The 225,399-nt window shown below is 41.0% G+C and overlaps 4 protein-coding genes across 11 annotated transcripts in view; 2 read left to right on the top strand and 2 right to left on the bottom strand.

Moving 5' to 3' along the window:
• Nucleotides 1–2,028: 2,028 nt before the first annotated feature.
• On the bottom strand, nucleotides 2,029–17,384 carry pdhb (pyruvate dehydrogenase E1 subunit beta). The gene is made up of 10 exons (XM_028825060.2): nucleotides 17,239–17,384; nucleotides 17,092–17,151; nucleotides 13,382–13,489; nucleotides 12,992–13,054; nucleotides 11,739–11,774; nucleotides 9,183–9,468; nucleotides 4,275–4,385; nucleotides 3,540–3,631; nucleotides 2,582–2,723; nucleotides 2,029–2,431 (listed from the first exon to the last, which is right to left on the bottom strand). The coding sequence occupies exons 1-10, from the start codon at nucleotides 17,272–17,274 to the stop codon at nucleotides 2,286–2,288; spliced, it is 1,080 nt and encodes a 359-aa protein (XP_028680893.1). The 5' UTR covers nucleotides 17,275–17,384; the 3' UTR covers nucleotides 2,029–2,285.
• A 26-nt stretch (nucleotides 17,385–17,410) lies between these two features.
• On the top strand, nucleotides 17,411–33,493 carry LOC114668993 (BTB/POZ domain-containing protein KCTD6). Of its 2 annotated transcripts, none has more exons than XM_028825061.2 (4): nucleotides 17,411–17,503; nucleotides 26,636–26,973; nucleotides 31,326–31,431; nucleotides 32,393–33,493. In XM_028825061.2, the coding sequence occupies exons 3-4, from the start codon at nucleotides 31,405–31,407 to the stop codon at nucleotides 33,077–33,079; spliced, it is 714 nt and encodes a 237-aa protein (XP_028680894.1). In that variant the 5' UTR covers nucleotides 17,411–17,503; nucleotides 26,636–26,973; nucleotides 31,326–31,404; the 3' UTR covers nucleotides 33,080–33,493. The 2 variants fall into 2 exon arrangements, with proteins under 2 accessions (XP_028680894.1, XP_051776991.1); XM_051921031.1 differs by lacking the exon at nucleotides 17,411–17,503 and adding an exon at nucleotides 18,152–18,345.
• A 9,599-nt stretch (nucleotides 33,494–43,092) lies between these two features.
• LOC114668990 (FERM domain-containing protein 4B-like) lies at nucleotides 43,093–197,866 on the bottom strand. 5 transcript variants are annotated; one of them, XM_028825056.2, is made up of 25 exons: nucleotides 197,710–197,866; nucleotides 162,045–162,176; nucleotides 147,321–147,427; nucleotides 131,516–131,581; nucleotides 131,115–131,209; nucleotides 120,717–120,809; nucleotides 117,655–117,739; nucleotides 115,368–115,424; nucleotides 112,262–112,284; nucleotides 95,068–95,151; nucleotides 88,839–88,904; nucleotides 87,169–87,226; nucleotides 84,481–84,567; nucleotides 74,673–74,749; nucleotides 74,001–74,139; nucleotides 68,902–69,043; nucleotides 68,497–68,627; nucleotides 68,081–68,194; nucleotides 67,694–67,922; nucleotides 66,561–66,617; nucleotides 64,178–64,283; nucleotides 56,859–57,008; nucleotides 55,319–56,052; nucleotides 53,948–54,080; nucleotides 43,093–46,383 (listed from the first exon to the last, which is right to left on the bottom strand). In XM_028825056.2, the coding sequence occupies exons 4-25, from the start codon at nucleotides 131,579–131,581 to the stop codon at nucleotides 46,266–46,268; spliced, it is 2,844 nt and encodes a 947-aa protein (XP_028680889.1). In that variant the 5' UTR covers nucleotides 147,321–147,427; nucleotides 162,045–162,176; nucleotides 197,710–197,866; the 3' UTR covers nucleotides 43,093–46,265. The 5 variants fall into 5 exon arrangements, with proteins under 5 accessions (XP_028680889.1, XP_028680888.1, XP_028680887.1 ...); XM_028825055.2 differs by lacking the exons at nucleotides 147,321–147,427; nucleotides 162,045–162,176; nucleotides 197,710–197,866 and adding exons at nucleotides 51,654–51,768; nucleotides 135,417–135,621; XM_028825054.2 differs by lacking the exons at nucleotides 147,321–147,427; nucleotides 162,045–162,176; nucleotides 197,710–197,866 and adding an exon at nucleotides 135,417–135,620.
• A 22,053-nt stretch (nucleotides 197,867–219,919) lies between these two features.
• Nucleotides 219,920–225,399, top strand: part of mitfb (melanocyte inducing transcription factor b) — a 205,511-nt gene continuing 200,031 nt past the window's right edge. For 2 of the 3 annotated variants that reach the window (XM_028825306.2, XM_028825305.2), the window contains exon 1: nucleotides 219,921–220,483. In XM_028825306.2, the coding sequence (XP_028681139.1) occupies nucleotides 220,377–220,483 (107 nt within the window). In that variant the 5' untranslated portion in view covers nucleotides 219,921–220,376. Of the gene's footprint in view, nucleotides 220,484–225,399 lie in introns of all 3 variants that reach the window. The other variant, XM_051921022.1, reaches the window with a different exon arrangement.

Genomic DNA, 225,399 nt, shown 5'->3' with positions numbered 1-225,399 from the left:
TAGTTTTTTCTGAATCCTCATTCCAATTCTTTGGGGGGCATCCAGAAAAAAAGATTGCCCAGAGAAGGTGAGCAGTGCTACCATCAGTACTGTGTCAGGCCAACAGTAAAGGATCCTGAGACCATTCATGTCACATGGGGTTGCTTCTCAGCTAAGGCAGTGGGCTCACTCAAAATTTGGCCCAAGAACACAGCCATGAAGAAAGAATTTGACCAAAACATCCTCTGAGAGCAACTTCTCCCTACCATCCAAGAACAGTTTGGTGACCAACAATGCCTTGTCCAGCATGATGGAGCACCGGGTCATAAGGCAAAAGTAAGAACTAAGTGGTTCAGGGAACAAAACATCAAAATTTTGGGTCCATGACCAGAAAACTCCCCAGAACTTAATCCCATTGAGAACGTGTGGTAAACAAAAAGAATGGGCTGCCATCAGTCAGGATTTGGCCCACAAGCTGATTGACAGCCTGCCAGGGCAAATTGCAGAGGCCTTGAAAAAAAATGAAAGGGCCAACATTGCAAATATGGACTCTGCATAAATTTAATGGAATTGTCAATAAAAGCCTTTGAAACTTCTGAAATGCTTGTAATTCTACTTCAGTATACCAGAGAAACATCTGACAAAAAGATCTAAAAACACTGAAGCAGCAAACTTTGTGAAAACTAACACTTGGGTCATTCTCAACACTTTTGGCCACAACTGTAGATTTACATGATGATTCTGGGGGCAACAAAAAAAAAACCCCCACACTCACTTATCTCCTTAGGTGCTTTAACATTACTGATATACAGAGCTGTTCACTTAGAAAGACCAGATCTGTAACCGGGAAATGTTACAGCAGTTTTGTGATTAGTAAGAACACTGTGGAACAGTCGACAAGGGTGGAGAAGGTTAAGGTAGAAGTGGTATAAAAATCTGATATTAGGGCGGACCTTTCCAGTTCACCTTTTTAACATGTAAAGGATGGTCATGACTGTACCAAGTAATAACAACAACAACAATAATTCTTTGCATTTATATAGCGCTCAGCAATTGCAGGTTAAGGGCCTTGCTCAAGGGCCCCACAGCGCAGAGTCTCTTTTTGGTATTTACGGGATTCGAACTGGCAACCTTCCGATTGCCAATGCAGATCCCTAGCCTCAGAGCCACCACTCTGCTGAACTTCACATCCAGACGGAGCAATGTAGTTTTCTCCCTCAAGTAAACCTTTGATTGCCCGAATGTTTCAGAGGTTATGACAGCCCTGTTAAATCTAGTTGCACATCCAAGATTATGCGACTTCAGGGCCTGCGCGACATTCAGGACCCACACTCCAACAGTGAGCAGTTTTGGCATACCATACGTTTCAGTGATGTCCTCTAACAACATGATGCAAAGTTCAAAATTATTAGTACAGTGGATCTTAGCTGTTACTTTAAAACAATCTCTTCAACAAGAACACACTAACTTAAGGGCAAATTTCACACAAGCATTAGTTTTTTTTTTTTTTTAAAGAACTATGGCTACATGCAATAAGGTACCAAGTAGTGTGGTAGAAAGGACTTTTGGTGAAATTATGTGGACAGGAGCGGTGAGATTTGTTAAGGCTGAACAACATCATTTTGCAAACTGTTCTAAACAAGTAATGATTTTCTTTCATTTTTACATCCCTCCCTTCTGAATCTGAAAAATAAAAATGCATGAAGGTATATACACCTTTTTACTATGAGCAAGCAATAGAAACTAAGCAGCAGTAACTGTTAAATACAGCTTCAGTTAACAATACAATTTCCACAGCAAATGGAATATATTGCACGTTTGTGAAAAACCTTTTGACTATATATATATATATATATATATATATATATATATATATATATATATATATATATATATATATATATATATATATATATATATATATATATATATATATATATATATATAAAAAATGACCCCCAACTTATCCTGAATCCCAACTACAAAAGGCCTATCAACAGTCATGAACTTTGTAAAAGCAGAAGAGAAAGCCATGCAGTGCTGCATCAGTACAACACAGTTTAACAGTTTATTTGTTTTCATGCAGCATCAGAGACCATAAATAACAAGGGTTTAAGGAGATAAAACCGATCTGGTACAAATTGTGCGCGCTGTATTTTGAAAGTGCTTAGCACCAGCTAAAATTGTCCCAGAAAAACACCATAATGGAAGTAAGTTTCCTAGAATTTGAATGAGTCCAAGGGCATGAGATATGTATCAGTAATCTAAGAGAAAACAAACAGGCTGCACGTCAGTTAATACTGGACTTAGATGTTCAATGTCTTTTTCACAGAAAATATGATATCTTTAATCTGGGGTATACTGTTGTCCTCCAGAATCTTGGCATAAGGCATTGGAATATCAGCTCCTGTGACTCGAACCACTGGAGCATCCAAAAAGTTAAATGCTGGACCTAAAATAAATAAAAATTTGGATTTGCATTAAAATGTGGAGAGCATTTGGGGATGGTAGTGTTTAAACTACCCAGAATAACAGTCATGTATCAACTACAAATTTAAAAATACTGTTTTATGAACTTGATCCGATCTTACTAAACACATACCTTCCATGATTCTGGCACAAATCTCAGCTCCAACACCAAACTGAGGCCATCCACCCTCTACGGTCACCAGGTGGCTGGTCTTCATTACACTCTTCTCAATCGTTTCAATATCCATTGGCCGAACAGTTCGCAAGTTGATTACCTAAAGAAAAGAAGAAGTCAAGCATGTGCACCGATAAGCCCCTTGTAAACACATAGCTTGCTCTGCATCATTGACTGTACAAGTTATTCTTGTAACAGTAGTTTTTTTGTTTTTTTTAAACCGTGTATTTACCCAATATCCACAAAATAAAATGGCACTGTAACTGTGATCATGCCAACATGAAAAATAAATATTTCACAGACACTATATACAAATTATTTTGAAATAAATACAAAGACTTCCACAGCAGTAAGTGGAAAATATCTGAAGATTCTGAACTAAGGTGGCAGTGGCAGCACTGCCTCGTAACAAGGAGACCAGAATTCCTATCACATGTACTCCTCCTGCATGGGTTTCCTTCAGGTGATGGAGTTTTCCTCCTACAGTCCAAAGACAGGCAGGTTAGGTGTACTGGCATTGATAAATTGGCTCTAGTGTCTGCATTGGACTGGCACTCTTGCCCATGGATTGTTCCTGCCTTGCACCTGAAGTTTCCTAGGATGAGCTCCAGTTTCACCACAATCCTGCTCAGGATAAGCAGGTTTAACAAGGAATGGATGGATTTTGATAATATTTTTAACTTAGAATTACTTTAAGTAAACATTAACTTCATGGGAAAACAACAAGCTAATAGGTAATAAAGTAGAAGGAGTTAACACCGTTATTATGGTCTCCTTGTTCACTGCAAAAATTTTAGGATCATAAAAAATGAAATTTTGTAGATGATGTAATTTATGTTTTATGGTCTTGAAAAACTTAAATGATTTTGCATATTGGATACATCTGTTTCTCCTGTGAATATGGCATGTGACCTACCTCACACTCAATGCCTTCTTTTGCTAAAACACCAGCCGCTTCAACGCAGTGTCCTACAAACCTTGAATGGGAAACCAGGGTAATGTGACTTCCTATGTAAAAAGGAAAAGGGTGACAGTGGTTTTCTTTGTAAATTATACCATGACATCTTCATTAAGTACAAAATAAAATAATTTAAGTTAAAACTACAGTTAATGTGCTAATAAGGAAGATTAATCACTACTGGTCAAATATTTAAGGAAACAATACTTTTCTAGGGCATGTAACAGCAGCAGCTTGGTTTCTATTTTGGAGCAACATTTAATATAGGCTGAGTATCCAAAAATCCTGGGACCAAAAATATTTAAGATAATTTTTGGATTTTGGAATATTTGCATAATATTATAAATATATTATATAATATATCCTGGAGATACTGTTGAACAAATGGAGCAATGCAGCCAAACCAGCTAAATCATGACTCGCATGTATAATTCATATCGCTTAGCCTTTATTATAATGTGCATTGACATGACAAACGTATTAAACCTCAAAAGTGCTAGCAGATTCTATTTTGGTTTCCTTGTAAGGGAGCCAATGCTGCGTATTTGCACTGAAGAACCAAAATGCATGTAAGCAACTTTCAATGGAACTTTCAGCTTGATAAACCTGACCCTGGGTGTGGAACTTCCCACTTGTATTTTTTTTATTTTTTTAACATACCTTTCAATGCCAAAGAAGAACATCCTCACTAACCTTGTCGTTCTATTTTTGCTTTTCCAATAGGAATAGTGAAATCTTTTGATTGAGCTTCTTCTGATAATTCAAAGGGAACACCATACATCAACTCGTTTTCAAGAAACACAACTGAGGATGAAGAGAAAGGAAAAAAAAAAAAAACACAAAACAAGTTAAATACATGCTTGCCGTCACCACTTTATATACTATTCACTGAACCAAGGAATAGAATAGGCTTACTTAGCATGAAAACCATCATGATATGAGTCACAATCAAAAATATCATTTCAAAATGGACAGTCAAGAGGACAATGAGATGAATGCATTTACAAAAAAAAAAAAAAATATTACATTGAAACTTTGACTACAGTTAGAAGCAATTTAAATAAACTCTACATAGTGAAGCAGACATCACACTTGCGGAACAAATAAAAAGCACGAAGTTCCTCTTAGTTTGCCTCTTTAGATGCCGCTATGGAGGAGATGTTTTAAACAACTTCAGCTTTTTCAATCTTCCAGAGGTTACTCACAGCCTCCGAGGTATGAACAACATACAGGTGATGAATGTACGTAAGCAAAGAACACAATGTAGCACAAACTGAGGTAAAAGTTTTTTGTTTTTTTTTTAAATAAAGTTTACAACAAATAAGGCAAATCTAGTCAGAAGTGATTTGCTCTGAAGATCTCAAATATCACTTGATCGTTAAAACAGCTGTTCCCACGTTACTGCATGACATGTGCAAGAAGAATGCTGACCTAATGTGGTGACTTAACTGGTCTTTTTTTTGACTGGATCCTGACACTCACTATTAGGCAGCCCAGACATAAAATTTTGTTCCCCGAACATACTTTATATTGATTGACCATCTTAACCTGAAGTACAGATAATCCTCACTTTTACAACATATGACATTTAGGATGTTTTTAGGGGTTGTGAACAAACAAAGCTCTTTAAATCCTGCAGAAAAACCATTAAAGTTAATGGCAGGTCAACACTGACCCAAAGGACATGGCAGTTTTCAAAATGTCCAGCAGCTGTACAAAAATGTGACATTTGAAAACTTTTGTACTTTTTTGTAAAGTTAGGGCACCTTGCAAAAAGAATTTGCATTTCAGAGCTGATAAGATGACATTTAGGATGTTTTATGGGTGCTGAACCAAAGAAATTGATTTTGTACTGTATTTAAAAGGATTAAACCAACTGTACGTCAAAACTTACCCAAAAGATATGGCAAGGTAAATATGTTTTAAAAGATGCACAAATTATAGGATTTTTAATTTTTGTTACTTTTCATTAACATGAGGAAATGCAGGAAAAAAAAAAAAAAGTCAAAGCTTTCACCCTGGACAGATGATTAGGATGCTTTCACTGATGTCAAACACAAAAAATAGATACAAAGATAGTGTTAAAGTTAAAATCTATTTTCTTATCTTTCATACCAAACATTATTTGTGTGTATATATTACTGTACAGCAGTCTGTGGCAATTCTATGCTGAACTAGAAAGCATGGTTTAAATGCACAGTGGATATAAAAATTCACACCCCCCCCCCCGTTCAAATGATATGTTTTGTAAAGTAAATAAAATTACACCAAGATAATCCATGTCAGAACATTTTCCACCTTTATTTTTAAATTGCAACTTATACAAAGAAGATGAAAACAATTCAGAAAGCATTTAGTGAAAAAAATAAAACAAACCTACAAAAACCTGGTTGCATAAGTGTGCCTATTATATTTAAAGTCATGGCTATGTTCATAATTAACCAACCACATCCAATCTCATGTTAAATAGTTAATAAGTATACACCTGCAATTAATTAAATGCAACTTTGATTGAGCTCAGATAAAGTTTGGCTGTTCCTGTGCGATTATCCTGACATCTTTTTGGCTCCATCATACTGTAAAAGCCATGGTATACAAAGAGCTTTCAAAACATGAACATAGTTGAAAGGTATCGATCAGGGGAGGAGTTCAAAAAAATATCCAAGGCACTAAATATATGACAGAGCACAGCAAGGACAATCCTTAACAAGAGCAGAAAACAGGGCACAACATCCACAGATTTCACCATTGTTCACTACATACTTTTCAACAACTTGTTCCCAGAAATGTATTCTCACTTGGTCTAATGAGAAGAAGGATGAACTTTTTGTCCTTAACTCCAAAAAGGTATGTTTGGCACAAAAACAACACTGTACATCACCAATAGCACAACATACTCATGGCGAAACATGGTGGTGGCAACATCATGCTTTGGGGCTGCATTTGTTCAGCCAGAACTGGGTCTTTAGTCAAAGTAGAGGAAAACACAAGTACTCCAAATACCAATCAATTTTGGCACAAAACCTTCAGGTGTCTTCTAGAAAGAAGACGACGAAGAGGAATTTTACCTTTCAGCATGAAAATGATCCAAAGCATACATCCAAATAAACAAAAAGAATGCCTTCACCAAAAAAATTAACATTGTGAAATGGCTTATCCAGAGCCCAGACCTGACTTGAAATGAAAATCTATGGGGGTGATCTGAAGAGGGCTGCACACAGAAGATGCCCAAGCAGCTTAATTGATCTAGAACAATTCTGCAAAGAAGATTGGAGAAATATTGCCAAGTGAAGATGGGCCAAGCAGACTGAAAATTACCCAGCAAAGTAGTAGTTTAGGGGGGTGCACACATTTGCAACCAGACTTAAGTTAATGATTTTTTTCTCCCATAAATGGTTTCGGATTTATTCTCACCATCTTTATATGGGTTTAAATTTCACAATAGAGGTGGAAAAAGTTTTGACATGATTTAGTTTTATTTTTTTTACTTCACAAAAACCTGCCATTTTAACAGGGGCATGTACACTCTTATCTACTGTAAGACCAAAAACTGACCCGATCTCTAAAGGGTTTAGAAAGCCAGAGACAAGCAGAGACTTCAAAAATTAATTGAGCAACACTTTAAGTTTATGATTAAGAAATAACCGTCATACATTTGTGAGCAATTCCCTTACACTCTTTCCATTTAACTCTAATTGCTTCTTTCAAGCCATGCCAGCACAGTGTTAAATGTGAGCATGCACAGGCTCATGGAAAGGACAATAAAAGTGTGACCTTTGAAACAGGGAATCAAAAAATCCAGCATTTTTCATTCAATAATTTAGTGAAGGGGTTAATGGAACATTTTCAACCTCGATTAAAGCTTTCTTCAGTGTCCACAACAGAGGTCACCTATAAATGGGATTCAGCAACCCACCTGAAGTCACATTAGCATTTTACTGCATTGTTTATAAATGCATTTATGAGATACGCACTGTACACAAGTATTGGAGATTTGGCCTAAGGCATCATAGTTTTAAGTTCCTTGTAAGCAGCAATTGAACAATTTAAAATCTCCTTAGCGTTAGACCCAAGCGTCACTCAGGCTTGTAAAAACAGTGCTAAAAAGGTGTTAGTCCTGAGTGTCACTTAGGCAACAGTACAGACACATCTCACATATGACCCAAGTTTTCCTCGGACTGTAGAAGTGCCAACACAGCATTAGTGCCAAGGGTTATTCGGGCAACAGAACTGTAGGTGACACTCACAAATGTGCAGTTCATTTATTATTATTTGTATCATTATTAAACTTTTTACAGTTATGACTTTGTACTTTAAGTGTTTTGCACATTTTACAGCAGAAAGATGAGAATTAATAAAAATGTTATTTTTCAGGCTAAAAAAATTGCAACACTTTTTACGTTTTTTTTTTTGAGAAAAAAATGTAACATTAAGGAGGTTACTGTAAACAGAGTTTCCTACGCAAAATATCCATTGCCTTCCACTGGAGAAATGTTCAAGAAAGGAGTTTACTTGTTGCCCAGTATACACTTACGTATCTGTTCAAAACAACTCTTCAGGTTGCAATTTATTGTGGCACAGAAATGAACGAACAACTAAAGTAATGATATGAAAATGAAGTGTAGACTTAACTACACAACACATGCACGGCAGTAAACAGAGCAGAATATTTAAGTTTAAAAAGTTGTTTTATCATGTTAGGGTCCTAGGGGGACCATATTCTCCCTTTTAGACTATTATGTAGGCCTGAACGGAATGACCCAAATCCTAATTATAGTCCTCATATATGTTTCCACTCCCTTTTATATCTACAACCACAGGCAAAAATATAAATTATGAAATCAGGCAGGTGAAAAGGTTTACACTTTTCTTTATGAATAGATTAAGTTAAGGTTTCTAACTGTGCCCAAAATATAGGCAGAGTAAAATGAGTTTGACAGACTAAAAATACCACTACATACTAGATAATAAGCAGTTCATCTTGCAAAAAGTCTTAAACATTTAATATGCTTACACTACCAGGTATGTTGTTTGGTCTCTGGTCCAGCACAGTCTATTCTCAAGTACGACCTCTGTATGGACTGAATTTTAAACATTCATTCATTCTTTCATTTTTTAAAATAGCTTATACATAGCAAGCTCATTGGGAAGCCAGAACCTATCCCAGCAAGCAGCATGCACTCAGCAGGAACAATCCCTGGACATAACGTAAGCCCATCATAGTTACAACACAAACATCAGGTGCTAATTTAGCTTTGCCAATTCACCTAATCTGCAAGTCTTTGGACTGTAGAAGTAAAACAAAGCACCTGGAGGAAAGCTACAGGGACACTGGAAGAGCATGCAAACTTCACACAAGGAGCACCCAGGACCTGAAACTTGGTTGTGAGGCTGCAGCACTACCACTGTACCACCATGCCACCTAAAATGTTAAACATGATTTGTAAAATTCTTAAATAATGCTGATCAACCTGTGTACCAGATTTTTCTTATCTGCTTCTCCCTCTGACATCATCTACTAGTACAGTGTATACTATAATTAGTTTCCATCTAACAATTAAGTTATGTTCACTCACAAGCAGAACACAAATGAAGTCTTACCTGGATTGTCATCCCGAATGGCAGATTTTAATAACCCTTTAGCATCTTCTGAGCTCCATGGACTAACCACCTTCAGGCCTGGACAGTGGCTATACCAGGCTGCAAAACACTGTGAATGCTGTGCTGCTACCCCAGCAGAAGCACCATTTGGCCCTCTAAACACAATAGGAACAGACTGTAGACCTGCAGACATGTAGTAAGTCTTAGCAGCTGAATTAATAACCTGGTCGATTGCTTGCATGGAGAAATTGAAGGTCATGAATTCACAAATCGGCCTCAAACCAGCCTGACAAAAACAATAAGTTAAAGAAACATGAATATACATCACACACAATAGTTTACTTTATAAAGCACACTTAAAACAACCAACACTGTCCAAAATGCTGTGTATTAAAATGCATAAGGTAGAAAGACCTACTTCCTAAGTCAGGATAAAGTTAAAGAAAGGACATAACACAGTAAACATAAGCATAATAAAAAAATTAATTAAAAAAAAAAAATCAACAATCTACCATAGATAGATGTCTTTAACACACAAGCAGAAAATACACAATACTAAGCATAATCTGCAGTAAAACCAGAAGATCCTTCTGTTTAAAATTCTTCTCATTCTTCTTTGAAGGCTTTTGGCTCCTATAAACATATGTGTGATTAATTTAGTTAAACTGCGCCCTGTGTTGGCTGGGATTGGCTCCAGCAGACCCCCCGTGACCTGTAGTTAGGATACAGTGGGTTGGATAATGGATGGATGGCTAGATCCAATCAATAAATAAGTATTAAAAATCCACACAGAATGAAAAAAAAAAGTTGTGACATTTGCAAAGTATTTTAGTACTATCTAAAATTATGTGCTCAGAATTTTATAGAAACAGTTTTCACTACTAAACCAGTGTGATCAAAAACAATTATTAAGGAAACCAAACTGCAGGCAGACACTATTGAAATGTTTTAGTTTTTGCAGATATCCAGCAGTAACAACAGACACTACTTTTCCATTAAGAACCAAGGCCTGCATGACTGGTTCACTGTGCTGGTGCTCACTGCGACTGTCCTATACTGTTTTTTAAATTTCATTTTCTCCTTCATTATATAACAACTGTCTTACAATCAAACAGGAAATGAAATACAGCTTACCCCATAAAACCCTAAGTAACAGAGAAGGTGATACACAAAATACCAGTTTTTCACAGGGTTATGATTTGCAATAAAGGGGACTGCAGGCAACCAATGAATTAGACAGTTCTGGTTAAGGCAGCATCATTGGTTTAGTTTCTTGTCAATCAAACAAAGCAACAGTTAAGAAATGCAAAATCTTAACATAAAAGAATATTCTATAAATCATCAAATTTTTGCCTGATCCAAAACACAGAACATTAAGAGATCTTCTACAAAGAAGCAGCATACTCTTCTTAGAGCTGTAGCAGATGTATTCAAACTGCTTTATAATAACTATAGAAATTAAGTGGACTTTATTATTTTGACGTACCCATTTTCATCAAAATGGTAATGGTGCTATTATTCCTACAGAACATCTTAAGTGAATGCTTCTCAACAAAACATCAGATCTATGTATTCTACCAGATTTTCCAACTTCATTGCAGAGTAGAAAGCCCAGAAAGGTCCTGGGTGATCGGTTATATCTAAGAACAGATGTATTTTGTCTTTCCTCTCAGGGGGAAAAAATGACCAGGAGCTGGCGGATTTTGCCAGATGATTCTGGCCTATGTACAACAATAACAACCAAGTCAGTACTGAAGGACTGCAGAATAACATTGTTAGATGTTTGTGTTACTGTGACATGGATATGTACAAGCTGTTACTCTGTGTGTAGGTTTGTTTTGCTGAGGGCAAGCATAAGTAACATTTTTATTGTTACTATGACATACGGTAAAGCAACTAAGCTACATTTGGTCTATAAATGTCATTTGCCTTGCTAAGTTGTTCTCAAGCTACTGTAACTTCTAATAAAAATTATTCAGCTAAGCCATTAATTCCAAAAGTTATCTGCACCAAAATGAAAGCTTGTAGATGACTGTCCACAATATGAACAAAGAACATGATTCAAGTACAGTAAAGAATGAAACAGAGAAAATGCTATTACGTTAGTCTTGTCTGGATTAAACCTGTAGCTCAAAAGACCATTTAATTCAGCAGCAGAGCATTTAAATCCACACTAAAATTTGAAAAAATACTAGCAGAGCATTTTTCTGCCTCATGCCTAAAATATTAGGTGTTTCAATACACTTGTGATGCCATGAATTTGTACATTTTTGGTTTTGGGTTTTTTTTTTTTACCTTTTCATTACTAATAGCGTAATGTCAAATACTAAATCAGGTCAAACACTTACTAAATAATTTAATCTGTTCTACAAACCAAAAGCTTTGAACATAAGCTTTCCTATAGTGAGGGTTACCATTTCTTTTACACTGTTGCCAAGGGCTTCGGGGGGCTTGAGCTGTTCATCATTGTGACCCTCACCACTAAAAAAAGATGAAGTGCAGGAGTTCCTTTAATTGAGGCTTATGGGAGTTTATTAGGTAGAGAGGGACACTTACCATAGCAGCACCAACTGCAATTCCAGCAAAGCCCATCTTAAGAAGAAAGAAAAACAAACATTTTAAGAAAGCTGCGTATTTAATTTAAAACTAACTTGCATAAGAAAACAGGTTTGGGATTAGAGGAATGTAGCAGTTGCCCACTCTTCTTGAATCAGAATCATACTTAATCTTTTAGTACATTGTAGCTCATAACATCTTTACTAAATTTCCATTTGAATTCCTAAAATCAGCTTGCACTTTACAGGGGGCAATACTAATTTTCTTCAACAGAGTGCCACAAATATCAACATAATTTAGACAATTGTCACCAATTTGGTAAGTAAGCTATCTGAATGAAAAAAATTGTTTATTGACATTTCAAAATAAATCAGAAAGTACCTGAGTGACCTTTAAAGCAAGAGCACAATTAGTTGTTGTATATCCTCACACACAATTCAATGTCAAAAGCAACAGTACTCACTAAAAGTGGCTTTTAAATCTTCTTATGATTAAGGTAAATTTGCAGTCAAGGCTGTAGCAAAGACAAATCACTAGGAAAGGCATAATATTCAGACACCAACTGATAGTGAGTAGAAAGCTGCTAAGCAGTTACTTTAATGAGGCAAAACAAAGCAAATGTATCCAGATCGACATTCTGAAGAGCCCAAACGTTTCACTTAATGTTGTTATTTTCAACAGTTACAAACCCATGTGAACAAGATTTTCAGCATAACTAAAACTTTATGGGGTATTGTGCAAGATAAAAACTCCTCATGATTTAATTCATGTCTAGAACATACACCAAGGGACAATTCCAAATTATATATTTTAAAGAGCCCGAAAAATATGGTTAAAATTTGAAAAATAGAAAGATTGGAATGTAAATTATTTTTAAAATGGTATGTCTTCAAAATAGACACGTCACGCTTTAACATTCGTTCACCCATCCATTTTCTTGCCATTCTATCTAGTTTAGGGTCACGGGAGAGCCTGTGGTGATCCCAAATGCACTGGACAGGAGATGGTAACTAACTCTAAATGAGGTATCAAGTCTATCACAAGACAAACTGTCACACACAGACTTTCACACTTTATATAAGGAGATTTTTTCCCTCAATGTCGCAAAGATGTAATGTATGATGAGGACATCTGTGCATAAGTCTTAACTACACATTTAAACATAAAGCTTTAGTCTAACAATTGTATCAAGAAATAAAAAGTGACTATGATGAGTAAATGAGAAATTCTACCTTAATAATAAATGTCCTTACCTCTGTAATGGGAGTGTCAATAATTCTTTTGTCACCATATTTTTTCCAAAGTCCTCGACTGACCTGGCAAAATTAGATAACCTTTAGAATTATAAAGGAAAGGTAATAAGTGCTAACAACATAAGATACCCGCAACAAGAACACTAGAACACAGCTGAACACTTGTTTATAGGGCAGATTTTGCACAGATGTTAGAAAATTATTCTTCACACAAAGAACCAAAGACCAAGTAGTGTAGTGGCGATTAGGACTTTAGGGACCTCAAATCGTGACTTCATTTTATTTTAGACAATTTCAGGGAATAAGACAGACAAGCTTGCTGGGATGAATGGTCTGTTCTTGTTAGTTTTTCCAATGGTCTAATTAAAGTTCACATAAACATTGCATTACCTTATAGGCACCATCATACTGTGCAACCTCTTCACCAAGTAAAAACACCCGTTCATCTCTCTCCAGTTCCTCATCCATTGCTTGATTCAAAGCATCTCGAACTGTAACCTTTAAACAGGGCACCACAGTGCAAGAAAACAAATTAAAAACAAAAATTAGAAGTGGAGACATAATTTTAAGAATAATTCAGTATATATTTACAGTATGAGACTGAATAAATAAAGCTTAAACAGCATTATAAAAGTCAATTTGCAAAAATTAAGACATTAACAAAAATCTAAGTGCCCGGCACGCTGCTCTTTTATGAGTGATGACTATGATAAACATGTGTTCAGATAGTTGGATGATAGTGTAAAAGTGTTAAACGTGAAATGTGACATCATGACCAAACGGTACATAAGAACTGATTTTTCTTCTTCACTGAAGGATTCCTTTAACCAAGCAGGCAAACCCCTTAACCACACTCTTATTCTTACAGTATGAAAGATACTTTAGGATATACTTATCTGTATAAGTATATGCTAAAGTATCTTTCATACTGTAAGAATAACTTCTAAATCTTTTCATATTGAATTTCTAGAAAATAGTTAAGTGTTATACAAATGTGAATAGATTGTCATTCAACCATTTTGCTATAGCTGGGAGAATAAGCACTTTCAAAATTAAAGTACTCCTAAAGCTTTTACATCTTTTTCACAGCATCACTATAGAACAGCCAAGGGTTGACTCAATTGTAACTTAATTTATATATAAAATTCAAAATGGCCATGTACTGCACTTCCTAACTTTGATTTTTACTGACTGCAATTATATACAAATGCCCTGTAACATCACCTGCTCCAAACTCTTCCAACTCTATTAGCCACACAAGATTCACTCCAGAATCCTGAACCAAACAGGAATGCTATAAGAACATACATGAATTTTCTCATATATTTATTAACTTTTACTGTGAAGCTTAACAAGCAACAGCCACTGTGTGCTAACTGCAGTGAAGTATTAGCAAATGGAAGTATGAAGCCTTCCAAACTGTCAAGCCATCTGGAAACAAAGCATGCTACTCACAGAAGTAAATAGTTCAGCTTTTTAAATAAAACAATGAAAGTTATGAGGCTTCAGAAATACCATTCTAGAGTATTTGTACAGCAGGCACTTTGGGCATCATCTTCTTGCATACTGAACTGTCAGACAAAGCGCACGCAACTATAGAACTGCTTGTCTTCCCTTGTGCAACAGAGGTGTGCACTGAAATTCTAGATAAGTCAGCCGCCTGTAAACTGAAACATATTCCTCTTTGCACTTGATTTTGTCAAACTTATAAAAACTAAACAAGCCCATGTTACCCATTTAAAAAAAACAAATGGACATTAAATTTGATTCAATATTAACCTCTTTAGCATTAACAACGAGCGTGACTCCGGCTCCGAATTTTATTTATTTACAGTTAAACCCAAGTCAGACTCATGGTGACATTCAATAATAAGCTTTTACAGTGTTATGCCTGAAAAACTCTTGGGACAGTATTCTGCTGCCATCAAGTTGATAAAATACCATCATGCCACAAAAAAAATTAAAAATATTTCTATGTGTTTAAGGTAACTCATGGGCAGTACCTTCAACTAAAAATACAATGTTAAACAAACACAAAGCTGTAATGCCAGTTTTAGAACAACCTGAACCTATACTATTTGAAACTGAGAAACTGAGAATCTGATCCCCCCCCTCCACTTAGTAGATCTGTTCAAAACGTTTTTAAAACCTGGCAGGATCTTATCAATAGCAGTTTAGAATAAGCTTTTATACTGGGGAATAGGATTCTCCTCCCTCTTTTCTACTCTTAAAAGATTAACTCTGGCTGTTGGCCTTCCTCTACTTTTCTTGGGTGGGAGTTGAAGTGAATTTGGTTTTGTTAAGTTTGTATGGAATGTTACTTTTAATCATTTTTTTAAAAAATTTTATTGACTTTATTGTCATCATTCCGTACAAATAGATCAATTTTTATAAAAAATAGGACTGAAAACAAATCTACCCCCACCCCTGAGAAAGAGAGCAAGGCCAATGGAGTAAAACTTAAAGCTAGTAAAAATAAATAAATTGACGACTTTAATAGGTGGATAAAGATAAATGGAGAAGAAAAAGAAATGGGAAGTGCTTTAAGAGCTTATTCTAAAATATTATTGATTAGATCCTGCCAGGTTTTGAAAAAGTTCTGCACAGATCCTCAAAATGAGAATTTCATTTTTCCCCCCAATTTCAAATAGTATATTATAATTGTGTACAATTTGCTTTTAATAAATTTTATAAAAATTATAATAATAATAAAAAAACAACCTGAACCACTGAGCCAAGCAATAATGAAGACAAGGTGAATTGGTCATAGACATTGACACTGATAGTGAAAATAATGCATATGGCACTGTACAACCAAACTGCTGTGATATGCCTAGTGACGTGGACTGCCTGAAGGTTTACCATGCTGCAACTGGATATGTGGCAAAAAAAGCAAAAGGACCATGTGAAGCAGAAGGACAAGAAAGGCATTAGCCCCCCTAAGCACTGTTCACAATACAGTAACTGCCAATGTTCATGCCAAGGGAAATGTGGAAGTCACTAAGCCCCATGTTGTGGCAGCCAATAACACAAAGTATATTGATGATGTTCGTCAAGCACTGACATTTTATCCTCTCAAGTGTAAGCAACAGAAAAAATAAGAAAAGTGCGCAAAAAAAAAAAAAAGGCACATTTCCACTGTCCCGAGTGCAGCGTTGGGCTGTGTGTTGCTGACGGGGTTTTAAAAGATATCACACAAAGGATATGAACTAAACGTGCACCAGTACAGCAGTGGCCACTAGACATACGTTCCCTACAGTATTTAGGATGACGGTTTAATATTTACGTTTTTGTTGCACGTGATAACATTCATAAGTTTTTGACTTGTTTTTCCAGTAATAAACAGAACTCTAAAGGAGGCTTCATAATAGTGAGACAATTTATTTTTGGAGGAGTACTGTGCAAATGTAATCCATTACATACACTATATTTAAATCGTGAATATGCATTTAATGTTATTTGTTAAAGTGTGCCATTCTGGGAAACTGACGAGTAATTTACATTACAATTACCACTAATAAAAGGTCATCACACAATAAAAAGAGACATGAACAGGTCCCATGGCGAAAAATGTTGAGAACCACTGGCATAGAGGAAAACGTAATGCACTATTATTTTTTTAACATTGTAGATTATTTCTCTCTCGTTTGTTTGAGAGGTTTAACATTCACACAAACGTATGACCTGTAAACTAAAATCTATTTTCACTGTTTTAAGTACGTGCCGGTCGGAAGGTTTGCGATGACCCGTACCAAGGTGCCCGGGGGCAGCCGTTAAAGGGCTAAGGAAGCCGTACTGTTTTCTAAGCTGTGTCGTCGTGCGCGGCCTGTACACCATCACAAATTCAACGTCAGGAGGACAGCCTAGGCACTGCCCACTACCAGAGAGCCATTCATAAAAGAACAAATTGTAAGGAATTTCAGCACAGTCAGCCATTCCACAGTATCCCATTAACAATAAAATTCAATGCACAAACGTCACACACGCATATTTGATGATGCCAGTATAAAACGTCCAGCGTGCACCGACTGTCAGCACCACACACCGCACAAACCCGAGAACAACCTTCACTCTGGCAACTCTCACTTCAAGACGCTTACCTGCAAACAGGCCGGGGGCGTTCTGTGAAACTCTCTCCTAAGAAGCGCTGCACCTTTACCCTGCCAAAGAAGAAACCAAAAACATAAATATCGCATAAGATTCATAGTAGCTCCTGTTCACGTTCTCATTTAAAACACCCTCAATACCTTCCAAGCGCTCAAGAAGTTTCTCATTGCCGCCATGTTTACGCTGTCCTCTGCAAAAGCGGCAGCACCGCCCCTGTGACCCGGAAGCAGAAGACACGGGCGAGGCCAGGAGGACTGGGCGGGACTTGAGGTTGTCAACTTGCGATTGCATCGCGCCAGATTTCGACAGCAAGGAAAGACGCAACCCTGAATAATGGACGCGTTGGTCTTCATTTATATATACATCAGGGGTCTCCAACTCCAGTCCTGGAGAGCTACTGTGGCTGTAAGTTTTCATTCTAACTCTTTTCTTACTTAGTGACCAGTTTGTGCTGCTAATGAACTATTCCCATTTATTTTAATTGACATTTCTTGAGACTCTGACCGCCAAATTGATTTTTTTCCTTAAACGGCACCTAAACATAAATTTGATGTGAAGTGAGCCAACAGACGAGCAACTAACTTGGGGCCTCATACCTCATCCAACTTCAATTCATTAATTTTCTTAATTTGAAGCCAATTCTCGTTGCTAATTAAACCCGTTATTTAATTCCAAGGGTCTCGTTCTGCCATGGCAGACATTTCCAAAACGGTTGAATTTCTTTTTCAAGAGTGCTGTCAAAATATTTTGTGGACCTGAGCAGATCGACATTACTGAAGTCTTCACCTTTCTTTATTTTCAGTTATTGTGTGATGGACGCTATGTGTCGGTACGTTTTGTGTCTTAATATTGTTTGGTTGCTAATTAAGGAAAAAAGAAAATTAAGGGGCCTGAGTCTTAAGTTGTATATCCATTAAAATTAAGGCAAACAGTTAATTACCAACAAAATCTGGTCATTAATTAAGAAAAGGGTGAAAACCTGCAGCCACAGTAGGTCTCCAGGACTGAAGTTGCAGACCCCTGGTATAGTGTACATAAAGTGCGTAGCCTTACATCCAGGACGGGATGGTACTCGCGTTTGCACAGCAGCACTTCATATTGTGCTGCCACATTTTAAATTCGCTGGCTGCCATTTTCCGGAGTGTGACCATTGAAACCTGACCTCAGTTATCAAAGCATCGTCTCGCTAATCGTGAATGAAAAATTAGATGAGCGATTGAATATAAACAACAAAAGCTGCATAATAGGTACACGTTGTCAGATGAGCACAAAGATTGTGTGTATAAAGCGTTTCTAACAACACCGACGTGGTTTCACTTTGGCGCTGCCTTTATTTGCTGCTGATATAAAAGGACGCAAACTGTACAGATCGCAACGGCAGCTTGAACTTTCCGAAATGTCACCAGCAGCCACTGCCGATCTCCAGGACAATAAATGAGGTCATCTGCCGTATAGGCTAAACACTATTCCATTGTTTTACCTGCTTTTTATTTAAAGATAAAGAAATTTGATCTAAGCAATGCTATGTACATCCTTATAAAAATTATAAAATGTGATTTTCTTTCTGTGGATTTCCATTTATTAATATGAAATGTTCTTAAAAGAAAAATTAAATTTACAAGGAGAAAGGCATTCTCATTGCTGTTTCAATGCTCATAGCATCCAAAATATTTCTAAAGGAAAGAGAAAAACCCAAGTAATACATTAACATCAATGAAGTTTTTGAGTGTAACTGCAGGTCCAAAATAAATGAAGAATATTTTCTGGGGGAAGTTTATAAAATGAATATTTTATATCAATGTCACACTTATATTTTTGCAACATGTTTCTAAAAGGGTCAAATTTATGGTTTATCTTTAAAGATGTTTCTTTTACCCTATTACTTAAAAAAAAAAAAAAAACTGTGGTATTTCCCAAACTGTCAGCAGCAGTTAAGAGTACAGAGTGTAGTGTAATGTTAAGCACGCAACAGTGACACATGCTTACGTGACAGTGGCACTTCTCACAGACCAATGGCTTGCTTTGTACAGGTTTACATGTCACACACTCCATAGCACTGGCTGAGGCAGAGTATGGGCTTCCTAATGGCATACGATGTTCATTACAATATCCAGGGTTCATTTATAATGCAAGTGCCAGTGTCGTTCTTACACTGCTTCTTCTTTCGGCTGCTCCCATTAGGGGTTTCTGCATCCTGCTCTGTTACACCCATCATCTGCATGTCTTCTCTCACCACATCCATAAACCTTCTCGTTGGCCTTCCTCTTACCTGGCAATTCTATCCTTAACATCCTTCTCCCAATATACTCGGAATTTTTCCTCTGCACGTTTCCAAACCAACACAATCTCACCTCTCTGACTTTGTCTCCCAACCACCAACCTGAGGTTACCCTCTAATGTACTCATTCTTAATCCTATCCATCCTCATCACACCCAATGCAAATCTTAACATCTTAAACTCTGCCACCTCCAGCTCTGTTTCCTACTTTATGGTCAGTGCCACCGTCTCCAACCCATATAACAAAGCTGGTCTCACTATCATCCTGTAGACCTTCCCTTTCACTCTTGCTGATACCCATCTGTCACAAATCACTCCTAACACTCTCCTTCACCCCTTCCACCCTGCCTGCACTCTCTTTTTCACTTCTCTTCCACAATCCCTGTTACTCTGTACTGTTGATCCCAAGTATTTAAACTCATCCACCTTCGCCAGCTCTACTCCCCTCATCCTCACCATTCCACTGACCTCCCTCTCATTCACACACATGTATTCTGTCTTGTTCCTACTGACCTTCATTCTTCTCTCTACAGCATATCTCCACCTCTCCAGGGTCAACCTGCTCCCTACTCTCCCTACAGATCACAATGTCATCAGCAAACATCATAGTCCATGGAGACTCCTGTCTAATCTCGTCTGTCAACCTGTCCCTCACCATTGCAAATAAGAAAGGGCTCAGAGCTGATCCCTGATGTAAATCCTACTGTTAATCATGACATTGTCTTAGAATCCTTTGATCTAGTCTCACTTTCACAGCTAAAAAGAACTATTGACACCCTTGAACCAGCCCTTAGTCCTCTGGATATTGTACCACCACGTCTCTTAGTGGAAGCCTTTGATGTGTTGGGCCCACCCTTACTAGCCATCATCAATGATTCTATTATTTCGGGGGTTGTGCCCTCATTTTTTAAACATGCTGCAGTCCGTCCCCGTGTAAAAAAGGCAGAATTAGATCCTGGAGTTTTAGCCAATTTTCGTCCAATTTCCCAACTGCCATTTCTGGCTAAAATTCTAGAAAGAATTATTTATAATCAATTGGTTCATCACCTTAACTCCAATAATTTATTTGAGATCTACCAATCTGGCTTTAGGTGTTATCATAGTGTTGAAACGGCACTCCTGAAAGTGTTCAGCGACATCTCTCTTATTACTGACTCAGGTGATGCGGCAGTCCTTGTCCTCCTTGAACTGTCCGCTGCCTTTGACACCATTGACCATGAGATATTGCTGTTGCGGCTTGAACATCTTGTTGGGCTTAAAGGGGCTGCTCTTAACTGGTTCAGGTCATATTTAACTGGTAGACACTTTTCAGTGACTTTTAATTCCTCTTCTTCATCTACTGCACCTCTTAAATATGGTGTTCCTCAGGGATCCATTTTGGGTCCTATTTTATTCTCCATATACCTTCACCCTATTGGAGCAATTTTTAGGAAATTTAACATTTCTTTTCACTGCTATGCTGATGATACTCAGGTTTATATTCCTGTCTGCAACTCTACAACAAATCAACTGCACAACTGTCTTTCTGAACTAAGATCCTGAATGGCTAATAATTTTCTTGATCTAAATCAAAATAAAATGGAGGTACTTATAGTGGGTCCATCAGCTAAAGCCCAAATTGGTCTTGGACTTCTCGGCTCTTTCTCTGTCTTTTCCAAACCTCAAGTCCGCAATCTTGGTGTTACCTTTGATAGTAACCTCTCTTTTGAGAAACAAGTAAATTCTGTAGTCAAGAGTTGCTTTTTCCAACTTCGTCTATAAGATAAAGCCTTTTTTATCTTCTAGGGATCTTGAGATAGCTACTCATGCGTTTATTTTTTCTCGCCTCAATTACTGCAACTTGCTGTATTCTGGGATTAACAAATCCCTGATACACAGGTTACAGTTGGTCCAAAATGCTGCCGCTCGCTTTCTGGTTGGGGCAAGAAAGTATGACTCTGTTTCTCCTATTTTAGCTTCTTTACACTGGCTGCCTGTCAGTTTTCAAATTGATTTTAAAATCTTACTGCTAGTTTTTAAATCTTTACATGGGCTTGCTCCTTCCTATTTATCTGAACTGTGTGTTTTACATCAGCCATCCAGAGTGCTTAGATCTTCTGGTCAGCTGTCTCTGGTTGTCCCTCGTACCAAGTGTAAAACTAAGGGGGACAGACAGGGCTTTTGTAGCTGCTGCACCTCGCCTGTGGAACTCTTTACCTCCTCATTTAAAGGTGTCGTCTACAGTTGAACTGTTCAAAACAAGATTAAAAACTCATTTCTATTCACTTGCATTCAGTGACCTTCAGTAATACTGATGGTTTCCTCTTTGTGATTATATAACATTACTTCTGTTTTTTATGTATATAACATTACTTCTATTTATTATGTATTTTATTTTACATTCATACAGTGAGGAACATAAGTATTTGAACACCCTGCAATTTTGCAAGTTCTCCCACTTAGAAATCATGGAGGGGTCTGAAATTCCCATTGTAGGTGCATTCCCACTGTGAGAGACAGAATGTAAAAAAAAAAATTCAGGAAATCCCATTGTATGATTTGTTCAGAATTTATTTGTATTGCACTGCTGCACATAAGTATTTGAACACCTGAGAAAATCAGTGTTAATATTTGGTGCAGAAGCCTTTGTTTGCAATTACAGAGGTCAAACGTTTCCCATAGTTCTTGACCAGGTTTGCACACACTGCAACAGGGATTTTGGCCCACTCCTCCACACAGATCTCCTCTAGATCTGGGGCTGGCGCTGAGCAACACAGAGTTTCAGCTCCCTCCAAAGATTTTCGATTGGATTTAGGTCTGGAGACTGGCTAGGCCACTCCATAACCTTGATATGCTTCTTACGGATCCACTCCTTGGTTATCCTGGCTGTGTGCTTCGGGTCATTGTCATATTGGAAGACCCAGCCACGACCCATCTTCAGTGCTCTGACTGAGGGAAGGAGGTTGTTGCTCAAAATCTCACAATACATGGCCCCATTCATCCTCTCCTTAATACAGTGCAGTCGTCCTGTCCCCTTCGCAGAAAAGCACCCCCAAAGCATGATGTTTCCACCCCCATGCTTCACAGTAGGGATGGTGTTCTTGGGATGCAACTCCTCCTTCTTTTTCCTCCAAACACGGCAAGTGAAGTTTAGACCAAAAAGTTCTATTTTGGTGTCATCTGACCACATGACTTTCTCCCATGCCTCCTCTGGATCATCCAGATGGTCATTGGCAAAGTTCAGACAGGCCTGGACATGTGATGACTTGAGCAGGGGAACCTTCCGTGCAATGCGTGATTTGAAACCATGACGGCATAGTGTTCTACCGACAGTGACCTTTAAAACCGTGGTCCCAGCTCTCTTCATGTCATTGACCAGCTCCTCCCGTGTAGTTCTGGGCTGATTCCTCACCTTTCTTATCATCTGTGATACCCCACAAGGTGAGATCTTGCATGGAGCCCCAGTCCGAGGGAGACTGACAGTCGTCTTTAGCATCTTCCATTTTCTGACAATTGCTCCAACAGTTGATCTATTTTCACCAAGCTGCTTGGCAATTGCCCCGTAGCCCTTTCCAGCCTTGTGGAGGTCCACAATTTTGTCTCTGGTGTCTTGCCCATGGTAGTAGGTGGAGTCTGACTGACTGTGGGCTGGACAGGTGTCTTTAAAGAGCTCAGACAGGTGCTACTAATTAAGATTACTAAGTGGAGTAGAGGTGGACTTCTTAAAGGCAGAGTAACAGGTCTTTGAGAGCCAGAATTCTTGCTGATTGCCAGGTGTTCAAATACTTATGTGCAGCAGTGCAATACAAATAAATTCTGTACAAATCATACAATGGGATTTCCTGAATTTTTTTTTACATTCTGGCTCTCACAGTGGGAATGCACCTACAATGTGAATTTCAGACCCCTCTATGATTTCTAAGTGGGAGAACTTGCAAAATCGCAGGGTGTTCAAATACTTATGTTCCTCACTGTATATTTTATTTCTATTTATGTTTTATGTTAATTGTTTTGTTTTTCTTTTATTCTATTATTGTAAAGCACTTTGGCCACAGCATTACTATGTTGTTTTAAATGTGCTATATAAATAAATTGACATTGTCATTAATCCCACCTCTGTCACTCCTACTGCAGATCTCACCACTGTCACACTTATCCTTTGGGTTGAACCGCCACACTTGAAATTTCTGTGTATATAGCAACTGTCCAATCTTGTTGAATACAGGTCACCTGATCTTCTTTCAGTACATTTTGTGTATTATATTTTTGTCTCTGTTGTTTCACTTGACCTTTGTCTGGTTTCCTGATATGTCTGAACAGGGTCCTGACATGTATTAAACCTTAATGCTATTTCTTTAAGATGTTTATGTTACCCTAAAATTATTCTTCCACACCTTGCTGAGAAAACACGCTCTCCTACATTTCGCCAATAATAAATCTCCATCTTTCCAAGCACCAAGACACTGAAAGACAAAGGAAAAATGGATGGGATTAGGCAAGCTTAGTCCAGAAGAAAGAAAGACCTGGAACAATTGGAAACTTCCAAGGAAACTTCTAGAAGTCAAACAACAAGTAACATGTATTCAAGAAATATTCTAAAGCCAATCCAAAACCATTTGGACAATGGCTAATAATGGGAAAGCACTGGCCAACAGATGAACTGGCCTGGCATGGGAAATGACACCCAACATCCTGGACACTAACAAACACTGGTTTCTATCCAGCATCCTTTAAGATGCTAGCCAGACCCTCAGTGGATTGTAGTCCTGTTTATAAATTTTTCCAAATAGTAATTTTTTCAGGTCATTTTTTTTCAGGAAATGTTTGGGTGGCCCAAGCTAGGAACGTCATTTTTCTGATACAAACACCCTTCATGCTAACCCCCAATCCACCCTCACCCCACCCCACGACACAAGGGATTTCAAATTGTGTACCTATGTGCCATTTGAAGACATCATGCTCTAATTACCTCTCCTTCTTTTTTTGGATTTTGTTTTGATCTGCTTACTAAACACTCATTGTCACATATCCCATGAAACTGCTGAAACTGGGTCTTCATCCGTCAGCCCCTTGTGAGTCTTCAGTGTTTTCATCAGTGCAGGGTCCTTTACTATCCCATGATGCACTGAAGACATAACAGAGCAGGACTTGCTGACATAGCTTGCAAGGAAAGGCTGAGTCAAGTCCTTGGTCATGACATGGAGCCCACACGTCTGAGTCAGCTCTGCCTAAATCATCCTCCATCTACGTCTTCCTATTGGTGCAGTCCGGGATCAGTCACAGGGTTTCCAATTTGGAGCGTGTCAAATTTTGGGGTTGATGCGGCCGGTGGGCATTGACCGAATGGTCTATTTTTGTCGCGTGACACGTCCTATTCCTTTGCATTGAGTCTATTTAGTCGCGCGACTTTTTTTATTGTCGCTTTCCGTTTATTTCTTTTGGGTTCTGTGTCCTCGCGGCATAAAGGCCTAATGCTTCAGTACCTTCCCACACCACGAGCCGCTGAGGATGGCTGTGTCAGGCCTGGGTTATGAAGCCCGATCTCGATTGTGAGGCACCGAAGCCCCCCGACTTTTGGCCTTGTCCAATAGCCCTTTCAGAAGGATTCGTTGAACTGCGGTTACTATTGAAAAAGAGCACTGCTTCGCTTTTGAGTCACGGGCTCCACTTTCCAGAAAGTCATAGATAAGGAGGATGAGCAGTTCAAAGAAAAGCGCCACATGCCGACAGCAGGGATTGAACGCAAGTCAGCAGATTGAAATCTCAGCACCAAACGGATGCGCCCCCAATCGGTGCAGCTGCCCCCGACACTCGGGGTTTTATTGTGCGCCAGAGGAAGTTAAAGCACGGGTGCGCTGGAAAGTCACAGCGGGCTGCACGTTTAGCTCACGTTACTTTGGATCCACAAAAATATCGGAGCGAGTGCGCTCACAACATACAGCAGTAAAACAACGTTGTCCCGCCCGAAGCAGCGCCACGGCTTTGCCCTGAAACTAAACCCAAATTCTCCAATAGAAGTTGCAGCCAAAGGAACAAAGCGAGCTGGACAAAGGCGACCCATGCTGTTTCAGTGGTCGCGGTAAGACAAATCTCCCTAACAGTGTCTCCATTTCTTTTATATCACACATAACTATCATTCAAATCGAAAATAGAAATCCTGTATCTCGAAGAGCGGTGTTCCTACTGAATCATTTTTCACAAAGACATTTGCATGAATAATTCGACAAATGACAAAAACGCATAATAAACCATAACAAAGAACTAAAAATCCATTGTACGGACGCAGGGAAAACACAAACCCATTTAAACAAAGTAAGCACACTCTCCGTGCAATCAGGAGCGATAGCTGCTTTAGAGGGGGCAAAGCGACAAGTGGTTGATGCGGTGGCACGCGCTGATGGGACAGTATCACAGGCCAGCGTCCCGCCCTCACGGGCCAATGGCTCTCTTTGCAGTACACGCGCCATTGCACCGGGCTGAGGCGCAGTATGGGCACCCTAATGGCACAGGATATTCATTACAATATCCAGGGTTCAATAACGCCAGTTCTGGTGCTGTTATAACATATATGCTTTTTTCTCCTGAATTTAAACAGCCTTACACAACAATGTGTGATTTTTGCAGTTAAACAAGCAAGACAAAAAGAAAGAAAATTAATGGGTTCACAGCAGGTCACATCAGAAAAGGGAATTGGGTTCAAATTTTGAAGCGAGTTGGGGGCAAGGAAGACCACAGGACAGCAAGATGATAACCAGCATCCTAAGGACTAATAAGAACATGCGCGTTTTCTTAGCGAGAAGGATTTGGGTTCAAAAATAAACTTTAGATAAGGCATTGCATCGCAGTTGTTTGGAAAGACTAGAATAAGATCGGGAGCATATGCATTCATTCACAACAGTTAACATTTTCTTTAAATTCAGTGTATTTGGCAGCACCGGGTGTGAAACTAAAAAAGCTAAAAAAAAGGGGGGGGGGGCATCGTGTTAGGAGAACACTCACCTAGGTAGGTAGCCAGAGAAAGTGAAAGTAAGTATGAATAAACAGTCAAAGAACGAGCATATTACATGTCTTAAATAATTGCTATAGTTCACTTAAACCAGTATTTATTTTTAAAATAATGTAATTTAAATAATTTAAACTTTAATATAAAGGGACCTGATAAATTTACTAATACAAATTTTGATGATGATGCCAACAATAAGTAAAGCTCTTATTTTATAATTCTTTCTACTAGAAACTGATTTCCTAAATCTGTTTTCACCGTTTTGTTTTAATTGTAGGAGTTGCCTGTGCGGAGATCCGTCTGCCAATCATTGCTTGCATCATGTAATTGGTTCCTGGGTTCGTGGGCGGACTCCTTCGTGTTGGATCGCTAAGCTTTCAGCCAATCATGTTTAGTCAGCGGAGGAGCCGCGTCTGCTTGCAAGCCAATGACATGAGAGCACACACGGTGCCGCTACCCGTGGTTCGCTCCGTCATTCAGCCATGGATGCCTATGATTGGGCCGCAGGCCCCACCGGAGCGCACACCTCAGCAGTCGGAAGCGACCCAGATGAGTGGGACCGGACGAGCGGAGGAATCCTTAGCGTCGGTTCACAAAGGAGCCGACACGCAGCAGGTATTGGAAGTTATGACGCACTTAGCCGGGGGTGTGGGGATTCGCGAACCTCGTCCGTTTTCTCGTGGTAGTCAATACTTCGACGCAAAAGCGGGGTAGCGTTCTCTGGGGCCTCCGAACTGCACGTGCGAACGCAGCTGACGAGCCAGGACTTTGCATATGGAGCTCACGTAGTGGGGGGTGTTGTTGACGGACCAGATTGCGTTTTTCTATTGAAAAAAAACAGCTAAAGCAGAGCGCACACTGGTCCATAGAAAGTTGAAATTTCAGCAAAAGATTGCATAAAAACGCGCGGATTTAGCCGCCGTGTATTCGCGTTAATATGTTTAAATTGGGTTGGTGATGTTTCGTGTAGCGTGCTGTGAAATTCATACGTCCAGGTGTCAATGAAAGACACTATAAGTTGACTTATCCGAATGCCAGACGAGTCACGGCAATGAAATAAACGTCGAGGTGTTCTGATGCTAACCTAACATGCGTGTGCATTTTTTGGGAGACGCTGTCCGTGGCCAATCTGAGTATAAAGGCCAGTCTTTATTCATTCGCTTCTTTATTAGCTGACGTTTGTCCCTCCGGTGACCTGCTGGTCAGTTACACGGCGCAGATGTCCAAGTGTTTGCCCGCCGTTAGCACAGGCAGGTCACGTGGGGCGCGCTCAGGGTAGTTCATGGAATCGCCGCTGGGCATAAAACCTGGTGGTCTGTGCCTCCCTGTTCAATATTTGGGACACAGGCAGTTTAACATTGGAAGCCATCATTACCCGGCCTTTAAGAAAATCATTACAATTTCATTTTTGAAAATTGCAGTGTTTTGACATAGCACGAGAAGTTGTGAAGTGCCTGAAGAATTCTTAAGAAATGAAACGGGGTCAGCGATCACCTGTGTGCTCATGTCTCTCCAGACACTTGGAGCTGGTGAGCATCACTTCAGCCGGGAAAGAAAGTGGGCTTGGTGATTGTGTTTGCCTCACTGGATAAAGATGCTGTTAAAATTTTAAGGAAGAATGTACGTCAGTCTCCTATATAATACAACACTACAGTCCCTGTCTGTCTGTGTGTTTGTGTGTGCGTACATGTGCTCCTTGTTATCCTTCAAGCAATTCGATTGGTCAGTTTAGTTGTGGTTGTTCAGTCAAACACCATTGAGGCCTGAAGTGACGGGCAGGAGAGGGTGACACATTGAAGAATACCGAGGAACAGCATAGGAGGAACTGTGAGAGCTGCCTTCAGAGAAGGGAAGTGTTCACGAAAACACAAATGATGTTTTCACGACGGGTAATGGGGAGTCCACCTAACATTGGTCATAGTCCGAGGTGAGCAATGCTCCCCTGCAAATACTGAGTCTGAGAAGCAGGCGATCGACAGAGGAGATGTGCAGCAAGACAGGTGGAGGTCCAGAAGGGTAGGGGGAACACGTAAGGCAAGAGATATGAAATATTTTAAATTTATTCTCTCTGTATGGGCCATAAGTAAGAATCCATACTCCTTACCCATCAGATTTCCAAAGAGTTGGAATGTCATGGATAGGCCTGTTGTCAGGGGTTCCCAAACTTGATCCTGGGGATCCTCTGTGGCTACAGGTTTTTGTTCCAACCAGCTTCGCAATCGGTGATAATAATTGATAACAGCTGATCTCATTTAATTAGCTGGTCTTTTTTACTCTTCTCCTATTCTGCATTCTGAAAAACACAACAGTATGATTTTTTTACATTTATAAATATTTATTTTTTTCTAGCGTTATCAATGCTTAACTCTTTTGTTGTTTTCCTATTATTTTCCCCTTTTCCTGTATAGTTTGTGCCCTTCATTTAACCCTAATAGTGACAATTAACAACCAGCACAGCAGACACCCTGGTTGATGAAAGCAGCAACGACTTCAGCGTCGGACTCATTAATTAGTAAAAAAAAAATCAATTAAAATAGCAGAACACCTGGGGGTATTTTTCATACGTGGATTACTCGTTTAGCCGGATGTAATTGTTGGCGATTTGGCCTGATCCTGGATCTGTCGGTTTTTCGAAACTCTTGCTGGATGCGTTGTCATAGCAGAACATCCAAATCCTCAAACCTGCTCGGAGCAGGTTTGTTCGAAGTAAACAAGGATTAGCTCACACACTTAATCAGTGTCCGTGCGTGGAATTCATTCAGTCATGGCTTCACCGTTCATGAATGAGCAACCAATTGATATCGATGCGCAAATTATAAGAAGAGATTTTCACACAGAGAGGGTTTTGCGCGATCGGCAAGATGCTTTATTGCTCCCGGAGGAAATTCTTTTCGAAAGATTCCGCTTTAGCCGAGGGGGAATATTGTACCTCAAAGATTTATTACCACCTTATATTCGAAGTCAAACTAGGCGAAGTTGGGCTCTCACAACCACACAGACAGTATGCATTGCTTTGAGGTTTTTTGCAAGCGACTCTTTTATTATATACTGTAGGCGATGCAGAAAATCTATCTAAAAGTGCAGTTTGCCAGGCAATTTAGTAAAGTCTGTTTGGCTCTGAAATATTTCCTTCGGGTTTTCATTGTGTTTCCTGGACAGGTGCGTGTGCAGACAATAAAAGAGGCGTTTCATGCCATTGTAGGTAATACACAGGCAAAAACACCCACAGTTCCATGAAGAATATCACACTCAGCCCAACATTCTCATTACCAGGATTTCCAAATGTGATTGGGGCACATGGGACTGATCAGAGTGGAGTCTGATCAAACATTATTTGGAAAATGTACCTCTCCTCCTTATGAATAATCAGACACAGTGTCTTCATCAAATATTTGACCTTCGTCAATATCTCGTTGGTGAGACACAAGTTCTAGGGATATGAAATTCCCTGCAACTGACAAAAAATAGAGGGCTATATGGAACATACCTATGGCACAGATTGAGGACAAATATATGCAATGACCATCCTTTACCTGAAATGAAATGACCACTGCATCCTGCCACTGGTTCTGAGGAGGAGCTTCCCCCTGGAATGCCCTCAGAATAGGAAATGAAACGCTGCATTCAGTAAGTACAATGCACACTACTTAGCGTTTAATTTGTCGGCTACTTTTTGCCAGCCGTCTTTTCTGGTTTGGGCTGCTTTTGCAGTGTTACCTCTTGTGCATATTAAATCTTGAAATTCTTAATGTCCTTCGAATAAAAGGTCCTGCTCCGCTTCTGTGAAAAAAATGTGCCGTTCTTTCGTCATTTTGTTACAGCCTATAAGACTTGCTGATCATGTTTTCTAGACTCAATATATATGGGCTTTTCACTCAGCGCGGGCATTCATCTCGTATGATTAGATCCAGCTAAACTAATCTACTACACGGCTGCGTTTGAAAAACCGACTTATCCCAAATGAGTTTCACCAGCATTAACTCATCCAAGATGAGGTATCTGATCTCGGATGATTTAAGCGACGTACGGAAAATACCCCCCTGGAAAAGCAGAATGAAAATTAGGTTGAAAATACTGTTAACGACTTAAAAACAAAAGACATGTTCTCTATATAACTGCTTATTACATTTTAATAAAAATCTACCAAACTTAGTTTGTCATTTCTACATGACTCCACAGAATACAGAAACTGGGAAATGAGTCATTTAATTAGGCTGAGAATTTCAAATGAAGTTGGTTGGAACAAAAACCTGCAGCCACAGGGGGTCCCCAGGATCGAGTTTGGGAACCCCTGGCCTATAGGGTTGTTGAGGGCCATCCAGATTCTCTTGTACAGCACCAGCTCTGTTCTGTTTTTATTGCAGAATAGATAAGTTAAATATATAAGGTGATCCTTATTTATTTATTTTCTTCACTACTCAGCAGGACAGTTTAAGTTGGTCAGTGTCATTTGCGTTTATATCTGTTTGGGGTGTGCGTGTGGATATTCATTTTGTGCCAGTCGGCACCATACTGAAGTCGGTAAGACCTGCACGCAAGGATGCTGAAGGTGGGGTCCTATGGGTCTCATAGCAGTGGTACTTCATTTTATTACGTGTCCAGTCCTGATCCACGCCCTGTGCACATTGTGGCAGTGCCAGCCCTGACAGGTAGGATCTACTTATGGCAACTCAACTGCGATGAGATCACGTCAAGACGATCCCAAGCTGAATGTGCACTGCGGGCGACGCTTCATCCAAACTTGTCCTTTTTAAACTTCATGTATATTTCAGCTGTCTTTATTTCAGGTAGTTGAGCACTGATATTCGTTTTGTCATTAATAAAATGGGTGTATAGAGAATCCACGTGCTGCCAAGTATGATGAAAAGCTGTGTGACCACCCTAAAACAGATCTTCTTTAATAAGCATCTAAATGAAGAATTTGTTGCCTTGTTAAATAATAATAATAATAAATCTGTTTTCTTTAGAAAATTCATTCTTCCGGCAATACGAGTGGAGCCTGAAACACAGCTGAGGGACTGAAGACGTCCGAGAGAAGTTGGGCTAATGGATAATGGAGAATGGGGAAATATGGTAAGTTGAGAGACGGCCGTAACACGTATGCCTGTTAGTAGTGCATTTTTGTTTTTCAGCTCTCTTTATTTTCTTAACTAGAAGGTAGACATTTATAAAATATGATTTATGTTTATCAGTATATGAGTACTGTTAAGACAGTATTCACCTGCTTTTTATACAACATTGCATCAAATTGATTTAGTGTGGCTTTTGTGACACTGATCACTAGAACAAGACTCTTTAAGGTCAAAGGGACAACAGAGCTCTGTAAGATGGTCTAAATGAATTACAAATACAAAACACATTAAGAGCACACATCCCCTTCGGGTCGGAGTTGAGAATTGAGGCAGCCACGTCAGACTCCGGTCTCTTTTTCCTTCAGCTTTGCTCATCCCCACAATGCCATTTTCCTGATTCTTCCTGGCAAAATTGCTCAAGATGTGCCAGGCTGCCTGGGCATTGTGAGTGAACAGCCTTTGTCAAGTCCAGCCACAAGTTCCCAAATGGATTAAAATGTGGATTGTGAACTGGACATTCCAGTGTAGCTTTGTCTTCATGCTTGCAGTTCTTGTCTCTTCCCAAGATGCAGGTTTCTTGCAGACTGCTTGAGGTTTTCTCGCTATTGTGCTGCATCCATTTTACACTCGCACACCGCAGAGAAGCATCCCCAGAGCCTGATGCTGCCACCACAATGCATTCCGGTGTGTTTTTGATGATGTGCAGTGTAACGTGGCTTTTAAGCCTGATGCCCAAACACTCAATTTTGTTCTTCTTCCAGATGACCGTCTCCCATCTCTACCCACGATGTTCTGTTTGTGTTTTCTCCTTGCCACTCTCCCATAACACTGCGATTGGTGAAGTTCCTGATCAGCAGTTGTCGTTTGCACAGACTCCCCAGTCTCCTCCACTGTCGCTTGGAACTCCTTCAGCGTTCTCCTAGGCCTTTTAACTCTTTCTTCCTTTGTTTTTCTCTTTTTAGATGACTAGTCCAGTTACGCTTAACGTAGGTGGCCATTTATACACGACGTCTCTCGCCACCCTCACTCGTTACCCTGATTCTATGCTCGGTGCCATGTTTGGAGGAGACTTTCCATCTGCCAGAGACTCCCAGGGCAACTACTTTATAGACCGAGACGGACCACTGTTCAGATACATTCTTAACTTTTTAAGGACCTCCGAGCTGACTCTCCCAATCGACTTCAAGGAGATCGATCTGCTCCGTAAAGAGGCCGACTTCTACCAGATCGAACCTTTGATCCAGTGCCTCAATGACCCAAAGCCTCTGTACCCGGTAGACACATACGAGGAAATGGTGGAGCTGTCCAGCACGCGGAAGCTTTCCAAGTATTCCAATCCTGTCGCTGTGATTATAACTCAGCTGACCATCACCACCAAGGTGCATTCTTTATTGGAGGGCATTTCGAACAACTTCGTAAAGTGGAACAAGCACATGATGGGCACACGGGACTGCCAAGTGTCTTTTACATTTGGACCATGTGACTATCATCAGGAGGTGTCGCTCCGTGTATACCTGATGGAGTATATCACGAAACAGGGCTTTACAATCAGGAACACCAGGGTGCACCATATGAGCGAAAGGGCCAACGAGAACACCGTGGAGCACCACTGGACATTCTGCAGACTTGCAAGGAAAACCGACGACTGAAGATTTGTGCTTTCTGGATGTCGGACGGGACTCCCTTTGCTAACAGCAATATTAGCTTTTAATATTAAAACAGTAGTTCTGTAATCTGGGGAAGGCGAGCGTTTCTTTCCAGGTTTTAGCCCAGAAATGCGTACACACAGTATTGTAGCTCCACTACGTGATCGTGTCTTAGCCCGGCCTATGCCAAGTGACATTTCACATCTGTGAGCCACGGCAGTGGACAAGTAGGCTGCACAGTGGCGTACAAGTATTTCAGTACATTTTAGTTTTTCAAAAAAAATAAAAAGAAACACCACCTCAGCACATCTTTGATTATGATGATTCTCCATTCAGTCTCGTTTTTTTCTGGTTTGTTAATCGTTACTTATGTGCCAAACGGTTTGTTGTTAATAAAACATGCAGTGTGTTTCATGATTATTTTTTTTTTTCTTTTCAATACACTTGTCACAAGGTAAAATAAAAATGCAAATAAAGTTATGAGCAGTTCGGGCCAGGAGCGATGAAGTGAATAAAAAATAAATGGAAAGTAGGTCAAGAATTTACGATGAATATAAAACGATGACGCTGTCAGAAGCCACTGTTTCCATATGAATCGGGGACTTGGCAAAGTAAGGACGCCATCTACACTAAGACCAGGACGGTGGGGTCAGAGCTGCACCTTTCTTGACCAAATGCTAACATTTGAACCTCCGCTGTGTTGATAAGTGCAGCAGCAACTCCAACCAGTGGTGTAGCTTCAAGGGGGGAGGGGACATCTGTCCCCAGGCGCAGCATCCAGGGGGTGCCAAATTTCCCTTCCCCATTGCATTTTGGCAAATAGGAGGGGGCACGAAATCTTCAGTTGAACACTAGCTACACCTCTGACTCCAACTGGGACTTGCGTCAGGTTTTTAGTGGCAACCACACCAACTGCAGAATGAATTTGGTTTAATCCAGAGATCTCCAACTCCAGTCCTGGAGGGCAGCAGTGGCTGCAGGTTTTCATTCTAACCCTTAATTGGTGACTTGGTTTTGCTGCTAATTAACTTCTTTTGAATTTTTAGTTGAATTGTTTAAGATTTGTTCTTCTTCATTCCTTTCCTTCAGTGGCACCCAAACAGAAGTGAAGTGTGAAGTGAGTGAGCCAAGAGAAGACCAACTCGGTCAGGGCCTCAAACCCCATCCACTTGCTTAATCGGGCGCTGAGTCTAGTCGCTCATTAAACCCGTCCTTTAATTCCATGGCTTGTTGCTGCTCTTGTTGTGCAATAGCAGACATTTTCAAAATTAGGGGGCAGCACGTGACTTAACAGTGTGAAGCCCAGCGGATAAAGTCACAGTGCTGCCGTAGGGTGCATGTGGACAGATGAGGCCATTCCTACGGATACTTGGACTGCTTAGCTTGGCTAAACGGTTAACTAATGACCTCAATCCAGTTCACCCGCGTGACGAAAGTAATTTAAATTCAGTTAGCAGAGGCTTTTTTTATGTAAATGAAAAACAAATTTGTGTTGTATCACACCCATGTCAATGGAGTATTACTATGTAAGCTACAAGCCAAGCAAAATGACACCTTTTATTGGCTAACTAAAAAGATTACAATATGCAAGCTTTCGAGGCAACTCAGGCCCCTTCTTCAGGCAAGATGTAATCATTGCATCTTTTACATCAATTGATTACATCTTGCCTGAAGAAGGGGCCTGAGTTGCCTCGAAAGCTTGCATATTGTAATCTGTTTAGTTAGCCAATAAAAGGTGTCATTTTGCTTGGCTTTTCTCTACATTCATAATGGCTAACACGGTACGATAGGCGGAGTGGTGGCTGTGAGGCTAAAGATCTGCACTGGCAATCGGAAGGTTGCCGGTTCGAATCCTGTAAATGCCAAAAGGGACTCTGCTCTGTTGGGCCCTTCAGCAAGACCCTTAACCTGCAATTGCTGAGCGCTTTGAGTAGTGAGAAAAGCGCTATATAAATGCAAATTATTATTATTACAACACCCTAGTACTATGTAAGCTACAAAATGACAGGCCGAGTGTCTTCACACAGCAGTTGAACACAATTTGCTATTCTTTCTTGCTTCACGTTAACAAGGTGCACATCGTACCTGTCACAGAGACACATTTTGGTTTGGCCGCACGGCTCGGATAGCTCGTCTAATTCTTTTCTGGACCTAAAGCTGCTAAACACTTGGCCCAAACATCTGGCTTTGTAAGATTTTTTTTTTTTTCCAGGTAAGGAAGACGCACGTTTCCATGGCTCTCTGGTCTAGAGGGTTGATTAGCACATTCAGGTAGGGCCAGGTTTATGCTTCACGCGACGCGACTGCTGTATGTTTATGCTTGCAAGCGTACTTTACGTAAATCTGGAACATTCCGCCAGGTGGCAGTGCGAGACATCATCACGGTGAGAAAACGTTCGGTTTCGCTGTGTTGTGAATTGCCTGAAACATCCATTAAATTCTGAGGACACCTTACCGCAATATCTCTGAAAAGGATGTTTAATGATTACATCTGTAAATCCGGGGATGTGCCCATACTGGCAAGAAACAAACAAAATCCCTGGAGGGGAACACATACACACACGCACATACACACACACGCACATACACACTAGCGTCATGTCATTGGAAGGAAACTGGAGCACCGGTGGAAACCCACCAAGAAAACATGCAAACTCCAGGCGGGGAACACCAGCGACGTGACTCCCTACCGCTCTGCCACAACATGTGTAATTATTATCAGTATTCATTATTTAAATGAAGTTAACGGCTTATCTGTAAAATGTAATATATATACTTTAATGCATTTCATCATGAAAGTGATATCAAGTATAAAGCTAAGGATTCTAAATGTGCAAAGAGCTGGAATATCATAAATGTAACGTATTCTGTGCGGCGATTGCTGCTGTCAGGTCAGGAAGAAGCCCCACAAGCACATGTAGCGATCTAACAAAGGGGTTGGTTTTAAGATGACGTTTACGACGGTCTGCTTTAATGATAAAGTAAACTAAAAGGTTAAAGTGGAAATTTCAAGGTTAAAGCCAAATCATAAAATACACCTTTTCACCTTGTGCCTCAAATACGCTGCCGCACATTCTCATGCTGTTGTGTAGGTGCAAAAAAAAAATGACGGTACAGAAGATGGTACGTGAGACTTTTATAATGTATCGTGTCATTACGATGGGGAATACGCGACGCTTGAGTATAAAAGCACCTCCAATGCATTTGTATGTCGACATTTTGCTTCACCACATCGAACCATTTATGAAACATCGAAGCAGCAGGCACTTATTCCCGATCGTAATGACACATACATTTTAAAAGTCTCACATACCATCTTTTGAGCCGTCTTTTTTTGCAACTTCACGACAGCAACATAATGTACAGCGCTGTATTTGAGAAAAAAAAAATTACACAGTGAAAACATGTATTTTGTGATTCGGCTTTAATCTCGAGATGTCCACTTTAACCTCGTAGTTTACTTTATCATTAAAGCAGACCGTCGTAAACGTCATCCTAGTTGTTAATCACTATGTGCTTCTGGGGCCTCCTCCTGACCTGACAGCAGCGGCAAGCAGCAATAGATCACCACACTGAACACATTACATGTATGATATTCCAGCTCTCTGCACATTTGGAATCCTTAGCTTTATACTTGATATCACTTACATGATGAACTGCATTAAAGTATTTGTTACATTTTAAAGAGAAATCGTTAATTTCGTTTAAATAATGAAAATTGTTCACACACATGGGGGTGACACAGTGGCACTGCTCTCTCGCAGGGAGTCACGTCGCTGGTGTTCCCCGCCTGGAGTCTGCATGTTTTCTTGGTGGGTTTCCACAGTGTGCTCCGGTTTCCTTCCAAAGACAAGCAGGTTTAGTGACACTAAAATGACGACAGTGTGTATGTGAGTGCTTGTATACACCTTGCGATGAGCTGATACCCCGTCCAGGGATTGTTTCTGCCTCGTGCCCAATGCTAGCTGGAATGGGCGCATCCCTGGACTGATGGATTTAATCATTAAACATCCTTTTCAGAGATATTGCGGTAAGGTGTCATCGGAATTTAATGGCTGTTCCAGGGAATTCACAACACAGCGAAGCCGAACGTTTTCTCACCGTGATGATGTCTCGCACTGCCACCTGGTAGATTCTTCCAGATTTACATAAAGTAGCGCGCAAGTATAAACACTACAACACTGGCGTAGCAGGAGCGTCCGCTGGTCACGTGAAGTAAACCTGGCCTAAAAGACGTTCGCCGTTCTCTGTGCACGTGACGATAATGACCTTAAAAACGTGGAAATTTCCTTGTCTCTTTTTAAATTGAATTTTATTAAAGGGTAGGCAATCCAATGTACGGAGGAAAACAACATTATATATTTCATAATCACACAACAATGAGATTCTCTATCAGTTACCCAAAACATTAATTAAAGGGAAAGTTAATACATGGAAGTTACGCAGAACAGCGAACCGTGAACTAAAAGAGAAAACTTGTTATTACTATATTAGCACATGCAGTTACAGTAGAGAAGGAATAACAAAAGAAAAATGTAAGTTAATTTAACGGTAAAAATACTGTAAATGGCGAAAGTAAAATACTTTTTCTGAAAAAAAGGAGTTACCTTATGTTCTATTTAAAATTACGTGTACATCTTAAACAATACATTTCATTATTTTTTACAGCCAAATTCTGTAAAATCAATATTTTTCTACCTTCAAAATACGCTACATACCGTTTATTGATACATTGCAGTTACACTGAAATAATCGCTGTCAATGTTACACTGTTAAATAACGAAGGTAACCAGCTGTAAAACGGTAAAGCGCAGTGTCCGTAAACCCGAAGTTACGATATTTGCATAAGGGCACGCCCCTTGTACCTTATTGGTCTGGTGCACCGCATACCTTTGCACAGGAGACAGAAAAACTTCAACAAATGTAGCAGACTTAATACTTCTCTGCGTGCTGAAGGTTTCTTGAGGTTATGGAAGCTGATTTGTAGGTTGTACTCGATAAGCTGGCACACCTGTAGGACATCAAACACCACAAATGCAAACTTTACTTCTCCACCAGACAATGTGCCGGTACTTTCCTAAACAAATTCTTTTCAATGTATATAATTCAATGACAGATGTTTGCTTTGGTTGGGACTACGTTACTGATGCAAACAGTGTACTGGCGTTTGAACCTGACAATATTTACTAAGTTTATTAATTAGCGTATTTATTACACTGCGTAAATATCAGGTTATGTTTAAACGTTCACATCTCAAGGAAAGTGTTGTAAAGAAAAAAGTTATTTATTACAAAGTTATAGACCTAAAATACTGACACCTTCTTTTTTACGGTAAAATTCTGGCAACCACAGCTGCCAGTACTTTAATGTAATATTATTATTATTTTTTTTTTTTTACAGTGTAGCCTCACCTCTTCAAACCCATTAAATACTTGTTAATGTGCGCAATCATAAAGTTTAGTCTACAGAACCGAATTAAAGTAACACCTTTACTTAATACTAGCTGTGTAAGCCTGTGCTATAAAAAGCCCGGGGTCCTAGAAACTACTGAAATTGTCAGAAAAAAAAATGAAATGTAGAGATAGATGTCAGGCAATTTAAAGGAACAGCTCTGGGCGTCTCTCTCCTCTTGCCGACGTGCTCGTCTCGCTTGTGTTATTGGCGGCTAAGCGAGTTTCTGTTTCCGCGGAGGCGGAGCCCTCACCCCGACTCCACCTCTCACTTCCGGGCCGTCACACACACACCGCCACGCGAAGACGTTTATTTATACCAGTATCACCAGGCCTTATCATATTTAGTGAGGGTATCATTTTTAATTGCAATCATTTTTTCAAAAGAAGCACAGAGCTCTATTTCTTCCAAGACGTCAGATATCTTAAAGCCAACAGATGATTTCCACTGTCGAGCTATATGCCAGTCTTGACGCAAATAAAGTTTATAAAATAATTCTCTTTTTTTCCCACTGGCTTGATTGTCCTCATCCTCCTGCTCCATTTTCTTAACATGCTTTGAAGCGATATTATCAAATATAACACCACTAGGATTTGGTTTTTAACACAGGAGATGAACACCTTTTATAACGTGACGGTTTTTGTTTCTAGTCCTACGTGGCGAAGGGGCGCCATACAACAGATAAACGGAGCTGAATATTCACAGTTGTTATATTTTGGTTTGGTTTTATTAGGCGTTGGAGGCGACTCGACCTGCTGCACTTCACCTCCAATGCGCTCCCTCGTTGGCCGTCGGCTACTGTAGAGGAGAGGAGGGGTGCATTATACAAACTGGGGGGGGGGGTGTCCACAAGCCTGGGGGGCTGTTGAGGTTGCCGGTTTTTGTTCCAACCCAATTGCTCAATTCGAAGGCGGTCCTTGTCAAATTGATGAGCCGCTCTGGTGTGTTCGTGCTGCCATGTCAGGTCATTGTATCGTCCATTTCTCCCTTTCCGAGGATAATCATCCATGAGATGTGCAGCCTGAAGCGAAGGAGCAGATGTCATCCTGCATTCCATTTCCAGTGGAGTGTTAGAAGTTTTGGGTTCCTAGTTGGAATTTCCAACTGGAGTGCCCCCCTTAAGTCAGATTTCCAACTTGTTAACTCGAGGCTGGTCTTTCAAGCCGGAGTTTGCCTGACCTTCAGTCCAGAATGGCGACGTACACCACAGCCATTACCGAAAGCTTCACTTCTACGGTATGTGCGTCTCACTAAATCAGTCGTACACTCCGCACTGCCCAACGTCTCTGCATAATGTGTTGTTATCAACTGGTATTTATTCCAGAAAAGCAAGTACAGCAATGGTTTACCTGGTGGCGTCCATACTGGTTTTCCGAATGTTTTACTGGAACGCGGTCGGCTCGGGTGTGATGTCATTCCCAGCTCTGGCAGTGGAGGTAAATGGAACTCCGCATCACCGCAGCCGTCCCTTGTTTCCTCTTCCAAATATTTTAGTGAACCAGAGAGTTCATGATGAGAGCGCACAGCTGTAAATTAAGACAAGTTAGAGGGAGAACCGTCGGTTCCTGTGACATTTGCATCTTATTGCGAATAGTGACGAGCAAACCCCGTATGTTCAAGAATTTTGGTGAACTGGATGGAATACGTTGAAGTCAAAGGAGACGGAGAAACCAAACCAGTTTGACTGGATTATACTGGTGTGGTGGTCTTTGAAATGTCTGCCAACCTTGCCCGGCTAAGCATTGTGGCCAAATAGTGACCTGAGCTGTGAGGCAGCCATTGCTAACCGCTACACCACCGTGCCTCCCCGAGATAAACCTATTTTCTTAGTCTTTAGATAATGCAGAGTGATAAATGACTAATAACACTAAAGGCATCAGTGCTATAAACGCAGGGGTCCTGATCGGCACTATATAACAGACTTAATCCAGCCGTGAAGACACACTGAAGGTCTCTTGTCACCTCCCTTACTCATCTTCTTCAGTGTTTGCGGACGGCCTGATCTAGCAGACCTACGGCTGGGCCAGACACCTTTCATATCTACGGTATTATATTGTGGGTTTCATATCTATTATATAGTGCCTTTTCATATCTATCTCTTTATCAATCATATAGTGCCATTCATATCTATGTATTTACTATATAGTGCGTTTCATATACATCTATTATATAGTGCCTATTCATATCTATGTATTTAATATATAGTGCCTTTTCATATCTATTATATAGTGCATTTTCATATCTATCTCTTTATCAATCATATAGTGCGTTTCATATCTATGTATTTACCATATAGTGCCTTTTCATATATATCTATTATATAGTGCCTTTTCATATCTATTATATAGTGCTTTCGTATCTATTATATAGTGCATTTTCATATCTATCTAATATATAGTGCCTTTCATATCTTTGTAATATATAGTGCCTTTCATATCAATTATATACAGTAGTGCCTTTTCGTATTTAGTATATAGTGCCTTTTCATATACATCTATCTAATATATAGTGCCTTTTCATATCTATTATATAGTGCCTTTTCATATCTAATATATAGTGCTTTCGTATCTATTATATAGTGCATTTTCATATCTATCTAATATATAGTGCCTTTCATATCTTTGTAATATATAGTGCCTTTCATATCAATTATATACAGTAGTGCCTTTTCATATTTAGTATATAGTGCCTTTTCATATACATCTAATATATAGTGCCTTTTCATATCTATTATATAGTGCTTTCGTATCTATCATATAGTGCCTTTTCATATCTATTATATAGTGCATTTTCATGTCTATCTCTATCAATCATATAGTGCGTTTCATATTTATGTATTTACCATATAGTGCCTTTTCATATATATCTAGTATATAGTGCTTTTCATGTCTATTATATAGTGCATTTTCATATCTATCTAATATATAGTGCCTTTTCATATCTATTATATAGTGCTTTTGTATCTATTATATAGTGCCTTTCATATCTTTATAATATATAGTGCCTTTCATATCAATTATATATAGTAGTGCCTTTTCATATTTAGTATATAGTGCCTTTTCATATCTATTAGTGTTTTCGTATCTATCATATAGTGCATTTTCATATCTAATATATAGTGCCTTTCATATCAATTATATACAGTAGTGCCTTTTCATATCTGTGAAGATGTAACTCAATGCAGGTGTATATTTGCCCTTACCAGCTTCTTGCACGGCAGTTTACAGTTCCTCCCAGAGGTGCCCTGTCCGTCCTCAGTAATATAAGCAAAATTTTGAGAAATGGCACGTACCTGCAGGCTTTCAGGTGCACATGAAGTGGCGTAGGATGATGTCGGCGGTCACCGGGTGAAGCGTCTCAGGAGGATTTTAGATAGCGTTGTTGGCTTCTTTCCTCGACGGGCTCTCGGGGAGTTTTGTATCGGCCACCGCTTGTCCGTTTCTTGCCGTGGGGTTTGAAGCAGTAAGATACGGAACTGCACGTACTAAAGCCTTGAAGGCTACATTTGTTTCAATTTGTTTTATTTTTTTGCTGCTTTTAATGTCAGCTGAGGAGGCGCAGTTGAGGAAGCCACGGGCAGGAGTCGCGAACGAGCGCCATCTAGTGAACAGGTGAGCGTGCGCGCGCGGCTAACTCCCTGGTTTAAAGGGGCACGAGACGCGTGACAGGGGAATGGGTGTGCAGGTCCTTTGTCAGCTGATTGCTAAGGGAGCTTATAAAAGCCTATCGGGAAACTAGCAGGGGAGGCAAGAAAGGATAAGCTGGGTGAAGGGTGGGACGCCCGGGGTTGTTTGAGGCTAGAAGTCTGTTAGTAATAGAAATGTGTTGGGAGTGAAGCACCCTGACGGAACAACAACTGGATGGGTGCAATTTTCACAATATATATATTTTTTTGTTTTGTTACTTGAGATATTTGTTGTGCATTTTTAAAAAGTTATTGGATTTTTTTCCTTCACCTTTTTTGCTACTCACAACTTTTGGGACTGTTTAGATAGATAGATACTTTATTAATCCCAATGGGAAATTCACAAATTTCATTAGCAATTTATTGCACTTTTTGTCAAATTGCACCTCTGTGTCTGCATCGCTTACTGTCCTACTCACCTCGGTACCTCTAACAAGGGCCTGGGGTCTGCCAGTTTGATTTGAGCACATGACGTCACCACACCACCATTTTAACAGATGGCAGCAGTTTCAGGATTCAAACCTAACTTGCAAACTAACTAGTCATTGACAGGATGTTTTAGATAAGTGAGGATCTGTCTTTTGCTGTGTTCCCTATTCCTTGGTTCTGCTCTCATTTTTCTGTCGGGTTTTTTCCGTTGTCCTAAAGCACGTGACCCGTTTCCTCCAATCACAACACACCTCAAGAGCGCGAGCGCCTGCATTCTCAAGTTCTGTTACGAGACGATCGTCTTCACCTCTCATCAGTCAGGAACAAATAAACACCCAAAAGGACAAAACCAGAATACCTGCGATTTATGTATTTGTTATTATACTGTGAAATTTCGAGAAATTTGCTGCATTGTCAGGACAAAGTATATGCTAAAAATCAAACACACACATAAAGGCAAATTCTCTTTAATTCAAATGCATTTTAAAAATACAAATGAATAAGAACCAGCTTAACAAATGTTATATATTACATGCTTTCAACACACACACAGAAAGTGTTTATTTAAAAAAAAAAAAAAAGCTCCCCCTATTTACATGATGAGCGTGCGGCCACAAAGCATACATTCCATGAATTCCAGCATGGGATGCAATATCTCCAGGACATCTGCAATACAAGTGCAACACTAACACCTAACCGGTTCATAAAAAGTCTTCTGCAAACTGCATGAGGTAGAAGAAGCCTCAGAAGGATTCAGAGAGTGACACACTTGACACATTTTGGATTTCTACGTGAAGGAGGGATGGGGAGGTTTGGGGAACTTTAGAAAGGCAAACCCAAAGACATGTTCAGTTCGGTTAGGGGGAGTGAATCCCTGAAACACCAGTCACTTCTCTTCAGTTTGGCTCTGCCAATTCAAAGCACACAAATTCAACACATACATACACACACACGTGAGAGGTGCTCAGTTAGCACCAAATTATACACACTAGGACTTTGAGAGACACGATTAGCCACCTAAAATTGAAGCCACATGGGGGACATGTATGAAACGGACAGCTTTTGGTCCAGCGCTACCACCACAGGTACTGGCTCTATGTAATCCGAAAATGGACGGATGGAGGAGTGCACATTATATTTATGTGGACTGTATCACTGCAAATCAGTCTACAGAGGAAGGAGCTACATAATAATATCCTGATTGTAGCAGCTGCAAGTATAGTTCTATGACAATAACCTGACCAGGCATAAATACAAAGGAACAGCTGCTCACCTCTCCTGCTGTCTTCTGTTTTATTCATCCTAAGGTGATTCAGCAGACACCTGCAAGACTGGAGATGGTTGTGCTTTAACCCTCTTGGCCACCGAGGAAAATCAAACAGTAAAATCTCACAAGGTTCTAACCCAGGGGTGTCCAACTCCAATCCTGGTGGGCCTGCAGGTTTTCATTCTAAGCCTTTTCCTAATCAGCGACCAGTTTTCTCTGCTAATTAATATAAATCAATTATGGAGAATCCACTGCATCCACTGAACAGGATCATCTCCAGACAGAAGGGCAGCTTCAGCGACAGACTGCTGTCACCGTCCTGCTCCACTGACAGACTGAGGAGATCGTTCCTCCACCAAACTATGCGACTCTTCAGTTCCACCCGGGGGGGGTAAACGTTAACATTTAACATTATACAAAGTTATTGTCTGTTTTTCACCTGCATTATTATCTTTCTTTAATTTAATATTATTTATCGTATCTGTATGCTGCTGCTGGAGAATGTGAATTTCCCATTGGGATTAATAAAGTATCTATCTATCTATCATTTAATTATCAATATATCTATATTTTTAATCTTGCCTACTACACTATCTATCTAATTAACTTGTTTGCCATTCATTCTATCAGCCCTGTTTTTAAGCATTCACTCTTTTGAATTGATTCTGTTCTTCCTTAAATGGCAGCCAAACAGAAATAAGATATGAAGCGAGCCAACATTAGGGCCTCAAACTCCAAACCAATTCTTACTGTTAATTAAACCCGTCATTTAATTCCCTGGCCTGTTGCTGTTCTCATTCTGCCACAGCAGACATTTCCAAAACTGTCGATTTTCTGTTTTTCCTCTAAGAACGCCGTCAAGATGTTTTGGTGACCTGAGCAGATCAGCCTCAATGGAGATCTTCACCTTTCTTTATTTTCACACGTTGTGTGATGGACGCAGGTTAGGTGGTCGTGCGTCGGATCGTTCTGTGTCTTACTATTGTTTGGCTGCTAATTAAGGAAACAAGAAACAATTCAGGGGTCTGAATCAAGTCAAGTAAAATGAAGGCAAAAGAAGTTCATTAGCAACATAAACTGGTCACTAATTTAGAAGATGGTTAGAATGAGAACCTGCAGCCAGTGCGGCCCACCAGGACCGGAGTTGGACACCCCCTGTTCGAAAGGAAGTCTTTTCCAAATTGTTCACCTTGGAATGAACGTTGTGCAGTAAGAAGCTGGCCTGAGTTTACTTAGAAGCTCCTCACGATGAATTAAAAACTTTAACTTGGGGATTTTAAGATGAAGGTTTTGGGGGCTCTCTACAGATGTCTTATCAAACAAAGAAGCAGAAAATGATGATAAAAACATAAAAAACAAACCTAACTGTAGTGGATGAATGAAGGCGTTTGCAGGGAATGGAATTCCAAGAAGTACAATCCCAGCATGCCCTGCGGTCGTCTGCCACTGCCTGATTATTTGCGTCGCTGCAGCCTTTACTCCGATTCACTTTTGGCAGCCCTGAATCACCGAGTTACATTTTGGCCCCAAATCCAATGAACTGTGCTTTGGGTTCACCGTAACTAAATTCTGGATTTCCTTTTAACAAGCAGTTTCTTAAAATACTGGCAAAGCAAGTTTCGGCTTCATTCCAGATCAACTAAGTGATTTGGACTTCAATCAAACCCAATGTATTTTTATACTAAAAGGTCCTCAAGTTCTTTTAAGAGTAAAAATCAAATGTAAAGTTTTCTCCAACGTGATTTAAAAAATTAAATCCAGTATAAAATGTTTTACACGAAAAAAAGACAATAAATCTGAAAACGTTTATTTTTGTGATATATGCCGAAAAAAAACGATGTACTGAGCATTACAATGCTGGCTTTAAGTTTTCAAAATGCACGCCATCCTCTCTGTGTTGTAAGGTTAATGACAACATTCATGCGTGTGTCACGTTCCAGAATACTTGATACCCTTTGTGTCGTCGTGGCACAGAAAAATGGCCAACCTTGTGACACTGAACGAGCACGGCGGATGGAGGCGGGTGTCGTCATCTTTGCTTTGTGTCTCTCTCAAGATGCTACTTACTGTACATCTACGGTATGTCCAAGTGCTATGTCTAACATGAGTGCCGTCACAACACAACTTTATTAGAGACGTCCAAGTAACTGTGACTTCTCACAGCAGAGTTCTGCATCGGAGCGGAGGTGACAATTCCAACCCTATAGGACGTCTTGAAATCCAGCTACTTCCTTTTTTTGGATTGACTTATTTTCCATTTTGTAAATAAACCATCCTTGGTAGTACAGTAAACGTTTGGAGCAAGGCACATCATGAAGCGGCACAGTGCTACTGAGGTCAGGTGTAAAAAGGCGATGCTACACTATTGTCCCTGGCTTGGAGTCCTCATGCCAGTAAAGCATCTGCTGCTCTTCATCTTTGCTTTCCAAATGATCTCTGACCATCCCATCCAGATGATTCAAATCTACGTAGGATCTGAAAATGAAAATTACGCACAAATGTTTAATAAAAGGTTTCTGCTACTGAATGAATGTACAAAGCACATGAGTAGAGCACAACAACATGCACACAAGGACATCAGCAATGAAGACAAGATGAGATCATCATCACCTACCAGAAACAGTAAATCTGGAAAGATACACTGCTGGACACAGTCCCAAATCTAACATTTGAACAGCAGGCCATGAGGTCTAACATTACAGCAGCTCTTGAACAATAACAAATGTATGACCATGTGTTGGGAAGGGGACCTGGCCAGGACGCAGGCAGTTACATTATGTACAGTACGGGACAGGAGTCTGGCAAAGGATGCCCTGGGGAAGAATACAGCACATTGAATAATACAGATAGCACAGGACCACCATCAATTGGGGGCCACTGTGCTTCTTAACTGAAGGAGGAGTCTTGCAGCTGGTAACCGAAGGACAGTAGCAGACTCCTTTACTCCGAGGTCCCCATAAGACCCATTTTGATTTACCACATGTCACTCTCTGCTACCAATTATAATACGCTGGTGGCCTTTGGGTTGTGTGACCCTGGGGCTGCTAGATGCCACATTGGCTCCCTGTAGATGCTTGCCTGCAGAGTGGTCAATGGGTCAGCATATATATATATTATATCAGTATATATACACACAGTATATATTTATATATATATATATATTCATTGCATTCATAGCCTGAATTGTGTGAGTGGTTACCTACCAGGTAACACTTGTGGTTGGTCTGCCATTCGGCAAACATCCGCCACGGTGCCCTCTTCAGTGGCGAGAAGCAGATCATGGAATGTTGCATAGTTTACTGTCAAATAATGCAAAGAGTACGCGACACGTGTCTCGCCCTCATTTGGGCTCATCAGGCGTACACACTCACTGCACCCCCATCACAGGGATCGAACCTCGGACATCAGCGTCAGAGATGGAGTCTCTTTACGCTGCGCCACGGTATGTGGTTTGTTTATTTGACAGCCTGTAGGTCTGGAGTAATTACATTACTACTCGCAACTGATGAGGGCACCGTGGCGGATTTTTGCCGAATGGCAGACCAACCACAAGCGTTACCTGGTAGGTAACCACCCACACAATTCAGGTCGGGACTCACGACTACGAATGCAATGAATGTAATTACTCCGGACCTACAGGCTGTCAAATAAACGAACCACACGCCGTGGTGCAGCGTAAAGGGGCTTCGTCTCTGACGCTGATGTCCGATCCCCGAGAGGGGAGCAGTAGAGTGTGTACGCCTGATGAGCCCAAATGAGGGCGAAACACGTGTCGTGTACTCTTTGCATTATTTGAGAGTAAACTATGAAACATATTATATAAATTGTCATGGATGGCTGGGGTCCTTGCCCAGCAGGGAGGACCGGTGGGGCAAGCCTGGTCAGGACAGTACCTCCCCCGGTACGCTAGATGGCAGTCCCCCTGGGTTGCAGCCCTGCCTTGGACTTCCACAGGGCTTCATGGGAGTTGGAGTCGGATCCTGGGGGGGGCGCCACAGCTGCTGCTGAGCCTTGGAGAGCAGCTGTTCTGCCACACCACACCCGGAAGTGCTGCAAGGATTACGTCAACGAGCACTTCTGAGTGCCTTATAAAAGCAGCCAGCAGCCACTACTCGGAGAGCCAGAGTCGGTAAAGTAAAGTAAAGGATTGGGTTGTGATTGTACTATTTGGACTGTGCTGTTGAGCTTGTGGGGGACGGGGAAGACGTTTCCTACAAAGGAGAAGAAAATAAAATCAGGTTTGCCTTTCAAAGTGTGAACCCTTACGTCTGTCTGTATGTCTGTCCGCTTTTCAGGAGAGAACTACTCAACACATTTTGATCGGGTTTTTTTTTTATAATCTGCTTGGACATTCCAGCTGATTTTATGACTTCTCTCATCGCGTTAAATATCAGTTCGCTTGCAGGAGTGATATATTCGTGCTAACCTGAGGCAGAGGGGGAAGTGTGACGTCAGGAATGGGGAGCCGGATGGGGCCCTCCTCACTCACACGCCAGCCTCCATTCCAATCAGTCTACATTTTGCCACGTTTTGGAGTGTACCTTGCCTCTGCTTAGCTTAATGATTTTTAAAGTTTGTCCTGTTTCACTACTACGAGGGTGGATCCGCAGGGGAGACAGCTAGTGTATGTAATATATATATATGATTGAGGAGTCGCTTCTTGTAACTGAGAGGACGTGGAGGATGTTTGCTGACTGGCCAACCAATCAGATTGCGATTCAGAACTAAGAATGTAATACTGTACTCTGATCTTCATCCTGTCAAATAAGTGAACCAGCCGCCGTGGCGCAATGTCAGAGGCTTTGCCTCAGGTGCTGATGTCCGAGGTTTGATCCCCATAAGGGGACGCCAAAGTGCATAGACCTGATGAGCCCCAAAATCATTACATTACAATCATTTTGAATTTCCCCTTGGGGATTAATAAAGTATCTATCTATCTAATCCTGCCTACTATACTAAAATTAAAGTCTGTCTATACATACAGTGCATCCGGAAAGTATTCCCAGCGCATCACTTTTTCCACATTTTCTTATGTTACAGCCTTATTCCAAAATGGATTAAATTCTTTTTTTTTCTCAGAATTCTACACACAACACCCCATAATGACAATGTGAAAAAAGTTTACTTGAGGTGTTTGCAAATTTATTAAAAATAAAAAACCTGAGAAATCCCATGTCCATAAGTATTCACAGCCTTTGCTCAATACTATGTTGATGCACCTTTGGCAGCAATTCCAGCCTCAAGTCTTTTTGAATATGATGCCACAAGCCTGGCACACCTATCCTTGGCCAGTTTGGCCCATTCCTCTTTGTAGCACCTCTCAAGCTCCATCAGGTTGGATGGGAAGCGTCGGTGCACAGCCATTTTAAGATCTCTCCAGAGATGTTCAATCGGATTCAAGTCTGGGCTCTGGCTGGGCCACTCAAGGACATTCACAGAGTTGTCCTGAAGCCACTCCTTTGATATCTTGGCTGTGTGTTTAGGGTCGTTGTCCTGCTGAAAGATGAACCGTCGCCCCAGTCTGAGGTCAAGAGCGCTCTGGAGCAGGTTTTCATCCAGGATGTCTCTGTACATTGCTGCAGTCATCTTTCCCTTTATCCTGACTAGTCTCCCAGTTCCTGCCGCTGAAAAACATCCCCACAGCATGATGCTGCCACCGCCATGCTTCACTGTAGGGATGGTATTGGCCTGGTGATGAGCGGTGCCTGGTTTCCTCCAAACGTGATTCCTGGCATTCACACCAAAGAGTTCAATCTTTGTCTCATCAGACCAGAGAATTTTCTTTCTCATGGTCTGAGAGTCCTTCAGGTGCCTTTTGGCAAACTCCAGGTGGGCTGCCATGTGCCTTTTACTAAGGAGTGGCTTCCATCTGGCCACTCTACCATACAGGCCTGATTGGTGGATTGCTGCAGAGATGGTTGTCCTTCTGGAAGGTTCTCCTCTCTCCACAGAGGACCTCTGGAGCTCTGACAGAGTGACCATTGGGTTCTTGCTCACCTCCCTGACTAAGGCCCTTCTCCCCTGATCGCTCAGTTTAGATGGCCGGCCAGCTCTAGGAAGAGTCCTGGTGGTTTTGAACTCCACTTATGGATGATAGAGGCCACTGTGCTCATTGGGACCTTCAAAGCAGCAGAAATTTTTCTGTAACCTTCCCCAGATTTGTGCCTCGAGACAATCCTGTCTCGGAGGTCTACAGACAATTCCTTTGACTTCATGCATGGTTTGTGCTCTGACATGAACTGTCAACTGTGGGACCTTATATAGACAGGTGTGTGCCTTTACAAATCAGGTCCAATCAACTGAATTTACCACAGGTGGACTCCAATGAAGCTGCAGAAACATCTCAAGGATGATCAGGGGAAACAGGATGAACCTGAGCTCAATTTTGAACTTCACGGCAAAGGCTGTGAATACTTATGGACATGTGGTGTCTCAATTTTTTTTTTAAAATAAATGTGCAAAAATCTCAAGTAAACTTTTGTCATGTTGTCACTATGGGGTGTCGTGTGTAGAATTATGAGGAAAAAAATGAATTTAATCCATTTTGGAATAAGGCTGTAACATAACAAAATGTGGAAAAAGTGATGCGCTATGAATACTTTTCGGATGCACTGTACATAGTAAAATTAAAGTCTGTCTGTCTGTCTGTCTATCTACAGGCAGTTCACGTAATTCCATTTGTTTACTTCTGGGATATGAAAACTGAGTCATATTTAGACATTGAGCCATGTGCCACATTTGGAACACTTTATTTCAAAATATTTTGGAGAATAACTTTATCAGATAAAAGTAAATGCACACATATTTAAAAGATCCAAGCCTCTTCCTACAAATCTAAAACTAATATAAAAAATGATTCTGATATTAACTGTTGGAGTGATGGCTCTGAAGCTAGGGATCTGCATTGCCAATCGGAAGGTTGCCGGTTCAAATCCCGTAAATGCCAAAAGGGACTCTGCTCTGTTGGGCCCTTAAGCAAGGCCCTTAACCTGCAATTGCTGAGCGCTTTGAGTAGTGAGAAAAGCGTTATATAAATGCAAATAATTATTATTATATTATTGTTGTTAAAGAATGTCAGCGTCTGATCTCAAAAATTAAAGTAAATTAGGACCAAGAGCACATTTCTGACTATGCAAACACACTGTGCCAGGCAGAAAACCCAAGATATTTGTGGATGGCGAGGTGGCCTCTGGAAACAGAATGGATGCCAGCAATTATAATGATAAACCCACTAAAATAACAGTAAGAAAATTCAAATAAAACATGTTACTTTTTAAAGCTGCACACACACTGCAAACATATACAGCAAGTTATGGAAAGGTATACATGTTAACATTTTACAGCATATAAATTGACTTAATGAAGATCAAATAATGTGTCATGTTAGTCAGTGGCACTCTTAAATATTTGAATGATGCTAATGTAAGCACCCTTAGATTATTTACATTTGTTGTTTCTGTCTTTAAGGATTTTGGTTGTATTCCCTCTGAAAAGCACCATAAAAATAAAGTCTGACTTGGTTACTACACACCGAAACACATGGAGAGAAAACAGAATTGGTGAGTAGCATGCAGAAATGAGTGAAACATAAATTGCTGGGGGCATTAAATAAAGTTTGCACTGGCCACAGATTTCCACAAAACAAATAGCATGAAAACACCAAGTACAGCCAAATATAGTTAAAAGTTTTTAATTCACCAGCACATTAAAACCCCAAAGTGTAAGAGTCAGAGTGTATTGCTTACTTGTTATTTCTCCTCAGTTATATACCTGGCACCAGGACCAAACATCTTTACTGCTGATCCTGGAGCAGACACCTTCCACAACTCATTTGTTCTTGACATACATTCTGCTGGGTATCTGCATGCAAAAAGTTTGAACATGTGTGAAATGGATAGAATACAACCATATGTGTACTTTGTAAAGTACACACAATAAATGTGACCCAGGAATGTTTCTTTAATAAGCAGATCAAAGTGTTACTAACCAAAAGGAAAGAAATATGCCTTCAGCTCTATGAAGCAGAAAAAGAAAAACACTTTGGCGTCAGCAGGTTGAATAAAGACATCTTATAAAGTAAGCAATAGAGCATGCTGTTTTGACTTTCCTTAAGCAAATAAATTAATAAAGGCAATATTTTAATGCCAATATTAGATAACAAGCACATGGGAGGACAAAAACGCCTCTGGATTGTCCCCCGTAAGCTCCGCTGCAAGCAGACCAACAAGGAAATCAGTGGAAACACCAAGTACAGAATGTCTCTTTTAGGTCACATTAATGACAGGTTATCTTATTATTTCCTATGGAAAGCATGTTGCTATAATGAACGTGATAAAGGTGATGCACAGTGAAGTGACCTGATGTCACATTTATTTCTTCTATCACAGAAACACATTTTTTTAAACAATGAAGTAATATAAACAACCTTACTTACAAGTCAACTATTAAAATGTCTTACAGTACATTAGTTTTAAACGTGTGGCTCACAAAAGCTTTCCTTAAGTTTTAAAATCACCCCAAAAAATACTCAACCAGGGGATTCAAACCCAGTTACTACAGAGCCACAGTGGCTTTTGTTTTAGCCAACTTCTTAAATCCTTAAGCCAGTTTTTGCTATTGAAGAAAGATTTAATAATGTCTCTTTTATTTCTGATTTTGCTTTTCTTCGACTATCTGAATATTCCGGATACAGGAACAGATCAGTATGTTTTAGTCTTATAGACTTCTGTGGGTAAAGTGGTGCAAAGAACATAAGCCAAGGTCTATTGAGCAATGGTTGGTAGATAGATAAGAGTGATAAAATTGCAGGTATAACAGACAATAACTTTGTATAATGTTAACGTTTACCCCCCGGGGTGGAATTGAAGAGTCACATAGTGTGGGGGAGGAACGATCTCCTCAGTCTGTCAGTGGAGCAGGACGGTGACAGCAGTCTGTCACTGCTGGAGATGATCCTGTTTAGTGGATGCAGTGGATTTTCAATAATTGACAGGAGTCTGCTCAGCGCCCGTCACTCCGCCACAGATGTCAAACTGTCCAGCTCCATGCCTACAATAGAGTCTGCCTTCCTCACCAGTTTGTCCAGGCGTGAGGCGTCCTTCTTCTTTATGCTGCCTCCCCAGCACACCACCGCGTAGAAGAGGGCGCTCGCCACAACCGTCTGATAGAACATCTGCAGCATCTTATTGCAGATGTTGAAGGACACCAGCCTTCTCAGAAATTATAGTCGGCTCTGTCCTTTCTTGCACAAAGCATCAGTATTACAATAGTCATACCTTGCTAAAACAGCTATCTTTACACTCGTCAAGTATGTAATTACACCCCAAAAGTAGTGAACAGATGCTAATGTCCTGTGAAGTGTACTTGCGGCTCAACTAAAGTACGGGGCACATTTTCTTGAGTTGGATTACCTCCTTGGATTCCATCAGTGCCCAATAAAAGCAAAGCAATGACTGTTCACTCTCACCCTGCCATGAAACATTTCTATCCTGATGGTAGTGGAATCTTCAGTGTTGACAAAACTCCATTCAAAGATAAAGACGTGGTCAATAAACTATTTGTAGAACACAACAACAATGTACACCATCATGGATCTCAATCTAAATGGTGACTTAAGAGAGATTGTGGAGTGAAGCCTGAGGCAGCAGTTTTTATTAAATCGCTGTGCATTTGCATTGTGTTACAAGAAAGGTGTGAACTGATAAGGAGAAATGAAGCTATACGGGCCAAAACCCCTAAGACTTTGTACTAGGAGTAGAGACTCCTATCACTTGTAGAAAATCTTGTTTCAAACACCTGCAGCCTCAAACTGAACTTTTATGATATCCAGTTCCAGCAGAGTCCCCATTTTCTAGACAAACCCTCGTAGTAAATGACTTACTGTATAGAAAAAGGAAAAGGTGCTGTGTATAACTATGAATGGAAGCAGTACATCCCTATCTTGGGTTTTTTAAAAATGTGTTAGAAGGACACCCTTAGCCATTTGGATCAAGTTCCGTATACTCTATCAGCCAGTCCACATCTATAATGATGATCTTACCTGCTGTGAAGAGGAGTGCTACTGTAGGAGCGGCCATGAGGACTGCTATAATGTAGCTGTTGGTTTATAGAGGCCTCATAATCCACCGAGCCAACATTCATCTGACTTTGCCAATTTCTTGCTCCAGAGGAAACTGCAAAATTGAGGAAAGAGAATTTAATTATATCTTCACAAAAAACAACACAAACCACTACCCTGGCCTCTTTGCTGAAGACTGTTGGTTCGCAAACATTTTATGCATAATACATTTGTTTGATCTATACCATATACATTAATAAAACACATGCACATGGTTTATTAGTGGATCCAACACCTATTCTCAGTACATTGAGCTGCTACAATCATTTTTTGTTTAAAAATAACTGGACCCAACCCAAGATTGGGAACTTGACCAATGCAGAGCACAGTTACTCATAAACTTGCCAATTAAATAAGCCTGCACCTTTTTGGGATGCTGGATGAAACCCAGCTACCCAAAATAAATGTATGAGGACACAGAAAAAAACGGCACACTCCACAAACGTTTGCATTACTGCTTATTTTTGCACCCTAAGTTAGAACATTTTTTATGTTTTATCCATGTACATTTGGCTGTGGAAAACCATTTTAACACCAAATAGATATTATTCCAAGGAGCTTATAATCACTGATTTAACCCTTTCGGCCCTGACATCCTATTACTAGTACATATATATGCAGCTGTTTTGGTAACGCACAGGTACGTTTGCAGCCTTTGCTACTATAAGCGCATACTGGAGTGACTGGCATACAGTCTGTGAAACATGAAAGTAAAAATGGACGCTTCTTGACTGTGCGCACCACATAGTAAGTAGGTCCACTTTCAATTTTATTTCCTCAAGAAGATTGAAGTATTTGACAGCTATTGTACAATAATAGTGATAATTGTTTTCTTTTTTTCATTTTTGAGCTTCCTAGACACCCCAATAGTAGAATATCTCACAAAATAATTTTTCCCATAATAAAAGAAAATCCAGGGGCGAAAGGGTTAAATTATGATTTTGAAGTATGCAAAGACTGCTGTGCTGGACTTGCAACCCAACCATTGTTGCTTGTTGCGCCCAGTCTGACAGTTTGGGAATCGGCTTTGGCCCCTCACAATTCTGCATTAGACATAAGCAGGTTAAAAAAACAAAAACAATGGATAGACAAACTCCAGACTGATGCGTCATAGTGGAAAAATGGAAGAAGCACGCTGTCTCTTGAAGCTGAATGTATGCTTTATTAATTTTCTTGTGTTGTACTCAAGAATTATGTTTAGCTAGACTGCAGCAATCCATGTCCCTAAATCACAAAGTTTCAAGTAATAACGCCAACACGCTAAACAAAACAAGAACATGAAGAATATTGTACCTGAAGGAAATGAAGGTACTCTGTTAGGTGTGAAAGGTCCTGGAGCAGATGAATAGCCCAAGCTCTGCATCGATCTTCTGTCAAACTCATAACCCGCCTGCAGGTTTCGTCCATGTTCCCTATGTACAGCAGCCCGTTTGTACCAGCCACGAAGCTGTTCTGCCACCAGTGCCTTCTGGATATTTTTTGTTACATCCTCTGTGGCTGTAACTTGTCGGCCTCTGGGAGGTCTTATAGTTGCATAAGGATTATGGGCAAAGTGATCAGTCTCATCCTGTTCAGGATAGTCAAGGTACTTTTCATGTCCGTAGTATGGAGCAGGATAAGAGGTATTGAGATAATAGCGTCCCTCCGATTCATTTTCATAAACACAACCTCCATTGGAGAATGGCTCTGTGTCAGTGTAAGGCACATATCCTGTAATGCAGTATGCAGTTGACATCTGAGGTGACACAGACTGGTAAGCGTAATGTCTCAAGTCATTTTGGGCTAAATTCGGCATGCTGCCTGTATTGGCATAGTTTTGTTTCTTGTGCCTCATATTTCCCACAGTGCGATAGTGATGGTTTGGTCGTCTAGTTGTGCTGTTGCATTCAGTGCTGGACTGACTAGTGTATGAAGATCCATCATCCAAGACTTCTGTACTGTTACTTCTTCCTTGATCTAATAAGAAACGTGGCTTTTCCGGATCGCTTTCAGAAACAAACTGGGATTCCAAACTCCCACTCCGTTGCCTAAAGTAATAATGATATTAAAGTGGTTAACATCTTTTTAGTTAAAGCAATGCATTGAAGTATGTGAACCCTTTGTTTTTCATATCTTGAATGTTAAAAAAATTCTTGATCTGAATTTTAATGGAGTGCTTAAAACAACTAGCAAAAATGTAACGCCAATATTGGCTCAATAGTAGTGTAGTTTTTTTTTTTTCATATTGTTTTTAACCAGAAACCAACACAGGACAGGGTACCACTCCCTGGCATGGACACACCTCGCACTAAAACATGGTACATCAATAATCATAAATGAGTCAAGTATGCATATCTTTTGGAATGTGGGAGGAAAATCAAGATTTCTCAGAAAATAAACCCACACTGACAACCTAGGATACCTGAGGCAGCGGCCGTAAGCACAGCACCACTGTGCAGCCCTTAACTGTGAACAAAGACGAGCGCCGTCACATCCTTCAGCATCTCGGACAGCAACTATTCATTTCCTACAGTTACTGTCCGTTTCTTACATCTGCTTTATGGGATGTTTTCATGTTAGTCTTAATAAATGTCTTTCCACGGGCCCAGATTGTTCACTTTAGGCCTTGTCACAATATCTATATATATGCATATTAACTCTTGACTAGTAATTTTGCAACAGAAATAAAACATTTAAAAAGCATAAATAGAGGTGTACAACCTCTCAAGCATTAAGGGACATTAACTGGTAAAAAGACATATGCAGAATAGTTTAACATTTGATCAGATAACTTATACTTTATTATCAAGTAGCTGTTCATCACACAGATAAAAGAGAAATGATTAGAAATTACCGTGGCTGACTGATGCTGTGAGACAAAAGTGGAGTTTGTGGCAGGCTAGGAAATCTTCCGGTGGTGTCATATGAATAATGATCATACACTGCTGTGCTATCTCGATAGAGGGACTGAGAGACGCTTTGTATGTCATCACTGTCATCGAATCTGTAAATTTAAAATAAAGGAAACAAGTACATTTAAAAACATATAATGGTATTTACATGCTCTAGTAAAACATTACACTTGATGAAAATGGAATCTGAAAATTAAAGGCTGGTTTTGTCTACACAATTCATTCTAGCATATCATTAGATTTTTGGTGTCCCAGAGGAATTGTGGGATGCACAATATAATTTCCCTTCCAGACTAGATGTTCAGTGTGGCCACACTATGGTGCGTTGGGGTGCCAATCCAATACCTCCAGAGCCCAGGGTCGAAATCCAGGACTAGCTCAAGGGCAGGTCTGTCGGAGGATGTCCTACAATAAGCTGGTACCCTTACATAGGTGGCTCCAACTGTGTTCCTCAGTTCTGCCAGGACTGGCTTCAGATGGGCGACTCATTAAGTTTTTTTTTTTTTTTATAATGCTTTATTTAAAGATGCATACAAATACGTCTTGAGGGATGCCAAAAAAAAAAAACTCAAAACAACTGCCAAAATGCCAGCTGACTGCAAAAAAAAGTCTTTAAGTTACAAATAATTTTTGTTACCTGAATCACAGAATTAACAATTATGTACCTCTAAAATAAAAAATTGAGCAATACATTTCAATTATGGATGCAAATAATGTTCTATTTACCATTGGTGAACATTCTATAATAACAACTAATGGAAGTGTTTACAATAAAAAAAAGAAATCATTATCATGTTACATATGCATTATTTTCACTTTTATGTTAAAACTTTTGTAAAAACAATACTTTATTTCCGGCCCCGGGAGTGGTTACATCTCTTTCTCGCAGAACGTATAACGCTGCTCGCGTTGTGAAGGGGGTGCGGCTGAACACACGGTAAGGAGATGCCGTCGGATCATTTGCCGTCTTTCTGCTGCTGGCGAGCTGCCTGTTCTGCTGGTCTCGCTGCCCCATCATTTCAAAGCCTGTACAGCAGCTGTCCTTTTGCCACTTCGCATCTCTGTCGCTCGTGTTGTGAAGGGGGTGGTGGGGTGGCGAGGGTTAGGTTGGTTGAACGCACGCTACGGAGAAGCAGTCTGATCATCTGCAGGCTTTTTGCTGCTGGCGAGCTGTGTGTTTAGCTTGTCTCTTGTCGTTGTTTTAAGAGCTGGGAGCACATGAAGCTTGTCTACCAACAGCAATCCCACGACTGCTAGGTTAGATGTCCATGGACTTGTTTTAAATGATGGCTCACTGCCTTGTCTCGCATGACATTGTAAAAACAATACTTGTCCTTTATTTCCGGCCCCGGACGTGGTTAAATCTCTTTCTCAGGACGTATAACGCTGCTCGCGTTGTCAAGGGGGGATTGGGGCGGCTGAACGCATGCTAAGGAGGTGCCGTCAGATCATCTGCTGTCTTTCGGCTGCTGTCGCGCTGCTATCAGTCTTCCGTGCTTTACTCCGCCCTCCCTCAAGCTGACCTAACAGTCACTTAAAACAAAAAAGGCTTCAACCTGGCTGGGACGCTACAATACTTTCGAATTTTACTGCTTTCATATTCTTTACCTTTCTCTGCATGTGTATGGCGCCATCACTTGTTTGAGCCTTTCGAATTCCATAGTCGTTGACGTTTCATCTAGAACGTATTGTCCTCATATGCTTTATATGTGCTGAGAGCACAGGATCTGTGTGTGCAATGTGCCTTTACATGACTGAGTGTTCCGTGCTCTTATTTGATATTGTTTGCGTCTCGCGGGTCTTTTAATTGTCTTCCGAGAACATTCGAGAAGTTCACGTCTCGTCACCCTGCTTTTCCTTTCCAGGATTTTTTTTTTTATAATAGAGAGACTTCCAAATGTCAAAATAATTCCACGCTGTATCATGTGGAAAAAGAAAAAATTCAAAGCTTGAGCAGATTTTCTAAACAACACAAAAATGTCACAGTGACCTAGCAGCATAGTAGAGATCTTACTAAGGAAATTCCTTCCCAGTGTAAAACAACACATACTGTTGGTAATCGAACATGAAAGAATCTGTGAAATGTTGCACAAATGCCTTATCTGTAAAAAATAAAAAACAGGAAGCTTAGAAATGCAAGTTCTAAGATCTTTTGTTTTGTTACATGAAGCAGTGCTTTAGATTTCCACCTCTCGTCTCAATTCATTTTTGAGCTTCTACCTGCCACCTCTTTTTCCTCATTTTTCACATTTTCCAGTTGACTTTGTGAGGGAGTCACGGTGGTAACAGGCTGAACAGGTTTGATCAGACTTCTGCATCCCCAGCAAGAAATCTTTCATCAAAGTTACAATCCTCCCAGCCCATCTGGGCTATGCCTCGGAGATTCCTCCTAGTCACTTGTGCCCTTTACTCCACATTAACATAAAGACATATTTTCGCTAGATGCCTAAATCAATTCAACTTGTGTTTTCCCAAACCAGAGTAGCACTGGCTCTACTCTGTGCCTAGCACAAACATTCTTTTGGGGTTGTCTACAAAATAATTTCTCTCAGATCAAGGGGAGATTAGGAGCATGAAATGACCCGTTGCTGTAAGGTGATTCATGGCTGTCACAGTAGTAACACACTGAAGCCATTAATCTCGGTAGTAAGCAATAGCTCTCCAGTTAAAGAAAGATACCTTTTATGGAGTGTTAGCAGGATAAAAGGTACCAGGGGGCCAAGGAGACAGCAGCTGAGTTACTGATCAAAGCAAAGTCGCAAGAGTAGGTGGAGTTTGGCAAGGCTATAGAGAGAAACTTTTTTGGAGGTCTTAATGAGAATGGAAATCACTCAAGCTCAAGAAGGAAGGGGAAATTTTATTCTGTACTAAGATATGTTGGAAGGGTGGAAGGAACACTTTGAACAACTCCTCAATCTAACAAATAGGCACTTCTCAGAGGCATCTGTGCCATATGGTGGGTAGCATTTCTACAAAGATTTTCAAAGCAAAATGCAATAATCTCCGTAACAACAAGGAGGCAGTGGTGGAGGTAATTTGGCCTCAAAATTCTAAAAAAGCAGTTGGAACAAATACAAATACTGAGAGAATGATGTCTAAGTGATAAATTATTAATCCCAAGGGGAAATTCACTAAAGTATCTATCTATCTAAGAAGAAAATATCTGTTGCCAATCAGGATGTAAGCAGTAGAAATCTCTGTCTCTAAAAAATGACAGATTTTTTTAAGCAATATATAAAAAACCAAGAATGTTAAAATAATAAGAAAGCTCCAGATTGACAAAGTAAGCCATCTTATCTTCATTTGCAAATTGGAAGTAAATATTTTGTCAGTAGTTGTCTAAAACAATGAGCCCTAAACTGCAACAATGGAATAAAACACATATCTACAATACAACAGAATGGACGGCTTTTCATTTTTTTTAATCTTTCTTTACTTCAAGTGGAACTTTTATGTAGGCTGACTGGTTTATAATTTATTGCATTACCTATCTGACATGACAACGTATCTAGGATGCTTTGCAATTATGCTCACAAAATTGCATATTGCAGGAAATGTACTGTATTTACTACAATAATCAGAATAATAGAGAACAACAATTCAGAAGTCTTAAGGTCTACACTTGACTTGTAATACTTGGTGATCATAGTGCCGAAGAGTGGCAACATGTTGCATGGAAGTCAGACAAGCAAGTAACACATTCACTGTACTCAAATACGCTGTAAATGTAACAAAAAAACTTGAACTTTACCTAAATAAACTGTAACTGATTTGAAATTGTTGACAATGAAGCTGCCAGACTCTGGTCACAGAATCTGAAAAATGTGGTATGGTGGCAAATATACAAGCACAAAACATGATGTGTTTTTAAGAATATTTTGATCTGATATCTGAAATCATGTAAAAGTGAAACAAATGCTAAGGATTGTTTGTAAAGACTGCAGCAGCCCACCACTCATGGAGTCTGACCAAGACAAACATAAAAAGAACTGTTTAGTTTGATGTAGTTTACGATGTTTAACAGTACTATCCTATACAAAGACATATTTCTAAGGATTCTTTATTATTCTCTGGCCTCTTTTTACTGAAATTTGTTCATACAACACTTTGTTATTATGAGGGTAATATTCATGAAACTTTCCTCCATCAGAACAGACAGATGTCTGCCTATAATAAGCATTTCACTACTGCAAAACTGCTGACGCATTTCAATAAATGAGCAACTATATATTGTAAAAAGTAGCATTAATTATTTTGAATTCTGTTCTTCTATACAACTTGTACAAGGTTCAGCACGAACAGAAAATTTCATTTTCCTGCTTTATGTCCTTTGAACTAGTTTAAGAGTCACTTCCTAGTTATTTACAACAATAATAATAATAATAATTCATTACATTTATATAGCGCTTTTCTCAGTACTCAAAGCGCTATCCACACAGGGAGGAACCGGGAAGCGAACCCACAATTTTCCACAGTCTCCTTACTGCAAAGCAGCAGCACTACACAACAACATTTATTTATATAGCACATTTTCATACAAATAATGCAGCTCAAAGTGCTTTACATGATGATTACATGATTTAGGTTATGACAAGTAGGTAGACGTGTTTGCTTAGTTATGTTAAATGTTTCCCTATAAATAAATGCACAGCCTAAGTGAGGTTCTTATAACCCCCACAAACAGAACTGAATTGGTGTATTCTAACTGTTTCTTATCCCGCTGACTACAGATTAGCCTCAGTTTGTGATCTGCCTTGCCATAAGTAAGGCATGGCGGGCACATGGCTTCAAACCGTGCCTTGATGTGGCCAATAGTATGTAGTGCAACGTGTAGCGCCGTACGTTTAGAACGTATTGAAAGTGAAGTAAAACATCTTCTAGTATACAGAACAACGGAAGTTTAACAAGAAAAGGCTAAGTTTAGAGAAGAGACTTTTTTTTCCTGCTTATTCTACGTGTATAACAACCTTTTTCTTTATTCTTGTATGGACTGTTTGTTTTGAATTTTCACAAAACTTTTTAAAACAAACTTTTGGACTGAGAGATTTCTTTCAGGATGCTTTTGACTCGTGATTGAGCCTGCCTTACCTACCAGCAGCCACAACTAGTAACAATAATATTAATAATAATAATACATTTTATTTATATAGCACCTTTGCCATGCTCAACACGCTTAATGAATAAATCATTAGGTAATCATCAAATGTTTTCAGTTATTTCATGTCATTTCTTTATGTTGTACAGAAGGAAAATAGACAACCTAACATTCAATAGATAAAATGATATGTAGAGAGCTTGAAAAGGTGTTTAACATATGGGCTCAAGAAACCAATTTATAAGTGCACGGTAAAAACCATTAACATTTTAAAGCCAAAATAACCAGGTGCCATTGCTCCCGCTACAGCCATAATAAGAAGCAGTTTTTGCTCCTCAGCATTTACACAGGCCTGATTTCAAAGAAGGTTAAAAAAAATTTACTAAAACTGAATTTCTGTGTAAAATTAAAATAAAAAAAATTCAAATGGTATCGATATGTGAAAAGCACTTTTGAATACATCAGAGGCAGAATTCACTTTAAGTATACAGTGGAACCTCGGGTCACGACCATAATTTGTTCCAAAACTCTGGTTGCAACCTGATTTGGTTGTGACCCGAAGTAATTTCCCCCATAGGATTGTATGTAAACACAATTAATCTGTTCCGGACCGCATGAGATGTATGTAAATATTTTTTTTAAAGATTTTTAAGCACAAAAATAGTTAATTATACCATAGAATGCACAGTGTAATAGTAAACTAAATGTAAAAACATGGAATAACACTGAGAAAACCTTGAACAGGGAAAACTAACATTGCAAGAGTTCACGCTACAGCCTTACAAAGCACTCGCTGTAACCACAACCAAGAAAACTAACCTTGCATGAGTCGAGTTCTGGCATGAAGGAAGTGAGGAGAAACTGGTTGGAGAGGAGATTACAGTTTTGAGATAAAATCTGACAATGCGGGTTCTCTGCATGCTCCCATCTCGCTTCCGGGAGCCCTTAAACCCGTCACTGTTGGTAATGTTACCAATGAGCACGACAGTGAGGCACTACAATGGAGCAATCGGATGGTGCAAAAAGTACCAAGTGTTTTTATTAAAATCAACAAAACAACAATCAAAAACAAAGTCCAAATTAAATAAAGTGCAGTGCTTTCAGAATCGATCCCATAAAAACAGAAGTGAAGTGGAGGTTAAAATCCAATAGAAAAAAGTCTTCATTAAATATAACGAGGTTAAAACAATGCTCAAAGCAGTCTCTTTAAAAACAAGGCCGGTGCATTCTTTAACTGCCTTCTCGGCCTTACGCGGCCAGACGTCCTTCTTCTGGTCACTCCAGCTCCTTGATCGCTCAGCTGGAGTGCCCGCTTCCTTCTGCCCCACCATGTGTCGACCAAAACACCCCTGCTTGGGCTCACTGTCCAGCTGCCTGCCTGCAAGCACGCGCTCCCTCCAATAGAAAAAAGTCTTCATTAAATACAACGAGGTTAAAACAATGCTTGAAGCAGTCTCTTTAAAAACAAGCCCGGCATCTTTCTGTTCTGACCGAGAACAATGGGTGGTCCAGATCTAATTATGCAGATCCAGATCGTCTGGATGACTTTGATTTATGCGGGGATGATTCCAGCTCGGCGCGAAGACGATTCTTCATGTCGTCAGTTCGCACACTTCTCAATTGTCCAGGATTTTTTGGGTGATTTTCTATGTAATAAACTTAAGTTATATATAGTGTAATGAAAATTGCATAATTAGATCTGGACCACCCTATACTGTACAGGGAGAGACTGAACATGTGCGTAAATCACCGTCGCGTACAAACTGGAAGGGAAACAAAATAGAGCACAAACAGTGGAAGGGAAACAAAATAGAGCACAAACAGTTCACCGCGAATGCACAGGTAGAGAAATCTTCGGCGCGTACGAACCGGAAGGGAAGGGAAACTGGCTTGTTCGTCACCCGAGTGTGTAGTCATGAACAGATGCAAAAGTTTTTTGGTTGTAACCCTATTTGTACGTGTACCGAGACGTTCGTGACCTGAGGTTCCACTGTATATCTGAACTAAAAAATCTGCCATATATAAATAGCGAATGTAAAAGAGAAATGCTGCTCATGTCTACGTTTTGATGTTCAATTTTCATATACTTTGTTAATTCATAATGATGACAAGGACTTTCTTGAAAACTACAAGCATGGACTGCCAACAATAAAAAATCATTTTTACCTCCCGACATGGTCTGAAACAGAAGTATTAAAAGACTGTGGAGGATGATGCCTGGGGGAGTACCGAACAGATCGACTAGGAGTCCGTTGAGACACAACTGAATCATCTGTGGTGGGGGGAAAAAAAATAGAGTTGAAATGTCTTATAAAACAATAAAATTACAATTAAATGTTTATTTTGGCAAACTAACAACTGTCAGTCCAAATATGAAGTTCATAAATAAAACGTTAAGCATTTACTGAGCCTAAGAACTAAAGGCTCACATGGTCACTTTATTTAATATGCTCCTAGAAAAAACAGAAATAGGAAAATGCAGAAAAGCTATTTATTTATAACCAGTTCTATGATTTCTTGTTTATAGGACAATTATTCCACATTTAAAAGAAAAGGGAAAAAATGGATCAATAAATAAGACATACAATTTTTTGTTTCTTTAGGTACAGTGCTTTAAATGGACACCACTATCTAATTTATAACAGAGGTCTGCACACTGCAAGTCTAAAACAATGTACGTAACTTTAAAATACATTATGTTCAAATGTTATATACAGTGATCCCTCGCTATATCGCGCTTCGCCTTTCGTGGCTTCACTCCATCGCGGATTTTATATGTAAGCATATTTAAATATATATCGCGGATTTTTTGCTGGTTCGCGGATTTCTGCGGACAATGGGTCTTTTAATTTCTGGTACATGCTTCCTCAGTTGGTTTGCCCAGTTGATTTCATACAAGGGATGCTATTGGCAGATGGCTGAGAAGCTAGATTGCTTACTTTTCTCTCTCTCTTGCGCTGACTATCTGTGATCCTGACTTATAGGGATTGAGCAGGGGGGTCTAAAAATGCTGAAAGATTATCTTCACGTTGCTATCTTTTGTGCAGCTGCTTCCTGAAACGACATGCTGCACGGTGCTTCGCATACTTAAAAGCTCGAAGGGCACGTATTGATTTTTGACTGAAAAACAAACTCTGTCTCTCTCTCTCTCCCTGCTCCTGACGGAGGGGGTGTGAGCTGCCGCCTTCAACAGCTTTGTGCCGCGGTGCTTCGCATACTTAAAAGCCAAACAGCCCTATTGATTTGTTTGCTAGAGATTGTTTTCTCTATCTATGTGACATTCTGTGCTCCTGATGCGCACTCCTTTGAAGAGGAAGATATGTTTGCACTCTTTTAATTGTGAGACAGAACTGTCATCTCTGTCTTGTCATGGAGCACAGTTTAAACTTTTGAAAAAGAGACAAATGTTTGTTTGCAGTGTTTGAATAACGTTTCTGTCTCTCTACAACCTCCTGTGTTTCTGCGCAAATCTGTGACCCAAGCATGACAATATAAAAATAACCATATAAACATATGGTTTCTACTTCGCGGATTTTCTTATTTCGCGGGTGGCTCTGGAACGCAACCCCCGCGATGGAGGAGGGATTACTGTATACAGTATATCAGTGCATCAATATCATATCTAGTTTTAAGAGTACCACTTCAAAAAATGAACATTCATTTGCCATATTCTGTGGCAAACTCATACTTGTATGATTTTAAAATTGTCATCTGTGATTGACAGTGTTCATACATGGCGAGTTTAAATAGTTAACAGGCTGATGACATTTCCAAGTCTTACATTTAATCAAGTGTTACACAACTGAACTTTTCTGATTTAGGTAGGCTTGCTGCGAGGTAGATTTAAGACAGAAGGGGCCATTTCACAACCAGGATTGAACTCATGTCTTCTTGGTCACAGCTCTACCACACAGCGGACAAACAAAGGACTAATCCAGCTGAGCTACTGGAGAAAAATGCATTTTGCCGTGAAAACACTGTTACAAATTTATACTATGAAATTGGTAGCTGCAAACAACTCTGCTATTGGATACACATATTACATTAAACTATCCTATTGTTAATTTAACTCTAAAGTCAATTATCAAGTCTTACCATTCATTAATTTCTAGAACTTTTTTCCTTAATCTGTCTTTTTTTTGGAGGAAGAAGGTTATAAGGATGTTCTGTTCTGACAAGAAAGCTGCCTGAATTATGAATATCTGTGCCGAAAAACACGCCCAATTTCAATGAAAAATCAGTTAGAAGGGAGTTATAATTTCTGCAGAAAATGAAAAAATATTTTCACTTTTAGTCTAAAATTGCCATCTTTGTTTAAGCTGAAAATTCACACATCTAAGAGAAATAAGCCACCCACTTCCCCATGTACTAAATGTGGGGAAATGTGAGGTCAAATAATCAGTCTAACTATGCAGAAATGAAACACACCTCTTGCTTACAAAAAAATCATGTAACAATGTCTTGTTTAGAATAAACTGTTGGAGGTGTCTGTTTTTACAATTCCTAAAGTAGTTCATGCTTATTCTGAATAGTACATTAAAAAACTCACCATCATCAAAGATGAGACTATCAGACAGGGAGCTACTTTCTGAAGGAATCACCTCATCTAAGAATAAAAAGAACCACATATATGTAAGTAATGAGAGTGCTACAAATCCTTGCAACACTTGTGACCAGACAGTCATCAGACTAGAAATGTCAAAGCAAGCTTTATAGAATTCTGAATTGCGAAATCAAGGTTGTCAACAACAGGCAAGAAAAAGAAAACAGCAAAATAATAAACAGTAGTTTAGCTAGTGGGTTTCCATGTTCTCCCCATGTTTGCCAGAGTTTTTCTCCAGGTACTCTGATTTTCCTCCCACATCCAAAATACACGCGTGCTGGGTTGATTGCAGACTCTAAACTGGCCCGGTATGAGTGAGTGTACGAGTGTGGCTGGCGAAGGTCTGGCTCTTTTTCCAGGGTTAGTTCCAGCCTTGCACCAAACACTGCTGGGAGAAGTTTCAGCTCCAGCAACCCTGAATTGGACAAAGCAGGTTCAGAATATGGATGGATGTGTAGGTGTATACTTGCCACCATTTCAAAATGTGACGAAAACCTTAGAATTATTTACATCTTTTTGTATTACACACCAAAATCATGATGCATTTACATGGGATTTTTATAAATTGAACTGCACAAACTAGTTTAGAGTAGTAAGACGTGAAAGATATTTATCTGTGAATCTAAACAAGTCTTAAGATACATGTGTCTGTTCATTCTTAGCAGCTTCAGCTGCCGAGTGCTGTTGGCATATTGAATCAGGAAAGTTCAGGTATCCACCATATTGCATTCTAAAAGTGCCACACTAAGAACAAGACACCATCACGGAGATAAAATCAATTTTTTCAGGTTGTACTTAACATTATACTATTATGATAACTGATTGCTTTAACACTAACTCAACTGCATTAAAAAAATCTCCTGATATTATCAAAACCTGTTTAGATTTATTTTTGGTGATACAAATAACTTTTGGTATTTCTTTAACTTGCTTTATTTTGACTAAATGCATGACAATGTTATATGCTTCTGCTAACAAGTACTTGACTACTGGCAGAAAATGTACAGATTTTTTATTTAAAAAATGCATATGCTTACATTTTATTTACACCCATCTTATTTCAGACCAAACAGTATTACCTGAAAATATAAGTGAAGCTCTCTGAGTAGGTTTTTTCCCAGCTCTGATTCGGTATTCATTTATTGCATCTTCAATTTCCTGCAGTTTTTTAACTGCATCATATAGGTTTTGCTTCCTTTTTTTTCTTACAGTTTTGCATAGTTCAGGCTCAGTAGCCAACTTTTTTGCTGCCTCTACAATCTTCTGTTGCAGAGAAAACCTGCTTTCCAGGGTGTGCAAGTCAGGATCCTGCACAAAAAAAAAAATGGTAACAAACTTGTCATAGCCGCAAACTCGCAAGTAATGCTTTAGCTGATCATGTTAATGTATATTAATTGAAATAATGTATCATGATTGAAAATAATTTTACAATTAGCATGTGAAGAGTTCTGTGAATTTACACACACCTCTGCATGTGATAGATCATCAAGCTTAAAAGCCGTGCCTATTCTCCGTCTTACATGTGGAGCCGTCTCCCCAGCAGTCAATGGATATTCATTTGGCAATCTGCCTGTCAGCTCCTAAATAGTAGTTAACAACAAAAGAGCAATATTTTATTTCATGTTAGCTTACTTAGTATCGATGTGCTAACAAAAAAAACACAACTTTATACAAAAATAGAAAACTACATGTAAAAAATCAAAAACTTTTACTTTGATAAAAACTGCAACTTTATGAACAGACATTTAATTACAATGACAAATGTAATGCAAATTCAAACTAAAACACAATACATCTAAGTGATTATTTCCTTGCATATTTATTCAGTAATTTATTTGACTTTATATGCAAAAGTGTAATATGAAATAGAAGTATAACATACCGCCTCTCTCAGGCAAATCTTTTTCAGTTCATCTAATTTTTGAGCCAGGATGTCCTGTAAATTCTTTTTTTTCTCATTTATTTCTGCAATTTTTTCTTTCTTCTGCTCATCAATGGACTCATCTTGAGATTCTTTAAAAATATAAAAGAAGTAACAATCAAAATGAAATCTTTGCATTAATGGAAATATTTGATGCTGTGTAAAGCTGAATATAGGGTTATTTGCCAGCGGCAAAATACCGATAACTTAAAATATCTTGTTCAATCCAGGTTAAACTTGCTTTTGTGCCACTCCCTGTCCTGAGTGCAAGTTCACTACATTTTAAGTACAGTACACATTTAATGAATGCATTTAAATAAAATGCTAAGCAGCTGAATTAAAAAAAATGAAAAAACTGTAGATTACCTGATGACACTAGACTAGTATTGCTTGCCATAATAAGATGATTCTTGGTCTCCAGGTTAACCTTCAGAGCTACATTTTGGGTTCCGTTGTCAGTAAGATCCATTGCTATATCTCCTAAACTTCTTGCTGTTGGAATTTTTGCCTACAGATTTAGGTGAGAAAAGGCCAGTATTTATACATTTATCAATATTCTCCAAAAACATGACATGAATATAGTCAAACCTATGTATATATTATAAAATATGCACACACACACTACATACAAGCATTGATACTTGCACACACTGGGTTTCACTTATGCCTACATGAAATAAACTATTTTAGAACTCCATGACTACCAAGTTGTATTAGTGAAATATAACACTTTTCTACTAAACAGGCACAAGCTTAGCTGAGTATAAAGGAAAAAAACATTTAAAAATTACATGTCCGCCAGCTGCATTATACTGTCTGAGAAGGAGTGTCACAAATTTTAATTATTAACTAGCACGTTTTCTATTAACTTGATCGGTTCAATTCCTGCATTGTGCCTGTCTCTGTATCTGTTGGTGAGATTTGTTTCAAGTATTTAACTTTGGCAATACCAGAGTTTATTTTTTTATTTTCCTCTCTCCTGGAATGCTGTAGGAGTCACCTACTCTGAAATCCTCTTGAGCCCTGTTACTCATTATATTAAGACTAAAAGGATGTGTCCTGTACCAAGAGGCATTAAAGGCTACAGGAATTTAAAGTCTTTAGTCCTGGCCAGAAAGAAGGCAACTTGAGACCGAATTCAGGTTTTCAAAATGTTCAAAGACATTGATAAAGTTGATCCAGCAGAGTTTTTTCAATTAAATAGTAAATCGCTTATACTAGTAAAAATTAAGTGGAAGCATATTCAAGACCGAAGTTGGGAAATGCCTCCTCACATAAAAAGTCAGGAAATCTGGGACAAATTACCAAGCAATAAAGATGAACTGGAAACCTTGACAAATTTTAAAAAGTATTTTAATGAGATATTGAAACAATTTACTTTTAACAAAATCTTATTTTTGAGGTATTTTTTTTACTTTCAATTTTAAAGGGAAGTTCAGACACTCTCAGATATTCTTTATGATTACTCACAAATTAAATTAAAAAAAAAATCTTACTAGGTGTAGAGGACTAGATGTATTATTTAGAGTGTAATGTAACATACAGTATTTTGCCATAAGAGGATGACTAAACGACCCAACAGTCAGGATTCCTCCAAATAAGTGTCAAATGGCTGTCCTGACACCTTACTATCAGTGCTTATATTACTACCTAAAATGGTGCTTTTCTGTTCTAAACTCAGATTCATTCAAGTATTTTGAATTTCCAAATTTCACACTAGATGAGGCACTTTACATATGAGGTAATTATTCAATAAATCTTGAACAATTCTGTAATTAGTATTATATAGCGTACAAAATAAATACATAAAAATGCAGCAAGAATCAAAACCAAAAAACAACTCATATTTCTGAGTATTAAGTTTGTGCATTATTAAGGGCCTGTGGTAAGACAGGGGTGGGGGTTTAATTGTTTAATTTATTTAATTGCTTTCAGTGCAACCCATTGTTAACACTCATGCCAGTGTGAGGTGTGCACATGAAAGAGTGCGCCAGCTTAGCAGGGTGATTACCTTTTTAGTGGTGTGGTAATTAGAACGCACCAGCTGCTGTGACAGCCTGTAGATAACAAAGGGGACCTGGTTAGCTCTACAAAGCAGTATTTGAAATTGGATTGCTTATGAAAAAGAAAATGAAGAGAAAGTGATTGCTGGTCAGAGAGGGAGTGAAACGATGGAAAGGGCAGCACTGGCTGGGCTGCCAACTTACAAGAGAGCCAGGCTGAGCAGCGAGTGGCCATTTACTCGCTAGTGGGGCAGTCAAATTAAAGGGGGGGGGGGGGGGTGGTAGGGGCACTGGAACAGGGAGAAGGTGGGAAGCATGAAAAACCACCACCTACAGAAGGGCAAGGGCACCCTAGGAATGGCGGCCAAAGAGTGTGGTGAAGTTCGGATCTCCTTGATGGATTGTGGAGGTGATGGGCCGTGACAGAGAAGTCCCCTGGAGTCCTGAGTGAGCAATGAAAGCACAGAAAGGGGTTTTTACTCTCTGAATACTGGGGAGGGGGTTATCTTATTTATTAGTATTAGTTAATATTATAAATTAATATTTAATTTTTTTTTTTTTTTTAAATATTCCAAGACACTGACTTACTTTTTTAGTAGTTATTTGAACAGTTTATTGACCTGTTTATTTCACTGTTTTTACACTTGTTATTTCTCTGTCTTAATAATCTTCCATGTATCTAATTATTAAAGTCACACCTGTCTGCTACACTCACCCTGGTCCGTTTACAGTTATGACTAATGTACCCAGATAAAAAAAAAAAAGGTGTCATGAATACAACAACATCACATGGCCTTCTTTTTAAACTTCGTTGGTTTAGAAAAAAATATACTGAGTATTTTGAAGCCAGTTTGTAACAAAATTAGAGCTTTCACTGCAAAGTTACAAGATTTTTGCATAAGAGACTAGCCACTCATTTACTTTCAGGGGACATTTTTCCCCCACAAGGTTTGTAAAGTGTGGCCATAACTTTCAGTTTTGCCATATTTTAACTTAAGACAGGCTTACACAAAAATCAACTTCATCACTGAAAGGCTGTAGATACTGTATGTGATAATACTGCATTTACCTGCTAGCAGAATTTTTGGAGTTACAATTTTAGATGTCACACCTCACCACTTCAGTATGTTCATATGGATTTCCAGTCAACATTTTGGTACAAATGCAAGGATGCTATCTCAATCCATACAAAACACAATTAAAGATTAGGTCTTGTGGCAAGCGGCTGGGGTGGTACCCAGCTGGGATGCCCGGAAGGACCGGAAGAGGGACTACGTCTCCTCCGGACCACGAGAGGGCAGCCACCCTGGATGGTATGGGGACCACGGGAACAGAGCTTGGAAGCTCAAACCTGTAGGGGCCCTGTGGTCCCCGCCAGGGGGCACCCAGATGCCTAGGGAGCCCTGGCCCTCAGCACTTCCGCCACACCTGGAAGTGCTGGGGGGAAGAAGACCAGGGACACCTGGAGTGCTTCTGGGTGCACAGCTGGCACTTGTGCCACACCGGGGAGTGCCGGCAGTCACTCATTGGGAGGTACCTGGAGCACATCCGGTGGATATAAAAGGGGCAGCCTCCCTCCATTCAATGGCTGGAGTCGGGAGTGGAGAAAGACAGTGTTTAGGAGGAGTGGAGTGGAGGCGGACCTGAGGAAGGCAGTGTGAAGAAAGGCCTGGACTTTGGGGAAGTATGGGGATGAGTGTGCACTAATTGTAAATAGTTATTACAAAACATAACGTTATTATGTATAATAAACGTGTGTTTGGTGAACTATTGGTGTCCGCCTGTCTGTGTCTGGGCCATGCTCCATAGTCTATTTTTCCTCAACTTGTAGATGTCTCTCTTTTACAGTAACACTCTGTGACAAAAATTATACCCAGAAGTAGCACCACCATTAAATAAAAATTAGTATACACAAAAGGAATGGATTCCAAAACCAAACACAAGAAAATGATAGACACAGTGATTGTTAATATAAGGGAAAATATACTTGGTTGGAGATACAAGCTGCAATGACCTGAGGCACAGAGTCATTTACATGTTGACCGCGTCCTGTACTACATCCAGTCAAACATTGTGCAACTGATCATCCAGAGAGGAATGATCAGAAGAGGGCTAGAAGTGAACTGTTGACATCACAGAATGTCCCACATATGGTTTACTGGAGACAGGCCGGTTAGAATATCAGGCCAGGGAAGGGAGTTGATGTTACACACAGACATTCCTGCTAAATGGCAACCTGTATAACCAGGCAGTTACCCACAGCAAAATAGTACATGAAATGTTGTCAAACTGACCTTAGGAAGCAGCCCAGAAAAAAAAACAAAAAAAACTCTACAATATACCATATACTGTAATTCTACTGTATATAGACACTGCTCACTGCTGTCTGTGCTGTGAAAGAGAAGCAAAGACAATTTGTGGAAGTGAGCCTATACCATGCCTATAGAAATTAACAATGTGTAGCATGAATACAGTATCACTGCTGCATAATGTCAACCCAAGGTCCAAGTTGTTACCTGGCAATTCATGGATCTGTCTCATCTCTGTGAATGTTCAAAAGTGTCCATTTTAACGTTGATGATGCCTTGTCACATAACCAGACCTCCTTTGGTGTTGGGTCTCTAGGACTCCCTTATGCTTTATGTTAGTTTCCAAAACCTTCTTACAAGCTTCACTGCCTGGAAAGTCTCACCTTCACACGTTTATCTCAAAAAGGCTCCAATATATTTGGCTGAATACCTGGTCTCACAAACACCAACAATTAAGGCTTTTATCAAGCTCATCTGATTATTTGTACAAGTAACAATGAGCCAGAGACATTCTTGAAGTGTTATAGTGATAGGAGAAGCGCCCTTTTTGTTGCAAAACCTAAGGTGTGGCAATAAAGAAGTAATCTGTTGTGCAAACCTAACTATTTGAATACCTGGCTGTGCTAACCTCCAGTGCTACTTCTCAAGAAACAGGACTACTACTCTGGTGAAACTTTTTTGTATTAAATTACACTGCCAACTCTAAACACAGAAGCAAAAATAACGACACACAATAATTAAAAAACAGGACAATGCAGGCATATTTTTCTGAAGGAAGTTTAGTTTACATTTATGTAGACTGAACTTTCATGCATTACATTTTTAAACTAAAAAAAATCTGCATATACTTAAATTTTAAAACATTTACTAATGTAATGAAAAGTCAAGCAAAATGACACCTTTTATTGGCTAAATAAAAAGATTACAATATGCAAGCTATCGAGGCAACTTAGGACCCTTCTTCAGGCAGGCGACTGAGTTGCCTTGAAAGCTTGCATATTGTAATCTTTTTATTTAGCCAATAAAAGGTGTCATTTTGCTTGACTTTTCACTACATTCATAATGGCTAACATGGTACAACACCCTAGTACTAGAAACATTTACTAAAAATTATTAAAAAAAGATAAGCAAGAGTGTAGGAAGTATGACTTACTTTACTCTGTTTTCGATCCAAGTAAAACTGATGTTGACTAATTGCCATAACCCAGATGGTCTTAATCAAGGAATGGCTTGCATACCATGTGTAAATCACAAATCCAGTCTGTCCAAAGGCACGCTTTGAAATTGTTCCTCTGTTAACAAATATTTCAGTAAAACAAAGGGATAGTTGATGACTATTTCCAATGATCCACCCAAACAAACAAACCAAAAAAAAAAAAAGATTCACTCTTTTTACCAGAAAAAAAAATAGTAGTGACTGTACAAACAACTGTTAACAATATATACTCTTCTGAAAAGGCAAAAACATATAACACCTAAAACACTATTTTTAAAAGAGAAAAAAAAACAGTATTTAAATTAAAACTGAAATTGGACTTCTATAATAATTCCTTCACACTAATGAATGACTCTCTGCTCACCACTTTCTTTGCTTGAACTCTTAATGCTGTGCATAAAACCAAAGAAATGATCTGAGCGAAAATAGAGATTTCCCTCCTTACAAAAATACAATTTATTGAATGAACACATTTTTGGATGTAGGGAAAAATGAAATACATTTTACATTTAGTTTACTTTCACACAGCTTTATATGCTTTTGTTACATGTACACTGCTGGCTTCTTAGCGTGAATTATTATTTAAATCCAAGTTCCGTCTCAACTCACCTATGAGGTTCATTGACTTCAACAGCAAATTTCTTCTCACGAAAATATAAGTTCTCTAGCTGCTTCCATTGGAATAACTGTGGGTGGGGAGTAAAAGCAGCAAATTAAAAACTAAGCCCAGGTTCAGCCTCATTGTGACTTTTATGATGGACATGTTTGTTGTTAATCCTCAAAAGACATACATTAAAGACACTGTTTATAAAACCTAAAAAGCATGAGGAGCATACATTTCAATGTACAAGTAACTTCACAAATGACATTCTATACTTTATGTACTTTTCCTTGGCAGAAGTGTAGGGTAAATCACTATAAACTGATTTTTTCATCTTGAAAGTATAACATATCATGTCCTGTATATTGCAGTAGGAATGAATATGGTGGAGAGAAAAGCATACTGTATATATTTAATGAGAATACAAATAAAACAGATCTTTACAGTCCAATAATTGTAATTATACAACAAGCAAATTTGTTTATAAACAGCCAAATGCAAGACCTGTCTGTTCATCAGAATTTGCAGGACACTCTGCGCCTTAGACCAGTTCTCTGCCAGCAGTAACCCAAGTGCCTGTGCAACTGGAGATATATATACGTACCCACAAGGCTGCAGTTAGTAATCTAAATACTGGCAGTATGTGTAAAAACATACATTCCAGTACAGTGTGTCAATAAAAATGACTGTGATAATACATAACTACAAGACAAAATGCACAATAAAAAGCAGTTTCCTAATATTTACAGTAAGAAGTTAAAGCAAAATGATACCTTTTATTGGCCAACGAGAAATATTACAATATGCAAGCTTTCGAGGCAACTCAGGCCCCTTCTTCAGGTAAGGGCCTGAGTTGCCTCGAAAGCTTGCATATTGTAATCTTTCTAGTTAGCCAATAAAAGATATCATTTTAATTTAACTTTTCAGTACATCCATAATGGCTAAAATGGTACAACATCCTAGTACTACTAATATTTACAGCATAAAACTAGCAAGAAAAACACAACTATGCAACGGCCTCACAACTACATTTATAAAGACTCTTACAAAAGAGCCATGAAGTAATGCTCAGAGAATAGAAAACAAATATCTGTGAATAAATACAACTCTGCAGGCAAGCAGTACAACTTGAATATCAATGTGAAACACAAATGTCATGAATTTTCATAGAAGAGAACAAAAGCAAAGAGGAAATTAGGCAAAGCATAATAAAAGATGCAGGAGGGTGCACAAATGAAGGCACAGCATACTTTCTTTCACTTTAGGGAACAGAAGGTGCCATGATGAGGTGGAAAAAAAAAAACAAATCACCCTCAAGGAAAGTCCAGTAAAATTCTTATTTGCCTATCAGACCAAAATTCAACAAGTCATTGCTCTCCGAGCCATGGTCAGCCTTAGAGTCATACATACTCACTGAAAATTTAAGAAACATCTATGGACCTCCACTTCTATCAGTTGCTGCAGATATGAATACAGTATAGCAAAGGGACACTGGCCATAACCAGAGCAAATAAGTCCTTATGCCAGCACAGGTCTCATTTGGGTGTCAACATAAATGCTAACAAACGTTACTGAGGAGAGAAAATGTTTAAAGGCTTATAGCAATTACCTTTTGCCTGAAAAAAAAAAAAGACTTGCTACTCTGAGTGACGCTGACACTGAGCGCCCAAGTTTATTTAGTGTATATATAAAGCATCACAGTACACCAGAGAAAACAGTTTGATGAGCAAATTTGACTTGTTCACATACAGTATACCTTATTATTGGCACTAGAAAATATATGTTGAATTTGAAAGCTTATTCCAATAAACAGCACCAGCTTAAAAAAAAAAACAAAAGCAGCATTTTTCTATTCTAAATGATTTACAGGAGTTCACATCTTGTGAATGCCTAAGAGATCACTTCAATGGAAATGCAATGGATAAAGATGTACTCAACAAATATAGTAAGTACAATTGTGTATCAGACTAACTGTGTGAACAAGAACCCTTGTGCAGTCTAGAGGGGAGTATTATACATTTAAGAGTCATGGATGTTGAAGTAGGAAGAACAAGAGTAGCTATTCCCAAAGACAAAATGGCAATTTTTTTATCACCACATACAAACAGAAATCAGATCATTCTAGAGCCAAAAAAATTGAATAAGCGGCACTGGCAGCACAGAGGCACAATGATTAGCACTGCTACCTCAAGGCTGCAAAGCCATCGATTCAAATATCATTCCGGACACCGTCTTGGCATTTACTCCATGTATCTATGTGGAATTACTTCTGAGTACTTTGGTTCCCTCCACCCGCCTCCCCATATTCCAAAGATGTGGTTGTCAGGCTAGCTTTGTAGTGATCCAATATGAATGCATATGGGAGGGTGTGGGTATGAGTTTGGCCTTGCAATAGTCTGGCATCACATCTAAAGTCCAACTTATGCCCAATGCTGTCAGAGAAGGCACAACTCCTAGCAACCCTGAGCTAAGAAAGCAAGCAAGAAAACAGAACATACCCATCAGTTCAAAAGCTGACTATCTGTAGCGAGAACTAAACTACAAACAAGGAGAACAAGATACTGGAGATATCAGAAGCACATTAAGGACAAAAGGAATTGTTTATCAAATGAGTAGCCAGAGACAGAATGAACAAGAGAAAGCAGATGTCGTTGAATCACCTTTTGAATACAATACTGCACTATAAGCTTTTCAGTCATCACTGTAGGGTTATATGGCATGATGATTGAGAGTGGTTTGTTGAACCTACAGAGCAACAAATAACCCAACATGGCCTCCGTTGTGGCTTTGTGGCTAAGGATCTCTGCTGGTATCTGGAAGGTTACAGATTCAAATCCCATTACTGCCATAAGGGATTATTTCCACTGAGCAGGGGCCCTTAACCTGAAAATTGCTCCAGGGACACTGGAGGCTCTGCACTCTGACCCCCAAAGGTCATGTACAAGACAATTTCCCCATGGGGATTAATATAGTATATCAAATCAAAAAAAAAAGTTTGTAGCAACAAATTCTCATTTAATTTAATACTTAGTGGAGAAACCTTTGTTTGTAACGACAGCTTTAAGACACTTCCTGTACAAAGAGACCAGCTGCCAGCAATGCTTGTGTGTGACTTTGACCCATTCTTCTAAAATGACTGTCTTTAAATACTGAAGATTCCCTAGGGTGGCCTCTTGTGAACCCTGATCTTTAGTTATTTCCAGAAATATTCCATTGAACTTAAGTCAGGTGATTAACTTGGACATTCTAACAATTGATTTTCTTTCTCTGAAACCAATCGAGAGTTTCCCTCGCTTTATGTTCTGGATCGTTGTCCTGCTACGAGGTCTACCTATGTCTCATTCTCATCATCCTGGTGGATGGCAGCAGCTTCATTTTAAGAATCTCTCGGTACCTGGCCCCACTTTATCGCACCTTCAATTACATGAAGACTACCAGTACCAGAGATGAGGAACAGCCCCGCACCATGGTGATTCCTCCTGCAAACTTCACTGTTGGTACAGTGTTTTTTCGTGTAATGTGCAGTGCCATTTCTTCTCCAAACATGGCGTGTAGTATGATAGCAACAAATTCAGTATCATTATTTCATAGGCTTGTCCAAATGTTATGTAGCAAACTTCACATAAGCTTCAACATGCCTTTTCTTCAGTAATGGAGTCTTATAGGATGAGTGCTGGTAGAGGCTATGCCAGTCGAGGGCATTGCCAATTGTTTTCTCTGTAACAATTGTATCTGCTACCTCCATGTCTTTCTGGAGCTCTTTTTGAAGGGTCCTTGGCTATTGGGCTACTCTTCTGACTATCCTTCTGACACTCCCTGGACAATAATTTTGCAAGGTCCTGTGTATGTCCAGTTCATGATGGAGTGATGTTCCTTCCACTTGTGGATAACGGCCCCAGTAGCGCTTACTGAAAGATTCAGAAGTTTTGAAATATTCCTGTAACCAGTTCCATTAAGATGGACTGCAACAATCAGGTTGTGAAGGTCTTGGGAGAGCTCTTTGGTTTTGCCCATAATGAGATGTTTCATGTATGACGCCTTGGTAGCAAAACACCTTTTTATAGTCCATCAATATGTACTAACTCAGCCAATATCAATTTGCACAGACAGGAGGTTGAATTACTTTCTAACTACTATGGATTTCATCTGTTTACTTGCCTTTTGCCTAGGTGTACTGCTTTTTCTTAGTCTTCAATACTTTTTCCCTTTCCCTGTGTTATTCCACTTTATTATACATACAATACAATTTATTTTTGTATAACCCAAAATCACACAAAAGTGCCGCAATGGTTTTTAACAGGCTCTGCCTTTTGACTGCCCCCCAGCCTTGACTCTCTAAGAAGACAAGACAAAACTCCCAAAAAACCCTTGTAGGGAAAAAATGGAAGAAACTTTGGGAAAGGCAGTTCAAAGAGAGACCCCTTTCCAGGTAGTTTGGGCATGTAATGGGTGTCAAAAAAAGGGGTTAATACAATACAATGTACACATAACAGAACACAAGTAATCCTCAATATAATAGTGCAATAGAAATATTACAAGTACAAAGCACAATTCAACAATAGTACCTTTATTTATGGCCTTTAATATTATCAATTCTTTATATTTAGGTTAGGTTTAGGTTAGGTTAGGTTTCTTTATTTAGTCATGTTTACACAGGAAAACATGAAATTTGCCTTCTCAGTTGCATCTAATAACATGTAACAGACAGAATGAAATAAAACAGACAAATAGAAATAAGAAAGGGATATATTTGTGGATTTCTTGATTTAATACCAATGTCTGGTGAAAATGTCATGTGAACAGCCTCTGAAAATATATTTACTGGGAAAAAAAAGTTTACTCATTCAATACTCATTTCCCTAACTGTACTGACATGGCTGTGCAGGGCTGATAGGCTTGTAAACGTGCAACAGAGAGGACTGGAAAGATCCAAGTTACTGCTTGTTGAAATCAAGAGTATTGGGCAGGGATTATATGAAGTCTACTGGTATTTTCTGTTGAACTATGAGCCTCTTGCAAATAGAATATTCACAATATGGATCTAAGCAAAGGAGACGCCAAAGCAGAAGGCTTAGTAATACCTGTCAGTCACAAAGTACGCGCTGCACCATTTATAACAAATTAGCAACAATACAAAGAATGTCTCTTTATACTGTAAACGTGCAAACCCAACCTTAAAAGTATAAAACAGACAGAATCATTGCTTAGTGAGCACCATTCATCAAATAAAGAATTTCTGGAGTAACTGGTTATTTTTTGTAGTAGTCCATACATGACTGAACCAATAACCAATTAATGCTCTTAATTTGTCAGCACATTGCTGAACTGATTAAGAGTCTGAACCGAAAGTACACACAAACAAAAAGAATAAATAAAAACTCACTCTACCCTGGCCAACAAAAGCACCTTAAAACCTATTTAGCTTTCAAGCATCTAATTCACATTGTAGTCTATTAAGAAAGCAAATCCTGACAACAATTAGATCAAACCATACAACTGTGATTACTACTAAAATATTATTCTACGAAAATGTAGAATACATTTTTCTACATTTTACATCTACATATTCTACAGGCAATAAACAACCTGTATTCACTGGTTATCAATACATATGGATCTCAAAGACTCACCCATCACTGCTGGTTCCAGACTGCCTTCTTTTACCCTTGTAAAATCGTTAAATGAAAACTGCAGCATGCATATCCACACTCCATTTACTTCTTATAAATTAAATATAATTGAACACTTCCTCCTTGTGTCTGGTTTCTAGACTAGAGGTGTGGCAATAGTTTCATAGACTTGCCCAACCTTCTGCCTTCTTCTAATGACATCACAGATAGCTTCCTTGTCACAAAAAAGAAAGTAGGGACAAAGTGCACTCCTTCGATACTGACAGACACGTCCGTGAAATAGCAAGAGTGAAGAAATGCAATTGTTGCAGAGTATTCACTCTTCTCTAGCGTCCTTCCCCTCTTGTTTGAAAAACTGGTTTACAGAGCTCACTCTGAGAAACAAGTCAAACAGGTTAGTGTGACACGCACTCACAAGAGTCTCAGATATCTGCACAAGGCACTCTGGTCTAGAGGCGGTCACGTAACATGGAAGAATGCTGCTGAAACTTGTGCTTCTACTTTAGGGCTGACATTTTAGATCAAATACTGCACAACAATTTTCTTAATTGATCTGTTTATCCACTGATCCCTAAAATGTTTCTCTATCACCCTAAATCGACCTAATCCGTAATCACTGATCCACAAACACCCTGTGCTCAGAAGAGATTGTCTTCCTCTCACTCATGGATAAACCTAACTTTTATTAAGCAGAAACGCATACTTGCATTTTTTCATAAATAAAAATAACATCATATATTCTAACTTGGTGATTTTCAAAAATCAGTTTTGGAGCAGACTTCTGGCTGCAGGTTTTTACTTAAGCCAGTATCACAATCCGTGAGTCATGCTTAAGTGATCTAATTGTTTAATATTCTGACATTTTTCTGGTCTTATTCTATTAACAAGGGTGTGGCAGTGTGACACAATTGCTTTTTTTCCCAGGGTTTGCAATCCTTACATTTCTTTTGTTATTGTCTTTTCAACTAACATCTCCTATTGAGTTTGCTTCTAACTATATCTAAACGATGACCATAAAAGAATGGAACAGACATGGATGCAAATAGCACTGAATGATAAAAGTGAGACTCCACTTCACTCACTAGTTTACAAGTAAACTTTTAAATGTGTAACAAACAAAGGAGCCAAAATAATGAAAACACGGTAAAAGAAAATAATGGTATCCCTGGGTTAATGCACAAATGCTTACTACATTCCTATACAAGCATTTAAAAGACCAATTTGGAACTTCTGCATTAACACAATAAAATGGTCACTGAGAAATAAAAACACGTCAAGTTAATTAAGGTAGGAGTCAAATTAATGTTGGCTGGAAAGAGTCACCATTACAGACACAGCACAGTATCAGAACTGAGAAACCTAGGTATGCAAATAAAAATGTTTTTAATAAATCAGCATAGCTGAATTAGTACATTTGAGGTTAAAAATTACAAGTGGGGCAAGGCAACTTAATTTTGTTCTATCAGGCACATGTCCAGTTTGTCTCTACTTTGGAAATATCTATTCATTGTTGTTTATGGGAAAGCTTCCTGCTTTGTGGCTAAGACTGTCTGGATAGGCTTTGTCCCCACCCAACGCTGAACCAGATCAAGTGGGTCAGACAATGTTATGTTATTTTAGACTCTTCATTGATATAAGAATCATTTGTTACAGTGTGCAGGGCTCATTTTGTAAATGACCAGTACTGCCAGGGTGGGCTCCAACTCCCCAAGGACCAAACTTGGACCAAGAGCGCACTGAATGCATTGTTATTATATGTTCATGAGAATCTATCATAGTTTATTTAAGTTTGACATCGGTCAGGGGAATTTTCAGTAAACAAAGAGATTCTGAGACAATACGAATTTTTCTGCCAAACTGTGCGTCAACATCTTGCGCAAGTAATAGTTGAAGATGACAGGATAAAAAACAGCTGGAGAGGAGCTCATGGTCAGTCACTGCATCAGGCAGCCCTGTTTCTGTCGTCTTTGTGTTGGTATGTAACTTTTACTAGGGTATACTGTATATTTTAGCAGGGTATGTATTTTGGTCTAACATTATTTTTAAATGATTCTGTACTGCACAACATCCGCGTAGGGTGACTGAATAGTAGTAGTTTTCATTAGGAAGAGTTTCCATTACTCCTACATGAGGGAATGCAATAACTCAAAAGGCAGACATTTAGCAAGTAGACTGTGAAGCAAAACCAGAGCAGTGAAATATCACTCTTTCAATCCATTAGGGTTTCTCAAATAAAACTGTGTGGCATCCAAGGTAAACTAATAAAAATGGCATACAGAGGGAAGGAAAAAGTCTGCTCTGTGGTGTTCTTCTATCATATGTCTCAGGCATTTCCAAAGTGAAAAGGTGTCATGACAATCCAGAACTTTCCATAAAACGTCACAGATGGAAGTGGCAGAGCTTTAGGGACACTGCAGTGGGACAGTAAGTTGCTGCCAAGTTCACATACACTAGAGACAGACAGACATTTGGCAGATCACTTAAAATCGAAATTGTTAAACAAAACCAAAGTCATAACGATAATCCAAACAAAAAATAAACCGAACAGAAAGTCATTCCTTCATTTTTCAGCAATGTTCATGCTCCTAACTAACCACATGACAATTCTAGGAGTACAGAAGGTGCCTAACAACACAGCATTGTAGCAAACATACTCTCTAAAATAGTGACAAAGCTGAAGACAGGCACACAAAATGGCAGTGATCACCAAATAACAGAGAAAATGTAAACAAACAACAACTTATTCAGTCCTGACCATAAAGTTTAAAAAAGGCATACAAAAATCACCCAAGATGTACAAGAGAAAGAAAAATGAAACTTGTGTTATTATTTAAGCTTCTTGCAAAAGGGGCTGAGAAAAAAAAACATGCAAAGATATGCACAATTAACAGAATCAAACAAAAGGCAATATGTCTAGCCCTGAAGAGCAAGTCTTTTTGCTAATACACTTAAACGAGAAAAGAACAGAAAAATCAGTGCAACTGGGTGCATCTCTTGCTGTCAACACGACAGGAACTGCTTTTTTCTTTGTAAATTCAATATGTTGAAGTGAAGTTTTTTTTTTAGTTAAGGGTAAAATATAAATAATCAATCTATGACACTTAAATTGAAACACAGAAATCTCAGACCACAGCATCAAATCATAAAAACACATGAATAATGGAGAAGACATGCTGAAAAAGTAATCAACATTAACACCAAGTGTCACAGATCCAAAGATAATAACTACTTCTAAATCTAGTATTAAATCTAAATATACTGAACGAAAAAAAAAATCACCAGTTTACTTGGAATTTAAATGAATGTTAAAAAATGTGTAAACCCTGAAAACATAGGCACCACATTAAAGTGTAATATATCCCTTTAATGATAGACTTAACAGACAAACCACTTTTAAGTTATTTCTTTTTCTACAGCAAAAATAAACCTGATGCATTTCATGAGTAGGAAAGTATAGTGCAATTACACAACATGACTTAACATTATCCAACCCACATAACCCAATTCAAGATTGTTGGGCCTGGAGCCTATCCTGCCAGCACTTGGAGAAAGAAAAGCCTAAAAACAGCTCTAAAACTGCCTGCCAGTCCATCATTGGGCCCACTCGCCCACACTCAAACCAACAAAGGGGCCCGATTGAAAAGGTGGAGGGGTTGGGGGTCGTCAGAGGGTGTGGTCTACAGCCGGAAGAGGAAGTGGACTAGGTCTTACTTGTTCCTGCAAGGAGGGAGAAGAGGCATCACTGCACGTGATTAGCCCCGCATACTGGAGTTTCAGCATTGACTAGACCCCCCCCCTGCTGCCTCCCAGGCGTGCACATTTGATGACCCGCCTCTTCCTCTCCCACAGCTACAAAAACTCACTGCCTCTGCTCTGCATTCAGTCCTGTCTTGTGACTCAGTCTTTCTTGACTACTCAGTGGAGTATTTACGCATCTTGTCCCTTGCAGTGACTACTATATATCCCAAACCTTTATCGTTGTTCTTTGCTTTCTTTACACTAAGAACACAACCGTTGTGAGGCACCATCACAACAATTAGTTTTTCAGGAAGAATTCCTACTAGTTATTGAAATAACAGCGATGAACTTTCTGTTTGAGGCTCTGAAAATTCATGACTGGTGACCACTAAGCAAGCCATTTTGACTCCAAATGCATAGTTTCACATAAATGTTGGGGTTTCTTTACCTTTCTTGGTTTAACTTTGTCTTGTAAGTCATACTGTCCTATTCCTTTGTAACTAATTCCAAGCCACCATGGTATCCCTTGTTTGTCCTGTAGATGGAAAAATACGAAATTTATTAGTGTATTGATTTTCCATTAATTTACTAATGGCTTGCAGTCACTGCAATGCTACATAAAAAAGCTAACTTTAGGAAATTTCCACAATGGTAGATACTCTCATTACTCCAAACAACGTGCTACTTTGAAACAGAACCATCATACTATAGATTACAGTAATCCCTCGCTATATCGCGCTTCACCTTTCGTGGCTTCACTACATCGCGGATTTTATATGTAAGCATATTTAAATATATATCGTGGATTTTTCGCTGCTTCGCGGGTTTCTGAGGACAATGGGTCTTTTAATTTCTGGTACATGCTTCCTCAGTTGGTTTGCCCAGTTGATTTCATACAAGGGACGCTATTGGCAGATGGCTGAGAAGCTACCCAGGTTACTTTTCTCTGTCTCTTGCGCTGACTTTCTCTGATCCTGACGTAGGGGGATTGAGCAGGGGGGCTGTTCGCACACCTAGACGATATGGACGCTCGTCTAAAAATGCTGAAAGATTATCTTCACGTTGCTATCTTTTGTGCAGCTGCTTCCTGAAACGACATGCTGAATGGTGCTTCGCATACTTAAAAGCACGAAGGGCACGTATTGATTAAGAGGCAAATGTTTGTTTGCAGTGTTTGAATAACGTTCCTGTCTCTCTACAACCTCCTGTGTTTCTGCGCAAATCTGTGACCCAAGCATGACAATATAAAAATAACCATATAAACATATGGTTTCTACTTCGCGGATTTTCTTATTTCGCGGGTGGCTCTGGAACGCAACCCCCGCGATGGAGGAGGGATTACTGTAATATGTTAACAGCAGTGTAGTTTCACAGAAATATGCAACATGCAGAGTTGCTAAAAACAGCCTACTTCAGTGCTTAAAAAAATGTGTTTTCAGACAATGATGTGTCAATTAATAAATGAAAATATTATATATCTGAACAGTATTGGTAAGAATAAGATGTAGTCTGCAATTCTAAATATATAAATGGATGGCATTATTACTGTAGTTAAGGCACTGCCCATTTTATGTCTAATTCTAGATGAGTCTGCAGACATAATCACTTATTTGAGATATTTTAGAAACAAAACCACAAAAAACATTTTTATAGAAATTCTAAAACTAAGGGAAAAATCAGAGGTAAAGTAATATCTCTCTATTATAAAAAAAAAATCCTGGAAAGGAAAAGCAGGTCGACGAGACGTGATCTTCTCGGAAGACACTTAAAAGACTCGCGAGACGCAAACAATATCAAATAAGAACATGGAACACTCAGTCATGTAAAGGCACGTAGCACACAAAGATCCTGTGCTCTCAGCACATATAAAGCCTATAAGGACAATACGTTAAGCAAAGAAGAAAAAGCAGCGCGGAGAAAAGAGACCCAAACGTGTAGGAGAGAAAAAAAGGCAGATAAGAGATTGTGAAGGCAGTGGAATTCGAAAGGTTCAAACAAACGATGGCACGATACACATGCAGAGAAAGGTAAAGAATATGAAAGCAGTAAAATTCTAAAGTATTGTAGCATCCCAGCCAGGTTGAAGCCTTTTTTGTTTTAAGTGACTGTTAGGTCCGATTGAGGGAGGGTGGAGTACAGCACAGAAGACTGATAGCAGTGTGACCGCAGATGATCCGCCGCGAAGTGGCAAAAGGACAGCTGCTGTACAGGCTTTGAAATGATCGGGCAGCGAGACAAGCAGTAGAAAGACAGCAGATGATCCGAAGGCATCTCCTTAGTGTGCGTTCAGCTGCACCCCCTTCATAACGTGAGCAGTGTTATACGTCCTACGAGAAAGAGATGTAACCACGCCCGGGGCCAGAAATAAAGTATTGTTTTTACAAAAGTTTTAAAATAAAAGTGAAAATAATGTATATGTAACAATTCCCATGAAAACTAACAATCACTTTAAATTGTATATATCCGGTAAACCAAACCTGGGGTCGGGCGAGCGAAGCAAGCAGGGGGCGGAGCCCCCTAGTTTAAAGAAAAAAAATCTCATTCAATCTCACACCAACAAATAGCAGATATAATACTTAACAAAATGACATTGATTAGAAAGTTTTGTTATAAACGCTGACTTAAATTGAAGTATCCTGAGGAACCTCTGTGTTGACTAATTCATCTAGGACTGATTATGATGCATGGGTTCATTAAGTATTTCAGTTACAGCAGTGAAAATTTCAATGAATATACTGTACTTAAGATGTGATAGTGTTAAAATTAATTAGACAGTATTTCATTATTTCTTCTAAAAAACATATTTAAATTACCCTCAATTCAGGTTTTAAAAATCCCCCCTTTTGTCATTACATTGGGAATATACCTCACATGATTCGAAATAGGTTAGGAAGAATCATCCACTTGCTGAAGTCCCAAACATCTGTAACAATTCAGTCCAAGTGGTGATCTCAGAAGGCAATACATGTTATAAAAAGAGAGTGCCTTCTTAAAAAACAACTTGAATGAGGACAGCTGTATCGGGGGAATACATATGTCTACATATTTAATAATTACACATCACCATGCATTTATAAAGATAAGGGTAAAATTATTTTATTCATTAATGTATAAAGAAACGTTCATATAAGCTTACCTTGACTTCAAAATAGTGAACACCATAAGTAGGAAGAGATTCTACCAGAGTCAAATATCTTCAAAAAATAAAAAAAATAAATAAAAAAAAAAACATTACTCCCAAAATTTAAGTGGTTGAATTTTTAAATATGAATTTACATTTCTTCTGCAAACTGACTTTATTATTATATTGTTCCTTGAGGTGTTCATGTGCCTTCCAGTGAACCACACCCTGAATACTTAATTGGCAATTTGTTTTGTTTATAGTTTACCATGCAGTTTCTTTTTAATCAAATAATTATTAGGAAAATATAGAGTGAATGACTATCAAAAATGATTTTAGAAATATCAGATGCAGTGGATAGCACCTAAATCTAAACCAAAATAATCCCGTTCAGTTCCAGCTTTCATTTCACTGTGCGGTTCTAAGCAAATCATTTAAGCTGCTTGTGCTCCAACTGTAAAACAGCTGTAAAGTGTCCAGAATGTGTAGGCTGCCCTGGATAAAAAGATCAGGCAAATATACTATGGCAGCAATGAAGATATGCATTAGAGCAGGTATCAGTTTATTTATGAAGCACGTTATTGGCATTTTCTTTTTATACATGTTCTAGAGTTGGGGTGGTGTGTTATTTCTTTAGTGAGCACCCAGATTACATGACAAGTAATGTGAAATTAAACAGCTATTCAGGTTAATGCCTGTGAAACTGAACAGGTATTTAGGTAGGTGCCTTGAGGAAAAAAAAAGACTTAAAATCCAGATTGAAGAGCTAGTGTGAAAGGAGCGTAAGTGATGCCATTACTTGTGACAGAATTTTCATCCCCAGTTCACTTATACCAGTGGTTTTCCGTCTAAATCCTAGGGCCCTCATGAGGCTGCTGGATTATGTTACAATCAACATAACTTTTTAATTGGACTAGATTAATTATTAAGCAAGATGTGGTCATTTCCCAGGTTAAATGTTCAATTCAGAAATTACAAAACTAAGCTTGGTAAAATTTTATTAGAATTAACCAAGCCATTTATGTATTTGCAATGGGGATCTTTTTTTTTTTTTTTCAATAAACATGGTTTTTAAGATTTTCATCATCACGATGTTTATTCTGCTTTTCCAGCTGTTCTGGTTATTTAATAAATTTTTTACTACTGAGCATGTAAATGGGTCTGACGCTGAAGTAGTTGTAGCCTTTTGGAATTCAGTGCTGTTTTGCCCAAGTGTCTGCCCCGCTCACTGTTAATTGTCATTATTAGAATACAATTAAGGGTGCAAACTACACATAAAAAGGCAAATTAATAGGAAAACAACAAAAGAGGGGTAAGCACTTAAAGCTTTACCAAACACCTGAATATTTCTATGTGTATTTTATAAAGGTTAATATCATACTGCTGTACCTTTCTGAATTTAAAAAAGATCAGTTAAAGGTAAAATGCCGCACTGATTATAAAACCTGCAGCTACATGGGGTCCCAGGCCCCAAGTCTGAGAACCACTAACTTGTAGTATTGAGACAGATATAAAAAAAAGTGCTTAAGCCTTCTCACTTTAATATTTCCTTACATCTCACTAGCTTAGTAGCAAGCAAGATTTCTCATTTTCAGTCTGACAACATAAATCCAAGCTGTGTAATAATTTATAAATTGACCTGCACCAAAACGTCTGGATTCAAAGTACTCCAACAGTGTACTTACTGCACAATCGCTTGTCCTCTGGTGATACCCTTCAGCTTTTTGTAGTACTCAATCACTCTGTCCTCACTAAAGAAACATTCATAAGATAAAAACAAAAGCACAAAGATGTTAAATAAATGGCAACTGTGCAAGCAGAAGAGGTCTGTGACTAAAGTCAGTTTCTAATCAGGGAAAGCCACTAGGCTACCAAATCAGCCGGCCTGCTTCTTGGTAGCTATTCCTTACTTAGCCTCCTGACCTTCTCATGTGAATAAAGCACAGAAGCAGATGAGAAGTCGGGCCACTGCATGCTGAATTTCCACAAAAATTGTGCTCTACTACCAAGTGTACATTATATATTAATTCTAACCCAATTTACATTACTTTTCTGGCATACTTACACACAAAAGCTGCTTTAATAATTAAATGCATTAATATAATAATGAAATACATCTTTCTTACAAAGATATGTATTTAACAAAAAAAAAAAAAAAATCACAAAACATATTTATACTAATGATTTTTTTTTTTATAGAAAACATTCAAAAATCACATTGCCCTTCCATTTGCTGACCTAGGGGCATATTTGCCACCTTCCCTCACAGGCATTTTGGTTCCTCCCTTATTTATCCTCTTTCCTTTATTATTCCTCACATATTTGTTTTTCCTTTAGCTTTAAAACATTTCTAATTGTTTTGCTTTTTGTTAATCTTGTTTGATTTAATGAACAATCAGAAAAACAATTACATTGCATACAAGATTTGCAATTGTGTCTGTCATTTTCTTTCTTTCTATTAAAACAGGAATATTTTTCTTTGCAATTGTAAAACTGGGAGCATTCAGCTTCTTTAGTAAGAGGCATTATGGTGGAAGATGACAATGTGGGGGGTCTAGAAAATCTAAAGGTGGTTTTTAGAGGGCGGCATCCAACATCTTGTGTATTTTTGGCTTGCTTTGTATGTTAGGTCTCATTTTTAATGGCTCAAATGGAATCCTGCTCAGTTGTCTCTGAGGCAATGGCTGTGACTGACAAATCTTGATTATGGAGTAACTGAGCTCCCATTTTCTTTGATTGACCCGGGAGCCCCCCACACTTCATCTAGTATGATATTTTTATTTGATTACAATTAGAGAGAGAGAGAGAGCACATAGCCTGATATTGAATTGTAAGGACAGGCACATCTTTGCACTTTCAGACACAGATGAAAATGTCTGGCTTATCAAACATGATAAGATTTGCACAAAGCACTCAGTTGTTGCTTCTGTCTGTTTTCTTGCTTGGAGAGGTTGGCAGACATGATATGCTGCACTGCATGTCTATCTCTGCCTTCCTCCATTACCCTAGCTGTCATATCACTTTGGCAGCTATCTTAAAAACTATTATTTTTCCCTGATGTTTACAAAAAAAAAAAAAGACAGTCCTTACTGCTACCATGGCTGCCGCTATTGGACTCTGAGAGGGGTACAGAATCTATTAAAAGTCTATCACTGTTTCAAGTTAGTACCGCTGCCGAAAAAGGAGAGAAGCTTGTGCTTTCAAAGTCTATCCATGTGCTTCTAATGGTGGAATGGCTTCAATATGTGAAAACTGAACAGAAAATATAGGTAATCTGAGAAACGTCAGCAGAGGTAGCAGGCTTATATACCAAGTACAGTATTTACTCTTTCATCATAAAAAATGCCTCTGTGAATGAAATGTAGGACCGATTTAAATAAAAATAAAATCTCTATATCTCCACTACTGAACAGAACTCTACCTTTATGAACAAACAGAACTGCGACAATCAGTCAGTCATTGTCCAACCCGCTATATCCTAACACAGGGTCATGGGGGTCTGCTGGAGCCAATCCCAGCCAACACAGGGTACAAGGCAGGAACAAACCCCAGGCAGGGTGCCAGCCCACCACAGGGTGCACACACACACCCATACACCAAGCACACACTAGGGACAATTTAGGATCGCCAATGCACCTAATCTGCATGTCTTTGGACTGTGGGAGGAAACCGAAACACCCAGAGGAAACCCACACAGACATGGGGAGAACATGTAAACTCCACACAGGGAGGACCTGGGAAGCAAATCCAGGTCTCCTTACTGCTAGGCAGCAGCGCTACCATGCCGCTGCAACAATCAGGGAACACAATATAACTACCACAAACAAAGTACCTGGATATTTAAGGACAGTCTATAAGTAGATGTATATAAATCAAGAGTTATAATATCAAAGCAGCTCTTATGACAGTTCACCCATACTGATGTAGTCACTGAGGGACAACAGTGGCCTTTCATGAGAACTATGGAAAGAATGAAAACAACTTACAAAAGGCCCACATACAGTTATTCCGGAAAGTATTCACAGCGCATCACTTTTTCCACATTTTCTTATGTTACCGCCTTATTCAAAAATGGATTAAATTCATTTTTTTCCTCAGAATTCTACAAATAACACCCCATAATGACAACATGAAAAAAGTTTACTTGAGGTTTTTGCAAATTTATTAAAAATAAAAAACTGAGAAATCCCATGTCCATAAGTATTCACAGCCTTTGCTCAATACTTTGTCGATGCACCTTTGGCAGCAATTACAGCCTCAAGTCTTGTTGAATATGATGCCACAAGCTTGGCACACCTATCCTTGGCCAGTTTCGCCCATTCCTCTTTGCAGCACCTCTCAAGCTCCATCAGGTTGGATGGGAAGCGTCGGTGCACAGCCATTTTAAGATCTCTCCAGAGATGTTCAATCGGATTCAAGTCTGGGCTCTGGCTGGGCCACTCAAGCACATTCACAGAGTTGTCCTGAAGCCACTCCTTTGATATCTTGGCTGAGTGCTTAGGGTCGTTGTCCTGGTGAAAGATGAACCGTCGCTCCAGTCTGCGGTCAAGAGTGCTCTGGAGCAGGTTTTCATCCAGGATGTCTCTGTACATTGCTGCAGTCATCTTTCCCTTTATCCTGACTAGTCTCCCAGTCCCTGCCGCTGAAAAACATCCCCACAGCATGATGCTGCCACCACCATGCTTCACTGTAGGGATGGTATTGGCCTGGTGATGAGCGGTGCCTGGTTTCCTCCAAACATAACACCTGGCATTCACACCAAAGAGTTCAATCTTTGTCTCATCAGACCAGAGAATTTTCTCTCTCATGGTCTGAGAGTCCTTCAGGTGCCTTTTGGCAAACTCCAGGCGGGCTGCCATGTGCCTTTTACTAAGGAGTGGCTTCCGTCTGGCCACTCTACCATACAGGCCTGATTGGTGGATTGCTGCAGAGATGGTTGTCCTTCTGGAAGGTTCTCCTCTCTCCACAGAGGACCTCTGGAGCTCTGACAGAGTGACCATCGGGTTCTTGGTCACCTCCCTGACTAAGGCCCTTCTCCCACGATCGCTCAGTTTAGATGGCCGGCCAGCTCTAGGAAGAGTCCTGGTGGTTTCGAACTTCTTCCACTTACAGATGATAGAGGCCACTGTGATCATTGGGACCTTCAAAGCAGCAGAATTTTTTCTGTAACCTTCCCCAGATTTGTGCGTTGAGACAATCCTGTTTCGGAGGTCTACAGACAATTCCTTTGACTTCATGCTTGGTTTGTGCTCTGACATGAGCTGTCAACTGTGGGACCTTATATAGACAGGTGTGTGCTTTTCCAAATCATGTCCAGTCAACTGAATTTACCACAGATGGACTCCAATTAAGCTGCAGAAACATCTCAATGATGATCAGGGGAAACAGGATGCACCTGAGCTCAATTTTGAGCTTCATAGCAAAGGCTGTGAATACTTATGTACATGTGCTTTCTCAATTTTTTTATTTTTAATAAATTTGCAAAAATCTCAAGTAAACTTTTTTCACGTTGTCATTATGGGGTGTTGTGTGTAGAATTCTGAGGAAAAAAATGAATTTAATCCATTTTGGAATAAGGCTGTAACATAACAAAATGTGGAAAAAGTGATGCGCTGTGAATACTTTCCAGATGCACTGTACAATGGACACACAACAATAGAGCTAAACTGGTCTCAGCTGATTTGCTCATGACTGATGCAACATACTCGTCACTTTAAGATCATAGCTTAAATAAACAGTTGGGAAAATGTTGCAGAAAGTGGCAAATTATTCATTTTAGGACATTTTTAACTTTAAGGAAATGTTTTTTTTCATGCCATTCCAAAATGCACATAAACTAAGGGGAAAGGAATATTTTACAGAATATTAAATGCACCCAGAACATCTGGCTCTGACATTTATTTCTTCCACAATGCCAGACAGGGTGGGGTGGGGGGTAACCACTTTTTTTTTTTTTTTTTAACACTTTATTAAATACTTCATCAGGCTATATAAAATTCATTTTTTGTATTGACACTTCATTGAGTACAGTTACAACTGTAATAAGCAAAAAAAAAAAACATTTATATACATAAACACTCATAATTCAACTCAATGATTAACATATGATACGGGTAACCTCTAATAGGTTTCGGCTGTCTAGCTACTGCCAGGATAGCCTTTGGCTTGAAGACTCTACCATAGCAAAAATGTGTTTAGAAAATGGAGAGACTAAATGTCTTTTCACAAGAAATGTGTAAAATAAACATCATGTGTAAAAATATTTTTTTCTATTTTCAAGCTTATAAAGCTTCTGGGTCAATTTGTTTTTAATGCTGATTCTGGAAGAACACCATGAGTAGTTGTGCAATTATAATACAAAAAATATAATTATGCTTTGTATGTTTCAGGGTACAAGTCAATATATGGCTAGCAGTTCATTACATTTCCAGGGCTTATGCCTAAATAAATGATTTCAATGGCAAATCTTGCTTATATTCTGTTATGTTTGCCATTTGTCATGTCACTGAATGACGGGTGTCTTGTCTGGGGTTGGTTCTTGCCTTGCACCAACCCAGCAGAAACGGCCTATAGTGACACCAAGCTGAATGTTATGTAGTTTGAATTACCAAATTTATTTATAAACTGAATTTAACTAGTTCTTCATTTAGACAAAATAAAAAAGGCAAATAAAAGCAAAGCTTTAGATTCATTATTGCATATATTTTTAACAATATCAGGCTTACTGTCAATCTGCTTTGTGAATTGAGTGATAGGCATTGTACTGCAGATAATGTTTGCTGTGACAGCTGCTACATTAAAGTAGGTATGACTGACTTTTAAATACAAGCAAGATGTTAAAGACCACTGGTAATTAATGCCTGTTATTTGAGTATGATGTGAAGGTATAATAACTTCCGTGACATTCCATGTAATTTAACACTAACCTATACTTATCTGCTGTCTGCTATTAATTTACCTAAACCTTATCATTCACCAGAAAAAGTCTAATAAAACACTTTTAGTATAATTTATTAATTACTTCTCACTAAGGAAGAATTCAGATTATTGATAAAAATGACTGCTGCCTTGAATTCTCAGTATCAAAATACACCTGACAGCACTTAATGTCCACCACACCCTATACCTATTTTCATCTCAAAACTGTGACAAATTTGTCTGCTCAGGTATCGTCTGCACTTTGTGTCTTTTCAAACATGCTGCCTTTCACCTCGCAAACATACAATTAAGCATGTTTTAAAGTCTTTCACCACTAGCCTGTCTGCCTCATAATGTTGTTGGAGACCACTAATACACAAACAAGCAAAAACTGGAAAAGAATAAATGTGTAAATTAATGATTTGCTCCCAGTGGACAGTGTTAAAAAAATTACTTACTGGTTAGGAGCAGAGGTTTAAAAGGTTTGCTCATATAGTAAGTACAAATTATGATCTTGTGGTATGAAAAATGTTTTGAATATTTATTTAAAGATGCACTGACAGATGGCTTACATGTCGAAGAGCAAAAATCACTAAGTCTCTATTTTATATTAACATCTTAAATACTGGAGAACATCACTCCTTCTATTTACAAATACAATATAGGAAGGAGCTTTTAGCTGAAGTATTTACAATAAGAGTTTAACAGTCAAACAGCCTGACACTTAAAGACTCAAAATCAAAAATATGCGTTCCTAAAATTGTTTTCACTTTTCAGTGTGGAATAAACACTTCTTTCCTCTTTTGTCTCTGTAAGCTCAGATCGCTCTACTGTATTAACTGGGGCTCTCCAGCAGCACAGACAATCTGTGGTATGCTGCCAGGGCTTCTATATCCAGAAGACACCACATACGAATATATTGTACAGAATTCTAAAATTACAGAAACAAAGGAAACTAATGAATGCATTATAAACAGTTTAAAGTGAGCTGCTTACCAATAAGCAAGTGATGGATGCTCTTTAAGAACCCTTGTTGGCACAGCTGGCAACTTCTGAAGATCTGATCTTGCACTTTCATCACTACAAGTAAGAAAACAGAGCCATTGTAGAAAATGAAGTATATATATTGAAACAAATACCACAACAGTAGACATTAACTTCATTTAAGAATCAGCGATACAGCATGAACTGTGCTCAGATGTGCAAACAAGACAATTTTTTTCACCTACTTGGGTTTATAGTGATAAAGAGGAAATGTATCCCACGATACCTAGCTGCCATTCACGCAAATGTAAATACAAAAAACTTGGAAGAAGCTGCAAGTTCTTCATCAGAATTACAGCACAGATCTCAGAATGAATCAAGCAGAGGTGTACCCTTTTATATTTAATTTGCTATTTCACACAATTTCTGTTGAATGCACGAAAGGTAATTCTGGTAAGTTACCCTTGTGGAATAATGAGAGCACAAGCTCAGAAATGGGGCCTTGTAGTTTATCTGGCTTTTTGGGTTAGGTACTATCTAAGCTCTAGCATATAACCAGCCACTTCATAAAAGGCAAGACTGTTGTGTCAATTCTACTATATCACCATGCCACAGGTCACAGATGACCATTTCTCTGCATCCTAATGGAAAAAAAAAGAATGGTCTTTCTCCTCGAGCACCCACTAGTCTCATTGATAAACAGATCAAAATAAAGATGGGCCAGTGTCAATAGTCTATTTAATTTACTGTGTGTAACATACAGAGAGATGTGATGAAATTAGAACAGATCAATGGCATAATCACAGCTTTGAGGCACACTGTTCAGACAACAGCAAACACATAAATGCTTTACAGATTTAACTGATGCTCTCTGTCTTTATCAGTTTACCATTTTGTTTCACCTTTTGTCTTTTATATAAATGCACCTACGTGATGCCTAACCTATGCAAGGGTGAAATTCACAATGTGGAACGCATGTTCCTTGTAAGAATTAGTTTTGAAGGACTAGACATGGTAGCAACAGCAGAGGCACCACCCAAAGCACTGACAAATGAGGACTCAAATCAGGTTAGGCAAGTGTTGGTTGCAGTCTTAAGCCTCAGGCCTTCCATGATGGACTTAAGCTGTAATCAGTGGACGTGCAGGGTGGGTGCACGGCTTGTAAAATGTTAGAACACTGCTGTGGGTGTGGGCATGCCCTGTGATGGGCATTCATTCATTCAGACTAGGGTTACTTCCTAAATTTGTTCCTGAAAATACTGCTATGTAACTTTGAAGAAAGACATCAGTTTAGTTCTTTATGTATTTACTCACTGTTGCTAACTAGCATATACTGCCATCTTCTGTGTTTGAAACAAGTTATGCCACCACGACAGGCACTCCTCTTGTGCTTACCACAGAACACGGGCTTGCATACATCTCATATATCACTTTACAGTGGTCATTTGTTCAAGTAAAAAAAAAGATATGTTGTTAGATTCTTATGATTTTTTGAAAGACCCCAATTTCACCTTTGTGACATTTCTTTAACTAAACTACATGTAAAATTCTGTTACAACGAACTTCTTTACAGCGAAATTTTCATTACAACAAAGTATTTTTATGGTCCCGACAGTTTCCCCATATGACACGAGTCTATAGAAATCTCATTACTACGAAGTACATTCAGCAGATACTATCATTAAAACGAAGTGCCCAAAAGACCTTGAAATGCCTGAATGAATCATCCACAGAGCAGTTTTTTTCTGTGGTCGCAGCTCAGTTGTGCACAATGATCCCCAAACAGAAACATTGTAAAAATAAATAAATAAATAAAATTCTTTCTTCGAACTTTGCTCATACTGTTTTTTTTGCTGTTTTTGGTGGTTTTCAGTGATACCTTTTGCTTATTGCTCGTCAACATTTGAAAAACATCCATTGGAATTTAACTCATTGTCACCCTCCTTATAGAAATGGCAGACACGAAAAAACGATAACAGTTCATATTAGAAAAAAAAAAAAAACTTTACATTTTTGGAGCTCTCGAAAAGAAAAAAGACATTGCCAGTGAAGTCGGAATTTCGCCATCGACACTGTCAACTTTCTTGAAAGACCGAGCCAAAAAAAAAAAAAAAGAAGAAAAATCTCGGGTTGCAAATGTATGTGAACTGCTGCACTTGAAGACGTCGAAAAAGCAGTTTTTATGTGGTTCAGTGATGCTCTTTCAAGAAACAGTCCTATTAATGCAGCACTCATTCAAGAAAATGTGAGGTTTGTAAACTCTCCTGGGACCTCTCCCAACTGGACAACACACCAAAGAGCATCCCGAAGTGCGATCACCGCGTCTGTGGAAGACTGCTTATATGTTGCCAGGGCAACAGCAGGCTCACAGCTCTGCTGCATGATGGAATATAAGGAGTTAGGGCCTACTCTGGCAGCATCAGGTACAAGTCTACACCAAGACACTTACTCATACACTCATACCAATTTGCAAATGACATTTAACCAATTGAACATGCAAGTTCAACAAAGAAATCGTCCCAGCTAAAAAACTGTTTATTAAAATCAAGCAAAGAAATGCAGTTCTCAATCCCAAAATCACTAAATGGGGGAAATAATATGATTAAGATTATTTTCATTACATTTACGTACATTATATGGGTCTCCGAGTTACTATTTCTATTTAGTGCCTTATGCAAACTGTTCCTTTTTAGCTTTTACTATTGAAACGTCTTGGAGCACCACTCCAAGGCTGGCGTCCTTCAACATCTGCAATAAGATGCTGCAGATGTTCTATCAAACAGTTGTGGCGAGCGCCCTCTTCTATGCAGTGGTGTGCTGGGGAGGCAGCATTAAGAGGAAAGACGCCTCACGCCTGGACAAACTGGTGAGGAAGGCAGGCTCTATTGTTGGCATGGAGCTGGACAGTTTAACATCTGTGGCAGAGCGAAGGGCGCTCAGCAGGCTCCTATCAATTATGGAGAATCCACTGCATCCACTAAATAGTATCATCTCCAGACAGAAGAGCAGCTTCAGCGACAGACTGCTGTCACTGTCCTGCTCCACTGACAGACTGAGGAGATCGTTCCTCCACCAAACTATGTGACTCTTTAACCCCTTAACTGCCCTCTGCCGGATATATCCGGCACCGTTGTTTTATTGCTAACTCCATACTGCCGGAATTATCCGGCACATTTGCCTGTGGTTATATGAATGCCTGGCAAGTAGTATAACTGACGGTTTGGCGTGGGTATTATTACTACGTTGTATTTCGACAAGTCTGTGGTTGTTTTGGCCGGTCATGTGACATGATTCGCATGTAACAGCTGTGAATATGGCGAAACGTAAACTGACTTCAAGTGAGGCTTTGCAGGCGATTTTGGACAGTTCTGATCATGATTGTAGCAGTTCTGAAGAAGATTTTAGCGACAGTGATGAGCAGCAACGTGCGCTGCATGATACTTTGAATGAAGACGCATCGGATGACGGCGCTGAGTGGGTGTATCCCCAGCATCTCAGCTGGGCTGCTGCCCGTGGTGAACTACCTTTTCTGCATTCGTTTGAGGGAACGTGTGGCTTTATTGTTGATGTAAACAATTACACTGCTAAGCAGTTTTATGAGCTGTTTGTGTCACCTGATTTGATCAGACATTTTGTTCATCAGACAAATCTGTATGCAGCACAGTTTATTGAGAAAAATCCCAATTTACCTCCACATTCCCGTGTTCGTGCTTGGTTTGACACTGATGAAAACGAAATGAAAAAATTCATTGGGATTTTGATGTTGATGGGAATAATCAGAAAACCAGATATTGAGATGTACTGGTCTACAGATCCTATGTATGCAACACCTATTTTTGCAGCTGTCATGACACGTAACCGATTCTCTTTGCTGCTGAAATTCTTTCATTTGAATGACAACAGAAACGAGCCAGATAAGAAAGATCCAAACCGCGACCACTTGTTCAAGCTACGTCCTTTGATTGATCATTTATTTGAAGCATTTCAGTTGCCCTACATGCCAGGACCGTCAGTTGCAGTTGATGAAAGTTTATTGTCATGGAAGGGCCGCTTACAGTTTCGACAGTATCTACCATTGAAAAGGGCACGGTTTGGTATCAAGATGTTTTGCTTAGCTGAGAATTCAGGTTACATTTATAGATTTCGTGTATACACTGGCAAAGAGGATCCTATGAGTAGTATTTCAGCAGTGTTGCCAGATGAATGTAAGGACTTTGGACTTTCAGAAAAACGCTGTCATGTCTGTTCAAAGAAGGGTCAGCGTAGAGACGTCAAGACCTTCTGCTCAAAGTGTCCCAGCAATCCAGGACTTTGTGCAGTTCCCTGCTTTGGCCTGTGGCACAGCAAACTCAAATACTGGGAATGAAACTATGATTGACTGAACTACTTTTGACTGTTCCGTTTTTGTAGTTGACAATAAATCCAGAAGCCTGAGAAAAGGTACATTTTGTGTTTTATTATGTGTTTGCCCATTTCTAGAACTTGCACAACATTTAGTGGTCAATACTGCTTGAATAAATGTAAAAAATGTAAAAAAAATGTAAAAAAGTAAAAAAACGAAAATTGTTCAGATTTCGCCTGGCGTGGGGAATATTTAGGGAGTTGGCGGTTAAAGGGTTAATTCCACCCGGGGGGGTAAACGTTAATATTTAACATTATACATAGTTATTGTCTGTTTTTTTCACCGCATTATTATCATTCTTTAATTTAATATTATTTATTGTATCAGTATGCTGCTGCTGAAGAATGTGAATTTCCCATTGGGATTAATAAAGTATCTATCTATCTATCTATCTATCTATCTATCTATCTATCTATCTATCTATCTATCTATCTATCTATCTATCTATCTATCTATCTATCTATCTATCTATCTATCCTCACCTACACGCATACATATGGATAGATTTAATCAATTTAGTAGTTTTCAGCTTGACCCTCTTAATATCTTTTCCTCAGGCCTGTCCTCACTCCAAGTAATAACTTTTGGTCAAAGAAAGTACTAAAAGTCTGTAATAAACTGCTGAGGGGATAGGAGACACAATCAATGAAGGCAGACTGACTGAAGAAACTGGAAATAGCAAACAGAATGTGAAGTTTGAGGTGAAAAATAGCAAGCCTTATTTTCACTAGCTGCACTTCTGATGTGCAACAATGACCATGAGGAATGCTTTCTGATTTAATTTAAGCAAACGTAATGCTTTCCAATGGCTAAATGCATCCAGGTTCAAAATTAACTTAAGACTTGGCCAGCATCAGAACATAGATTAAAAGTGACATTGACTGTTCAAATAAGGTAACCCACTGGAAAACATTAAATGCTAAAGAGCTGCTTAGTCAAGATAAAAACCAGGACATGACAAATTATATTTACTTTCACCTCTAAGAAAAAAAAAGTGAAGACATTGTAAAGTGGCAACTTAATTAGATAGATAGATAGATAGATAGATAGATAGATAGATAGATAGATAGATAGATAGATAGATAGATAGATAGATAGATAGATAGATAGATAGATAGATAGATAGATAGATAGATAGATAGATAGATAGATAGATAGATAGATAGATAGATTTAGAATTGTGCACAAGTCCTAAGTCAATTCAGGGGAATTCTGCAATCAACTTGACTTAAAGAAGCTGATCTGAGAAAGGTGATCTAGCAAGACTTTGTGATTTGCCAACATCTATTAGTAATCATAATCCCTGAAATAAAAAACAAATTAAGAAAAAAGATCCTGAATAATTTTTTAAAGCACGGAACTGAAAGCTGAGCTATAAAAACACAATGCAGGCAATTAATAAGACTTTAAAAGATAAACAGGAAAGTTGTTTCATAAGAGTTTCTTGGTATGTATGTAGTCAGTCATTGAAAAAGAAGTACATGTTTATCAAGTTTGGCAAGGTCTAAAGTGGTTCTTGGGTGGCTGGTGTTTGCCATATCCCAAGGCTCACTGCAAGCCTAGACGTCTGTAAATTTAAGAAGCACAAAAAGTATGTATAATATCTTTAGGGAAGCATACACTTGAGAAAAAGAAATTTAGTGTCTGTGACCATGGGGAGAAACTATTCTTTACAGGCTGCCAAGTGATTTAATAGATAACCCAAAAAGATCTTCACTCAGTGATGTGCTCAAACATGCATAACAAAAGAAACAATGAGATAATTCAGACTTGCACTCATTAACTGTCAATAGATGCATCTGGCTGGTATTCAGTGTGAATAATATTTAGTTGTTGTGTATGAGCAAGTAATAAAACTTGCCCATGTGTCTTGCAGCTGCCCAAATTAATTAACTTCTTTGTATTTAGTCATCATTACAAAACTAAACAACAAAGCTTATTTCTTCATTCTTGAATCCCCACATCCACTCTCTCAATTGGTTGGCTTGCTTTCTTTTATTTAACACAATAAACATTAACACAAAAATCTGCATTAGCATAAGCCTCCCTAATTCAAGAGATGTAATGATTTACTTCAAGAGGTAAAACTACACAATAAACATGAGGCGTTGCATCAAATATTTGAAATATTACTGCAAAATGTGTGTTTGAGTTTAAATGTTTAAATATTCTAGTCTGCAACAGAAACTTTTGCCCCTCTGACAGAGGTCTAGATCCCTAGTAAAGGATCAAAAAAACATGATACTTGTAATCACAGACCTTGAAATAGTCTAAAAAGGATACTTCACACACATTTGTTTGAAATTTGTCGTTTTTAACCTTCTGGGGGTGGCTCTTACAGGGCCAAGACCACAGGTGAATAATCAGATATCAAAAATATTATATTTGTGATCAGCAACCTTGGAATAGAATAAAACGACACTCCACATGACTATATTACACATCCCCATGTTTTCTTAAAGTTTTGTAAAGAGGAGTAAATTTGATCCCTTATTAGGGTTGAACCCCTGGGGTGAGTTATGTGGCACACGTAACTTTAATTCAAGTCCTTCTGATCATTTTTCCTGAATACACTTATTTGCTTTGAATGTTATCATATTCATGATCAGCAAACTTGAAATAGCATAAAATGGCACTTCACATGCCTATACTGTATTACTGATTCCCTTTTTTCTGAAGTTTTGCGAAAAGGAGTAACTTTGACCTCTCATACCTGTTGATGTGGCATGCACAACTTCAAGTCCTTCTGTTCGTTTTTACGGAAGACACTTATTGGTTAACTATTTAGCATAAGGGTGTAATGTCCTTCATGAAATGCAGTCCAAAAATGTCCTAAAAATGTTTTACTTTTCAGGCCTGGAGGACCGAAAATTGAATGGAACCCCAAAACACTCAATGTACATAACTAGACATCAAGACAAGTCAACAGTATATCACATGCAGGGGGATTTCTCGTATTGGTCTGTCAGGGGGCACTGGGCAAAAAAAAAGTGATTTCAAAGTGTTCATAAGTAATTCTTTCAAACACAAAAACATAAGTTTTCATAAACTGTGTTTAATTCAAAACGGTCAAGAATAGGTTTCATCACTACAGTAGAATTCTAGCTTGACAAGTGGATGTGGCCTGATTTCTGTAAACAATGAAACTGTCCCTTCCACCACCACAATGACCTTCTATCCTGACTGTGGAGGAGGCCTCACAGTTGATGCCAGCTGCCAGGAACTTCACAACAATCTAGAAATGCCCAATGGGTCCATAAGGTTTTTCGCAAGTGTAGGTAAAACTGTTCTAACAGCAAATTAACATTGCATTCATCTAAAGTCCTATTTATCTGCTCAAACCCCAGTCAAGTCAGAGTCAGGCAAGCTAACTCTGCTCCACATTGGCCTATTAACTAACCTTGTACTTAAAGAAGCACTTCTCAATGGCACATGTTTGTATTTTTCTTTTTTCTTGGACTAGTGTTTCTATTGTTCTTTGACCCCACCCTGTTTCTGAGTATTCAAACAACAGCATTTCCTGCCACTTCATCATTAATTAAATTTGATCTCATCTACATTGATCATATCTTTACTTAAATCTGCTGTTACAGGATCCACATTAAATCCAGTCCAAACATACATGTAACCGAGATCATGTGCATTTGGAATCGTGTATATTGTTTTACTAAATAGAAATTACACTGAATATTTGGGGAAAAATCCAGGAGATTTACAAAAATGCAGATGGATGGACAATATGAACAGTGTGTATTTACTTAAACATAGTTTTGAGGGTGTCCTGTGGTGGGTTGGCACCCTGCCCGGGATTGGTTCCTGCCTTGTGCCCTGTGTTGGCTGGGATTGGCTCCAGCAGACCCCCGTGACCCTGTGTTCGGATTCAGCGGGTTGGAAAATGGATGGATGGATAGTTTTGAGGTAACTAATGGATGTCTTCACTGAGCTTTTTCAGTAGTAAAGGCAAAAATTATTTTGTGTTTAATACTATCAGTAAATGCACAAAACCTGCCAAACAATCTAAAAATCAAATAATCATTCCAACAGCTTTGTGCTCTGAAGTCACCTAAAAATAACAATTGTACTTCGTCCAGTTCATGTTGACAACACTAATGTCAAGTGAGTTTATATTTATTGTCATTTCAACCATATACCATTAATACAGCACATAGTGAAACAAAACAACATCCCTCCAGGACCACAGTGCTACATAGTACACAGGACTGCAGAAAAAGCTACACATTATAATGTAAAGTGCATGTGTGCAAGTATTGCAGTAACTGCAAGAGCAAAGAACACATTAGAACTTCAAGCTGTCTGTTTCATTTACTCTATAAACAAAGTATTAGCTGGCTACTTAATTCACTTGGCTTGCCTTAATAAGGTATGGGTAACCTACTAGACAGATATCACTAGCCCCTTGCAGTCAAGGTAAACATCATAAAATGCTGGTATAGACATTTCAGATCACGTCTCTACTTGCACAAGCATGAGAGAAGAGGGGGGGAAGTAGTGAGAAAAATGCATTACTTCTTCAAATCTATTGGTAAGAAAGTAATTTTATTTTACACTGGAAGGCCACCTGGATATAAACTGCAAGGAAAACAGTAAACTGTAACCTGCTAGAAACTACTACATTACTGCTGCCGCCGGTGTCAGATGTCACAGAATAAAAGAAAAAAACCCACAAATTCAGGTGGGCACAAAGAGATTACATGACCATTTGGACAACCTGCTGGAGGTGTCTGTGTGTGTGATGGCTCAAAGAGGAGAAAAACACTAATGAAAACTCGGGAGCAGTCAACCAGCAAGCCTGAATTCACTTGGACTCTCTGCTATATTTAAAAATAGATTTCCTGCCACACCGCCTCCCCAGTATCCACCCCAGGCAAATGTAAATTAGTTATAAACAATAAAATTATCCAAAAGTAACAAAGAACTTTGAATCACTCAAGTGAGAAAAAACAATCCCTTGTACAGTAGCTAGCTGGACTGCTTTAAGTCTTCAGAAACTATCAAGGGATTAAAAGTGATTGGCAAGGGATTAAGAAAGTAGTTGTCATGTTGGTAATATTATGGGGGAAAAAAAAGGACACCACTTTAAGAAAAGATTACTAAGAAGAAAGAGAACCACTATACAAACTGACCCCTGTATAAAGGGGACAAATAATTTCTTTGAACAATCTGTTTGCATGTGGCTCAGGCAGACTATTGGAATGAAGGTTTTAGTACTAACTGGGAATGCTTTTGTTCATCTGCTTGTTATCTTTCTCTCTCTCTCTCTCTAATCCAGGCAAAATGTGAAATCCAGCTGCCAAGCCTTACAGACACTGTGTCACCTCTTGTGTTTCTAAACTCCAAGTGATTATGCAAAACACGTGGCCATATTTTTGACTAAGGTTTGCCAGCAGTAGCAGAATTCTATAGCGGTATACATGGTGGCTCTGTGGCTAGGGATCTGCACTGGCAATTGGAAAGTTGCCGGTTCGAATCCCATAAATGCCAATAGGGACTCTGCTCTGTTGGGCCCTTGAGCAAGGCCCTTAACCTGCAATTGCTGAGCGTTTTGAGTAGTGAGAAATATGCAAAGAATTACAGTATTATACTTTCTTAAATACTAGCTGGAACTGAAGCAGAACTGGGTAACAATGAAAATGAAAACTTAGCTGCTACCTTTGTGGACATATTTAAACTTTACATATTATGTTTTTAATGTCACAAATTTTGCTACAGTTGGAAAATTCTCCCTTTAACATTAGATAATAAATCTGCTCTCCTGTGCTACTTTTTCAGAACTATATAAACATGGAAACAATTAAACAACTACCCAACACTAGCAATCAAACTAGCAAGTCTCCATCATTAATATCTTTTAGATGTTTATGAGGACCACCAAAAAACAGGAGTATAAAGCTGCAAAGAACGTGCTTCAAAAATGGGCATCATACAAAGTTAAAAGCGAAACTCAAATAACTAAGCTGTCCTCACTGATTCATGTCATTAACCATAATGTTTGAGGAAAAATGTTGAACCCATGATTAAAAATGTGAAAGCTTAAAGCTCAGGTCAAGAAAACCTGCTTTATATAAAGAAGATGCTTACTTTCAGTGCTGGCAGCGGTACCACTTAGGCCAATGTAGCTCAAGATTAACTGACACCAAATATAAAAGTGTCAGCACTAAAATCCTTGCTTTCTTTCCATGCTTGCCTTTTCATTCTCTCTTTATTATGTAACCTAAGGCCATGCCTGAGGAATATATTAGTCTTCTATCTGCCTGGATGAGAATCTCTAAAGTGTTCTTATCACCAAACAATGGCATTCATGACAACAACAATAGTATTTCTTAAAGGTTTTATGCTAATTACCTTCCCAGGTGTAAAACTGCTTCAGATCTTTTTCTCTGTCATCAACATGCTGTTTTCACATCCTCACCCTGCTTCCTGACTGCCCACCTTCCTTTGATTGTCAGCACAGCATATAGTGCATGTGGATTCAGACAACTTGTAAGCAGCATGTAGCTGCAGGCTCCGCAATGTTTTTCTTTCAATAGTCCTGCTGTGAGGCTCATTAAAAAATAGGAGATGGTGTACATATGTGTGAGACGCCTTCTCTGCATGCACAAATGTGTGAGGAGCAACTAAACAAGTCATATTCCAGCTACAACTACTTTATTTTTCAAGATGTTTTAAAAATAATCAAGGTTATTATTTTTTTTTTAATTTTAAACACAAAGTTTAACAGTTTCAAAACTCTTTTTAAAAAGGCCCCAAGCTTTAATGTTCAAATAGTGGCACCACTTCAACAGACCCTAAGAGTTTCAAAACACCTAAAATAAATAATTACTTAATATGTCAAAGATATAAACCCACAGTCTACTGTACAGTTGAAAAAAAATCATTAAAGGAGTAGAAGCAGAGGAAATTATTTACAAGAAGACCAATGCAAAGATTGAGGAATATAAAAATAGCACATAAATATAAACATTTACACTAACAGTAAACACAGGCACTGATCATTCTATCCCACTCATTAAACCGGGGAGTATTTGAACATTTTTTTTTTTTCTTAATAACAGACTTATAAAGGCCATTTTGGCAGATGGCAAGGGGCCTTGCCCAGCTGGGACGACGCTTTGTTGACAGGACCGGGGGAGCAAGCCTGAGCAGAATATTACCTCCCCTGGGATGCTAGATGGCAGCCCCCATGGGTTGCAGCCTGTTGGGATCTGGGGGCGCCACCAGGGGGTGCTACAGCTGCTCTTGAGCCCGTATGGGCAATCCTTTCACCCGACAGAGCCTGCGCAGGGAGCCAGAACCGGGTGGAAGAAGCTTGTCGAGGAGAAAAGAAAAGAAAAGAGAAGGAAAGTAAAGTATTGTAGGCTGTTAGTGCTTTGGACTGTGTTATACTTGTGGGAATGGGGAAGACGTTGCCCACAAGTGAAGAAACAAAAATAAAGAACATTTGTGTTTTTATCAGTGTGTCTCCTGCATCGGTCTGTGTCGGGTTGGGTTGCTGGCACCCCCCCATAGAGTTGTCACATCATATAATCTCTAAATAAATATATCCCTTATGGATTTTTCATATTCCCCCGTGTCTATGTTGGTTTTCCACCAGTGTTGCCCAAAAGTATGCTGGCTAGGTTAATCAGCAATTCCACATTGACCCTCCACAAGCATGAGAGTGAGTGGGTGCAAGTGTTGGTCAGGCCTGCAATGGAGAGGTGCTTCTTTTCAAGGGTGTTTTTATGCCTTGTGTCTAGTACTTCAAGAAGCGGCCGTGTCCCCTGTGAACTGAATGAAAGCAGGTATGAAAATGTTATATCTGGTCACCCACTCACTTTCTGATCCTGCATTTTCCAATAGTTCATATATACATACATATTCACTTACAAGAAAAAATATTTTACAGAGATTTTGCGGAATACAACACTGAGATGCTCTCAGCTCTGGGGCTTCTGTACAGCATGTCAGAATATGGGGCACCAGTGTGGCTAAAAAGGCATCACATTGGAAAACTGGATACACAATTCAGCATAACTATCAATATTATTACTGGGCGGTATCAAGACAACTCATAATTTCTGGCAACCAACACTCCCAACCTTACAAAGATAGGACAATATTATAGGAAAATCATTGCAATGTGCAGCTACCTATATACAGCACAATATCCAGAGCAGGGGTCTCCAACCTTTTTTTCCCTGAGAGCTACTTTTACAAAATGAAAATGGCCGACAGCTACTCATGTTTTCTAATGTTTATTCTCATAGCGTATTTCAACCCAAACAAACTGAATCAGCTTGTTTTGCCTTAACATTTACGAAATGTTGGTGTCCACAACTCACATTTTGCACTAAACATCACAAAAAATATTTAGTTCACCTGCAAGTGTATTTTGTATGTCTGTATGCATTTTCAAGTATATCTCACACTATTGAATTAAAACATGAATCTTGTCAAAACAAAACAATGCAATTCCAAATACACAGATCTGACCTATTCATTTGTCATTTCATTCCATGTCACTGTTTCACTTCACAAGAATATTCACATGTCCAGTTGCATGTGTGATGTGTTTTTTAGTTAGTGAGATGACTGGCACAGCATGGAGTCAACAAGAGAGGTGTATGGTGGAGTGGAGCCACTTAGGTTCATTCTTATGGAGTCATTTAAATGTCCGTCTGTCAGTCTTGTTCTGAACTTTGATTTCATGACATTCATGTCAGACTCACAAAGGTATGGAGACCCAAACAAAGCAGACATTTTCAGAGCTGTTTGGTGAAGTTTCTTATAGTTATCTGGCTCTACTAAGCTCCAGAAATGCTGAGACTACTGTTGAGATTTTAACTGCACATTATTTAAGGTTTACCAATATATAATATATAAAATCCAATGTCTGTCTGTCTGTCAGCTTTCACGAGAGAACCACTTAATGGATTTAAAACGGGTTTTTTTTCTATAATTTGCTTGAACATTCCCGTTAATTTTGCAGCTTCTATCATTTCACTAAGTATCATAATTCGCTTGCTGTACCAATTTATTTGCGCGAATCCGAGATCCACGCAACAGTGCCGAAGGAAGGGGCTTTCCTCACTCACTCGCCAGCTTCGGGGCGTTTTCCTTAGCTAGCAAATGAGAGAACAATTGAATTCAACTTTGTTTGATATTTAAAATAAAGTTTTACTTAGGTCTTGATGAGTTTGAGTCCGGATATTCTCTTAAGTGTATGCCACATTGAAAACATAGATTGCAATTCAGATTGTGGATCATGATTTTGTGTTAAAATGATCATGATATGATTTTTTGGAAAAATTGCCCACCCCTAATTTGACTGATCAAGTTTTTAAATTTATGTAGGATTCATTAACCCTTTGGCGAGCTAATTGGAAAGGAGTTGCGTGCGGCATGTTGGAGACCCCTGATCCAGAGGGTCTCCTTAAATGATTAGTGCTGTTCTATGACAGGTCCAGCAGACTGGGTTTAAATCACATATCCAGTCTTATCCATGCGTAGTTTCTCCCTTTTACTGCTTTATTTTTTCAGTACTTTAGTCTTTCTCTTACATCCTGAAGACAATACGTGTGTCAGGGTAATTTACACATCTAAACTGCATTTGTATGTGCATGCATCGGACCGTGTGATGGACTGGTTTCCATCTTGTGCTCACTTCTGCTGGGACCAGCCTTTGTCCTTTACGATCCTGCGCTGGATTAATCAGTTTAGAAAATGTTATGAATATCATGACTTGAACAGTAAACTCTCCCACACACTGTAAACTAAAACCGCACCGTATTTTTATATTCTACCTTAAACAAGTATTTTCCGGAATGAGCAGTCATAAGAGCATTCTCTACAGAAGGTAGGTAATGGTACTTCTACTATTATGACTGACATCTATGAAATCTCCACATCTGCAGAGCATCTAGCTACAAGCAGCAGTATACAATCTAAGAGTCGTAAACTTGGTTGATGTAGATCTGCACATTTCTGCTTAAGTCAGTTTCTTCATCAGCTGTTACTGGAATGTCTTGTTTATAATAATGTTCCTTGTAAGTAATTCCTCCTACTTTAAGTTGAAAATACATAAGGCAGGAGGCCAAGTTAGCCACACGATTATTAGCTACCCCAATATTTGCAGCTCTTTTCTTGGATAAGAAAAGGAGAAGTAATCAAAAGAGTTTACAACATTAAGCAAGCGCCGGAAAAAAATGCACCAAATGCTATGATGAGAAAAACATTTTAGAGTTTTATAGAGAAGTCATTAAAGGGCCTGCAGCCAAATAGCTGCAACAAAACACATAATTAATTGAATTGTTCCGTTAAAACCAAGAAAAGGGAATAAAAACAACCAATAATAAAATAAATAAATAAGCCCAGCAGCCACTGTAAAAAATTAATTCTTGGGACTCTGGATCAACAGATACCAACAATGGCCAAGATAAAAAACAAAAACAAAATAATACACATCTCTTTTTCACAGACAATAAAAGAAAACCATCACAAAAACACTTTAGAACAGTCATGGCATTTTTTTAAAATAAATTTACTGCACTGATCAGTTCTTCTCAACCATTTGTCAAGTCTTAACGTTGGTTACATCTCTATATGTAATAGGCAGAAGTAAGTATTAGGTTCACTACTGCATTTTATTTATTCATACAAAGTTTATGTTTGATGGCCAAGTTTTTGTGGGACAAATTTTTTTATGAGATATCTTGGTCTCTCTGTAGAAATCTGCTGATGAAGCAAATCTGGGACAATAAACTTTAACTGAATTTGAACTGAATGGAATTGAATTAACACTGAACGTAAGATGCTTCAGGGGGTATTTAGACAAGGGTTCTTCAAGGATGCTCAAGCGTCAAAGTAGGTATTGTTTGTTACTATCAAAAAAAAGGAAAGCATGTTACAGTTAAAACATTTTTGGACTCTTCCACTAAATAAAAAAATAGTTTCTGCTTTATGCTACCCGGAAACTTCACTTATACTGTATAAGAGGAATACAACCTCGTGTGAAAACAGCCAATATTGTAACTGTGAATAAAATGTGATTAACTACTCAGAATTAACAGGATAGCCACATTTGCTCATGCTGGAGGATTCCACTTTTGAACAAGTATTCTTTAGACAGAAATAAGGGAAATAAATGCATAATAAACAGATAAAGGCTTGAAGGCAAGACATGTTTACTGCAGCACTAAAAACAAAAACTCTGAAAGCTGACACAGAAGAACGTAGCAACTGTAGGCCTTTAGGACTTTCTGAATGCACACTACAGGTAGGTATGGCAAAAACAAATCAAGAAACTAGTCAGATAAAATAAAGCTATGAGATGGCCTTGTGTTTATATCTTTATTTGAATTAGGCTTCCTTGACTCACCCCAGTCACACTAATCCAACACATTTCCTAGAAAGCAGAAAACTGTGGTCTTGCATAGAGCATCTTTAGTATCGAGGAAATGGTCAACGCTTGCATCTTTTTCACAAGGTTTGAGGAACTGAGAGTATAACTGAACATACCGCAAGGAGTACGTCAGCTAAGCTAGTCTGAATATTCTACTCAATACAGTAAAATGAATTAACATATTTAACTGGAATTAAATCAATCCTATTGTCAATGATATAATAAATTGTACAATACATTTTTTCGTTAATAAAGATAAGTTTCAAGGGAAGATTGTTATAGTCACTACTCACAGTGTAGGAAAGTGGCGACGTGTTCCATGTTGATTAGCACATGCAAGTAAAAGCTTCAACAATAATGACATCATTACCCTATAAATGCTATAATAAAATTGTGTTTATCATGGTGCTGGAGACTGGTGTCATGTCGTAGGTTGGTCAGGCATGGAAATAAGAATTGTACTATACTTCTGTTACTTCCACTATAGTACCAGCAACATGGTGAGATGCTGCAGTGTTAACACAACCATAGACACCACTATCAACTTTTAGATGTGCATTAAAATGATATCACTTTTACTTTTCCTTCAAATATACCTTAGATGCATATTGCATTGAGGTAAAATATCGCAATTACAATTTTATGCATGGAAAAGTATGTGCTGGACATACAAGATGTTGGTTTTATTTATATAGAAAACTATGCTTTTTATCCTATGTAACACATTTTTTGATGTATCACCAACAAACCCTAATATCAGAGTGTAAGAAATAACATTAAACCATTTATGGTGCATTGATTTATCTACTGTAGATTCCACACTTTAGAATAAAGGATTACAGAAAATTAATGAATGAGTTTGAGACAACACCAAGTACAATGCTTTGGTCTCTCCAAATGGGCCAGAGTATAGTTTCTACAGGAATGCCCACAGTACTCTAGTCTCCTTCACAAATGTAAGGATATTATGTTTTTACATTTATTTATGGCACTTCTGTTTTCAGTTTTAAAGCCCTGATTGTTAAGTTCAAAAGGTTTCCAATCATACAATTGAAATTTGAGAGGAAATATTAAACCTCCATCTAATTCACACTTCATCTTTCCACACAGAGAGGCCTACAAAAACACCTACATGCAGATAGGAGACAGTGTCAGCCTTGATGAGAACTTTTGATACTACAAAGGAGCACAAAAAGAGAATTGAGTGCTAGTGTGGAACGGACTTCTTATCTGAAGAACCAGAATCTTGAAGAAGCTACAGAGTGCCCATTTAGAAACCTTCAAGTATGAAACACAAATCCAAAACACGTTTTATCTGATGCCATATATAACAGCAGTTCATATTCAATAATATAAAGTCGAATGACAAGCAATCATATGTTCTAGATTTTCAATACTCTTACCTTTTGAAATCACCCTTTGCTTCCTGAAAGGAAGAAAAAAAGAAGTTGAAAAAAATAACAATAAATAACCAGATATTGTATGATTATAAAACAGTCTGCCTTTTCTGGTTTATTGGTCAACTTGAAGGCCAAGAAAAAAAAAAAAAACTATGAGAAATTTCCCATATTTTCTAAAGAAACAAAAGGGCTCTACACCTGGAGTGCAACTGTGCAGACAATGTGTCTATGAGAGATATTTTAGGGACTTTTCATCCAGCCAATGAACCATATATGGATATAGCACATTCCAATGGGGGGGGGGGGGGTGTAGTAGCATGAAATATGCAAATGACACATTCCACTTACACAAATCACAGCAGGGCAGGGGGCACCTTGGCACATATAATCTAAAGGCTGGCCTCCTACACTGGAGTGGGCGTAAACGCAATCTTGGAGTAATAAAGGTGTAATCATCAGGTAATATATTGATGACTAACTCTTATAGTACTCTTTCTAGGTAACTGACACAAGCAGTGCCAATTGTGAGATCACTGTCATTAGCACCAGATGACAAGCAGCACAAAAGACAGATGAAACACAGATGCAAGATATGGAAGAAGCTGGGCAGTAAATCAGCTATGTGGGTGTTGGACTTTGAGGCCAGTCAGGGAACTATGGGAATGGGCAGTTCAATTATATTCACGGCTCAGATTAGTTGTGAAAAGTCTGCCTTTGCAACAAACCTACCATTAATGATTCAGATAAAAGATGCACCAATCTATTGATTGTCCAGCATCTGCAAATGGTTAATTTTTGTTGTTACTGCTAAACTGGTCAAATAATTGATAACTGTTTGATTTTATATTAAACATGTAAGCCCAACGGCATTTGAAGCAATGAAAGACTTAACCTAGTGAGCAAAATAAAGCTAATAAAAAGTGCACTGTCAAGCAGTGTTCATGGAAATTAATGAAAGAAACGGATCACCTTATTTTTTTTAACATGAATGTGGCGTTCTATCACTGTCCACAGAAGAAATCACTCTGACCATTTCATACATGTCATAACTACTGTACAAATAATGTTTAAAAATAACCAAAGTGTGATCGAATAATTGTCAAACATTCAAATTGTACTACAAAGAACACTTTTTTGGAACCTTTAAATATGTGTGATTATTAGCAATAAAGTATTTGTAGCATTACTATTTTAAAATGCTTAACAAGTGGGTTACCATTTGACTGTACACATTATCAGCAGTTAGTTCAGTTAGTGAAGATGACTAGTTGGATTTCTACTTTCATCAAGTACTACTACTCCTCATACTTTCATTCAAAGCGACTTACAAAATCATAATCGAGTAAACATTGGTCCGGGAGACCGTTTGTCAACAAGTATTACAGAACCTCTACAGAACTGATCATCCCAAGTGAAGAACCCGGAACAGAATGCAAGCTAGTTACAATTCATTGGTTACAAAAACCTAACAGCCATGATCTGAGTAGTGAGAAAAGCGCTATATAAATGCAAAGAATTATTATTATTATGATCGGTTAGACAGAAATTCACATGAAGGGTTGGACTATTCCCTATGGAGTGCAAAGAGGTCTTGGTGAACTGTGCCAGATGAAGCATAATAAACATTATGGATTGTCAGGCTACAATAATATGAGTCAAGGACAGTTAATTTCAGCAGATGGTGTACTGCACTTGACCACTACAATTTCTGTTTATGCAAATTAAAAAATGCAGCTTCATACCAAACGTTCATTCTACAATGAAATTCTGTTTATACATGATTTTTGCACACTGCACCCTGTTTTAGATGACCATCCATTTTCTGTAGAATGTCTTACATTAGTTATAACAGATGGATATATGATCTACTGTACACTGATTCCAACCATAACATATTGAACTTCAAAATGCCCAAACAAATTTGAAAAATTTAAACTGGCTAGCCTTAAATCCTCCATGTAACACTGTCACCTACAAAGAAGGAAGTTTTGTGAATTTAGGAAGCTGATCAGAGATAATCAGCTATAAAAGTCATGATACATAGTTCAGCTTTAGTTTACACAGCACATATTTATATATACCAGGCAGTGCACTTCAAAGTGTTATGATTAAAACCAGAATGTTACAGATTGATATTCCTATTATTGGAAAATTTTCAGCCTGTAAAATGGCTCAAGAAATGCTTGATCAAGAAAAGAGCTATAAGAAGTAAAGCATGTTTGGTCTGCATCAGTGCGCAAAGCAACTGAAAGTACAGCTACACTGAAAAACAAAAATCATTTCTGAAGGTTCAACAGCCAAAATCTCATTTTCACTTTATAATGCAGGAATTGATCAACAGGTTTATCTGTTGCTAATCTATACAGACAAGGCCCTACTCTAATGTGAATATGAACAATAATCAGCAGCTAACTGTAATACACCACTGATGACTTTACTGCTGTTCGTCGTGGCATTTTAGATTAAAATTGCAGTGAACAAACAGGAGCTCATGCATTAGTTAACATGACATAACAGGAAAATGAGAAGCGATTTTGAGATTAAAATATGTTTAGTGGATGAGGCTGTTGGACTCTGATTGGAGTCCCTCGAAACAACATCGTTCCTTCCGAACGGCTGCTTTTCAGTGCGCACAATTCGATCAGCGGTGTCTTGTTTACGGAGTGTAAGTGGCATTGGGGTCCGCCCACGGTTCACCCCCTACTAAACACACTCGCACCACCTCCGGGTCGAGAACCCAAAGAGACAACAGCGAATATTGATAGTCACCGCCTGTTCCACAGACGTGAAATCAAACGAGAAAGATTCTTTCAAATGTACCAAGTCGTTACTGATGTAAACTACATAATTCAGTTCGTTGGAGTGGGAAAGTCAAGTACCGAGGTTCTGCAAGATCTTGAAAGCTGTACATCCGCGTGACTGATGCCGGGCAAAGGGCGACGAGACAATCCAGCCTAAAGACATCCTATCACAATTAAAAAGCAAGCAGCCCATTCTGCGCAGCCCTGGCACAGCCAAGACATGGTGTGCGCGTGCGCACAAACACAAACGGTCTACTCCAACTTTATTAGGTTCGTAACAATTCCAAACTCTAATGACTGCTTCTCACCTGCAAAGTATATGCCGCGAGCTTGAAGGCTGTTTCACTTTCCACTTCAATGTCTTCCTGTAGACAAGGGAAAGAAAAAAATACTGTAAATAAAAATGAAAAGCAAGGGGAGTTACAAACACAGATTGCCAGAGGGAGGGAGAGCAGGCGGGGCGGGGTGCCGCGCTCTGTACCTCCAGGTTCCACTCGGTGTTAGACTGAACCATCATGTGACAAGGGGGGAAAAAATTCAACCTCTAAACGATTTTTCTTGGTTTCAGAATAGCGAAAAGAGGCGACGTTATCTGTTTAACTTTGACAATATTTCACAATACTAACAAGCTCAAAATACGTTTCAGAAAATGCTCCGTGAGCGCATGTTTGGCGTACTATTTTGACAACACCCATACTGAAGATAACGGTTGGTATGACCTGGTAGAGCAGGTTTTTGCTTTACGATAATAAGTCTGTCAGTCTGGCTGCGTGACGCGCCGAGTGCTGCCTTCTACTTAGGAATATTTTTCCGTCGCAAGCAATTGTGTGTAAACCGTGTTGTACACCTCAACTCTGTTATTGCTTCCAAGTCTAAATGTGTGCCGCTTGGCGCTGCTGTCGCACTAATACTTAATATTCTTCTTTAGAATAAAGTGGGACAATGGGCGGCCCGGTGGCGCAGTGGTGCCCCACTACGCTGGGTTGGAGTAAAAGCTTGGTCACCGTCTGTGTCGAGTTGAATGGGCCCACTCAACGCTGGTTTAAGTAATGATGCTAACTTGACCTCGTATCTGTCATTATTAGTGTACACTGGACTACACTAGTGATGCAGCAGTTACAGTCCGTGGCACCCTGCATTTGAAGGAATCACACACAATTCGAAAGGAATGATGACATCACATAACAGTGAAAACAGATCTCTGCAAAGTGATGCAAATTATTGTTTTGGGGGATGTGGGAGGGAACCCAATGTTAAAATGGGGAGAATATGCAAACTGCACACAGAGTTTGTGTGCACAATCAGGTGCAAGATTCAAACTTAAGACACTTGTTCTCTCAAAGGAAAAAGAAAAAAAAAACACAAACTATTGTGATATTATACCACCTAAAATAAAAATTAGGACTAAAAAGTAAACAAACAGTGTTGTAAACTTAAAATTTATTTTACAAAATTTGAACATAACATTTTGGTGTCTTTGAATGAATACTGTGATACCCACAGTAAACATTTAGTTTAGACAATTAAAGTGGAATTTTAAGCTCCTTGTAATCTGTGAAGGCTAAGCTGCCCCAAACTACTGTCAAAATTGAAAGGGGGGGGGGAGGGGTTGCCTTTAAATATTAAACAATTTCAGAGTGCTTAATGCTGTGCTTTAAATGTCTAAAATGTTACCATGGATCTTAATATCTTTATTTAACGGCTCTAAAACATTTTTGAATCTATATTTAAGGAAAGTTTTTAATGCACATTTGGAATCCCTTATATCAGTATTTCTTTTTTTTTTTTCTGTTGAGACCCAATCTTGCCCCTTTAAGTGTCTTTGAGACCCATTCCTTGTTGAATGCCCCAGGGATCATACATGTGCAGGGAGGTATTGGAGAATTGTGGACAATAGTCAGAGATTAGAATTGTGGACGATCATATCAGAGGAGGTTAGGGAATCAAGGACGACAGTTGGAGTAAAGTCAGTTGATTCATTGCAACCGATTACCATTAAATACAACAGTAATTCACGACCCAACAGTGGAAACCCAAGACCCATAATTTAAGAAACCCTTCCCTGTAGCACCAGACAACAGTACTGATCAGTTTTATTGAATTTTCTGTTTTGTAGGACTTACGTAAAGTCTTAAAGCCGCAGAGGTGCATCTCCTGTCTTTGGAGGATCAGACACAGAAGTCTTGATGCTGGACAGATGGCTTTGCTTTCCACCACCTCACAGATGAATGGCAGAAGTGAAGAGGTGTCAGAGGAGTTTGATTTTTCATTATGAAACATAATTTTACTGTATTTTCTCTTTTTACTGTATTTCTCTCTTATTCTCTCCCCAGCAATGCTGAATTAGACTAAGCAAATTCCAGAATGCTACATTTGCCTCTTATTCTTGCCACTGATTTAATTTTAAACACCTTTGTGAACTGTTGTGTGTTATTTTCAGTAGAGGAGTATGACTCATCTGGAAGGGTCTTGGTAGCCCACTAACCTACTTGAGGTCCACATTACTTGTTTTAGAACAATCGGAGAGTTGGACAAGGAGAAATTGACTTTTGTGATATGGTGTATACGGTAAGTCGAGCAGGTGGTGCTGCTTACCTTGAAGACGCAGGCCTTTGCATTCAGAAAGAACAGTTCCACTGTTGTGTTTTCTTTCAGGAACGAAATGCTCTCGATATAAAATCTGAAAATGGAAAGGAAAGCAATTACCAATTATCTGGGTATAGAACAGGCAAGATAGAAATGGATTTTTATGGAGACCAATTCAAGGTCAGGTTCTTGCATGTATGCCACATTTAATTCATTTATTTTTGCTCATTAAAAGACTCAAAAGCCCTGCGACCCTGTAGTTAGGATATAGCGGGTTGGATAATGGATGGATGAAAAAAAGACTCAAAAGATATGGGGTATGTTACATTCAGCTGTTTAAAACACACATGGAAATTATCTAAATGCTTCAATGTAAAGAAAATTGTACATATTTATGACTGGAGGTCAAGAGGCTGGTATTGCGGTGTAGTTAGTGGTTTGGGTTGCTGTCTCACAGCTACAGAGTCAATGGTCTAAATCACAGGCCTGACCTCTGCTTGAGTGGCTTTTGCTCCTAGAGTTTCTTCGGGTAATCTGGATCTCCTCCCACTTCCCTGCATGTCATATTAGGCTGATTCATAACTCTAAATTGACACTGTATGAGTGTGGGTGTGTGCAGAAATGTGTTGTGCAATGCCGGCTCCTTGTACCTAGTGCTGCTGGGACAGACACCAGGTCCGTACTACCCAGGAGTGAATAAGTAGGTTAGAAAATGGATAGATGATGGGATGGTGTTATAGTGGTGCAGCAGGTCCCACTGCTACCTCACAGTCACAGGACACTTTGTTCAGATCCCAGCCTAGACACTGTGTGGAATTTGTATGTTAAGGGCAGAGTTTGCAGAAATGTTAGAAATTTTTTCTTCACACAAAGAGCCAAAGACACATGGAATAAAAGACCAAGCAGTACGGTGGAGAGTAGGCCTTTAGGGACCTTCCAGTCTCAATATGATGTTCTTTTAGACAATCTAGGAGAACAGGATGAACAAGACTGAACACCTTGTTCAGATCCCAGCCCAGACACTGTATGGAATTTGCATGTTTTTTTCTCTTTTTGTCCCCAAAATTTTTACATTAGATTAATGGGTCACCCTTAATTGGAGTGGTCCTCATGGAGTAGATTCACTAACTTTTTCAGAATTAGGTGATTTTAAAAGTGGTGTCCCTCGAGGAGCAGTGATGGGCTGTTGCTCTTTTTAACATACACAAATGATCAGGACAAGAAAATAATCAAAAAGCTGGTTAAGTTTGAAGATGAAATCAAATTAGGTGGAAGGGTGGATAACACAGAATTATCCAGATTGTTGCTGAGGGATTTGCAAAGCATACTGGGTTGGACAGACTGTGGCAGATTAAATATAATGTAAAGTATTACATTTACAGTAGGTAGTAAAAATGTTAGATTTGAATATAACTTTAAAGTGCACATTATGAGAAGCACCAGGAAATCATAACTATCTACATTAAAACAGTAGACAGAAGCAATGAAGAAGGCTAATAAAATGTGTAGAACACAAGTCAAGGGAGGTTATACCTAAGCTATACAGCACACTAGTGAGAACTCTTCTGAAGTACTGTATACAGATTTGATCTCCATATTACAAAAAAGACATAACAGCACTAAAGAGAGTCCATAGAAGATTGACTAGGCTGACTGAGACCTGGTCTAGGTCCTGGACTAAGACATATGAGCTATGAGGAGAGAGTGAAAGGGTTGAATCTTTTCAGTTTAAGCAAATATAGATTAATAGGTGATATGATTGAAGTGTTTAAAATTATTAAAGGAACAAGGGGGCTCCGCCCCCTGCTCGCTTCGCTCGCCAACCCCCGGGGTTGGGTAACCTGAAATAAATTGATGAATGTATGAGATATATTGGAGTGTAAAGGTGTAGATGACGAACAAAGGAAATAAAGAACCCATAGCATGGCACATTAGAAAGATCTATTGGAATATTTCTTTACACACAACATTTGTAGTAAAATCGTTGATAGATTGCGTCATCTGGATCTAACACGTAGATCTGTGCATATTTGCGTTCGTGATTTGGTTCAGGGTGCACTGTTCCAATCCGATGTAATATTTGTCCACATACGCGAAAGCAGTATGGGCCATTGCCAGCTGGTGGCCTGATATTTACCCCGGTAGATGCAAAAGCAAATGAACTATTGTAGGATCTAATGCAGTCCATAAAGTTTTTTATGTTCGGGTACATTGTTAGTTAGAAACATCCGTAGATATTCAGGATATTCATCTAAAGGAGGCAGTCTAACCTGACCCTTTTGACAACAACATGTAAACTCATTAGTTGTATTGCCAGTTGTTTCTTCAGGGAAGTTAAGTGAATGACAATGACAGCAAATGATATTCATTAATCCTAATGAATGTTCATTAATAGTGGACGCATTACAGAATGCGTTGTCAGCTAATTGGCGGAATTGTTTAGCGGCTGTTTGTCGTTCCTTTCTTTGCCGTTTACCTATTGCCTCTGCTGTTTGAGAGGCGCGTTGTAGGCGCCTGAGTTCATTAATTGTATTCAGGTGGGCTCGTTTCTGTATGTCCGTTAGTTGAAAAGTTTCGTTTTGGAGCCGGAGCCGTGACCGTGACTCCATTAGTTATCCGTTGTCTACCGTTAGTAATATGGATAATTGCACTTACTATTAATACAGAGTGTTTTCTGTGGTTGTACTGTTAATAATGCATCACTGTAATGTGATTCACATATGCTATATGGTTTGGACGTGTGAGGATGCTGTACGTTTAATACGGAGAGTTCGTTTATTCTCATTACCCGGACCATGCTATGTAGTGTGGACGTTTAGTTCAGAAGCGCGTTGTAGGCGCCTGCGCCTTTCGTATTTTCTCGCGGCAACACAGGGACTGCCATATTGGTGCTCAAAGGGTTTTGATTTTGGAGCATTTTGAATTTTGAATTAAGGATGCTGTAGTTAATATGACAAATAACAAAAAATACCAGTGTAGAAAGATAGTTAAGTTACTTTACACAGGGCATGCTACATTTAAGATGACATGCACATGTCTGCAATACGCTGCTTCACATTTAGAGTACTAACCTGACAGAGAAGTTCAACGCTACTGGTCCTGGTTTCTTTGAAAAGTCGTGATCCAGGACTCTGCGATCCAGCTGCAGCCAGTTACATTGGCCACTGAAAAGAAACAGAGGTGTTTCAATTGACGGCACGATTGTCCAAGCATAAACACAACTGGTTAAAACAAAGAAAAGACTTGCAGCCTCCCAATATGTAACAGATGGATTGAGTCTTCCCTTCTGCTTAGCCTTCAAAACTTTATCGGGTCAATATTGTCACATGTACAGAGTGCAGTGAAATTCTTACTTGCACAAGTTAATCTATTCTCCAGGTCCAGGATTAGCACATATAACTTACCTAGAAATATACGTCTTTCTTATCTGAAAAATCTCAGAAACACATTTGTCATAACCTAGGAGCTGTTCATTCATGCATAATACAAAAACATCTTCTGGTTAAAAGCGAAATAGGACAGGGCCAGACAGAAAAGCAATGGTATTGGCACAAAATCTGTTGTTTGTAATGTTTGTAAGTTTTCCCTCAATGAAAGGGTATGTCTGTCTGTTCTTCATTGTGCTCACTTCGGGTCTACTAGCAGTAATGGATGTAGTGTTACTGTCACATGCACAGAGTACGGTGAAATTCTTACTTGTACATCCAATCAATATTCAACACTCTCCTGTTATGCCCTGCTTGTTAATATGGATAAAAGAAACGCCTCTGGTTCTCCACAAGACTGGTAAGGAGTGTTAAAGGCATCTCTAAAGATGTGGACTCCCTACTGCACCACATAGTTTTGCATTTACAGTACTTGCTCTTTTTGCCTTTTTATTTTGATTGTTACTAAACCTGAGATTTAAAGTAACTCTATGCCTGGTTAATCATTTAGACCAACTCAAAGATCAGTGAATGGTTACTTTAATGTCAGATGGCATGATGACACTCATACAGTACAAGCTCATACTGTTGAGGGATTAGCTCCGGTCAATATGGGTTGCTGCTACTACAGCGTCCTGCGTAATGGACCCAGAGTTTGTGTGGCTTAAGAACTGTGTATCAAACATGGTCATGCGTAGCACAGGGGCTCCACAGGGAACTGTACTGGCCCCATTCCTGTATACTCTTTAGGTACGATACTGAATTATGTCATCTCCCCTTCACTTTCATAAATGGTGGCCACACCGTGTAATGGTTTGACTGACTCTGTAGTTGGGTGTATCAGTAGTGAAGGACTTGTTTGAATGGTACAAACTGAAACACCTGTACCTTAACATCCATAAGACAAAGGAACTTCAGGAGGGTCAAGTCTACTCTGTTCCCTTGTTCTCAAAGAAGGTGAAGATGTGGAGGTGGTAATGATATACAGTAATCCCTCGCTATATCACGCTTCGACTTCTGCGGCTTCTATATTTAAGCATATTTAAATATATATATTGCAGATTTTTCATTGGTTCGTGGGTTTCAGTGGACAATGGGTCTTTTAATTTCTGGTACATGCTTCCTCAGTTGGTTTGCCCAGTTGATTTTATACAAGGGATGCTATTGGCAGATGGCTGAGAAGCTACCCAACCAGAGCGCGTATTACGTATTAAATAAAACTCCTCAAATATATTGTGAGCAGGGGGGCTGTTCACACCCCTACAGGATACGGACGCTCCTCAAAAAACACTGAAAGACTACCTTCACATTGCTCCCTTCCTTGCTGGGCTTACTTGTGGCTGCTTTGTTGCGCGAAATGCTTCCCGCACGGTGCTTCGCATACTTAAAAGCTTGAACAGCACCTATCGGTTTTTGATTGTTTGCTTTTCTCTCTCTCTCTCTCTCTCTGACATTCTCTGCTCCTGACGCGCACTCCTTTGAAGAGGAAGATATGTTTGCATTCTTTTAACTGTGAGATGGAACTGTCATCTCTATCTTGTCATGGAGCACGGTTTTAAACTTTTGAAAAAGAGACAAATGTTTGTTTGCAGTGTTTGAATAACGTTCCTGTCTCTCTACAACCTCCTGTGTTTCTGCGCAAATCTGTGACCCAAGCATGACAATATAAAAATAACCATATAAACATATGGTTTTTACTTCGCAGATTTTCACCTATAGCGGGGGGCTCTGGAACGCAACCCCTGCGATAGGTGAGGGATGACTGTATACTGTAAGTTACTCAGAGGGCATCTGTACGACAGGCTTGAGTGGACTACCAACACAGTGTCTGTCTGTATGCAAAAAAGGACAGAGCCACCTCTGTTTCCTAAGGAGGGTCCGTAATGAGTCACCCTTCTGCTGAGGTGGTCTTGTTCCCTGTGTGCTCAGTGGTATTGAGATGGTCTAGCAGACATCTTAACAGACAATGACGCTATGTGCCAATATACCGAGGTAATGACTGACACTGTACCATGAAATTGTAACTAGTATGTGCAATTCTAACCACTTTACACATAGTAAATGCCTACACTTTGTTAATTTACTTATTGATAATTCTTGTTATACGTGGTCTGTCCAAAAAGAAACCAAACTTTTTAAATAGGACTCCAATGAGCCAACATAGCAAGCTCCCAATAGTGGTGGTGTGTAGCGGTGACCTTCACCTTTAAAATCCCTCTTTGCTCAATCCCACCATGTCTTATTAGTCACCGAGTATATGCAGTAGAGTGAACTTGTCTCCTGTGCCTTTTACGATTTTTTGCAAGCTGAAATATTAAGGATTTTGAAGAGAAACACGTAGTCCTTGAAATTCTGTGTGACATTGGCAAAAATGTTAACCGAGACTTTCCAGATATTACAGCAAACTTATGGAGAGGATTTTTTAAGACACACACAATGCCACGAATGTTTCCGACATGTTACGAATGTGTCGCCGTCCTCAGCCAACCTTAGCAACTGAACAAGTTGCAAACAGGCAGCAAACACGAGTTTCCTCGTTACATTTGGGTTCTGAGAATCTGAGAAAAGAAAGTATAATAATTACTTATAAAGTTGCAACTAAGTACCGTAAGAAGGTAAGTAAAAATATATTTTTATTACGAAATTTGAAAATGAACTAAATACGGGACATTTGGGTATCCCTGAAAGGTCAGTATGGGACAGGGAACAAAATTATCAAATATGAGACATGTCCCGTATATAAGGGATGTCTGGCAACCCTATTCATGGCTTTCTTCTTCTGCTGCTGTAATCCTGCAGTTTCCTTTCATGATTAATAAGGTTTCCATCTTTCTATCTATGTGACACTGGTTACCCTTGCTGCCTCATACTGGAGTCCCAAGTTGAAATTCTGTCCCTAGTACGTTTTCTCCATGTCTACATGGGTTCTACTCCTACATCCCAAAGATATACCATTTGGACTGAATGGCACCTTTCCAAGTCATTCTATTTTATTATCCAGCAACTCCACAACAAGGGATAACACAACAGGACACCCGCCCGTGAGTCACTCTGCCTATTTGTTCAAAAAAGCAAATAAAGCGCCCAGTTAAGCAAACACACTTGGGTTTCAAGTAAAGGAAAGGTGGCAAAACAAATTCCGCGTGACCCATTTAGCTACAGTTGCTTCTTATGAAAAATAAATTGTAAACGCTTGATTCAAATGTTCCTGCCAGACAAGTCTTTAACTGGAACGATGTCCTCCTAAGGCAAGTTGAATGGTGTCGGAAACACCGAAAATGAAAATCAGTTCAGATTGCAAGTTGAAAGTGTAAAAGGTGCGGGTGCTTCAAGGGCAGGAGAAGCCACCGATAGCTAGCGTAGGATGTTTAAATAGGAAAACTGGCTGCTCATCCAGTCAGACATCCGCCTCATGAAGTCAAGATGGCCAAGCCCCTGAGTATAGGGGTGTATCTTTGAATATAAGGATTACTGAATCTGCAAAAAGATCTGAGGATATATGTTAAAATATACTCCAAGCCTGATGTTTTATCGAGAAATGGGTCCAGGTGACAGTGCTTCAAACTCAGAAACAGCACCAAATAAGCAAATGGTTTCAAAAAAGGCAACTTTATTAACCAAAAATATCTAACCACAGCAGATAAAACTCAATTTAGAATAAACGCTAAAACAACAAACCAACATCCTCTCCGAGATCAACTAAAAGTCAACGATTTATCTGGTGGGGTGGTTCACAAACTTGCCCTCCACAATTCCGCACTGAACACTAACTCCAGCATTTTCACCAGATTGTTTTGTCTGACTCTCCTCCCATGGGCCTTTGCCAGAAACAGAGCTTTAAACGCCATTCCCGGTTGCCAAGCCCCATATCACTTCTGGGGTTCAGGAGCAGTCTTCCTTTTGCTATTGGGACACCAGGTTAGAATGCTCCCTTACTGGTTCTTCTAGCTCTGAGTCTCCTACTGAAGCTGTAAGTTCAGGTGCCTGAGGCAACTCACCAGCTGCCTGCTCAGTCCCATCTTGTTACATTCTGGGTTTGCATGCCCTCTAGTGGCCGGAGACGTTGCCACCTATTGCATTCCCTCTTTGACTTCACTCTCATTCTCTCTTGAAAGAGAGTTATGCAAACCCTAGCAGCTGTTGGATCACCTGCCCTCTAACATCCTGTATGTCAATATCCCCTTGGGATTAATAAAGTATCTATCTATCTATCTATGGAACACTGTACACTTCTTCCCTCTCCCACACTTGGCACACAGCCTTGTTAAATTAAAATGTGTGGTGTTGTTAAAATTTGGTTTTGTTTTCATTTTTTTCTCTGTATTCTATTTTATTTACTATTTACAGGTGTTTGGAGCTGCAGAACCTTATTTTTCTAGTGAAGAACCTGACCTGCTTTGTGGGTCTTTTTGGAAGCCTTGCGCCCTTGTTTTCCTGATTTGTGTGCACCATCACAAATGCGTATCCGAAAATATGAGCACATTACACCAGTTCTGACGTCACTACATTGGTTACCTGTGCCATTTAGAATTGACTTTAAATTATGCTTATGGTTTGCAAAGCCTTAAATAATCTCGCTCTGTCCTATATTTCAGAATGTCTTTCACCGTACACTCCGAATCGTAACCTTAGATTTTCAAATGAGGGTCTGCTTCTAATTCCAAGAACTAAACTTAAAAGAAGTGGTGAGGCAGCCTTCCGCTGTTATGTACCTAAAATCTGGAATAGCTGACCGATAGAAATTCACCAGGCTAATACGGTGGAGCACTTTAAAAAACTGCTAAAGAAACCCATGTCTTTCTCAGAGCTTCATTTTAGTGTAACCCTGATATTCTCTATATGCATTTAATTATCATTTTTTTTCGTGGCTCCGAAATCCGTACTAATCCCTACTTTCTATGCCGTTCTCTTTACGGTTTTCTGTGGTTTTAATCTGCGCTCCCACCACCTGATCAGGGCACCGTGCAGTCGCTTCATTGATGGATTGAAGGCCAGATGTCCACATGATCATCATCATCAAATTCTTCCACATGACGCCTGAAAACCCTGAGGACTGATTGAGATCATTGATGTGGGGGCTGGGTGGTCTCGTGGCCTTAGAACCCCTGCAGATTTTGTTTTATTTTTTCTCCAGTTGTCTGGAGTTTTCTTTTTGTTTTGTTCAGTCCTCCCTGGCCACCAGACCTTACATTATTTTTTGTTAATTAGTATTGCCTAATTTTAATTTTTTCTTTTATTCTTTCTTCATCCTGTAAAGAAGCACTTTGAGCTACATCATTTATATGAAAACTTGCTATAGAAATAAATGTTGTTGTTATTGTACGGGATTATTTAGTCGTTACACTTGAGCTAAGGAAGACAGACGTTTTGAGGTATGGTAGTAATATGTGGAATGGCAACTTGTTACCAGAAGCAAGTAAGAATTTCCCTGTACTCGGTACATGTGACCCCAAGAAGCTATGTTTAGTGATTTCTGGTAAAAGACACGTGTGCTCTTGACTACAATTTCTATTTTCTGATTCTTTACATTTATGATACAATTAGTTCCATTTCTTTTGGTCTTCCAATTGGAGCACAGGCAGGTCAAGTGACATGTGAGAAAAACATTATTAACTGTAATGATTATAATTAATTACCTCATACATACCAAGGACTGTATTTTGTATTAATCATGCTGCAGAGAGCCATATGATTTATTATTTCTATATGAATTTGTTCTTCATTTAGGTAGAAAAAGAATTACGCTTGTGCACAGAATTATATGATTAACTTACATTCTTTTATGTGAAAATGCTGACTTCTTGATACTAACAGAACACCCTGTGGTATTATAAATTAATGTGATTGTTTCTTTACTCTTGTTTAAAAATATAAGAAAACATGTCACTTATGAATTAATAAACAAGGATTATTAATCTAACCAAACAATTACAGTATAATGTAATGAAGATATTAAAACTAGAAGAATGTAATCTCTTTATAACTAATGTAATGAACTATAAGAAACTGCTTAAATTGGTCTTGTGTGTGTATACTGAGAAGGGCATATTCCTTAGGAATGCGAGTGCCTGGTGGCTCTTTGTTTTGGGACACTCCTGTATGTCATAAATCAGGATGTAACCGTAATTTACAGCAATCTATGTATGGCCTCATACTGAACTGCTATGTTTTTTTTTTTCTTCTCTCTTTGGCTAATGAACAAGCTAGGTGATAAAAGAGAGAATATTTTTTTCTTTGAGAGGAGTCTGTCTGAACCCAAATCAGTTGACTGAGCTGGGGGGCTTGGGAGGTAGTCTCTCAGTGTTTTTAACTCACCAAGAATAAAGAAATTGCTTTTTATTTTTCAGTTGGTTTAGTCTCCCGTTGTTGGTTTCAATTTCAGCGTCCACACATGCTCAGGGTCACACAGTGTCAGGATTTGAACCCACAACCTAAGGGGTTGAAGTCCAAAGTCTTAACCACTACTCCATACTGCCTGCCTGATTCTGAAAGACAGGGACTCTTGGTTTTGATACGGTCTTAGTTTTTAACAGGTGTTGAATTAACACTTTGCGTGTAAGTGTAGATACTGGAGTATTACTTCCATACAGACACTTTCTAGTGTTAATTCAACACTACAGTTGTTTTTTTAAGGTTTACCACCCCCTAGTGGCCTCTACATTCACACAGTGGCATACACAGGTACCCCATGCTGTCAGTGTCGCTCTCTCTGGTAGTGGGACCTAGCACTACTCCACACTAATCCAAATGGTATGCTTACTCCCAGCACCGTCTTGGCAGTCAGACATCTTGTCACACCATCTTTTAACTTTGCTGAGTACGTGACGTTCACGGAGATTCAGCACAAAGCCTTCTAGTACGCCAGGAGCAGCAATTAAAGGCTTGGCATTTGGACCTTCAAAATGGACACTGAAGTGAGAGGTCATGGATGGGGGTGTTATTTTGTTGTCAACTGGCTACAGTTTAACAATAATGTTAAAGGACTGATGACGTTAGGTTCCATTTATGTTAATCAGTTTGCAACTGCTTTGTCTCACTATTCATGAATGCACTGTGTGATTAGTAATTTGTAAAATGGTAATTGGGCGGCACGGTGGCGCAGTGGGTAGCGCTGCTGCCTCGCAGTTGGGAGACCTGGGGACCCGGGTTCGCTTCCCGGGCCCTCCCTGCGTGGAGTGTGCATGTTCTCCCCGTGTCTGCGTGGGTTTCCTCCCACAGTCCAAAGACATGCAGGTTAGGTGGACTGGCGATTCTAAATTGGCCCTAGTGTGTGCTTGGTGTGTGGGTGTGTTTGTGTCCTGCGGTGGGTTGGCACCCTGCCCAGGATTGGTTCCTGCCTTGTGCCCTGTGTTGGCTGGGATTGGCTCCAGCAGACCCCCCGTGACCCTGTGTTCGGATTCAGTGGGTTGGAAAATGGATGGATGGATGGAAAATGGTAATTGCACTTGATCTGTGAACCTGTTACAGTGCTCTGAGTTTCTGAAGTACGCTATACAAAAATTAATTGCTGTTGCGTCTCTACCTGGTGACGGCTTACAGGCCCTGCAATGTCTGTTATGTTCAAAACGCATTTCTTCTTTTCCCCATGTGTCGCTAAGGCCAGTATCACACTACAGATTTTCAGTCATAGCCTTCATTTTTCATAATTTTAGCGAATAGTAGACTGTCACAGCATGGCCACCAGCTTTGCAGTACAACATCTCCAGTGACTCAATCATAACATTCTGCAATAAGCCTTGACCAAAATCATTTTTTCACAAGTTGTACATTGGACCCCTGTGTTGTTTTTGAGAGTTGATAGCCAATGAGTGCTCAGCCAGAGATACAGTGCAGACAACGCGTCAGGCAAGGAAAGAAGAAAAGTGGAGGGACTTATCTGTCCAGTGCCTCCTGTTTGTCCTTTTCCTTTTTCCCTGTGGTGTCCCTTGTCATGAAGGGAGGGTGGAGTGGAAGGACAAGAATGGACTGGCATCCTGAATAGAGTAATGAAGGGACTAGGAGAGTTAGCCTTTTCAGAGGATATACCCCCGCCCAGACACACTAGATGGCAGCCTTCTCATGTCGCTGCTCCCAATTTCCAGTCCATGGAGCATGCTGGGAATTATAGTCCCATGGAACAACTCTGCTGTGTGCTATGGATGGCGCCGGGGGAGCTAAAGGGATGAACTATCTCTGCTTAGCAAAAAGCAAGTACTTCCAGGATCAGGTTTAAAAAGAGCCACTCTGCCTTGCCTAAGGAGCTTGGACTGGTGGGGGGCAGTGGGCAATACTTGTGCAGAGTTGGGAGGAAGAGGAAAAAGAGGAAGGGTTCACTGTCCCTCTGTGCTGTGTGGAACAATTCTAGAGAACCTGGAAAAGGCACTTGGAAGAAATAAAATCATTGTATTTGAACACATGACTGTGTTCATATCAGTTGTGTCCAGTATTTGGGACCCTGCGACGTCCCCTGTCTTCCACACTGGGAAACATTTGTACAGGTGGCATGTTAGTTGGCTATCAAACACATGGAGCTTGTGATACTTTAGAAATCTAAAACTGTGGTGAGAAGTCATTAAGGAGTTTTATGATCAAGCACTCTCTGCAATTCTTAGTCATATAATCTGACATCCTGAAGGCAACGAGATCCAAGAACTGAAGTTGCCAAGTGTGGCAAGCTCTCCAAATGAAAGTGGTGTAGTGTGACAGCCATCTCATGGCCTTACTTGGATTTCCTGGCTCTATTCTCTGTTCCCGGAATGGAAGGTTGCAGGACGTTGTTTTAAGTTTGGTGTGAATGTCACAATTTCATTTTTTTATGGATCATTCTGATTGGAACACAGCTGTTCACACAGTATATCAGAGGACCTGACTGACTCAACGGCAAAGTCTATGAAGAAACACCAATCGCTCTCCTAATGACATCAATTTCTCAGAGCCACTTAATGAAATTTGGGATTATAGGGGCCAGTGCCTCAACACCACTGGGACAAGGCATGAATCTGGCCTGGATGAGGCTTGGTCCTGGCATGCACACACCCTGACACTGGACTGATTTTCTGTTAAATGAAGATGCACGTCTTTGGGGAATGCTGGAGTTCCCACTGGAAAACACACATAGACATGGAGAACGTGTGCAAATTCCACACAGGCCACTGCATCTCAAAACGGTCCACCTTACACGTTGTGACGGATGGCCTGGCTGGGACGCCTCTGCACCATATTCACCAGGGGGACAAGGCTGGGAAACCCAGAATCTCCCCCTGGACGCTAGATGGCATCCTCCCTGGGTTGCAGCGGTGCCTCGGACTCTCCCAGGGCTTCATGGGGGTTGGAGTTCTGTGCAGCCCTGTTGGGTTCCGCAGGCGCCACCAGGGGTTGCTGCAGCTGGAGCTGCTGGCCCCTTTTGGGCATTGGTTTCGCCACACCCGGAAGTGCAGCAGGGTGTCGGCAATCAAGCACCTGGAGCACTTCCAGATGCCCAATAAAAGGGAGCCAGCGACCACCACTCAGCGGCCAGAGTCGGGTGGAAGGAGGACAAAGCTTGTTGAGGAGGAGTGGTGGTGGAAGAGAGAAGAAGAGTGCTTGGTGTTACTTTTGGACTGTGCTTGGGACTGTGTTGTGGCTGGAGGGATTACGGAGTTAGGGTTTATTTATTTAAAAGTTTATTTATTTTTATATGTGCCTCCGTCTCTGTCTGTGTCGGGTCAGGCGCCCATATAGCACCTTTATCTTGCAACGTGTAAACAGAGTCGAAAAATTCAGGATAAAAGAACCTGCTAAACATATACATGTAAATATTAAACCATCAAGGAAATCAGAAACGTTTCTCTGTTTCTCTCTCTGGTTTAGGCAGTAAAACAAGTGACAGTGGAGAAGCTGTCTTATGACTCAAGTGGTAATAAACTGGAGGCTGATGGAAAAATGAAATCCGAGTTTCTCCTGGCACTGACGAATTCCAGTCCTAAAGTGAGAGGACATGGACTGGTAAATGGAAGTGAAGGAACAGTCAGCTCCCCACAGACTGCACTACCAGAACAACTCTGGCCGGTTGGCTCCCCTACTTACTAGTTGTCGATGAAGGTTATTCCAAAGTACTCCTTCTCTTTCAAGTTGAAGTGAGACGACACCAAGTCGAGCAGCTCTCGAGACAGCAGCTTGGGCTGTGGAAGAGAAGATAGGGAAGTTAGAAAGTCACAGGGCATCATCAACTGCCTGCCTTTTGAAATACATTTTGGTCTGCCACTCTGTCACGGATGGCCTGAACACTCTCAGTGGCACAACTAAGTTTAGAAAACGATCAGATCTTAATGGGCAGCAACACCCTGCTGAGGTACTCTGCAGCTGAATCCAAAGCCACTAAACGATTGCCACCATTTGGGTCCCAGGATTCAAAAGCAGATACATCTTTACACATCAAAGATCAAAAAAAAAAAACAAAACACACACACACACATACAAAAGCCCACCTGAACTAAGAGCTCCAGCTTCCGCCCGTCCAGCAGATGAACCTGGCATAATCTTCCTTCCGTCATCTGGAACACATTCAATTATGCCAACGTTAGTTAACAAGGCGATAAATCCAATCTCGGCCTGGTGAAAACATTAGGAGAGTTGGTGACATTCATGGTCTTCATACATCGAGAAGATGAGAGGCAGGAAAAGTGAACAAAACTGAACAGCTGTTCAAGCAGGCAAGGGGCTTTAGAGCAGATGGCAGAATTTTTTTATGCAGCTGTCTTATGTTGTATATGACATTTAAGGTCTCTTAATTAAAATAATTACACTATGACAGGTAATATTCCAGCAGATACAGATGGCACAGCATTCACAAGCCAGGGATTATGGGTGGTCAGATCCTGTCCTGGCAGCATGAGGTTACAAGGCCAAGTATTGGTTGGGAAGCCTGCCCATCAAACGGTAGCTTTATGTACACAGCCCTTCTCACTTATGTGGGGCCAATCAACCTGCAGCATGTGGAAGAGGGGTCCACGCAGGCATGCACATGGACAGTGACCAGGCCAGAATTCTAACACGTAACCATTGTGCCACCATGCTACATGAAACATGAAATATACCATCAGTAAAATAAATACATTAAATAATAATCACAGTTGGAGCCATACAGTGGCTCACGGCTCCAAGGACACGGGTTCAATTCCTGGCCTGGTCAGCCTCTGTGTAGATTTTGCACATTCTGTATGTGTCAGCATGGCTTTCTGCAGAGACTCGGAATCCCTCATGCATATTAGTTGAACCTTAAATCAGGTGAATTTGTTTGTATGTCTACTATTAAAAAGGATAGGTTCCTGCATATTGTCCAGTGCTGGAGTTTATAAGGTCAAGCTCCCTTATTGTCACAGGTACAATGTACAGTGAAATTCTTACTTGCGTAATGCTCCTTGCAGACACAATAAGCAATATAAAACATCAGGAAGAAAAAAACTTGAACTTAAAGCTAATATTAATAATAACAATAATAGTAAATAACACTAAGCATAACACTACATACAAAAGAACCATAGACTAGCGTTTCTCAACCTTTTAAGTATTTGCAACCCGAATTTTCATTTTCATTTGAAACGGGTTGTGCATGCGAGACGCCCCTCAAATGTTGTATGGATAAAAGAATTCTGCATGGAGAAGTGAGAAAAGCTTTCTTCCATTCGATGTCAGAGACGGCTAGCCGGTTCTAGGAAATGGGGCTATTACAGCCCCATTCAGCTATTACAGCCAAGAGGGGACTTCACTTTTTCCAAAGACAGAAATGACATACTGTATCTGTTAGGTTTTTCATTGAATAAATTATTGCAAAGTCAATTTTTCTTTTTTTTATTACATCACCTATTAAAAAAGATATTGTTTAAACATTAAAAAAAAGTATGTTAAAAAGTGATAAAACGTTTAATGGGGTGTACTTACTTTTTCACATGACTGTATGCAATGATTATAATCAGTACGCACTATGATCATGGTTGTGATTATCATTATTGTTATAGTACAATAAAGTGAATTATTTAGTATCCTATTCCAGAATCTGGAAGCAGGTCTTTTTGAGATTGAAAACTGCTTATTGGATTCAATTCCAGATTTGCACTGCAGTTGTTGATTTGACATCCATCCAGTCACTCCTTCCATTACCAAAACCCCTTAACTCAGTTCAAGGTCACAAATGTCTTTCGTAGCACCATTTACATTTCTACATAACAGACTGCCAACATCACACAAGCTGCACGCCACCATGCTTTATGGCGGTCTATTAGTATTTCATCCATCATTTTCATCTGGTAGTCAGATCGATTATCAGCAGTGAGCTGACCGCGGGACACACATTCTGCGACTGCCCTCCAAGGCCTGATTTTAATCTGCTCTTAAATGTAGGCTCTGAAGAGGGATACCTTGTTAAAGGAACGTGGACATCAATATGCATCATAACAAAATTAGACAGGTGCATAAATGTGGGCACCCCAACAGAGATATGACATCAATACTTAGTTGAGCCTCCTTTTGCAAATCTAACAGCCTCTAGACGCTGTCCTCCTATAGCCTTTGATGAGTGTATAGATTCTGGATGGAGGTATTGTTGACCATTCTTCCATACAAAATCTCTCCAGTTCAGTCCAATTGGATGGCTGCCGAGCATGGACAGCCTGCTTCAAATCATCCCATAGATTTTCGATGATATTCAAGTCAGGGGACTGTGACGGCCATTCCAGAACATTGTACTTCTCCCTCTGCATGAATGCCTTTGTAGATTTCAAACTGTGTTTTGGTTCATTGTCTTGTTGGAATATCCAACCCCTGCGTAACTTCAACTTTGTGACTGATGCTTGAACATTATCCTGAAGAATTTGTTGATATTGGGTTGAATTCATCCGACCCTCGACTTTAACAAGGGCCCCTGTCCCTGAACTAGCCACACAGCCACACAGCATGATGGAACCTCCACCAAATTTGTCGGTAGGTAGCAGGTGTTTTTCTTGGAATGCGGTGTTCTTCTTCCGCCATGCAAAGCTCTTTTTGTTCTGACCAAATAACTCAATTTTTGTCTCATCAGTCCAAAGCCCTTTGTTCCAAAATGAATCTGGCTTGTCGAAATGAGCATTGGCATACAACAAGAGACTCTGTGGCGTGAGTGCAGAAAGGGCTTCTTTCTCATCACCCTGCCATACAGATGTTCTTTGTGCAAATTGCGCTGAATTGTAGAATGATGTACAGATACACCATCTGCAGCAAGATGTTCTTGCAGGTCTTTGGAGGTGATCTGTGGGTTGTCTGTCACCATTCTCACAATCCTGCTCATTTGCCACTCCTGGATTTTTCTTGGCCTGCCAGACCTGCTGGGTTTAACAGCAACTGTGCCTGTGGCCTTCCATTTCCTGATTCCATTCCTTACAGTTGAAACTGACAGTTTAGACCTCTGAGATGGCTTTTTGTAGCCTTCCCCTAAACCAGGAGACTGAACAATCTTTGTTTTCAGATCTTTGGAGAGTTGCTTTGAGGATCCCATGCTGTCACTCTTCAGAGGAGCGTCAAAGGGAAGGAAGCACAACTTGTAATTGACCATCTTAAATACCTTTATATCTCATGATGGACACACCTGTCTATGAAGTTCAAGGCTTAACGAGCTCATCCAACCAATTTGGTGTTGTAAGTAATCAGCACTGAGCAGTGACAGGCATTCAAATCAGCAACATTACAAGGGGACCCATATTTATGCACAGCCAGTTTTTCACATTTGATTTAATTTCATACAACTAAATACTGCTTCACTAAAAATCTTTGCTCGGAAAACACAGCAGTACTCAGATGTTCCTAGGAAATGAAAGACATACCACTGTTATCTGTTTTGTTGAAAGGAGAGTCAATTATTATGCAGGCTGAGAGGGGTTCCCAAACTTTTTCATATGACTGTATAAATGTCAAAAGATTAGCATCAGCAATCATTGAGCCATCCCTGTGTTTCACTTACGATGTTCAAGAGTGGCACTTGAGTCTCCAGAGGCTGGAAAGGATCCTTAAGCATAACTGGGAGACTGTAATCTCAAAAATCCAGTTGTGAGGCTCATTGTGTCTGCCATCAATGGAGCCAATGAGGAGTGAGTCAACCAGGCAGCTGTCCCACCCCCTAACACAAAACACTGTATGGGTTTAAATTAAAGACGTCAAGCTCCACCAGGAATGCATCCTAATGCCCTTTACTGCTCCATCTGGCCTTGATGCTCCCACTGCCCACCATCCCCTCCACCCTCACCTTCCATCTAAGTGATACAACATCACAATGACTGCCTGTGGTGTGATGATCCCCTAGTGCCCCCCCGCCAACACACACCCCAGGCCCCCTTCTCCCTCCATTTAGGAAGGCCATACCTGGTAGATGTCTCCAATCGTCCGCCCAGGCCTCCCTCGTTCTGCATGCCATCTCCTCAGAGCTGCGATCACCATGCCACGCACAAATCGGGTCCCAGCCTGGAGCCAGTCTCCCCCACCACACCATAGACCCGAAGCCATTGCCTCTCTCCTGCCGTCAGAGCAGTGGGCTGGAGGGTCAGCTCAAAGATCGAGCCCCATGTCGAGTGCGTCCGACGACTAAAATTAGTCTGAAGGAGCGACTGCAGCCTGCCAGCGGATCTGGGACCAATTTGCCAGTTTCCTGCCTCCTCCTCCTCCTCCAGCACACAGTGGAAAGTATGCTGAAACCGTTGCTCCAGGCGGCTGGCCATCATTAAGACTCACCCCTCTGGCAAGCGCTGCAAGTGTCGTCCGCAGAGTTGGCCTGCCGTTCATTACCAAGCCGTTCTCGACCAGACAGCACATTTCTGCTTGGCTGAGGGCCTGCTTCTGCCACTTGCATCTCCTTCATCGCAGACTCATAAATGACACACAGGAAGTGGGGGTCTCAATGGCTAGGGCTTGTCTATGTGTTTACCAGGAGATATGCATCTCCTTTAGCGGCGCAAACTGAATTGCCTGCACTGCTCTTCACAAATCTTACTGTCACAAAGGTAATTAGGACTTAGCTAAGGCGTCAAAGCCCCCAATCCAAAGCTCTACCGTATAAACTCAAACAAAATCAGTTCAACAGAGGTGACCATCAGAAGGACCTGTAAAGAGGCTGAATAAGGCACACTCCATATCGTGTAGTGGGATGACCACCTTAACCAGCTACTTGCTAGATTGTGTAGTGAAATGACACTAAGTTTATATTTACAAATATTTGCTTGCCAGATGATTTTATCCAAAGCAACTTATAACAGAAGGTAAGCATAACACTAACATAACATAACACTAGGTGGCAGCAGATACCACCTAAGCCAGTGGTTCTCAACCTTTTTGGCCTTGGGACCCAGTTTTATCTATTTTTGTTTTCTGGTGGCCCTTTATTAACAATAATTTAAAAAGAAACATTTTACCCTGAAGGGTAAACATTAACAAACAAGAGTAAACACATATCCAACATTTAAATGCAGTGTATAGGGTGGTCCAGATCTAATCATGCAACTGTTTGACTGACAATCGTCTCCCCGCCATTTTCAAAGTCAAGTCAAAGCGAACTTTATTGTCATCTCAACCATATACAAGTATACAGATAGACGAAATTGCGAAGCTCAGGGTCCACAGTGTAACAACATGACGTGCAAATAATAAATTAAAAATAGAATTAAAATTTAGATTTAAAAATTAAAAACACAAACAAGACAAGACATTGTGCAAAGACAGGACAAAGAAGTAGCAGCAATATTGATGTGTAAGATATGTAATATAATAAATAAATAATAGTTAAATTATCAGTGTATGATAATAGTTGTTTAAGACGTGTAAACAATGACAGGTCAGAAAGTTTCACAGCAGATGGATATCATCCATCCATCCATCCATTCTCCAACCCGCTGAATCTGAACACAGGGTCACGGGGGTCTGCTGGAGCCAATCCCAGCCAACACAGGGCACAAGGCAGGAACCAATCCTGGGCAGGGTGCCAACCCACCGCAGGACACACACAAACACACCCACACACCAAGCATACACTAGGGCCAATTTAGAATCGCCAATCCACCTAACCTGCATGTCTTTGGACTGTGGGAGGAAACCGGAGCGTCCGGAGGAAACCCACGCAGACACGGGGAGAACATGCAAACTCCACGCAGGGAGGACCCGGGAAGCGAACCCAGGTCCCCAGATCTCTCAACTGCGAGGCAGCAGCGCTACCCACTGCGCCACCGTGCCGCAGATGGATATCAAGAGTGTCAAAATCCTTAAAGGTCAGTATGAGATTTTCAGTTCTTGTCTACCTGCACACTCGTCTTCACAGGACAGTGGCTCACATGTATAAAAGTTATGTTTTTAGAGGTGGTTGAGGCCGTGTGGAAGGTCCCAGGGGGCAGCCTGGTGTTAAGGAGTCTGACAGCTTGGGGGTAAAAACTCTCCTGCAGCCTGGCAGATCTGGCTCTGATGCTGCAGTATCTTCTCTTGGATGGCAGAAGTGTGAAAAGTCCATGTGAGGGGTGTGAGGGGTCCTGCTCAATGCTGCAGGCCTTGCAGACACTGCGTTTGTAAAACATGTCCTGTAGTGAAGGGAGAGGCACCCCAATAATGTTCTCTGCTGTCTTCACTATCCTTTGCAGGCACTTGCGGTCGGATACGTTGCAGTTGCCATACCAGGCCGTGATGCAGCTGGTCAGAACACTTTCAATGGTGCCTCTGTAGAACATGGCGAGGATGGAAGGGAGAAGACTTGCTCGCTTCAGCCTCCTCAGGAAGTGTGGTCTCTGCTGGGCTTTCTTGATGAGTGATGAGGTGTTATATGTCCACGTAAGTTCCTCAGTTATGTGCACACCGAGGAACCTGGTACTCCAAACAGTCTCCATTGCTGAGTGGGATGTGGGCAGGACGTGATTTTCTGAAGTCCACGGTTATCTCTTTTGTTGGCAGGGCAGGTGCTGCCATATATCGGCAACAAAAAGAATTTTAAGTGAAATCTCTATGTGCAGGGCAGGTGTTGTGAATTCTCTATGTAATAAACTTAATAAGTTATAGCGTTATGAAAATTGCATAATTAGATCTGGACCACCCTATACACGCAGTACTCATCCAAAAATGACTCGACACACAAGTGTTTTAATTCTGAATCAAATATTGCTGCCATTTGTCGTTTTAATGGATAGACTGTGCTTCCCTGACTTTAACAAGTTTTGTCAAAACTAGGGTTAAGTAAAGAGAGTCAGTCATCATCCAACCCGCTATATCACGGGTGTCGAACTCCAAGCCTGGAGGGGCCGCAGTGGCTGCAGGTTTTCACTCTAACCCTTTTCCTAATCAGTGGTCAGTTTTCACTGCTAATTAACTCCTTTTCCCTTACTTTTAATTGCCCTGTTTTTAAGGATTCCGTCCTCTAAATTGATTCGTTTCTTCATTAAATGGCAGCCAAACAGAAATGAGAGGTGAAACGAGCCAACAGATGACCAGCTAAACTGGAACATCAAACTCCAACCAGTTTCTTAATGAGAAGCCAGTTCTTGCTGTTAATTAAACCCGCTACTTAATTCCATAGCTTGCTGCTGCTCTCATTCTGCTACAGCAGACATTTCCCAAAGTGTTGATTTTCTGTTTCTGATTATTGACCTGAGAAATCAACCTTACCGAGACCCTCACCTTTCTTTATGTTCAGATAATGTGGTTAGCTGGTCACCTGTTCTCATTTTGTGTCTCATTATCGTTTGGCTGCTAATTAAAGAAATAGAAAGAACTAAGGGGTCTGAGTTGAGTTAATTAAATCTAAGGCAACAGAAGTTAATTAGCAGGAAAAACAGGTCACTAATTAAGAAGGTGGTTAGAATGAAAACCTGCAGTCATTGCGGCCCTCCAGGACTGGAGTTCGACACCCCTGCGTTATATCCTAACACAAGGTCACGGGGGTCTGCTGGAGCCAATCCCAGCCAGCACAGGGCACAAGGCAGGAACAAATCCCAGTCAGGGTGGCAGCCCATCTCAGGGCACACACACACACCAGGGACAATTTAGGATCACCAATGTGCCTAACCAGCATGTCTTTGGACTATGGGAGGAAACCCACGCAGACACGGGGAGAACATGCAAACTCCATGCAGGGAGGACCCGGGAAGCGAACCCAGGCCTCCTTACTGCGAGGCAGCCAGCACTACCATTGGCGCCACTGTGCCGCCCTAGTAAAGAGAGTGCAGAAAGGAATAGGTTTTAAGATTGCCGTGCGTCTCGAATTTCGGTGCCCACATCTATTGCACAAGGCGAGACGGGCTGTTCTGAAGTTTTGTGAGCTTTCTTATTTCTGTCACTTCGATGCTCAGAGTGCCTGCTGGTTTGTTGTACAAACATGCCAGAATGTTTTCTGCGAAGCCTGAAGATTTTCACTTTAGAAAGTCGACTGATTTAATGGCTGTAAGTAGTATGTTTTATTTCCAAATTGCTTTATAGCTGAAGGCTTCATGCTTTCGGTTGCTAGTACCTCACCGATGATAATAAGGCCGATGCTCACTGTGCTTCATCGTAAAAGTTAATCTATAACCAAATAAATCTGGATTATATGTTCTTTTAAAATTCCTGGTTAGTTCAGGGAGGTTGATATGGAATTGGAAGAGTCTGGAGTAGATGATACTGTAGGGCAGGCATGTCGAACTCCAGGCCTGGTGGGCCGCAGTGGCTGCAGGTTTTCATTCTAACCCTTTCTCTGATCAGTGACCACTTTTCACTGCTAATGAACTCTTCTTCCCTTCATCTTAATAGCCCCGTTTTTAAGGAGTCAGTCCTCTGAATTGATTCCTTTCTTCATTAAATGACAGCTAAACAGAAATGAGACGTGAAACGAGATGACCAGCTAAACTGGGGCTTCAAACTCCAACCAGTCTCTTCATGAGAAGCTGATTCTTGCTGTTAATTAAACTCGTTCTTTAATTCCACAGCTTGTTTGCATCTCTCATTCTGCCACAGCAGGCATTTCCAAAACTGTCGATTTTTCTGTTTTTCCTAAGAACATGGTCAAAATGACTTGGTGAGCTGAGAGATCAACCAGACCTTTCTTTATATTCAGATATTGGGGCTCAGGTGAGCAGGTCATGTGGCGGCTTGTTTTGTGTCTCATTATTGTTTGGCTGTTAATTAAGGAAAAACAGACAACTAAGGGGCCTGAGTCAAGTTAATTAAATCTAAACTAGCAGCCAAAACTGGTCACTAATGAAGAAGATGGTTAGAATGAAAACCTGCAGCCACTGCGGCCCTCCAGGACCGGAGATCGACACCCGCGCTGAAGGGCATTCGTGGAACTGGTCCATGTTCGTTAGCTTGAAGCGTGTCGTATAAAACAGGTTGCCCTCTTACTCTTAACGGGACGTATGTCAGTCATTTCACTTTTGGAATATGCAGGAGCATGACAGCAAGGGCGGATTTATTTATTTATTTATTTTTTAAAATTTCTTTTTAATTTAAGCTGACAATCCATCTACGGCAGTGGTTCCCAAACTCGGTCCTGGGGAGCCACTGTGGCTGCAGGTTTTTGTTCCAACCAACTTCCATTTTTCATTGGACTCTTAGCCTAATTAAGTGAGTCATTAATTTCCCAGCTTCAGTGTTTTGGAGTCAATGTAGAAATTAGAAACTGGTAGATTTTTATTAAAATGTAATAAGCAGTTATATGGGGAATATGCCGTTTTTTTTAAGTCGTTAACAGTATTTTCATCCTGATTTTCATTCTGCTTTTCCAGGTGTTTTGGTTATTTAATTGATTTTTTTACTAATTAGCGGGTCTGACGCTGAAGCCGTTGCTGCTTTCATCATCCCGGGTGTCTGCTGTGCTGGTGTCACTATTAGGGTTAAATGAAGGGAGCAAGGGCGGCACGGTGGCGCAGTGGTAAGGAGAGCCGGGTTCTCTTCCCGGGTCCTCCATATGTGGAGTTTGCATGTTCTCCCCGTGTCTGCTTGGGTTTCCTCCCACAGTCCAAAGACATGCAGGTTAGGTGCATTGGCGATTCTAAATTGTGCTTGGTGTGGGTGAGTGTGCCCTGTGGTGGGCTGGCACCCTGCCTGGAGTTTGTTCCTGCCTTGCGCCCGGTACTGGCTGGAATTGGCTCCAGCACACCCCCGCGACCCTGTGTTAGGATATAGCGGGTTGGAAAATGACTGACTGACTGACTGACTGACTGACTGACTGACTGACCGAAGGGAGCAAAGTACACAGGAAAAGGGGAAAATAATAGGAAAACAACAAAAGAGAGTTAAGCATTGATAGCTTTAGAAAAAAATAGAAATATTTCCAAAAGTCTTATAAATGTAAAAAACATAGTGTTGTGTCTTTCTGAATGCAGAATAAGAGAAGAGTAAAAATGATCAGCTAATTAAATGAGGTCAGTTGTTATCGATTATTATCACCGATTGTGAATCTGTTTGGAACAAAAACCTGCAGCCACAGGGGGTCCCCAGGGTGTCCAATGACTCAAATTACAGGCTTAACCCACAGGACCTCTATAAATGATGACTTGTCACCTACAGCAAGCATTCCTTCTCCTTATAATGCATTTAACACCAAGATCAGGAAAGCAGGGTGGCATGGTGGTGCACGGGTAGCACCACAGTGAGATTTCCTTGGGCACAGGGACTGAAACTTGCTGAAATTCACAGAAAGATGTTGGCTTGTTCAGATCAGTAAGCTGTTTGGGTAACCCTCATGCGCAAAGTTTATGTGATCCCAAGTGATTGTGCACTATGGCATGTTCAGATCCATAGCTGATATTCAAATGTGCATCAGCAGTGGACAGTGCAATCTGTTGTTCTTCTCTGATGAAGACATTCGCCATGTTGATGTAGGCTTGTGGGCACGATTGTTGGCAGTCGGCCAGACTGAGCTTTGTCGGTTACACTTGTTCTTGCCGCTTTAAACCTTTCTACCCATTCCTAAACTTTTCGTGGAGTCGTGCGGTTTTCATTTCCGTATTGAGCAAAAATCCTTCGGTGACGTTAAGCTGGCTTCTCTCTCTGACTCCCACTGCCCAAAGAAATCTCACTACATCATGTTGTTCAGTGATGGTGCAATCCCGCAGTGGAGTGTCCATGTACATTTGACCTTGGCTTTGACTATTAAAACGGCAGAGTGCTGGGCTATGTGTGTTTGAACTACCCTTCAGCCATCGTAAATGTGCTGTATTGCGTCAGCTTCTATCTGTTGTGGTTACCGTGTAATTTTCACACTGCCCGTACTTTTTTGGATTCACCCTTGTATAATGACTGACATTAATGGGTCGTGGGGTTGTGCAATGTGTGCACCCTAGAACAGACTGGTATCTCTGCTGTACTTGGTGTCCGCTTGTATCCGATGCTGCTACTCTACGCTTTAATGTCCCATTATTCTGTAATAGAAAAATGAACAGATGAAGGAGTCAATGGCGTCAGAGGTGAGACAGCACCACCTTGTGTTCAAAAGAAATATAACACTACACTCGATCATAAATGAAAGCTTAAAATTTCAGGACTTCGGGATACTCGGTTTAGTGCTGAACATGGTGTCATACTTACTTGATTTTTCATTGCCGACTGTAAAAGTTTTCTTAATAAACACTAATACAGTAATAATAACACTGAATACAAACATCTAAAGCAGCCTCAATTTCTTTCAGTGGAAACTGAAATCCATGCTTAAGGATGGCTGAAAACTCGTCAGTAACACAAATCGTCTGCCCTTGTGGCCAGACACGTCCATATTTTCTACTGGTGACAGTAGCAAGTCTCACATCCTGCTTTTCTTAAGGGGCTTTATTAAGCATTTTCCCATTTTTTTCACATCATTTAAGTTCATTTTTTCCAATTTGAACTTTTTTGTATAATTTTTTTAAAAATTATTTAAAAAAAAATGAAATACCACATTGACACAAGTATTCAAACCCATATTACTTTAAATATATATATATGTTCACGGCATTCGTAGTCTGTGTCACAATCTATATTATAATATGGGTGGTTACCTACCAGGTAACGCTTGTGGTTGGCCAGCAAGCCTGCTAACGGTGCCCTCAGTTGTGAGAAGCAGATCATAGAATGGTTGAAATAGTTTACTGTCAAATAATGCAAAGAGTACGCGACACGTGTTTCGCCCTAATTCTGGGCTCATCAGGTGTACACACTCCATTGCACTCCCTCTCGGGAATCGAACCTCGGACGTCAGCGTCAGAGGCGATGCCCCTAAAGTTGCGCCACGGTGTGTGGTTCGTTTATTTGACAGCATGTAGATCGGGGTAATTACATTCATGGCATTCGTAGTCTGTGTCACAATCTGATTATATGGGTGGTTACCTACCAGGTAACGCTTGTGGTTGGCCAGCAACCTGCTAACATCCGTCATGGTGCATATATATATATATATATATTCATTACATTCGTATTCTGAGTCCCAACTTGATTGTATGAGTGGTTACCTACCAGGTAAATGCAATGAATGTAATTACTCCAATCTACAGGCTGTCAAATAAATGAACCACACGCCGTGGCGTACAGGGGCTTCATCTCTGATGCTGAGGTCTGAGGTTCGATCCCTGCAAGGGGAGCAATTGAGTATGTACGCCTGATGAACCCAAATGAGGGTAAAACACATGTTGCGTACTCTTTGCATGGTTTGACAGTAAACTATGCTATATATATATATATATATATATATATATATATATATATATACATATCTTCTATTATAAAAAGAAATCCTGTCCTGGAAAGCAAAAAGCAAGTCTACGATACGTGATCTTCTCGTAAGACATTTTAAAAACCCGCGAGACCAAAGCCACGCCCTACCTACAATCTATCAAATAGAATAATAGGCAGCAAAACATTCAGTCTGGTGAAGGATTTGAGCACACGCAGATCCAGGGCTCTCAGCGCATATAAAGCGTATAAGGTACGTTATAAATTAAATGTCGACATCTAAGCGAAGAAGAAAGCAGCGCGGAGAAAAGAGACTCAAATGCGTTGGACAGAAAAAAGAGCAAAAAAGAATAATCGAGGTGCAAATTCAGAAAATAAGGAAAGTAATTATCAGCCCGGAACAAGTGGAATTGAAAAAAAGCACATCCAATCCGGCTCAGAATTAAAAGACAATGAGTAAAAGAAAGTAGAACTTCATAAAGACGTTTACAAACGTTGGCGCTAAACACATGCACAGCAAGTTAGAGACTATGAAACCAGTGAAATTAGAAAGGTTAAAAAAAATAAATAAATAAACGTTGGCGCTATACACATGTGGAGAAAGTTAAAGGATATGAAAGTAGGAAAATTAGAAAATATATAAAAAGAAAGTAAAGATCGCAGTAACACAAACAAACTGCCTCATTTAACTATGCACCAGTCTAACTTTGGTTTTGCACAATAATTACTACATTATTGCACCCTAACACTTTATTCTACTTTTTTCACATAATTGTACTTATTTATTATGTTCTACTATACTGTTATCTCTCAATCTATGACTTTTTGTTAATCTAACTGATATTCTTCTAACTTTGCACAGTTTTTGATAAGCGGATCAGGATGCATTTCACTGCGTGTTGTCCTGTATAACTATGCATGTGACAAATAAAGAATCTTGAGAATTTCTAAAACGGAGTTTACCGCACATGCATTTATTGGTTATTTTGTTCATATATATATATATTTATCTGTCTGCTTATTTAAAAAGCTACATTTACCCCAGGAGTCAAAAACGTTCTGTCTAGCCCTTGTACAAAAACCTAGAGAAAAGCTGGGGTATCACCTTGGTAAACCCATGTACTTTTGGAACTCCATCCATTTTCCAACCCATTGAATCCGAACACAGGGTCACGGGGGTCTGCTGGAGCCAATCCCAGCCAACATAGGGCACAAGGCAGGAACCAATCCTGGGCAGGGTGCCAACCCACCGCAGGACACACACAAACACACCCACACACCAAGCACACACTAGGGCCAATTTAGAATCGCCAATCCACCTAACCTGTGAAAGGAAAATATCACGACTTTACAGACAGGAGTCCAATGCAGAAGTCTACTTACTTTGTTACTTTGTGAAAAAAAAATGATTAACCGCTGATGATGTCGATCGTTTTGTCTGTGCTGAAATTCCAAACAGAGAAACCTGTCCTGACCTCATTAAAAAGATTCAGCATATTGGGACTCGCAAGATTCCAAATATTGTTTTTACAGAAGTTCTGAAATAAAAGTGAAACTAATGAAATAGCAACAATTCAAAGAAAAAAAAATCTTAAAAGTGTGTATCCGGAAAACCAAACACGGGGGTTGGCGAGTGAAGCGAGCAGGGGGCGAAGCCCTCTAGTATATAAATATATAAAAGACTATATCACTTGAAATCTGGCTCAGGTGCATCCTGTTCTATTGATCATCATTGAGATGTTTCCGGGCCTCGTTTGGAGTCCACCTTTGGTCAATTCAGTTGAAGACACACAGCTGTCTGTAGAAGGTCAGGGTTCACTGGCAGAACCCACGTCTGGTGAGAGCCACACAAGTCTCGAGAGGTGCCTTGTGTCCTCTATATTAAAAGTCTGTTTCAACCTTTGGTTTGTTAACCTTGCTTTTATTTTCCATTGTTTAAAACACTTGCCTATTAAATCGAGTTTTACCAGGATGTTACCCCAACTCTTAAGACGTGTATGCATTTAATTTACTGGTACCTATTACATAGATCCTTTAACAACTACCAGGGTGGCCAACGTCTTCCACCGAGACGACTGCATTACGTGGTGGAGAACAATGATCAGATTTGGTACTCACATTTACAGAAGATTCTGAAAGTGATCTCCTTGTGCATCAGTACACCTCTGTGCCCGTTTCAACATGTCCATGCACACTCTTTGCAACGTCATGGGATCGATTCTGTGTATCGCATTTTCAATGTTCAACTTCAGTTCATTTACAGTCTGTGGATTTGTCTCATACATGCAGCCCTTTAAATGACCCCACAAGAAATAGTCACACGTTGTTAAGTCAGGCGATCTTGGTGGCCATAAACCCTTCCTAATAATCCTTTCATCAGGGAAATGGTTCCGACTAGTAGCCATAGATATGGGGGAAAATTATGCAAATGAATTCTATGACTGAGAATCACTAATGTGACATAGGCTAAACTGGCACAGATCTGTTATGAAAATCCACAAACTCGGATGGTTAGGACATCCGTGATGTTGATCTTTATCCCAGTGCAAAGATGACATTGAACGCTGTATATCTGTGTGTGTTAACTATAGCTATGGCAACGGAACAGCAGTGCCCATAAACAAACATGGCATCAAGAAAAGGTGTTAAAAAATAGCATTCTTAAATATTGTGGTGGATGGCCGGGGCCCTGATTGTGGAATGACCGGGGGGTGGAGTTTCTCCCCTGGACCGACAGAGGGCAGTCCCCTGGTTTCCAGTAGGGCTCAACACCGCCAGGGGGTGCATAGACACTTTCTGGGCCCTATTTGGCCGCACTTCCACCACATCTGGAAGTGTGGCCAGAAGAAGCTTGTTGGGCACCTGGAGGCCTTCCCTATAAAAAGGGGGCTGGTCGCCAGAAGTCGATGGCCAGAGTCTGGAGGAAGAGGACAAAGCCCGAGGAGGAGTGGAGGCAGAAAGACTGGTGGCAAAGAAGGGACTGTGTTGGTGCTTTACTGTGTGTGCTGGACTATCGTAAATCAACCAAGTCGTGTCCTGCCTGTCTGTGTTGGGAATATGGCGGCTGTATGTGCCCTGGGCTTCACAATATTTTTCAAGTAAAAGGCACAGAAACAAATTCTACGTGTAACAAGACATCTAAAACAAAAGGCAGAAACAATGTGCACCATAAGAAAATCATAACACTGAGAGAGTCTGGATGTGTTTGTTAGTGGTCCACGCACAAGTGCCCCGGTCCGGCTTAACCTTAACTTTAACCTTTCTTATTTCTATTTGTCTGTTTTATTTCATTCTGTCTGTTACCTGTTATTAGATGCAACTGAGAAGGTAAATTTCACGTTTTCCTGTGTAAACATGACTAAATAAAGAAACCTAAACCTAAACCTATAAATTGGTCTGATGTGAATGAATGTGCCCTCTACTGGACAGGTGTTCTGCCCTGGGCCTTGGAGCCATGGCGTTCCCTCATTGACCCTTGTATTGCAATAAACAGGTTTGCAAAATAAATAAATGAATCATTGAATAAAGAAATATCTTTAGACAAATACAAAGGGCACTCTCATTTACTAGAAAGGACGCGGGTGTCTTTGATTCCAGTAAACAAATACAAAGGCTACCTACCTTAATGCTATCTTCCGTCTCCGTCCACAGGCAGGCCGGCCCTCCAGGAGTCCTGCTGCGCTTAGGCTTTCAGCATCTCATTCACTCCCCCAACAAAAGGTTCAAATCTGCATAATTGAAAACATAAAAATAAAAAAGTATGCATAAGGCAGAACAGACAGTTCATCTGTTTTACTGACTCACAGCAGTTACTCAGAGGGGCTCGGAAAGGTCAAAACCAGGAGGTGCTGGTAGATGGATAAGCAGGCCCATCTTCCCTGTAGGATACAGTTGGCAGTGTTAAGTCCATGTCATATTAGACGACTTTTGCAGCAATTTTCGGTCGTAGTCTTCATTTACCGTAAATTACACTGGTCAACAATCATTTTGCTACTGGGATTCTTTCACCTGTACTTTAACAAATTTCACTTGCTGACTCCAAATCTGAAAACCGTTTTCGTCCAGCACGTCCCATTTTTTAGTTATGATGTTCCAGGTCTTGGATAACTAGGGTGACTGGACAGTAAATGCGATGCATTTCAGCATTTAAGACATAAGTTTGGTCTCGAGGAAAGTGAAGCCAAAATTAAGGAAGGTGTTTTAGTTGGCCCTGAAATACGTGAACTGATGCTTGACGATGAGTTCAAAAGGAAACTGAAGCCCACTGAATCAACACCCTCATTCGTGCAGGTTGTCTTGACAGTCACAGAGCACAGAATTACACTGAGCTTGTGGAGAACCTGCTGAAAGTATATCAGCTTACGGGAGCCAGAATGTCACTGAAGACGCATTTTTTACATTCTCATCTCGACTTTTTTCCACCAAATCTAAGCGATGTCAGAGATGAGTATGGGGAAAGATTTCATCAAGATAGAAAGGTGATGGAAAACTGATATCAGGGAAAATTTACTCCGAGCATGATGGGTGACAACTGTTGATTCTTGCAAAGAGAGACGGATGTGCAGTACAAGCGCAAAAGCGAGTGACTCCAATAATTTTGGGCACGCTGACCTCACTTTTATATTGAGGTAAATTGACATAAATATGCTTTAATGTGTCTCTGGTATTGTCTTCTGGTTTGGTTACAGAATAAACGCATCAAAACAATTTTGGTGGGACATAGTCCAAACTCCAGATATCATGTTGATATATTATATTGATATTCAAAAGTGTCAAAACGTCAATGATGTGTATTTCAAAAACCTGACGTGCTAGCTTAATTCTGATTTCATATATGAAATCAGTGTAAAAAAACTTAATAAAGAGCTGCTCTGAAGTTCCCAGAAGCAAACAAAAAATATTTTTTTGTAGACCAGTGATATCTTAGGCAGTTGGTGGTGGTCGTCAGCGTGCACTCGTGAAGCCAATCGTCTAATGTGACATACCCTGCGACTGAGTCCAACTAGTCAGTGTCTGGTTACAATAAAATCAAACAGGTTTCACTCAGAGGGGCTCTTTGCAGACGAGAATTGAGAACCAATGAGCACTCAGCTGGAAGTACAATGCATACAATGTAACAATGAGAGATAAGGAAGACACATGTTCAGAACCTCACAAACAGAAGAGAAGTTCATCTGTCTGATGCCTCGTATTTTACGTACCATAAGTGAAAGGAGAAAAGTATTAAAGGGCAGAGACTGTGGCTGAACTCGCTTCAGCTATTAACCCTTCATAAAATACCACTTCGTCAAGCTGTCAGAAAAAGGGCCGAGCACAACTGAAATTCCCAAGTAGGAATTTACTGGCCAGGTAGTGTGGGACGAGAAGAAAGAGTCACTCTAGCTGGACTTGGAATAGGATTGCCCTGAAACAAGAATCTGGTATGAAGTAGAGAGTTGACTAATCCCACTGGTTATTGGAGAGCGGAGTTGTAGCAGAATACGACTGGTCACTCAATCAGAAGAGTCACTCTGCACCACGAAGCCCAATTGGTCCCTGAGCTCTCACTCTAACTCTGCCATTTTCTGTCCATAGAGGAGGAGAAGGTCAGGTCATCACTGTCTTAATTCAAGGCCAAGCCGACCCAGAACATAACACAAAGAGCCACCTGATAGCAAACATTTTCTTCTTCTTCTTTTGGCTGCTCCCGTTAGGAGTTGCCACAGCTTATCATCTTCTTCCATATCTTTCTGTCCTCTGCATCTTGCTCTGTTACACCCATCACCTGCATGTCCTCTCTCACCACATCCAGAAACCTTCGCTTAGGCCTTCCTCTGTTCCTCTTACCTGTCAGCTCTATCCTTAGGATCCTTCTCCCAATATACCCAGCATCTCTCCTCTGCACATGTCTAAACCAACGCAATCTCACCTCTCTGACTTTGTCTCCCAACCGTCCAACTTGAGCTGACCCTCTAATGTCCTCATTTCTAATCCTGTCCATCCTCGTCACACCCAGTGCAAACCTTAGCATCTTTAACTCTGCCACCTCCAGCTCTGTCTCCTGCTTTCTGGTCAGTGCCACCGTCTCCAACCCATATAGTCTACTGTCCTGTAGGCCTTCCCTTTCACTCTTGCTGATACCCGTCTGTCACAAATCACTCCTGACACTCTTCTCCACCCATTCCACCCTCCGTACACTCTCTTCTTCACTTCTCTTCCATAATCCCCATTACTCTGTACTGTTGACCCCAAGTATGTAAACTCATCCACCTTCACCAACTCTACTCCCCTCATCCTCACCATTCCACTGACCTCCCTCTCATTTACACACATGTATTCTGTCTTGGTGGTCCAACTGACCTTCATTCCTCTCCTCTCTAGAGCAGATCTCCACCTCTCCAGGGTCTCCTCAACCTGCTCCCTACTATTGCTACAGATCACAATGTCATCAGCAAACATCATAGTTCACGGGAACTCCTATCTAATCTCATCTGTCAAACATCTATTGAAGACTATAACGGTATTTTGGTTACACTCATTTGTACTTTATTATTTGGGCATATTATCTATAATACATGAATATATGTGTGACATTTTTCTCCTGCCTGTTCAGTTTCTCTATTTCAGTTTTTCTCAACTACTGGGTCAGTCGTGGGCCGCCGCCGGTGTGTCCCAAGTTGCTATTGTTTATAATGGCAGTGGGTCGCATGTGAATTGCCGCCCTGATGGTTGTGCTCGCCCCCAAACCCGTTCCAATGATCATACTCGCCCCCCACCTCTACCCGTACTGACAATTGCACTCCATTCACCAAGGGGGAATTTAGATTTGGTGGGTTGTGAAGACAATTACGTGGGAAAAAGTGTGCAGTGACACCTAAAAGGTTGAAGAATACGGCTCTATCTGATTGCCTGGGGGTCATAATTATAAATAGTAAGGTAACATAGGAGGGCTATAGAAGGAGACATTTTGTTATAATAAATTGTATAGAGAGAAATTGGGTCTTCCTAGGACCCTACTATGACAAAACGATAAGTGTTAGACAATGTTTGGGTTGCAGAATGAAACTGTAAACATAGGGGACAACTGTACTGCAGCCAAGCACTTCATCTGAGAAGGTGGATGAAGAAACAAGAGGGGGCCATTAGGTTAGCAACTTGCTTGGTTGTCCCAAAAAATCATCCATTCATCCATTATCCAACCCGCTATATCCTAACTACAGGGTCACGGGGGTCTGCTGGAGTCAATCCCAGCCAACACAGGGTGCAAGGCAGGAAACAAACCCCAGGCAGGGTCCCAGCACACCACAGGGCACGCACCAAGCACACACCAGGGACAATTTAGGATCGCCAATGCACTTAACCTGCATGTCTTTGGACTGTGGGAGGAAACTCACGCAGACACGGGGAGAACATGTGAACTCCACGCAGGGCGGACCCGGGAAGCGAACCCAGGTCTTCTAACCGCGAGGCAGCAGCGCTACCCGTTGCGCCACCGTGCCGCCCCAATATCTCATCCATAAACTTTTAAAAGTTAAAGTTTTCAAAGTTCCTGTAATGGACTGGCACCCCAGCCACAGTTGCTTTCTGCCTTGTGCCCAGTTGCTGCCAGAACAGACGCCAATCCCAATGACTTTGAAGTGGATAATCCAGATTAAAAACTAGATGGATGATTGGATGGATCTTTTGTTTAATTTAAAATTAAAAAAAAAATGAATCCAGCATTGTGATTGGCAACACAAATTAGCAACACAAATTATCTTGAGGTGCGGCTCCTTAATGGTGTTGGTAAAGAAGAAGTCATAAAGGGGGTCGGAGAGCAGGATACAAGAGCTGTGGTCAGCGGGGGAATGCTGTGAGTCACCCCCTAGTGAAAGAGAAAAGCACTCCGAGGAGAGAAGTCAGGAGGTACAGAACCCATCTTAAGTATCTGTTTTCACTTACGGTGATTTTTTGATCTCAGATCTAGCTTTTCAAGCTGCAGGGGTAGCAGTCTGTCATTATACAAGATATAGCACATTTTGTCATCCGAAGTCAAACAGTTGCTGCTAGCCAGCAGGTACCCGCTGTCATGAATATTTCACACATCCTTTCTCCACAGAACAATAGCAGCAGAGCTAAATCAGAGATTAATAATTAACAATGCTGTCTGGAGACAAACCACATGCAACCGTGTGTGTTTACAGGCCTGCTGAAATAGTCAATGTGTCTCCGTTTTCAACACGGGTGGGGTTACATTGACGTATCTATGATCTGTTCAAAGGCTGAGTGATTAGCCATGGGGCGCCAGGGCTTAAAAGCATTTCAGGAGATTAGATGGCCAGTGAAAGATTCAGGCCTGGCCATGTTAGCCCCAAGAGAACACCATCAAGAAACCGATGACCTAGGTGGCCACTGGGCTCCCATAAAGTAGCTTCTCATGGATCAGCCGCAGGCCATCTCCTCCTGAAGGTGAAGAGAGAGTTGTAACTCTGAACTGCTGGGGTGTCACCAGCTAAACGTATCTCTTCAGTACTAGAAAGTTCTCATTAAGAAGAAGCAGCCCTGGAGGACACAGGATGTCTTTCCCTCGAGTAGCCATGCCACATGCACTTCAGAACAGGTAACCTACCTGAAGCTAAACATGTTTGGGCCCGGCCAATACTTGGATTAGGAGACCAACCAGAAAACGCCTGGGATGCTGCTGATAGAGGTGTTGGCAAGGCCAAAAGGAGGTGCTTACCCTGTGGTCTTAATGTGGACTCCAATGCCCCAGAGCAGTAATGGGAACACTGTGCTGTTATCCTTTGGATGAGATGTAAAAATCAAGAATCTGACTCTCTGTGGTCATTAAAGATCCCTGGGGATCCTCCGTAAAGAGTAGGGTGTATCTCGATGTCCCGGCTAAATTGACAACCATAGCCTGGTCATTCTGGCCACCTAATCATCCCCTGTCCCTAATTGTCATTCTCTCTCTCTTAGCACTTCACCATCTAATAGCTAATGTGTGGTAAGCACACAAGCGCAAAATGGCTGCCATCGCATCATCCGGGTGGATGCAGTACATTAGTGGTGGATGAAGAGGATCCTCATTCACTTAAGCGCTGTATAAATGTAATGAATCATTATTATTACTATATAATAAAACACAAAAGGTTGGTGTGTATTGTTCCTTAGACCAATCTGATTGGTTAGTTGGGCTTTGGTGGAACAACAGAAGATGACGAGTGAGTATGAGATGCACGAAGAGGAGCATGAGATAGTCACGTCAAGGACAGCAAGTATAAAACTGGAGAGGGGGCAAGAAAGGAGCCTCGAAAATAATGACAAAGTCGAATTAGCAGTCCTTATGGGAGCGTGCTCAAGAGATGGAGTGCTGGTGAAGAGACATTCAGACGCACGCGATTACCGACGAAAGGCTCTGAAGGTACACATAGGGCAAGAGATAGCATTAATTATTGTATTACCTTTCTTCGACAGGTACCGTGGCTAGTCACAACAGAATTAAAAGAAAATGGAAAAAGGCCACAATGGTGTAAAAATTCAGTGTAATACAGTATAATGCATGTATTGTCACATGCAAGCATTGGAAGTGCATCATGGGTGTGTCTTTGTCTAAACATTTGGGTAAGGTTTTGGGTATAACAGCACCACTAACACAATTTGTTTTCTTTAGAACATCCTGGAAGGTTAGTGACATCATTCTCGGGTCTGACGTCATTTGTCCACCCCATTTTCTATAAAGCCTCCGGTCAAATAGGAAGTCATCATTCGTACTTGTTCCTGCTTCCAAAGGAGACACAATTCTTCATAAAGTAGCACTCTGTCAGCTCGAGGAGTTGCACTTTACAGCTATTATTCTCGTCTTTTTTCTCCTTTTCTTCAGCCTAGACATCAAATAGAGTATCCCCTTGAGCCCCAACCCTTTTTCTTTATATTTATCTTTATTTCACAAAATATAGTACACCAGTAACGGCGTACTGCACGATAACGTGCAGTGAATCCACTTGACTTGAGCATTCATAGTATTCATCCTCTTTCTCTGTACGTTTAGCATTTGTTTGCTCAGAGGTTGATGCGCTTGCTGCTTCCTGAGCAGCTCTTCTTTACTCCACCCTAGCGGCCCGCTGCTTCTCTTCTTTCGTCGGCATCTTTTCGCGTTAAAACTGATTAAGTTAGTTTTTGTGTTGCAATTACTTAGTACGTTTTCTTTAATTTTTCACTTAATCTGGCACTTAAGTCTTCAATCTGCCTCAAGAATGATTAGTGAAGGTGGTAGGGAATGAGAACGGCGCCCGTACGCATGCGCCGCACGGCCGCCCTGCTGCGCACTGCAGAGAGTTGATACTACAATAAAATAAAATAAAAAGAGTAATAAAATCATCGCCCCGAAAGCGGATAGTAGACGTCACGTGGTATATGTGTACCAAATTTCAAGTCAATAGGTGAAACGGTTTGCGAGCTACAGGTGATTTAAAATCCTGGACAGACAAATGAACAGCCACAGCAGCGTATTATAGAAGAAGATGGTTCCCTGTGTGAAAGAAAACATTGACATTTGTGTTAAATTCATTCTTAACAAGACTGATTATGATTATATATATTGTTTGCTTCGCTCGCCTACCCCTGGACGGGTGCTACGCGCTTTGTGGTTCTGCCGCTCACGTATGAGGATGTGGATGTACAATTTAAACAGATTGCTATTTTCAGGAGAATTGTTACATACAGTCTGCATAATAGAACTATTTTACATTACAGCAAGTCATTAACCATGGTAAAAAATAGTAAAACGTAATAATTCGTTGCGTTATACGATTTCGTTCTGTTTGGATTTGAAATTAACACGCAAATACTTTTTAAACTTACACTTTTACTGTAAAACTTTAGTAAACACAATATTTTTTAATTAAATTTTCGTCAATATCGCACTGAATTTTGATTCTGTGTTTGGACTTACATTGTGACAACGCAACGTATAACTGCCCGTGAGTTAATTTCGTTTCTTTATCTCTAATAAATAAACCGACTTTTTCAAATGTTTGTGTCTATGATTTGTTAATTGTCTTTGCAAAAGCTATTCTAATGGGAAACTGTTAACGTTTTAATACCAATGGCATATCAAGATCTCCTTTGGTGTCTGTTATCCATGGGAGATTACTACATTAGGATACATCCTTCTTTCAACAGTAATTCGGGTATTGGAAGACTGGACGGTGTTAACAGTTGTAGATATTCTTCGGGATATTGTAAGCTGATGTTTTCATCTTCCGCACCAACACCACCAACTGTTTCAGCAGAGTCTATTGATACGCATTTAACAAATTTACTGTGTTACCAATCGTCAATTTTCGTGTTAATTCGTTTGACATCATCGTTTCTCGGCGCTAGGATTGGCCGTGTACTCATTTCTTCTGTTGATAACCCTTTGTGATCAAATTATTCAATAAGATTTGAACGTAATACATCTTCTTTTATTGGGAAATGAAAGTGAGGAAAACGTAAAAATTTATAAGAGCTAAGAGAGCAGGAACTGTGTCTGTCAAAAGCATTCACGTGAATGAGAGGTGAGAGGGCTGATTGAATATGTTTGAGAGGAGGGCGGGACTTGAAAAAATCTCATGGCCAAAGTCTCGTCTCAGGATATCTTTTTATAATAGAGAGATATGATATATTATGATCCCCAACATGATCCCCCATATATATATATATATATATATATATATATATATATATATATAAAATGGGGGATGGGGCTCCCCTGGGAAGTACAGATCATGCTGAAGCAATTTCCTCCATTAAGTTCTGATCGTGTCGAAGTTTGAAGATTAGTTTTGTGAAGTCTACAAAATGGACGTTCTTCCACAACTGAAATAGAGACTGTCCTTATGAAGAGAGGAAAGCTAACATTTAATAATGTGACTAAAAATCTCAAACTGTTGATACCACACTGTTTTCATTGATAATGAGGCAGAAATACAGAAAAATGAAAAACCATATGATATGAAATAATAAATAAAATAACTAAAGGGAATATTGCAACAACAATATTACATGAACAAGCAAAGTAAACCTTAAAAGAGATTGGGAAGGAAAAATCCACAATATCAACATATCATTTACACATCACCATAACAAAACTATATAAATGAGAAGGAAAAGTCCCATCCACACACATGCGCGTCTGAGGACCACCTTCCAGGCTTATCCATGATAAGCAATACCACCCCAGGACAAGAGGAGGAGCTGTCACTAACAGTATTATTCCTTTCTGCTCCCACAGAACCTAGAAGACACCCAGTGAGGGCAAATGACTCCGCCCCTTCTGATCGGAGGACTGTAAATTCAAGGCGCTCCCGGAAGGTGCCATCTCATTTGGAGGGGAGCTCAGCCCAGACCTGACCTGCTGATTAAAAGGCATTACAGCCTTGTATTTTTGCTTGTTTGTTTGTTTTACGCCATTGAGCGCCACTTCTGTTGCATTTGATTCCTTTATTAAAAGAGGTGACCTGGCTGGTGCCTCAACGTTTATTTTGGATTCCATGTCATACCTCGCATGGCCACACCATAAAGAAGATCGATCAAGTATTTTTGAACAAGTTGCAAACCTGAAGAGGCCACAGAGAAGCCAAGGATCACAGACAGAAATCAAAGAGCAGGCCACAGCCCGGGCTGCATCACAGGTGGCAGACATACAGCCATATGAAAACGTTTGGGAACCCCTCTTAATTCTTTGGATTTTTGTTTCTCATTGGCTGAGCTTTCAAAGTAGCAACTTCCTTTTATTATATGACATGCCTTATGGACACAGTAGTATTTCAGCAGTGACATTAAGTTTATTGGATTAACAGAAAATATGCAATACGCATCATAACAAAATTAGACAGGTGCATAAATGTGGGCACCCCAACAGAGATATGACATCAATACTTAGTTGAGCCTCCTTTTGCTAATCTAACAGCCTCTAGACGCTGTCCTCCTATAGCCTCTGATGAGTGTCTGGATTCTGGATGGAGGTATTGTTGACCATTCTTCATACAAAATCTCTCCAGTTAAGTTCAATTTGATGGCTGCCGAGCATGGACAGCCTGCTTCAAATCATCCCATAGATTTTCGATGATATTCAAGTCAGGGGACTGTGACGGCCATTCCAGAACATTGTACTTCTCCCTCTGCATGAACGCCTTTGTAGATTTCCAAATGTGTTTTGGGTCATTGTCTTGTTGGAATATCCAACCCAAACTTCAACTTTGTGACTGATGCTTGAACATTATCCTGAAGAATTTGTTGATATTGGGTTGAATTCATCCGACCCTTGACTTTAACAAGGGCCCCAGTCCCTGAACTAGCCACACAGCCCCACAGCATGATGGAACCTCCACCAAATTTGACAGGAGGTAGCAGGTGTTTTTCTTGGAATGCGGTGTTCTTCTTCCACCATGCAAAGTGCTTTTTGTTATGACCAAATAACTCCATTTTTGTCTCATCAGTCCAAAACACTTTGTTCCAAAATGAATCTGGCTTGTCTAAATGAGCATTGGCATACAACAGGAGACTGTTTGTGGCGTGAGTGCACAAAGGGCTTCTTTCTTATCACCCTGCCATACAGATGAATTGTAGAACGATGTACAGATACATCATCTGCAGCGAGATGTTCTTGCAGGTCTTTGGAGGTGATCTGTGGGTTGTCTGTCACCATTCTCACAATCCTGCTCATATGCCGCTCCTGTATTTTTCTTGGCCTGCCAGACCTGCTGGGTTTAACAGCAACTGTGCCTGTGGCCTTCCATTTCCTGATTCCATTCCTTACAGTTGAAACTGACAGTTTAAACCTCTGAAATAGCTTTGTGTAGCCTTCCCCTAAACCAGGAGACTGAACAATCTTTGTTTTCAGATCTTTGGAGAGTTGCTTTGAGGGTCCCATGCTGTCACTCTTCAGAGGAGAGTCAAAGGGAAGCACAACTTGTAATTGACCACCTTAAATCCCTTTATATCTCATGATGGACACACCCGTCTATGAAGGCTTAACAAGCTCATCCAACCAATTTGGTGTTGTAAGTAATCAGCATTGAGCAGTGACAGGCATTCAAATCAGCAAAATGACAAGGGGACACACATTTGTGCACAGCCAGTTTTTCACATTTGATTTTATTTCATACAACTAAATACTGCGTCACTAAAATCTTTGTTAGGAAAACACCGCAGTACTCAAATGTTCCTAGGAAATGAAAGACATACCACTGTTATCTTTACTGTTTAAAGGAGAGTCAATTATTATGCAGACGGAGAGGGGTTCCCAAAATTTTCATATGACTGTATTTCAGGGGGGAAAAAAGCACCTTCTTCACTGCCAAGAAATAAAGAAAGGTGGCCAATCTGAACACATTCACTAATGTACAGAGTGAAATGATTAGACGAGTCATTTAAGAAAGCATAAAAAAGAATGAAAGTAATTAAGATGCTCCATAACAATTATTATTATAATAACAAAGGCTCAACAAAAAGCATTTATCTGATATGGGATGAAACACAGCGACATTCAGACAAATAAACAAACACCTAAATACATTTTTTTTCACATGTTTGTTCCGGGTTTTTTGAAACGAGAGGCACAGGGAAACACCTGTGCCACCAGAGCCCTGCTGGGACAATGAGCTGAGTGACAACTGTTTCCCGATTTTGTTTTTCATAATCCAGTTTGATTATTCCTTTGGCACATCGCGTGAGAAGAAAGTGTGGGCCTTTGTTAGTGGGTGGTGGGACACCAATTGCATTCTGGTGTAGAACTCTGACCAAGTGGTGGTTGAGTGGTGTTACCGCATTATTCTTTTGCTTGGTTTGGCTTCTTTTCTTATTTAACGTGTTGCCATATTAAAATTGTGTTCTAAAGCAAAGTATATTTTATAAATTTAAAAAAATGACTAGCCTGATTTTGTGTTTTGTGCTTGAGCTAATTGGTCCCAAAGTTACGCGCAGAGCAACATTCAGGTGTGTTCGGCAACTAAGTTAACACATATGAAAGTTTTAACATTTCACATTTTTTATTTCGTTCATCCAAGAGCCTGTTAGTATATTTTTGGTAAATTTAATAGTTTTTAACAATAAGTCAAATTCAAAAATAATAATAACAATAATAGAATGCAATTCCATGTGTTAGTAGACTCCATTAAATACGCCTTTGTTATATGGGCTGGAGACGGTGGCACTGACCGGAAAGCAGGACACAGAGCTGGAGATTTGCATTGGGTGTGACTAAAGATTAGAAACGAGGACAATAGATAGATAGATAGATAGATAGATAGATAGATAGATAGATAGATAGATAGATAGATAGATAGATAGATAGATAGATAGATAGATAGATAGATAGATAGATAGATAGATAGATAGATAGATAGATAGATAGATAGATAGATAGATAGATAGATAGATAGATAGATAGATAGATAGATAGATAGATAGATAGATAGATAGATAGATAGATAGATAGATAGATAGATAGATAGATAGATAGATAGATAGATAGATAGATAGATAGATAGATAGATAGATAGATAGATAGATAGATAGATACTTTATTAATCCCAAGGGGAAATTCACATACTCCAGCAGCAGCATACTGATAAAGAAAATATTAAAGAGTGATAATAATGCAGGTATACAGACAGACAATAACTTTGAATAATGTTAATGTTTACCCCCCCCAGGTGGAATTGAAGAGTCGCATAGTGTGGGGGAGGAACGATCTCCTCAGTCTGTCAGTGGAGCAGGACGGTGACAGCAGTGTCTCGCTGAAGCTGCTCCTCTGTCTGGAGATGATCCTGTTTAGTGGATGCAGTGGATTCTCCATGATTGATAGGAGTCTGCTCAGTGCCCGTTGCTCCGCCACGGATGTCAAACTGTCCAGCTCCGTGCCTACAATAGAGCCTGCCTTCCTCACCAGTTTGTCCAGGCGTGAGGTGTCCCTCTTCTTAATGCTGCCTCCCCAGCACACCACCGCGTAGAAGAGGGCGCTCGCCACAACCGTCTGATAGAACATCTGCAGCATCTTATTGCAGATGTTGAAGGACGGCAGTCTTCTAAGGAAGTATAACCGGCTCTGTCCTCTCTTGCACAGAGCATCAGTATTGACAGTCCAGTCCAATTTATCATTCAGCTGCACTCACAGGTATTTATAGGTCTGCACCCTCTGCTCACAGTCACCTCTGATGATCACGGGGTCCATGAGGGGCCTGGGCCTCCTAAAATCCACCACCAGCTCCTTGGTTTTGCTGGTGTTCAGGTGTAAGTGGTTTGAGTCGCACCATTTAACAAAGTCCTTGATTAGGTTCCTATACTCCTCCTCCTGCCCACTCCTGATGCACCCCACGATAGCAGTGTCTCAGTGAACTTTTGCACGTGGCAGGATTTCCAGTTGTATTGGAAGTCTGATGTATATAGGCTGAACAGGACTGGAGAAAGTACAGTCCCCTGTGGCGCTCCTGTGTTGCTGACCACAATGTCAGACCTGCAGTTCCCAAGACACACATACTGAGGTCTGTCTTTAAGATAGTCCACGATCCATGCTATCAGGTATGAATCTACTCCCATCTCTGTCAGCTTGACACTAAGGAGAAGAGGTTGGATGGTGTTGAAGGCGCTAGAGAAGTCTAGAAACATAATTCTTACAGCACCACTGCCTCTGTCCAAGTGGAAGAGGGATCGGTGTAGCATATAGATGATGGCATCCTCCACTCCCACCTTCTGCTGGTATGCGAACTGCAGAGGGTTGAGGGCGTGGCAGATCTGTGGCCTCAGGTGGTGAAGCAGCAGCCGCTCCATGGTCTTCATCACATGTGACGTCAGAGCGACAGGCTGGAAGTCATTCAGCTCACCTGGACGGGATACCTTTGGGACTGGGGTGATGCAAGATGTTTTCCAAAGCCTCAGGACTCTCCCCTGTTCCAAGCTCAGGTTGAAGATGCGCTGTTGAGGACTCCCCAGCTCCAACGCACAGGATGCTCATTAAAGGGTCAGCTCAGGTTGGACGTTTGGAAGACAAAGTCAGAGAGGCGAGATTGCGTTGGTTTGAACATGTGCAGAGGAGAGATGCTGAGTATAATGAGAGAAGGGTGCTAAGGATAGAGCTGCCAGGCAAGAGGACAAGAGGAAGGCCTAGGAGAAGGTTTATGGATGTGGCGAGAGAGGACATGCAGGTGATGGGTGTAACAGAGCAAGGTGCAGAGGACAGAAAGAAATGGAAGAAGATGATCTGCTGTGGCAACCCCTAACGAGAACAGCCAAAAGAAGAAGTAGACTGCATTAAATACAAGCTTTAACAGCATTTTATAATGGAGTTAAAAACGGAGCACAAAGAAGCTTGTGGTGGATCAATGGCTTTCATACTCTGCAAACTGCAATTCAAGTAAAGAAGGAATCTTCTTCATTTCAGATTAAAGAAAAGGCAAACAGAAGTGGGCGCCTGAGGACTAGGAAGACGATCCGAATACAACACGCCTGGCACGGCAACTTTAAAAGTGCATGGTAAACGCCATATTCTTGGATTTGGGTCTCAGAGCCTCGATTTTCCTTGTGGATTTATTGGGATTTCTATGGCGACTTGCTAAGAAACTGGAGAAGGAAAGAAGATAACAATCTGAGGGTTGAAATGTTTAACGTAGTGCATTTTGTGGTGTCTTCATGATTGTTGTTGTGATGTCCTTATTATATTTCAGTATTGTTAATTGCTCAGTATAACGGCCCCATTTATCTCGGATCAGTCTTGAGTTTCATTTTTTGTTTCCCGACATGAGCTAGTTTTATGTAAGTAATACCCCTATGGGATGAGAGGGGACGCTGGTGCTAATCATGTCTTCTCCATTGCCCTCCACAGTACCCAGAAAGGCAACTGACCCATCAACTTCCCGTTGCGGGCCCAAAATATTCTGAGCTGGCTGGAAGGAGCCTTCATTCTGCTAACCGAGCAACCCACAAACCGCAGCTCCGTAGCCCGACAGAGACAGAGAGAGAAAAGCTTTATTACTGTGAGCCCAGCCAGAGCCTACCATAGTTAAGTTGTTTATGGTAACTGCGCCATTGAGTGGCCTTTTTGTTTTGCCAGGGGACGGCCGGGTTAGCGCCCCAACCATTCTCATTCCTCGCAGAACCACACAAGAAAGAAGGAATCTAAATATGGATAACTGGCACGTGGCATCAAACCTTGGTCTACGAATCAAAAATGTACCCTTTGATGAACGAGTCATCGTAATCAAGCACTTCTTACACCAGTAAGCAAATACAAGAAATAAAGGGACCTCGTTAGAAAGGCAAACCAGCTGGCTTAGGCTAGGAAACAAAGAAGACACTCACGCATGAAATGAGGAGGATTGGTTCACAGATTCACGTTACACTAACCTTTGGCGTCACATTGTCTTTGTCGTTAGATGTTCATTTTGTTCTTTACAGGATAAGCAGTGGCTCACATGGAGGGACTCTCTATATATTCATTGCACTTGTTGAATATAAATTGAAGGTCTTGGGGGACACCTGCAAAAAAATAAAAAAAGGAAAGGTGAAATGAAGGAAAAGAAAGAAAAAATAAAACTACCTTCTAAGGTTCTGACTGCTTACATACTTGGCATGAAAATGTGCAACCACCTTCTTCTGAATGAATTTGCAGGTTCTAACTGATAGCTATAAACTGGTGACACATTACTGACTATGCAGAAATGCCCCCAAGGATAAACGGTCAACCCCCCAGTGGCCCTAAATCAAATTAAGTAGATTATCAAAATGAAACACATAAAAATGGAATACTGGTACCACCTCTAAATATATTAAATCCAAAGTCTGTCTGTCTGTCCGCTTTTCACAGAGAGAACTGTTTAACGGATCGTTTTTTTCTCTATAATTTGCTTGAACATGCGACTTCTCTCAAGTATTATTGTTCGGTTGTGGCACCAAGTTAATCACACAAATCCATGAGACAGGGTGGGCCGAAAGGAGGGGGAGGTGGGACCTCAGGAGTAGGGAGCCGGGCAGGGTCATCCTCACTCAAGTGCCAGCTTCTGTTCGAGTCTACCTCTTGTCACGTGTTGGAGTGCACCTCGTCCCCACTTAGCTAGCGATACCTGTTTGTTCAGCAGACATTATCATCTAGAGATTGTTAAAGAGGAACGTTTGACGTTTTTGAGAGACAGATCAGAGCTACGTGTGTTTTAGAGGGTAGCTGCTCGTTGGCTGTGATATCACGGCCACGCGCTTTTCTCCCCACGCGGCTGACGCTCTCCCCATCAGAGCTGAACACGATCAGGGACAGTGGCAACATTTGACGTTTGAGCGTACCGACCTTCCGCCTGACCAGAGATACCTTGCCAACTTCTTACATGTTTGGCAAAGAGATCACAGCTACATTCTCGCCCCTGATAGAAAAACCAAAAGTATTGTATATCAAAGAGACCCTCAGATATGAAAGCTATCAATATAAATTCTTCCCAATACAAATTATTACTTTTTTTATTGATTTTTAAAGTTTGTCCTATTTCACTACCGTGGAGTCACGGGGGACAGCTAGTACAGAGTATATTTGACTGAAGGGTGGCATGATAGTGAACTGCTAGTGCCCCTGCCTCACAGGAGACTGGGGTTTGTGTCCCGGGTACTCCCTGGAGTTTGCAGGTTCTCCTTGTGTCCTCATGAGTTTCATCCCCACCCCACAGTCCAAAGACAAGCTGGTTAGGTGAACTGGCGATACTAAATCACCAGGCTCCATTTCTGCTGTTAACGTCCACTCTAAAGCCAAGTGACTCGCTTCGTCCGCCAGCCTCACATTGCTACATATTATCAGCTAATTTAATATCCTGTACAGATGCTAATCATAATAATTTTGCATTTTTTCATAAAATGACACAAAACAACCTCGTCATTTACATGGCATCAGGTCACTTCTACTCTAGTTTGCATTTTTGATTGTAGTGTTCTCTTTCTTTTTCTTTCTTTCTTTTGCTTTAATATAGATCTGCTGTGTCCAAAGTGGGTAAGCTCTGGTTAGCACTGCTGCTTCATAGCTCCTGGGGGTCCTGGGCTAAAATCACCAGTCAAGTAGAGTGGAGTGGAGTGGAGTCTGAGTGGAGTTTGCAGACTCTCCCCATATTGTCCTAATTTTTTCTCTCGGACTTTGCTCCCATATCCCACAGACATCCAGATTAGGTTAACTGGTGTGAGAGACGGCCGACAGCTAATTCCGACCGGGACATCCCAGGATGGGAAGAATGGAGAAGGGCAGCCTTCCCAGGACACTACCTCCCCCAGGACACTAGGTGGCAGCACCCCTGGACGGTGACGGTAACTGTACCCCGGATTCCCGCAGGGCATCATGGGACGTGGAGCCCATTTTCTCAGCCCTGTTGTGTGCCGTGGGTGCTGCCAGAGGGTGCTAATAAAGGACCTGGGGACTCCTACTTTTCTTACAATCCGGAAGTACTTCGGAGTCACGAGGACGGAAGCCCACAGTACTTCCGGGATGCTTGAGGAGGATGATGTGGCGTTTGACCCGAAAGAAGAGAAGAAACATTTTCGGGTCATGGAATATATAAAGGACTGTTGGAGACCCAGCAAGCTGAGTTGGAGTTGGGAGGTTGGGTGACGAAGCTGCTGGGAGTGGAGGATTATTGTTATTGTATTAGTATTAATTATTGTTATTGGAGAATTGTGGAGTGTGTGGTGCTTTGTGCACTTTATTGAAGAAAAATATTGAAATTCTCCTTAGTGCTTTTATACGTGTGTCCTGGACGTCTGTCTGTTGGGTTTCCCGGGGCAACAGCGCCCTTGTCGTCCACACTGGTAATTCTAAAATTTCCCCAGTATATGTGACTGAACCCGGCCATGAACAGCCTGATGGTGCTGCACTAGGCAGGTGTTGGAGACCCTAAAATGCTTAAGCAGCTTAAAAATTGGATGGATGGAAGTTCATAGACTAACCACATTGTTGGGCTGACCAGCACTTCCCAAGAGTTCTGCCTTCCCTGTCATTGGCAGCATTTTAACATGAACAGAGCAGAGACTCGCCAGAGACTGCTGTGTTTGGTCAAGATCAGGGAAAAACAGCTCCAGTGCCTTCCATGGAGTGGACACTATGTTTGGTAAATCAGGGGGCATGTGTTCCAGATACTGAGGGGCACCGTTTACGTAACTCGAGCATTGAGATGCCTTATGGAGATCTGCCCCTCATACTGAACGTGCGGTATGGACACTGAGGGGGGCCGTTTATGTAACTCAAGTAATGTGACACTGAGGCAGATATGCCCCTTAATCCTCGAAATACAATAATACTGAATGCATATTATGTACACCGAGGTGTGCCATTTTGGTAAATCTGGACACTGAGGGGCGCGGTTTACATAACTGAAACGTTGTGATGCAGCATGGAGATCTGCCCATCATACTAAACATGCGGTATGGACAACCGAGGTGTGCCATTTTGGTAAATCTGGACACTGAGGGGCACCGTTTATATTAGTCAAGCATTGTGACACCTTATGGGGATCTGTCCCTCATACTGAACATACGGTATGGACACCAAGGGGTGCTGTTTTGGTAAATCTGGACACTGAGGGGTGCAGTTTATGTAACTGAAGCGTTGTGATACCATATGGAGATCTGCCCATCATACTGAACGTGCAGTATGGACACCGAGGGGTGCCATTTTGGTAAAGCAAGGGCCGCATGTTCTGGACACTGAGGGGTCCCGTTTATGAAACTCAAGTAGTGTGACACTGAGGCGTATCTGCACCTTAATCCTCGAAATATAACGATACTAAATGCACACTATGGACACCGTGGTGTGCCATTTTGGTAAATCTGGACACTGAGGGGCACGGTTTACGTAACTCGAGCATTGTGATGCCTTATGGAGATCTGTCCATCATACTGAACGTGCAGTATGGACACTGAGGGGGGCCATTTATGTAACTCAAGTAATGTGACACTGAGGCAGATATGCCCCTTAATCCTCAAAATACAATAATATTGAATGCACATTATGTACACCGAGGTGTGCTATTTTGGTAAATCTGGACACTGAGGGGTGCAGTTTATGTAACTGAAGCGTTGTGATACCATATGGAGATCTGCCCATCATACTGAACGTGCAGTATGGACACCGAGGGGTGCCATTTTGGTAAAGCAAGGGCCACATGTTCTGGACACCGAAGGGTCACTTTTATGTAACTCAAGTAGTGTGACACTGAGGCAGATATGCCCCTTAATCCTCAAAATACAATAATATTGAATGCACATTATGTACACCGAGGTGTGCTATTTTGGTAAATCTGGACACTGAGGGGTGCAGTTTATGTAACTGAAGCGTTGTGATACCATATGGAGATCTGCCCATCATACTGAACGTGCAGTATGGATACCGAGGGGTGCCATTTTGGTAAAGCAAGGGCCACATGTTCTGGACACCGAAGGGTCACGTTTATGTAACTCAAGTAGTGTGACACTGAGGCGGATCTGCCCCTTAATCCTCAAAATATAACGATACTGAATGCACACTATGGACACCGAGGTGTGCCATTTTGGTAAATCTGGACACTGAGGAGCACGGTTTACGTAACTCAAGCAGCATTCTTCAGATACCGAGGGGGATTCGCCCTTTAGTACTCCAAATCTAATAATACTGAATTTGTAGTATGGACACTGAGGGCCACCGCTTTAATAATTCAAGTGTTGTGTGCTCTGGACACTGAAGGGAAACCGCCTAGGGCTCCATATGGGCTTGAGTCAGCATCGACAGTATAAAGGACTACAGGAAAATGGATAACGTGAACAACGGCTGAAAAGAAGGCTCAGACTCTAAGCCAAAGACCGAAACAGTAAAACGTGATCACAAGGATCGGGACTGACAAGCGATGTTAATAAAGCTCGACACTTGGACTTGTTCTAAGCCTTCTTTAGCTAACGGGCAGATGCTGCTGCTGCAGATTCTTAACTAACAGAGTTAACAGTAGGCCGATCACAGCTTGATTTCAAACACTTTGAACAAGACCAGCAAAAGAATGTCGCTTAATTAGGGGCACCGCCCTGTATAAATCGTCAATTTAGACTTTTCAAGACACACTTGTATTTATTACAACTGGCTATCCTTGGGACGTTCACTTTAGAAGATCTGGACGTCCGTGTCATGTTTAGGACTCACACAATCGTTAAGGTGTTTTTAAGTTTGTTAGCACAATCCGGTAATCCCAAAAACGGCAGACTTACAACAATGCTGCCTGTGTATACGGACTCTAATCTGCTTGAATACGATTAAGGCAGGCAGGAAGGCAAGTAAATGTGAGACTCGTGAGCCAAGCACCATCTGTTTGAACTCCATAAGCACATTCACGGGACCAACTTTGGAAAAGAAAAAGCCGAGCCGGTGCACAGCAATTCAACGTGGGCCGCTTCAGCTGTTGGATTTTTCCAATGCTTGCCCTATTCCTCAGACCATACGGCTAACCCCACTTACCACATTCTACTGTAATTCACAATACTTGTACGATACTAGTCCTTGATGCCAGGAGATCACAAAGGGCTAATATGGATTTGAAATTAAAAAATGAAAAATAAAAAGGTGACAGAAAATAGATAGATAGATAGATAGATAGATAGATAGATAGATAGATAGATAGATAGATAGATAGATAGATAGATAGATAGATAGATAGATAGATACTTTATTAATCCCAAGGGAAAATTCACAAAATAAGTAGAAGACATGTGGGCATTCTGATTAACGTGATCTGCGTCTGCACATGTTACAGCTTCAGCCTGCAAAATTGAAACTAAATATTTTCAGTGTTAGCTGGGCATCTCTTCCCAAAATATCTGGATAATAGCAGGTATATAGTGCACCATGTGGTTATCCACTGCATTCCTGCACAATGCTAGGGCGGCCATATTCATCCTGGAATTTGAGTACATTGGAATGTGGACTACAATACTGAACTGAAAATGACAAAGAGAATGAGAAAGAAGAAAGGCAAAGAGAGAGAAACAAATGAGAAAGCAGAGTTACTGATTTGCAGCTACATTTTCCATGTTGTGTGGCCTGTAGAGGGCGTCACTGAGCCCCAAACCACAGACACAACTGCACACAGACAGTCCGGGATTCAAAGAAGTGTTTTATTAACATAACATGACCTCTTTACGGGTCTTCTTCTCCTTCTCTTTCTCCTCCCATGCAAGTGCTGTCCTCCTCTGCTGTCTCCAACTCCCTGGGTGACGTTTTAGGTTCCCTTTTTAAGACCAACCTGGAAATAGTTCCGGTGCCAAATCACTGCCTTTAGGAAGCATCCCATAACAGCAGATTCACCTCCCAACCGAACCCCCTGGCAGCCTCCACATAACCTAAGAGGGTAGCTCTATAGAACCACAATTCCCATGCTGCCCTGTGAGCATCCACACGGGGGCTCCCCAAGAGGAATGCTGCCACCTAGTGTTAGAGGCAATCATCCACAGTCTGGCATTTCTCCCATTCCTTGCTGCCGAGCTGCCAGTCGTAGCATACCCTCTGTGCCAGTGACCCTCCATGCCAGTGTTTTGGCCATTTCTCTTCATCACCATTATGTAAAGTGTTTTATAAATAAAGTTGACTTGACTTGACATTCATTATACTAGACTCCCATCCAGGTAAGGGAATGGCGCCCATCCCATTCAGGATGCCAGTCCACCCATGACAGTAGCTACAGTGCATGAATGAAGCAACAGTGCACTAGATGAGCCTGAGCAAGTCACTTCATCTGCAAATACGAAAACGGTGGTCAAGGCGTACAAGTTTCCAAAAATGAATAAACATAACGTGACTATGGGCTTATGGATTAACCACCTATTCCGGTAAGTTATACCTTTTCTCTATTTGGGACAGATATTACTTTTAAGCTGGCACTGGTATTGGCATACAGGCTTCCCAAGAATTATAGAAGAGAAGGATTGGCTGGCATCCCGGCTGGGATGGATGGTTCCCTATCTGGCAGGGATGCCTTGATAATGGAGGGCGTGGAAGGAGATGGCCACCTGGGGCCACGTGCTCCCCCAGTACAACAGGTTGCAGAAGCTCTCTGGTGGGTCTCCCATATACAGTACACAACCGCAAGGGGTTCATGGGAATTGGAGTTCCTATGGGCAGCCCTGCTCGCTCTTGTTGGGAGCCACCAGGGGGAGGTTTCTTCATTTTAGGGAGGCTCTATATGACCCCGGGAGTGATTCCTGGATGCAATGTGGTAGCACCAGAAGTACTCCCATGTCACTCTTCCTCACATGGTGGGAAAGAGGACAAAGCTCACTGAGGAGGAGTAAAGGGAGTGAAGAAAATAAAAAGAGAAGCAATTATTGTATGTGATGAAGAAGCCTGTATTAGAAAGGTATTTGTACAATAAATTTTTTGTTTGCTCTTGGGACCTACTTGTGTTTGTATTGTTGTGTCTGGGGTTTGTGGTGATGTTACGCCCTTCCAGTTCGGTGTAAACTGGGCGACAGTCAACTCAGCGAAAAGTCAACTCGGCAAAAAGACAACTCGGCGAAAAGACAACTCGGCGAAAAGACAACTCGGCGAAAAGACAACTCAGCGAAAGACAATTCAGTGAAGAAACAACTTGGTGAAATACAACTCGGCGACATCCTTTAGGTTCAAAGAGATTTTTTAATTATATTTAAATGACAACGTGATTTAAAATGTTGAAAATAAATGTATATAATTGACGAACAAACTTTATTCTGCAGATGGAACAAACTCTATTTGACATTATCTTCAGAAGCTCTCTGGTGGATCTCCCATATATACAACCGCAAGGGGTTCACGGGAATTGGAGTCCCTATCAGCAGCCCTTCTTGCTCTCGTTGGGAGCCACCAGGGGGAGGCTAATCCTAAATTGCTAATCCTTTAAATAAATTGTATTGATTGTAATTGTATGACAACGATATTAAGAATACAGAATCTTTACTCTTAATGTACTGGGACTCTCATAAAGCAGGTGATTCTGTGGAGTTTCCAGCGCCCTACGTTGTCATTTAAATATCATTAAAAAAATCTCTTTGAACCTAACTATTACCTAACTGGTAAAGGATGTCGCTGAGTTGTATTTCGCCAAGTTGTTTCTTCACCGAATTGTCTTTCGCCGAGTTGTCCTTTTGCTGAGTTGTCTCTCACCCAGTTGCCACCGAACCAGAGGGCATACCAGCACCACAAACTCTTTGAACCTAACTATTACCCAGAGGCGTAGCTAGGGTTTTCAGCGCCCGGGGACAACTGAAGATTTTGCACCTCCTCCTGTTTGCCAAAATGCAATGGGGAACATCAATTCGGCGCCCCCTGGATGCTGCGGCCAGGGACAGATGTCCCCCCTTGCCCCCCCCAGCTACGCCACTGCTATTACCTAACTGGTAAAGGATGTCGTTGAGTTGTCTTTCACCGAGTTGTCCCTGAACGACGCCCTCCAATGGTCACAACTTAAGAAGTTTGCCAGGCTGTGTACATGTGATACGAATGACCCTACAAACCTTAAACGTGCCCAACAAGTGTCTGTTCCCTGCTTGCTTTCAGAAACACGTGAACTTAAACCTAAATTCATATTAAAAGAATGCTCATCACTTCCAGATCTTTCCTAACAAAGAAAAACAAAACGAGTGATTAATGAGCTGATTATGTAACACTGACATGTGAAAATGATGTGCCAGCAGGGCCCGTCTGCATCATCTTTATCTCGAAATTAATTGTGCGTACTGTCCAGTCTCTGCGGCCAGCGCGGATGCCTTTGAGATTATCTTCTTCTTCTTCTTTGTACTTCTCTTACATACAATAATTCCGTTTCTTTTCTAGGGTTGATCTGGCACAGTCAAAGTAAGTCTGACCTTAACTCTTTCAGAGCGGAGGTCGACTTTTGTCAAAAGGAGGTGGTTGACGGTGATAATCAACTTTAAATGGTGACAAGACCTACCATTTTGTTTTAGTTGGACTAGAAGGAAAGTTAGCTTCATTGGTTTGACCAAGATTTCCTGCGCTCACATGAGTAGCAAGAAGCAAACAATGGCAAAAATGGAATTGACATCTGGCAAGAGAGCAAAGCAAATGCGCAAAGCAAACTACTCTGTGGGTGACGTTTTGCTTATTATCTCCGAGTTGGACTATGACTTGTCGGACTCCGATTTTGATACAAGTGATCGTAAACGAACGTTAGGTACTGGTCCCCAGCTGATCATGTAGCTGAAGTTTGCCCGTGAGGACTGCCACTTACAATTATAAGAGGTAGAAACCAGATTGCACTGCGACCGTGACTGCTGCCCACAGTCGTGCGAAGGCAGCCTGACAGCAACAGACATTTATGTTGATTTCTGTGTGAAACCACTGCTTGGCGTGCTTTTCAGAAAACTCAAAGACAACAAACTGCCATGACTGCTCTTTATTATTTATCAGTGATTATTCACTTTACTTTCAATTCGCTTTCTTCTCCTGAGGGTTGTGGTTGGCACCATGCAAAGCTGAGTTGGTCATACCACTTTATCTTTAGTAAGGTTGTTCAGTTGCTTTCAGGGAATTTCTAAATTTTCTCAGGTTAGTCACGAAATGCAATCCAGTCACCCATACGGGGGACATCCTTACTACACGTCCAAACCTCCTCATAACTCTGAGGCCCTTCCACTTTCTCATGGGCCCGGCAGCCCTGCACAGCAACCTCCTTCTTTGAAAACACTTCACCCAATGAAAAAAATAAATAAATAAAAACTTCTAAAAGTTTATGACCCATAATCAAATGTCTAAAATGAAGCTTATTTTTTTTTTTAAATCGTTTTCACTTTACCGACACAATAACCTTACACAGGGAACATCTGGATCATACGTCGTTCCAGGGCTCTTCCTGGCCTGGTAATTTACACACAGACCACTGCGCGCATGTCAGCGTCACAATCTGTGACGATTACCAGACCAGCTAAACTGTTCTTTTGTACCAGCCGGCTACTTCTCAGAAGCACTCTATTCAAATTTTGACTATCAGTTGTGATTCAGCTTTCACATGTCTTCCACTGACTCACCATTACTACAGCAGAACGAAATCCGGCTTTGAACTTTTACACCGTGCCAAACAGCAGCCGCCAGCTTTAAAATGAACAACAATAAACCAAATGAATGACTGGCGAGACCGAAGAGAAACGTCCAATTAGGGCAAAGTGCATTTCCTATTCTGACAGAAATGACAGGGACCCTGCTGACGGGGTGACACTTCTCCCCAGGGCACATTACACTACTGTACCTGTGCAATGGAGGGCGCCATAAAAAAGAGATGCAATGTTTCAGAGCCCAAAGGAAAAACACGAAATACAATGGAACTGCTAAAAATGAGCTGGAAGAGCGCTTTATAGAAATGCGTCTCACATTCTGGATAAAAAAAAAAAAAGATTCAGTGTCCTGCCAAAAAAAGCAACTCTGTAAGGAGTTTCAATGAATATCAATAACACAATTCTGTAAATCTGGCATACAGCTGTCAGTTCTGAATAGAAGTCATAATGGCCACAAGTTCTAATAGCTACCAATCCTTTCCATAAACTAAAAAGAACTAAGCTTGTGCTTTTATTTACGAATATCCAAAGCTTGAACATCAGGGAAAGCAGGTTACCATCTTTTATAGAAGCTACATGACGAATAGACAAACAGACAGGAAAGGCACTATATACAGTAGACAGATAAACTGGAAAGGCACTGTATGCAGTAGATAACGGACAGACAGAAAGGAAAAGCACAATACGCAATAGAAAGATAGACAGACAGACAGAAAAGGCAGTATATGCAGAAGACAGACAGATAAGAAAGGCACTATATACAGTAGACAGATAAACAGGAAAAGCACTATATGCAGCAGACAGGTAGACAGACGGACAGGAAAGGCATTGTATGCAGAAGACAGACAGACATGAAAGCCACCATGTACAGTACATAGAGAGACAGACGGAATATATGCAATAGATAAACAGACAGACAGACAGACAGACAGACAGACAGACAGACAGACAGACAGACAGACAGACAGACAGACAGACAGACAGACAGGAAAGGCACTATGAGCTGCAGATGGATAGTTATATAAATCCTTACACTGGCTCCCGGTTAAGTTTAGGGCAGATTTCAAAATCCTTCTTTTAACATATAAAGCATTAAATGGTCGAGGTCCGGCTTACTTGTCTGAACTTATCATGACTTACAAACCAGAGCGCACATTAAGATCTCAAGATGCCGGTCTGCTTGTGATTCTAAGGACTAATAAAATAACAGTGGGAGGTCGAGCTTTTACTTACAGGGCTCCTAAACTGTGGAGTGGTCTGCCTGCTACTATAAGAGATGCACCTTTGGTCTCAGCTTTTAAATCCCGGCTGAAGACTCACCACTTCAGTTTAGCACACCCTGACTAGAGCTGCTGATTAACTGTACAGACTGCATCTCTGTTGTTAGACATTAGCACTAAAACAGAAGTAACATGAGAGTTAGAATTGGATACTAACCCTCACCTGTTCTGTTTATCTTCTCGGTACTCAAATGTGGCACTTGGTGCCATGGCCCACCTCCCAAGTTGTTTTGCCTACCTAAGGTAAAGTCATCATTGATGGAGGATCGCAGGAATCATGGGAAAGAGGGGTCCTTTCATCGGATTGGCTGGCCCAGCGCTGTTTCAGCCATGGAATGGCCAAATGGGGGAGGCAGCTTGAAGGATGAAGTCTCCAGGACTCTAAATATATCCAAATCTTCTTATGTTATATCATCTACTATTAAATTCTGCTCCGTACTTCTAAAATTTTTATTTTTATACTGTATTGAGGATTTGTTCTGTTCTGTGTATTGTATTGTATTGTATTGACCCCCTTCTTTTGACACCCACTGCACGCCCAACCTACCTGGAAAGGAGTCTCTCTTTGAACTGCCCTTCCTGAGGTTTCTTCCATTTTTCCTTACTAGTTTTTTTTTGGGAGTTTTTCCTTGTCTTCTTAGAGAGTCAAGGCTGGGGGGCTGTCAAGAGGCAGGGCCTGTTAAAGCCCATTGCGGCACTTCTTGTGTGATTTTGAGCTATACAAAAATAAATTGTATTGTATTGTATTATATAAATTTGAAAGGCACTATATAAGAGAGTGGCATCTAAGAACAATTGACATGGGGTGGATTTGCAATAAATAAAATGCAGAGCAGATGGGCAAATGTAAAAGACACGATATGAAAGCCATGGACAGACAGACAGACAGACAGATAAATAGGGTACTCTCTCTCTCTCTCTCTCTCTCTCTCTCTCTCTCTCTCTCTCTCTCTAGGGGGGAACTGAGCATTTTACAGAAGCTCTTAATTTTATATTATGACAAAACAGCAACACTCCTTCTGAATACAAAGCAGAACAACTAAACAAGATCCATCCATCCATTTTCCAACCCGCTGAATCCTAACACAGGGTCACGGGGGTCTGCTGGAGCCAATCCCAGCCAACACAGGGCACAAGGCAGGGACCAATCCCGGGCAGGGTGCCAACCCACCGCAGGACAACTAAACAAGATACAAAATGGAAATGCTAAAGATAAAAAAAAAACAACAGTCCCAGTCTCAGTGAGGCGTTAAACACCCGTATTGCCATTGGTATACAGAAGTCCCCATAGCATTTCTTGACAAACTTCTGGTAATTTGTTGGCTGACAGTCCTCTTATTTTAATGTGTCAAAGAGAGGATGTGCTGCATTGTTCATAAAGGCCATCAGTTTTGTCTTCTTTCTCTCCTCCTCTATCACCTTGAGCGTGTCGAGAGTGCGTCCCATTACTGAGAGGTTAGGAGCGCGCACTGCATTGCCGCACCCACCACACGACAAACCAACTCAGGATCCAGATTAGGACCCGAGTGCAGCCATGCGACGGGTGACACCTCAGCACCACACTAGTTCAGATGGAGTGGAACAGTGTGAGGCTTTTTATGGTGGCTGGAGTGCCAATTCTGCCACCAACCCCCAAGTTTTTCCCTGCAGGTTGGAGGGCCTACTTGCAGAGCTGGATTCAGATTAACGTCATACCCAGGATGGAGCAATGGCAGGTTAAGGGCCTTGCTCAAGGGCCCAACAGATTGCCAGTGCAAATCCCTAACCTCAGAGCCACCACTCAGCCTGTTGATTCGGTGGGCTTCGCCTGAAGTGATGTTACAGGCCCAGCACACCACGATGGCCATCACATCTAAAGGGTGTCACTACCCACATTAAAGGAATGCGTGTATTCATCTCTTACTTGGTGTCTAATGTTTGATATTTGTTTATATTTTAACGTTATAATTGCCATCTGTACTTTTATTTCTGTTGTAGTCCTTTGAATATTTGTGAAGTGCTTTGAGCCTGGGCAAGGCGCCATATAAATAGAACGTATGATTATTGCTTGCTAGCTTCGCTTTGGTTAAACAGCATCTGTCAGATGATCCTCTCTTTGTGGCGCGTGTGTCACATCTTGTTTTCTAGGCACATTACAAGCATTCTTTTATTTCTTCTTGCCCACCCGCTCTTTCACATGGTTTCGGACAATGACTCTTGTTGAGAATATGCCTTTGGGCAAAGACTTTTCCTTCAAAAACTTTTAATTTTGTTTGTTGTGCAAAGCTTCTAAGAACTACAGCAAAATGTGCTGTTTCATTCCCCCTTGTTTTTAGCCCTTAGCATTAAAACGAAAAGCCATAGGTGTACCGTCCACCTTTACCCATTTGGAACGGCTTATAATTGTGCTTTTGACGTTGGGTGAAAGGATACTTCAGAAGTGAATCTGTTTTACGTTTTAAGCCTTCAGGACACATTTAGGGCCATTTTTGCACATAATCGCGTATGTCTCCATAAGACAAGTACAAAAGAAGACTTACCAGCATCTCCTGATGACGATCTTCTGTTGAGCGGACGTTCTTGTGATTAATTAACAATTTCTCCACAAATAGACACTACGGTTCTGCAATGTATCCAAATTTTGAAAGGGTACGGTACCAGCATTTCAGAATTTTCAGTACCAGAAGGAAACATCAGCTTTAATCTCAACCCCGTTCTCTTGATACTCACTAGCGTAGATGTGGAATAAACGTCCATTTTGTAGACTTCATGAATCCAAACCAGATTGTTCAACGTGATCAGGACTTCATGGTGACACCCCAACACCTTATTGCTTTGACGCGATGAGGACTTCACAACTATCAAGAGGGAAGCGGTGCGTAGTGTGGCAGCACATCAGGGAGGCTTGAGGAAGACGGGGGGACGTGGGGTTGGGGCGGTTTACAGTTCTCTGTTATTCACTTTGGTACGGAGGTCCAAAAACTGGTATTAATACCAAAGTCAAACTATTAGTACCAATCCAAAACAAATGGACATATTTGGTACGTTTTTTAGCATTTCCTACATACCCCATAGCCCAGGGGTGGGCAAAGTCATTCCTGGAGGGCCGCAGTGGCTGCAGGTTTTTGCCTATAATGTGCCAGTGTGGGCCGAGATAGATTTTTTTTAATTTATAGAAAGCGCTTAACTTTATTTCAATTCATTTTCATGAGGGAAATGCAAATATAGCATACAGTGGTGTGAAAAACTATTTGCCCCCTTCCTGATTTCTTATTCTTTTGCATGTTTGTCACACAAAATGTTTCTGATCATCAAACACATTTAACCATTAGTCAAATATAACACAAGTAAACACAAAATGCAGTTTTTAAATGATGGTTTTTATTATTTAGGGAGAAAAAAAATCCAAACCTACATGGCCCTGTGTGAAAAAGTAATTGCCCCCTTGTTAAAAAATAACCTAACTGTGGTGTATCACACCTGAGTTCAATTTCCGTAGCCACCCCCAGGCCTGATTACTGCCACACCTGTTTCAATCAAGAAATCACTTAAATAGGAGCTGCCTGACACAGAGAAGTAGACCAAAAGCACCTCAAAAGCTAGACATCATGCCAAGATCCAAAGAAATTCAGGAACAAATGAGAACAGAAGTAATTGAGATCTATCAGTCTGGTAAAGGTTATAAAGCCATTTCTAAAGCTTTGGGACTCCAGCGAACCACAGTGAGAGCCATTATCCACAAATGGCAAAAACATGGAACAGTGGTGAACCTTCCCAGGAGTGGCCGGCCGACCAAAATTACCCCAAGAGCGCAGAGACGACTCATCCGAGAGGTCACAAAAGACCCCAGGACAACGTCTAAAGAACTGCAGGCCTCACTTGCCTCAATTAAGGTCAGTGTTCACGACTCCACCATAAGAAAGAGACTGGGCAAAAACGGCCTGCATGGCAGATTTCCAAGACGCAAACCACTATTAAGCAAAAAGAACATTAGGGCTCGTCTCAATTTTGCTAAGAAACATCTCAATGATTGCCAAGACTTTTGGGAAAATACCTTGTGGACTGATGAGTCAAAAGTTGAACTTTTTGAAAGGCAAATGTCCCGTTACATCTGGCGTAAAAGGAACACAGCATTTCAGAAAAAGAACATCATACCAACAGTAAAATATGGTGGTGGTAGTGTGATGGTCTGGGGTTGTTTTGCTGCTTCAGGACCTGGAAGGCTTGCTGTGATAGATGGAACCATGAATTCTACTGTCTACCAAAAAATCCTGAAGGAGAATGTCCGGCCATCTGTTCGTCAACTCAAGCTGAAGCGATCTTGGGTGCTGCAACAGGACAATGACCCAAAACACACCAGCAAATCCACCTCTGAATGGCTGAAGAAAAACAAAATGAAGACTTTGGAGTGGCCTAGTCAAAGTCCTGACCTGAATCCAATTGAGATGCTATGGCATGACCTTAAAAAGGCGGTTCATGCTAGAAAACCCTCAAATAAAGCTGAATTACAACAATTTTGCAAAGATGAGTGGGCCAAAATTCCTCCAGAGCGCTGTAAAAGACTCATTGCAAGATATCGCAAACGCTTGATTGCAGTTATTGCTGCTAAGGGTGGCCCAACCAGTTATTAGGTTCAGGGGGCAATTACTTTTTCACACAGGGCCATGTAGGTTTGGATTTTTTTTTCTCCCTAAATAATAAAAACTACCATTTACAAACTGCATTTTGTGTTTACTTGTGTTATATATGACTAATGGTTAAATGTGTTTGATGATCAGAAACATTTTGTGTGACAAACATGCAAAAGAATAAGAAATCAGGAAGGGGGCAAATAGTTTTTCACACCACTGTATTTGTGAAGAAATATCCAAGCTTATCCTTTAAGCAAGTTAGCCTAACATCTTCTTCACATCTTACGAACATTTTATGGATTTGCCGCTATTTTGTACAGGTTTGTACTGTGTTTATTATTTGTTTGTTTTCAAACAAAATGTAACGTTTTTTTACTTTACATATGAAAATACCAAAGTTAACACTTTAATATAGAACATAACGCTTCTTCACGTCTGGTTATGCAGGACCTTAGCGTAAAAACGCTTTCACAGATATAAAGAAAAGGAAAAAAAACAAAACAGAATTGGTACATCAGAATCAGCGAATCCAGTAACACGATACCAGTGATCTACTGTAGATCGGCCCTAAAATAACCACCTGCTTCATCCCCTCGGCACCCACACATGCACACCACCACACTCCACCACACTCCACATATCATAACAAGTACCAGGGGTCCACCCTGGAGTTTCTGGACTGCTCATATAACCAAAATATTTCAGGCTACATGGGTTCCCCTTATATTTTCCCTCTTGGTGTTTTAAGCGTGATGTAATTCACATATGACATCGAGAAACCATGGAAGTTCACCTCGGAGTTCTGGTCGCACTGATGTATGACAGAGCGCACGATGCCGGTATGCAAACATTTACAGTCATGAAAAAGTTTGGGAACCCCTCTCAGCCTGCATAATAATTGACTCTCCTTTCAACAAAAAAGATAACAGTGGTCTGTCTTTCATTTCCTAGGAACATCTGAGTACTGCGGTGTTTTCTGAACAAAGATTTTTAGTGACGCAGTATTTAGTTGTATGAAATTAAATCAAATGTGAAAAACTGGCTGTGCATAAATGTGGGTCCCCTTGTCATTGTGCTGATTTCAATGCCTGTCACTGCTCAATGCTGATTACTTGGTGTGATGAGCTCATTAAGCCTTCATAGACAGGTGTGTCCAATCATGAGATATAAAGGGATTTAAGGTGGTCAATCGCAAGTTGTGCTTCCTTCCCTTTGACTCTCCTCTGAGGAGTGACAGCATGTGATCCTCAAAGCAACTCTCCAAAGATCTGAAAACAAAGATTGTTGAGTCTCCTGGTTTAGGGGAAGGCTACAAAAAGCTATCTCAGAGGTTTAAACTGTCAGTTTCTGTAACTGTAAGGAATGGAATCAGGAAATGGAAGGCCACAGGCACAGTTGCAGCAGGTCTGGCAGGCCAAGAAAAATCCAGGAGTGGCATATGTGCAGGATTGTGAGAATGGTGACAGACAACCCACAGATCACCTCCAAAGACCTGCAAGAACATCTTGCTGCAGATGGTGTATCTGTACATCGTTCTACAATTCAGCGCAATTTGCACAAAGAACATCTGTATGGCAGGGTGATGAGCAAGAAGCCCTTTCTGCACTCACGCCACAAACAGAGTCGCTTGTTGTATGCAAATGCTCATTTAGACAAGCCAGATTTATCCTGGAACAAAGTGCTTTGGACTGATGAGACAAAAATTGAGTTATTTGGTCAGAACAAAAAGCGCCTGCATGGCGGAAGAAGAACACCACATTCCAAGAAAAACACCTGCTACCTACTGTCAAATTTGGTGGAGGTTCCATCATGCTGTGGGGCTATGTGGCCAGTTCAGGGACTGGGGCCCTTGTTAAAGTCAAGGGTCAGATGAATTCAACCCAATATCAACAAATTCTTCAGGATAATGTTCAAGCATCAGTCACAAAGTTGAAGTTACGCAGGGGTTGGATATTCCAACAAGACAATGACCCAAAACACAGTTGGAAATCTACAAAGGTATTCATGCAGAGGGAGACGTACAATGTTCTGGAATGACCGTCACAATCCCCTGACTTGAATATCATCGAAAATCTATGGGATGATTTGAAGCAGGCTGTCCACGCTCAGCAGCCACCATATTTAACTGAACTGGAGAGATTTTGTGTGAAGAATGGTCAACAATACCTCCATCCAGAATCCAGACACTCATCAGAGGCTATAGGAGGACAGCGTCTAGAGGACAAAAGGAGGCTCAACTAAGTATTGATGTCATATCTCTGTTGGGGTGCCCACATTTATGCACCTGTCTAATTTTGTGATGATGCATATTGCATATTTTCTGTTAATCCAATAAACTTAATGTCACTGCTGATATCCTACTGTGTCCATAAGGCATGTCAGATATTCAAAGGAAGTTGCTAGTTTGAAAGCTCAGCCAATGAGAAATAAAAATCTAAAGAATTAAGAGGGGTTCCCAAAACTTTTTCATATGACTGTACTTACGATAAAGCAAAGCAAGTTTATTTATATAGCACATTTTGTACCATTAGGCAATTCAAAGTGCTTTACATCCATCCATTTTCCAACCCGCTGAATCCAAACACAGGGTCAAGGGGGGTCTGCTGGAGCCAATCCCAGCCAACACAGGGCACAAGGCAGGAACCAATCCCGGGCAGGGTGCCAACCCACCGCAGGACACACACAAACACACCCACACACCAAGCACACACTAGGGACAATTTAGAATCGCCAATCCACCTAACTTGCATGTCTTTGGACTGTGGGAGGAAACCGGAGCGCCCGGAGGAAACCCACGCAGACACGGGGAGAACATGCAAACTCCACGCAGGGAGGACCCAGGAAGCGAACCCAGGTCCCCAGGTCTCCCAACTGTGAGGCAGCAGTACTACCCACTGCGCCACCGTGCCGCCCAAGTGCTTTACACGTTAAAGATAAAACTCAATAAAGAAATAAAATACAGGCAAATAATAGTTAGAGGGTCAGTATAATGACATAAAGTTAAAGCAGTATGTAAAATGAAGACAATAAAACGGTGACAGAACAGCATTTCAGTTCAGGAAAAGTGCAGCACAGTAGATAATCAGTCAAATGCACAGATAATTAAGAAGGTTTTTAATTTTGATTTGAAAGCTTCTACTGTTGGGGCATCTTTAGCATGTTTTGGTAGATTATTCCATTTTTGTATTGCATAATGGCTAAAACGATTTCAGTCCATTTCACTCTGGGTCTAACCAGCTGTCCGGCACCTAAGAGTCTAAGAGGTCTGCTGGGTCTATGAATGGTCAGCATCTCTGTGATGCATTCTGCGCCTAAGCGGTTTAGTGATTTACTGTATTTACTAAAACCAGCATCTTAAAATCAATCCTATAACTGACTGGAAGCCAATGTAGTGATCTTAGTACTGGAGTGATGTGCTCTCTTTTCTTAGTTTTGGTACGCATTCTGGCAGCGGCTTTCTGAACAAATTGCACTTTTTTAATGGTCTTATTGGTTAGGCCTGAGTAAAGAGCATTGCAGTAATCTACTCTGCTGAAAATAAAGGCATAGTGAAGTTTCTCCAAGTCTGTTTTTGACATCAAACCTCTGAATTTAGAAATGTTTTTCAGACGATAAAATGCAGATTTAGTTACTGTTTTAATATGATTACTGAAACTAAGATCTGCATCCGGAATATAAAATAGTACAATTTCACTTGTACAGTACTGATATTAGCATAATGCTGGTATGGTACCATTATAGAAACTGGGTATTTTGGTACTTTACCAGTACGAGTATACTGCACGACAGTAGTGGTCAATCATAGGTGTAGAGGGAAAACAGAAGAACACATCCTTGAGGGGCTTCTGTATTGATAATAGCATTGGAGACAAATCATAGTAACCTGCACTCTGTCTCTTCTAAAGTTACAAATAATTAGTTTTAAATGGAAATTAGTTGTGACCCACCCAGTCTCACTGAGATGGCACAGGTGGTGAACCAGCTGAGGGGAGGAAAGGCTGCAGGGATCTGTGGTATCCGGAGTGAACTTTTCCAGGCTGGTGGTAAGGCTGTCCCTCCTGGCATTGCAAGCAATCTTTGCTTCCATTTGGGAGACTGGCATCATCCCAACTGACTGGAAAACGGAACTTGTCATCCCTATCTGGAAAGGGAAGGGTGACCACCTGGATTGCAGCAACTACAGGGGGATAACACTGCTCTCGGTGCCGGGTAAGGTCCTTGCTAGGGTCGTCCCTCAATAGGATCCGTGATCACTTTGCTCACCTACCAGCGACTGGAACAGTCTGGTTTTATGCCCAAGAAGTCTACCATCGACCGCATCCTAGCAATGAGGGTTCTCATAGAGCACAAACGTGAATATCGACAGTTTCTTTGCAGCCTTTGTCGATTTTCGTAAAGCATTTGAATCAGTTGATCAAGCTGCCCTGTGGGACATCCTGAGGGGTTGCGGGATCCCCTCGAGGTTGCTGGATATCATAGCCGGCCTATACACTGGTACTGTGAGTGCTGTGCAGAGTGGAGTCAGGACCTCTGTGTTTTTCCCAGTTGATTCTGGGGTTCGTCAGGGGTGTGTTTTAGCTCCAACTCTGTTCATTGCTTGTATGGACGGGGTGTTGGGCAGCATCATGGGGTCCAGCGGATGTAGGGCATCTATTGGTGAAGAAAGATTCACGGATCTTGACTTTGCTGACGATGCTGTGATCTTCATGGAGTTAATGGAGGCTCTGATCGGGGCACTCGAGAGACTGAGTGAGGAGTCTGAATGTCTGGGCCTACGAGTCTCCTGGATAAAAACCAAGATCCAGGCCTTTAATAACCTCTTGGGCACGGCCATCAGCAGTGTGTCTGTCTGCGGAGAGAGTGTTGACCTTGTTGAGAGGTTTACTTACCTTGGAAGTGGCATTCGTGTCTCTGGTGACTCTTCTTATGAAGTCAGTAGACGGATAGGGCATGGGGGGTCATGAGGTCGCTGGAAAGGGGTGTGTGGCGCTCCCGATATCTCTGTAAAAGGACAAAGGTCCAAGCGAGACATGGATGCTATCCAGTGACCTGATAGGAAGACTTGGACTTCTTTGGTACTGTGTCTCTTCAGAGAATCCTGAGGTACCGTTGATTTGACTTTGTGTCAAATGAGCGGTTGCTCACGGAGTCCCAAATCTGGCACATTACCTGCATTGTGAGGGAGCGTCAGTTACGGCACTACGGCCATGCGCCGCGTTTCCCTGAGGGTGATCCGGCTCGTAAGATCCTCATTGTTGGGAACCCGAGTGGTTGGACCAGGCCAAGGGGTGGCCCACGTAACACCTGGCTGCAGCAGATAGAGGATCATTTCTGGAGGGTGGGACTGGACCGCATGTCTGCCTGGGGGGTTGTAAACCGGGATCCCGAGTTGTTTCGTTGTGTAGTGGGTGCGGCAACACACTGTACCAGTGCATGCTCCCCAACTTGACTTGACTTGGAAATGCAGTGTACTACTGATGCGAGTATCAGAGTAATGGACTTGTCTGACAGGAACTCTTTAAAATAAGATGACCAATTAAACTCAAATTATAATTTCTCACTTTACTCTGAGCAAACATAAACCTCTCGCCTAGATTACTGCAATGTGCTTCTTTTTGGAATTAGCCAGGCCTCCATTGCTCACCTACAGCTGGTACAAAATGCCACTGCTCGATGTTTATCTGGTACAAGCAAACAAGAGCACATTACCCCAATTTTGGCTTCCCTTCACTGGTTTCCAGTTCTTTTTCGAATCCATTTTAAGATTCTTGTATTTGTTTTTAAGTCCTTTAATGGTTGTGATCCATTTTATTTGTCAGAAACTGCTGCACCCTTATGTACCATCTTACAGACCAGATGCTTTTATTGGTTCCTAAGACACGAAGCAAACTTAGAGGTGATTGGGCTTTTTCAGTTGCAGCACCAAAACTCTGGAACGATTTGCCATTACACGTTAGGCAGGCTCCTTAAATCTTATTTAAAAACACACTTTTACACCCTGACCTTTGACCCAGTGTGAGATGTTCACTGGGACCTTAGTTGACTTTTTATTTTCCAGCTTTTTTATGTGTTTGTTTCTTTTTACCCTTTTGGTTATCGTGTGTCTTATATGTTGGGTTTTACTGTACAGCACTTTGGTCAGCCCTGATGTTGTTTTTAAAGTGCTTCATAAATAAATAAATAAATAAATGTTACATTCTGTTTTATTGCTATTGTCATACATAGCGAAAATCAACAACATCTCTGATACTTGACGTAGCACCATGAGCAATCTTGCTTTTTAGCTATCTGAATTAATCGATTACTCTTGACACGCCGTCATACGAGTCTAGCATATTGGAAGTAATCTCGACTGACAGGCCTAATCCCGATCTTTACTCCTTTATCTTTGCCTATTGGTATGGTGGCCGATATGTCGTACATCCCAGCTATGCCACAGTAAAACAAATCACTGCACCCTTCCATCTATCACAGAATAACTAGCCGTAACACTCCAGTAAATTCTACGCCTACAGAAAAAGATGGGTCACTGCAAGCTTGCAGGTCAGTATGGGTAATGGCTCGCCTACCCAGAGGTCATGATTGATGGGGCTGTTATTTTGGGCAAACGAGAGCTGAATTTTTTATCGTTGCTTGCACACCAGTTATCTCGCAATTCTCGACTAAATAACTTGCAGCAGGTCTCGCTGCTCTGTACATTCAGAGGCCTCAGAGGGGGATGCAGCTTTCTCAAGCAGTTTTTCTTTTCTTGCTGAGGTAGATACCGGCCTATTCCACATAAATGTCTGACATGGGACAGACCTTCAATGCGATGGGTACGAAAATTCAATAAAAGTACTTAACACAAATGGGAAACCGAGAGGCAGTTTTGTAAATGATAAAATAGGGTGCTGTCGGTGGAAAAGTCTCGATGTGGCACAGTAATGCAAACCGAGTGTTATTTCAGTTTTCACTACAACAGATGAACTAAGAAAGCTCAGCTACAGTTAGGTCCATAAATATTTGGACAGAGACAAGTTTTTTCTCATTTTGGTTCTGTACATTACCACAATGAATTTGAAATGAAACAACTTAGATGCAGTTGAAGTGCAGACTTTCAGCTTTAATTCAGTGGGGTGAACAAAACGATTGCAGAAAAATGTGAGGCAACTAAAGCATTTTGTGAACACAATCCATCATTTCAGGGGCTCAAAAGTAATTGGACAATTGACTCCTTGGCTATTTCATGGGCAGGTGTGGTCAAGTCCGTCATTATGTCATTATCAATTAAGCAGATAAAAGGCCTGGAGTTGATTTGAGGTGTGGTGCTTGCATGTGGAAGATTTTGCTGTGAACAGACAACATGCGGTCAAAGGAGCTCTCCATGCAGGTGAAAGAAGCCATCCTTAAACTGAAAACAGGAAAAACCCATCTGAGAAATTGCTACAATATTATGAGTGGCCAAATCTACAGTTTGGTACATCCTGAGAAAGAAAGCAAGCACTGGTGAACTCAGCAACGCAAAAAGACCTGGACGTCCACGGAAGACAACAGTGGTGGATGATCGCAGAATCATTTCCAAGGTGAAGAGAAACCGCCTTCACAACAGCCAACCAAGTGAACAACACTCTCCAGGGGTTAGACGTATCGATAGCCAAGTCTACCATAAAGAGAAGACTGCATGAAAGTAAATACAGAGGGTGCACTGCAAGGTGCAAGTCATTCATAAGCCTCAAGAATAGAAAGGCTAGATTGGACTTTGCTAAAGAACATCTAAAAAAGCCAGCACAGTTCTGGGAAAACATTCTTTGGACAGATGAAACCAAGATCAACCTCTACCAGAATGATGGCAAGAAAAAAGTATGGAGAAGGCGTGGAACAGCTCATTATCCAAAGCATAGCACATCATCTGTAAAACACGGTGGAGGGAGGCAGTGTGATGGCTTGGGCGTGCATGGCTGCCAGTGGCACTGGGACACTAGTGTTTATTGATGATGTGACACAGGACAGAAGCAGCCGAATGAATTCTGAGGTGTTCAGAGACATACTGTCTGCTCAAATCCAGCTCAATGCAGTCCAATTGATTCATGATACAGATGGACAATGACCCAAAACATACAGCCAAAGCAACCCAGGAGTTTATTAAAGCAAAGAAGTGGAAAATTCTTGAATGGCCAAGTCAGTCACCTGATCTTAACCCAACTGAGCAGACATTTCACTTGTTGAAGACTAAACTTCAGACAGAAAGGCCCACAAACAAACAGCAACTGAAAGCCGCTGCAGTAAAGGCCTGGCAGAGCATTAAAAAGGAGGAAACCCAACATCTGGTGATGTCCAGGAGTTCAAGACTTCAGGCTGTCATTGCCAGCAAAGGGTTTTCAACCAAGTATTAGAAATGAACATTTGATTTCCAGTTATTTCATTTGTCCAATTACTTTTGAGCCCCTGAAATGAAGGGATTGTGTTCACAAAATGCTTTAGTTGCCTCACATTTTTATGCAATCATTTTGTTCACCCCACTGGATTAAAGCTGAAAGTCTGCACTTCAACTGCATCTGAGTTGTTTCATTTAAAATTCATTGCGGTAATGTACAGAACCAAAAATTAGAAAAAAGTTGTCTCTGTCCAAATATTTATGGACCGAACTGTATATGAGCCAAACTGAAGGCCAAATGTCACAGCTTGTTAAACATGTAGATAGGATTCTATCTTCTAATTTTCTCTTTTTTGTATTCTAAAGACGTAGGTACAGTGATACAGTAGTTAGCGCCTGTCACACACACCTGGTCACTATCTGTGTAGAATTTCCATGTGCTCTCTGTGTCTGTCTGGGAATTTCTCGCACCCCTGAAACGTGTGCTGGTTAGATTATCTGACAGTTCCACGTAGTAGACAACAATAAACTGGTTGATTGAGTATAATGAATGAACTTTTATGTTAATTTCATGCTAAAATTGACTGAAAAACTTGTGAACACATTTAAACTTAAAACCAAAAAACGCATATGTGAAAGGAATCAGGAAATGCGATTTTGTGTCAGTGCATTATTGCAATACAATACAGTCATCAGTCAGTCATCGTCCAACCTGCTATATCCTAACTACAGGGTCTGCTGGAGCCAATCCCAGCCGCCACAGGGCGCAAGGCAGGAACAAATCTCGGGCAGGGCGCCAGCCCATCACAGGGCGCACCCACACACCAAGCATACACTAGGAACAATTTAGAATTGTCAATGCACCTAACCTGCATGTCTTTGGACTGTGGGAGGACACCGGAGCGCCCGGAGGAAACCCACGCAGACACGGGGAGAACATGCAACCTCCACGCAGGGAGGACCCAGGAAGCGAACCCGGGTCTCCTTACTGTAAGGCAGCAGTGCTACATACAATACAATACAATTTATTTTTGTTTAGCCCAAAATCACACAAGAAGTGCCACAATGGACTTTAACGGGCCCTGCCTTTTGACAGCCCACCAGCCTTGACTCTCTAAGAAGACAAGGAAAAACTCCCAAAAAAAAATCCCTTGTGAATGGCAGTTCAAAGAGAGACCCCTTTCCAGTTGGACATGCAATGAGTGTCAAAAAGGGGGTCAATACAATACACAGAACAGAACAAAAGTCATCCTCAATCCAATATAATAGAAATGCAATAGAAATATTACAAATGCTGAGCAGAATTCAACAGTAGATGATATCACATAATAGGATTTGCATCTATTCAGAGTCCTGGAGACGTCCGCCTCGCTTGACATTTGCTGAGGAATGTGAAGCAGCTGAATGAGGATCAGCACCTCCAAGTCTGAGGTCATGATTCTCTCTTGGAACATCGTGGATTGTTCTCTCAGAACATCTGCCATCTCGGGGGTTCACGAAGGACCGAAAAAAGGGAATACGAGATCGACAAACAGATTGGAGAGGCAGCCATTGTTGTGAGGAGCACCGGGTCTGTGCTATGTTTTAAAAGTTCAGATCGTCACATCAACATTTCAAAACATCACCAAAGTAAGATACCATCTCCTACGTGGAGGTGAGAGGAGATGGAGAGATGCTTGCAGATTACACAAGATTAACTGCTCTAACCAGTTATGCGTTTGCTATACCGATCTGAAGTGGTGAAGAAGGAGCTGAACCAGAAGGTAAAGCTCTCGATTTACCAGTTGATCAACATTCCTACCCTCACCTATGGTCATGAGCTTTGGGTAATGACTGAAAGAATGAGAATGCGGGTACAAATGGCCGAAATCAGCTTTCTCCACAGGGTGGCTGGGCTCTCCCTTACAGAGAAGTGCAGACATCCGGGAGTATATTAGGGGCGCTGACCCTCCACAACGAGAGGAGCCAACTGAGGTGGTTTGAGCATCGATACGGATGTCTGCTGGACGCCTCCCTGTGGAGGTTTTATAGGCACAACCAGCTGGGAGGAGACCCCATGGAAGACCCAGGGCTCGATTGGGAGGATTATGGCCTGGTAACACCTTGGGATCCCACAGTGTGAGTTGGTAAGTATGGCTGGGGGAAAACAGATGTTTGGGCCTCACTGTTAAGACTGTTGCACCCACAACCAGGGATTGGATAAGTGGTGGAAAATGGATGGATGGATAACTGTTCTAAACTTGTACCAAGGGGTTTTAGCTTAGGATGCGTTATAGAATAAATCTGTCATCATGGCTTGGCACATTTTGCCTTATCTTATCATGCACATAAACAACGTGCTTCAAGCACATCACTGACAAGTTGCATTCGCCCGGTGAAGGAGGCAAACCTAACAACGTTGCGAAAGAATTCTGAGCTGTGTAGCAACAGCGCGTGATGATTTTAATGACAGTGAGCTACCTGAAAGAGTGATGATCCAAGATTACTCGACGCCTGTGAGCTACGCGGCGCTACAAACATACCTACACTCTTTCGGTGAAAACTTTGTGTGGGACGTGCGCTCCTGCTGCCTGATGGGAAATGCAGCCCTCGTCAGTAGAAGTCAGTCAGTTATTTTCTAACACCATATCCCTGTTCACATTGTGGCTGGAGCCTATCACAGCTAGCAGAGGGTGCAAGGTCAGAACAAACCCTGGAGAGGGTGCCAGTCCATCGCAGGGCACTGCCACTGCACCAACGCCACCCCGCCCGCCCCATCAGTAGACGTTTTTATATACTGTATACTAAACATCATTCCTCTTGTCTGAATGGCACACATTTAACTGGTTGCTGAAAGGCATAGTTTTGTGATTATTTTTATGAAGGGAAACAAATTCAATTTTGCTGAAATTGCTAGTTCATCGTTGAAATTAGGCCAAAAGTAACCCGAGCCCAAACACCATTTCTATGGCCTGTGTTTAAAGCCCCGTTATATAAGTTTAGAAACAAAATTAACTGCTCAAAAAAATTAAAGGAACACACATCAGATCTCAATGCGGAAAAAAATCCTGCTGGCTCTCTCTACTGATATGGACTGATATGGTGACGTGTTAGGAATGAAAGGATGGCCCCATCGTTTGATGGAAATGAAAATGACCAACCGACAGAGGGCTGAATTCAAAGACACCCCGAAAATCTAAAGTGAAAAAAATGATGTGGCAGGCCGGCTCGTCCATTTTGCCGAAACTTAAGTGCGGCCACTCGTACAAATCGTACTCAGTAGTGTGTATGGCCCCCACGTGCTTGTATGCATGGCTGACAACGTCCTAATGAGACGACGGATGGTGTCCTGGGGGATCTCCTCCCGGATCTGGACCAGGGCGTCACTGAGCTCCTGGACAGTCTGAGGTGCAACCTGGTGGCGTCTGATACACCAAAACGTAATGTCCCACCCAGAGGTGTTCTATTGGATTGAGGTCAGGCGAGTGAGCGTGGGGACCAGTCAATGGTATCAATTCCTTCATTTCTCTCGCCACATGAGGCCAGACATTGTCGTGCACCAGGAGGAACCAGCATAGGGTCTGACAATGGGTGCAAGGATTTCATCCCGGTACCTAATGGCAGTCAAGGTGCCGTTGTCTAGCCTGTAGAGGTCTGTGCATCCCTCAATGGATATGCCTCCCCAGACCATCACTGACCCACCACCAAACCGGTCATGCTGAACGAAGTTACAGGCAGCATAACGTTCTCCACGGCTTCTCCAGACCCTTTCACGTCTGTCACATGTGCTCAGGGGGAACCTGCTCTCATCTGTGAAAAGCACAGGGCGCCTGCCAGTGATGGACCTGCCAATTCTGGTATTCTATGGCAAATGCCAATTGAGCTCCACGGTGCTAGGTGGGCAGTGAGCACAGGGCCCACTAAGGACGTCGGGCCCTCAGGCCACCCTCATGAAGTCTGTTTCTGATTGTTTGGTCAGAGACATTCACAACAGTGGCCTGCCTGCTGGAGGTCATTTTGTAGGCTCTGGCAGTGCTCATCCTGTTCCTCCTTGCCCAAAGGAGCAGATAATGGTCCTGCTGATGGGTTAAGGACCTTCGACAGCCCTGTCCAGCTCTCCTAGAGTAACTGCCTGTCTCCTGGAATCTCCTCCATGCCCTTGAGGCTGTGCTGGAAGACACAGCAAACCTTCTGGCAATGACATGTATTGATGTGCCTGCCATCCTGGAGAAGATGGACTACCTGTGCCACCTCTGTATGGTCCAGGTATGGCCTCATGCTACCAGTAGTGACACTGACCGTAGCCAAATGCAAAACGAGTGAAAAAACAGATGAGGAGGGAAAAATGTCAGCGGCCTCCAGCTGTTAAACCATTCATTCCTGTTTTGGGGGTTGTCTCATTGTTGCCCCTCTAGTGCACCAGTTGTTAACTTCATTAACACCAAAGCAGCTGAAACTGATGAACAAGCCCCTCAGCTACTTAACTGACCAGATCAATAGCCCAGACGTCTCCTTGACTTGGTGCTGTACTCAGATTAAAAAGTGTTCCTTTAATTTTTTTGAGTAGCATATAATGACCCATCAAGAAAGACAAACGTCAGCTTGAATTCAGATGTACCTTCTGAGAGGTCCAAAGTGACCTCTCAAACTAAGCGTCTGTGTAAGGGCTAATTTGGCTAATCCCCTCTCGCTACATTAGTCTTTAGTTACTAGGGTTGTACAATATACCAGTACTGGAAAAGTGCTGAAAAGCCCAAATTTTAACACGGTACGCTACCAGATTTTTGGTATTGGAAGCAAGCGTCATCTTTCTTCTCGATCCAAACTCGACACTCGCTATTGCAGTTGTGGAAAAACACATTTTGCAGACTTCACAAAACAAAACTACACGCTTTGTAGTGATTGGAACTTCACGTGGAACAAATTATTACTTAGATGTGATTGAGACTTCCCGGATATCATCAGGTGAAGCGGCGTGTAGTGCAGTGTGATGGCGCAACACATTAGGGAGCTGAGTAATCGTGAAGCCCACCAGGAACACTGGAGTGAGATGGAGTGTTTTGGAGTTATCTGTTGTTTGCTTCGGAAATTTTTTGGTACCAGTACGGAGGTCCAAAAACTGGTATTGATACCGAAGTCATAATGTTAGTACCGATCCAACACTACAACTCACATCCAATCATATGCCCAACAAAGAGGTTTTTCAAAAGCAATATGGTTGTAACCATGCAATGATATTTAAAAAAGGGATCACGAGAAACCTATAAATAATAATAACACTAATGTACTGTGACGGATGGCCGGGGCTGATGCCCGCCTGGGATGCCCCTTCTGTATATAATCTGGGGGAACAGTCATGGGCTGCACAATATCTCCCCCAGGTCGCTAGATAGCAGTCCTCCTGGGTGGCAGTGGTGCCTCAGATTGCTGCAGGACTCCATGAGAGATGGAGTCCTCCACAGCCCTTTTGGGACCTGGGGTGGCCACCAGGGGGAGCTGCAAGGGTTCCTGAGCCCATCTAGCTGGTTCTTCAGCCACACACGGAAGTGCAACCCGGAAACGGGTGATCAAGCACCTGGAGCGCTTCTGGGTGGACTATAAAAGGAACCAGCAGCCACCACTCCAGGAGCCTGAGTCGGGAGGAGGAGGACAACGCTTGCCGGAAGGAGAGGTGGTGAAGAGAGTAGTGTGCCTTTTGTTTTTAGTTTTGTGCTTTGTGGGACTGTGTGGTGTCTGTCGGTACGGGGAAGGCGTAACCCACAGACAAAGAAAAAATAAATCTTTAATAAATGTTTTATTTTTATGTGTGCCACCCTGTCTCTTTGTCCTGGGTCGGGCACCTATATAGTGCCTTTCTACAGTACATAATAAGGATGATGTTAGGAATAAACCAATGTTCAAATTCATAACACAGGCATATTCATAATAGATAGATAGATAGATAGATAGATAGATAGATAGATAGATAGATAGATAGATAGATAGATAGATAGATAGATAGACTTTAGTATAGTAGGCAGGATAGATAGATAGATAGATAGATAGATAGATAGATAGATAGATAGATAGATAGATAGATAGATAGATAGATAGATAGATAGATAGATAGATAATACTCCACTAGAGACTCAGTCCTGGGTCACAAGCAGCCAGAGCGTCCTTTAGCAACATTTGGTATAAAGCAGGAGCAAATCCTGAATGTGACTCATATTCTTAAGGGGGAACACCAAGACACCCACAAATCGGTCATATGGGTCCAGATTGCAATGTCGAGTTGGCCAAGCATGAATTTAAGACAAAACCCTGTAGACAGTGAAGCAAACGAAAACAAAGAGAAATGGCACATGGAATCCATCCATCCATTATCCAACCAACTATATCCTAACTACAGGGTCACGGGGGTCTGCTGGAGCCAATCCCAGCCAACACAGTGTGCAAGGCAGGAAACAAACCCCGGGCAGGGTGCCAGCCCACCGCAGGGGGCACACACACACACACACCAAGCACACACTAGGGACAATTTAGGATTGCCAATGCATGTCGTTGAACTGTGGGAGGAAACCCACGCAGACACGGGGAGAACATTCAAACTCCACGCAGGGAGGACCCGGGAAGTGAACCCAGGTCTCCTGTGAGGCAGCAGTGCTACCCACTGCGCCACCGTGCCGCCCGCACAGGGAATCTCCACCCTGAAAACAGAAAAGAAGGCTGGAGAGAGAACTTCTCATTTTCATGGCCACCTGATGAAGACTACTGTATGTCACCAAAAGGTTGCGTCTCTAACCTTCTTCTCTTTTTTCCACTGTGGGAATACCCGTTACCATTTTTTTTTTTAACATTTTGCAAGTGTAGACTAACAAAGCCTGTTCTGTCTTCAGAGAGAAAGCGTCAATTCCTCAAACACCAGGACTCTGGAGCCGTCAGCCGCTGTACCTCCTCTTAAAATGAAAAGCATACAATTATTCAACTTAAAATTATCTATCAAAGCATTTGTCTCGTTTAAAATTGTCCAAAATGTTTCCAGGGCGAGATCCAACCTGCGAACGCTGCAATCAAGTTCCAGCCTCACTGGGTCACATGTTTTGGGCCTTCACCAAATTAACATCATTTTGGACCAAGATTTTTAAATGTCTTTCAGACAGCCTTGGTGTCCCAATCCCTCCTAACGCACTAATTGCTGTGTTTGGTGTTCTTCCAGATGGGCTTAAAGTGGAGAAGGACAAACAAACTGTGATGGCCTTTACTACACTATTGGCACGTAGGCTTATCTCGCTCAACTGGAAGAATCCTAACTCACCTCCTTCACGTCAGTGGATAACTGATGTTATATATTATCTAAATTTTGGAAAAAATCAAATTCTCACTTAGAGGATCTGTGCAAAACCTGGCAGGACCTGATCGATAACATTTTAGAATAAGCATTTAAATTGAGGAAGTGGATTCTCTCTCCTGTTTTTCTATTCTATCTTTATTTATTTATTTATTTACATATTTTTACTATTATTAAAGTGCTACTCTGCTGACCTAGTTCTTATTCTCATGGGTGGAGGTCGCTTTGCTTCAAACCAGTTTTGTTAACCTTGATTTGCATGTATGGAATGTTTTTTGATTTTAATAAAATAAAATATTAAAAAAAAAAGAAAAGAAAAGCACGTGTCTGGGCTGTGGAAGACGTGAGAAAAACCCGGCGACTTCAAACTGACAACGTCTGAGCCAGGAATTGAAACTGCCACACCACACCATTTACTAGCACCAAATATAACAAAAGAGTTAAAGGACTAATGGATGCTGGGTTAAGAAGAGTCAAATCAGGGGTCTCATCGTCACACCTCATCATCCCTCACTCTGAATAAAGGGGCTCCACAGGGCTGTGTGCCGAGTTCTCTGCTGTACCCCCTTCTACACGTACGACACCACAGCAGTACACGACTCTAACATCATTGTCACGTTTGCTGATGACACTGCTGTCGTAGGCCTGATCTCTAAAAGCAATGAACAAGCTCATCTGGATGAAGAGGACAGTCTGTCACATGGGTGTCAGAACAACAGTCTTCTTCTGAATGTCAGCAAGACAAAATGCCAGTTGTGGACTTTGGAAGAAAACAGCTGAGGACCTACCAGTATAACAACACTCAGGTGGAGAGGGCGGACAGTTTCAGATACCTCAAAGTCCACATCACAGAAGACCTGAACTGGTCCAAGCACATCGGCACACTTGGTGAAGAAAGTACATCAACGTCTGTACCACTTCAAACACTTCAGACTGCCCTCCTAGATACTAAAGAACTTCTACATGTCTACCATTGAAAGTATCCTGACACTAAGTATCACTGCCTGGTTTGGAAAACAACGCACCGCATTGACCATGAGGCTCTACAGAGAGTGGTACGGTCAGCTTAACATATGACTGGGTGTGCACTCCCTAACTTCGAGAACATCTACACCAAGCAATGTCGGACCTGGGCAAAGAAGATTATTCAATGATCCCAGCCATTTCAACAATGGCCTCTTCCCTGTGCTGCGGTCAGGTAAACGACACCACTGCCTGAAGATAACTTCAGGGAGACTGAGGAGGAGTTTCTGTCCACAGTACATCTGCATCTTGCAAGAGTACAGTGTCTGAAGCTACATGATGTCCATCCATCCATCCATCCATCTTCCAACCCGCTGAATCCGAACACAGGGTCACGGGGGTCTGCTGGAGCCAATCCCAGCCAACACAGGGCACAAGGCAGGAAACCAATCCCGGGCAGGGTGCCAACCCACCACAGGACACACACAAACACACCAAGCACACACTAGGGCCAATTTAGAATCGCCAATCCACCTAACCTGCATGTCTTTGGACTGTGGGAGGAAACCCACGCAGACACGGGGAGAACATGCAAACTCCACACAGGGAGGACCCGGGAAGCGAACGCAGGTCCCCAGATCACCCAACTGCAAGGCAGCAGCGCTACCCACTGCGCCACCGTGCCGCCGCTACATGATGTCCTATTGTTAATTCTCTTACACGAAGTCATTTAGTTATTATTTATTGTTTATCCCATATTTAAAATTCTATTAATGACTAGCTGTGCTACCCATCTAAGATGGGCTGAAATCTACGTAATCAAGGTAGACCTGAGCGTATTCAGTCTTAACATCTGCAGTGCACCACCTATTGGAATGTGTTTTGTACTGCAAGTACAAAGCATTGCATTTAATAATAATAATAATTCTTTGCATTTATATAGCGCTTTTCTCACTACTCAAAGCGCTCAGCAATTGCAGGTTAAGGACCTTGCTGAAGGGCCCAACAGAGCAGAGTCCCTATTGGCATTTACGGGATTCGAACCGGCAACCTTCCGATTGCTAGTGCAGATCCCTAGCCTCAGAGCCACCACTCCGCATTTGTCATTCCAACAGATGGCATATCACAAACATTAGCACTGCATTTCAAATACCATACCAAATGGCATATAACAGAGTCATAGCAGCCAGACAGGTGCACAGATAATAAAAGGACAAGTGTCCGTGTGCCTAAGGTGGGCAAGCTGTACTGCCCCTCTAAGTCAAGTTTAAATCTGCATAATCAATGCAGACTTCAGCGTTAATGTTTGTAGTGCACCATCTACTGTATTTCATAATGCACATAGTAATATAATGCATTGCACCTTTCATTCCAATAGAAGGCACATCACAAACATTTGTAGTAAAAAATGCATTGCATTTTTCATTCCAACACACGGCACATCAGAAATATTTACAGGTAAAAAATCAACAGATGGCACAGCACAAACATCTGTAGTAAAAATGTATTGAATTTTTCATTCCAACAGATGGCACAGCACAAACATCTGTAGTAAAAAATGTTTTGAATTTTTCATTCCAACACATGGCACATCAGAAATATTTGCAGGTAAAAAATCAACAGATGGCACAGCACAAACATCTGTAGTAAAAATGTATTGAATTTTTAATTCCAACAGATCGCACAGCACAAACATCTGTAGTAAAAAATGCATTGCATTGTTCATTTCAACAGATGGCACATTACAAACATTTGTACTAAATTCCAATAGATGATTCATCACAAACATCAGCACTGCATTTACCAACACCATACCAAATGGCATATAACAGAGTCATAGCAACTGGACAGGCAACCAGACAGACACTTGTCCTTTTATTAAAACTGACAAACTGTGCTACCCATCAGAAACAGTTTGAAATCTAAGTTATCAAGGTAGTTCTCAGCATTAACATTTGCCATACACTATGCAATGCACAGGTCTCTGTTATATGCCATTTGGTATGATATTTGTAAAAGCAGCATTAATGTTTGTAATGCACCATCTGTTGGAGCAATAAATGCAAAGCATGTTATTACTAAAAATGTTTATGATGTGCCATCTTTTGCAATGACTGAGACACAGGAACCAGAAGGACACCGACAGATACACAGACACTTATCCTTTTATTAAGGTGGATTTTTGATTTTTACAAAGTCATGTATTATTGTTATTGATCCTTTTACTTTCTTCTTAAAGGACACAGTCTTTGGAGTTGAGCAACTAAGCATTTCACTTCATATGGTAGTAGTGTATGCATAATTTGTATGTAACAAATACAATTTGATTTGATTAGATTTGACCTGGGCAATCTAAGACTGAATATACGAATACTCCATGCTCAGCACTTTTTTCAGGATTCAGTCTGTGAACTGTTACATACTGTAACATATAAAAATGACACAGGAATGAGCACATTATACAGTACACATTCAAGTAAATGAGATGTAAGACTACAAGTGGTTATCATTCAGTGCACACCAATGAGCAACATGAGACTTCACCTCATCCTCATTCATTGCCTGTCCTATCGTAAGTGTGGCCAAAGTGCCCACATCACAAATTCAAAAAGCGGCTTCTTCCTTTTGCTGGCACAGACATTTGTTACTCCACAGCACATTCTGAAGAACACTTCAAAAGCAGGATTATACGGGTGCCATACGGTTGCTGCACCTTCATTTTCTTGTATTTGCTTTTGTCCGTCTAGTGACCATATCTTAGTCTCTGCATTAACCTCGAATCCGTAGACAAGCGGGAGTCTTTAAGCTGGAAGAAGTACAGCGAGAAGAAATCAAGGGGCGACTCCGCATAAAGACTAAGACTGGCACAATAGGTGGGCACGCGAAAAGGGTGCCACCCATAAAGAAGCCTGCGAGTGTTATGCCAAGCATGCCGGCAAGGAGAAAACAGCACTCAAAAAGCTCAGCGAGAGGCTCCGTGTGTCCGGTGCTCGCCTGTCCAGTCACGTCCTCCCCTCGCGCACTTCTATTCATTTCCAACACAATTCACGGAAACGGCGCCGACTACGAGACAATACAAGAACAAGGCTCGGGGGCTTCCGTGTGCTCGTCCTCCTTTATTTAAAGCCGACTTTGGAGACAAATCCCCCTGAGTGAAGCTGCTCAAAGGCTTTGTTCCAACCTCGTTTGTTTCAAGAATGGGCGACATTCGGGATGGTGGATCTCCGTCTCTCCGCCCCTCAGCTCAAGCGCTGCGGCTCCCCGGCTGGCCCGAAAGGCTAACATGCCACACAGGTGCCCGTTGTGCGAAGCAAGATCAATAAAGACAGCAACTTGCACGGGTGACAGCTTCGCGAATTACCACACGGACAGGTTCACCTTCAGGCAGTAACAACGGGAACAAACACGAATCGGGAGGAGACGTACGAGCGGCTGAATCGGACCGCAGCGGGGCAGGGAGTGAGCAGCTTACCTTTGTCTGCTGTCGCGTCGCGTCCCTCGTGCACCGCTTTTCCCCTTTCTGTGTCTCTTCTTTCTCCCTTTCCCGGCAGCCGGAGCCCCCGCCCCAAGGCTGCCTGCCTGTCAGGAAGCTCTCCACGCGCTCCGCCGCCCCTCTCCTTCTTCCTCCTCCTCCTCCTCCCCGTCTGCGTTCAGAAGCCCCGGCGCCTCCTCCTCCTCCTCCTCCTCCCGGGTGACAGACAGAGACGCCGCACTGCTCATCTGCCTGTAGCCGCTGCTTCACGTATGGAAACTGCGCTCGGCTCTTACTTCGTTTCTGAAGAATCGATTTATTCGCCCCAGGTGGGTTAGTTAACACCGAATTTGAAACAATTCGGATAAGGCTGACCAGCGCACACTGGACACATTGTGTCCATTAATAAAAGTGAGGCACCAAGCAGCAAGTCTTAGACAATGCCCAACCCTAAATCGATGAAGATCACTCCAAAACCGAACCTTTATTAAAAACATACTAGGCACACAGGAGAAACACCTAACGGCCAATGGGGAACGTGAACTTGAAAATAAGAAATAGTTGTCCTGCCCCATTAATGAATATTTTTTTAAGTCAAAGCAGACAGAAAGGAAGCCAAATGAAGAGACAAACAACACAAGCTCCAAAAGCCTGCACGCTGTGTAGACAATAAAATTAAATATCTTGTCCGTCCATTGATTCATCTTTTAACCTGCAAAAGAGGACCAGTGCCTGTCCTGATAGATCTGGTCACAGGGTGGAACCAACCCTGGATGGGACGTCAGTCAACCGCACACTCTTAAAAATAAAGGTCCTTAAAAAGCGATTCCATAGGGGAACCATTTTTGGCTCCAAAAAGATCCATTTGCATGAAGGTTCCAGAAAGAACCTTTTATTTATTTGGATCTGTACCAGGCTCCATACCATAAACAGCCACGAATAGACTGGACACAGTTTTGTGAAATACCAATGGGTCATCATTTTAAAAGGACTCTTGGTGCATACAATAACAGAAGCTAAGTCCAGTTTTCTTAATTTGTTAGTGTCCTGCTAGTTGATGTACCATACGTTAAAGATTTTTTTTTACATATTAGGACTTTTGTCTTCAAAGTACAAAGAACCATCTTCATATGCACAGAACCCTTCCAGAATGAAGTTGTTCCTTGTCAAGCTGTGGCTCTATATGAGGCACCACATAACTCAGTAAAGGACTATTTTTAAGAGTGTAGGTCACACTTAACTGGTAAGAAACCTCATCTTCTTGGTCTTGCCCACATTTTGTGGTGAGGGTCATGGTGGCAGCAGGCCAAGCAGGTCAGCCCGGATTTTCCTGTCCCCAACTACAGATTCCAGCTTTTCCTGAAGAATTCCCAGGCATTCCCAAGCCAGACAAGTGATATATACAGTAATCCCTCCAACATGTCCTGGGTCTGCCCCAGGGTCTCCACCTAATAGGATGTGCCCAGAGCTGCTCTAGGGGGAGCCTCCTTGGGGTTGGCATCCTTACGACATGCCCAGCGTCCTAAACTGACTCCTCTCGAACTGGGGGAGCAGTGACTCTACTCTGAGGCTGTCCTGAATCACTAAACCTCTCACCGAGTCATGGAGTGTCAGCCCAGCCACCCTGTGAAGGAACCTCATTTCTTGCACTTGTGATCTCATTGTTTCGGTCATTACCCACAGCTTATGATCATATAGATAGATAGATAGATAGATATGAAAGGCACTATATAATAGAGATAGATAGATAGATAGATAGATAGATAGATAGATAGATAGATAGATAGATAGATAGATAGATAGATAGATAGATATGAAAGGCACTATATAATAGAGATAGATAGATAGATAGATAGATAGATAGATAGATAGATAGATAGATAGATAGATAGATAGATAGATAGATATGAAAGGCACTATATAATAGAGATAGATAGATAGATAGATAGATAGATAGATAGATAGATAGATAGATAGATAGATAGATAGATAGATAGATAGATAGATAGATAGATAGATATGAAAGGCACTATATAATAGAGATAGATAGATAGATAGATAGATAGATAGATAGATAGATAGATAGATAGATAGATAGATATGAAAGGCACTATATAATAGAGATAGATAGATAGATAGATATGAAAGGCACTATATAATATAGATAGATAGATAGATAGATAGATAGATAGATAGATAGATAGATAGATAGATAGATAGATAGATAGATAGATAGATAGATATGAAAGGCACTATATAATAGAGATAGATAGATAGATAGATAGATAGATAGATAGATAGATAGATAGATAGATAGATAGATAGATATGAAAGGCACTATATAATAGAGATAGATAGATAGATAGATATGAAAGGCACTATATAATATAGATAGATAGATAGATAGATAGATAGATAGATAGATAGATAGATAGATAGATAGATAGATAGATAGATATGAAAGGCACTATATAATAGAGATAGATAGATAGATAGATAGATAGATAGATAGATAGATAGATAGATAGATAGATAGATAGATATGAAAGGCACTATATAATAGAGATAGATAGATAGATAGATATGAAAGGCACTATATAATAGAGATAGATAGATAGATAGATAGATAGATAGATAGATAGATAGATAGATAGATAGATAGATAGATAGATAGATAGATAGATATGAAAGGCACTATATAATAGAGATAGATAGATAGATAGATAGATAGATAGATAGATAGATAGATAGATAGATAGATAGATAGATATGAAAGGCACTATATAATAGAGATAGATAGATAGATAGATAGATAGATAGATAGATAGATAGATAGATAGATAGATAGATAGATATGAAAGGCACTATATAATAGAGATAGATAGATAGATAGATAGATAGATAGATAGATAGATAGATAGATAGATAGATAGATAGATAGATATGAAAGGCACTATATAATAGAGATAGATAGATAGATAGATAGATAGATAGATAGATATGAAAGGCACTATATAATAGAGATAGATAGATAGATAGATATGAAAGGCACTATATAATATAGATAGATAGATAGATAGATAGATAGATAGATAGATAGATAGATAGATAGATAGATAGATATGAAAGGCACTATATAATAGAGATAGATAGATAGATAGATAGATAGATAGATAGATAGATAGATAGATAGATAGATAGATAGATAGATAGATAGATAGATATGAAAGGCACTATATAATAGAGATAGATAGATAGATAGATATGAAAGGCACTATATAATATAGATAGATAGATAGATAGATAGATAGATAGATAGATAGATAGATAGATATGAAAGGCACTATATAATAGAGATAGATAGATAGATAGATAGATAGATAGATAGATAGATAGATAGATAGATAGATAGATAGATAGATAGATAGATAGATAGATAGATAGATAGATAGATATGAAAGGCACTATATAATAGAGATAGATAGATAGATAGATATGAAAGGCACTATATAATAGAGATAGATAGATAGATAGATAGATAGATAGATAGATAGATAGATAGATAGATAGATAGATATGAAAGGCACTATATAATAGAGATAGATAGATAGATAGATAGATAGATAGATAGATAGATAGATAGATAGATAGATAGATAGATAGATAGATAGATATAAAAGGCACTATATAATAGAGATAGATAGATAGATAGATAGATAGATAGATAGATAGATAGATAGATAGATAGATAGATAGATAGATAGCAGTGCCACCAAGTGTCACATCCAGATACCAAGAAGAGAACCAGAAGAGAGGAGGGTTAGTAACGGTTTAACAATATTGTGATACTTTTGTTTGTGTACAAATGACTGACAAACAGAAACGCAGTATGCACAGCTAATCAGCAGCTCTAGTCAGGGTATGCTGGACTAAAGTTCTGATTCTTCAGACTGGATTTAAAAGCTGAGACTGAAGTGATATCTCTTCATAGTTAAGGACAGGAGATGTAGATCGAATGATAAGCCAAGAGTTTTGTCTTCAGACTCGACTCCTGCTTTACCAGCTAAGGCCCACAGAACAGCTGCTGCTGACACTCCAATCCACTTGTTGATCATGTGCTCCTTTTTTCTATCACTTGTGAACAAGCTCCCGAGATACTTGAACTCCTCCATTAAGGGCGGCTATTCCCCACTGTCCAGAGACAGCAATCTACTTTACTGACAAGGCATAGGTGGGAAAGACCTAGACCAGCGGTTCTCAAACTGTGGGGCGCGCCCCCCTAGGGGAGCATGAAGTAACAAAAAAGGGGGCGCGAATGTTACCATATGTGGCGTAATTTCACTATTCATAAGGAAATTTTAAACTTGTGGCGGTGTATCGGCAGCAAAAAATATAGGAATAAATTTTATTAGGGTTTCAAAAAAACGTTAGGGGGGCGTGATTAAAACTGTTATGAAAACTCGGGTCACAAATACTTAAAGGTTGAGAAACGCTGACCTAGACAGACTACACCCTAGCTTTGGAAACGTGAAACATTACCTCTCTACTGGGAAGGATCCTGAGCTGGTGCAGGAGGTGGAAAAGTACCAGCTAGATATACTTGGCATCACCTCTACACATAGCATTGGTTCTGGGATCAGACTTCTTGATTGCGGGCGGTCTAATTCCTTCTCCGGAGTTCTGATGTATGAAATACCTTGGGTGGGTGTGGGGGTACTCACAAGCCCCCCTGACTGAGGGATGTGCAATTAGAGTTTCCTCCAGTGGAAAAGAAATTTGCCTCAATGCAGCTATGAGCGACAGAGAGACGAAAACTTTGACTGTTGTTTGTGTCCTGGCAGCGAGGTATCAGGTACATTTTACAGAAGTGGTAGATATATGCGTAAAGACAGAAACAAACAAAGCTAAACCGTGAGAGAAAATTTGTGGTCAGCGATACAAGCCAATAGGTCAAAACCAAACAAACTGGAGAGAAGACTTTTAATAAAGTTTTTTGGAAGCTATCAACTGCCAGACAGTGTTCAGAAGCCATTAAGAAGGCTAACAGAATGTCAGGTTATATAGCGCCTTGATGTGTGGAGTACAAGTCCCAGGAGGTTCTGCTCAAGCTTTATAACACACTGGTGTGGCCTCATCTGGAGTCCTGGGTGCAGTTTTGGTCTCCAGGCTACATAAAGGACATAGCAGCACTAGAAAAGGTCCAGAGAAGAGCGACTAGGCTGATTCAGAGCTACAGGAGATGAGTTATGAGGAAAGATTACAAGAGCTGAGACTTTACAGTTTAAGGAGAAGAAGATGAAGAGGAGACCTGACTGAAGTGTTTAAAATTATGAAGGGAATTAGTACAGTAGATCAAGATCGTTGTAAACAGTTGGAAACTTGTTAAGGGTAAATTTTGCACAAACATTAGGAAGTTTTTCTTCCCATGGAGAACCACAGACACATGGAGTAAGTAGATGGTAGGACTTTAGGGAGCTTCAAAACAATACCTGATGCTATTTGAAAAGAATTAAGTAGATAGGACTGACAAGCTTTGTTGTTTCAATGGCCTGTTCTCATCCAGATTGTTCTAATGTTCTAAAAAAAAAAAGGAACCAAAAGCAGATATGAAGTAAATGTGACCTGCCCACTATCCTGACACTGTGGTTAGGGGTTTTCAGATGACTGTCACTTCTAACATGAGACAGAAAGATCTTAACAAATATTTCATAGACCCGAAGCTGCTGGAGTAAGCATACAGCACCCCACATGTTACGATGGCCAGCGGTGGATTTGTTATACCGTTCTACATCACCGACGTGTGCTTGTGGTGTTTTAACTGACAGTAATCCTGCACCCATCACAAAAAGACAAGCATGCTGTGTGTTCATGACGTTCTGTGTCAGGTTCATCTGAACACTGACCCCCCACGGCAGGTCCAGCTAGTGTCACATATCGTGTCATTGCTGGTGAACGGCCCTGCACACCATCTTCTTTACTACATCTCTGCATTTGCACACATTTAATAAAGCCCTCCTAATTACCACATACACTGCAGTGCTGAGATGACAGCAGCAGCCGGAGACGATTACAGCTCAGCAGGACTGCAGAATGATGGAGACTTTCCCAATGCAATAGAAATTGCCAAACAGAGCGTAAAGAAGATGCATGAAGAATTCAGAGGAAGAGATCCCTTGAGAAGGAGCCGATTACTTCGTTAACTTCCTTCATCACAGACAAGGCCTTCAAAGTGAACACATATACAGTCTAGTCTGTGAGTGGCATATCAAGAACCTCACACTACTATCCTCAAGTCATTCCTAACTGGGACGTAGTAGCTGGTTACAAAATATCACGGGGAAATGTAATGCAAAGGCCTGTGAAAAGGGGCAATCTGAAGAAACGACTTAAGAAAGGCCGCACTGAAGGAGTAAATCAAGAGCCTAATTAAAAAGGGGGACACAAGAGGTTGGGTGACTCCTTATGAAAAAGGGTGCAGAATCTGTGATGAACTGAAGCACCCTATGGGTACAATTCATGGGTCTCATTGTGAAAAGCCTACAGGATTGGGTCCGGTGTTTTCTACCATGATAAGGGGGCACCCTAACGGGAGTTTGGGGAACTGCATTGTGAAAAGGGACACAATATGGGCATTAAGTCCTAAAGGAGACTGCGAAAAGGGGCACTTTACATTAGGGTGTACAGTCGTGGCCAAAAGTTTTGAGAATACAATACAATACAATACAGTTTATTTTTGTATAGCCCAAAATCACACAGGAAGTGCCACAATGGGCTTTAACAGGCCCTGCCTCTTGACAGCCCCCCAGCCTTGACTCTCTAAGAAGACAAGGAAAAACTCCCAAAAAAACCCTAGTAGGGAAAAAATGGAAGAAACCTTGGGAAAGGCAGATGAAAGAGAGACCCCTTTCCAGGTAGGTTGGGTGTGCAGTGGGTGTCAAAAGAAGAAGGGGGTCAATACAATACAATACAATACACAGAACAGAACAATTTCTCAATATAGTAAGAAATAAAAAATATAAATTTTAGAAGTACAGAGCAGAATTTAACAGTAGATGATATATCCCATGATAAGATTTGGATTTGTGTAGAGTCCTGGAGACCTCATCCTTCAAGCTGCCTCCCCCATTTGGCCATTCCACGGCTGAAACAGCGCTGGGCCAGCCAATCCGATGAAAGGACCCCTCTCTCCCATGATTCCTGCGATCCTCCATCAGGGATGACTTTTCCTTAGGCAGGCAAAACAACTTGGCAGGTGGGCCGTGACACCAAGTGCCACATTAGAGTACCGAGAAGAGAAACAGAATAGGTGAGGGTTAGTATCCAATTATAACTATCATGTTACTTCTGTTTTAGTGCTAATGACTAACAACAGAGATGCAGTCTGTACAGTTAATCAGCAGCTCTAGTCAGGGTGTGCTAAACTGAAGTCGTGAGTCTTCAGCCGGGATTTAAAAGCTGAGACCGAAGGGGCATCTCTTATAGTAGCAGGCAGACCACTCCACAGTTTAGGGGCCCTGTAACTAAAATCTCAACCTCCCACTGTTATTTTATTAATCCTTGGAATCATAAGCAGACCGGCATCTTGAGATCTTAATGTGCGCTCTGGTTTGTAAGTCATGATAAGTTCAGAAAAGTAAGCCGGACCTCGGCCATTTAATGCTTTATATGTTAAAAGAAGGATTTTGAAATCTGCCCTAAACTTAACCGGGAGCCAGTGTAAGGATTTAAGAACTGGAGTTATGTGTTCGTATTCACGTGTTGTGTTATGTGTTGGTTTTCACAAAGTTTGCGTCTTCAGTGTTTTTAGGTCTTTTTGTCAGATGTTTCTCTGGTGTACTGAAGTAGAATTACAAGCATTTAAGAAGTTGCAAAGGCTTTTAGTGACAATGACATTACGTTTATGCAAAGAGTCCATATTCGCAGTGCTGGCCCTTCTTTCTTTTTCAAGACCTCCGCAATTCACCCTGGCAGGCTGTCAATCAACTTCTGGGCCAACTCCTGACTGATGGCAGCCCATTCTTGCATTATCAATGCTTGGAGTTTGTCAGAATTGGTGGGTTTTTGTTTGTCCACCCGCCTCTTGAGGATTGACCACAAGTTCTCAATGGGGAGTGTGGTGGCTTCATATTCCGGCCCTCACCCCCAGGCCGCCAGGAGGAGCTCTCCCAACAGCATAGACGGGCCCCAAATTCCAGCAGGGCCTCATGGACTATGTAGTTTTTATGCACAGCCCTGCTGGATACTTTGGGGTCGCTGTAGAGGGGCTCTTGGACTCTTATATGACGGAGTGGTGGCTCTGAGGCTGGGGATCTGCACTGGCAATCGGAAGGTTGCTGGTTCGAATCCCGTAAATGCCAAAGGGGACTCTGCTCTGTTGGGCCCTTCAGCAAGACCCTTAACCTGCAATTGCTGAGCACTTTGAGTAGTGAGAAAAGCGCTATATAAATGCAAAGAATTATTATTATATGCCCTATAACCCGGACATGCAACATAATCCCAAGACAGGAAGAAACAACGTGCTCCCGGGTTGAAGATAAGGACTGCTTACCCTGACCCAGAAGGAATAAGGACTTGTGGGTAATGGAACAGAAACACCTCCGGGTCAGGAGGTATAAAGGACTCTGGGGAAGCCCAGACATTGAGCTGAGCTGGGAGGTAGGGTGGCTAAGTGTCTGGGAGAGGAGGAGAGAGTATTGAGAGAATTGTTGTATTTATATGAGTAGTGTGGAGTGGAGGGTGCTTTGTGCACGTAATTATTGTAAAATAAAGAAGTCTTGGACTTTTACCTGGTGTTTGGAGTGGTACCTGAGGGTTCAAGAGGTGGATCAGAACCTCAACTGCTACAGGAGTTTCCTGGGCATGGACCCAAAATTTCAATGCTTTATTCCCCGATGCCACTTAGTTATCACTTTTGCCTTCTGGCCCGGTGCTCCATCATGCTGGACAAGGCATTGTTAGTCACCAAACTGTTCTTGGATGGTTGGGAGAAGTTGCTCTCGGAGGATGTTTTGGTCCCATTCTTTATTGAAAAAGAAAGGCCAACACTGCAAATATTGACTGTGCACATAAACGTAATGTAATTGTCAATAAAAGTCTTTGAAACTTATGAAATGCTTGTAATTCTACTTCAGTATACCAGAGAAACATCTGACAAAAAGATCTAAAAACACTGAAGCAGCAAACTTTGTGAAAACCAACACTTGGGTCATTGTCAAAACTTTTGGTCATGACTGTCGGTCTCGTTGTGAATGGGTTGAGCTCCATTGTTAAACAAGATACTCAGTTTTGCAAGATGCGGGGTCCTCATTTTTAAATAGGGGGCAGAGTGAAGGCACAGGGTATGGGCAAATGGTGGAGAGGAGTGTTCTCTGGGGTTTACAGGGGTCTGGATGCTCCTTCAGCCTTTTAAACCCCTGGAGGTTCAGTTTCTCCAACATCTAGCCAGTGTGGAGATTAATCCCGTGGAAAAACAAATCCTCAAACGAGATAAAGTTTTGGGGACCATCCCCATATATTGTCACAAAGGCAAAGTTGAAATAAATGGATCAAAGTCTTTTTCAAGTACATTTGACACTTTACTTTAGTTTCCCTTTGGGACTAATAAAGTATCTATCTATCTATCTATCTATCTATCTATCTATCTATCTATCTATCTATCTATCTATCTATCTATCTATCTATCTATCTATCTATCTATCTATCTATCTATCTATCTATTTGTGTGTGTCCTGCGGTGGGTTGGCACCCTGCCCAGGATTGGTTCCTGCCTTGTGCCCTGTGTTGGCTGGGATTGACTCCAGCAGACCCCCGTGACCCTGTGTTCGGATTCAGCGGGTTGGAAAATGGATAGATGGATGGAAATGGTTGGCATAAAGTGACGTTGGAGACAGGAACTGGAACCAACGTCATCAAGGTCAGACAGAAGTGGAGTAATCTGAGAGGGCCGGAAGTGACGTCATCACAGAACACCAGAAGTGACGTTGTCATGGCCATTTTGGTACCCGGAATTGGAAGCGATTATTTTTCTTCTGTTTTCCTGTTGAAAGAAGAGATTCAGGTAAGTACCACGTGATGACCCTTTATCTCGCGATAGTTCACTCACCTTTAGGCTCTTTGACTGCCTCCTAATCGCACGTGTGTGACACCAGCTGGAGTTTTTGTTTTCTTCTCCTCCCTGGCCAATTGACCACAGCCTTTGTCATTATGCTGGACATTCTGTTTCTCATTTCTGCTGCTTTATGTAATCTTTCACTCATGATTTTCACTTTCTTTTGTTTACGATTTGCTCCCTGATTGTAAACCTGTTTTGCGATTTGATATATAAAAAAGATTTACCTGATGAAATGAGGCCAGAAACCACCATGATGAAAACAGGTACCTTCAGGAGAGGAGTAAGAAGACTTCTTCATGAAGTCATGGGGATCTCTAAGAAAAGTGTCATATGTAGAGCGAGAGGTTTGTGGTGGGGGTCTCCTTGTGTAAAAGGGGTGACCCTGAGAGAATGAGCTTCATTATGAACACGGCCAAAATAATGGCATTAGCACAAGACAGCAACCTCATTGTGGAAAGTAGCCCCCTGCTACTCGAGAGGCTGTGTCATGAAATAGGAGTCCCAGAAGCACTTCCAAAAATGCCCACTAGAAGGGGAAATCCCATTAAAAACCCCAGCTAGACACAAAAAAAGGGCCTTGTACCAATCTTTATAAAATAAAAATGTAATCATCATAAAAAATGTTCTACAATGACAATAAAGCTCCATAGAATACAAAGTCAATAGGATTTGCTCAAAACAGTACAGCAGTTCTATTCAACCAATAGTCCCAATACGAAATCCCAGCAATAGTCAAAATACAAAGTGAAATGTCAAAAATCCAGTAAGCACAAAGCACTTCTGAATCCACAAAAGGCACAAGGACTCGCTAACCCTACACACATTTAAATGAACCACCAGGAACTGTGGGAGACCCTCCAGATTTGTAGAATGGAGGGCAGCTTCTGGTGGTGACTGGCAGGTGGCTCAGCTGCAAAACACATGGAAAATGCGAAACAGGCTTAGATACAGATCCATAAAATATAAAGAACACAGCAAATCATAAACAAAAGAATTAGCAAGACATACAAATAAATAAAAAAAAAAGTAAAACAAAGACACAAAACAAGCATTTGAACCTCAGCCAGGGGAGGAACCGTGGCTGAGATATGACAGGTTAGTCCTGGACTATCAGCAAGAGTGAAAAGGAAGGTCTACAGGACGGCAGTGAGACCAGCTATGTTATATGGGCTGGAGATGGTGGCACTGACCAGGAAGCAGGAGACAGAGCTGGAGGTGGCAGAGTTAAAGATGCTAAGATTTGCATTGGGTGTGATGAGGAAGGACAAGATTAGAAATGAGGACATTAGAGGGTCAGCTCAAGTTGGGCGGTTGGGAGACAAAGTCAGAGAGGCGAGATTGCGTTGGTTTGGACATGTGCAGAGGAGAGATGCTGGGTATATTGGGAGAAGGGTGCTAAGGATAGAGCTGCTAGGCAAGAGGAAAAGAGGAAAGCCTAAGAGAAGGTTTATGGATGTGGTTAGAGAGGACATGCAGGAGATGGGTTTAACAGAACAAGATGTAGAGGACAGAAAGATATGGAAGAAGATGATCTGCTGTGGCAACCCCTAACAGGAGCAGTCAAAAGAAGAAGAAGAAGAAGGCAAGATTAGATAGATAGATAGATAGATAGATAGATAGATAGATAGATAGATAGATAGATAGATAGATAGATAGATAGATAGATAGATAGATAGATAGATAGATAGATAGAACTTTGTAGTGTAGTAGGCAGGATTAGATAGATAGATAGATAGATAGATAGATAGATAGATAGATAGATAGATAGATAGATAGATAGATAGATAGATAGATAGATAGATAGATAGATAGATAGATAGATAGATATTCATTTTAATGTATTTAGTCATTATCATTATTATTAAAGGTCTACAGGACGGTAGTGAGACCAGCTATGTTATATGGGTTGGAGACAGTGGCACTGACCAGAAAGCAGGAGACAGAGCTGGAGGTGGCAGAGTTAAAGATGCTAAGATTTGCATTGGGTGTGACGAGGATGCACAGGATTAGAAATGAGGACATTAGAGGGTCAGCTCAGGTGGGACAGTTGGGAGACAAAGTCAGAGAGGCGAGATTGCGTTGGTTTGGACATGTGCAGAGGAGAGATGTTGGGTATATTGGGAGAAGGGTGCTAAGGATAGAGCTGCCAGGCAAGAGGAACAGAGGAAGCCTTATGGATGTGGTGAGAGAGGACATGCAGGTGATGGGTGTGACAGAGCAAGATGATAAAGACAGGAACATATGGAAGAAGATGATCCGCTGTGGCAACCCCTAACGGGAGCAGCCGAAAGAAGAAGTCCTGGACTATAGGAGTTCTCCTGTGAAAGAACACTTGGGGCCGCTACAGTTGGCCTATCAGACAAAGATTAGAATGGAAAATGAAAGAACCTATCTGCTCCACAAGGTTCATTCTCACCTGGACAAAGCTGCTGGCACTATGAAGATTCTGTTTTGTTTGATTGCTCCAGTGCCTTCAATACCATCTGGCCATCCCTGTTAAAGGGTAAGGAAGTGGAAGAGTCTGTAGTGTCCTGGATGGTGTTTATGAGGCTCAAGGACCGTGTAAGCAACAGCAGAACATCTACAAGGAACAGTCCTGCCTCCATTTCTCTTTAATCTGCACACCTCAGACTATAAATATAACAACGGGTCAAGTCATTGCATAAATTCTCCGATGATTCTGCACTTATGGAGTGTATTGACAAGGGGGGAGGGGGGTGTGAGACAGAGGAGAGGAGTCAGGTGGGGAAGTTAATTTCTTCGTGCAGAAAGAATCATCTTCAGGTTAACTGCTTATTGACTTTCACCACACCAAAGAGCCTCTCTGCCCAGACATCATTCAGGGAGTGGGCATGAAGGTGGTGCACTGTTACAAGTATTTGGGGGTTCCAAATCAATGACAGGCTGGACTGGTCTCGTGACATAGAGGAACTAAAGAAGAAAAAGCAGAACAGGCTCTGTGTTCTTAGCGGACATCCTTCACATCTTGTACAGCTCTGTGACGGTCAGTGCGATTTTATATACTGTGAATAAAAGGAAAAAAAATTAAAAAGACATAAAGAAAAGCATCTGACTTGGCAGTCGCAGTCGCAGTGATGCATTATGCAGGTGTATTACTATTGGAATAAAGGAGCCCCCTGATACAATTCTGCTGAATGATACATTATCTGAAGTCCTCAGTGCTGGTGTGCCAGAGAGAGACACCCACGCCATATTCATAACGGCACTCAGTTTTGTTTTAATTCTCTCCTCCTCTATTATCTCCAGGGGGTCCAGAATGAGTCCCAGAACTAACCCTGCCCTTTTCATTAGCTTGTTGATTCGGTGGGCCTCTCTTGAACTGTTGTTGTCAGCCCAGCACACCACAGTGTAGAAAATCACACTGACCATCATGAAATTGTAGACGATGTGAAGGATTTAACTTCCCACCTTAAAGGAACGCAGTCTCCTAATGAGGACAGAGGTGGGTATGCATTTTATTTATAGGGGCATTTTACATTAGCAGTAAATCTCAAAGTGCAACGTAAAAAGATTAAACAAAGGCAAGGAAAGATAAAAACACAGATAAAACAACAATAATTATAACATTCTTGTTAATATGCTTTCCTAAATAGAAAAGTCTTTAGCTGTTTTTTTAAAACAGCCCACAATCTGCGGTGTTCTCAGGCTCCCTGGTAGGACATTCCTATGGATAGGCTTGGTCTCATTTTGAAATTGGGGAGTCCAAGGGAGTGAGTAAGTGGGATTCTTTGTGAAAAGGAAAGACGACTGGGTGATTTATTGTGAACAGATATACAGTATCCTGGCAGCATAATAAATATGTGAGCGGGCGCAGTCACCTCCTAATACTGTAAAAGTGTGGATGAAGGTGATCACCCCAAAAGCACTAGCAGGGACCTTTCTTTCAGACTGGTCTTATTATTAGTAAGATGGACTTGGACTGGAGGTGTGAGATGCCTGAGGCAGTAGCTTCTGACATTCTGAGATAACATCTGACTTAAGTCTTGTGAATTTCCCCCTGGGATTAATAAAGTATCTATCTATCTATCTATCTATCTATCTATCTATCTATCTATCTATCTATCTATCTATCTATCTATCTATCTATCTATCTATCTATTATGGATGGCATGTGACCAATAATGCCGCTCTTTATTTGATTCTGAGCTGTGCTACACTTGGAAACAAAATAGTAAATTTTAAGTTAAAAAAACAGGAGTTGTTTTAATAAGCCACATTTGCAGAAACTTAAATAAACGCAGGACATAGAGATGAATTTTTTGAAGCATTAAGTTATTCAAAATTGCATTAAAAATGTTTTTCAATTTCTGTAAGCTACTGCAGCTTCGACAAACCCGCTAAAGGAAGACTGCACACGTACGTGTGGGCAATGTGTCCCTTTTATTAATGAGCACCTTTTACCTTCAGGACGGGCTTCGACCCCCTGGATATCATCAGTTAGATTTAGCGGCTTTCACAAAGTTCCGTTCCGTTTCTTTTCCCATGACTCCATGGGCTCTTCTTAGTGAATGTGCGTCCTGCGACTCGACCGTCTTTACTTTGCTGCCACCTACTGGAAATATTTGGGAAGTACACCGTGTAGAGTATATAAATGTAGTGCTGAGCCGGAATATGAAGTGCCAGGTTAGAGAGAGGGGCCAGGCCCGGCCTTAGGCATAGGCGAAGTAGGCGACCGCCTAGGGCCCCGGCGTCCGGGGGGCCCCGGATCGACGGCGGCCAGGCCCCCGGCCCGCCCCTCCCCTCGCAATGCATTCCAAAAGTTTCAAATATCCCAAAAAATAAAAAAGGACAAAAAAACTAAAAAAAGAAAAAATACAAAAAAACTAAGCTGGGCTTAGCTACATACCGCCACGTGGTGCCCAGTGGAAACAGTTCAAACTGGCTAAATTGTAGCAGCTAACTACTCCGGGCGAAAAAGGGACGCAGGGTGATGACCTCGTAATGTTACAAGAAAACGTCTCCTTGGTGTAATTTTCACGCATTTCGCAGAGCTTCCAGGGGGGCTCTGCCCCCCTCAGGGGGGCCCCTGGACCCCCCTTTCGCCTAGGGCCCCAAAATACCTGGAGGGGCGGCACGGCAGCACTGTTGCCTCGCAGTTAGGTGACCCGGGTTCGCTTCCCGGGTCCTCCCTGCGTGGAGTTTGCATGTTCTCCCCATGTCGGTGCGCTCCGGTTTCCTCCCACAGTCCAAAGACATGCAGGTTAGGTGCATTGGTGATCCTAAATTGTCCCTAGTGTGTGCTTGGTGTGTGGGTGTTTGTGTCCTGCGGTGGGCTGGCGCCCCCTGCCCAGGGTTTGTTTCCTGCCTTGCGCCCTGTGTTGGCTGGGATTGGCTCCGGCAGACCCCCGTGACCCTGTAGTTAGGATATAGCGGGTTGGATAATGGATGGATGGAGGTTAGAGAGATCAAACGGCGCATAGCTTTCAAAAAGTTATAATAGCAATTCTTTGTAAATATCTGTGTTACGTACACTACCAGTCAAACGTTTGGATGCACGCAGAAATTTCCATGTTTTTCATAGATAGCATTAAGCTGAATTAAAAATATAGCTAAAACCGTACTAGTGTAATGGCTGTTATTGCTGGAAGTGGATGATTTTTAATGCATCAGTCAGAAATAACGGCAAAGCCCCAACTTCAGCAGGCATTCCTTCAGTGTCCTACTGGCCAACTCCCTTAGCTTATCTTTAATTAGTCATGGATGAGTGCTAATTGGTTATTGGAGAAACCTTCATAAGTGCATTAGCATCACTGAAACCACATATTCTGTTCAGTTTGGTTGCAAGGTTCTGGCATTTTTGAAGTTCAGCTCCGAGTTCATAAATAGACAAAAATTAGACCGCTTTTTCGTGGAACATGTCAGTCTATTTTATTTTATTTTTTTTCAGAATGAACGTTATGAAGATTTCATACGAAGGTGTCTATTACTGTCTTGAGAGAAGAGGGGCAGTTGAATCTGGTCAGGATAAGAGAAGAATGGGAAGGCCCAGATGCACAACTGCATAGAAGGATATGGACATCCGGGTGAGTAGTGTGAGAAACAAATGGCGTACAGCACAGGTGTCGGACTCCGGTCCTCGAAGGGCCGCAGTGGCTGCATGTTTTCATTCTAACCATCTTCTTCATTAGTGAGCCATTTTTACTGCTAATTAACTTCTTTTGCTTTAGTTTTAATTAACTTGACTCAGGCCCCTTTTTCCTTAATTAGTAGCCAAACAATAATGAGACAAACAAGCCACCACATGACCAGCTCCCCTGTGCCCATCACACAATATCTGAAAATAAAGAAAGGTGAAGGTCTCAGTAAAGTTGGTCTCTCAGGTCACCAAAACATTTTGACGATGTTCTTAGAAAAAACAGAAAAATTGAAAAATTAGGAAATGTCTGCTGTGGCAGAATGAGAGCAGCAACAAGCCATTGAATTAAATAACGGGTTTAATTAACAGCAAGAATCAGCTTCTCATTAAGAGACTGTTTGGAGTGAAATTGGTTGGAGTTTGAAATCCCAGTTTAGCTGCTCATCTGTTGGCTCGTTTCACGTCTCATTTCTGTTTGGCTGCCATTTAATGAAGAAACAAATCAATTCAGAGGACTGAATGCTTAAAAACAGGGCTATTAAAATAAAGGGAAAAGGAATTAATTAGTAGTGAAAACTACTCACTGATTAGGAAAAGGGTTAGAATGAAAACCTGTAGCCACTGCGGCCTTCCAGGCCCGGAGTTCGACACCCCTGGCTTACAGGTCCTCAGCTGGCGTCTTCTTTAAATACACGCAGAATGCCAGCGTCACATTAATACAGAGAGACGATAACTCTGGGATGTTGGCCTGGGAGGCAGAGTTTCAAATAAAAAGTCAAATCTAAACCCCTGATCCCGAGCTGATTATACCCGGGGCTTCAATGTCAGAGGGCAGAGCAATGGCTGGTGTTAATGCTGGGCGATTACAACAAGAATGGCGGTGAGGAAGATGTTGAATATTGAAGACTGTTTCCATAGGAAGGGAATTCTGACTGCTGTTATAAGGCAGCTGAAGATATAGACAGCAGGCTCAATGACGAAGGCACTAACAGACCTTTTAAGGGGCAACTACTACCCATGTTATCAGATTGCTAAGTCCAACATCGTGTCTCTCACAGGGGTCGTTACACTATATTTACTGTATGTGTGTGCAATTCTATGGGGTGGCGCTCCACAGAGCCGGCCCTAGACAATTTTGGGTCCGACAACTGCAGCTAGGGTTTCCGGGGCAGAGCTCCAGGCGCCAAGCGATTTCCTGCATTCTGAGCTGCAGAAATGCGTTTTCCCGGCATCTACAAACATCACTTTTTGACGATTTCCATTTAACACTGACAACCGTAACTGTAACACACTGACAGGAGCCAAATTTGCAGGCTGTCAGCGCAGACTGTCGTACAAGGGCCCTGAGTGAAGGAGGTCGGAGCGGGTCCGCATAAATGTCTTTAGTGACGATACATTAACAGATAAAGCTACATTTTAGCCAGCTTTTGCTGTTTCCACCAGGCAGCACGTGGAGGTAAATAGTTAGGCCAAGCACTTTTTTTTTTTGCTTTTTATATTTTTTTATATATTTTTTTATTTTATGAAGATGAGATCCACATTGGGCGCTCCGGTTTCCTCCCACAGTCCAAAGACATGCAGGTTAGGTGGATTGGCGATTCTAAACTGGCCCTAGTGTGTGTGCTTGGTGTGTTTGTGTGTGTCCTGCAGTGGGTTGGCACCCTGCCCGGGATTGGTTCCTGCCTTGTGCCCTGGGATTGGCTCCAGCAGACCCCCGTGACCCTGTGTTCGGATTCAGCGGGTTGGACAATGGATGGATGGATGGAGATCCACATTATTTTGTTTTTACATTTTTATTCAGTTTTAAAGCTTGTTTTCATACTTTCGAGATGTTCAGATTTCCGTATAAAATAACTTACCACCGTGGAGGCGGCAACAGGCGCGCGGGCCTGAGTGAAGCGTGATGAAGATTGGAGTGCCGAGTGGAGATGTCCACGTGGAGTAATTAGGTGATGGAATATGTTGCCTGTGAATTATATACATAAAAAAATTAGTAATAGAGGTTGGAGTGAAGGAGTCTGTTGCTCCATTGGGCCCTCCGCAGCAGCGTCGCGCATCACAGGGGCGCAGTGGGCCCCCTCCAGCTGTGGGCCCGAAGCGGTCGCTTCATTTGCGTCGCCCTAAGGCCGGCTCTGCGCTCCATTAAGGGTTGGTTCCTGCTTTGTGCCCAATGTTGTTAGCATAGGCATTGGCACCCAACTTCCTTGAGCTATGGTCTCAAGAAAAAAAAGTACGTGAACCTACTGGAAAACACTGCATTCACATATTAATTTGTCTTAAAATATGGCCTGATCATCAAAGTTACAAAAACGAACAAGCAGGATCTGTTTTAACTAATAAAACACACATTGTCCTGTTCAGTGTTAACCCACTGTCCTGTCTTTCCAGGTACCCAAGCCTAACCAGTGTGTTGCTGGGATGCCAGCCAGGTGTCTGCAGCGTTGTTCTGTGCCCACGTCCTGCCACAGAGAGAGACTGTCACCCCTCCCCTGCTAACCTTCTTTTCCCCATGGCCTCCTGGCTAGGCAAGGGTGCAGAATCAATCCTGGCAGGGATGCCAGTTGGCCCTTCACACAACACATAATGATAAAATGATTTGGAACAACATTCATGTATGAAATATTATCTTAAAAACTTACATCCATCCATCCATTTTCCAACCCACTGAATCCGAACACAGGGTCACGGGGGTCTGCTGGAGCCAATCCCAGCCAACACAGGGCACAAGGCAGGGAACCAATCTTGGGCAGGGTGCCAACCCACCGCAGGACACACACAAACACACCCACACACCAAGCACACACACTAGGGCCAATTTAGAATCGCCAATCCACCTAACCTGCATGTCTTTGGACTGTGGGAGGAAACCGGAGCGCCGGAGGAAACCCACGCAGACACGGGGAGAACATGCGAACATTATATTATATTATATTATATATTATGAGAACATTATCCCAGGTCCCCTGGTCTCCCAACTGTGAGGCAGCAGCGCTACCCACTGCGCCACCGTGCCGCCCTAAAAACTTACATTCCTCTTTATATTTTCTAAGTACATAAATGTTAGGAGGCAGTAGTAGCAGTGCTGCCTTGCAATGGGGAGACCGGGGTTTGCATCCCGGGAGGGATAGACAATGCTCAGAATACCTTAAAAACAACAACTTAAAAATAAGTAGTTATAAAGGCAAGTTTTTAAGCTGGTTACTCAAAAAAAATGAAGTACATGGTAATTAAAAAATACTTAAAATGTAAAGGAAAAGCTAATTCACTTTACTCATTGAAATGTGTTGGATCTAAATCATTTTAACGGAAGGTAACATAACTCAAAAAGCTTGATGCAGCTTTTGTTGACCTGAAACATTTTTTCTAGAGTGTGTGACCACATGGGGGCGCCACTGAGCCCCAAACCCCAAATACAATACAGTGATCCCTCGCTATATCGCGCTTCGCCTTTCGCGGCTTCACTCCATCGCGGATTTTATATGTAAGCATATTTAAATATATATCGCGGATTTTTCGCTGCTTCGCGGGTTTCTGCGGACAATGGGTCTTTTAATTTCTGGTACATGCTTCCTCAGTTGGTTTGCCAAGTTGATTTCATACAAGGGACGCTATTGGCAGATGGCTGAGAAGCTACCCAGCTTACTTTTCTCTCTCTTTTGCGCTGACTTTCTCTGATCCTGACGTATGGGGATTGAGCAGGGGGGCTGTTCGCACACCTAGACGATACGGACGCTCGTCTAAAAATGCTGAAAGATTATCTTCACGTTGCTACCTTCTGTGCAGCTGCTTCCTGAAACTACATGCTGCACGGTGCTTCGCATACTTAAAAGCTCGAAGGGCACGTATTGATTTTTGATTGAAAAACAAACTCTGTCTCACTTTGTCTGCTCCTGACGGAGGGGGTGTGAGCTGCCGCCTTCAACAGCTTTGTGCCGCGGTGCTTCACATACTTAAAAGAAAAACAGCCCTATTGATTTGTTTGCTTTTCTCTCTATCTCTGTGACAGTCACTGCTCCTGACGCGCACTCCTTTGAAGAGGAAGATATGTTTGCATTCTTTTAATTGTGAGACAGAACTGTCATCTCTGTCTTGTCATGGAGCACAGTTTAAACTTTTGAAAAAGAGACAAATGTTTGTTTGCAGTGTTTGAATAACGTTCCTGTCTCTCTACAACCTCCTGTGTTTCTGCGCAAATCTGTGACCCAAGCATGACAATATACAAATAACCATATAAACATATGGTTTCTACTTCGCGGATTTTCTTATTTCGCGGGTGGCTCTGGAACGCAACCCCCGCGATGGAGGAGGGATTACTGTACTGTAGTACAAACACAATCCCGGCTTCAAATCATGATTTTTTTCCCCATCAACATACCTTTAATAATTATATTCCTCTTTTATGACAACGCACAGTAAATAATCCTCTTTTCTGTTCTTGCGTCTAAACTCCTCCCAGGTGATCCTTGCCCTACTCCCCTATTGCCCTCAGATTCCTACACAACCCAAAACCTCATCTTTGGGAAGCACTTCTAGAGTTGGCAAAAGCAAGAACCCTCACCTTCTCCTGGACCATGCCCCAACCCCCCCCCCCCCCCCCCGCTTTACCCCCCACCCCAAAAAAAACAAAGAAACTCAAAAGAACAGCTATATGGGACTACAGCTCCTCACCTGCCCTCTGAGTGACCATACCAGGGCTTGCCACAAAGAATGCTGCCACCCAACATATGGAGGAACAACCTCCACATAGGAGGCGGTCTCCAATTGTCCCATATGTATGGCTACCCATCTGGGAAAAGGACTATTATTTATCCCGGTCAGGATGCTCCAAACATTTTATCCATCCTGTAAGTTGGCGTCCCAGCTGCATCCACAAGTCCTATCCACTGTTGCTGGGATATCTAACCTGGTGCACCGCTCTTCTGTGTGTCTCATGATATTAGCCTCCCAACCAGAGGAATCCTGGCCGAGCCGTCAGTTCTTCCATTCCAAGTGTAATGAAGAATGGTCTAAAATTGCTCCTGAATGTTGTTCAGCTCTGATCTGCAGCTACTGGCAGTGCTTGTTAGAGGACACTGCTGCCTACAGAGGCACCAGTTATTAAATCCAAGGGCTCACTTACTTTTTCCACAGCAAACGGTGAATGTTTAATGGCGCTGTTCAATTAAGACGGGAAAGATTATAATTATGTGTGGGTTATATTGTGCTTGTCTACACTTGTGACTTAAATAAGGATCAGATCACATTTTATGACCATTTCATGCAGAAAACCAGGTCGTTCCACAGGATTCCCATACATTTTCTTGCCACTGTACTGTAGATCAATCAGCAAGTCAAAAAGCGAACAAGCGGACACTTCAAGTCTCAGCAGGGCAGCTCATTCCTCGCGAGGCTTCGCAGGTGGCTGCGTGCGCACCTGGTGACGTCAGTTTTTCCAGCTCGGTTGTATTCCCGTTCACCTGAGCTTTTTCTGAACTTTCCCCGTAAGAAATAATTAAAATAAAACAGGAAGGGCAGGTTTTTACTTTTATAATAGTTAATGAAAAACTATCCTGTTGTATTGGGATATTTTTTAAAACTGAATGCGCCTTACAGTATATGGAAACGCCACATTTGTTATATAAAATATTCTCTTCTACTTAAAAGCAGGATTCTTTGGACGGTTAGATGACTAGCGGTCCAACTCGAACATTTTAACATGAAATGATGAAAACTCTCATCTTTAGGGTTTTAAGGGAATTTGGGCCATTTTTTGATTCGACAAGCAAGCCATTTAGACCCACGTGCGCAGGTAAACACGGGCAAGCGCGTTAGCACGCTGATGCAGTACAAGTAGGCGCGTGGAATCGCGTGCACGCGCATATAATTACAGCGCACGCAATACTAAAGAAGCTAACGGGCATGTTTCAGTAACTTCACGAAACAAGACCTACCCAGATGAAAAATTACAAACTTTACAGAAATGCAAACGCAAGGAGAAAAATTAAGAACCTATAAATCACACGTTGCCCGTAAGAAACATGGAGAAACACTTGACATTTGCTTTGGAACGGAAGAGGTCGCCGTTATTCCTCTACTGCTACTGGCCACCATAAACAATTACACAGCATTTTCACTTCAGGACGCATCGTTGCCAAAACATGAAAAGAGCGAAATGCCAGTACTGTATCCAAGCCAATGGAAAGCTGCTGACACCGATATTGTATCAAAACATCAAGCCTGACACAATCTGGCCTTCCGTAGGATCTCGGGAAGTGATGTTTCTCGAATCGGTCCATCACCGCTTATGAAGCTTAAGCGCGCCAGTTTAAAAAACTACAATTCCCGATGTGCCCCGCGCCGCACACCCGCTTGAGCAGAGAGGACAAGTTAGAATCCCGTGAAGCACTGCTTACAGTGCTAACATTTACATAGTTCGCTTGTACCTTCGTTTTGCTTTCATTTCTCACTTTGACAGCTGGTATGATGCAGACTGAATCGGGAATAGTAGCGGACTTTGAGATTGGCGAGGAATTTCATGAAGAGCCTAAAACATATTACGAGCTGAAAAGCCAGCCCTTAAAGAAAAGGTTAGTGCGTAATGCTAATGGAGCGCTGGTGTGCATGGCACTGCAGAAAAGTAAGTGACAGCCGAAGTCGGACGGTGACAGCTTGAACTCTGAACTTGAACCTGCTGCTTAGCGCATAATGTGGCTCATGCGTGTGTTTTAAAAGTGTGCAATGAGGAGGACGAGGATGACCTTGGTCGGAGAATCGGGTATCTTACGAGATGTCGTAGATCCTGCACAGCACCGGACAGCCTGCCGTCATGGCTTATCCCTGTTCTGTATTTTTAGAACACCTCCGGCGCGGCGAAATCACGTTCGTGTTGTAAAAGAGCTACACTTTTCAGGGCGTCCTCACCTCATCTGTAGTTATTTTTGCCTTGTGAAGGAGCTTTTCCCCTAATGCCCCCTGCTTGTGAGTGCTTTTCAGTGTGTTTTGATATTTTCATACATACTTAAATACAAAGCGACAGAGACTTTTTTTTAAAAAAAGTAATAAACTACGTTTTGCTGAAACTAATTTAACAGATAAAATACATATATGTATGTGTGTGTTGGTTTTAGACATATATGGCACACGCCTGATGATGCTTCTTGGGGCAGATTTGAGGTGAACATCAGTCACAAGTCCTCTCTCTGGAATCGATTCTGAAACCCTTAAGCCCGTGCAGAAGTGTGTAAAGAGTCTCCCATCTTGTCTTCCATTCCTTCTTTAGCTAAAGTGGAAAGTTTTACAAATTTTAAAATGTGTCAGGATGAGATATGGGGGTAAATTAACCATTTGTAAACTAAAGAAGCTTGATGGAATGAACCTTCTCTTTTCATTTGTTAAACCTGCACAGTTACTACGTTTCTCCTACGGTGCCAATCTACAAGCTTTGTTGAAGTCTTTAGCTGGCATACTGCAGACAAATTTTGAATAATGTATTGAATGAACTGTTAACAAAAATGTTATCAGCAGTTATACTAACATAAAGTATCTTATCTATCTATCTATCTATCTATCTATCTATCTATCTATCTATCTATCTATCTATCTATCTATCTTATCCTGCCTACTATACTAAAATCTATCTATCTATCTATCTATCTGTTACTCATTTGATGGGGAATCAGTAAGGTTGACTCCAGATGGTGCAGTGCCAGGGAACACCACACGAGGTGTGCAGAAGTCTGAAAGTTCTACTTATGAGACAAACAGGCAGTATTTCATGGCAACTTTTAGTGGCGAGTGACAGCAGCTCCTATGTTACGTCCCAGTAGTGATTTACAGCATAACTGATGGTGCTTGGTGACATTTAATTGAGAAAACAGATTACTGACATGGAAGGTGGTGACATTTAATTGAGAAAACACATTATTGAAAAGTGACCCCAACCTACTGATATAAAAAAAAAAAAGTCTTTTTTTTTGTTTAATCGAGCAATTTCGATCTCAGATGAAAATAGTGTGTTTTAAAATTCGATGTTTGTAAAGTGCATTCCATTCACATTCACTCATCTCAGATGTCTTTTTGAGCTGGTAGAGTGTGTTCTTATCACTTATCAAGCCCATTAGTAAGTATAGGCTGAAATGAAATGCCTACCTTGTTTTAGTTCAGGCCAGGTTGGAAGTCATGAGTGATTGTGCCTAGAAAGTAGCAACTGGCAATGTCCCTTTACCTCAAAAAGGTGACCTTGGGCTAGAACAGGTGTGACCTCTACAGGATCGTATTAGTAATACAATACTGGTTGCCTGTGTCCACCTGAAAAACACAGATACAGTAGATACATTTTCAAAATCCGTCCATACAAGTCAGTGTTACAGAGGGCCAGAACCTGCCCCGTCTGCACCACATGTAGGTTTTAGACCATCCCCGGATACAGCGCCAGTCCATCACATGCCCTTGTCATGTTCATGCACACGCCCACACAGGGGAACAGTTCAGTACATCCAGTCATGCTAACCTGCACGTCCATAGGGATGTGGGAAAGGAAATCCACAGAAACACATCAAGAACATGCAAACTGCAATGACTGAGCATGGGATTTGAATTCCAGGATGCCGAACCAGTGACGCAATAATGGTGACCACCATATTACCATGCTAACACCTCAAAAACAAGCTCGCATATTTGACGCATTTTACATGCACTAGGGGGCTTCGCTCGCCAACCCTCCATCCTGCGCTACACGCCAGCCACTTTGCGTCTCTGCCGCTCGCGTATGTGGATTTCACTTCCACCAAACAATAAAACTTTTAATTCTCGCAGATAGGCCTCTTCATTGGGAAGAAACACTACTTTTTCCTGATGGCAGCACGAATTAGACGATCTACAAGTCTCTGACTTAAAGTTTAAATCCGAACAATATATTCAATCTCTTTTCGCTGTTCTGTTATTTCACCGAGTAATAATTTCCATTTGTTTGCGCTAATGCGATCTTTACTATCATTTTTTTGAGACTTTCATTATCTGTAACCTGCTTTGCATATGTATCGCGCCAACGTTTTTGAACCTCTTTACGACATTCTACTTTGTCATCTACTCTTGGTCTTTTATTTCCGGCCCAGGGTGTGGTTAAATCTCGTCTCTTGCAGGACGTGAAAGTATCTCTCTGAAAAAGTCACGTCTCGTCCCAAGATTTTTTTTTTTTATATAATAGAGAGATACAGTGCATCCGGAAAGTATTCCCAGCGCATCACTTTTTCCACATTTTGTTATGTTACAGCCTTATTCCAAAATGGATTTAATTTATTTTTTTCCTCAGAATTCTACACACAACACCCCATAATGACAACGTGAAAAAAGTTTACTTGAGGTTTTTGCAAATTTATTAAAAATAAAAAAACTGAGAAATCCCATGTACATAAGTATTCACAGCCTTTGCCATGAAGCTCCAAATTGAGCTCAGGTGCATCCTGTTTCCCCTGATCATCCTTGAGATGTTTCTGCACCTTCATTGGAGTCCATCTGTGGTAAATTCAGTTGACTGGACATGATTTGGAAAGGCACACACCTGTCTATATAAGGTCCCACACTTGACAGTTCATGTCAGAGCACAAACCAAGCATGAAGTCAAAGGAATTGTCTGTAGACCTCCGAGACAGGATTGTCTCGAGGCACAAATCTGGGGAAGGTTACAGAAAAATTTCTGCTGCTTTGAAGGTCCCAATGAGCACAGTGGCCTCCATCATCCGTAAGTGGAAGAACTTCGAAACCACCAGGACTCTTCCTAGAGCTGGCCAGCCATATAAACTGAGCAATCGGGGGAGAAGGGCCTTAGTCAGGGAGGTGACCAAGAACCCGATGGCCACTCTGTCAGAACTCCAGAGGTCTTCTGTGAAGAGAGGAGAACCTTCCAGAAGGACAACCATCTCTACAGCAATCCACCAATCAGGCCTGTATGGTAGAGTGGCCAGACGGAAGCCAATCCTTAGTAAAAGGCACATGGCAGCCTGCCTGGAGTTTGCCAAAAGGCACCTGAAGGACTTTCAGACCATGAGAAAGAAAATACTCTGGTCTGATGAGACAAAGATTGAACTCTTGGGTGTGAATGCCAGGTGTCACGTTTGGAGGAAACCAGGCACCGCTCATCACCAGGCCAATACCATCCCTACAGTGAAGCATGGTGGTGGCAGCATCATGCTGTGGGGATGTTTTTCAGAGGCAGGGACTGGGAGACTAGTCAGGATAAAGGGAAAGATGACTGCAGCAACATACAGAGACATCCTGGATGAAAACCTGCTCCAGAGCGCTCTTGACCTCAGACTGGGGCGACGGTTCATCTTTCTGCAGGACAACGACCCTAAGCACACAGCCAAGATATCAAAGGAGTGGCTTCAGGACAACTCTGTGACTGTCCTTGAGTGGCCCAGCCAGAGCCCAGACTTGAATCCGATTGAACATCTCTGGAGAGATCTTAAAATGGCTGTGCGCCGACGCTTCCCATCCAACCTGATGGAGCTTGAGAGGTGCTGCAAAGAGGAATGGGCCAAACTGGCCAAGGATAGGTGTGCCAAGCTTGTGGCATCATATTCAAAAAGACTTGAGGCTGGAATTGCTGCCAAAGGTGCATCGACAAAGTATTGAGCAAAGGCTGTGAATACTTATGGACATGGGATTTCTCAGTTTTTTTATTTTTAATAAATTTGCAAAAATCTCAAGTAAAGTTTTTTCACGTTGTCATTATGGGGTGTTGTGTGTAGAATTCTGAGGAAAAAAAATGAATTTAATCCATTTTGGAATAAGGCTGTAACATAACAAAATGTGGAAAAAGTGATGCGCTGTGAATACTTTCTGGATGCACTGTATGTCTTTTGTATGCAGGTTTGAAAACTGGTATCCATGTGCACAGTCTGGACCTTTGCTACTACTTTTAACATGCTGTAGCCTTTCACCCCAAAGTTTTATTTTTGTTAAAGACCTAACTACAGTAGTCAGTTTACATGAATTTTGGCATGTAGAGATGTCACCCACTGACATTATTCCCACACACGTCTGGTACCCAGCTGACTTGCCACTTGACTCCAAGACTTCATCTAGTGGTTGGTCACCCTACACAACAACGTTTTGTCACTTTAGTCACATAAGCTCCACTATGCTATACAATATGCGTCACCCACATATCAGACGCTCACCTGATGGGACACCATTCCCAGGTCTCACTTCGGAGGTGAGGTATATCTCTTGGCTGGCCTCAGAGTTTTGGGAATTGTTCAACCGGAACTGGAGACTGATTCTAAGGAAAGGGAAATTTAATATTGCCTGTATATTATTACCACCTCACTCCTCAGAAAAGCAATGAAGTCCAAAAGATGAGTTGAGAAAGAACCATTTTATGAAATTAAAACACCCGCTGTAGCAGTGGAGCTGACACTTGGACAAAACTGCTGACCCTGATTGTAAGAGAAAGTTAAGAGACACTTCTTCACAGTACTGAGCTTGGTCATTTCATGTTTAA

This window comes from Erpetoichthys calabaricus, chromosome 18 (genome assembly GCF_900747795.2).
Source record: "Erpetoichthys calabaricus chromosome 18, fErpCal1.3, whole genome shotgun sequence".
Lineage (NCBI taxonomy): Eukaryota > Metazoa > Chordata > Cladistia > Polypteriformes > Polypteridae > Erpetoichthys > Erpetoichthys calabaricus.
This window is presented reverse-complemented; position numbering and strand designations above follow the sequence as displayed.

Bases quoted from the DNA above. Each gene is read 5' to 3' on its own strand.
- pdhb (XM_028825060.2), bottom strand. From the start codon at position 17,274: ATGGCGGCAATGAGAAACTTCTTGAGCGCTTGGAAG. The intron at 2,724-3,539 runs GTAGGTCACATG...TCTTTTCTTTAG, and splicing joins AAGAAGGCATTGAGTGTGAG to GTAATCAACTTGCGAACTGT. The intron at 2,432-2,581 runs GTATGTGTTTAG...TATTTATTTTAG, and splicing joins TTGTGCCAGAATCATGGAAG to GTCCAGCATTTAACTTTTTG.
- LOC114668993 (XM_028825061.2), top strand. From the start codon at position 31,405: ATGGATAATGGAGAATGGGGAAATATG. The intron at 31,432-32,392 runs GTAAGTTGAGAG...TTCTCTTTTTAG, and splicing joins ATGGAGAATGGGGAAATATG to ATGACTAGTCCAGTTACGCT.
- LOC114668990 (XM_028825054.2), bottom strand. From the start codon at position 135,557: ATGGCTTCGGGTCTATGGTGTGGTGGGGGAGACTGGCTCCAGGCTGGG. The intron at 112,285-115,367 runs GTGAGAAGCAGT...TCTTCCTTTCAG, and splicing joins TCGCGGCATATACTTTGCAG to GAAGCAAAGGGTGATTTCAA. The intron at 46,384-53,947 runs GTAAGATCATCA...TTTCATTTTCAG, and splicing joins AGCACTCCTCTTCACAGCAG to ATCCTACGTAGATTTGAATC.